Source organism: Ornithorhynchus anatinus, chromosome 4 (assembly GCF_004115215.2).
Source record: "Ornithorhynchus anatinus isolate Pmale09 chromosome 4, mOrnAna1.pri.v4, whole genome shotgun sequence".
Classification (NCBI taxonomy): Eukaryota; Metazoa; Chordata; class Mammalia; order Monotremata; family Ornithorhynchidae; genus Ornithorhynchus; species Ornithorhynchus anatinus.
Window position 1 is genome coordinate 66429291 of NC_041731.1, and position 288358 is coordinate 66717648.

General features: G+C 43.5%; 1 protein-coding gene and 1 non-coding gene across 3 annotated transcripts; one reads left to right on the forward strand and one right to left on the reverse strand.

Annotated features, from left to right (window-relative positions):
* Window positions 1-29885: 29885 nt before the first annotated feature.
* On the reverse strand, window positions 29886-144579 carry LRP12 (LDL receptor related protein 12). 2 transcript variants are annotated; one of them, XM_029062912.2, is made up of 7 exons: window positions 144259-144579; window positions 79470-79526; window positions 54811-54946; window positions 47240-47442; window positions 39601-40705; window positions 36946-37078; window positions 29886-32466 (listed from the first exon to the last, which is right to left on the reverse strand). In XM_029062912.2, the coding sequence occupies exons 1-7, from the start codon at window positions 144341-144343 to the stop codon at window positions 31597-31599; spliced, it is 2589 nt and encodes an 862-aa protein (XP_028918745.1). In that variant the 5' UTR covers window positions 144344-144579; the 3' UTR covers window positions 29886-31596. The 2 variants fall into 2 exon arrangements, with proteins under 2 accessions (XP_028918745.1, XP_028918746.1); XM_029062913.2 differs by lacking the exon at window positions 79470-79526.
* Window positions 144580-278685: 134106 nt separating this feature from the next.
* LOC114811607 lies at window positions 278686-278818 on the forward strand. The gene has a single exon (XR_003759303.1). It is a non-coding gene; the product is annotated as a small nucleolar RNA SNORA7 (small nucleolar RNA).
* The last annotated feature ends 9540 nt before the right edge of the window (window positions 278819-288358 follow it).

Here is a 288358-nt window from a genome sequence, read left to right on the forward strand (position 1 = left end):
CTGAAGGGCTGTGGCTGATAGCGAGGGTTGAGCAGGACGGGGGGCACGGGCTGATGGGGGGGTTCGATGGTAAGCGTTTAGTACGGTGCTCTGCACACAGTAAGCACTCAAATACAACTGAATGAAGGATGGACTGAAGTTAAATCGGGCTGGGGAGGGGGACGTTGAGGGCCGGGTGGAGGGGCGGGCAGGACCGGGGTTATGGGCTGATGAGGGGCGTCAAAGGGCTGGGAGTGACTTCGAGGGTCGGGCAGGAAGGGGAGCACGTGTTGGTGAGGGACAATGAAGGATGGGCGAATGTCACACGAGGCGGCACGTTGAAGGTCAGGCAAGATGGGGATCGCGGGCCGATGAGGAGGGTCGTGGGGCGGATGAGGGGTTGGACAGAGGAGTTGGAGCACCGGCCAAGGTGTGGGATCAGGAACAGGTTGAGGAGGGGACAATAAATATGATTGAATGAATAAATGGATGGATGGATGCGCATAGGTTAAGGTAGGGGAAGGGGGGCAGGGGAGGAAGGATGGGTGCGGTGAGAGCATGGATGGAGGCAGGAGCAGGGTTTGGGGGAGGGGTTGCCACATTTTTCCCTCGTGGACATGGGCCTTGCTCACTCACAAGAGCTATCGGAGGTGGGTGCGATGAGAGGTGAGGTGTTAGGGAGGCAGACTTTGCCTCAGCCTACAGGTCCTTTGCGGAGCAGGCTAGGGTCAGTCAGTCAATCATGGGATCATAATTACCAATTCTATTGTATCATTCTCCCAAGCACTTAGTACAGTGCTCTGCACCCAGCAAGCACTCCAAAAATACCATTGATTCATTGGATGTTTTGGACAAAAATGAAAGTATCGTGAACTCACTTTGAGAATTAAAGTGTTCTACAGAGAAAAATCAGTGTACATAAAGTCAATGTCAGCTCTGGTGTATTATGTTCAGTGCTCAAATATTAAGAGCAGGAAGATTTAAAGAGTTTTGAGTGATATGTTCTCTTGTACACTTAAGTGTTATAGCAACACTACTTTTAAAACTTAGGGTAGAGTGAAAATGTATGATCACTGTTAGAATTGATTGATGGATTAGTGATTGAGTTGATGAGCACACAGGAGCCAAAGTCCCCAGGTGATCTTGGTTTCTTCCCCTTCCCCACCTCCCATCCCCCTGAACTGCTTGCTGGTAAGGTTTTCTCCCATCCCCTTCCTCTCTCAAGCCTCAACTCAAATTCTAAGCTATATCTAAGTTGCTGTGACAACTGTGAGACAGGAGATCACAGGGCCAGCAGAAAAGGATATGTTATCCATAAGCAGAAGCGGCAGCAGCATGGCCTAGAACTGGGATCGGGAGCCGAAGCGTCTGGGTTCTAACCCTGGCTCTGCCACTTGCCTGCTCTATGACCTCGAACAAGTCACTTAGCTTCTCTGAACCCTGGTTTCCTCATCTGAAAACTGGGAGTTCAGTTCTTGTTCTCACTCCTACTTAGACTGTGAGACCCACATGGACACGTTCTGTATTCATTATCTCATATCTCATTATGAGATATCTCATATCTCATTATCTCATATCTATTATGGCATTGGTTGGGCACTTGGACTTCTCTCTGGCCAACTCTGACCATCTTGCTCTCCCAGGTCAACACAGGGGTTGAGGTAGGGACAGTGGTACCACTGTGCCAGGGTCAAAATTCCTGGGGAGGGGGAAGAAGATCTCCAGGCAGAGAGCCCAGGAATATCCCCAGCAGAGCCTGGTGTGTGGTTTGGGGGTGGAATCATGTCCACATGGATAATTCACAAATCCACTTCTGTCCTGACCAATTTCCTTCTCCGCAGTCTCCGAACATCTCTACCTGGATGCCCCACCGACACCTCAAATATAACATTTCCGAAACCGAACTCATCTTCCCACCCAAATCTTGTCCTCCCCTGTCTTTCCATCACTGTAGACAATACCATCCTCCCTATCTCACAAGCCCATAACCTTGGCATAATGTTCAGCTTATTTCTCATTCAACCCACACATTTGATTCTATCATGAAATCCCATCAGTTCAATCTTAACATTTCAACAATCTACCCCTTCCTCTCCATTTAAACTGCTGCCATGCTGAACGAAGCACTTCTCATTCCCACTTCACTGACCTCCCTACATCCTGTCTCTCTACTTCACTCGGCTGCCTAGATCGTTTTTCTGAAAACAACATTCAGTCCATAACTCCCCACTTCTCAGAAACTTCCAGTGGTTGTCCTTCCACCTCTGCAATCAGAAATTCCTTAAAAGCTTTAAGGAACTCAGCCTGCTCACTCCCTCCTCCCTTACGTCACTGTTCTCTTACTACACCTCAATCCACACGTGTACTCCTCTAATGCTCGTGTACTTTCTGTACCTTGATCTCCTCCATCCTGCAGCTGACCCCTTGCCCATATTCTTTCTCTGCCCTGGATTTCCCTCACCCTTCATTTCCGACAGTCTATCACTCTCTTCACTCGAATCCCAGCTCTGCCACTTGTCAGCTGTGTGACTGTGGGCAAGTCACTTAACTTCTCTGTGCCTCAGTTCCCTCATCTGTAAAATGGGGATTAAGACTGTGAGCCCCACGTGGGACAACCTGATTCCCCTGTGTTTACCCCAGCGCTTAGAACAGTGCTCTGCACATAGTAAGCGCTTAACAAATACCAACACCTTCCAAACTCTCCAAAAGACCTTCCCAGACTACCTCCTTTTTCTCCCCCTCCCTTTGGGTCGATTATATATGTACTTTGCTGTGTACTTCTTGAGTATTTTGACACCCTAGCTCCACAATTCTAGAGTAAATATTCTAGTATTTCCCCTATCTGGAATTTATTTTAATGCCTGTCTGCCCCTGTAGACTGCAAGCTTCTTGCAGGCAGGGATCATGTCTACCAAATATTTTATAGATATCCCTATGGCTTAGTACAGTGCTCTGCACACAGTAAGCACTCAGTAAATAACATTGACTGGGTGGTGGCTGCAGATCCCAGGGGTGGAATTCAGGGATGGCAGAGGACGAATCAGAGAGGGAAGATGCCTGGGCCCATGAAGCTGCCCTCACACCTACTGGCCCAACTGGTATCTGTTAAACTCTTGGTAAAACCCAACCCCAATTTACAATAGAAATGTGAGGGTGTGGTGACTAGTTAGAGCAATATCATTTAGTTTATGCACACAGTAAGCGTTCAATAAATACGATTGAATGAATGAATGAATGAATGAATGAATGAATGAAGCTGAAAAGAGCCAAGGGCTGGGAGTGGTTCTAATCCCAGCTTTACTGACCTGCTGGGTGACCCCAAGAAAATTACTTCTCCCTCCCATTTTCTCCTCTAAAACCATACAGGGAAGTTGTGTGGATAAAGCTATGGCCTTGAATCAACTGCCCCAGCAGAGGCCAGTTCAGCTGAGGGGGGCATCCTCTCCTGCTCCTATCAGCCACTTGCTCAACTGGCCCCCACAGGCTGAGCCAATAAGGTTGCTGCTGTTTCCCTTCAGTGAGTGGAGAGTGGATTGTGTATCCTCTCTCCCTCTATTTTTCTTCCACATTCGTTCCCCCGCCCTTGCCTCTCTCAGTGATATTTGTTAAGCATTTACTAGTGCCAGACACTCTACTAAGCTCTGGAGTAGGTAGAGCAAATCAGGTTGGACACAGTCCATATCCCACATGGGACTCACAGTCTTAAACCCCATTTTAACAGGTGAAGTAACTGAGGAACATTTCTGCATCCCTTTTACCTTTCTCTCTCTGTACCCTCCCTCTATTATTAATAAATAATAATAGTAATAATGATAATGGCGGTATTTGTTAAGAGTTTGCCACATGCCAAACCGGGGAAGATACAAAATAATCAGGTCAGACACAGTCCCTTTCCCACATGGGCTCATAGTAAATAGGAAGGAGAACAGGTAGTGAGTGAATCCTCATTTATAGATAAGGAAATTGAGGCCCAGAGAAGTTAAATGACTTTCCCAAGGTCACCACTAGGCTAGAAGCAGCTTGGCTTAGTGGAGAGAGCCCGGGCTTGGAAGTCAAAGGACATGGGTTCTAATCCCTTTTCCGCCACTTGTCTGCTGTGTGACCTTGGGCAAGTCACTTGACTTCTCTGTGCCTTAGTTACCTCATCTGTAAAATGGGAATTAAGATTGTGAGCCCCGCATGGACAACCTGATTATCTTGTAACTACCCCAGGGTTTAGAACAGTGCTGATCACATAGAAAGATCTTAACAAATACAATTATAATTATTATAATTAGAGGCAGAGCCAGGATTAGAACCCAGGTCCTCTATTTCCCAGACCTGTTCTCTTTCCATTGGGCCACACTGAACCTTCTGACAAGGGACTCTAAACTATTCTTTTAATTTGGTTATTTGACAAAATCCAAAATTAACTCTAGACTAATTTTGGATATTGATTTGAAACACAAAATGTAAGGTAAACAGATTCTATCAATTTCATTTACCCATAGCAATACAATTTTGTGGACTGCTGTAATAAAAACTTACTCAGATGATGAGAAATATATACCTGCATATTGGCATATATGTTTGTTGACCAACGTAATAGTTTTAAATTAAATTTTTAAACGTTTGGCAAAAATGATATCTGAAAACTCTTAGGGGCAGAATGTTTAAGAAAAAGACAAGATTTCATATTGCCACAAATTTGGCCACAAATACGAATATTGTGAAAGGAAGTTTGCTTGTCAAAAACTGCTTTTGCCAGAGGGGGATAGAGAAAGCAAAGGCTGCTGGATTTTGAAAAGGCAGGAATTCAGAATTTTTAAAAGTATGCCACAAAATTGATTGCTCAATTCACATATAAGGACAATTAAAATATTTTTTCAAACACCAAGGCAACAAGTCACCATAAATGAAGCAGCATGGCCTAGTGGATTCAGCACAGACCTGGGTGTCAGAAGGACTTGTGTTATAATCCTGGCTCTGCCACTTGCCTGCTGTGTGACCTTGGGCAAGTTATTTAACTTCTCTGTGCCTCAGTTACCTCATCTGTGAAATAAGAATTAAAATTTCGAGCCACATTGAACATGAACTGTATCTACCCTGATTAGCTTGTATTTATCCCAGCACTTAGTATGGTACCTGCTATTTAGTAAGCACTTAACCAATTATCATAACAATAATTTATAAATTTTTTTTTTAATGAAACAGTACAAGTTGGACTATCAAGTGACAAACTTTTTATCTTTTACCTAGGTCTAGATATGCCAATTGAAAACTAAACATCATACTATAGTAACTTGAACTATGTATGCTAAAGTCAAAGTCTTTTTTTAAAGAAACTATTTTTATGATTCATTTTTAAACTGAATGAAACATTTGTCTATCTCTTGGCACATAGTAAGCACTTAACAAATACCACTATTATTATAATTTCAAGGGAAAAATATTTGCTTTTTTTTAAAAGGGTGTGTTTATTAATTTATTTTTAATTTTAGCCTCACATTGTCCCTCGCCTATAATTTAGCCTTTGGCAAGTCATTTTACTTCTCTATCCTTCAGTTTTCTCAACCATAAAATGAGAGTAATAATAGTAAAGGCATAACTTGTAGAACTAAAAATATAAAATACATTCATGGTGGTTATTTTTTAAAGACAAGCACAACTGGCTGAGATATTAACAGGGATAACTGGAGTACTCAGTCATTCACCAGATCATGTTTTCATACTGAGAGGTTATTTGAAACTTCCAGAAGGAGATGAACTAAAAATCTGTGTAAAGGACTGAATAAGTTTTTTAAGTAAATGTTATGTGTGTGTGTGTGTGTGTGTGTGTGTGTGTATAATGGTATTCCTTAAGGATTTACTATGTGCCTGGCACTGTATTAAGCACTGGGTTAGATACAAGCTAATCAGGTAGGACACAATCCAGGTCCCATTTGGGCTCACCATTTTAAATCCCTATTTTTCATATAAGGTAACTGAGGCACAGAGAAGTGAAGTGAGTTGCCCAAGATCACACAACAGAGAAGTGGCAGAACCAGGATTGGAACCCAGGTCTTTCTGACTTTGAGACCCATGCCTTTTCTAAGAAGTCATTAGATTCTCTAATTTGGCTCTACAGAAACAATGAAGAAATTCAGGAGATAAGCTACTTCAGTGTGATGATACCAGAATATTCACTTGCCACTTCTTTTGCTCTTGTTATTTAATATATGAGTAATCCATTGAAAAATGAGAGAAGATCATGGTCTAAACTAAGAGAAAACCATTTTGGCAGGGACAAATAGTAATGTGTTACCTATTAAGAACTGTTCTTTCTGCAAATCGCTTCCAAGCAACAAAATGGCTGCAGGTGCAATGGAACATACCTGCCAAATAACTGAGTTCAACATGCTCTAACAACTCACAAGTCAACCAAAGGTTATTTTTTTCCTATACTGTGTCTGAATGAAAGATGGGTGCGTTTTGAATGTATTTTTTCCACGGGAACAATCCAGTTTTGAGGATAATTTAGCCAAGGAAAAACAACCTCTGGCAACAAAGACTTTCAATCAGTCAATCAATCAATAGCATTTCAGAAACTGAACTGAGCAGAAAAACTTGTTTTTGTAGCCACAGACCACTAATTCCACCACTGATGCCAGCAATCCTTTCTGTTCACAGACTGAGTTTTGGATTTTCCTCTCCTGATCCCAGCCCTCTCCTGTCCTAATTCCACTGTAGCCCCAGGAAAGCCTTGGAAAGTCTAGATTTAAAGTAATGCCCAAAATAAGGGAAAAGCCCTATTTTAAAGGGAAAGCTTTTAGTGTGCTTGATCAGTTTGAATAGCTTGTCCCAAATGGAGCTCACTCTTTACAGGGAAAAGAGACAGGCATTTATCCTATTTTTGCAAACAATAATACCTATTGAATGCTTATTGTGTGCTGAGCACTGTACTAAGTGCTTGAGAGAGTATACCTTAACAGAGTTGGTAGACACTTTCCCTGCCCACAAGGAGCTTACAGACTAACAGGGGAGATAGACATTAATATGAATAAAGAAATTACAGATATGTACACGAGTGTTGTGGGGTTGAAGGTGGGGTGAATAAAGGGTGCAAATCCAGTGCCAGGGCAACACAGAAAGCAGTGCAAGAAGAGGAAATGAGGTCTTAATGAGGGAAGGCTTTTAATGAAGCTTTGAAGGTGGGGAGAGGGATTGTTCTGTTGGATATGAAGGGGGAGGGAAGTCCAGGCCAGAGGCAGGACAAGGCAAGAGGTCTCTGCTGTGGTGAGATATATGAGGGACAGTGAGTAGGTTGGCATTAGAGGAGCAAAGTATGTGGGCTGGGTTGCAGTAGGAAATCGGAGAGGTAAGATACAAGGGAACAAGATGAGTGAGTGCTTTAAAAGTTGATAGTAAGGAGTTTCTGTTTGATGTGGAGGTGGATGGGCAATGACGGGAGGTTCTTGAGACGTGAAGAAACATGGACTGAAAGCTTCAGTAGAATAATGATCTGGGTAGCAGAGTGCAGACTGGAGTGGGGAGAGACAAGAGGCATTGAGGTCAGCAAGGAGGCTGATGCAGTAATCAAAGCAGCATAGGATACTTGCACTGAGAAGTAGCGTGGCTTAGTGGAAAGAGCATAGTCCTGGGAGTCAGAGGATGTGGGTTCTATTCTAGGCTCCACAACTTGTCTGCTGTGTGACCTTGGGCAAGTCACTTTACTTCTCTGTGCCTCAGTTATCTCATCTGTAAAATGGGTATTAAGACTGTGAGCCCCACATGGGACAATCTGATTACCTTCTATCTACCCTAGTGCTTAGAACAGTGCCTGGCACATAGTAAGTGATTAACAAAATACCATTATCATTATTATTAATAATGTATTATTAATTTATAATAATAATAATGGTATTTGTTAAGTGATAACTATGTGCCAGTCACTGTACTAAGCTCTGGAGTGGGTACAAGCAAATTGGGTTGGACAGTCTCTGCCCCGTATGGGGCTCACAGTCTCAATCCCCATTTTACAGATGAGGAACTGAGGCACAGAGAAGTTAAGTGACTTGCCTAAAGTCACAAAGTAGACAAGAGGCAGAGCTGGGATTAGAACCCACCACCTTCTGACTCCCAGGCCGTGCTCTGTCCACTATGCTAAACTGCTTCTGTAACATAATAATGTTGGTATTTGTTTGTTGGTATTAAGCGCTTACTATGTGCAGAGCACTGTTCTAAGCGCTGGGGTAAACACAGGGGAATCAGGTTGTCCCACGTGGGGCTCACAGTCTTAATCCCCATTTTACAGATGAGGGAACTGAGGCACAGAGAAGTTAAGTGACTTGCCCACAGTCACACAGCTGACAAGTGGCAGAGCTGGGATTTGAACTCACGAGCCCTGACTCCAAAGCCCGTGCTCTTTCCACTGCGCCACGCTGCTCCTGTTAACATGATTAACATGATAACATGTTAACATGATTAACATGATAGCAGGATTAACATGATAGCAAGATTAACATGATAGCAGATTTGACAGAGAGAAAAAGGTGAATTTTAGCAACTAAAAGATTTCGATGAGAGATTGAACATGTGAGTTGAATGAGAGAGATGAGTCAAGGATGATGCCAAGGTTACAGGCTTGTGAGTCAGGGAAGGGCAAGTCAGATATTGCCAAGCAATGTGTCTACCAACTCTGTTACATTGTACTCTCCCAAGTGCTTAGTACAACTCTGCACACAGAAAGTGCTGAATAAATGTTTGATTGGTTGTTTGAGGACAGAGTTTGGGTAAGAAGCAGCATGGCTCAGTGGAGAGAACACGGGCTTGGGAGTTAGAGGTCACAGGTTCAAATCCCAGCTCTGCCGCCTGTCAGTTGTATGACTTTGGGCAAGTCATTTCACTTCTCTGTGCCTCAGTTCCCTCATCTGTAAAATGGGGATTAATACTGTGAGCCCCATGTGGGACAACCTGATTACCCTGTATCTACCCCAGCACTTAGAACAGTGTTCTGGACATAGTAAGCATTTAAGAAATACCAACATTATTATTATTATTACAAACATGTCTGTTTTGGGCATGTTAAGTTTGAGGTGTTGTTAGGACATCCTAATAAAGATGGGCTGAAGGCAGCTGGAAATATGAGATTGCAGATAAGGAGAAAGTTATAAGCTGGACATGTAGATTTGAGAATCACTTGCAAAGAGATGGTAGTTGAAGTCATGGGAGTGAATTTGTTCTCCAAGGGAGTGGGTACAGATGTAGAATAAAAGGGGACCCAGAATTGGGGGTGAGGTGAATATCAAATGTCCAAAGGTCACAGATCTAAGTGCATAGGTAACACAAAAGGGAGAGCAAACTGGGGAAAAGAGGGCTTAACCAGGGAAGGTCTCTTGGAGGAAATATGATTTTAATAATACTTTGAAGGTGTGGAGAGTGGTGGTCTGGCATATATGGAGGGGGGAGCAAGGTTCAGGCCACGGGGAGAACATGGGAAAAGGGTCATCATTGAGATAGGTGACATCAGGGCACTGTAAGCTAGCGTTAGAGAAGCGGAGCGTGCCGGCTGGGCTGTTGTAGGAGACAGGACATGAGGTAGGATGGGGTGAGCTGATTGAGTGCTTTAAAGCCAATAGTAAGGAGTTTGGGCAGCTACTGGAGGTTCCTGAGGAGTGGGAAGACATGAACTGAACGTTTCTGTTGATAAATGACCCGGGCAGCAAAAGGAAGTATGGACTGGAGAGGGAAGAGAAGCTGGGGTGGGAGATCTGGGGGTCAGTGAGGAGGCAGATGTAGTAGTCGTCACTTAACTATGTTATTATTATTAATAATGTTTGACTTGATTAACATATCTACTCCTGCACTTAGAAGAGTGTTTAACTTATAGTAAGTAATTAATTGCAATAATAATAATAATAATATCTGATTATTAAGACTGGTGGTGGGTTGCACACTTTATCGAACTGTTGGGACTGTTGCTGAGACAACGTAATAAACATATTCAAATATTTTGGGCTATGGTTTCAAAAATCTGAATAATTTACTCTCATAGACATGATCTGTTGTCAAGATGAGTCTAGGGATACTCTAAAACAGGGAAAAAATTTTAAAAGGGACACAGATGGCAGTGGAGGAAAAAGAAACAAATGGGAGAAGAATGCTAAGAGGAGAAAGTGTAGAACAGATCCCAGATGCAGTCACAGAGGATTATGATGAACAGAAGCACTTAATACATTGCTGGGCACAGTAAGTGCTGAATAAATGCTGTTGATATGAAAATGGAGTAAAACATAGACATATGAATGTGAGCATGTGGGGTAATGACTTTAACCACAGTTTTCTGGATTGCCTGAAGGAGACCCAAAGAGGTATTGCAGCAGTAGCAAATGGACAGTCAGGAGACAAGAGCAAATAGATTTCAAATAAATATTTAGAAATCCAAAGGGCTTGACACAGTGAGATAGAGAAATGGCTGGGAAAGTGAAGTGGTGTGGTTTAGTGGAAAGAACAAGGGTCTGGAAGTCAAAGGACCTGGGTTCTAATCCTATTCAGTGTCTTGTCTACTCTGTGACCTTGGGGCAAGTCTCTCCACTTTTCTGTGCCTCAGTAACCTCATCTGTAAAATGGGGATTGAGACTATGAGCCCAATGGGGAACAGGGACTGTGTCCAACATGATTAGCTTGCATCTACCCCAGTGCTTAGTACAGTGCCTGGCACAAAACAAGGACTTAACAAATACCATTAAGAGAGGGGGGTGGAGTGGGAGTGGAGGAAAATTAGAGGGAGGGTGGATGCATGCTTCACTCAGTCTACTTTCCTGGAGGGAAGCAGCAGCAACTTCATCAGCCCAGGCCATGGGGGGCAATTGAGCAAGGACACTACCACTTCTGGCCATTTTAAGTTGTGTAGCCTGCCCTCAGCTGAACTGGCCTTTGCTGGGCCACACAACTTAAAAAAAATGACCTTAATAACGATAATAATGATGGTATTTGTTAAGCACTTACAATGTGTCATGCACTGTTCTAAATGCTGGGGTAGATAGATAGTAATCAGGTTGGACACACTCCCTGTCCAACATGGGGTTCACAGTCTTAATCCCTATTTTACAGATGAGGTAATTGAGGCCCAGAGAAGTGAAGTGACATGCCCAAGGTCATACAGCAGACTTGTGGTGGTGATGGGATTAGAACCAGGTCCTTCTGACACCCAGGCCCATGCTGCTTCTGTCCATACACAGTCAAGGGTTCAGAGTTTGGTGATAGTGCTGACAAGGAGAATTGTCCTCCTTGACCTCTCAGCTGCCTTTGACACTGTCGACCATCCCCTCCTCCTCCTCACCTTATCTCACCTTGGCTTCACGGACTCTGTCCTCTCCTGGTTCTCCTCTTTTCTCTCTGGCCGGTCATTCTCAGTCTCCTTTGCAGGCGCCTCCTCCCCCTCCCATCCTTTAATTATTGGAGTTCCTCAAGGGTCAGTTCTTGGCCCTCTTCTGTTCTCCATTTACACTCACTCCCTTGGTGAACTCATTCGCTCTCACGGCTTTGACTACCATCTCTACGCAGATGACATGCAGATCTACATCTCTGCCCCTGTCCTCTCCCCCTCCCTTCAGGCTCGCATCTCCTCCTGCCTCCAGGCCGTCTCCACCTGGATCTCTGCCTGCCACCTAAAACTCAACATGAGCAAAACTGAGTTCCTTATCTTCCCTCCCAAGTTGGGTCCTCTCCCAGACTTCCCTATCACCGTGGATGGTACGACCATCCTTCCCGTCTCTCAGGCCTACAACCTCGGTGTCATCTTTGACTCGTCTCTCTCGTTCACCCCACACATCCGATCCGTTACCGAGACATGCCGGTCTCAACTTTACAATATCACCAAGATCCACCCTTTCCTCTCCACCCTAAAGGCTACCTTACTGCTACGGGCTCTCGTTATATCCCGGCTAGACTACTGTGTCAGCCTTCTCTCTGATCTCCCTTCCTCCTCTCTTGTCCTGCTCCAGTCTATTCTTCACTCCGCTGCCCGGCTCATCTTCCTGCAGAAATGATCTGGGCATGTCACTCCCCTTCTTAAACACCTCCAGTGGTTGCCTATCAACCTCCGCTCCAAACAAAAATTCCTCACTCTAGGCTTCCAGGTTCTCCATCACCTTGCCCCTTCCTACCTCTCCTCTCTTCTCTCTACTGCCCACCCCGCACACTCCGCTCCTCTGCCACCTACCTCCTCACCATCCCTCGGTCTCACCTATCCCCCGTCAACCCCTGGGCCACGTCCTCCTGTGGTCCTGGAATGCCCTCCCTCCTCACCTCTGACAATCGAATTCTCTTCCCCTCTTCAAATCTCTACTTAAAGTTCACCTCCTCCAAGAGGCCTTCCCAGACTGAGCTCCCTCCTTTTTCCCTCTGCTCTCTCTACCCCCTTCACCTCTCCGCAGCTAAACTCTCTTTTCCCCCCTTTCCCTCTCCTCCTCCCCCTCTCCCGTCCCACCCCCTCAGCACTGTACTCATCTGCTCAACTGTATATATCTTCATCACCCTCTTTATTTTGTTTATTTTGTTTAATGAGAGGTACATTACCCTGGTTCAATTTATTTGCCATTGTTTTTTTGAGATGTTCTTCCCCTTGACTCTATTTATTGCCATTGTTCTTGTCTGTCTCCCCCGATAAGACTGTAAGCCCGTCAAAGGGCAGGGACTGTCTCTATCTGTTGCCGACTTGTACATTCCAAGCGCTTAGTACAGTGCTCTGCACATAGTAAGTGCTCAATAAATACTATTGAATGAATGAATGAGAATGAAGTAGGGAGAAGAAAAAGAGTATCGGAGGCAACTGGATGCCTCCAGTTTTGTCAACTCATAAAATCTGTCCTTCCTCCAGTCAATCAATCTGTGGTACTGAGTGCTTCCTGCACATAGAACACTGAAATAAGCACTTGGGACAATTAAGAGACAGATATTTGCTATTTCTACTGGCTCAGTTTCTCATTTCCACAGTTTCATCCACTGATAAAGTCAGTGCTTCCTCCACGTCACAACTTAGACTAACATTTCATGTGTCTACCTCTTCAGTTTCTCCTTTCTACATTTCCTCCACCCTTAGTGCTTCATCTATCTCACAAATTGAGACTATTTAATATTTCTACTGCCTCCGTTTCCCCTTGCAGTTTCATTTACCCAAAGAGTCAGTGCTTCCTCTACTTCAAAGTTTAACAGATTGACATTTAATCGAACAAGGGTATTTATTTAATGTATACCATATGCACAACACTGTGCTAAGCGCTTGGGAACAATAGAACAGAGTTGGTAGACCTGTTCTCTGCCCACAAGGATTTTACAATCTAGAGGGGAGAAGAGACATTAAAATAAACTACAGAAATGTATATAAGTGCTGTGGGGCTGAGGGTGGGGTCAATATCAAGTGCATAAAGGTGATACAGAAGGTGCAGGGAGTAGGGGAAATAAAGGCTTAGTCCAGAAAGGCCTCCTGGAGGAAATGTGATTTTAGTAAGGTTTTGAAGGTGGGAAGACTAGTGGTTTATTGTACACCAAGATGGAGGGAGTTGCAGGGCAGAGAGAGGATGTGGGCAAAGGGAGGGAGTTGTAGGGCAGAGAGAGGATGTGGGCAAAGGGTCTTTGGTGATATAGGCAAGATCGAGGTTCATTGAGTAGGTTGGTGTTAGAGGAATGAAGCGGGTGGGTTCGGTTCTGGTAGGAAACCAACGAAGTCAGATAGGAAGGGGTGAGCTGAATGAGTTACTTGAAGTCAAGGGTTAGAAGTTTCTGTTTGATGAGGAGGTGGATGGGTAACTACTGAAGGTTCTTGAGAAATGGGAAAACATGGACCGATCAGTTTTGCAGAAAAATGATCTAGACAGCAGAGTGAAGTATAGACTGAAGTGGGAAGAGACAGGAGGCAGGAAGGTAAATGAGGAGGCTAAGGCAGTAGTTAAGGTGGGATATAAGTCCTTGAATCAGCATAGTAGCAGTTTGGACAGAGAGGAAAGGGGGGATTCTAGAGATTCTGTGAAGGTAGAACTGACAATATTTGGTTACAGATTGAATGTGCGGGTTGAAGGAGAGAGATAAACCTAGGACAATGCTAAAGTTACAGGTTTGTGAGATGGGAGTTAGTGGCATTGTCTACGGTGATGAGAAAGATGGGGAGGACATATTTGTGTGGGAAGACGAGGAGCTCGTTTTGGACATGCTAGGTTTGAGGTGTTAGTGGGGCATCCAAGTAGAGATGTCCTGAAGACATGAGTCTTCAATCAGTGGTATTTACTGAGTGCTTACTATGTGCAGAGCACTGTACTAAATTCTTGGTACGCACACTAAAACAGAGTTGGCAGACACATTCCCTGCCCACAAAACAAAATAAAACAAATCAACCATTAGTTTAGAGGGAGAAGACAGGGCTGGAGAGTTAGATTTGGGAATCATTCACATAGGGATGGTAGTTGAAGCCATGAGACCAAATGTATTCTTTAAAGAAGTGAGTTAGATACAGAATAGAAGGGGACCCCGAACTGAACTTTAAAGAACTCCCACTCAGAGGGCGGAAGGCAGAGGAGAAGCCTGTGAAAGAGATGGAGAAGGAGCAGCTAGAGAGATAGGAGGAAAACCAGCAGAGAATGGTGTTAGTGAAGCCAAGAACAGATAATATTTCAAAGAGAAAGGGGTCGTCCACCGTGTTGAAGGCAGCTGAGAAGTAGAGGAGAATTAGGATGAAGTAGAAGCAATCATTGGCAAGAAGGAGGTCATTGGTAACTTTAGAGAGGGTAGTTATCATGAAGGGTTGTGCAAGTGTTGGGGGTAGTTTGGAGGGGATCAAGGAGAGAATTGAAGGAGAGGAAGTGGAGGCAGTGGATGTAGACAACTTCCTGGAGGAGTTTGGAGAGGAAAGGTAGGAGGGAAATGGGGCATTAACTGGAAGGAGCCATGGAGTCAAGGGAGGGGCTTTTTTAGGACAGGGACATGTTTGAACATGAAAATGAACATGTTTGAAGGTAGTGGGGAAGAAGCCATTGGAAAGTGAGTGGTTGAAGATGGTGGACTGGTGGGGGAGAAGGGAAGAACAAGTGTTTTGATAAGATGCAAAGGAATGGGGTAGGAGGCACATGGAATGGGGGCAGATTTTGAGAAGAGATAGGAGACCTGTCCTTGAGATACTTCTGAGAATTATGGGAGAATCAAAGAAGGTGCAGGAGGAGGGAGGGACTGGAGAGGAGCATGGGAGATTTTAGGGAGATTACACCTGGACAGTTTCAATTTTATCAATAAAGTAGGTGGCCAGATCATTAGGGGCAAGAGATAGTTGGGTCGGGGAGGCAGAGGGGCAAAGGGTTTGGAGAGGCAGGTGAATGTCTGAAACAACTGGTGAGGGCAATGGGCACGGGAGTCAATAAGGATGGAGAAATAATGTTGCCAAGTCTCAGTTTTTCCTTTCTACATTTTATCCACCCATAGTCAGCACTTCATCTACCTCACAACTTAACTGGCTGACATTTAAGATTTCTGCTGTTTCAGTTTCTCCTTTATTCAGTTCATTCATTCATTCATTCAATAGTATTTATTGAGCGCTTACTATGTGCAGAGCACTGTACTAAGCGCTTGGAATGAACAAGTTGGCAACAGATAGAGACAGTCCCTGCCGTTTGACGGGCTTACGGTCTAATCGGGGGAGACGGACAGACAAGAACAATGGCAATAAATAGAGTCAAGGGGAAGAACATCTCGTAAAAACAATGGCGACTAAATAGAATCAAGGCGATGTACATTTCATTAACAAAATAAATAGGGTAATGAAAATATATACAGTTGAGTGGACGAGTACAGTGCTGAGGGGATGGGAAGAGAGAGGGGGAGGAGCAGAGGGAAATGGGGGGAAAAGAGGGTTAAGCTGCGGAGAGGTGAAGGGGGGGTGGTAGAGGGAGTAGAGGGAGAAGAGGAGCTCAGCCTGGGAAGGCCTCTTGGAGGAGGTGAGTTTTAAATAGGGCTTTGAAGAGGGGAAGAGAATCAGTTTGGCGGAGGTGAGGAGGGAGGGCGTTCCGGGACTGCGGGAGGACGTGGCCCGGGGGTCGATGGCGGGATAGGCGAGACCGAGGGACGGTGAGGAGGTGGGCGGCAGAGGAGCGGAGCGTGCGGGGTGGGCGGTAGAAAGAGAGAAGGGAGGGGAGTTAGGAAGGGGCAAAGTGATGGAGAGCCTTGAAGCCTAGAGTGAGGAGTTTTTGTTTGGAGTGGAGGTCGATAGGCAACCACTGGAGTTGTTTAAGAAGGGCAGTGACATGCCCAGATCGTTTCTGCAGGAAGATGAGCTGGGCAGCGGAGTGAAGAATAGACTGGAGCGGGGCGAATAGACTGTTTCATCCTCCCATAAAGTGCTTCCTCCACCTCACAAGTTAACAGTTAATATTTCTTCTGCTTCAATAGATCAAGCAATCATATTTATTGAGTGCTAACTGTGTGCAGGGCACTGTACTAAGCACTTGGGAGAGTTCAAAAAACAATGTAAAAGACACATTCCCTGCACACAAGGAGCTTACAGTCTAGAGGGGGAGACAGACATTAATATAAATAAATTACGGATACGTACATAAGTGCCGTGGGGCTGGGGACGGGGGAGTAAATATAAAGGAAGCAAATCAGGGCAACGCAGAAGCGAGTGGGAAAAGATTAAATAAGGGGTCAGTCAAGGAAGGCCTCTAGGAGGACATGTGCCTTCAGTATAGTTTTGAAGCAGGGGGAGAGTAACTGTCGGATATGAAAAGGGAGAGCATTCCAGACCAGGGCAGGTTGTGGGCAAGAGATCGGTGGCAAGATAGACGAGGTAGAAATACAGTGAATAGGTTGGCATTAGAGGAGCAAAGTGTGCAGGCTGGGTTGTAGTAGGATAGTAGAAGGTGAGGTAGAAGAGGGCAAGGTGATTGAATGCTTTAAAGCCTATGATAAAGAATTTTTGCTTGATCTGGAGGTGGATGGACATCCACTGGAGGTTTCTGAAGAGTGGGGTAATGTCTCCTTTCTACAATTTCATCCATCAATTGGATTTACTGAGCGCTTACTGTGTGCAGAACATTGTACTAACTGCTTGGGAGAATACAATATAACAGATTTGGTAGGCATGCTGCATCCTGCCTCAGTTTCTCTTTTCTACAGGTTTTTAAGCTTTTTAAAGTTAAAGTTTTAAGTTTTTAAATGTATTCTACGGGATCATTTTTAAAATGAAGCAAGTGTGGAAAGATACATCATGTTGAAATAGGTTGATGTTTATTTTAATTGCAGTTGAAGTGTAACTATGAACTGATGAAACATTTACAAGCTATGTGCATGTTTCTTCTAAAAGACATTTTCTTGTTTGTTGAAATAAAATGAATAAATTTGCTGGTCGTTAGGCATTAATGCTACTGATAATACTTCAACTTTTGAGTCTGATAATTTCTTAAAGCAATATAACATGACAAAGAAGTAATGCATTAGTTAATAGTCCAGATAATGAAAATTGAGCATTACTCATCAGTTTCAGGTTCAGCCTTCAGTTTAGAAAGCAGTGGGGTAATTAATGATTTCTGCTTGTGAATTCCCTGTAATACTAAAAGTAGTGTACTAGATTGAATACTTCTACAGGGCAGGGATAATGCCTACCAACCCTACTGAACTCTCTCAAGCACTTATTGTTTGTGGTATTTGTTAAGCAGTTGTGTGCCAGGCACTGTACCTAGCACTGGAGTAGATACAAGTTGATTAGGTTGGATGACAGTCTCTGTTCCACATGGGGCTCGCAGTCTTAATCCCCATTTTACAGATGAGATAACTGAGGCCCCAAGAAGTGAAGTGATTTGCCCAAGGTCCCACAGAAGAAAAGTGGCAGAGCTGGGATCAGAACTAAGTACCTTCTGAATCCCAGGCCCATGTTTCATCCACTAGGCCATGCCGCTTCTCCTGGCACTTAGTATAGTGCTATGTACGGAGTAAAAACACTCAATAAGTACCATTGAGTGAATGAAGCTTAGATTTGGACTTACAATGGATACATCTGATTTTAAATTCAAAATAATCCATTATTAACTAGGCCACATAACCCTCAACCTCAAACATGTAGAGAAGCAGCGTGGCTCAGTGGAAAGAGCCTGGGCTTCGGAGTCAGAGGTCATGGGTTCGACTCCCGGCTCTGCCACTTGTCAGCTGTGTGACTATGGGCAAGTCACTTAACATCTCTGTGCCTCAGTTACCTCATCTGTAAAATAGGGATTAACTGTGAGCCTCACGTGGGACAACCTGATGACCCTATATCTACCCCACCGCTTAGAACAGTGCTCTGCACATAGTAAGCGCTTAACAAATACCAACATTATTAACATATTGGAAGAAAAAGTTCATGGATTTGCCAAAAGTTTTACTGGCTCATATCAATCTCCACATTGTTTATAAGGTTGGACTGTGTTTGTGTATGTACATATACTCAGTTGAACATTCAAGTTTATTTATTCTGATTCCACAGTTGGTAAATATTTCTACCTGCCTTTGTGGTTAGAGTGTAAGTTCCTAGTGGGCAGGGAACACATCCATTTTTTTTCAGTTATACTTCTCTATTGCACTAACCTCAGCAGCACCTTAGTAAATACCATTATTCCAGGGAAGGGGATGGAAAGTCAAATTGGTTATGAAAAAGGTCTAGATTGCCCATAAAAAAATTCCAGGTTTGTTAGTCCCCCACTTGTGATTTAAACAAAATTAGCATTCCCTCTCTGCTATTATCCACGGCTCCCACTCTTCCCAACCCTTCCTATCTCATCACACTACCTCTCATCATCCTTGGTTGGGAGAAAGGGATACAGCTGGAGCATCCAGAATCCCAAGAAAATCAGGTAAAAGGGAAATAGAAAAGGGAGGCAGAATGTGTTGAATTTCTTTTAGGTGCACTATCTGATTTATATGATATTCCCCAGTTTATTTCCCTTAGGTTCATCCTGGTTTTCTTGGCAACTACAAAAGGAAGGAATTTCAATATGAAGTTCCTGGAATTGAAATCCAGAGATAATAAATAATGGTTATGCTATAAAATTAAGGCTGGTAAGAGTTTGAAAGATGATAATCAACCGGGTAGATAAAGGCAAAAAGGGAGGAAGGGAGAAAAGGAGGGAGAAAGAGAGAAAAAGAGTGAGGGAGAAAGAGAAAGGGAAGGAGGGGACAGAGAGCACAAAATGCATGAGAGGCAAGGATCATCAACATTTTCAGGATGAATTCCAGATAACATGAACTCTGGCCTCTGTTGAGCAATTGCCATCCTTGTGACCCTGTCACAAGGCCACTTTGCTACCTCGGATTGTTTGTTTCTTTCTCCCTGTGACCTTGTTTCCAGCTGGGTAACAAGGGCAGAGTCTATCCAACTAATAATAATAATGATAACTGTGGTTTTGTTACATGCTTACTACATGCCAGGTACTGTTCTAAGCACTGAGGTGGACACAGGCAAATTGGGTTGGAAAGTCCCTGACCCATGTGGGGCTTGCAATCTTAATTCCCATTTTACAAATGAGGTAACAGGCACAGAGAAGTGAAGTAACTTGCTCAAGGTCACACAGCAGAGAGATGGTGGGTCCAGGATTAGAAACCCAGGTCCTTCTGACTCCCAGGTCCATGCCCTACCCACTAGACCACACTGCCTCCACCGCCATTGATTCAGCATGCAAATATCCAATGATGTTCCCCCAACTCCTTTAAATGAAGAGGAACTTGCTGATGTCTAGCTCTGATTATAGTTCATGAGATACTGCACATATGTTATGATAGATTTATATTTAACACTCTACTGGATGCTTACTGTGTGCAGAGCACTGTGCTGGGAGCCTGCTAGATGCAGAGCACTGGGCTGGGCAGCAGCTGTGTACAGAGCATTCTGATGGGAACCTACAGAGTGCACAGTGCTGTGCTTAATACTGGGGAGAGTACAACAGTGGGAAAAGACCTCTCCCCTACCCTCAAGGAGCTTACTATAATAATTATGGTATTTGTTAAGTGCTATGTTAAAACACTGTTCTAAGCATTGAGGTTGAAACAGGGTCATCCAGTTGTCCCTCGTGGGGCTCACAGTCTTAATCCCCATTTTACAGATGAGACAACTGAGGCACAGAGAAGTTAAGTGACTTGCCCAAAGTCACACAGCTAAGTGGCAGAGCTGGGATTAGAACCCATGATCTCTGACTCCCAAGCTCTTGCTTTTTCCACTAAGCCACACTGCTTACCACCACACTCAGTAGGCTGCTTCAGGAGCCTAGTCATTGCCTGTGCACAAAAATGCTCCTGAAGCAGTCAGTTGCTTATGTGTAGATCCAAGCAGTGCATTGGTCATGTGTGGCCCCAGGCAGTGTGTGGACACATTGTCTGTTGGGAAGACAGTTTGTTTTATGGTACTCATTAAGCGCTTACTATGGGTCAAACACTGTCATAAGCGCCAGGGTAGGTACAAGTCAACTAGGTTGGACACAGTCCCTTTCCCACATGCGGCTCACAGTCAAAAGTAGGAGGAAGAACTGGTATTGAATCCTTATTTTGCAGCTGAGGAAACTGAGGTACAGAGAAGCTGAGTGACTTGCACAAGGTCACACAGCAAACAATTGGCTGAACAACTGGCAGAACAGAGATTAGAACCCAGGTTATCTGATTCCCAGGCCTGCACTCTTTCCAGTAGGTTATTTATTCATTCATTTGTTCAATAGTATTTACTGAATGCTTACTGTGTACAGAGCACTGTTCTAAGCATTTGGGTTAGTTAGTACCATACAACAATAAGCAGTGGCATTCCCTGCCCACAGTGAGCATACATAGCCTGGGGGCCATAGGGGAGACAGACATCAGTACAAATAAATAAAATTACAAATATGTACAGATATGTAAGTGCTGTAGGGCTAGGAGGGGGGAAGAGCAAAGGGAGCAGGTCAGGGTGACATAGAAGGAAGGGGGAGATGAGGAAAGGTGGGGCTTACTTAGTCTGGGAAGGCCTCTTGGAGGAGATGTGCCTTCAATAAGGCTTGGAAGGATGGGAAGTGTCACTGTCTGTCGGATTTGAGGAGGGAGGGTATTCCAGGCCAGAGGCAGGATGTGGGTTAGGGGTCGGTGGGGAGATAGGAGAGATTGCGGCACAGTGAGAAGGTTAGCACCAGAGGAGCGAACTATGTAGGGTGGGTTGTAGGAGAGAAGTGAAGTGAGGTAGGAGGGGGCAAGATGATGGAGTGCCTTAAAGCTAGTGGTGAGGAGTTTGATGTGGAGGTGTATGAGCAATCACTGGAGTACTTCGAGGAGTGGGGTGAGATGTCCTCAATGTTTTTATAGAAAAATGATCCAGGTAGCAGAGTTAATTATGGACTGGAGTGGAGACAGGAGGCTGGGAGGTCAGCAAGGAGGTTGATGCAGCATTCCAGACAGGATAGAATGAATGATTGTATTAATGTGGTAGCAGTTTGGATGGAGAGGAAAGGGCAGATTTTAGCGATATTGGGAAGGTGGGACCAAAAGGATTTAGTGCTGGATTGAATATGGAGGTTGAATGAGAGAGAGGAGTCAAGGATAATACCAAGGTTATGGGCTTGAGACAGGAAAGATGGTGGTGCCATCTACAGTGATGGGAAAGTCATGTCACGCTGTGGAAAGTGTTGAAAGGCCAAGGCTTCACCCCAGCAGAAGCTTCCTCTATCTCTAGAATCAACCCTTTCCTCTCCATCCATAATGCTGTCCTGATGATCCGAACAAACACTTATCACATTCCACTTTGACTACTGCATCAGCCTCCTTGCTGAGCCCCCTGCCTCCTGTCTCTCTCCCTACTCCAGTCCTTTTGTCACGCTGCTGCCTGGAACATTTTTCTGACAAAACGTTCAGTCCGTATCTCCCCTTTCCTTAAAAACTTCCAGTGGTTGCCCATCCAACTCCACATCAAACAGAAACTCACCATTGGCTTTAAAGCGTGGAATCATCTCTCTCCCTCCCGCCTTGCCTCACTGATCACCTACGCTAATCCATCCAATTAACCCATTGCTCCTCTAACATCAACTGACTCTCTGTACTTTAATCTTTTCTATGCCATCATTGACCTATTGCCCACATCCTCCCTCAGATCTAGAACTCCTTCTCCCTTCATATGAAAATAATTAATAATTATCGTACTTGTTAAGCACATATATGCTAGGCACTGTACTAAGCACTGGGGTGGGTACAAGCAAATTGGGTTGGACACAGTCCCTGTCCTATGTGGGGCTCACAGTCGCAACCACCATTTTACAGATAAGACAACTGAAGCAAAGTGAAGTGACTTGCCCAATGTTACACATCAGACAAATGTAGGAGCCAGGTTTAGAACCTCTGACCTGCCTCCCGGCCCGTGCTCTATCCACTACATATCTGACAATCTACCATTCTGCCACCCTTCAAAACCCTCCTAAATTCATGTTTATTCCCTGACCATCTTATTTTCCCATTCACCCTTTCCTCTGATTAAGATTAATGTAAACCAAGCACAAAGGTAGATACAAGACAATAAGATCGGACAAAGTCCCTGCATCAGATCTAGAAGGCAGGTATCATTTCCCCATTTTGCAGATATGGAAATTGAGGCCCAATCAAGGTAAGGAACTTGAGCAAGATTGCAGAGCTAGGATCTTGGTTTCCAGTTTCCCACTGTGTCAGACAACTGCAGTGGGATGTTATTAAGCTGCCAATATATATATAAGTAGGGAAGCACTGTGGAAAGAGCATGGGCTTGGGTCTCAGAGGACCTGGGTTCCAATCCCAGATTTGCCAGTTGCCTGCTGTGTGTCTTTGGGCATGTCACTTCATTTCTCTGTGCTCTGCTGCCTTATCTGTACAATGGGGATTAAGACTGTGAGCCCTATGTGGGACATGAGCTGTGTCCAATTTGATTGGCTTGTATCTATCCCGGAATTTAGGAGAGTTCCTGGCACATAGTAAGCACATGGGTATAATTTAAAACAAACAAAAACAGTTTAAATCCCCACGTGGTAAATAAATGGGTCTGAATGACAGTGAGGCCCTATTTTCCAGGGCTGGAATTTCCCCCTCAATTGTAAGCAATTGGAGAAGCAGCGTGGCTCAGTGGAAAGAGCACGGGCTTTGGAGTCAGGGCTCATGAGTTCGAATCCCAGCTCTGCCACTTGTCGGCTGTGTGACTGTGGGCAAGTCACTTAACTTCTCCGTGCCTCAGTTCCCTCATCTGTAAAATGGGGATTAAGACTGTGAGCCCCACGTGGGACAACCTGATTCCCCTATGTCTACCCCAGCGCTTAGAACAGTGCTCGGCACATAGTAAGCGCTTAACAAATACCAACATTATTATTATTATTATTAAGCTCCTTGTGTGTGGGGATCACATACCGCACACAGTGAGCACTCAATCAGTCAATTGGAGTTATTTACAGAGTGCTTACTATGTGGATAATACTGTGCTATACACTTGGAAGAGCACAATAAAACAGAGTTGGCAGACCCAGGAAGCTGCATGGCCTAGTGAATTGAGCACATGCCTGGGAGGCAGAAAGTCCTGGGTTCCACCACTTGTCTGCTCTGTGACCTTGGGCAAGTCACTTCACTTCTCTGTGCCTCAGCTACCTCATCTGGAAAATGGGGATGAAGATTGTGAGCCCAACATGGGACAGAGACTGTGTTCAACCCAATTACCTTGCATCTACCCCAGCACTTAGAATAGTGCCTGGTATAAAGATGTTGGTATTTGTTAAGAGCTTACTATGTGCAGAGCACTGTTCTAAGCGCTGGGGTAGACACAAGAGAATCAGGTTGTCCCACGTGGGGCTCACAGTCTTAATTCCCATTTTACAGATGAGGTAACTAAGGCACAGAGAAGTGAAGTGACTTGCCCACAGTCACACAACTAAGTGGCAGAGCCGGGATTCGAGGGATTAGAACCCATGACCTCTGACTCCAAAGCCCGGGCTGTTTCCACTAAGCCACAGCACTTAACACCATTAAAAAAAGTTTACAGTCTAGAGTGGGAGACCGATGTTAAAGTAAATAATTCATGATATACAATTTATAAATATATACATTAGTGCTATGGGGCTGAGATGGGGGTGAATACTAATACCAAATAAAGACCACTGATTGATTCCTCAAAGTGCCTTATTAAGGAATCACCCTCCATTCCCAGCCATGGCAAACACTAGCAGTTCCTTTCCCCCATTGCTTTCTGTATTCAGTGCCTGCACATAGAGTGGGACATATATTGCTGTTATGGAGAGAGAATGAGAAACCATATTAATGAAGTCTATCTGGATCAATCCTCTCACGGTCAAACCCGGAGAGTTACCAGTCTCGACTATGGGAGAAAGAGTCAAGCAGGGGCATATCCAGTCCACTCCTAGCTTGGGCAGTGGCTAGCCAGTGGAAGGAAATCTGCTACAAGTCAAAACTCCCCTATGCTGGGCAGCATAGGGACCTTGGGAGAGAGTCAAGGGTGGAGACTCAAGTTGACTGCATGGGAGGCAGTGGTAAATCACTTCTGTATTTTTACCACAAAATCTCTAAGGATACACTATCAGAACACTTGAAAGTAGAGGCGGGGCGTTCTGGGGGAGATGTGTCCATGGCGCTGCTATGGGTCAGAGACAACTCGAGAGTTTAAAACAAGACAATCTGGGTTAATGCCAGCATAAAAATAAATTCCCTCTGGCTACTTTCAGGCTTTACCTAGAATGGGTGATATTACTTGATACTGAAAAATTTGGTGTGAATTTATAAGTTTTGTATTTAAGTACTTATTCTCAGTCTTATAATCAAATAATGGAAATGGGCCCGAGAGATAAAGATTGGCAAAACAACCCAACTGTATACTCACTTCCAATAAACGTTGAACTTGTTTAGCTAATGCACTTCCCAGTTGATCCAAATGGATATGGTTCGGCGAACTCAAATGGTTCCAAAGAGAATCAGACTTTTCTAGCTAAGTGCCCCACACTACAGGTACCTAGAAAATGTTAAAACGTTGTAGCTTTTTCAATTAACTTACCTCAAAGCTCCAGGCTGAAAATTATATAAAGACCGGAAGATTTTTTAATGGCAAGCAACAGCTTTCAGAACAAAATTCCACTTTATATTGCTTGAGATTCACCTGAGTCAAATGTTCATTCCCACTTGAAATTTGCCAGTTAATACTACCACCACCACCATCACTGGTATTTAAGGGTGCACCATGTGCCTGACACTGTACTAAGCTATGGAGTAGAAGTGATGGAGTAATCCTTTACTGACCCCCAGTCCCATTGTCCCTCTGCCAGCTATTCCAAACTTTTAACTCCCTTCTCATACCATCACCCTATCAGTCCTCTTTCTCTTGCCCCTAATGATCTAGCCACATTCTTTATTAAAACTGCCAGGCGTGATCTTCCTAAAATGTCCCCTGCTAGTCTCTGAGTCCTGACCTCTGACCCACTCTTCAACTCTCTCAATTTTCCCAGGAGTATCTCAGATCTTGTGCCTTCTCTGAAAATCTGCCCTCTTCACCAGTGCCTCAGACCTCATCCCTTGATATTTCATTTAAACACTTGCCCCCTCTTCAACCATTCACTTTTCAATAGCATCTTTTCCATTGCTCAAACATGCTCATGTCTCCCCCATCCTAAAAAAAATAACACCGCCCTTGATCCCGTAGCTTCTTCCAGTTATCATGCCATCACCCTCCTACCATTTCTTCCAAACCCCTTGAGCAAATTGTCTACACCCACTATCTCCATTTCATCTCCAATTCTCTCCTTCTGATTCCCTCCAATCTGGTTTCCACACCCATTCACTCCATGAAAACTGTCCTCTTTAAAGTCACCAATGGGCTTCTTGCCAAATCCTTGACTTCTCAGCTACCTTCGACACTGTGGATCACTCCCTCCTCTCTGAAACATTATCCAACCTTGACTTCACTCACACTGTCCTCTACTGTTTTTTTTTTTCTTTCTACTTCTTCTCAGTCTGTTTTGCAGGCTCCTTCTCTGCCGCCCACCCTCTGAAGGTGGGGGTCCTTCAAGGCTCAATTCTAGATGGAAAGAAAAGGGTGGATTTTAGCAATGTTGAACCGATGAGTTGAAGATAATGCCAGGGTTACAGGATTGTGATACAGGTGGGTTATAAATGAGTGAATCAGTGCTGTAGCACTTTAGAGGGAAGGGTGGATTCTGGAGGTGTTCTGAAGGAAGAACTAACAGGATTTGGAGAGTCTGAATATGTGGGTTGAATGAGAGAGCTAAGTCTAGAATAATACCAAGGTTATGGGCTTGTGAGGTAGGGAAGATGGTGATGTTGTCTACAGAGATAGAGAAATTAGAAGGACAGAGTTTGGGTGGGAAGATGAAGAGTTCCATTTTAGGGGAAAGATATTGCATAGATAACACTATAATACGATTTATGAAAATTTAAAATTTAAGAATAAAGTTTAGCACAAGCCCCTAATATATTTGAAATTTCTATCTTATTTAAATCCAGTAGTACTGTGGGTGTTTCAACAGGGAGGTGGTGTGGCAAACTGACAGAGTGCCGGTTTATAAACTGGAGGACCCAGGTTTGAGTCCGAGCTGTGCTTTTAGCCTGTCTTGTGTCCATGAGTGAGTCATTTAACTTCTCTGGACCTCAGTTTCCCCATCTGTAAAACATGGCTTGGTGGAAAGAGCACGGGCTTGGGAGTCAGAGGATGTGGGTTCTAACCCCACCTCTACAACTTGTCTGCTGTGTGATTTCTCTGTGCCTCAGTTACCTCACCTGTAAAATGGGGATTAAGAGAGTGAGCCCCATGTGGGACAACATGATTACCTTGTATCTACACTAGTGCTTAGAACAGTGCTTGGCACATAGTAAGCGCTTAACAAATACCATAATTATTATATTATTACTTCCTCACAGGGTTGTTGTGAGGGTTGAAATGAATTAATTAATGAACTGATAAATTGATTTGCGCTATAGCAAACCAAGGCATTATTATCCCCCCTCTAGACTGTAAACTCGTTTTGGACAGGGACTGTGTCTATTTTTGTATTGTACTCTCCCAAGTGCTTAGTATTCTGCACACAGTGCTCTGTACACAGTAAGAGCTCACTGAATACGACTGAATGAATACTGACATATTGTGGTGATGTCTTTGTAGATAAGGAGATTATCAAATGAAAAAGCAAATTGAGCAAATTTCCCCAAAAATCCCAATCAAAATTTCTGTAGAGAGATTGCAGGTAAAAATTGAGGTAAGAAACTACTAATATTTGTCTAGCAAATATTTGACATTTTTCTTGTGGAAAACAGGCCCCTACTGTTTTGTGTTCTCTGTGCAGAGCACTGCCAACACCACCTGAAACAATAATGTGCCTTCGAGTGACAAATTATATAAGTTATGGACATTCATTGAACAAAAATTTGCACAAATAATCATTCCTGTGAAACTTTCACCCTGGGGATTTTTTTTAAAAATCATCAACTTTGGTTAAAGTAGTATTGACATATGTTGTAGTACAAGTCCTGAGAATACTGTTTTGAAAAATTTGTCTGTAAAAAAAAAATGCCATAAATCATTTTTTCCTAGAATAATAGGTTACCAGACTTTAGGAAGATTTCAAAACTTGGCCATACTTTCAAACATTAATCTCCACCAGTAACTAGTAATAAATCTTCTATTCTCTTTTTTCAAGCACAAATCTATTAATAATATTATTAGAGAAGGCTGAGATGTTTTGTTTTCCCACTGTACTGCTATGAGACCCAGTAATTACCAACTGAATGTCTGTCATGCCAAGCCAACTGAAAGCCACTTGCAGCTGAAGAGGCTTGAAATCAATGACAGCTTTCATTTTGTAGAGCTACATTGGGTGAAATTTTGAAGACAGAACAAACACCAAAAGCGCAGTGGAAAGAGCATGGGCTTTGGAGTCAGGGCTCATGAGTTCGAATCCCAGCTCTGCCACTTGTCAGCTGTGTGACTGTGGGCAAGTCACTTAACTTCTCTGTGCCTCAGTTCCCTCATCTGGAAAATGGGGATTAAGACTGTGAGCCCCACGTGGGACAACCTAATTCCCCTGTGTCTACCCCAGCGCTTAGAACAGTGCTCGGCACATAGTAAGCGCTTAACAAATACCAACATCATCATCAAAATTTCAGTTTGGGGAATCTTCCCATCATTAAGGCAGTATCTTAACAGATACCAACATCATCATGCCATTCCTTTAATAGTGTTAAGTGCTTACTATGTGCAGAGCACTGTTCTAAGCACTGGGGTAGATCCAGGGTGATCAGGTTGTCCCACATGGGGCTCACAGTTTTAATCCTCATTTTACAGATGAGGTAACTGAGGCACAGAGAAGTTAAGTGACTTGCCCACAGTCACACAGCTAACAAGTGGTGGAGGTGGGATGTGTTTGGTAATACATTTGGCAGGTCCATTTTTAACAGAAATGTATTCCGGAGGAAGATTAAGTTAGGCAGCACTGAGCGTGAATTTAAGAAATGAAAATAATCTTAGTATAATGAATTGATCTTGAATAAGAAGTACATAGCTTCTGGATATTTGCATCTCTTTTCAACCCGTTTGACCTAATAAGCCCCACTCTGAGCTCAAGATGTGGGAGAATTGAGCTCAATCACCAAACCCGACCATCTGTATGGATTTTGCTTTCTGCACTTGAAAAGAAAAGCCTCTGGTGAAGTCAGAGACAGCTGGGGGGGAAATGAATCTTCACTCTTTCAGGGCAAAGGATGAATGGAGAAAAGGCAATTAATTTCAGAGGAAAAACTGGTGGAGTAATATGCAGAATGGCTTTGATGTAAAGGGGTAAAGTGCTTGATATTTGAATTAGTTGGCCCAGGGACAGACTCAGGTGTCCAGTTCATCAAATGGTTGAGTCTGTTGTGGACTCAAGATTATATAGCCTTTGAAAGAAAAGGACTTTAAATAATTGCACTTCACCTAAAAGAGACTAGAATGAAAATGGTATTTAAATTTCATCCTAACTGGGAACTCTCCCCATAGACAGTATAAAGCACACATATGTAAACACATACACTATGTATATATGCACACACATATACACAAACACACGTATAGTTTTCTTAGAGAAAGTATTAGGAAAGGGTTTGAAATTCTAATGAGAAATGAGTTGAAAATTTAAGAAAGTGATATAGGTCCTACTACTTAGCCTGGGAGTCCCATGTCGGGCAGTAACTTGGTTCAGCGACTGATTCAGTGCCTGGCACATAGTAAGTACTTAAATACTACTATTATTATTATTGTTATTATTAAATCAGTGATAGAAAATGCTTACAATGAGAAAAGTAACAGTGCCTAAGTAATACTCCTGAAGAAGAGCTGCCTAAGTCTTTGTCCTTCATCAGATCATTTAAAATCGCACATATACATAAAGTACTCAACAAAATTCATGATAATCCTCAGCAACCTACACATTACCACTGTTAAAATCAAATTGTTAATCAAGTCTTTCTAGGCCTTAAATGAGAATATTAATTTTATGGAACTATTTCTTCCATCAGAATATTTTACCCTGGTTCCAGTCTGACTTCCATGACACAGAATTATTTTTTATCTATGAATAGTCAGTCTTTTGTTACAATTTAGTACATTTATCCAGTCCATCCTATTAAAAAGACCCCATTTAAATGTAATAACTTGCTATCTTCACCACAATTTTTCACATAGTTTTCAGGCTGACTATATAAAAATATCATCGGCTTCACCCTAGGCTTAAAGTTTAAACTTGGTTCAAATGACATCATTATACATTTAAATGCTTCACTTTACTTCTCTTTTAATAGTTTAATTGAAGTAATGCTTCTATTTTAAATAGATAATGACCATGTCAATTTTGTGTAAGCAAAATCACTTTATCCATTGAGATAGTCTTCATTTTATCCTGACTGAGAAAGTGAACAGAGGGAAAATATGGCTCTCCCTTTTAGTTTATTTCATTTTCTCTTGGACATGTTTTATAATTTGACTGAGTTCTGGAATGCACCAACACAAAACATCTTTTTCTTTTAAAAAGTACCTCAAGACATAACAAAAAGTTATTTTAATTTTGATACATATTAAAACATTGGAGTCAGGTCTGCCTGACTGCATAACACGACAAATGCACAAGACCTTAAACATGCTTTAAAATGACATTCAGCAAAGTATTTAAAATTTAATAAATAGCATAGTCACACACAAATACATCTTCATACTGAATCGTTAAGCTACTAAAACAGACTGGCAAAGAATAAATTAACAGTAGTTGACAATTAAAAAATTTAATTGGGTCTTCACTCTAGTAGCCACATAATAACCTGCTTATCACAAAATTGGAAACAAACATTTTTTCCACTGACTTGCTTTGTTCCAACATGTAACATTACTAAAAGAAACAGAACCAAAACAAAACTGAAATCCTGTATACCAAATGAAAAACACTTTTCTAACAATCAGATAACCAAAATTTTAAATACCACAAATAAATAGGGAAATTAGCAAAGCAATTTCAGTTGTAATAAAAATGCAACACCCCAAGAAAAGAGCTATGGAAATATATATACATATACATATATATGTATATATATATATATATACACACAAACATATATATACATATGTGTGTATATATATATAGGTGCACACATATACATAATCATTGCAGTATAAGCGAATAATAGTACTTAAAGTGATAGTGCTTGTGCACTAAGCTCATTAGAGACCGTAACATGATTTTAGTGCAAATCCCCTGGGTCCAATGCAAGCATATACCCTACATTAGGGAAAGACATATTACCAGTTGGAACTTATCTCGTACAATAGTTGTACATGTTTCATAAAGTTCAAGAATTAATGCATAGTAGAATATCTTCAGCCATTTTATTTTGTCCCCAAACAGAGATGAAAAAAAAATGACTTGGGATTTTACATACCATTTGGTTTGTACCATATTCTATAGCAGTGTATTAAAGTTAATGATATAAAATCTAGAAAAGGGTTTTTTTTGTTTCTGCCATTGATTTATCTAACTAGACTAAATTTCATACATCACTGCACTTAGAGCGCGACAGGAAAAAAAGGATTGTGAAAGTTGTCTCCCTTTGATAAGTTCACATTATGATGAAATTCAAGAATATTTAGATCAATGTTGTAAATCAAGAATGTGGAGGGGGGGGGTGGGGGAGGCTTGTTTGTACATTATCAACTTTTAACAGCATTTAGTATACTAAGTAACAAGAGCTGTGTTGGCATTAATGCAACAGATTCCGCTTTAAAGGAAAAAAAAAACAAATAAATCTTTTAATATAAGATAAATAACCTGACAGTCAAATAAGTTTTCAGCAGCCATGTTTCTACTATGAACTACAGTACCAGGATAAACAAATTAGAAACACATGGGATGAACGTGATTTACATAACGGACTGGAGGCATAATGTATTCTCAGCTGCTAAAATGTTCACTCTAGTAGTCCATAGAGTTACAAGAAGTGTTTATTTAACCATGCAGGCTTTCACATAATCTGATTTTTGCCCTGGAAGTTTTCTCTTTTTTCAACTCAAACTTGTTTTCTGAACTGGAAAGTACAAAACAATGACTGGATATTGCTCCAACTTGTACACAATCTCCCTTTTTCACCTCGTACCTAACAAAGTAACAAAGCCTCATCATCGCTAGTTTCGTTTTTCAGCGCTGCTTCTAAGCAAGTGTCGGGTATCTGGGCGGTGTGGACGATACCGCAGCGCTCGCAAGGGCCATCGCGATTACACGGTCTCGCTCCCTGATGCGTGGCACTGAAAGGCTGCCTGAGCCCTTGTCCTTGATCTGAGGCAAGATCAAGAAGAGGTCTGGAACACTCATTCGGATCGAAGTCCGACGCTCCGTCGGAAACTGGAATCAGCATCTCGACATCATCATCCTCCTCTCTTCCACTCACCCCGGTATCCAGCTGTCTCAAGGGACTTTGGTTCTGATTGACGGAGCTGGACCGGCCTAACGTAAAGCGCACCCAACGCAGACCTTGAGTCATCCGGTTTAAAGCGCTGGTGAGTTGATGCCGGGCAGGACTCACGCTCGGGGGGTCTCCGCCCGTCCCCTCCCTTCCGTTTTCTGTAATCCCACTGCGAGTGTTCTGGCCTGAAGAACTTCCACATGCCCCTACAACCGTGGCTTCTATTGCCGATGTGGGCGGGACTTTCTGAGGCAAGGGGGCGGCGATGCCCCCAACCGCTCCGGCCGTGTCTCTCCGGTCATTTTCGGTGTCCGTGTCGTCGGACTCGACAGAAAAGAGGTTCCGGTGAGCATTACTCCTTTCTGGCTCCCTGCTGGTATTCTGGCTGGCGACAACATCATCTCCATCGGCTGAGACCAGAGCCAGGGAGCCCGAATGCCGGGACCGAGCAAAATTGAAGATCCGATTCCAAATGTTGCTGGACCTGCCGGCGATGGGGAGCCTTATTGACGTAAATCCAAGCTGAGAGCGAACTGCTAATCTTAGGTTTTCCAAAACTGAAGCCTGGAAACAAAAACAAATGGAGAAGTCACTTTTAGGACTTTTTCCTTACATGTAGCATTGGCAAACAGAAAACTGTCTTTTTTCTTGAACCAATTGAGTGCTTTAAGGCTCTCATGTAAAATGCTAAACTGACATTTAAAGATGGGCCATGCAGTTGAAAGTCCACTGCAGTTTTGCAGGCCATGCAAAAAATCTCACTTTTACAAATAGTTGTTTCGGCTCAGTGCTGCATTCATTTCCATTTAATTTGGGCAGCTTTACCCCAGATTTCTTTTGGTACTGGTAAAGGTCGATTAAAAGGCTTATGAAAATGATTATTTTTAAACCTGGAGTTTTCCTTTTTGCCTTGTCTCTCTCTCTGCTAACAAGAACCATCTTGAACATTTTAAATGTAGCTGGCCATCAAGCAGACATCTATTTCCACAATAACTACTGACAGCAAAAAATCCTTAGCATGAATTCACTAGTACTCTCTAAACAGCATGTTGTCTTCATTTTTTTAAAAGGGAGTCTAGTACTTTTAACACTAAATTTTGGATTTATGACCCTCCTTAACGTATTCTTCAACATACTCACGGTATTAAAAATTCAACTCTGAGGCTGTCTGAAAAAACACTAGCACAATTTCACCTGCAGAGCATAGGATGCAATCATCAATCTGTATTATAATTTTGCTAACCATCCATCCACATGCAACCACATGACTGCTAGGGAGTGCCCAGTCCCAGGTGAACAGATCATTTTGCTTCACAGTGGAAAGACACATAAATCAAGGACTGGTACCAATTTCCTCTTCCTCACAAGACCCAAATCCAAATGTCTCTTCCCTATTATAATCCCTTTTGCCCTTCCTTCACCTTTTATGCAGATGGCTATTTCCCCCTTTAACCTACATCTTTGGCCTACCTTCTCACCCATTTTCCAGGCACACATTCTCCCAGTCTGTCAAGCGGATTTATTTGGCACTTACTGTGTGTAGAGTTCTGTACTAAGCGCTTGGGAGAGTACAATGTAACAAATACTTGGCACATAGTAAGCTCTTAACAAATACCATCATTATTATTATTCCCTGCCCACAACAAGCTCGCAGTCTAGAGCCCTCACCACCTGGCTTTCTTCCTTAAACCAAAAACATTTCTTTTTTCCCTTCAGCTGCTTCCCTAAAGCGAACATGGTTATCATTTCCCATTCATGAATTTCACATCCTCAACCATCATACCTGCCATTCCTGTGACAGGGAATACCCCCTGCATTTTTCATTAAACCATATCCCTCCCCTTCCTGTTATACCTCTACTGAAAACTCACTTCCTACTTAAAACCTTTCTAGATTCCCACCCAATTTCCCCCAACCCAGATCACTCTACCTAGATTACATGTTTCTGAAAATAATTTTAAGATTATTCTTCTAAATTCATGTCTCTGGCAGAAACTGCTTTGGAAAAAAAAAAAAGGTGTCCAGAAAAGTTTAAGTATTATTAGCAACTCATTTTATATTAATGTTTATGCCTTTGCCCATCTCCCCCAGTGGGAGTAAGCTTCTTGATAAGAGGGACATACACTGCCTTCATTCTTCCTTTGTAAACTCTCTTTCGTATCCTTCTAGTGCTCTCCCATCATTTACTTCTTTCCCGGAGAATTTGTCTTCTTCCCAGTTATGGCAATCAATCCATCAATTAATCGTAGTTATTGAGCACTTACCATACAAAGTATGTAAGTACTAAGTAAGTACAAAGTGCTTGGGAGAGCACAATTTAACAGTTCCAACCTGATTTGTTCTTCTTTCTGCTCAGTTTCTTCCCACCTCCCCTCTTTGAAATATAAGTGGTGACTACACAAAAACTGAGTCAACTTCTGATAGCTCAGATCTCCGGCCTCTTCAGAATACGAGAAGGGAAAGCAAGTGCCTCCCAAGGAGATCGGGACTGGCTGAAGACTAGAAAACTGAGAATCCTCACTCCCAATTTGGGATTCAAGTATGCAGAATCCTTGAGCTCAGATGTTTCAAGAATGGGTCTGTGATTTCCAGTGACACACCCACTTTTTTTAAACTCCTAATAAATCTGCTTCCCCCACTGCTGGACAGCATTAAATGTGGAAGAATGCAAAGTCACAGGACTGGTAGTACAGGAAATCAGAAATAGGTATTGGAGTAAGGAATAAGGAGGATTCAGGGAGACTGAAAAGGAGTTGAGAAGGGAAAAAAAGAGTTAAGGCAATGAACAGGATGGAGGCTGGCTTCGTAACAAAAGCATAAAAATCTGGAGTTCCCAAAGAGCAACCAGTGGAACAATAGATAGGACACCAGTTGGCAAGGCAACTTGATTAAAACTGTTGACTGAAAAATTGCAAAGAGCAATAAATATAGCATGTCTTTGTGTATATTACATAATAATAATAATAGTGGTATTTGTTAAGCGCTTACTATGTGCAAAGCACTGTTCTAAGCGCTGGGGGAGATACAAGGTGATCAGGTTGTCCCACATGGGGCTCACAGTCTTAATCCCCATTTTACAGATGAGGGAACTGAGGCCCAGAGAAGTTAAGTGACCTGCCCAAAGTCACACAACTGACAAGTGGTGCAGCCAGGATTAGAACCCATGACCTCTGACTCCCAAGCCCGGGCTTTTTCCACTGAGCCACGTGCTTCTCCAGTCTGCTATATCTAGTCAGTTCAGCCAGAACCCATGGTTTCCCTACACACTTTGGAGAAAATAGGACAGCAAAATTTAGGAACATTCTTCTGATGACACATGCCTATCTGGATAAGACACAGCATGGTTTCTGAAGATAGGACTGTGCAAGGTGTCTGACAGGAGTTGAGCATTCCTTAATGTGGAACTCCCAAGAATACAGCCCCTGTATCTTAGGAAAACTGGTTGCACTCCCACGGCATACCTCTAGTCAGATGACATCTGGGACGTTTCCGAACGTATTTTCTGAGCTGTTATTTCATGTTTATAAATGCACACAGAAAAGACAAGGAGGCACTGCCGGCCACATCTGGCCCACAGCCCAATTGAGAATCCCTGTTCTAAGTAGTTTTTAGGTTTCAAAAACCTAAGACGTAGTTGCCATTTAAAAAAAAAAAAGCTTTCAGAGCCACCTAGTGGTTATAAAAAGCAATACTGCAAATAAACAGATACTAATGTTTCACAAATAAGGTCAAGGCAAAAGAGGGACTAGAATATTTCATCGTCTGATCTTTCTTAGGAGCAAGAGAGACTCAGTAGAAGTTGGAACATTTGCAGGGTTGGTACATAGAGGGATCAAATCTGAATATGGCAATCTGGAAAAAAACATAACTGGTCACTAAAATAGCTTATGCCTAGAAACACCTAACAATGTGATCAAAAAGCCCACCCTCAACTGTAACATTCAACTGTCAGGGGAGTTGTATTAGCAAGGGATTCGACATTGAGCCCATTTTCAGAGTTATTTATGGAACACTCCACTCATATATAACAGCACTAACAGAGATGGATTGGACACTTTTTCTTTTCCTAGGGATGCTTAAGTGTGATATGTAAAGTACTCATCACTTAGAACATTTACAAAGAGGATCAGCGTGGCCTATTGGAAAGAGCACAGGCATGAGAATAGGGACCTGAGTTCTCATCCTGACTCTGCCTCTTGGGTGCTGTGTCACCTTGGCTAAGTCATTCAATTTTCCATGCCTCAGTGCGCTTAGCTGCAAAATGAGGCATTAAATACCTGTTCTTCTGCTTAGACTGTGATCCCCATGTGGTATAGAGACTGTGATTACCTGATTATCTTGTATTTACCCCAGTTCTTGGTACAGTACATAGCACCTAAGCATTTAAACACCATTGCAACAATTATTATTATAAAACAAAGACTTCTGCATTTCTTCATACTGCAGATTTCTTCCAGAAACTATTTGATATAGCCCAACACAATTGCCTTTTTCAAAGGTCTTCCTTTTCTGAACATTAACCAACTTCAGAAATGGTCTTTTATGCTTCAAATTTCTCTATTTCCAAAAAAAGCATTCAAGTTCACTAAAATATTAAGTTCCTACTAATTGGAGTATGAATTCCTGACCTAGCTATTTCAAGATCTAATTAAGTTGAAATATCAAAGCTTAGTCACCGTATGATTTTAAAAGTTTCATTGCATCTACTTTACCTACAAATGAAATAATTAAAAACCTTATCTCTACCATCATACTTGAATACAAATAGGTTAGCCAACTTGTAAATTAGATTGAGATGCTATATTTTTAAAAAATTCATCCTAAATGATGAAGAATATAACTCTAAAACCTCTGAAAGATGAAGCTCAGTTAGGAGAACCAGGGAGGCGGGGAAGGGAGAAGAAAAGAGGAAAGTGTGAAATTGTGTTTGATCTATTTAACACAGATATGGTCATAATCAATAATTCTCTTCTATTCTCCCAAGTTTCCATTTCATCTTTAGGAGGTTTCTGGTCCATTTGCAAATTATCATTGAAGGCTTACCTGGTTAGGGGAACAGACAGGGAAATCTTCAACTGGCGGGATTAAACCCTGAGCGATCAATTGTCCGTAAGATGGAGGTGCTTCCCTTCTCAACAGCTCTGCTTCAACTCTCGACAGCTGTGTTTCAAATGATCTTTCAAGATGAGCAGAGGAGAAAGAGGGGAAACACATATTAAAACTATTTTTTTTGTCATTTTCAATTTTCCATAGTCTGTAAACTCTTTGTGGGCCAGGATTGCATCAATCGATCAATCAATGGTCTTTACTGAGCACTTACTATGTGCACAGCACTGTTCCAAGCACTTGGGAAAATACAATACAACAGAGTTGGTAGACAGGATCTTCTACCTCTGTTGTACGGTACTTTCCCTATCAACAAATACAGTGTTCTGCACAACATAAATGCTCAAAAAATATCACTGATTTGACTGAATACAGTAGTTTAACTTTTTGGGTAAAAATCTTTCCTTTCAGATCTCAACTTCCTAGACACTCATTTATGCATAAAAGTTGCAATAAGTTCTCTAAGTTCTTTAAAAGACATTCAGGGAAGTCAGTGACCCCCTAAAACCATATGTTCCTCTGCTTGAAGCTGGACCACAGCCCTAGCAAGAGTATGCTAACACTGGGCACCAGCCACTAAATCAATCATTAAACATTAGGTCAGCTAATGGTGCCAAGTTCTCAAAGGAAAATAATATTTTTACTGGCATCAGCTCATACTCTGAAGGTTCTAGATATCTAAGGAATGTATATATCTTTATAGTATAACCTTGCAACAAATCATTCACATGCAAATCTGGGCAAATCAGCCAGAAATTTTGTGGGTTCAGTTAATGGGGCTGATAATAATAATAATGATGGCATTTGTTCATTCATTCATTACTATGTGCTGAGCATTGTTCTAAGCACTGGGGTAGATACAAGGTAATCAGGTTGTCCCACGTATAGCTCACAGACTTAATCCCCATTCTACAGATGAGGTAAGTGAGGCACAGAGAAGTTAAGTGACTTGCCCAAAGTCACAGAGCTGACATGTGATCATACTTTTGTAGCCTGCCTTGGTCCTGGTTATGAATTCTGGAAGCACACTGTAGAGGGAGAAGATAATCCAAGTTTCTAAACACAGGTGACAGCAATTTTGAAAATTAGTTTTGAAAATGTGATTTCCCATTAGATTGTGAGTTCCTTGAAGGTAGGAAATGCATCTCTTATTTCTATTGTATGTATGTACGACGCACTGCATTTACACAGATAAATGCTATAATTTTAATCTCTGTACACTCTGAATGATAAACTAGCAATGACAATAAACTTGTAATCTGAAATAAAATCGACCCCACAAACAGTTTTTTAAGCAGGTTTCATTTGAAAACAAGAACTGGCGGACACAGTCTTCAATTTTAATTTGCTATTTTTATGCTACCTTTTTTAATGTACAGACAGAAAATATATAAAGTTTCTTTAACTATTTGAAAGGTACAAATCCATCCCAATTTTAATGACAATCAGAGCTACAGGCTGGGAAATATCAGTCGACTAGAGAAGGAGCATAGCCTGGTGGATAAAGCATGGGTTTGGGTGTCAGAAAGTCCTGGGTTCTAATCCTAGCTCTGCCACTTGTCTGTTGTGAGGCCTTGGGCAAGTTACCTCACTTCTCTGTGCCTCTGTTACCTCATCCGTAAAATGCAGATAAAGACTCTGAGCCCCATGTGAGACAGGATGTATCTAACCCAAATTGCTGGTATCTACCCCAGTGTTTAATATATTTACCCCAGTGCTTAATACAGTGCCTGGAACATAGTAAGCACTTAAATACCATGATTATTACTATTGTTATTATAAAGGATAGCAGTTGGCCTGGAATACAACTTATACATATGGTAAACATTAGATAAAGAGATACTAGTTTTTTTGGGGTTTTTTTTTGATAACCACTTTTCTAAGAATGAAGTCCTGGAACATGGAGTAGTAATGCATCCCCCCCAAGCACTCTTTGCGATTGTCTCTGTTGCTGAATTGTACTTTCAGGCACTTAGTAAGGTGCTCTGCACACAGTAAGTGCTCAATAAATACAATTGAATGAATCACAAAAAACAAAACAAAAAAAACCTTCCCAAAATTCTGATCTCTTATATCACTCACTGCCTATGACAGCCAAGTAACAGGAATTTGAGTAATGGAGAAAACTGCCCCTACAGGTAAGAAAAGAGCAGTGTCATCTGCATATATAATTCCTCTACTATCTGGTAAGAGAATCCCATCATGCTCAATGATGAGAATCAGCTCCCAAAACTGACAGAATGAAAAGATTTCAATAAGAGAACATGAACAAGTGAAAACTGAGCTGAATAGTGATTGCTGTATCCTCCAGGATCCCAAGGGTGCTACCCCTTTCTGAGGAACTCCCTAGTTCTTCTCCTTCTATTGTATGCTCCCAAGTGCCCAATTAAGAGCTGTGCACACAATAAGAGCTCCTGATGGTGCTGATAATCCAGAAATATCGGCTAAACAGGGAGGCAAAGACACTCTACATTGCCTGAAAATGTTTCTTATATTTGTTAATGAGGCTATTTTTTGGGGGGGGGGCAGTTTTTGTAGCCAACTTTTCACAATTCAGAGAGTAAATAACGTAGTTCTGGTTTTGATACTGACCTCCGTTCAAACATTCTTAAGGAATAGAGCTTACAAGTGCATCCCAGGGCAATGACTAAAAGCAGGCCGCAGATGAGACTCCCTATGACAGCTGCAGTTATTACTCTGGTAGGCACAATTACCGGGCAATTCTCCTCATCGCTGCCGTCTCCACAGTCATCTTGAGAATCACAGACCCAGCTTTCAAACACACACCGGTTGTTTTTACAGTGAAAGTTTCCGGGCTGGCAAAAGAAGCAGTTCTTTTCATCGGAGCCATTGGGGCAGTGATTTTGGTAGTTGCACCGGTCCGAGCGAGGATAACAGACCCCGTTCCTGGAGCAGGGAAATTCCTCCTTTTGGCACATGGTACAGTTGATCTCGTCCCTTCCGTTTGGGCAATGCCAGTACCCATCGCAGCGCTGTTGCTCGGTATAGCAACCCCAGTTCCCCCCACAGGGTATTTCCCAGGGCAGGCAGAAGCCGTCGACTTGATAGGTGGCATTAAATCCGCGCGCGGCATTTACTTTGTCAGCACAAAAATGCACCCTGATCTGTCCAGACGAAGAAACAACTGTGAGAGGGGCATGAGAGTCAAAAGCCGTTAACACCCGCAAAAGTTTGTGTGGGTTCTCTTCTAAGCCATCGTATATCTTGACATAATCACCGTAGCCGGTTCCGTCCAGCTTAAAGTCAGTGAAGCGCAAGATCACTTTGCGATGATCACCGGTGTCTATTAACCAGGTACAATTGCTTCCAGGAGGGTAAAAATCTGGATAATTGGGGGAATTAAAAGTACCATAGAAATATTTCAACCACTGTCCACAAGTTGGTACATCACAGTCGATCTCATCTCCCAGGTCCAGGCAGTCGATGTTTCCATCGCATTTTAAAGACTCGGGAAGGCAAGTGTAAACTTTGGTGAAGCGAGACAGACACTGGAACTGGTTGTAAGCACATGGCTGGAAAGAGAAAGCCGTCGGAGAGTTAGCTTCTTTGGCACAGATCTCTTCGTCGGAATTGTCTCCACATTCGTCCATGTTGTTACATTTCCACATCTCCGGAATGCACTTCCCGTTGCCGCAATGAAACTGGTCACATGCACAGTTTGGTTCATCAGATTTTCCTATAAAAAAGGAGGGATGGATATTTAATTTTAAGAATTAAAGTCATACTTTTGTTTCAGTCAATGGCACAGATGGTGCAGTGAATATCAAGTGCTTAGAGGGTAAAGGTCAGAGAGCACAGATGATATAGAAGAAGGGGAGTTGGGGAAGTGCGGTCTTAGTTGGGGAAGGCCTCTTGGAGGAGATGTGACTACCATAAGGCTCTGAAAGTAGGGACAGTGATGTTGTATCGTATATGATGGAAGAGGGAGTTTCAGGCCAGAGAGAGCAAGGGGTAGCTGCGAGACAGACAAGATCGAGGTACAGGGAGTAGGTTGGTATTAGAGAAGACAAGTGTGTGGTAGGCTGGGTTGTTGTAGGAGACTGATGAGATAAGATAGGAGGAGGAAGAGCTGATTAAGTGCCTTAAAGTTAATGGCAAGAAGTTTCTGTTTGATACAGAAGAGGTGGTTGAGCAACTACTGGAGGTTCTTCAGTGGGTATATATGCACTGAACTTTTTTTTAAAAAAATTATCTGGGCAGCGCTTTAGGTTTTCATATCTTCATACATACTCTTTAGGAATGTATTTCAAAATGGAGGCTGGGCCGACAGATTTTTTTTGCTAGAAAAATTGTGCTTGAGCCAATGTTGTCACAGGACTCACCTGCCATTATCCAATTTGAATTCCACAGATGGATTTAACCTTTCAGTCGCTACATTCTGCTAATTCTACTTCCAATGCCAGCTAAGCTACTGTGGGGTCTGCCAACTTCTTTGAATTTTCAATGCCCAATTCTAGCTCATCCAATCCGGCTGCTGCTCTGATTGGTTTGGTCTCACGTCAGTCCTGTAATTCAGATACTTTGGCAGCAGAATCAGGGAGAAGTGGAACCACTAACACCAATGGGTTAGAAACTGCAGTCAATTAGGCAGACACTTGGACCAATTAGGAAGCAATCTCACAGAAAAACATTTTTCCATCAATCAATTGATCATTCAATCATATTTACCGAGTGCTTACTGTGCGTAGGACCCTGAACTAAACATTTGGGAGAGTACAATATAACAAAATTGGTTACAGATGTTCCCTGCCCACAAGCTTACAATCTGGAGGGGGAGATAGACACTATGATAAATTATTGAGGTTTCTTGAGATGAACCACATGTTTTTCTGTATTTCTGTGCTGAACTGGCAAAAAGTTCTAGTACCAATTTTATTTATCATTGCTGGTTCAAATAAAGCACAGTCTGGATTTTTTTTTTTTTTTAACAATGTACCAGTACTTTTTCCACAGTGCAAAAAGGGCCTACATTTCTATAATTCCTTATGTTTTTGTAAAGTATTTTCACATGTATGATAATCAAGATTGATATTTTTCAGAATCAAGGTTAGGACAATTTGAATAGACAAAGAATATCTTGTAAAGACAGTCTAAGTAGCATGCTAGCCCGGGGGAAGTTGCAAGGGGAAAAGGTAATTCATTCATCAGAATTAATTAATCACTGGTTTCCTGGCTGAGATTGCCTAAGTCATCAAACTACTTATAATGGTCTCAAGCCGGTTCCTAAGGGGCAAGAAGCTTCTAAACAATTTATTCATTATAATCCAGCCACTGAAGAGCTGACAGATGGTTAGTTTCTGTCACTGAGGGTATCAGGCTAACCCCATAAATCTTTTCTGAAAAAAACTAAATGCTGGGAACTAGAAAAGAACTTTGCATATTTGCTTATTACCAAAAAAACCCAACATTCCAAAATTTACTCTCTGAATAGTATGTGTTAGTTGGGTGAGAACCCAGTGCCCACAACTTCTGTAATAAGCTTGTTGTGGGCAGGGAATGTGTCTGTTTATTGTTATATTGTACCCTCCCAAGTGCTTAGTACATTGCTTTGCACATAGTAAGCACTCAATAAATATGATTGAATCGAACTGGATTAATAGGTATTTAGATATCTTTTCCATCTACCAAATGAGAAAAGATTATTCATGCAATCTTAACAATTTTTGCTTTAGTTAAGCTTAACTAAAACAACTGTTGATCAATTAACTGAGACTTGATCATCTCTATTTCCTGCAAACTATCCTCAATATGTATTTCCCCCAACTGGACTACAAGCTCATTATGGGCAGGGAGCATGTCTACAAATTCTGTTGTATTGTACTGCCCCAAGTGCACAGTAAGCCTTCAGTAAATATCACTGATTGACTGATTTCATAATCTGCACTTGACATTACACTTCCCACACTGTCTTTGAATTACCAAGGTTTGTATGGAATTTTATTTTACCTGTTTTTATTTCTCTTCTCAATTACACTACATGAAATTGCTACATTCCTTAGTGAGACTTCATGAAATTCCTACATTATCTAAATTGTCAGGTAATGGAAGTGTTTATGCTTTAAAAAAAACCTGAAAACTATTTTAAAATACTGGAAAAGATGAGAACACAAATTAGGTTTGGCATATAGTGGTTATGAAATGGCACAGATACTCAGAGAGGAAGATTACTGGGACAAGCCAATAGCTGTCTCAGAGCATCATAAAAGGGCATGGTGATTTACCATGGCAGGAGTAATCGCTCCAGGACCCTTCAGGTAAATGTGAAAGCTAAAATGAAAAGCCATGTGGCCTAGGGGAAAGAGCATTAGTCTAGTAGATCAGGGACTGGGTTCTGACATTTGCCTGCTGGATGGCCTAGGGTAAGACACAACTTCCTTGTGCCTCAGTTTCCTCATCTGTAAAATGGGGATTAAATACCCGTTCTGCCTCTCTCTTGTACTGTTAGCTCCAAATGGGATATAGATTGTGTTTACCCTAATTATCTTGTACTTATAACCCAAGTACAGTGCTTGACACAGGATAAGTGCTTTACAAATACCACAGTACTTATTAAATGGACCAGGTTCACAGTTTATTACTGCTTCTTTTAGTCCTAGCCTCAGCTTTGCTGGTGCCCATTCTATTCTCTTTCTTCAGGCCCTTAACTTCTCACATTCCCCAGCAGAGTTGGAACGATGACATGCCTATCATTTGCCACTGCTTCTATCCCTGAGTACTAAAAAATAGACCCTGTCCCACCCAAGCTCCTTCCTTTTGGGTCATAATAATAATAATAATAATGATGGCATGTTAAGCGCTTACTACGTACCAAGCACTGCTCTAAGCTAAGTAATCAGGTTGTCCCATGTGGGGCTCACTGTCTGAGGCACAAAGAAGTTAAGTGACTTGCCCAAAGTCAAACAGCTGATAAGTGGCAGAGCCGGGATTAGAATTCACGACTACTGACTCCCATGCCTGGACTCTTGCCACTAAGCCACGCTGCTTCTTGGTCTCAAAACTGGTCAACTCCAAGACTTAGGACTACAGAAAAGCCATCAGCTGTTCAGCTCTCTATACTGGCTTCCTGATCACCAGGATCTGGTCACGTCCCCACATTCTCTAGGTTCTTTCCTCTCTTCTCCTCATCCTTAGCCTCTTCGCTGAAGAAAAACACCTCCCCGAAGCTTTCCTACTGTGACCTGGTTAGATTTGCCCCAGCCCCCCATTGTTTTTCTTTCTCAAGCCTCTTTCTCAATTCAAATTCAAACTCTGCTTCAAACTGGAAAGACTATGTCTCCAATAAGCTCAAAGCACCCTGTCAAAAACCAATGAGCAGGACAGAAAAAAAGAGGGAGAAAAGAGGATGCTGAGCAGGAGCTCGAAGTGTCTTCTCTTCTTCTAATTTATGTACAGGCAAATGCATGTACGTGTACACACACACACACACACACACACACACACACACACACACACACACACACACAATGAAGGGGAAAAAACCCATGAAATTGAAACAAAACTTGACTTGGAAGCTAGGAGTATTTCTTCTTCCTGGGCAGTTCTAAATTCAGCCAATGAGACAGAAAAAAAGAGTGTGAGTTCTCTTGTTAGATCAGACACACATTCATTCAAATGTAAAAAAAAAAAAACAAACAAAAAAAACCCAAACCCAAAAAACCCCCCAAAACCAAAACCCCTTCTCACATAAATTCTCTCACTTTTCTCACACAAATCTATCCCATGGGACATCATGGTATCTTCCTCTGAAAAAACACCTTATTCTGGGTTCATCTCTGTCCTAGACTCAATCTATGACACATACGTTATGAGAAGGCAGAATGGAAAATCCATCAACATAGTTTGTGGGAAACGGACATGTGTAATATAGATGACTCGAACTGGCTTTTAGTCTTTTTTTAATGACTTTCCATTATGATCAGGCATATTTCCTACACCAATAAAACCCCCAAAATGACAATTCCTCCCCATCTCCAGAAATAAAAAACCAAAACAAGCGCAATACAAATATTCTCACTTCTCACTTATCCTAAATTACAAAGAGAAATGCTTGACAAAGCTATGGATTCACCTTTGGCGAGCAAATGAATGCTAGGATGATAGGTACATTGGGGAAGGAGTAGAAAACAAGTGTGAATTAAAAGGAATGAAGTAATTATTCATTATGGGCAGGTAACGTGTCTGCTAATTCTGTTGTCTTGCACTCTCCAAGTGCTTAGTACAGTGCTCTGCAGATAGTGCTCAATGAATACCATTAATTTATGGGTTGATCACTGTCTTTGAACAACTCAGTTTATTAAGTTTGGAGTCTGCGTCAGGGATGATAGATGAGCTTGAGCCCTGACATTTTAGGACTGAGAACTTAAGTGGAGAGATTGATTTCATGCTAGTGGCTTACTCAGTGCCACTGGCATCCCGGTCCCTGGCAGTCAGATTGCTGCTGGGCAGCGGAGTGCAGTGAGCCAGAAGGCAAAGGCAGAAGGGTGCGTGTGGATCTTTGCCCACCTTAGGCAGAACTGGGGCTAAAACATGGGTCTCCTGATTCCTGGAGCAGTGTTCTTCCCAACTGCATCAAGAGTAGGGCTACTCTCCTTCATTGAGCAATTATGCTGCTAATTAGAGGAAATCCTCACTTATGTTTGAAAATAATCATCCGCATGAAGGCAAATCTTGAGAAAGAAGAATCGTGTTTTTGCATGTGTCCAAGAGAATCTCTGCCTGTCGATTTCCTAGGTTCACTTATTGGTTGGGGAAGTTTTCAAACTAATCCAGAACAGGCTTTCTCCTTTCCGAGAATGAGACCTACATCCTTGCTATCCAGGCACTGATTTAGGGTGAACGTGGCAGGTCGGTGAAAATAGGGAACTTGATGCCCTCCCAAACCTAGGCAAATCCCTTTTCCCCTTCCTTTTAGACCTAAGGAACAGATTTCCACCTGAGCCCACCTCTTGACCACTCAGCTCCTAAGAAAATTAGAGTGAACCCAAAACTATTAACCACACCTAGTAACCATACTGACGAATACACCTGACCTTGCTTTATGCGGGATGCTACCAGGCACTCAACAGAAGCATTGCCTAAGCACAAGATTAATCACTATTTTGAAAGCCATCCTGTGGTCAAACGTCCAAGTGTTAGACACTCCTGGCAGTATCTGCGTGGAACGCTAGTGGCAGGTTGAAAAAAATTCACAAGAAAACAGCATTTAACTATCCTAAAAGTACCTTCCCATGCTACCAAGCTAGTAAAAGGGAACATTTGATACTAATGCTCTCTTGGGGGCAAAAAAAAAAAGATGAACAGTAGATTGTGCTAGTATAGGCGGATACATAGCCAGACACCTGTATCCTCACACCCGTCCCTTGAGTAGCTGGGACCACTCACTTGACATGGACTTCTTGGATTTGCTGGTGGCCATGCCTTTCTCCTCTATCCCATCACCAAGTTTCCTAGATTTTATGGTCTCCCCTATAACCCTCCTCCATGGCAGTGAGTTGTAGGAACAGAAGTGGTGCCAGAAAGGTTTCAACCAGTTGGCATGTGGATAATTGGGATCCTAAGGAAGGGCTGGGATGTGAGATTCCTGATATGTGGCCCCAGGTGGCAATATCAATTTTACCTGTAGAGTGTAATCCTCCTAAAGTTAGATTTGGTCCCTACGCATTTGGCAAGAAGATACAATTTCCGGTAAAGAAATTTCCTTTCTAAAAGTTACAGTGACTCTATGCAAAACCAGCACATTTTATAGATCGGTATGGTATTTGTTAAGGGCTTACTATGTGTGCAGAACTGTTTTTAGTGCTGGGATAGATATAAATTAATCAGATTGGATACAGTCCCTGTCCCACTTGGAGTTCACAGTCTAAGGAGGAGAGAGTAGGATTTAATCCCCATTTTACAGTTGAGGAAACTGAGGCCCAGAGAAGTTAAGTGACTTGTCCAAGGTCACACAGCAAACTTTTGGCGGGCTCTAAAATCTAGGTCCTCTGACTGTCCAGGCTCACGCTCTTTCCACTAGACCACGCTGCTTCTCAAATTCTATACAGTTATAAGGTGGTCAGGTGCAGGTCAAATGCTCTGGGGTTGCTTGCAAGATGAATCATATGTTGACTGCTGAATATCAAACTCAAGAATCCAGTGCAATTCTAGTCTGGAGATCTACTATCTAGCCAGACTCCAAATCACTATTATTATAACCTCAATTAAAACACACCTGAAAAATACGTCAGTCTGAAACCCTTCCTGGAGATACTATCATCTGAATGAAATCTTATCCACACATGGTCCAGTGAAGAAATATATGGTGATGGAATCGTGGAACCACAAGCTCTGTAGCCTTCAATGTTCTTAAAAGTCCCAATCGTTAACCAGTCGGAGCTGCATCGTCTTGATCCCTGAATATCAAAGTCCTGAAAACTGCAAAAGGATAAAGAAACAAAGGTCAAAACTGATTAGTAAAATAGGGTTATTTAAAATGAATTTATGAAATCAAATTAGAAACATTGCTGGTGGTAGGAGGGCCACATGGATCTTTGTTGCATTATTTTCCCTTAATGAAAAGCAGAAAACACTCTCTCATTCATCTTACCATAAAGAAGCCTGTGCATGCCATGTGCCTTATGTGTTTACCAACTGCTGATTTCAGTATGAAGAGTAGCGTTCACACATCTTTCAAAAATCTAACAGCCCATAAAGAAGCATTTTCTTCTAGACCGGGGGTGGGAATTTATTTAAACGAGAGTCCTCTCAAACATCAAACATTTGGTGGTACAAACATTTTTTTTAAATTTACTAAACAAGCTTACTGAAAGTTTGCTCAACATCTTACTAAAACTTGTTAACAATACCTATCAATAAAAGTGTGCCATTCAATCTGCAATAAACCCTTTATGTTGTCCCAACCCAGAGGCCCGCTACTCTGTCTTTTCAGGTTAACTAAGTGCAACGATGACCTGTACTTCATTTAGTTGGACACACTGGTGGGCAGGTTAGGCTCAATTAAAGGTAGATAATAATAATTATGATATTTTTAAAGAGCTTATTACGCGCCAAGCACTGTTTTCTAAACACTAGGGTAGATATAAGATAATTGGGTTGTACACAGTACCTGGCCCACACAAGGTTCACAGACTTAATCCCCATTTTATAGATGAGGGAACGAAGTCCCAGAGAAGTTAAGTGACTCGCCCAAGGTCACAAACAGGTGGTAGAACTGGGATTAGAACTCCCTGACTTTCTGACTCCCAGGACCGTGCTCCATCCACTACGCCATGCTGCTGGGGTCAGGTTTTCCTCCCCAATGTTCTAGATAAATAAAAATATCTACTTGGGAGTTTTGACCAAAGAAAACTGTTTTACCTAGAGGGTCTCAAAAATTATAAAACCTGAACATCTGAAACAGTTTGTAATTTTCCTTGTTAGAAAATACTTGGGGCAGAAGAAACTCTTTTGTGCCCTCCCAACTTCATGATGTCACTGTCATCTACCGCCCTCCCGGTCCCACCTCCGACTTCTTCAACCACCTTGACCCCTTTCTCACCTTCCTTCTCTCCTTCTCTCTGCCCACTCTGATCCTTGGAGACTTCAACATCCATATGGATGTACCCGATGACTCCTCTGCCGCCCGCCTGCTATCCCTCCTCGACTCTACTGAACTCCTCCTCCACGATACCGCTCCCATTCACTGACTCGGTCACACCCTCGATCTCATCATCTCCTACCGCTGCACTATCTCCTCCCTCACCAACTCTGAAATCCCTCTCTCTGACTATAACCTTCTCACCTGCCTCATCTCTCACACTGCCTTCCCCTGCAAATCTTCGCTACTGCCCCACAGAGACCTCCGCTCTCTCGATCCCATCCGTCTTTCCAAAAGCATCTCTCCTCACCTTGCCGCCCTGTCCTCACTTCCCACTCTCGATGATCAGGTCTCCACTCTCAACTCCACCCTCTCTACTCATCTCGACTCTCTCGCCCCCCTTTCCCTCCGCCGCTCTCGCTCCACTAACCCACAGCCCTGGATCACCTCCTCCGTCCGCCTCCTACACTCCTATGCTCGAGCTGCTGAGCGCTGCTGGCGAAAGTCCAAGCACCAAGCCGACCTCACACACTTCAAATTTATCCTTTCCTGCCTTAACTCTGCCCTCTCCTCCGCCAGGCAAAACTTCTTCTCCTCCCTCATCGATACCCATGCCCGTCACCCCCGCCGATTGTTCCGGACCTTTAACTCTCTCCTTAGGCCCCCTGTTCCTCCCCCTCCCCCATCTCTCACCCCCAATGATCTGGCCACCTATTTTCTCACGAAAATCAACACAATCAGGTCTGAGCTCCCCAAAGTCACCCCTCCGCCTCTCCCCTCCCCCCACCAACCCGCTCCCCTACTTTCCCATCCTTCCCTGCAGTATCCTCAGAGGAGATCTCCTCCCTCCTCGCAAGTGCCACCCCCTCCACCTGCGCCTCGGACCCCATTCCCTCTCACCTTATTAAAACCATCGCCCCTGCCCTCCTCCCTTCCTTAACTTCTATTTTTAACCACTCAATCTCCAATGGCTCCTTCCCTGCTGCCTTCAAACATGCCCACGTCTCCCCCAGCCTAAAAAAACCCGCTCTTGACCCCACTTCCCCCTCCAGTTATCGCCCTATCTCCCTACTACCCTTCCTTTCCAAAATCCTAGAACGAGTCGTCTACAATCGATGCTTAGAATTCCTTAACTCACATTCTCTACTAGACCCCCTCCAATCTGGCTTCGGTCCCCTCCACTCTACCGAGACTGCTCTCTCTAAGGTCACCCATGACCTCCTTCTTGCCAGATCCAACGGCTCCTACTCCATTCTAATCCTCCTTGACCTCTCTGCTGCCTTTGACACTGTCGATCATCCCCTCCTCCTCCATACCTTATCTCACCTTGGCTTCACGGACTCCGTCCTCTCCCGGTTCTCCTCTTACCTCTCTGGCCGGTCATTCTCGGTCTCCTTCGCTGGCGCCTTCTCCCCCTCCCATCCTTTAACTGTTGGAGTTCCTCAAGGGTCAGTTCTTGGCCCTCTTCTGTTCTCCATTTACACTCACTCCCTCGGTGAACTCATTCGCTCTCACGGCTTCGACTACCATCTCTATGCAGACGACATGCAGATCTACATCTCTGCCCCGTCCTCTCCCCCTCCCTTCAGGCTCGCATCTCCTCCTGCCTCCAGGACGTCTCCACCTGGATGTCGGCCCGCCACCTAAAACTCAACATGAGCAAGACTGAGCTCCTCATCTTTCCTCCCAAACCCGATCCTCTCCCAGACTTCTCTATCACCGTGGATGGAACGACCATCCTTCCCGTCTCTCGGGCCCGCAATCTCGGTGTCATCCTTCACTCGTCTCTCTCGTTCACCCCACACATCCTATCCGTTACCAAGACCTGCCGGTTTCACCTTTACAATATCGCCAAGATCCGCCCTTTCCTCTCCACCCAAACGGCTACCTTACTGCTACGGGCTCTCGTTATATCCCGGCTAGACTACTGTGTCAGCCTTCTCTCTGACCTCCCTTCCTCCTCTCTCGCCCCGCTCCAGTCTATTCTTCACTCCGCTGCCCGGCTCATCTTCCTGCAGAAACGATCTGGGCATGTCACTCCCCTTCTTAAACAACTCCAGTGGTTGCCTATCAACCTCCGCTCCAAACAAAAACTCCTCACTCTAGGCTTCAAGGCTCTACATCACCTTGCCCCTTCCTACCTCTCCTCCCTTCTCTCTTTCTACCACCCACCCCGCACACTCAGCTCCTCTGCCGCCCACCTCCTCACCGTCCCTCGGTCTCGCCTATCCCGCCGTCGACCCCTGGGCCACGTCCTCCCACGGTCCTGGAACGCCCTCCCTCCTCCCCTCCCCTCCCTCCTCACCTCCGCCAAACTGATTCTCTTCCCCTCTTCAAAACCCTACTTAAAACTCACCTCCTCCAAGAGCCCTTCCCAAACTGAGCTCCTCTTCTTCCTCTACTCCCTCTGCCACCCCCCCTTTACCTCTCCGCAGCTAAACCCTCTTTTCCCCCTTTCCCTCTGCTCCTCCACCTCTCCCTTCCCATCCCCAAAGCACTGTACTCGTCCGCTCAACTGTATATATTTCCATTACCCTATTTATTTTGTTAATGAATTGTACATTGCCTTGATTCTATTTAGTTGCCATTGTTTTTACAAGATGTTCTTCCCCTTGACTCTATTTATTGCCATTGTTCTTGTCTGTCTGTATCCCCCATTAGACTGTAAGCCCGTCAAACGGCAGGGACTGTCTCTATCTGTTGCCGACTTGTTCATTCCAAGCGCTTAGTACAGTGCTCTGCACATAGTAAGCGCTCAATAAATACTATTGAATGTGAAGGCAGAAACTACCAAAGAATAAATGGTTGAAAGGAGTGATACTTCAAACACACTGTCCTTTCTCCAAGAGTCAGCAAGTCTGAATACAAAACAGGTGAAAATGGACAGCTACTTCCTTCAAAAGTGACACCATAAATGATATGCTTGCCAGTTATGAGCTATCTCGCACCCTAATTTGTAGACAAAATAGATCTTTAGAGGGGCAGGGTTCTTCATCTCAGAATAAGATCTGCAAAGCAGTATTACAAATAATCTTTATGAAAGTGTTCAGTATTTAGTACAGTGCTTTGCACACAGTAAACACTCAAATACAATGGAATGAACATAAGCATTTACAAAGGAGATCATGGGGGCATTACTAACTATACTTTCTGAAGCCTTATAGTATTAATAATGGTGTTTAGAGAGTACTCAATTGGTGCAAGGCACTGAAATAAGCAGCTGGCAGCGTTAAAGAAAGAAGTGACATACTCCTGGCCCATGAGGAGCTTCCACCTCAATGGGGGAGTCGGACGTCAAATATTTATAAATACAGCTACTGGAAGAAATAATTGAAAATACAACTGAATAGAGTGCTGAGAATGGGCAGAAATAAGGTTATGCATGCTATAGATGGCTAGTGGGTTGATGAGACTTTGGTGCTGGCCATTAGGGAAGCAGCATGGCCTAGTGGCTAAAATACGGGCGTAGAAGTCAGAAGGATCACTTCAAATCAAATCACTTCATTTCTCTGTGTCTCAGCTCTCTCACCTGCAAAATAGGGATTAAGACTGTGAGTCCCATGTGGGATAGGAACTGTGTCTGACCTGATGATTTTCTATTCACCCCAGAGCTTATAACAGTGCTTGACACATAATAAGTGCTTAACAAATACCACCACTATTAATCAAGGAAGGGGGATTTTAGGAGGACTTTGAAGCTAAGACCTACACGGTATGGAGTGGGGAAGGAGTTACAACAAAGGGGAACAGTGTGAGTGAGGGGGCAGAGATGGGAGTCACTCAGTAAGTCAATCATATTTCCTGAGCACTCACTGTGTGCAAGCACTGTACTTAGCATGTGGGAGAGTACAATATTTCAATTAACAAACATATTCCCTGCCCACAACAAGCTTACAGTCTAGAGGAAGAGAGAGACATTAACCTAAAGAAATAAAGTCAGGAGGAACAAAGAGAACAGGGTAGTGAGGGAGTATTGAGTAAAGACAGCAGTTATTGAATGGTGAAGTGTGTTGACTAAGAAACTGAACTCTATTCAGATATACCACATTGAGACAAATGTGCTGTGTTAGATCAGCAATATGTACTCCTTGCTGTGCTAGCAGAAACCACTGAAGCTTGCAGCCAATGTCTCCTACACACTAGAGAAGCATGAAAAATCTATGGGTAAACTGAGTTTGTGTAAGTGCAGATTAGAAGAAACCACAGTCTTCTGGCTGGGGAAATTACACAATTGTGAAATTGTCTATTCAGTTCCTGCTAAAAATCAAAGATTTATTCAAGCATGCTCAAATAATGCCTACAAATGAGAATATGTAAGGGAGCCAACTTGTCATCTTAATTGTGGAGGGCAAAAAGGGAGCATGGGATTTTTCCTTAGGTTGAGGGAGAAGGAGAATTGGGAGGGGGCAAACTTTTAAAGAGCTAAGAAATATGGAGCTACCACGTGGGGTGCTTTTAGCTCTAAATGGAAACTGTCAGGTCATGGCGGAAACCTGAGATAAGCAAGCTGGGGAGGCAAAGATGTCTTTCCCCAACTCACTTGTGGGCATCTAAGCGTTTATGTTTGCACATAGATCATCACAGCAGCACAAGTTGGGCTACTACCTAATCACACAACCTAGTGGTCAATAATAATAATAATAACTATGGTATTTGTTAAGAGCTACCATGTACCAAGCACTGATCTAAACTCTGGGGTAGATACAAGTTAATCAGGTTGGACATAGTCCCTGTCCCACATGGGGCTCACAGTCTTCATCCCCAGTTTACAGTTGAGGTAAGTGAGGCACAGAGAAGTTAAGTGACTTGCCCAAGGTCACACATAAGGCAAGTGGTGGAGCTGGGATAAGAACCCAGGTCCTTCTGACTCCCAGGCCCAAGCTCCATCATATTTATTGAGTGTTTATTGTGTGCAGAGCACTGTACTAAGTGCTTGCAAAGGTTCGATATAGTAATGAACAGATACATTCCCTGCCCACAATGAGCTTACAGTCTAGAAGTCTTACAGGTAGGTGAAGTGATGAAGGTGCCAGTTCTCCATTCCCTCCCAGGCTCCAATGGCCCTTCCACACCCTGCCATGACTCTCCCCTCATTCAAAGCTCTCCTAAAATCTTCACATCCTCAATTTCCCAAGACCGTAAAATGTCTACATCCATCAGTCAACTTGAGAATTTAAGAATTATTCCTACACATCCTCTCTTCATTTGCACACTCAATTATTTGATTATTTCTGTAATTACTTAAGGTGCGTCTCCATCCTTAGAGTATAAACTCCTATTCTCTACTTTCTGATCACCTAGTTCAATGAACTGCACAAAGTGAGTGCTCAATACATATTACCATTATTACTACTATACTCAGGTATTGCTGCTAATGGAGCTTTTTCAAGGAATAATGTTCTCTGAACGGTGGGGTGGCTTCTGTTCTCTCATAATAAATGTGGACCTGTATATCTTTGGTTTTGTTTGGCTAACATTTCTCCTTCATATTGTAAGCTTTTGGGGCTGCACTCTAATTTAGTATGCCAGTCACTCTGTTAAATATTCATATGGAACTATCTATGCTTTATTTAGATTATCTTAGATTCTCTTGTACCAGACTGTTGCTAGTACACCCATTCAAAATTTAGGTGGCGTATGAAATTTCTCAAATACATAACAAATTAGGTATGAACAGAATGTGAGAGCATTACATACTCCAGACATTTTACTAAACCCAAACTTTTTTCCCCCGAAAAAACGGGTGATATAGGTTCAAATTATTGCTTCTGAACTTCCCTTTCCAAACTCATTTACAATAGTCTAAACGTATTGATATCTAGTTCTTTAAAATCAATTTTACTTTGTTGATTTCTTTACTTCCCTTTTTTGGAATCCTAAACTCATGTCTATTGTTAAACATTTTTTTCTGAAATTTCCTTCCACCATTAGCACTTTAATTTCAGACTTTGCAAATACTACATATAAATTCATTACTGTCCATATTTCCATATATTATATCAGATTCATAGCTCCATTTAATTATTTGTAGAGAAAGATCAATGACCAAAAAGTGTAAAAAAAATACTCTTTTAGTAGTTGTAATTTAAAATAAGCCCACCCACAACTGTAATATTCCATTACTAGATATTGAGTGGATACCCTTAGGAATAATGTACATTTGACAAGAAGCAGTGATTCCCCACACAGCAAGGCACCTAAATTACCTTATAGTAATGATTTCTCCTGGGTTGGCTCGTATGTACCAACTGCAGTTCATTCTGGCAGGATATTCAAAAGGCCAGCCTGGGCTCGTGATTATCCCACTTGGGGCTCTAATTTGTTCTGGAGCCTCTCCACATGCTGAAAGATATTGAAAGCAATCTTAACTAATCATATTTTAAACACCATATAAAGTGAACTGAAGTCTACTAAAAGGCACCTTCAAAGATCTAATCAAAAACAATAAATGGCGCTGTTAGTTCACTAGAAGATCAGATAGTTTGTTAAATTCACCAGATCACAAGATGACAACTAAAAAAAAAAACCCAAAAAATGTCCATTTTGTGCCTAATATGAAGATACTTATCTCAAATTCCTTGGTTCTCCTGATCCAGCGTGAAAATCTGCCTGCCTGTTTTGACTATGCAGTGAACCATGTAATTAAAATAACAATATGGGACAGCATTTGTTTGAAATTTTCAATTGTATTTATATACCGCTTACTGTCGGCAGAACTTTGGAAAGTACACTGTAACAGAGTTGGTAGATGTGTTCCCTGCCCACAACGAGCTCAAACCTAAGAGGACGAATGGAAAAACTAAAATATCTTACAAGGACAATAGTGGGTCTTTGCTTTCACAAAGCTCTAAAAAGGATTCCTGAAATGAAATAGTCAAAGACGAGGTTATACATGTTACAACTACGATCATTTGCATGCTCTGCCTTACAATGAAAAAACAAGTAAACAGTGTTGGAAAAATACTACCCTGAGTTAAAAAGTTTTTCTTCCTTCGATTGTATGTGTGATTTTATTATTATTATTAATAATAATAATATTTGCTAAGCACTTACTATGTGCCAAGCGCTGGGGTAATAATAATAATAATAATAATGATGGTATTTACTAAGCATTTACTACGTGCCAAGCACTGTACTAAGCACTGGGATGGATACAAGCAAATCGTGTTGGACACGGACCCTAGTCAACGTGGTGCTCGCGGTCTCAATCCCCATTTTACAGATGATGTAACTGAGGCACAGAGAAGTGAAGTAACTTACAAGATGATCTGGTGCTGCTCAGAGTCTAAGTGGGAGGGAGAATAGGCACTGAATACCTATTTTGCAGATGAAGGAACTGAGGCACAGAGAAATGAAGTGATTTGCCCAAGGTCACACAGTAGGAAAGTGGGAAGTTGGGATTAGAACCTGGTCCTCTGATTCCAAGGCCAGTGATCTTTCCACTAGGTTACATTGCTTCTCTTATTATATGGCACACACTGGGGTAGACACAATACAAGATCTGTGAGAGTTCTTGTCTCATATGGAGCTCACAGTCAAAGTGGGCAGGAGAACAGAGATTTCATCTCTGTTTTACAGATAAAGAAACTGAGACACAGAGAGCTCAAGTAACTTGCCCAGGATCCCACAGTAGGCAAGTTGCAGAGGTGGGAATAGAACCTAGGCCTCCTGATTTCCAGTCTTGTGCACTTTCCACTACGCCGTTGTTGTGTAAGCTACCTGATTCCAATACTATAATATGAATTTCATGTAAGACACCACAATTTTTACAACAAAAATGCCAAACCCCACACATCCTCCCAACCCAATAAACTCTGCCACTTTCAACAGGGGTCCTGATTATTGCTCCTACAAACATAATAAAAGGATAGCATGCCCAACTGTATTATAATGTAGGTGTTTTCACTAAGCATCTTGGCTACAACGCTGTTAGAAAACTTTAGTCTGATAATGCATGTCAGCCCATATACAGGATGATGTAGTTTTGAAAGAAGTGGCTTGTGTTCAAATACAAGTGGGAGGCATTTAACTCTGAGTTGTACAGTAATAGTAGTTTTCCTTAAAGCAAGGCATTAATGAGAATTCAACTCCCATGTTTTAGGATAATTAAATTCTTGTAAGACAATGTTAGATGTATCATACAAGACTGTGCTAGAATTCAGGACTATACTAGATGCTATTACAAATGTAAATACATGTCGCAAAGAAAAAACAAATAAAAAAACCTCAGGAAGTGCACTCAGTAAGTGAAAAATTGCCATGGGGACTTACAAACTGGGTGGAAGTGCCACCCACTTTTGATTGTGAAAAAAAAATGGCTAACTAAAATGCAGGAGGCACCCACCATTCTCCTGTTGCCCTGGAGGCAAACGGCCTGTTGGGGGTGGCTGGTCGACTGTGAAGAAAATGCCAGGCCCACAGCCCACACTATGCGGAGGAGTAAAGTGAGAGAGGTAGGCTGAAAACACTGACCACCAAATGACCAGCGAAGACAACACTGTGCCCACAGCCCACACCGTGGGGAGGAGTGAAGTAAGAGAGGTGGCTGAAACCAGTGACCACCGAAGGGTCAGCTGTCAGCAGGGCCTGGGGGTAGGAGGTTGTCCCCTCCTGGTGTAGACAGGGAACACTGGCCCAACCCCTGCAGTCCTCGCTGCACCTGTTATGTGACTTGTACTGAGTGGAGATCCATCAACCAATTTTTAATCTATGGTATTTACTGAGCTCTTACTGCACGCAGAGCACTGAACTAAGTGTTTGGGAGAGAACAATACAAAAGAGTTGGGAGACCCATTCCCTGCTCAAGACTTACAGTCTAAAGGGAGAGACAGGAGTTAATAAAAATGAATTATGAACTTGTACATAAGTACTGAGGGACTATGGTGATGATTAAGTGCCCAAAGGGTACAGGACCAAGTGCGAGGGTGATGCAGAAGGGAGGGGGAGTAGGGGAAATAGGCTTTGGTGGAGGAAATGAGGCCTTGTTGGGGGGACATGAGGCCTTGGTGGGAAACATGAGGCCCTGGCGGGAGACATGAGGCCTTGAAGGGGAGGGGGACATGAGGATTTGGAGGGGGACATGAGTGGTGGGGAACATGAGGCCTTGGTGGGGGGGTCATAAGGCCTTGGCAGGGGACATGAGGGTTTTGAGGGGAACATGAGTGGTGGGGTACATGAGCACTTGGTGGGGGTCAGGTGGCCTCAGGGTGGGGGTGGGGCGGAAGGCCTTGATGGGGGACACGAGGGCTTGATGGGGGACATGAGGGCTTGGGTGGCGAAGACCTCTTGGAGGAGATGTACCTTCAATAAGGTTTTGAAGGTGGGGAGAGCGGTAGTCTGTTGGAAATGACCGCAGTTCAAGTCAATTTCAGTTTACTTGCAAAACTTATGTCATCTCCCTCATTAGATGGGGAAGGCTTCATGGAAAAGGTAGCCTTTGAGGGGCCTTTGCATTCTTGAGTGCAGTTTATAATAAAAGTCTGGAAGAGTTCACACAAGTTCCACTAGTTCTACTTTATAAGAAAGAAGCTGAAAAATATGACTCTCAAAGTACACTAACAACAAACTACAGAACATTCCTGTGGTCTGTTGTCCTTTAACGATTTAATAAAAATTACAACTAATGACTCAGTGTTCATTCTGTTTTTTTCTCTCTCACACTAGAGCACTCTAGAATGATGTAGTAAAAAACAATTTCAAAATCTAAGAAGACTAAAAAGTACTATTCAAATGTTGGAATTCTGAATCATTTACTACATTCAACTGAACAAAATCACTGCCAGCTACAGTCTGTGACACATATTCGACTTAAACACAGAGCAAAACACAGCTCAAAGGTCTAATGATGATTAGTGAAAACCTGCAGCAGAATAAAAAACTGCCGCTTTTCGAGATTACAGAAGTAGCAGTGAACTGACATTTGAGAGATGGCTTGAATAATTCTCAGGAAAAATGGGAAAATATTCCACTGATGATGTGCACTTTAAAATTTTATCTTAATTTCTTGGAAAACCTACAGGTGGTGCTCTTATACCATAGCAATAGGAATATTTTTAAAAGGTACAAATCCAGGAGGAATGCTCAGAAAAATATCTCATCACTCTATGTACTTATTCAAAATAAGTGATTTCGTAACAACACTTTATAATTACTACTTCTGCTCTATAATTTAAAATAAAAACAATGGTTTACATCTAGTGATTTTATGTGAGTAACTAAACTGATTGTTTCTCATAGCTATGAGTTACCTCATGGCTGAATGAAAGCTTTGGCAAACAGGAACTGCCAAAAACTAACACACTTTTATGCACAAACAATACTTACTGTATCCAGAAAACATGTTATATAAGTAGATCAGACTCTGGATGCTGCAGTTATGACATATTTGATAATGAAGAAGTGAAAATCAAATAGCAGAGGAGCCAAGACGAGCACTGAAAACCATTTTTTTTTAATGGTATTTGTTAAGTGCTTACAATGTGCCAGGCACTATGTGAAGCATTAGAGTAGATACTGGCTAATCAGGTTGGATGCAGTCCCAGTCCCACATGGGACTCACAATCTTCATCCCCATTTTACTAATGAGGTAACTGAGGCACAGATAAGTGACTTGAGCAAGGTCACATGGACAAACGGTGAAGCCAGGATTAGAAACCAGATCTTCTGACTCTCAGACCTGTGCTCTATCTGCTAGACCACACTGCTTCTTAGTATGTTTGTGTGTCTGCTTTGTGTGTTTGTAAAAGACCACTATTTTCAGATTACTCAGATTTGCTATGGCTATTTCAAACACATTGAGCTGATTAGCTCATCTTCTAGAGTATTAGACCATGACGGGCAGGGAATATGTCCATTTATGGTTATATTGTACTCTCCCTCGCGCTTAGTACAATGTTCTGCAAACAGGAAGTGCTCAGTAAATATGACTGAATGAACACTTCAGCCTGTTCACTTGTACCCAAACATCACACATATTTTAGGAGAGAGGCTAAACAAAGTTACATGTACAGGTGATGAAACAGTAAACGGTTATATATTTCCCACTCACTCTAAAATTTGGGCTTTATATTTATTATATTAATTGTAAACTATTTAGTGATTACTTAGATTGTGATCCCCATATGGGAGAAGGACTGGATCCAGGCTGATTATCTTAACTTGACCCCACCACTTAGCACAAGTCCTTGGCACAAAGTACTTAACAAATACCAACATATTATTATTGTTATAATTACCACACATACATATTTTGGCCCGAATCATAACACAAAATACACGCCAACCCCACATTTCACATCCCAGAAGTAGAAAACGAAAACTGAAAACATATGAATACTTTTTTTTCGAGGTTTTGGAGGTCTCCATTTTTGGGGTCCCTGGAGAGGGAGAACAGTTGCCATCCTCTTTGCCCCCCCAGTGCCATTGGGACTACTATTGGCCCTTGATCCTTAGTCCAGCCAGGGAAGGACTCAAACACCAGTACTTTCAGGATGAAAGCCACTGACATGGCTGAGCCTATGACTTCTGTGTACTTCGGTCTGAGCCATGAAGAAACTGAAATCCAACTGTATTTATCATCATCCATGTCTTTCATATTTTTGTTTCATTTTGCCTCATGTGTCTGTTATCCATTCCGCCCCTCCTGCTCATCTTAGATTGAAAGTCCTTGGGGACCAGGGACTTTGACTATATCTCAATTGTGTATATCTTTACCAGTGCTCAGTAATAATAATAATTATGGCATTTGTTAAGCTCTTACTATGTACCAAACACTGTTCTAAGCATTGGGTTGACACAAGGTAATCTGGTCAGACACAGTCTCTGTCCCACATGGGGCTCACAGTCTTCATCCCCGTTTTACAGATGAGGTAACTGAGGCACAGAGAAGTGAAGTGACTTGTCCAGGGTCATACAGAAGACAAGTGGCAGAGCTGGGATTAAAAACCACACCTTCTGACTCCAAATACTGTGCTCTTGCCATTAGACCAAGGGGCTTCTCGGTAATGGGCTTTACACGCAGTAGGTTCATAATAAATATTATTACTGCATACACATTAGCAGTAGGACTTGCTCCCTTTCTTCAACCTCCCCTCAGCATCGGAGCAGTTACGTATTTATAATGTATTTATACCACTGTCTGCCCCTCTAGACTGTGAGCTCATTAATAATAATAATTGTAGTATTTGTTAAGCACTTACTATGTGTCAGGCACCCCCTCCAATCTGGCTTCCGTCCCCTCCACTCTACCGAGACTGCTCTCTCTAAGGTCACCCATGACCTCCTTCTTGCCAAATCCAATGGCTCCTACTCCATTCTAATCCTCCTTGACCTCTCTGCTGCCTTTGACACTGTTGACCATCCCCTCCTCCTCCATACCTTATCTCACCTTGGCTTCACGGACTCCGTCCTCTCCCGGTTCTCCTCTTACCTCTCTGGCCGGTCATTCTCGGTCTCCTTCGCTGGCGCCTTCTCCCCCTCCCATCCTTTAACTGTTGGAGTTCCTCAAGGGTCAGTTCTTGGCCCTCTTCTGTTCTCCATTTACACTCACTCCCTCGGTGAACCCATTCGCTCTCACGGCTTCGACTACCATCTCTACACAGATGACACGCAGATCTACATCTCCGCCCCTGTCCTCTCCCCCTCCCTTCAGGCTCGCATCTCCTCCTGCCTCCAGGACGTCTCCACCTGGATGTCGGCCCGCCACCTAAAACTCAACATGAGCAAGACTGAGCTCCTCATCTTTCCTCCCAAACCCGGTCCTCTCCCAGACTTCCCTATCACCGTGGATGGCACGACCATCCTTCCCGTCTCTCGGGCCCGCAATCTCGGTGTCATCCTTGACTCGTCTCTCTCGTTCACCCCACACATCCTATCCGTTACCAAGACCTGCCGGTTTCACCTCTACAATATCGCCAAAATCCGCCCTTTCCTCTCCACCCAGACGGCTACCTTACTGCTACGGGCTCTCGTTATATCCCGGCTAGACTACTGTGTCAGCCTTCTCTCTGACCTCCCTTCCTCCTCTCTCGCCCCGCTCCAGTCTATTCTTCACTCCGCTGCCCAGATCATCTTCCTGCAGAAACGATCTGGGCATGTCACTCCCCTTCTTAAACAACTCCAGTGGTTGCCTATCAACCTCCGCTCCAAACAAAAACTCCTCACTCTAGGCTTCGAGGCTCTCCATCACCTTGCCCCTTCCTACCTCTCCTCCCTTCTCTCTTTCTACCACCCACCCCGCACGCTCCGCTCCTCTGCCGCCCACCTCCTCACCGTCCCTCGGTCTCGCCTATCCCGCCGTCGACCCCTGGGCCACGTCCTCCCGCGGTCTTGGAACGCCCTCCCTCCTCACCTCCGCCAAACTGATTTTCTTCCCCTCTTCAAAACCCTACTTAAAACTCACCTCCTCCAAGAGGCCTTCCCAGACTGAGCTCCCTTCTCCCTCTACTCCCTCTACCACCCCCCCTTCACCTCTCTGCAGCTAAACCCTCTTTTCCCCCTTTCCCTCTGCTCCTCCACCTCTCCCTTCCCCTCCCCACAGCACTGTACTCGTCCGCTCAACTGTATATATTTCCATTACCCTATTTATTTTGTTAATGAATTGTACATTGCCTTGATTCTATTTAGTTGCCATTGTTTTTACGAGATGTTCTTCCTCTTGACTCTATTTATTGCCATTGTTCTTGTCTGTCTGTATCCCCCATTAGACTGTAAGCCCGTCAAACGGCAGGGACTGTCTCTATCTGTTGCCGACTTGTTCATTCCAAGCGCTTAGTACAGTGCTCTGCACATAGTAAGCGCTCAATAAATACTATTGAATGAATGAATGAACACTGTACCAAAGGGTGGAGAAGATACAAGATAATCAGGTTAGACACCGTCCCCATCCCAGGGAAGGGTTCACAGTCTTAATCCCAATTTTACAGATGAGGGAACTGAGGCACAGAGAAGTTAAGTAACTTGTTCAAGTTCACAGAGCAGACACGTGTTAGAGCCAGGATTAGAATCCAGGTCCTTTTGACTCCTAGGCCCATGCTCTATCCAGTAAGCCTACCGGTACAGTGGTCTGCACACAGTAAGTGCTCAATAAATGTGGTTGACAAAGTGTGCAGAATAAGTGGGTGGGGAGGAGGGGGTTAGTGTCAGGTAGGCTGACTTGTTTAATAAATACTGCAGGACAATGTATACTTGTCTAAATTTCCCCAAGGAAATCTACATACGAGCCCATTCTGGGACCTAGGGTGAGCTTATTATTCCAGTATTGTTTTCCTTCAAAGGATCGTCAGGATAAAACCTAACAGGCTGCCAGTGGCAGAACTTTTGTAAAGCAATCAGCCAATCAATGGTATTTACTGAGTGTGTACTGTGTGCACAGCACTGTACCAAATGCTTGGTAAAAGTACAATATGAGCAGTGCATCTCTGACAGGGATTAACAAATCCTAAAATGACCCGTCTTTCCAAAAGAAGCCAAGATTAGCTTGCAGGGTTTAAATTACAATGCCATATTACAGCAACTAGCAAAAGCGAAAGTTGGAATTAAATTCTGATTCTGGCAGTGATGATTGAGGCTCTCTCCTGCCCTCCTGCCTACTCTTTTAATCAATCAATCAACCATATTTACTGAGTGTGAGCAGAGCACTGAACTAGGCGCTTGGGACAGTACCAATCCTAGTGCTTGCCACCCACATTTCAATAGGCCAACCAGACTTCCTATTTAAGGGTGGAATAGTTGCCGGTGACCAGTAAGGCACTGACAAACCAGAGGCAGAGCATTTTCACTGCTGATGTACGGTCATGCAAGAGTTACTGGCCCTCTAGCTCTGATAGGTACACAGAAAGCAAGGCCATACTTCCATAATACCGCAAACACACAGATTTGTTTATTAGAGGCTTTCACTGGAGGTCTGAAAGCACTTCAGGATGCAATTTTACCCTGGGGAAAATTTTATGTCCATAAAAAGCCTACCTAACCTCCCTTCTGGGAACCCATGAAGTTGGATAAAAATCAGAACGGCTCCATTATCATCTGCAAATGTATTAAGAATACATTTTTCATCATTATTCTTTTCATAAATGGACTACATTAAGCTACATCTTGCTAATTCTATTAGTGCGTTAAAATCAATTACAATTCAATTAACTGGATAAAGTATGAATGATTCTGGAGATTAAAGAAATTTGAGGAGTTATTTTCGCCCCATTGTATTAGAAAACAATCCTACTTTTGGACTGAAAATTGAGCTGATTTTAAAACAAGTGCTCAATTGTGTGTGCGTGTATATATATATATATATATATATAAAAATGTTTGGCCTTGAAATGTATACATTTCCTGAATGACTATCAATCTTTCTTAGTACACACTTGCCAACCACAGGGTGTCAGAGCTTTGCTGTAGCTGTGGATGTCCACACTTACACATCTCTTGGACATATGTTTTTTGACCTAGTAGCTCTCAGGGAAAACTCAATGGACCTTTCTCACTGTAGACAGGAAGAAGTCTAGCAAAGCCCAGTTTGGGATAGGAGATGCATGTCTCTAGAAGACCTGGAACAATGGTTGATAAACTTCCACTTAGTATTGCAAACCCTGCTTTACCATCATATATATAGTCCAGGGGCAGGATACTTAATGGTAACAAAGGGCTTTTTAATTTTTTATGGTACTTGCTAAGCGCTTATTTATACTAATGCTGGGGTAGATACAAGCTAAGCAGGTTGGACACAATCCATGTCCTACATTGGGCTCGCAGTCTTAATTTCCATTTTACAGATGAAGTAACTGAGGCCAAGAGAAGTAAAGTGACTTGCCCAAGGTCACACGGCACACAAGTAGCAGAGCCAATATTAGAACCCAGATCCTTCTGATTTCATGCCGGTGCTCTATCCACTAGGCCACACTGCTTCTCTTGCCAAGCATACTAAGAATGCTGGCTGATCCAGTCGGCCTGATGTTTGGATTTCTGCCAGCAGTACTCTGCAGCTCAAGGGCAGGAGTAGAGGTGACATAGTGTGGATGTGACCCATGGCTACGGGTTATTGGTACAAGATTGGCAGAGGGAAACGGGAGCAAGGGAGTTGGGTTTGGTAAAAAGCGTGGTGCTGAGAAGCAGTGAGGCGTAATGGATACAGCATGGACCTGGAAGTCAGCAAGTCATGGGTTCTAATCTTCACTCTGCCACTTGTCTGCTGTGTGACCTTGGGCAAGTCACTTTACTTCTCTGGGCCTCAGTTACCTCATCTGTAGAATGGGGATTGAGACTGTGAACTCTATGTGGGACAGGGATTGTGACCCACCCAATTTGCTTGTAATCACCCTAGTGCTTAGTACAGTGTCTGGCACACAGTAAGCACTTAAGTATCAAATTATTGTTATTATTATTGAGGGTGTCAATTTGTGTCTCAACAGATGATAGATTGGGTATGGAGAACATATGGGGCATGATAACTTGAGATATTGGAGAGGGTCAAAAGATATAGGGTCTCTGTGAGGGAATGAGAAGATTAAATGATCATCAGAGAATTATTTACTCTGTGAATAAATGAGATGGCACTTATTAAGCTCTTACTATGTGCCAGACACTGTATTAAGCATTGTGGTAGATACAAGATAATCAGGTTGAATCCAGTCTTATTCTCCACTTTAAATAATGAGGTAACTGAAGCACAGAGAAGTTAAGTGACTTGCTCAAAGACACACTGCAGACAAGTGGTGGAGCTAGGAGCAGAACCCAAGGCCCCCGACTCCCAAGTTTGTGCTGTTTCCACTAAGTCACAGTGCTTCTCAAATTTGCGGGATGTGGGTATATGGGCAGCCCTCTCAGGGTCATACCTGGAGAGTTTCCAGGACTCTTCCAGTCTTGACTTGGGGAGGGAGAGTCAAGTGGAGGCATGTCCAGCCCATTTCTAGCTTGGGTAGTGGCTAGCGAGTGGAAGGCAATCAGCTACAAGTCAAAACTCACCTGTGCTGGGCAGCAGCGACATGGGAGTCGAGAGTGGAGACTCAAGTTCACGGCAAAGAATCAGGTAATGGTAAACCACTTCCGTATTTTTACCAAGAAAACTCCATGGATACACTACCAGAACAATTGCAGATGGAGGTGGGGCATTCTGGGAGAGATCTGTCCATGGCATTGCTATGGGTCGGAGAAGACTCGGCAGCATAAGACAACACAAGGGTGTATGGGAGAGAAGGCAGATGAGAAGGCTGTGGTCCGACAGAGGAATTTCAGAGTTGGGGAGGATAAAGATCGTAGGGTTACTAAAGATGAAGAGATTGAGTATTGCATTGCCCTGAGTGCTTAGTTCAGTGTTTTGCACACAGTAAACGCTCACTAAATACCACTGATGAAGAGTATGTGTCCAAGTCGGTGAGTATATGAGATTGGGTGGGGTGAGAGGTCAAAGTTTAGGAGTTATAGGAAGTGGGCCTTGGAAGAGTGGTCAGAAACATCATCATGGATACTGAAGTCTCCAAGGATTAATCTAGGGATGGAAAAAGTGAGAAGGAATTTGAGAAAAGGATCTAAATGGTTGAGAAAGTTGAACGAGGTGCCAGGGGAGGGGAGAGGCAGTAGATGATTGATTAATAATTGGAGTGGGTGGTAGAGGTAGACAATATGGGATTCAAAGGAAAGGAAAGAGGGGACTAGGGGAGGTGGGATGGTTTGAAACTGGCAATGGGGAGTTAGAAGACCAGCCAACTCCTTCCCCTTACCCGATGAGTCCTGGGGAGTGGGAGAAGATGAGGCCCCCTCTGAAGAGAGTGGCAGGGGAAACTCCGTCATCTGGGAGAGTCAGATAATGGATTCATTTCTAGACAACTGCAATCTATGGACTTCCAAATTTGCTTAAAGGGATAAGTAATTGACTTACCATGCTCTGAGATTCATTATTTGCCATTATCATTGTCAGTGCATACGCGCTCATAAAGATGAACGGTGATTAAGGAAAGACAGGTTTACTCAATCTCAATGGAACCAAAAGCTGATTGCTTTGGTTGAAATCCCAGCTGTGCTACTTGTCTGCTGTGTGATTCTGGGCAAGTTAATTGAATCCTCTGTGCCTCAGTAACCACATCAGTAAAATGGGGATTAAGACTGTGAGCCCCATGGAGGACAGAGATTGTGTCCAACCCGAGTATCTTCTATCTATCCCATAGCTTAGAACAGCACTTGACACATAGTAAGTACTTAACAAATACCACAGAAAATAGGTGGTTCAACAGTGAAACTATGAAAAACAAAATCACAGAAACCTAAGATATTGGTAAGCTAACAACATACACAGAGCAACTGTGCAAACAGTTCACATTTATTGAACAAAACAAAGACATCCTGGATGCCCAAGACTTAAACAATGGCTCCTCACTGATTAGAATATAATATGGTAGAGAGATCTGGAGGATGCCTGGATCAATACAGCTACGTGCAGAACTTAGTGCTGGAATTCTTTAATGCAGCCAGTAGATTGAAAAGAGACCTGCAAACCACCGAGATGGTTAACTATTATCACCATCATTATCAGTGGCATTTATTGAGTGTTTACTGTGTGCAGACCTCTATAGTAAATGCCTGGGAGAAGCCTCTTGGCCTAATGGATACAGCACAGACCTGGGGAGTCAGAAGGATCTGGGTTCTAAACTCAGCTCTATCACTTGTCTGCTATGTGACCTTGGGCAAATCATTTCAGTTCTTTGTGCTTAAGTTACCTTAAATGTAGAATGGGGATTGAGACTGAGAGGCTCAAGTGGGACATGGGCTATGCTCAACCTAATTAGCTTATATCTACCCCAGAGCTTAGTAGAGTGCCTGGCACATAGCAAGTGCTTAACACATACCATAAATAATACAATATTAGGATCACGGAAACGAAAGCACCAGCAGAATTATTTATCAGTATCCCAGCTCCCCTATTAGGACAATAAACCCAGTTCACTTCCAGTTTAAACAACAAATGGACATTTCTTCAAAGTACTGCTTTATCATGCAGCTATCAAGAGTCTATCCACACATTAAGTCAGCTCCACCAGAATGGCTGATGAAAATAACTCAGATTACAAGACTACTGGTGAAAAAAACAACATCTTGTAGTGCTCCGCATTAATAACACAAAGGCTTGCAGAAGCCTGTGCTGTGACATGTAAATTGGGTTATGGAGATGCTAAAGCTGAGAACCCTGGTTTATGCGGACTGCAACCAAAAGAAGAGCTTTTTTATTTGGAGAAAATTTACAGCTCCAAACACACCACAATAGAACCCCCGGAAGACTACAAATCATCTAGAAGGAACATTGTAGAGATTGTACAGCACAATGTTTGTACAGCACTTAGTAATAAACTGTGGTCAAGTAAATTTAGAAGATGTGGCATTATAAAACACATAATCTTCAGTAAGAGAAGATAAAATCCTTGTGCTAACTAATGAAGAAATAATCATGGCAGTCAGAACCATTTAAGGTGATTAGATTCTGGACCCTTGAAGACTGATTCATCATATCCCCTCCAAGAGACCTTCCTCATTTCATGCTCCAAACATTTAACTCTTTCCTCAGGTCCCCCTGCCTCCCCCATCCCTTGCCCCCTGTGACCTGGCCACCTACTTTATTAAGAGAATTCATTCATTTATTCAATAGGTTTTATTCAGCGCTTACTATGTGCAGAGCACTAAGTAATGGGAATGTACAAATCGGTAACAGATAGAGACAGTCCCTGCCCTTTGATGGGCTTACAGTCTAATCAGGGGAGACAGACAAAAACAATAGCAATAAATAGAATCAAGGGGATGAACATCTCATTAAAACAATAGCAAATAAATAGAATCACGGTGATGTACATCTCATTAACAAAATAATAGAATCAAGGTGATGTACATCTCATTAACAAAATAATAGAATCAAGGTGATGTACATCTCATTAACAAAATAAATATGGTAACAAAAATATATAAAGTTGAGCGGACAAAGGGAGAGACGAGACGAGGGGGCACCCGGATATAAACCAGGGACCTCTTGAATTGACACCATCAGGTTTGAGCTCCAAAAAAATCACCCTTTCCCCTTCTTAGTCTCTCTTCCTTCTGGTCCCCTCTTCAACTCTCCCATCCTTCCCAGCAGTATCTCTAGAGGAAATCTCCTGCTTCCATTCCACATGCTCATCTGACCCCATTCATTTGCATCTTATCAAAACACTCTTGCCCCCTCCCTTCTTCCCTCCATAACAGGCATTTTCAACCACTTGCTCTTCAACGGCTTACAGCACTCAATAAATAAGATTGATTGACTGAAAGGTAAGAGATCAGAGTTCTGTAATTATCTTGGCATCTCACGGCTTTCCATTTTTGGCAACATCTTATCTGGAATTTTTCTGAAATGGCTACTAAAGAATAGCATTGTCTATTCGCTGCTGGAATATATTATGGCTTTAAATAGCAGCGCACCCCTACAAACAATCTGTGCTGAAAGTCAGAGACAGAACTGCAGGGAAGGGCACCAAGATCTCTGTATTATCTTCACAGATGTAACAAAATCACTTGATTTTATTTTACGTCTACATCAATAGACGTAGGTTTTAGCAACTATTAAGTTGGGACCAAAAAGGGCATCATGTCATATGGCCAGTCATGTCAGAGTTAAGAATATTCTTGATCTCAATTATTCATCCCCACATGGTAAAGCATGGTTGAAATAGTAACCTTACTCTCTTCAGCTAGGATGGAAAATGCAGCCTGAAGGCTGGATATCTAGTTTTTGAATGTTTCCACTCATCTGGGAAACTTCCTACTCAACAGGTTATGAGCAATGTCAAAAGTCTCAGAAACAGATAATCAGGATTATCTGTTACATGGACATGGACATTACATGGACATAGCAACGTTGGGAAAACCGCCCCCGGCCGCCCCCCAAACTCTAAGGCTCTCAAAAGAGGAGTTAGAGTTAGCTGTATGACTGTGGGCAAGTCACTTAACTTCTCTGTGCCTCAGTTACCTCATCTGTAAAATGGGGATTAACTGTGAGCCTCATGTGGGACAACCTGATTACCCTGTATCTACCTCAGCGCTTAGAACAGTGTTCTGCACACAGTAAGCACTTAAATACCAACATTATTATTATTATTAGTAGTAGTAGTAGTAGTATAGTGAGCCTAACAGGCTGATTACTGTGGGAAACTTCAATACCCAAATGGGTAGTGATATCAAAACATGGAAAAAAAAAAGTTGATCCGACCTCATCAAATTGGAAAGATAAATTACAACTATTTCAGTTTAGCAAGTCAGTGAAAAATCAATTTGATATCCCCAATATTATCTTCCACCTTTCAAATGGAAAAAAGACACCATTACTCTAATATGGAGGCTTACAAAAAACTGTAATGGGATATTCAGCTCAAATACTAAGAAACATGTGGAACCAAAGGTGGAAGCTAAAAGGATAACTTTTAACAAAAGGACATGTTGACACATATGTAATTTATTCTGTCTTCCCCTCTAGATTATAAGCTTGGTGTGGGCAAGGAACATGTCTGTTATACTGTTATATTATACTCTCACAAGTGCTTAGTACAGTGCTCTGCACATGGTAAGTGCTCAATAAATATGACTGACTGAGTGAATTAAGGGCTTTTATTTATCAGCAAAGAGGGAATGTTGCAGAAACAAAGAACACTGCAGTGATCTTCTGATAATGTGCTTCCATCATGAAGGAAGAGGCCCTATGAAGCATAGATAACAGCTAAAACAGTAAGTCTTGACTTTCATTTCTATGCTAAAGAAAGTAAACTCCATGGTTAAAGTCATGAACAACAGTAAAGCACCCTGATTCAATAGCATCTATAAGCAAGGAGCGGAATCTAATTTTCAGCCATTTGCACAAGCTCTACTTATTCATTCATTCATTCAATTGCATTTATTGAGCGCTTGCTGTGTGCACAGCACTGTGCTAAGTGATTGGGAGAATACAATGTAACAACAGATGGCAATATCACATATGGTAAAAAAAAAATTGAATCAAGGAAGTCAGCATGTGTTTGGGAAGATTGTCACGTGTCGGGTGACAATGAGAAGAGAAGCAGCATAGCTTAGTGGAATTCATTCATTCATTCAATCGTACTTATTGAGTACTTACTGTGTGCAGAGCACTGTACAAGCACTTGGGAGAGTATAATATAAAAGTATAACTTGTTTTGTTCTGTCTGCCTCCCTCGTTTAGACTATGAGCCCATTGTTGGGCAGGGATTGCCTCCATCTGTTGCCAAATTGTACATTCCAAGCAATTGGTAATAATAATAATAATGATAATGTTGGTATTTGTTAAGCGCTTACTATGTGCAGAGCACTGTTCTAAGCGCTGGGGTAGATACAGGGTAATCAGGTTGTCCCACTTGAGGCTCACAGTCTTCAATCCCATTTTACAGATGAGGGAACTGAGGCACAGAGAAGTTTAGTGACTTGCCCACAGTCACACAGCTGACAAGTGGCACAGCCGGGATTCAAACCCATGACCTCTGACTCCCAAGGCCGGACTCTTTCCACGGAGCCATGCTGCTTCCCTAGTACAGTGCACATAGGAAGTGATCAATAAATACCACAACGAATGAATGAGTATAACAAACATGTTCCTCGCCCACACTGACCTTACAGTCTAGAGGGGGAGACAGAATGCGCATGGGCCTGGGAATCAGAGAACCTGGATTCTAATCCTTGCTCCACCACACATCTGCTGTGTGTCTTTGAGCAAGACGCTTCACAGTCAAGTGACTGTGCCTTCAGTTGCCTTATCTGCAAAATTATCTTGCACCTACCCTGGTGCTTAATACAGTGCTTTGCACACAGTAAACACTTAAGTACCACAATAATTATAACAATCATTATTATTGAGATGCCAAACCAGGCAAAATCGAAAGCTTATAAAATAAAAGTAGAAACCAACCTTCTGGTGGGTGCCATATCCATTTAAATATTAAATATTATTAATCCATTTAAATATTTTGTTAAATATTAACAAAAGTTGCATCGCAGGATCCAATCCATTAGCAATGATGCTGTTCAACTCAACGATGCTTCATTGGATGGGATAGAGGTATGGATTGGGTAACTGTTGTATTTGTTAAGTGCTTATTATGTTGCCAAGGACTGTACTAAACTCTGGAATAGACATAAAATAATCAAATCCCACATGGGGTCTACAGTCTAATTAGGAAGGCAAACATGGATTACATTCTCATTTTGCAGATGCGGGAACTGAGGCACAGAGATGTTACATGACTTGTCCAAGGTCAGATGGCAGGCAAGTGGCAGAGCCAGGATTAGAACCCAGGTCCACAGACTCCCTGGCCTGTGCTCTTACCAGTAGGCCATGCTGGATGACAATAAATACCCCTACATCTGCTGAATGGTCAACTCCAGTGGACCACCCAGAAACAAAGAGATACAAAGGCAACTCTTTAAGGATTTAGTGAAGTATATCCATAAAGAATAAAGTAAAACACCAGAATACTGGAAAGCAACTTAAGCAGACAAACCTATTGGGTCTGCATTCCAGAAAGAAAGGACTCTCATATTGCCGAAGCAACGAGTGGCTCATGAAACTAGGAGGCACAACCAAAACCGAAGCCAGGTGCTGCAATTGGCAAGCACATCTGTTCAAAGAATCTGAGCCCTTCCTCACCACCTCAATGAATACCATGCTGATCCAAGCACATATTTCCAACCTTGACTAATGCACCAGCCTCCTCGCTGATCTCCACGTATCCTGTCTCTACCCTCTCCAGTCCATACTTCACTCTGCTGTCCGGATCATTTTTCTGAAAAACCATTCAGCTCACATCTCCATATTAAGTCTGCATCCACTCGACTGTAAGCTCAGTGTGGGCAGGGAACGGTCGGTTTACTGTTGTTTGTACTCTCCCAAGCGCTTAGTACAGTACTCTGTGCATAGTAAACATTCAATAAATACAATTGACTACCTCTCCACTCCTCAAAAGCTTCATTGGTTGCCTACCCACCTCTGCATTACCACCAGCTTTAAAGTACTCAATCTGCTCATTTCTTCCTAGCATACCTTGCTGGTTTCCTACTACAACTCAACACAGTCGATCCTCTCCTCAAACCAACTTACTCATTGTACCACGAGCAAGACTATCCTGTTACCGACCCGTGGCTCACAGCCTCCCCTGGAACCAGAAACTCCCTCCCACTTCATGTCCATCAGTCTGCCACTCTCCCTACCTTCAAATCCTTCTTAAAAATCACAACTCCTCCACGAGGCCTTATGGAAGCAGTGTGGTCCAGTGGAAAGACTGTGGGAGTCAGAGGACCTGGGCTCTGCCACTTCCCTGCTGTGTGACCTTGGGCAAGTCACGAGAGGAACTTCTCTCGGTTCCCTCATCTGCAGAATGGGGATTCAATACCTGTTCTCCCTCCTACTTAGTCTGTGCCACATTTGGGATCTGATTATCTTGTATCTACTCCAGTGCTTAGTACAGTACTTGACACATAGTGCTTAACAAACACCACAATTACCATTATTATTATTCCCTGACCAAGCCCACATTTCCCTTATCTGTGCTCCCTTCTGCTATGCATTTATTAATTCAATTCCATTTACTGAGAGCTTACTGTATGCACAGCACTGTACTAAGTGCTTACTCACCCCAGCCCCACAATGCTTATGTAAATATCCTGATTCTCAACTATTTCCTGGATCAGTAATTGATTTTAATATCTTTCCTTCAAGATTGTAGGCTCCCCGAGGGCAGGTATCATGTCTACCACTCTATTTTACTGCACTTTCTCAGGTGCTTCGTTCAGATTGCTTCGCACAAAGTGCTCAAAAAGTACCATCGACTGACTGATTAAAACGGTTCTTTGACCCTAAATTTAACAGAATTAATAAATGAACACATATCAAAATCCACTCTAATTGAAAGATTATTATCACAAAGTCCATAAAATTTCACTAGTTTAAGGTTATTGATTTGGGGGCTAAAATGCAAAAATTCATGGTGGGCTTGCTGGTATGCACGTCTAGAAAATTCATTCATGGCTTTAAGGGCTTAATAAAAAGAGAAAAGGAAACAACACAACATTTCTCTTTCATTAGGAAAATGAACGTGTTCAAACAAGCATCCACTCTGCCAAAATCCATCTGTTTCTATTTGATCTTGTTTCAAATAGTTGAATTCATGTCCAATAGCCATGACAACCCTGAAAACACAGGAGCATGACTCACTGGCTCACTACCCAGGGTTCTCATTTGAAGATGCAAAATTACTAAAATAGTAGGGATTATTATGGGCCTTGTATTTAAAATTTTCTTTAAATATTATCCCATGAGAAAAATATTTCAATATACAGTTTTCATTGACAGTATAATATATGTGGAATTTCATTTTCTAATGAGACTCCCTAAAAGTAAACACCTACTATTTTGTGGTAAAAACACATGCATCAAATATTCATTCATTCAATCACATTTACAGAGCACTTCCTGTGTGCAGAGCAATGTACTAAGTGCTTGGGAGAGTAGAGTACAACAATAAACAGTATACATTTCCTGCCCACTACGAATTTATGTAATGTGCTAGGAAATGAATCCCGGACTTCAATTCCTAAGAAGAGATGTTGACGGAGATGTGGCTTTGGTTTCTATTTTCTCTACTTCCCTGTGTTTCCCCAGACCCTTTCAGTCCCATGGCCCTTCAGCCTCTCTGACCACCAGCGAAACCATGACAAGCCCTTACAGGCTCTCCAGGGCCTTGAGGATGTGAGGGATTGCAGCTGAGGCAATGAGGGGCCTCTCCAGATTTTACAACATTGAGGAGCTGTGGCTGTGACGGGACTCTGAAAGACCAGGGCAGCAGCATCTGAAGACCACCGCCCACCTCCCTCCCTAAGCCTTCCTTTCCTCTTCTCCCACTCCCTTCTTCAACTTGCTCCCTTAATTCATTTTCCCTCCAAGGCCCACAGCACTTATGTACATACCTGTCATTTATTTACTTATATTAACGTCTGTCTCCCGCCCAGCTCATTGTGGACAGGGAATGTGTTTGTTATAGTGTTGTACTGTACTCTCCCAAGCGCTTAGTACAGTGCTCTGCACTCAGCACTCAACAAATATGACTGACTGACCTACCCTCCCCTGCCCTCAATCCTCTTTACTGCCGGACTTGTTGCACCCTGAGCTGTCAATTTTTTGTGTGTCATATTCCCCATAGCGCCTGTCTCCAAACTGCTCCCCACAATCTTGAATTGGGAGCCCCTCTACGGCTAGGGACCATGTGAAAATCTCACCCATTTGTTTGTTTTCCAGGATATAGTACAAGCAGCGTGGCTTAGTGAAAAGAGCACGGGCTTGGGAGTCAGAGTTCGAGGGTTCTAATCCCAGCTCTGCCACTTGTCACCTGTGTGATTTTGGGCAAGTCACTTAACTTCTCGGTGCCTCCGTTATCTGTAAAATGGGGTTTAAGACTGTGATCCCCAGGTGGGGCAACCTGATTACCTTGCATCTACCCCAGCCCTGAGAACAGTGCTTGGCACTTAGTAAGCGCTCAACAAATACCATCATTATTATAATTACTCTATGCAAAGTCCACCTTACAATACATGCTGCTACTACCAAGCCACCCAATCTTTGCATCTTTGCATCTTCTTTCAATTTCTTCCCTGAACCCTTGTGCCACCCAAAGGTTAGCTTTGAAACCTGTTGGGGATGCATTGGGCATCAGACTCGTGTTCAGGCAGTGAGACTCAGGGCAAGGGCAATAAAATAGGGGGTGGAATTCAGGAAACTAAGCTGTCCGAACATGAATCGTGCTGCAAATACATATTCATGAATTAGAAAGTAATAATAATGGTATTTGTTAAGTGTTTTACTTCTTAAGTGTTTACTCTGGGCCAAGCACTGTACTAAGTGCTGGGGCAGATTCAAGATACTCAGGTTGGACACAGTCTCTGTTCCACATGCGGTTCACAATCTAAGTGGAAGGGAGGAGGATTTAATCCCCATTTAACGAATGAGGAAACTAAGGCCCAGAGAAATGACTTGCCCAAGGTCACTCAGCAACCAAGGGTAGAACCAGCATTACAACCTGGGTCCTTTGACTCCCAGACCCAATGATCACATCTAAAATTACTCAGAAACCATAGGTTATTTTGGAGTTCACCAGAATTCTAAGACTGAAATGACTAACTCTGGACCACTTACTGGTTGAAAGGCTATTTTCCAGGTTTAGATGGCTTGGGTTGGATATGAGCTGAGGCCAAGGTTGGGAAAGTATTTTGGCCACAAGGACACTTACAGGTTTTCAAGGTGCGCGGAGGGCTACAGGCCAAGTCCTTCCACTGCCAGGACAAGAGGTGGAGTATAGAGGAAGAAGGTAAAACTGCACAACTGCCACCACTTCTACTTAGAGGCATCTTAATTGTGGTAATTGTTAAGTGCTTACTATCTGCCCACTACTGTACTAAGCACTTAAGTAGATACATGTAAATCAGGATGGACACAGTCCCTGTCCCACATGGCGCTCTCATTCTTAATCCCCGTTTTCCAGATGAGGTAACTGAGGCCCAGAGAAGTGAAATGACTTGCCCAAGCAAGTCACACAGCAGACAAGTGGCGGAGCCCAGACTAGACTAGACTGTCTCCCAGAAGGAGTGCTCTACCTTACTGATCCAGCAGCACATATAGCAATCAGTGGTGTTTACTGAGTGCTTCCTAAATACAGAGCACTATCCTAAGAGCTTGGGGGATTAATAATAATGTTGGTATTTGTTACGCGCTTACTACGTGCAGAGCACTGTTCTAAACGCTGGGGTAGATACAAGGTAATCAGGTTGTCCCTCGTGAGGCTCACAGTCTTAATCCCCATTTTCCAGATGAGGTAACTGAGGCACCGAGAAGTTAAGTGACTTGCCCGAAGTCACACAGCTGACAAGTGGCAGAGTGGGGATTCGAACCCATGACCTCTGACTCCCAAGCCCATGCTCTTTCCACTGAGCCACTCTGCTTCTTCTCTGGATTACAATATAACAGAGTTGGTAGACACGTTCCTGGCCCACAATGAGTTTACAGTCTAGAGGGGTGACCTCAGGAATCTCCATGTGCTACTGCTCCTGGGATAATGGTAATTAATTAATTATGGTATTTGTAAAGCGCTTACTATGTGCAGAGCACTGTTCTAAGTTCTGGGGTAGACACAGGGTAATCAGATTGTCCTACGTGGGGCTCACATTTTTTAATCCCCCATTTTTCTAGATGAGGTAACTGAGGCACAGAGAGGTTAAGTGACTTGCCCAAGGTCACACAGCAGACAAGTAGAGGAGCCAGGATTAGAACCCACGACCTCTGAGTCCCAAGCCCAGGCTCTTGTCACTGAGCCATGCTGCTCGAGACTGCTCTTTGCATGCTCAACAGCCTTGGAGCCTGGACAGAAGCAGTTGGCTTAAAGCCAGCCTGGAAGAAAATGACCTGGCTTGATGTACTTTGTCAATTTCTGGTAAAGGCAGTGGAACGGAGCCTGATAAACTTGAGCTTCTGCTTTAGAGAGTGTCTCTGCAAGCTGCCTGGAGGCTGATGAGATGGTGGCCAGTGAGAAGGAAACCCTGCAGAGCTCAGGCTCACCCACCCTGAGAAGCAGCGTGGTCTAATGGATAGAACACGGGCCTGGGAGTCGGAAGGACCTGGGTTCTACTTCTGGCTCTGCCACTTGTCTTTGTGGGACCTTGGGCAAGTCATTTCACTTCTCTGGGCCTCAGGTGTCTCCTCTGTAAAATGTTTTAAGCTTAGTCTGTGCAGAGCACTGTCTTAAGCACTGGAAGAGACTACACAAGAGACAATTAGACCTGGTCCTTGTCCTTCAGGGGCCTTACAATCTAAGAGTGCTTTCAAACGGAGGGAGAGGTAGAGAGGGGAAAAAGGAAGAAAGGAAAACCATTAAACATCAAATCATCAGTGGTACTGTAATGAGCTCCAGGGATGCAATTTAACAGCTTTTATATAATGATGTTTTTAAAAATAAAGTGACCTTTGGTTTTTTCAAAAAATATTTACTGTGCTTCTGCAGAGAAATGCTCAATAGATCAGAAAATAACAGGAAAAGACAAGGTCTCACTCCCTGCAGTTTTTTTTTCTTAACTTAAATGAATATGCAGTTACAACCGGAATACACAGCAGCATTGTTAGGTGACAGACGATTTACACACTGGCTTTTTGTCTCCGGAAACCCATGATGCAAATGTGTTTAGTGATTTTAACTAGTTCCTAGACATTATGGTATTATTTAGGACTCAACCTACTCACTTTCATGGACAGCAGACACCCATACACAGAATATCAGCTTCCTCTCCCTCTTAAGACTGTGAACCCTATATAGGGCAGGAACCGAGTCTGATCTCATCCTGTTTCTTCCCCAGCCCTCTACACAGTGCTTGGCACATCATAATTTTTAAGGTATTTATTAGGAAGTGCCAGGCATAGGTTAGAGTATGGCATAACCTGGGTGTTGTAAATGAAATGGAAAATGTTTCCAAGTGAACAGATTACCGAATCTAGGTACGATCTTGGCCACAGGCAACCTGCAGATTCACAAGATGCCATTTTCAAGAACTAATTATGTCGAAATGTACAATGGGATTGTTTTTCTCATATATGAAAAACATGAGAAATGGAAAACTGAACTCTGAACCAAGTTTGGATCCCCAATTTGAGCACTTTAACATACCTATATTGAGTCCAAGGTGTTCCATGACAGCGTTGCCAACTTTTTTTTTTCAGCGACCCTCCCGGGTGACTCTGTTTAGGAATCGAATAATCTCTCCTTACTCCCTGTGCCCTTGCCTCTCCCACTCTGTCCCATCTTTCCTCTTTACACTCTCCTCCACTCCTGAATCATGGCTTTGTTTCCCCACTTCCCCGAGGCACCCAAGCTTTCACCCCTCTGCCCACCTCCCAGAGGTAGCAGTGGTATTAATATTTATGAAGCTCCTGCTGTGCTCAGAGCACTGTACTAAATGCCAGGAAAGCAGACACAGGTAGAATGAGTCATGGACCAGTCCGTCGTGGGGCTTCCAACAGGTAAAAGCACCAAGGGGGTTAGTGTTGTAAAGCTGAAATCGACTCCTTGTGAAAACTGAAACAGCAAGAAAACCTAGATGGTGCTTGGTGTTAAAGACAGCCTTAACTGGAAACTAGGAAAAAACCAGGGTGTGTGTGTACTGACATGGGGAAATGCACAACTTCTCAACTGACTAAGTTCATTACAATGCAAGTAACTCCTCAGGATGCCCGATTACCAAATGGGGGGCGGCCCGTGCCTCAGATAATAACATAAAATGTGAACAGTAGGGGCTTCTGGTTATCGGCTCACACTGGCACTAAAATTTAGGTGTCCCGATCACTTATTTTGGACTAATTTCTCAGTTTTGTGAGGGCAACAATTATTTTTTTTTAATTCAGGAAAACTGTAATATCTAGGTTATACTACATCTAAATTAAGCAAAATGTTTAATTTCAACTTTTTGCTGACAGCATGATGCAAAATGACATTTCAACAAATTTCATTTTCTGTAACTTTTCTGTGGAGAGAAAATAGCAATTCAAACTTAAACTACTTTTTTTCCCCTTAGTTCAATGTTTGCATGGAAAAATAATTAAGCAGCCCGTTTGGAAAAGCATAATCTGTTCATGAGCATGCGGGTATCAATTTTATCTTATGAGAATTTTTTCCATGTTTCAGTTGCTTCATTCCTTATTACATGCTGCAAAAGGCAGTAATAATTTTTATAGCCAAATATCACTTCATAAGATACCAGGTGGTTTTCAATATTTACCATATAAGTCATGCATGAAATTTAAACATTACAAAAAATGACTTACCAGTTGACACTCCTGAAATATGCACATTTTCCGTACGTTCTGCAAGAGCACCATTTCCTAAAATTAAACATAATGAATAAACTAATTTCCAAGATGAAATTTGTAAAGAATTTCTTAGATTCTTTTCTCTACCAAACTGAAAACAAAGCCAAACTACTATGATTAATATGAAATACTTCAAATTATAAGCCTCAGAGTTGCCACTAGAATGCAATACTACACACAAAATATTCCTGAAAGGTATGTTAATGTTTGAGACTTCTAAGTATGTCAAGTCTTGCTAAATATCAAGGAGTTTTACACCTCGGCAAAGGTTCCTGCCAACTATCCATGATCTCCAGCTTATCAACAGACTGTTTTGGGCTTCTCTTTTCTCTTGTAGATCCGTGAATTCCTTTCCCTGGCTTTTCTGTTTTTTCCCAGCTCCCGACTCACAGCGAGCAGAGCCACGGAGAGAGAAGCCACGTGGCCTAGTGGATGGAGCATGGGCCTGAGAGTCAGAAGGACCTGGGTTCTAATCCTGCTCCACCCCTTGGCTGCTCTCTAACCTTGGGCAAATCATTTCACTTCTTTCGGCTTCAGTGTTCAAACAGATTAGCTTCTATCTATCCCAGTGCTTTGTACAATACCTGACACATTGTAAGTACTTAAATACCATTAAAAAAACTAAAAACTAGCAATGGGAGCACATATGCACCTTTCACTTGCTCCTTGCAGAGGAAAGGAGGAAAAATGGGTGGGTGCACAAGCTTCCATCACTATTTTTAAAGTGATTTGGGAATCAGGAGCTGGGAACTGTAGGCAAATAATAATAATTGGGACATTTGTTAAATGCTGATTATACGTCAAGCACTGTACTAACTGCTGGAGTAGATCCAAGCTAGTCAGGTACCATGAGGAGTTCACAGTCTAAATAGCAGGGAGGACAGGCACTGAATCCCCATTTCACAGATGAAGGAACTGAGGAACAAAGGAAGAAAAGTGACTTGCCCAAGACCACACAGTAGACTAGTGGTGGAGACGGGATTAAAACCCAGGTCCCAGGCCCATGCTCTTTCTAAGCCACGCTGCATCTTCAATGCCAAATGCCACCCAAAGTAGCTAGACATAAGACCACATTGTCCCACGATGAAACTCGGAAGATTCTGATGGTCCACTGTTCATACGGGCCCAGGAAGTCCGCTTTGTGTTTGAGTAGCTTGTGGAATTTCCTTGCATCTAAGAATCAAGCCATGTTTCTAGAAGCTTTTGAATAGCTCCTTATTTTGTTGAAGCCAGCAAGAAACTGACTTAAGCTAGTTTAGGAGGGCATAGGAAACATCCCTTCCTACTCTCCCCTCCTATACATGACCTAGCTCTCAAGCAGTGTGACCATCTGCCCCATTTTCACGAGGGTCCCGAAGAGAGAAATTCAGGACCTTGTGACAGGAAGCATGAGCCCTTGGATTGCTTGATCCGTGAGGTGGCAGGTGTACAGGTTGAGAGGACAAGAGCTCCAGGTCGCCCTGGGGTGTGGACAACCATGAGATGAGGACGTGGCAGGGCACAGTCAATCATATTTATTGAGCACTTACTGTGTGCAGGGCCCTGTACTAAGCGCTTGGGGGAGTATAACAGTATAACACACGCAATCCTGCCCACAACAAGCTTAGAGTCTAGAGGGTGAGACAGGTATTAACATAATGAAATGACCTGTAGCTATGTACATAAGTGCTGTGGAGCTGGGTGGGGGGATGAATAAAGGGCTCAAGTCAGGGCAACGCAGAGAGAGTGGGACAAGAGGAAAGGAAGGCTAGTCAGGGAAGGCCTCTTGGAGGAGGTGTGCCTTTGATAAGGCTTTGAAGTGGCGGGGGGGGGGAGGGGGCGCGGGTAGAGTCGCTTCTGCGTTCAATAAGAGGCTATAAGGATTCGGGCTGACCTGGGGGTCCCGTGAAACAGCAGCACAGAGGACACCGGCTGATGGGCTCGCCATTCATTCAATCATATTTATGGGGTGCTTACAGTGTGCAAAGCACTGTACAAAGTGCTTACCTACCCACTATGACAGGGGACGTCCACAAAGGGACTGGTGCAAGGTAGGACAGGGAACTCAGGAGGTTAGTAATTGGTGGAGTCATGACTAACTGCTGTAATTGGCTTGCCCCGTGGTGGTCAAAGGACAGCTATAATGGCTATATCTGACTAAATGATAGCTACAGGGAAGCAGTGTGGCCTAGTGGAAACAGCATGGGCCTGAGAGTCAGAAGACCTGGGTTCTAATCCCAGTTCCACTGCTTCTCTGTGTGACCTTGAGCAAGTCACTTTTCTTCTCTGTGACTCAGTTACCTCTTTACCTCATCTGTAAAATGGGGATTAAGAGTGGGAGCCCCAGGTGGGTCTGGGCCTGTGACTAACCTGATTAGCTAGTACCAACCCTAGCACAGAAAAGGGCGCTGGGCAACATGGCGTAGTGGATAGAGCTCGGGACTAGCAGTCAGAAGGTCATGGGCTCTAATCCCAGCTCTGACACTGTGTGACCCTGGGCAAGTGACTTCACTTCTCTGTGTCTCAGTTTTCTCATCTGTAAAATGAGGATGGAGACTGTGAGCCCCATGTGGGACAGGGACTATGTCCAACCAATTTGCTTGCATCCACCCCAGAGCTTAATATAGTGCCTGGTACACAGTAAGCACATAACAAATATCATTATTACTATAATTATTACCCCATTTTAGACTATAAGCCAGGTGTGGGCAGGGATTTTCTCTCTTTATTGCTGAACTGGACTTTCCAAGTGATTAATACAGTACTCTGTACACAGTAAGCTCTCAATAAATACAATTAAATGAACATAGGAAGTGCTTAATAAATACCATTAAAAAAAAAGTTTGTGCAGGGGTTGTCGGGGGGTGACTCAATTGAGGTGCTTGTGTGATCCTTTATCTACTTAGGTTAATATTTCTAACCAATGAATTTTAATCTCTTATACCACCTCAGGTCTCTCATTAATTCCCATTCCTCAGAGAAAGACACCGAAACCCAGTAAAGTTAGGGGACATGTCCAAGGTCACATAGCAAAGCGGAAGCAGTACTGGAACTATAACCTAGGTCCTCCACCTCTTATGCCCTGGTCTTCCAGTTAGCCCGTACTGCTACGGTAGAGAAATAGAAGAAATTGTTTTAGGTAGTGATGTTTTTACTTTTTAAAGTTTTCAACGAAAACAAAAAGACTAAATTAGTCTTATGTACCTTTTCCTGCTAAAACATAAGCAACAAGTTTGCAATGAGGAAGCAACCATCTCTACATATGAAATAGAAGCTTCCTCCTTTAGGCAGCTTTAATTGGCTACGAGATAGTTCCCAAGCAGAAATGGCTGGGTATATAGCAACGGAAAGAGAACAGAGGAGCAGGACATAGGGGAAAGGAAAGAATTAGTAAGAGTAGGATAGCACTGAGTAAACAATTTGGCTACAGCCTGACGTGGGGCCACAAGGATAGCTGGGAGAGGGAAGGGCAGCAAAACATTCCCTGTGGAGAGAGAAGACAGTTCATTCGTTCATTTAATCAGGTTTATGGATTGCTTACTGTGTGCTGAGCACTGTATCGAGTGCTTGGGAGAGTACAATACAACAATAAACAGAAACATTCCCTGCCCACAACGAGCTTACAGTCTAGAGGGGTAGAGGGGTATAGTCGACTCTTGGGGCAGGAATACTGAGAGTGACAGAAATGAGAGAAGGAGTAGAAACAGGAGGAGGGAAAAAGACAACTAGGGAAGCTTGGGTATCCTGCTGGAGAATGACTATTTCCTCAGGTAGAACTAGGATCAAAAATTACACTGATTCCACTTGGCAGAGCAAGATACATTATATCAACAGGGTAGGTTTCATTTCTCACTGCAATTATAGGAATGTTACATAGGCTTTTTCTTAAACTTTGGGTTCTTAAAATTGAAGATGGCAGTAGCATTCAAAAACTAGCACTTCTACTAGCACTAGTAGAAACTGGCTCCCTGCAGCACTGAACTCCCAAGGTGAGAGAGTCGCATTAAAATGAGAACAACAGAAGACTCAATATCCGATGTTGGACTTCTGCAAGTGAATAACAGTCCTTGCTGTCTCAGATTTTTGCTCTATAATATCAAATCTTGTACTGTTTCAACTAACTCAGAGCAGTGAGCTATGTCCTAGAGATAATGAGGAGTTACATACCTGTCCAGCTGGTTATTTTCAATTGCCAAATACCCACCCACTAGCCATCTCATTGCCTCTAGTGCCAATCGGCTAGGTGAAGAAGCACTTGGTGGTTACAATCACTAAGGCTTACAAAACCCAACGGCAGAGATCCTGCACAGTGACCTTATTCATCTCTCATTTGGTTTGGTGGGATACAATAATAATAACATTTGTTAAGCACTTACAATGTGTCAAGCCCTGTGTTAAGTGCTGGGGCAGATACAAGATCATCAGGTTAGGCACAGTCCATATACTCTCCATTTTACAGATGAGGTAACAGGCACAGAGAAGTTAAGGAAATTGCCCAAGGTCACACAGCAGATAAGTGGCAGAGGGGGAAACAGAAACCAGGTCCTCTGACTCACAGGTACATGTTCTTTCCACTAGGCCATACTGGTAGACCAGGGTCGCTGGTTCAGTTAGAAATCTTCCAATTACTTAACTGTAGGATCCTTGGGAAATCTCAGAGTCAAAGACTAGGTTATATGCTGCAGCAGTGTCAGTGTGGCCTATTGGAGGGAGCATGGGTCTGTGAGTTAGAGGCCCAAGTTTTAGCAGCAGCTCTGCCTCTGGTCTGCCCTGTGAACTTGGGCAAATCACTTAACCTCTCTGTGCCTCAGTTTCCTCACCTATTAAAAAAAGAGATAGAATACCTGCTCTCCCTACCTCCTATACTGTGAGCTCAATGTGGAACAAGTGCAATGTCTAATCTAATTATATTATACCTGCCCTGCACTTAGCATAATACGTGGCAAAAAACCAAAACTGCCACGGTTAAAGAATATGATAGGCTTTTAATGTTTGTCATTTAAAATAGAAGCAGCATGGTCTAGTGGATAGAGCATGGGCCTGGGAGTCAGGAGATCATGGGTTCTAATCCTGGCTCTGCCATTTGTCTGTGGCCTAGGTCAAGTTACTTGATTTCTCTGTGCCTCAGTTACCTCATCTATAAAATGGGGATTAAGATTATGAACCCTACGCAGGACAGGGACCATGTCCAACCTGATTTGCTTGTATCCACCCCTACACTTAGTATGATGACTGGTACATAGTAGGTGTTTAACATATACTATCGTTACTATTATTATTGTAAGAATTTGCAACTCTTCTTCCCCAGCCACTTGTTTTTCTTCTAGAAAAAGGAGATGGGCTCTAACTGTTCCAAAATTGAAAACATCTGAACATTTAGGATCACTAGTTTAGAAATTGCTTTTCTAACTCTGCTCATCCTTTTGAACATATTATCTGCTCATAACTCATCCTTTTGAACCTGGATTAACTCTGTGTGTGTGTGTGTATGTGTGTGTGTTTGTTGGTGGCAAAGGGGCACATTTACATGCTTATATTCACTTATACACAAAGTTATATTCACTTATAAACAAATTTATAAAAAAAATCCACTTCTTGTCACTTTCTTCTAAGGCTATACATATTTCTGTGGGCATTACGTGGCATTCCATAAATATATGTTCATCGATCCTGCCCCCAGTAGAGGACTTGGTATTAGGAGTTAAAAGAAAAAAGGGGGTGGGGGGCAATGAAATTGAAAAGTGACACTCCTAAGCACCAAAACTTCACTGAGAAGAAGAATCTAATGAAAAAGCAATCAGGGCCCACTAGCAATTCTGAGCAGTAAATTGCAATTCAATCCATTAGCATAAAACAAATGAATAAAGATTGACTTTATAAATACATATAGAGGTGTCTAAATGCAACCAGAAACATTCTAAATAGCTCCAGTGGGAATACATTTAGAGGAATGTTTCTCAAACTGAAAATCATGAGGGAGTTTCTAGACTTGTGGGAACAGGAGCTGAAGAACTCTGAAAAGCTATTTATTGTGGGAACAAAAAATCTCAGTCGATATGGACAGAGTTAGCTGGACTCTTTTACTTATCTATTCTTCCTCCTTAACTTCCCTTAAGAACAGATTTGATATATCATCAAGGAGGAGATGAACAATAACCTTTTTGCTGGGAGACTTTGGGAAGTGGGGAGATAAGAACAGATCAATCAATCCAAAATAGTATTTACTGAGTGTTTACAATGTGCAGACCACTGTACTAAGTACTTGGGAGAGTACAATACAACAGAGTTGGCCAACATATTACCAGCCGATAACAAATTTACACTTCAGAATGAGTTTGCAGTCTAAAATAGATGAGGTGCTTTGGGTACCCATGGGAGACAGCATGCTCTATGGGAAGCACCATGGCCTAGAGGGAAGATCACGAGTCTGGGAGTCAGAAGGACCTGGGTTCTAATCCCAGCTCAGCCACTTCTCTGCTGTGTGACCTTGGGCAAATCACTTCACTTCTCTGGGCTTCAGTTATCTCATTTGTAAAATGGAGATTAAGACTGTAAACCTCATGTGGGACAGGCACTGTGTCCAAACCTGATTAGCCTGTATCTACTGCAGTGCTTAAGAGAGTGCCTGGCACACAGTAAGCTCTTAACAAGTAGCATAATTATGATTATTATTATTGTTACCATTTGGGTAAGGACTTCCCACAGATGAAAGTTCTGAAATCCTTAGAACTAGGGTATGAGGTATGACCCTAGGTTAATGTTTTGGTCTCCCAGGATACATCTGTACAGCAGCACAGAAAAGAGTGGGACAACCAGAGTATTTTAAATATTTTATGGCTATTTAATTGGTTTCTGCTAATTCCTCATTATTAACTTTACTTGAAAGAATAACGACCAAATTTTGAGGGAATCACAATTTTTGTTCCAGCAAAACCTGAGAAATGTTTGAAGCTAGTTGGTAAAATGCTAGGATAGCTGACTGAAAGCTTAAAATGTTCCAAATACTGGACTGCTCTTTTCATAAATAGCCAGCATTCCTGTTCACCCAAGAAATTCAGTTTGTAAACATCTTTTATGAGGAGTCATTTAAAGAACCTAAATGATGCTGAAGTGAACAGTAATTTAGTTGTAAGGCAGGAGGGGAAAACATCTTGAAAATAGAGATCCAAAAGTGCAAGGGCAAACTAAGGGGTCTATCTCCTCTCAGGGTCGCACCTGGAGAGTTTCCAGTACTCTATCAGTCTCAGCTATGAATAAACTGCACACTAGTCACCCTATGGAAATGTTGAGCACCTGCTATATATCAAGTACTGTCTTAAGAACTAGGGTAGATACAAGTTAATCAGGCTGGGTATAATCCCTGTCCCACATAGGGCTCAGAGGCTAACTGGGAGGGAGAGCAGGAATTTAATCATTTAATTTTACAGATGAAGAAACTGAGGCACAGAAGTGAAGTGACTTGCCCAAGGTCATACAGATGGAAAGTGGCAGAGCTGGGACGAGAACCCAGTTTTCTGGTACCCAGGCCCATTATCTTCCCACTAGATCATGCTGCTTCCCACTAATAATAATAATAATAATAATTATGAAAACAGAAATTCCAAAAGCCCAGAAATCAACAGAACAGATTACACCCCCACCCCCACCCCACCCCTCCAACTCCAACGATACATACAACCTTGGGACAGAGCCAGTTTTGCTTGCTTCATTACCCCAGATGACACAGCTACCCCAGAAATACAACCTATGTTGTTTGAAGCCTTATTCCACTCAGAAGCCCAAATGCCATATAATTCTGGCCATGGTAAGAAAATCCCTTCTTAATGATAATCACTGTGGTATTTGTTAAATGCTTACTGTGTCCCAGGCACCGAACAAGCATTTTACAGGTAACTGGGGCACAGAGAAGTGAAGTGACTTGCCCAAGGTCACACAGAAGAGAAGTGGTAGAGACAGGATTAGAATCCAGGTCCTTCTGATTCCCAAGCCCGTACTGTACCCATAAGACCACGCTCCTTCTTGTCGTCTCCCTACTTGGGATGAAAGAAACAAATCAACCAAGTGGGAACCTAGGAGGAAGCTGAGCCCACCATATGTGAGATAATGATGAGATAGATAACCACATCCATTATTGAATTGGAAAGGCAACTTAATTAGTAAGGAATGATGCAGCTTTCAAGGAATTAATTGCATCTAATTTAGAGGAATCAGTTCAATGAAGACCTCAATAAACTGATGATACAATGCATCATGAATCAATAGTACTTAATGAGAATGTCTACTTCAAGCAGAGCACTGTCCTAAGTGCTTGGGAGAGAACGACAGAGTAAATACGATTCCTGCCTTCTAGTACCTTACAATCTGGGGGTGGTGGGAGGGAGAGACAGACACTAAAATAAAATATGACTAGAAGGTAGTAATAGATCATAAAGATATGTACATAAGGGGCCATGTGAACACCCAGGTGCTACGGTGGGTTGATGGTGATGACAATGATGATGGTATTTGTTAAGCACTTACTATATGTCAAGCACTGTTCTAAGCACTGGGGTAGAAACAGTCTAGTCAGGTTCAACATATATTGAGAGAATATGAATTGGGGAGATTCAAAGTTAGTCGGGGAAGTCCTTCTCAGCATGGGGTAGTGGATAGAGCATGGGCCTGGGAATCAGCAGGTCATGGGTTTCAATCCCAGCTCCACCACTTGTCTGCTGTGTGATCTTGGGCAAGTCCCTTCACTAGGTCTCAGTTATCTCATCCATAAATGGGGATTGAGACTGTGAGCCCCACATGGGACGGGGACTGTGTCCAACCCGATGTGCTTCACCCCAGCACTTAGTACAGTGTCTGGCACACAGTACGTGCTTAAATACCATTATTATTATTATTATTCTGGAGATGTGAGATGGCATTTCAGAAGGTCTTTGGAGATGGGGAGAAAAATTGATATGGCAGATGCAAAGGGAGACAGAGGTCCAGGTAGGTGGACGACAGTATCAGCTAGCGGTCGACAGTGGTGGAGAGACGAGCTTGGGGCAGAGTGAATAGGTTGATTTGAGAAAAAAAGTGTATGGGCTGCAGTATGGCAGCAGAATAGAGTAAATAAAAAGGAGAGAGCTGATCTAGTGGCCTTAAATCAATTAATGGCATCTAATGAGTGCTTAATAATAATAATGTTAAGCGCTTACTATGTGCCAAGAACAAGTCGGCAACAGATAGAGACAGTCCCTGCCGTTTGACGGGCTTACAGTCTAGCGCTTTCTATGTGCCAAGCACTATTCTAAGCTCTGGGGTAGATACAAAGTAATCCCCATAGTCCCACCTGAGGCTCACAGTCAATCCCCATTTTACAGATGAGGTAACTGAAGCACAGAGAAGTTAAGTGACTTACCAAGGTCACAGAGCAGAGGAGTGATGGAGTCGAGATTAGAACCCACGACCTCTGACTCCCAAGCCCATGCTCTTTCCATGGAGCCACACTGTTTCTCTAAGTTTCTCTTACAGTGTGCAAAGCACTGCGCTAAGCATTTGGGAGAGAACACTACAGAGTGGGTAGATGTAATCCCTGCCCACCTGAAGCTTACACTAGTCCTCTAGACTGTCAGCTTGTTACGGGCTGGGAACGTGTCTGTTAATTTTGTTGTGTTGTACTGTACTCTCCCTACCAGTCAGCACAGTGCTCTGCACATAGTACAGGTTCAGTAAATACCACTGACTGACTGATAGTCAGGGGTTTTTGCTGCTTCAAAAGAGGAACTGGCAACCATTGGAGGTTTGGGGGGAGCAGGAAGGCTTCCATAGCACTAAGCTTTAGAAAAATGTTCAGGGAAGCTTAGTCCGGAGGGGAGATGGGAAAGTCTGGAGGTTGGCAGGTCATGCCAGGATATGACTAGTGCCTGGACTAGGATGGTGATGGTTTGGAGGGAGACGGAAGGGGCATATCCTGGAAATGCGGTGGAGGAAGAATGGATAGAATTTGACGACTGCCCATGGAGGTTGAAAGAGAAGGCGCTAGGGAGAATAACAGGGATAGGGAAATGAGAGAGGGAGGGAGGGAAGATGTCACCTCTGGTGGGAAACTTCAATGAAGGAGAGGATTTGGGAGGGAAGATAAGGTGATCGGGACTGGACATGATGAACTTGATGTTGCCCCCTCTTACCTCACCTCACTACTGTGTTTCTACAACCCAGCAGGCACATTTCACTCTTCTAATACCAACCTACTCACTGTACCTCGATCTCTTCTATCTCACCTCAACCTTTCCCACATCCTGCCTTTGGCCTCCAACGCCCTCACCATCTATATCCGACAGACTCCCCGCCTCACTGAAGTCTTACTGAAGGCTCCTCCAAGAGGCATTCCCTGACTAAGCCCTCACTTCCTCTTCTCCCACTCCCTTCTGCATCACCCTGATTTGCTCCCATTACTCACCCATGCCACCCCCGACTCAGCCCCACAGCTGAACTTAAAATTTATTTATTTATATTAATGTCTGTCTTCCCCTCTAGTCTGTAATCTCATGGTGGGCGGGGAAAGTGTCTGCTATATTATTTTACTACCCCAAACACTGGGTACAGTGCGCTGCACACAGTAAGCACTCAATAAATGTGATTGATTGATTCATGTGCCAGGAGGACCCCCATGTAGAGATGTTTTGGAGGGATGAGGAAATGGTGAGATGGTGAGAGAGGTTCAGATTAGTGAGGTAGATTTGGAAGTTATTCACTGAGAAAGGGGCACTGAAGTCATGGGCAAGATGAAACTTCTAAGGGATCAACAGAAGACTGAGAAGAGAGGGAGGGGGAATCAAAATCCAGCAAATGAGATTTTATGGACTTCTATGTTGGGGCATGTTTTGTCCTGGGGGTACTACGTTGTTGTTTGAGGGTACGGGGTTGCTATATTACTGCTCTGTGTGGAAGCATGTCATTTGAGGGGGAGGCTGAGGGAGCAGAGAAAGGAAGAAGAGGAGTACAGTTTTTGCTTGCGTGGCGTGGTGGTGGGAAGGCGCTCGGAGCTTGGAAATGGGAGGGGAAGACGCCTGTAGACTTCAAATCGCATGAAGGAGTAATTATGGTTTCTCCACCCCCACTAACATTTGGGGATGAAGAAATGTTGCATCATTTTCCAAAAAAAAGTGGATGAAGTTATAAAAATGATTGAAGAAAAGATCCTGATGCAAAGTTGAAAGATGTGCAGAAGTACTCAGGAATTTACCTGCTAAAAGATACTTTATGAAGAAAAGACAACTGTTATTCAACCTAAATTGGACATATTCTTCACCAAAATTGAAATTCACTAAGACCACTAGCAGAACCAACTGCTACTTATTTGGCTTCCTATATATCACAACTCCTTCTTCAGTTAATCAGGTGATGTTGTGCTTTGGATTATTTTAATCTTGATTAAACAACATTTTTGTGACATTTCATATTAATTTTCCCCAGATTCTGGCCCTAATCCTAATTTCCAGCATGCAAACCTATGGGAAAATATACCCCACTGATACAGTTATTCACAATACAACCACATTTTCCAGGAACCTAACCCTACTGTATCAGGGGTTATGTCTATACCCTGTTCTGGAAGACAGTCATTTGAGATTAAGTTCCATACCATCGGCACTCTTAAAATTAAAAATGTAGTCAGCTTTCAGTGGCTATTCCTACTGTAAATATAGTGAGCGATTTACATCCAGAATAGCTCGACCTGTGCATTTTTTTTAAAGATGTAATGCAAAATGCTAAAGAGTCCATAATGCAGTCTGCAAGCCTAAAGTGCTATATAAATACTAGATATTCCTTGACAAGTATATTTGCTGCCTCCATGAACTGCAGTCCCTTTTCCTTTCAGAGAAAATTACATGGGAAATATGAAAATTTAAAGAACAAAGAACACTCTGAAATGAAGGGGAAAAACTTACATTACCCTACATTGGCTGGGGAAAAGTCTGGCAGTCACTTCCACTACCAATTTCATTAATTGTACAGTTATTAATAAAAAAGGTCCATAAAGTTATAAAACATTATCTCCAACAAGATTGCTTCAAAAGTGTTATGACAGCTATGTTCCAGGGAGGCGGGTGAGGGAGGGAGAGATAGATGGGGTGAGGAAGAGAGAGACTGAGGTGAAGGTGAGGAGAAGAATGAAGAAAAAAGATGAAAAGAGGTCATGCGATTTGGTCAACACCACCACCATGTGCAAACCGTTTGTGATTCTGCACACTTCAATCACATCTCTTTAGCAGCTTTTTTCTAATCCACATCATTTCTATCTAACCAAATACTAAAGTCACTCTATCCTTCCAAAAGCCTTGATTGCTCTTTTTGGAACCTTCTCCAGATCTACCGCATCATTAAGTATTACCAAATTGTTCAGAAGCACATTGTTCTTTTATGTATGGCTAAACTACACCTTTTGTTTTAATCAGTCAATGAAAGGTATGTAGTGATCACCTACAATATAAAGAGCAGTGTCATAAGCCCTTGGGAGAGTACAATACAGTTATTTGGCATGGAGCTCCCAAGTAGTTCACATTCTACTTTACGTTACATATTGAAGAATGAAAAAAAAGGAAATATATGTACATGAGTTAGTACTAAAGTAACAGGATATGTAGGATATGTATGTAAGTTCTCAGAGAAGTTGGGAATTCACAAGTTCTCAGGAGAAGCTGAAATGAAAGACCTCTGGGAACATCACTGGTAGAAAGCAGAAATTAACTGGGGAAGGCCTCCTAGAAGGGATGTGATATAAACTGTACTTTCCAAGCACTTAGTACAGTGCTCTGCACAGAGTAAGCGCTAAATAAATGATTGAATGAATGAATGAAGACGACTTTGAATATGGGGAAAGTAGTGTCCGCTGGATTTGAAGAAAAGGAAGTTCTTCCAGGGAATGGATCAGCAGGACTGGCTTCAAACTATAGGCAAGGTAAGCACCTGCCTCAGAGTGGCAAATTGCAGGTGTGGGGATATGTCTTCTGGCCCTTTCAAGATGACTGTCGCTTGGAATAGTAATGATATGGTGCCCAAACCAGAGATTGTATAAAGATAGCCTGAGGCATGTGAAGCATCTCCACCACCCCATTTGATGTTTTTATGCATGTGCAGTGGCTATATTTATTTTATTTTTCAGTGATCCTCTCTCTCTTTCTTCCTCTCCACAGTACCCTGAAATAAGAACATCTAAGCTGCAAGGACATTTTTTTTTTTAAGTTAGGCAGCCAGGTTGGGGGGATGTTGGGTTAAAATGTCATGGGATGAAGAGGTTAAAGAGTAGCAGAAACATATAAACAGAACTGTTGGGAGGCGGAGGGAGCTGGGGCCCGAGCGAGATGGGGAATTGGGGAGAAAAGTGAGAGAGCAAGCCAGGAGCCAGACATGGAGGAGTACATGAGACTTGGCAGCATCCTAGGCATCAGCTCTGACTGTGTGGGTCTGCTGGGACCAGAGCCTGCCATTTCGCCAGTCTTAAAGCTGGATACCATAGAGGCTCTGGTTAGGAGTTGGCAGCAGAAGGATACACATTCTGGGGGAAAGTCTGGGGGCAGGGGACACGGAGCAGACGTTTGGGAGGAGAGCTGAGTTCATTGCCAATTCGTGACACCCTGAGCCAGGGCAGTGGTGGGGGACTTGTACACTTCACTTCTGCTGAAGAAAAAGATGTCTCTACAGACCTTTGTAAGTACAAAGCCAATGTTCCTTCACATCCTTTTTTCTGAAAAAGGACTCTTAAGCACATATTATGTGCTAGGCACTATACTGTTGGGGCAGATACACACCAATCAGGTTGGACATGGTCCCTGTCTCACATGGAATGCTCTGTCTTAATTCCCACCTTACAAATGAGGTAACTGAGGCCCAGAGAAGTGAAGTCACTTGGGTTGAGAAGGTTTGCTTGAGGGCTGGGGAATATCAGAGGCAGAGAGCAGATAACGAAGAAGAGAGGTGTGAAGTCTGAATATGGGAAGAGCACTATCATAGGCAGTCAGGACAGTACGATAATAGACTATTCTTGCCCTGAGGAATTTACAATCTAACAGAGTGAGGAGGCTCAGACTCTGAAAATCTGAAGATTGTGTCCAACCCCATTTGCTCATATCCACTCCAGAGCTTAGTACGGTGCCTGGCACATACTAAGCGCTTAACAAATTCCACAATTATTAGGGTAGGGACCATTTGGGTGAATCCAAGAAATATTTTGGAGAAAGAAGCAATAGGATTTAGTGACAGTCTGAACATGGGGGTTAAGAGACAGTAAGGAATCAAAGACAATACCAATAATACAGGCTTGAGAAGCAGCGTGGCCTAATGGATACAGCATGGGCCTGGGAGTCAGAAAGACCGAGGTTCTAATCCCAGCTCTACTTGTCTGCTGTGTGACCTCGGGCAAGTCATTTAACTCAGCTACCTTATCTGTAATATCAGGATAAAGACTGCGAACACCAAAGTGGGACATGTGGACATGGACTGTATCCAACCTGATTAGGTTTTATCTACCCCAGCGCTTAGTACAGTGCTTGATACAAAGTAAACACTTAAATGCCATTAAAAAACAAACACAAGCTTCTGGGGCAGGGACGATGGATGGTAATGTCAATAGTGTCAGGCAAGTTAGAAAGAAATGTGGGTTTGGGAGGGAAGATGAAAAGTTCAGTTTTAGACCTGTTTAGCTTAAGGTGCCAATAGGACACCCTCCTGAAGATGCCCTAGAGGAACAGGGAAATGCAAAATTGCAAAGCAGGAGAGAGATTGGCACAGGTGAAGAAGGTTGTGAGCAGTTACTACTGGAGATCATGACATACAATAATAATAATAATAATAATGTTGGTATTTGTTAAGTGCTTACTATGTGCAGAGCACTGTTCTAAGTGCTGGGGTAGACATAGGGGAATCAGGTTGTCCCACATGGGGCTCACAGTCTTAATCCCCATTTTACAGATGAGGGAACTGAGGCCCAGAGAAGTGAAGTGACTTGCCCACAGTCACACAGCTGACAAGTGGCAGAGCTGGGATTCGAACTCATGACCTCTGACTCTAAAGCCCGTGCTCTTTCCACTGAGCCACGCTGCTTCTCATTGGTTCTGCTGCTCCAGGGCCCACATCTTTTAAGCAACTGTGGCTACAGCAGGAACTCATCTGGCTTCGCATAATATTTCTGGCATGCTAGTTCTTATCATGTTTTCACTATGTGCTAAGCGCTGATGTAGATAGAAGATTAGAGATCGGCCACAATTCCTGTCCCACACATGGTTCACGGTCTATTTTATCTCCATTTTAAAGATGTGGAAACAAGCCTGGGGAGATGAAGTAACTTAACCGAATCACACAATAGGCCAGTGGCAGCGCAGGGAGTCAAACCCGGGCCTCCTGACTGCACTAGACACGCTCTCTGCCTGAGATCATCTTAATCATATTCGTGGAGTGCGCAGTGAGAAGACCTTGGGAGATGAAGAGGTATAAGGCAGTCTTCGAAGCCCGGGGTGGAACAAGGAATGGGTCTGACCTGTTCATCATGAATCTACACCAGCATTGGCACAGAATGCTTGGCACAGAGTCAGTGTTTAACAAATACTGTTGTTATGGTTACTATGCTTCCCTCAGGTGAAGATACCAGGAGGGTCCTAGCCTGAAGCCTTCCTCTGGGATCCTTATGAAATTGCTCTAATCTGAGTAGAAAATGAGCAGAGAAAAGAAACCAATTATTCATTGTCCAAACTCTGCCTTTTTCTCTCTTTAGTGCATTACATTTAAATAAGAAAAACTATTCCCAAAGGTTACTCAATTCACACTACAACCAGTACCATTAAATTTCTCTTCTTTTAGCCCTTTTTCAATGAAGACTACTGAATTTTAATGCTGCTTACCTGTGCACTTTGATAACGTTGCAAAGTTTACTTTAGCCTAAGTACTTCCCTTCCTCTTCTCACCAAAGTTTTAAGTAGTTTTATTGACTTGAATAGGGTGACTAGAACTTTTTTTCAATTTAGTATTTGATAATGGCACATACTGTACCTGGAATCAGTTAGTAGGGAGGACTTCTCTCCCAAAAAGGATTTGTTTACTTTTATCTTAAATTATTGATTCTGTAATATATTGTTGCTTTGTTTTCCACTGATATTGTTCAATCAATCAATCCTATTTATTAAGTGCTTAGTATGTGCAAAGCATTGTGCTAGGCACTTGGGAGAGTACAGTAACAATATAACAGAGTTGGCAGACACATTCCCTGACCACAGTTAGCTTACAGTCTAGAGGGAGAGAGACATTATTATACATAAATAAATTACAGATATGGATATAAGTGCCATGGGGCTGAAGGAGGGGTGAATAAAGAGAGCAAATCCAAATGAAAGGGATGCAAAAGGGAGTGGGAGAAGAGGAAATGAGGGCTTAGTCAAGAAAGGTCTCTTGGAGGAGATATGCTTTCAATAGGCTTTAAAGGTGGCTAGAGTTATTATTTGTCAGATATGAAGAGAGAGGGCATTCCAGGACAGAGACAGGACGTGGGCAAGAGGCTGGCAGCAAGACAGATGAGACTGAAGTACACTGAGTAGGTTGGCAGCAGAGGAGCGAAGTAATAATAATAATAATAATGTTGGTATTTGTTAAGCGCTTACTATGTGCCAAGCACTGTTCTAAGTGCTGGGGTAGACATAGGGGAATCAGGTTGTCCCACGTGGGGCTCACAGTCTTAATCCCCATTTTACAGATGAGGGAACTGAGGCACAGAGAAGTTAAGTGACTTGCCCACAGTCACACAGCCGACAAGTGGCAGAGCTGGGATTCGAACTCATGAGCCCTGACTCCAAAGCCCGTGCTCTTTCCACTGAGCCATGCTGCTCTTCGCTTCTCCAGCGAAGTGTGGAGGCTAGGCTGCAGAAGCAGAGCAGGAGTGTGAGGTAGGAGGGGAACATGGTGACTGAGTGCTTGCAACCCATGGTGAGGAGTTTCTGTTTGATGAGGAGGTAGATGGGCAATCAACTGGAGATTCTTGAGGAGTGGAGAAACATGTATCAAATGTTTTTGTAGAAAAATGATATGGGCAGCAGAGTGTAGCATGGACTGGAGTGGGGAGAGACAGGAGGCTGATAGATTAATCAAGACAGGAAAGAATAAGTGCTCTGATCACTTGGATAGAGGAAAAGTTGGATTTTAGTAGTAATAATAATAATAATAATAATAATAATAATGTTGGTATTCGTTAAGCGCTTACTATGTGCAGAGCACTGTTCTAAGCTCTGGGGTAGATACAGGCTAATCAGGTTGTCCCATGTCCCATTTTACAGATGAGGTAACAGAGGCACAGAGAAGTTAAGTTACTTGCCCACAGTCACACAGCTGACAAGTGGCAGAGCAGGAATTCGAACCCATGACCGCTGACTCCCAAGCCCATGCTCTTTCCACTGAGCCTCGCTAACTGACAGGATTTAGTGACTGAATGATGTGAATTGAATGAGAGAGGTACTGTACTGAATGTTTGCTGAACAGAAGTGAAAGATAATTTTACCTACGTAAACAAAAATGTAACAAATTAATACATTCACTTGGTATTGCTATTCGGGTCTGGTAACTATAATGTTTATCACACTAAGAATATTTTATATTGTTTTTGTGAATGTTTTGATCTTTGGAAGGCATTAGTACAAATTCTATAACTTCCCATGGGAAATCAAACATCACTTAGCACTATTACTCTGGAGTAAACTGAGATCCGAATTGTACTTTCCAAGCACTTAGCACAGTGCTCTGCACACAGTAAGCACTTAATAAATACAATTGAATAAATAAATGAATCAGAATCACAATCCAGAGTGGAGCAGTGGAAAGGGCACAAATTTGGGAATCAGATGCCCTGTTGTGCTTTTTTTTTTTTCCAATTGGTTTTTTTACGTGAGCACTTACTATGTGCCAGACACTGTACTAAGCACTGGGGTCGATACAGAGCACTGTACTAAGCTCTTGGGAGAGTATAGTTAACAGACATCATGAGGGAGTTGTTAAAAATCATACCAGAGGTTTACCTAGCACTGCCTCTAGGAAGGGAGCTTAAGAACAACTGGAGTAACAATAAGATACTTGCCCTTCTTGACTCAGTACTTACACGTATATCCTTATACATGCACACAGTAAGCACTCAATTACGACCATCGATGGACTGATGATTGATATCAACCCTCCTACATACAGATACACATCTTTAAGGATAGGGTGATGTGCCTAAAGATAACAGATCTTTCTGCCAATTCATCTAAACCACATCTGAAATCCTTAAAATAAAAATTCATGTTTGATCCAGGCAGCGGGAGGGCAGAAAGTTAGGTCACCTCATTTAGGTTCAGTGCTTTTTCATTCTCCATGACGTCCCTCTGGGGAAGTAGAGCTTTCTCCACTCTAGACTCTTAGCTAAGGTATCAAAAAATATGTTAGGATTTGGGTTCACTCCAAGGAAAGGGTTATGAGTTGGTGTTTTGTCCACCCCCAAAACTGTAAAAACACTGATGAAAAATTACTGGCAGAATAGGAGAGGTAAATGAACCAAAGAAAAGGGAGATGTTGAACAAGGATTTTTAGGAAAGTAGAGAAGATTGGGCCCAAGGTAGAAGTAGAAGGCATTGGATTTTACAAGTAGGCAAGAAACCTCCTCCTGTGATAAAACAGAAGAATAAAAACTGTGGGCATGGGGTATTTAGCTTGATTACAGTCCATGTCCAAAACTTTAAATAATTTTCATTCATCTCTTAAGGTCTATACCTAGTTCTCATAATTCTCCTTTCATTTGTAGGACCCAAAGCCCACTTTCTTGCAATTCCTGTATGAACAACACTAACTGTGCAACCCAATATCATGCCTGACTTCTCCAATATACACTGAATATGCATTTTAAAATGTGCATTGCACCGTATTCATACATAGCATATGATTTCACAATGATTCTCATATTTTATTTCCGCTACTACTTTATGTGTCTCTTAATGCCTTGAACATGTTTTTATTTTTTCCAAAGCACTTCCCTACCAGTTTTTTTTATTCTTACAAAATTCCCATTATGTAGAAATTCTCCTTCTCCATCATGCAGATAAGCAAACTGAGTCTTAAAAAACTTAAGTTATTACTCTGATGTCCACATAGATGAGCACCAGAGCTGTAAATAAAACCCAGTTTTTCTCAACCCCAAACACCCTCATTCTATTAGACACTGTCATCCCAGTACAGAGTCAATTATTTCCAGCTTGTACTTCTGAAGCCTATTTTTTCTTTCCAAAATTGAGTACTTGGCTCTCTAATTTTATCCACCCACTTCTCCGAATTGTCATATTCATTTTGAATTCATTCTAATCTCTTTCTCCAGGGTGCTAATGACTTATCACATTTGGCGAGTCTAGCTGAGTAAATCTGTATTTTGCATTCTGTCAACCAGATCGATAAAAACGCTAGCTGATGAACCTACCCCCTGTTGATGAACTATTAATTTAGGCATCCTTTGAATATAACCTTCCCAATCATTTGCGGTCTTTTAAAAAGCGTATCGGTCAGTTTCTTGTCCCAGCTCTGTACGGGTCCACTATGTGACCTTGGGCAGGGCAACTAATTTCAGCACCTCAGTTGACTCATCTGTAAAATGGGAATAACACAGAGCTGCTCTCATTATCATCGGTATTGAATGAGCACTTGCAACATGCAGAGCACTGTACTGTGTGCTTGGGAAAGTAAATCAGTGTTATCAGACACATTCCCTACCCACAACAAGCTTGGAGTCTAGACTTTCATTACCTTAGACTATTGAGTCCCAAATGGGACAGCCTGTGTCTAATATGGATATTCTTATTATGGCATTAAGTGATTACTATGTGCCAAGCATTGTAATAATAATAACGATGATGGTATTTGTTAAGTGCTTACTATGTACAAGCACTGTTCTAAGCGCTGAGGTAGATACAAAGTAATCAGGTTGTCCCATGTGGGGCTCACAGCCTTAATCCCCGTTTTACAGATGAGGTAACTGAGGCACAGAGAAGTTACCTGACTTGCCCAAAGTCACACAGCTGACTAGTGGCGGAGCTGGGATTAGAACTCACAACCTCTGATTCCCAAGCCTGTGCTCTTTGCACTAAGCCATGCTGCTTCTGTACTAAGTACTGGGGTAGATAAAAGCTAATCAGGACAGACTCTGCACCTTCCCCATTTGGGGCACACAATCTAAGTAGGAAGGATTATCTTGCGCTTACCCCTAAAGTTGGCAATGTGCTTTGGTACACTGGTAAATGTTTAACACTGTTTTTACCTACTTCTCATCTACCAACCAAGAGTATTTATTGAGCACTTACTCTGTGCAGAACACTGGACCAAGTCCATAAAACAGTAGTACAATGGAGGTAATAGACATGAGAAAAGCAGCATGTCTTAGTGGAAAGAGCACAGGTTTAGGAGTTAGAGGACGTAGGTTCTAATCCCGGCTCTGCCATTTCTCTGCTGTGTGACTTTGGGCAAGTCACTTTACTTTCCTGGGCCTCAGTTACCTCATCTGTAAAATGGGTATTAGAAGTGTGAGCCCCACATGGGACAATCTGATTATCTTGTACCTACCCCAGCACTTAGCACAGTGCTCAGCACACAGTAAGCACTTAAATACCATTATTATTAAATACCACAGTTATTATTAGTATTAAGTGACGGAGGTGAGATTAGAACCCATGTCCTCCTGACTCCCAGGCCCATGCTCTATTCACCAGACTATATGGTCCTTCCTCCTGAAGTTCAGCCAGGTAAGGATGAGCATGAGGACTTAAGTGATGAAGCATTCTATCAAACATCTCACTCCATTCTCTTGCTATAAATGCTATGGAAGCCCAGGAGAGGCAACCTAGCTGCTAGAGTTCATTTGGAGCAAATCAAGAAAAGGTTAGAGGATCCCAAAAGAGACATAATTTAGAAAGCGTTTTAGGTGTGTGATATTTTTCAAAAACACTGTTAAGTCTCAGCTCAAATGGAGTTCCGGTCACAAGAGCCAGTAAGGAGTCCCAGACCGATATAATGAAGTGCCCTGGTTCTCTCTTCCGATCCTCCCTTAGGTGCGACAAGCAACTCCTTCCTGAACTTCCCCACCTGTGTGAAGCCCTGTGAGGCCCATCCCGGGAGTCAAACAACCCCTATCCCCCAAAAAGGATACCAACCACTTCATAAAATTGTAACTTGCAAAATAAATGGGCTGACTAAAACGTGTCTATCTTGCATGCTGAATTTGGACATTTAAATCTAAAGCAATCCACAAAGGAGAGATGACGGCAAATACTTCCCACACAAAATACGTCAAACAACATGCCTCAGACTGATGACTGTATTGTGCATCTGCCCACTTATAAACTGAAGCAAATTAAGTCATGTGGGATGTAAGAACGTTTCTCGTCAAAAAATGATTCTTGTCTCAGAGTAAATAAATTAATTTGTTTTACATCTTTAGAATGTTTTGGTCTTGAAAATCAGACCTTATTAGCAAATCTAGATTGTATCATTAAATTATTTGGAGAATATACAATTCAGGCTTATGAAATAATTAACCAACCTCATGCTAGTAGCTTGAACATAAAAAATGCTTTTTAGTAATAGAAAATGTGTTTAATGTAGATCCCCTGTGAAACGTTAAATACTTCCAACACCCCAGGAATCTAAATGCTTTATTTACATTAAAACTCTTTCGCAGGGCTTCAATTACATTAATCATAAATACTAATTATGCTTGTGACCAATTTCTTGATTACTCTTATTTTAGATACTGTACAAAAGCTGTGGTTATGAAGTGGGCTGAGATTTCAGTACTGCTCTTCTGTTAAATAATGGTCTACTTTGAGGGAGGTAACTATGCATTTAATGGTTGTATTAAAATCTTTGGTGATAGCTTAACTCGTAAGGAGTAAGGGTAGCAGAAATAATACTAAATAGTGCTAGTAGCCTATAAAACGTTAATAAGATGTGTCCACCTTAAACCAGATAGAACCTTTATTTAAAAAGAGTGCAAATTAATTCAGATACATATTCCCTTTCACTCTCAAAACAAAGCTACCAGATTAGTCAAGATCACGAACTATTTTCCCCATTTTGTCTCTGCATACACTTTACTTGCATTAGTCAATTAAAAAAATCTATCTCATGGCCTCTCTGAATAGCAGCTACATCTTCCAGCAGTTGGCATTTCTGTTTCTAACTTCTATAAGAGCCATCAAGGGGCCAAGAGAGCAAAAGTCAACTGCATGAAGAGCCGAAGTGAAAGCTGTAAGTGTGGGCCAGGGCTTCTAAGAGATGACATCTCTAAGGTGCACAACGCTAAAATTTAACAGCTCTTAAATTTGCTGTCTTTAGTCACCATGTGGTTGGCTCAATCCATTATATTTATTTAGCACTTGGGAGAGTACAATATAACAGTGTTGGTAGACACATTCCCTGCTTACAATGAGCTTACAGTCTACAGGGAGAGACAGACATTAATATAAATTAATAAATTACGGATATATTTGAAAGTGCTGTAGGGCTGAGGGAGGGGTGAATAAAGGGTGCAAATCCAAATGGTAGGATGATGCAGAAGGGAGTGGGAGAAGAGGAAATGAGGGCTTAATCAGGAAAGGCCTCTGGGTGGACATGTGTCTTCAATAAGGCTTTGAGGGTGAGAAGGGAGTCTGTCAGATATGAAGAGGGAGGATGTTCCAGGCCAGAGATCGGTTGTGGGCAAGAGGTTGGCGGCAAGATAGACGAGATCGAGGTACAGTGAGTAGGTTGGCATTAGAGAAGCGATGTGTGTGGGCTGGGGTGTAGCAGGGGGCAAGGCGATTGAGTGCTTTGAAGTCTATGGTAAGGAGTTTCTGTTTGATGCAGAAGTGGATGGGCTACCACTGGAGGTTCCTGAAGAGTGGGAGACATGGACTGAATATTTTCGTAGAAAAATTATCTGGGCAGCAGAGTGGAGTATGGAGACATGGAGGTCAGAAAGGAGACATACAATCATCAAGACGGGTTAGGATAAGGGCTTGGAATAACACTGTAGCTGTTTGGATGGAGAGGAAAGGGCAGATTTTAGCAATGTTGTGAAGGTTCAACCAACAGGATTTAGTGATAGATTGAATACGTGGATTGAATGAAAAGGGAGTCAGTGCCAAGGTTATGGGCTTGTGAGACAGGAAGGATGATGATGCTGTTTACAGTGATGGGAAAATCAGGGGGAGGACAGAGTTTGGATGGGAAGATGTCTGTTTAGGACATGTTAAGTTTGAGGTGACGGCCAGACATCCAAATAGAGATGCCTTGTGGGCAGGAGGAAATGCAAGACTGCAGAGAGGGAGAAAGAGCAGGGCTGGAGACTGTAGATTTCAGTGTCATCCGCATAGAGGTGGAGGTTGAAGCCACAGGAACAAATGAGTTATCCAATGGAGTGGGTGTGGATGGACAATTCAAGGGGACCCAGAACTGAACTTTGAAGTCACCCAGTTACACTCAGGGAAAAAAACATAGGTGAAAATCAGATCTGATCCTTGGCCCTGAAGAAGCTCACAACCTAAGAAAAATGGAAGGAGGAGGGAGAGGAGATGGGTGATCCACATACAGAAAGATGAAATAAAAAACAATTCTGATATAAAACCCTAGGAAACAGTAAACACAAGAGGAATAGTGCATTATGGGAAGAGGAGTAGACTCTTCTATTCCTTGTAGCTTCAAGTCCAGCAGTCCCAGTCACGATCCCAACCATGGAGATGACCATAGCCCTCCCAACCTACTGGTAGTTGAGGCGGCCACAGGCTGCCACTGCTCCTCCGCCTTCCGAATGGAAGAGAAGGGGATGAAGGGAGGGTGACACACATTGTGGTGGTGAGGGCAGGGGGAAGGGGCAGCCTCCCTCCTACGGACCAGGGTCTGGCAGCTATGTGGCTACCCAGTGGCCTTGCTTGGGGAAATGGCCAGAGAAGGGTTTTGTTTAAGACAATCCACCAGTTAACTCTCCCTAGCTTCCCTTTTACCTCAGATTAGGCTTAAGCCTCTCAGGGTCGCACCTGAAGAGTTTCAGTACTCTACCAGTCTCGACTACAGGAGGGAGAGTCAAGCAGAGGCTTATCCATTCCATTCCTTGCTTGACCAGTGATTAGCAGGTGGAAGGCAATCTGCTACAAGTCAAAACTCACCTGTGCTTGGCAGCAGGGGCATGGGAGAGAGTCAAAGGCGAAGACTCGGGTTTACTGCATGGAAGGAGGCAGTGGTAAACCACTTCTGTATTTTTAACCAAGGAAGCTCTATGGAGACACTATCAGAACGATTGCAGTTGGAGGTGGGGTGTTCTGGGAGAGATGTGTGCATGGTGTCGCTATGGGTCAGACACAACTCGACAGCATAAGACAACAACAAAGCTTAAGCAGGGGGAACAGTTTCATCCTCCCAGAGAAGCTCTAACTGCTTGTCTTCCTGGGTACAGTCTCTTCCTGATAATCTGGCCCTGACTTCAGGGAGTGGAGCTTTCCTACTATTGGTAAAAGAGCCAGTTTCCACCCAGAAAGACCTAATAGCTTCTGGGAAAAATAGGTGAACCAACTCCTTTCCATCATGGGATGTGTAGTCCATAGTCACCTCCCTATGATCCTCCTGACAACCCTAATTAAAAGGATTCTAGAGCCCCCTTCTCCAGTTGTGGCCCTGCCTGGCTCTCCAACATTCTTGCCAGAAAGAAGACTTTTACCTCACAATATAGCTGTGTCCAGGATTTTGCTCTGTAGGAGAACTACACTTGAAATTGTGCAGTGTAGTTTAGTTATTATATTCCTACCATCCAGAACAATATGTCACTTTCAAACACTGGAGCACAAGCTATACTGTTCCTTAAACTCATTGTGCACACTGAAAGTTCATTATAGGAAGAGGACATATCTGCTAATTCTATTGTATTGTAGTCTCCCAAGTGCTTAGAACAGTGCTCTGCAAAGATAAGCGCTGGATAAATAACACTGACTGATTGATTCTACTATGTTGACAACATATTCACCCTGTTGAAAGTCTTAATAAAGCACAGCAATGTTTCATTCCCCAACTGAATAAATTTAGCCAAGACTATCAAATCTATAGTAACACAGTTCTGCCAGAACACATGTTTGCATTACCCAATTTGGATTTAACACAATAGAAGAATCTTCTTCCCACAACACAAGTCTGTTCCGGCGTAATGTGATCCGCACATTCATTCATTCAATAGTATTTATTGAGCACTTACTATGTGCAGAGCACTGTACTAAGCGCTTGGAATGTACAAATCAGCAACAGATAGCGACAGTTCCTGCCCAATGACGGGCTTACAGTCTAATCGGGGGAGAAAGATGGACAAAAACAATAGCAATAAATAGAATCAAGGGGATGTACATCTCATTAAAACAACAGCAATAAATAGAATCAAGGGGATGTACATCTCATTAACAAAATAAATAGGGTAATAAAAATATATGCAAATGAACTGACGAGCACAGTGCTGAGGGGAGGGGAAGGAAGATGGGGAGGAGGAGAGGGAAAGGTGGGGAAAAGGGGGCTTAGCTGAAGGGAGGTGAATGGGGGCGGGTAGAGAGGCAGCAGAGGGAGCAGAAGGAAAAGGGTAAGCTCAGTCTGGGAAGGCCTCTTGGAGGAGGTGAGCTCTCAGTAGGGCTTTGAAGAGGGGAAGAGAATTAATTTGGCGGAGGTGAAGGAGGGCATTCCAGGACAGTGGGAGGATGTGGCCCAGGGGTCGATGGCGGGATAGGCGAGAAAGGGGGACGGTGAGGAGGTGGCCGGCAGAGGAGCGGAGCCTCCGGGGTGGGCAGTAGAAAGAGAAGGGAGGAGAGGTAGGACGGGCAAAGGTGATGGAGAGCCTTGTAGCCTAGAGTGAGAAGTTTTTGTTTCGTGCGGAGGTTGGTAGGCAACCACTGGAGGTTTTTAAGAAGGGGAGTGACAGCCCAGAGTGTTTCTGCAGGAAGATGAGCCAGACAGCGGAATGAAGAATAGACTGGAGCGGGGAGAGACAGGAGGAAAGGAGATGAGAGAGAAAGCTGACACAATAATCTAGCCGGGATATTACGAGAGCCTGTACCAGTAAGATAGCCATTTGGGTGGAGAGGAAAAGGCGGATCTTGGCGATATTATAAAGGTGAGACCTGCAGGTCTTGGTGACCGATGGGATGTGTGGGGTGAACAAGAGAGCCGGGTCAAAGATGACACCGAGGTTGCGGGTTTGAGAGACGGGAAGGATGGTCGTACCATCCACAGTGATAGGGAAGTCAGGAAAAGGGCAGGGCTTGGGAGGGAAGATGAGGAGCTCAATTTTGGACATGTTGAGTTTTAGGTGGTGGGCAGATATCCAGGTAGAGACATCCCGGAGGTAGGAGGAGATACCAGCCTGAAGGGAGGGGGAGAGACAGGGGCAGAGATGTAGATTTGTGTGTCATCTGCATAGAGATGATAGTTGAATCCATGAGAGCGAATAAGTTCACCAAGGGAGTGGGTGTAGATGGAGAACAGAAGAGGGCCAAGAACTGACCCTTGAGGAACTTCTACAGTTACAGGATGGGAGGGGGAGGAGGAGCCCGCGAAGGAGACCGAGAATGAACGGCCAGAAAGATAAGAGGAGAACCAGGAGAGGACGGAGTCCGTGAAGACAAGGTGAGATAAGGTGTGGAGGAGAAGGGGATGGTCTACAGTATCAAAGGCAGCTGAGAGGTCAAGGAGGATTAGAATAGAGTAGGAGCCATTGGATTTGGCAAGAAGGTGGTCATGGGTGACCTTAGAGAGACCAGTCTCGGTAGAGTGGAGGGGATGGAAGCCAGATTGGAGGGGGTCCAGGAGAGAATTGGAGTTAAGGAATTCTAAGCAGCGAGTGTAGACGACTCGTTCTAGGAGTTTGGAAAGGAAGGGTAGTAGGGAGATAGGGCGATAACTGGAAGGGGAAGTGGGGTCGAGAGAGGGTTTTTTTAGGATGTGGGAGACATGGGCATGTTTGAAGGCAGAGGGGAAGAAGTCATTGGAGAATGAGAAGTTAAAAATAGAAGTTAAGGAGGGGAGGAGGGAAGGGGCCATGTTTTTTATAAGGTGAGCGGGAATGGGGCCTGAAGCACAGCTGGAGGGGGTGGCACTTGCGAGGAGGGAGGAGATCTCCTCTGAGGATACTGCAGGGAAAGATGGGAAAGTAGTGAAGAGGGTTGGGAGCGGGGGGAGGTAGAAGGGGGAGGGGTGACTTGGGGGAGCTCAGATCTGATTGTTTTAATTTTCGTGATGAAGTAGGTGGCCAGATTGTTGTGGGTGAGGGATGGGGGAGGGGGGGAATAGGGGGCCTGAGGAGAGAATTAAAGGTCCGGAACAATTGGCGGGGGGGACGGGCATGGGTGTCAATGAGGGAAGAAAAGAAGATTCATTCATTCATTCATTCAATAGTATTTATTGAGTGCTTACTATGTGCAGAGCACTGTACTAAGTGCTTGGGATGAACAAGTCGGCAACAGATAGAGACAGTCCCTGCCGTTTGACGGGCTTACGGTCTAATCGGGGGAGGCGGACAGACGAGAACAATGGCAATAAACAGCGTCAAGGGGAAGAACATCTCATAAAAGCAATGGCAACTAAATAGAATCAAGGCGATGTACAATTCATTAACAAAATAAATAGGGTAACGAAAATATATACAGTTGAGCAGACGAGTACAGTGCTGTGGGGATGGGAAGGGAGAGGCGGAGGAGCAGAGAGAAAAGGGGAAAATGAGGGTTTAGCTGCGGAGAGGTAAAGGGGGGATGGCAGAGGGAGTAGAGGGAGAAGAGGAGCTCAGTCTGGGAAGGCCTCTTGGAGGAGGTGAGTTTTAAGTAGGGTTTTGAAGAGGGAAAGAGAATCAGTTTGGCGGAGGTGAGGAGGGAGGGCGTTCCAGGACCGTGGGAGGACGTGACCCAGGGGTCGACGGCGGGATAGGCGAGACCGAGGGACGGTGAGGAGGTGGGCGGCGGAGGAGCGGAGCGTGCGGGGTGAGCGGTAGAAAGAGAGAAGGGAGGAGAGGTAGGAAGGGGCAAGGTGATGGAGAGCCTTGAAGCCTAGAGTGAGGAGTTTTTGTTTGGAGCGGAGGTTGATAGGCAACCACTGGAGTTGTTTAAGAAGGGGAGTGACATGCCCAGATCGTTTCTGCAGGAAGATGAGCCGGGCAGCGGAGTGAAGAATAGACTGGAGCGGGACGAGAGAGGAGGAAGGGAGGTCAGAGAGAAGGCTGACACAGTAGTCTAGCCGGGATATAACGAGAGCCCGTAGCAGTAAGGTAGCCGTTTGGGTGGAGAGGAAAGGGCGGATCTTGGTGATATTGTAGAGGTGAAACCGGCAGGTCTTGGTAACAGATAGGATGTGTGGGGTGAACGAGAGAGACGAGTCAAGGATGACACCGAGATTGCGGGCCCGAGAGACGGGAAGGATGGTCGTGCCATCAATGGTGATAGAGAAGTCTGGGAGAGGACCGGGTTTGGGAGGGAAGATGAGGAGCTCAGTCTTGCTCATGTTGAGTTTTAGGTGGCGGGCCGACATCCAGGTGGAGACGTCCCGGAGGCAGGAGGAGATGCGAGCCTGAAGGGAGGGGGAGAGGACAGGGGCAAAGATGTAGAGCTGCGTGTCATCTGCGTAGAGATGGTAGTCAAAGCCGTGAGAGCGAATGAGTTCACCGAGGGAGTGAGTGTAAATGGAGAACAGAAGAGGGCCAAGAACTGACCCTTGAGGAACTCCATCAGTTAAAGGATGGGAGGGGGAGGAGGCGCCAGCGAAGGAGACCGAGAATGACCGGCCGGAGAGGTAAGAGGAGAACCAGGAGAGGACAGAGTCCGTGAAGCCAAGGTGAGATAAGGTATGGAGGAGGAGGGGATGGTCGACAGTGTCAAAGGCAGCAGAGAGGTCAAGGAGGATCAGAATGGAGTAGGAGCCATTGGATTTGGCAAGAAGGAGGTCATGGGTGACCTTAGAGAGAGCAGTCTCGGTAGAGTGGAGGGGACGGAAGCCAGATTGGAGGGGGTCTAGGAGAGAATGGGAGTTAAGGAATTCTAGGCATCGATTGTAGACGACTCATTCTAGGATTTTGGAAAGGAAGGGTAGTAGGGAGATAGGACGATAACTGGAGGGGGAAGTGGGGTCAAGAGCGGGTTTTTTTAGGATGGGGGAGACGTGGGCATGTTTGAAGGCAGAGGGGAAGGATCCCTTGGAGATTGAGTGGTTAAAAATAGAAGTTAAGGAAGGTAGGAGGGCAGGGGCGATGGTTTTAAGGTGAGAGGGAATGGGGTCCGAGGCGCAGGTGGAGGGGGTGGCACTTGCGAGGAGGGAGGAGATCTCCTCTGAGGATACTGCAGGGAAGGATGGGAAAGTAGGGGAGGGGGTTGGTGGGGGGGAGGGAAGAGGCGGAGGGGTGACTTTGGGGAGCTCAGACTGGCACAAGCAGATTTGGTGTGAGACACATTTGGGCACATGGAGCCAGTCAAGATGGGGTGCTGTTGCTACACTGCTCAGCTTCCACATCAGCCTGACTGGACTGTACCATATTTCGTATTTTGGCACGTATTTAATACAGTAAAAGAACAATGAGGGCAACTGGGCTAATGGTATGCACACCAATAATGTAGACACTTTCATCAAACGGTTCCATCAGGGTAGCAACTTCAAACCATCTACCCCCATACCATTAATTCCTATTGGGTCAACAGTTAACCCAAGTTACTGGGGAAGTCCATGAAGTGCAAATAATTTCATTTTTTTAATTGCATGCCGTTATAATGCCATTAACCCAAGTTATAGGAGAATTCCATGAAGTGCAAATAATTTCATTTTTAAAATCACAGGGTACAAAAATCTAGCAGCAGGACTTATACACTAGATTGCATCTCAATGAGAAATTGAATCTAATTTATTGATTTAATAAGGAAAAAATCTTACCCAACAGACCACTTAGATAAGGAAAATGCAATATATGCAATGTAATCTTATTGTGGGACTCACCCCCCCGAGGATTTTTCTTCTCCCCGAGTTAGTTCTTAACTACTTCAGCACCATCTCCACACTGACATCTTCACAACAACCCATAAATGTCCGCACAAATCAACTAAAATACTCTGATGATGATGGAATCTCCCATCACAGATGACTATTTAAGAACTCACTTATATATCTATCTTTCCATTCTTTTCTTTCTCCTGTCTAAATTATTGTGGGTCCTTTTTCGTTAGACCATAAGATCCTTGGGGGACAAGGACTACGTGTTCCAAATCCAATGTTTTTTCTTGAAAAGCTTAGCTCACTGTGGGAGGGAACATGTCTGCTATATTGTTGTGCCGTACTCTCCCAAGAGCTTAGTACAGTGCCCTGCACACAGTGTGCGCTCAATAAATACCATCGAATGACACAGTGCTCTGCAGGTGTTTAGTAAACACTATCAACAATTGGTTGAAACCAAAAGTTCTTGACAGCAATAGGCTCAAAGTTTGCACCCAGTGGGGATGCTTGGAGGAAGGTCACTAAAATTGTTCATCAGGGATCAGTGTAATCAAACAACCAATGCTATTTATTGAGTGCTCAGTAAGTGAGTGCTCAGTAAGCACTGGGGAATGTACAATATGATAAAGTAGGTAAATATATGTTCTTTGCCCACAAGGAGTGTGCAGACTAATAATTCTATCATTGAGCTGGAGGAATAATTAGAACAATACTTGTGTTATCTGTTTATTCATTCAATTGCATTTTATTGAGTGCTTATTGTGTGCAACACACTTTAGTAAACACTTGGGAGAGCACAACAATCAGCTGACACATTCCCTGCCCAACAAGTTCACAGTCTAGAGGCAGAGACACATATTTACACACATAAATAAATGAGTAAATAAATAAGTTAAGAACACACTCTGTGATAATCACTTTATTAGGCACTATAATTGATAATCTATAAGCAAGTTAATTAAGTTAAACATGGTCTCTGTCCCACCCAGTGCTCAGAGTGTAAGTAGGAGAGAAAAAATGATTAAATCCCCATTTTACAGATGAAGGAACTGAAGCAAAGAGAAGTTAAGTAACTTACCCAAGGTCACACAGCAGGCAAATGGGAGTCAGAGGCTCTTACCTGCTATGTGATCTTGGGCAAAGAACTTAACGTCTCTGTGCCCCAGTTCCTCATCTGCAAAATGGGGATTCAATACTGTTCTACACCCTACTTAGATTCTGAGCCTCAAATGGGACCTGATTATCTTCTATTTACCCCAACACTTCCCCCTCTCAGGAGCACTCCTGAGGAGTTTCCAGGACTCCACCAGTCTTAGCTACGGGAGGGAGATGAAAGCAGAGGCATACCCATTCCCCTCCTAGCTTGGGCAGTGGCTAGCAAGTGGAAGGAAATCAGCTAAGCTGGGCAGCAGCGGCATTCATTCATTCATTCATTCAATAGTATTTATTGAGCGCTTACTATGTGCAGAGCACTGTACTAAGCGCTTGGAATGAACAAGTCGGCAACAGATAGAGACAGTCCCTGCCGTTTGACAGGCTTACAGTCTAATCGGGGGAGACGGACAGACAAGAACAATGGCAATAAATAGAGTCAAGGGGAAGAACATCTCGTAAAAACAATGGCAACTAAATAGAATCAAGGCAATGTACAATTCATTAACAAAATAAATAGGGTAATGGAAATATATACAGTTGAGCGGACGAGTACAGTGTTGTGGGGATGGGAAGGGAGAGGTGGAAGAGCAGAGGGAAAGGGGGAAAAAGAGGGTTTAGCTGCGGAGAGGTAAAGGGAGGGTGGCAGAGGGAGTAGAGGGAGAAGAGGAGCTCAGTCTGGGAAGGCCTCTTGGAGGAGGTGAGTTTTAAGTAGGGTTTTGAAGAGGGGAAGAGAATCAGTTTGGCGGAGGTGAGGAGGGAGGGCGTTCCAGGACCGCGGGAAGACGTGGCCCGGGGGTCGACGGCGGGATAGGCGAGACCGAGGGACGGTGAGGAGGTGGGCGGCGGAGGAGCGGAGCGTGTGGGGTGGGCGGTAGAAAGAGAGAAGGGAGGAGAGGTAGGAAGGGGCAAGGGGACGTAGAGCCTTGAAGCCTAGAGTGAGGAGTTTTTGTTTGGAGCAGAGGTTGATAGGCAACCACTGGAGTTGTTTAAGAAGGGGAGTGACATGCCCAGATCGTTTCTGCAGGAAGATGAGCCGGGCAGCGGAGTGAAGAATAGACTGGAGCGGGGCGAGAGGAGGAAGGGAGGTCAGAGATAAGGCTGACACAGTAGTCTAGCCGGGATATAACGAGAGCCCATAGCAGTAAGGTAGCCGTTTGGGTGGAGAGGAAAGGGCGGATCTTGGCGATATTGTAGAGGTGAAACCGACAGGTCTTGGTAACGGATAGGATGCGTGGGGTGAATGAGAGAGATGAGTCAAGGATGACACCGAGATTGCAGGCCTGAGAGACGGGAAGGATGGTCATGCCATCCACGGTGATAGAGAAGTCTGGGAGAGGACCGGGTTTGGGAGGGAAGATGAGGAGCTCAGTCTTGCTCATGTTGAGTTTTAGGTGGCGGGCCGACATCCAGGTGGAGACGTCCTGGAGGCAGGAGGAGATGCGAGCCTGAAGGGAGGGGGAGAGGACAGGGGCAAAGATGTAGATCTGCGTGTCATCTGCGTAGAGATGGTAGTCAAAGCCGTGAGAGCGAATGAGTTCACCAAGGGAATGAGTGTAAATGGAGAACAGAAGAGGGCCAAGAACTGACCCTTGAGGAACTCCAACAGTTAAAGGATGGGAGGGGGAGGAGGCGCCAGCGAAGGAGACCGAGAATGACCGGCCAGAGAGGTAAGAGGAGAACCAGGAGAGGACGGAGTCCGTGAAGCCAAGGTGAGATAAGGTATGGAGGAGGAGGGGATGGTCGACAGTGTCAAAGGCAGCAGAGAGGTCAAGGAGGATTAGAAGGCATGGGAGAGAGTCGAAAGCGGGGACTTAAGTTTACTGCATGATAAGTGGCAATGAACGGTAAAGCCATGTTCATATTTTTACCAAAAAAATTATACAGACACACTATCAGAACAATTGCAGGTGGAGGTGGGGCATTCTGGGAGAGAAGTGTCCATGGAGTGTCTATGGGTCGAAGACAACTCGACAGTATAAGACAAAACAAGACCCCAAAGCTTAGTACAGTCCCTGGCATATAGTAAGTACTTAATTACTATTATTATTATGAGAAGCAGCGTGGCTCAGTGGAAAAAGCACGGGTTTAGGAGTCAGAGGTCATGGGTTCTAATCCCAGCTCCGCCACCTGTTAGGTGTGTGACTTTGGGCAAGTCACTTAAATTCTCGGTGCCTCAGTTATCTCATCTGTAAAATGGGGATTAAAACTGTGAGCCTCATGTGGGCCAACCTGATTACCCTGTATCTACCCCAGTGCTTAGAACAGTGCTCGGCAAATACCAACATTATTATTATTATTGTTGTTATTATTATTGTTATATGGCAGAACCAGGGTCAGACTACAGATCCTCTGACTCTCTGGCCCATGTTCTTTGCACTGGGCCATGAATAATATACTGGAAAGAAATGATGACACTTTCAAGTTATCTACATAAATTGTTAGGGGAAGAATGGCCCCAAACTGCTAAGATGAAACTGAATAAGGACCAAGTGGCCACTCCAGAAACACTACACATATAAGATGGGGAAAGAGGGATAGGTATAGGCACAAGAAGAGCAGCCTAAGCACCCATAGTCAGCTTTAACCCCAGCTACATGACTCAGAAATTTACTGTCATTACTGAAACAATCCTGTGATTTTGGGATGCGTAAACAAGTGTATTCCATGGAGGCAATGGGAAGCAATTTCCCTGCCTCACTTGACATAGGACAGACCCTTACTAGAGTTTTACGTTCAATTTGGCCACCACACTTTTAAAAGGGATGTAGGGAAGCTGTAGAGAGTCCATTGGGACAAAAAATTTTTTTAGGGATGAAAAACTGATCACATGAAGTGAAAAAATTAGGATTGTTTCAAGGATAATAATAATAATGGTACTCGTCAGGCATTTCTTCTATGCTGAGCACTATACTAAGCTCTGGGATGTATACAAGCAAATCAGATGGACACAGTCCCTGTCCCATGTGGGCTCACAGTCTCAATCACCATCCTCAGGTAGCTGAGGCACAGAGAAGCAAAATGATTTTTCCAAGGTCACAGCAGACATGTGGCTGAGCTGTGATTAGAACCCATGACCTTCTGATTACCAAGCCCATACTCTATCCACAACATGAAAGAGGTCAACCATTTACAAGTATTTGAATGGACTGTACATAGAAGATATTAAGCTGTTCTCCACATCTACCAAGGCCTGAATCAGAAAAGAATAGTGAAATGATCACAAGACTTCAATGGATGCAAAAAGAAGCTCCACCAGAGTGATGAATCTTTTTTTGGTACTAAAATGGTCCATCATAATTACTTATCAAGTTCCAATACTGCAGCATTCTGTATAAAGGGTCAGACAATGCTTCCAGAAAAAAAGCAGCACAGGCCTGTCAGTCAAAGAACCTGGGTTCTAATCCCAGCTCTGCCATATGTCTCCTATGTGATTTGGGTAAGTCACTTCACTTCTTTGTGCCTCAGTTTCATCATCTGTAAAATGGAGAGTAAGACTGTAAACCCTATGTGGGACAGGGACTGTGCCCAACCTGATTATCCCCTATCTACCCCAGAGCTCAGAACAATGTCTGGTACAGAAGAACATAACAAATGCCATTAAAAAAATCAGAAAAACTCTACTCACAAATTAGGGATTAAAAAAGGTACATTCTAAAATTTACTGGGTCACTCTCTGTTCCTGCTACCCCTCCATGATGAGCGGTAGCACTTCTGTGGAGGAGATTGCTATTTATCGAGATCTTAGTGGCCAGCTAAGGGAACATAATCCTACTTCACGACCTCCACTCTTGAAGAGGCAGAGCCTTGGTGCTCCTATGGAAGATACCAAGTGACCACAGTTCTGACTCCTGGTCTGTGTCTGGCTCTAAGAGAGGATTAGCAGAATCTGCTGTGTGACCTAGGACAAATCACTTCACTTCTCTGTAACTCAGTTACCTATGTGGTACAGGGACTATGCCCAACCCGATTACCTTATATCTCCTCCAGTGCTTTGTATAATTTCTAGCCCATAGTAAGTGCCTAACAAATACCACAGTCGTTATTAAAATTATTATTATTAGCTATATGGTGGAGGAGGCCGGAGCATGCCATCTTTTTAAAAAAATATATTTTTCCCATTTATTTGGGGACAGTTGACATTTACAGCAAGTTCTTCAAATGCAGGCAATGTCACCTTAAAGAACTCTACGTTAAACAAAATATGCTTTGTAGTCCAACACCATGCATATGGACCCAATAGTTTCTTCTAAACACTGCATCATATTCTATCCAGACAGATGCATGAGTTGGAAGAACATTCCTTAATTCTGTCATTGCTATCTATTGAACATACAAAGTGAGAAAAAAAAACACTTTATGGCAGAAATGACTGTCTTAGTTTTCAATGTATGTTTTTCAATTTACATTAGTAATAGACTTGGTTCTGTTCAGATTCAGCGTGGCCTAATGGAAAGAGCACAGGCCTGGGAGTCAGAAACACCCGGGTTCTAATCTCAGCTCTGCTACTTGTCTGCTGTGTGACCTTGGGCCAATTACTTCGCTTCTCTGTGCCTCGGTTACTGCATTTGTAACATGGGGATTAAAACTGTGAGACCTATGTGGGACAGGGTGTGTGTCCAATCCGATTTGCTAGTATCAGCACTTAGAACAGTGCCTGGCACATAGTAATTGCTTAAGAAATACCATCATTATCATTATTATCCACCCCAGTGCTCAGGACAGTGCCTGGCACACAGTAAGCACTTAAATACCAGATTTATTATTCCTATAGAATGAAAGCCTTGGTAGGATTTTGATTTAAAGCTGTGGGTGGAACAACCTGGAATCGGGTGCCACTAAAATAAAAAGTGCCAGATCATCCGTTCTGGTTTGAATCATTTCAAAGTGGCCATTTCTTTGGGGTTTTTTTTTTTGGTTGTTGTTTATTTTGGGTCCAAGCTAAGCCACTTGAACTGGAGCCTCATTAGAGGCGTGAGGTTGGGCTTCCCCTCAACTGGTGTAGTTTTGTGTAGGAGGGGGCCCAACTTGGCCTGCCCATTTTCAGCCCGAGGATGGGCGGAGGGTGGCTGTGAAAAGCAGCATGGCTTAGTGGAAACAGCATGGGCCTGGGACTCGGAAGGACCTGAATTCTAATCCTGGTTCTGCCAAATGTCAGCTGTGTGACCTGAGGAAATTCACTTCCCTTTCTGGGCCTCAGTTCCTTAATCTGTAAAATGGGGATTATGACTGTGCGCTCCATGTGGGACAGGGACTGTGTCCAACCTGATTAGCTAGTACCTACCCCAACACTAAGAGCAGTACTTGGTATTTAATAATAATGATGGCATTTGTTAAGCGCTTACTATGTGCAAAGCACTGTTCTAAGCGCTGGGGAGGATACAAAGTGATCAGGTTGTCCCATGTGGGGCTCACAGTCTTAATGCCCATTTTACAGTTGAGGTAACTGAGGCACGGAGAAGTTAAGTGACTTGCCCAAAGTCACATAGCTGACAAACGGAGGAGCCGACATTTGAACCCATGACCTCTGACTCCCCTACCCGTGCTCTTTCCACTGAGCCACGCTGCTTCTCTATCTAGTACATGCTTAACAAGTACTGTTATTATTATTATTATTGTGGAGCTGATCGGCAGCCATGCTGGCCTGCCAGGAGGACACCAGCAGTACTCAGAGACCAGAGTGGCTCTGGTCGGGGCGCGGGGGCAGCTCCAGGACGAGGACAAGACAAGAGCCAGAGGACATGACACAGACAGGGATGGCGGCCCCTGGTCCAGGCTCCGTTCCAAGGTTAGTTCATTTTTACTTTCAGCCCTGTTTAAAACTGAAGCTCATCTACTCTGCTCTCTGTTCCAAATAAAAGGGAGAGTAATAAGGTGAAAAACATCACCCTGTAATAAGAATGACACCAGGAAAAGACAGGCCAAAGGAAGCGAGTAAATCTTGAGTTTAACGGCACCCCGTTGCAGTCGATTATTCAAGGGACATGAGGAGACAGAGCGTGTTTTAGCTAATTGAAAGAGTTGGTCAATAAGGAAAGAGCAACATAAAACATGCTTTTCTTCAGGGATTAGGGAAGAGCTGTGAATTAGTATTAAATATATTGATGATAATCCTGCATGGAATCTTATGATGCCTTTAAAATGATTATCAGGTTTGAAGCTTATAACACCCTCTTTCCTTTTTGACGTGACTTTTTCCTACCTTGGATGTCTTTTTTTTCCCCTGACATTTTACTCATTATAATAAAGAAATGGTTATAATTGAAACTCTTTGTGTAGAATTTCAATTTCTAAAACTAGGAAAATAAATCATTTATAACATGTTATTAGTGCTGAGATGCCACCTGTGGCCCGTAAATTAGAATCCTGTATGTACCACAAAGGGACAATTCCAATTCTTGACACACTATATATGACTCTCTCCTTTTCTACTCTCTACCATAGAAAGGACAGTCTTCAACTGCAGCAAGAAGCTATTTCTCTAACTGTGACTAACAAAGCTTCAGTTAATTTTACAAACCTCTGAGCAAGAGGAGAATATATCAAGAACCAGAAAAACAGCAGCAGGAAGGGGAGGGGGAGATAAGGATTCAGTGCATTTCTCTCTCTTTCTCTCTCTCACATATCCACCCACCCCCCACACACCCATTTGAAATAGACCGAAGTGCACATATGAAACACATCCATAAACAGTTTAGCCATTTTAAGTATGTACTATTCTTACAACTCTTCATGTTTTAAAAATTAATATTTTGAATAGCACTGATCTAAGAGCTCGAGAGCCTAGTTCTCTAATTCCTAACTCAGTGACTGCTACAATTTGCTTTAAAAGAATATGCCTTTTCCAAGAATGTGATTACAAGTTGAGAAGTACCATGGACTAGAGGATAGAGCACGGGCTCGGGAGTCAGAAGGATCTGGATTTTAGTTGCGGCTCTGCCGCTTGTTTGCTGTGTGACCTTGGGCAAGTCACTTCACTTCTCTGGGCCTCACAGTTACCTCATCTGTAAAATGGGAATTAATAATAATAATAATGTTGGTATTTGTTAAGCGCTTACTATGTGCAGAGCACTATTCTAAGCGCTGGGGTAGACACAGGGGAATCTGGTTGTCCCACGTGGGGCACACAGTCTTAATCCCCATTTTACAGATGAGGCAACTGAGGCACAGAGAAGTTAAGTGACTTGCCCATAGTCACACAGCTGACAAGTGGCAGAGCCGGCATTCGAACCCATGACCTCTGACTCCAAAGCCCGTGCTCTTTCCCCTGAGCCACGCTGCTTCTCTATTAAGACTGCGAGTCCCACATGGGACAGGGACTGTGTCCAACCCGATCTGCTTGTATCCAGCCCAGAGCTTAGGACAGTGCCTGGCACACAGTAAGCAATTAACAAATACCATAATTATTAGTATTTACAGTAGTCTCTTGGAAAAACAAGCCTCTCTAGGATCCATTTTGCCCAATTTAACTGCCCATCCTGGTGGCTGGCCAGTCACCTGGTTTGCTTTAAGTGGCCTTGACAAATGTCTCCCCAACCATGCCTCTGTTCTCCCCTTCCTCTGGGCACAGTGACTCCTTCACAAAGAGATCTCCTACAATACCCTTCCAAAGGAAATAAACTAGAGCTTACACCTCCCCCTCCCCCAAGGGTATTCTTTTAGTATATTGCATTCTGCCACACAGATCATTTCATTCATTTCCAGTACAATGACAGTCACTTGGAAACGTGATCTTTCGAACGGGAGAATTTTCAGACAATTATCCCGCTATATAACTCAGTTTTATAAACAATTTGGCTATAACATGGTGGATAAATTAGGGGACCTCCTTCACAGACTAGAATATGTTCTGATAAAACACAATTAATTATGGTATCTGTTAGGCACTTACTATGTGCCAGGCACTCTTCTAAGCGCTGAGGTAGATACAAGATTATCAGATTGGACACAGTCCCTGTCCCACATGGGGCTCACAGTCTTAATCCCCGTTTTACAGATGAGGGAACTGAGGCACAAAGAAGTTAAGTGACAAGCCCAAAGTTATACAGCAAACAAATGGCAGAGTTGGGATTAGAATCCATGACCTTCTGACTCTATCCACTAGGCCATGCTTGTGTAAACTGAACCAAAAGACAACTTTGGTGGAGGAAGAAAGGATCATGTACATGCACATAGCATCAGTGGAGGTCTGAAACTCACTGTGGGCAGAGAATATGTCTGTTAAATTGTTGTGTTGTGCTTCCCAAGCACTTAGTACAGCGGTCCGCACACAGTAAGCTCTCAATAAATATGATTGATTGATACCAAAAAATGCCAATGTGGCACCAAACCACCTACTCCCAACCCATTAATTTCCACTGAATTATTGGTTACTATAATTTGATTTTCTCATGAAGTGTTTCTTTCAAAACATCACCTCAATGCTGAACACAAATCGAGTAAATAACCAATATCTGGATGGATATTGCATTACTATGCTTTGGAAGGAACCCATTGGATAAATGAATATTTCAACAGCCTTGCCCACTTCCCCAACTTTTCACAAATGGCAAAGTTAAAGTGAAACAACATTTCAATACCAATTCTTTCAAACAGTCTTGGACATTTCAAAGTGACATCAATATATACTGATTTATGACCTAAGTTCTGTGCCTAATATTAGGTGGGGAGAAGGAACTGGGAGTAAATAGGCAGGAAGCCAATTTGGTATCGGCTGAAAAAAAGGAGTCAGCAAACATGTAGAGGATGGAAAAAGGAGGGAACTGGATGGCAAAGGATATAGAAAGGAGGAAACTAAGGATATGGTAGGCAGAAGTTGAAATAGAAAAAAAACCAAAACAGTGTTATCTGTCAGCTATCATCTCGATTTTATGGAAGCAAAAAAACACAGAATGTTCAAGTGAATACTGCAACATCACTCAGTGTATCAGTTGTGGAATTGTGGTCTTATCTCAAGTCCCTTGGGATAACCATTATCCCATAATTAATTTCAAATTCAAATAAACTCAGAGTACTAATTTTGATAATCAGCACTTCCGGTATAATTTTATGAATAATGCTTTCTGATTCAACTAAGGGCTGAAGAGAATGGAAATACATCAGAGGTCTCCTACAAAATCAGTGTGAGAGCAACTTTGAAATATCTTAGAATGGGGCAACTTTAGAGTGTAGAAATGTGTTGAATTTCATTTATCAGGTTCAACTGAATGCAAAAAAGGAAGTGCTATTAGGGATTTTTGAGTCACTTTGTCACTAAATTTAAAAGCCAAAACTGCTTGTAGGCTGTTTGCTTCACTCTATACAAGAGCATCATGACATTATGTTTGATGTCAGCAGGAATGGCCAAATGTTAGACCATCAGCCATGCATTAGCCAACTGTCTTTTTCTCCTTACTGTATCCTCTTGCACAGACTGGGTATTTTTAAGGTAACACTTGCTTTGAAGTGCCCAAGAGACAATGAATGAAACTGGGTAATCTTCTGCCAAAACCAAGCTTTCCCATTTCTTAGCAATAGGTAAATAACAATAGACACTCTGAAGCCATCAGAGAAATTTCAAAATGCAAACAGTTATAAAGGTAAATTTTAAACTTTGTAATGAGAACCTACTGACCTTATTATGGCTCATTATGAAAATAAATTTTGCTTTTAATACTATGAAGTTTAATACAGACATAATTTAAGCTTCTTCTGTTCGAAAATGCTCTTCAGGCATATGGTGACTTGTTATACATGCAATAGTAACTAACGGTTTCCTGCCGAAAGCCAAAAACCCTGAAATGTGCTTAAACTGTAGCTGGGGATTTGAGAAAGATGGCACGGATAAAGATCTGACGGTCAGTGACAGTTGCTAGCGACACTCAGGAATGAACACAAAGGAGGTGATGGATTGTCTTCCCTCCGGGTCCTTAAAAATAGGATGGATTCTCCTCTGTCCCAGATAGTTTTGGAATAATCCTAACAAAGTAGAGGGATGGATTAAATGACTTCAAGGTCCTTTTCCAGCCCGGTACCAATTCTATGAAGCACCTCCGTGAAGCAGGGTAGCAGAGAGGAAATAAACTTTACAGTGGTCAAAAGAAGAGCACAGTTGGCAACCTCCACAGCGGGCAGGGCTCCGCGTGGGAGCTGCAGCTGTGGTGGTCAAAACGGTTGGACTCGGAGCCGTTAACAGTCCGAACCTCAGCTCCGCTAGCCATCAGACTCTACTGCTTCTGTTTAGATTCCTTATAGTTTGTACAAGCAGCACGGCCTAGTGGATAAACTGAGGTCCTGGAAACCGGAAGACCTGAACTCTAATCCCTGCTTGGCCACACATCTGCTGTGTGACCTTGGGCAAGTCATTTCACTGGGCCTCAGTTGCCCCACCTGTAAAATGGGGATTTAATCCTACTCCCTCTTAGATTGTGAGCCCCATGTGGGAGAGGGACTCTGACCAACCTGATTAACTTGTATCTTGATGCCTGTCTACTTGTTTTGTTTTGTTGTCTGTCTCCCCCCTTCTAGACTGTGAGCCCATTGTTGGGTACAGATTGTCTCTATTTCATCATCATCATCATGTTGGTATTTGTTAAGTGCTTACTATGTGCCAAGCACTGTTCTATTTGTTGCCAAACTGTACTTTCCAAGCATTTAGTACAGTGCTCTGCACACAGTAAGCACTCAACAAATATGATGGAATGAATGAATGAATCTATCCCAGCACTTAGAACAGTGCTTGGCACACAGTAAGTGTTAAAGTACAAGAAAGAAAAAAAAAAGGAATGTACTCTTCCAAGTGCTTTGTACAGTGGTCAGCACAAAGTGCTCAAATATGACTGTGATTGATGCATCATCTTACACTGTTTTAGCACTTTTATTGTTTCACTTTCCACATGTCTGTCACCGGTTTCCCACCCTTCCCTTTCACACTTAGACTGTGAGCCCATGAGGGTCAGGGACCATGTCAAATTCCCAGCTGTGTGTTCTTTATGCTTAGTGCAGCATTTGACACAAAATGAGCGCTTAATAGATACTGTTACAACACCTAAAATGATTTACAAGGAGTAGGATTATGAGAAAAATAGCTGAATGAATATGTTAGGGTGAAATAGCAGAACAAATGATTACATACTAAAAAGTGAACTGATAATTAACAGATATTAAATAGACCTCTCAAGTGCTGAGGATGGGTAAAAATAGGTAAGTGCTCAAAGATGATCGTTAGGGTGATGCTAGGTTGTAAACTCCCTGCTCTTCAAGTCAGGAATTGTGTCTATCACTATCTCTCTTGTACACTGCCAAGTGTTTAGCATAGTGCTCTGCACAGCAGGCCCTCAATAAATTCTTCTGACTGGTTGCATCAATCAGAGATGGCTTCTTGGCAGAGGTGAAATTTTAAAAGGGCCTTGAAGATGGGGAGAGTTAATCTTACAGATTGGGAGGTGGAGGAAGCTTCACTAAACTTGGGAGGCTGTATGGCCTAATGGATGGAGCTTAGAGCTTGGCTTTAGGGCATCCGGAATCAGGTCCACCATTTGCAAAGTGTGTGGCTGTGGGCAAGTCACTTAATAAGCAGTATAGCTTGGAAGAGCCCGGTCTTGGGAGTCAGAGGTCGTGGGTTCTAATCCCAGCTCTGCCACTTGTCAGCTGTGTGACCTTGGGCAAGTCATTTAATTTCTCTGTGCCTCAGTGACCTCATCTGTCAAATGGGGATGAAGACTGAGCCCCACGTGGGACAACCTGATTACCTTGTATCTCCCCCAGGGCTTAGAACAGTGCTTGGCACATACTAAGCATGTAAAAATACCAAAATTATTACTATTATTATTAATAATCCTTTGGGCGCTGGAGTATCCCCATTGATTCATTCATTCAAATGTGTGCAAAGCACTGTACTAAGCGTTTGAGAGAGTACGATATAACAACAAAGAGACTCAATCCTGCCCACAATAAGCTCACAGTCTAGAGGGCAAGATCACAGTCCTTATCTGTTAAATGGGAATAAAATACCTGTTCTCCTTCCTTTAGGCTGTAGCCCTGGGTGAAACAGAGACTGGCTTTGTCTAATCTGATTATTTTGTGTCTACCTCCAATGTTAAGCACAGTGCTTGGCACACAGTAAGCACTTAATAAATACCTTCCTTTTGAAGAAATTGGGTGGGGGGCTGTCTAGGCAAAAGGCACAGTTACAGTTGGGAAGAAGGGAGAATGGGAGGAGCACATAAAGAGAGTGAATACACAAGATGGAGAAAACTGGAGGAGAGCTTTGAAGCAAATGAAAAGGAGTTTCTGTTTGAGGTGGAGGGAAATGCATAACCTAAAGACCCTCTTGTCTGCATTAGTTCAGTTTGAACAACAATAAGTTATAGCAACAAGATGATAACCAGCTTCAACGATGTCTCCAAAGTTAGGGAGCATGTCTACCGACCCCGTTATATTGTACTCTCCCAAGCACTTAGTACAGAGCTCTGCACACACCAAGTGCTCAATAAATATGACTGATCGATTGATAGGCTTCCACACTTTACTTCATATGGCTACTCCAATATACCCCCTTATGCTATAATGTGGCTGTTGTGTTCTTGCAACTCACAATGAAGCCTTCACAGTTTAAAACCCCATAGGCAGACACACAGCCACTTCTCCTGGACCCTTTTAGGCATACTGTGTCCAAACAGGCTCTGTTGTTGGACAAACAATCCTTAACTCTCCAGTACACTGCAGCCAAAATGTGTAGTCAAAATATTCATTATGGCAGAGCTTAGTGCATTTAATCATTCACACAGTCAAAAAATTATGTCCTGTACTTTGCAAGCTCTGTACTGCAGCAATTTATGTCTATGTCCTTGTCTTCTCATTCTGACCCCTGTGGAGTTGAGAACAGATGGTCAGCATTGTCCTTAAAGAAACCTTTCTTATACTTGGGCAGCCTTTTATCCAAAATAAATAATTACTAGTCTTTTCATTTGTTTCTCAGTTTCTATTTTCCAACCGGAAATTCATTTTCATTTCTCTTTTTGGGACCATCTCAAATTTTCATTATTTGAGACACACCCAAGCTGGATGCAGTATTCTAAATAAGGTCTTGACTAAAGCTGAAAATAATGGAAGGATCGCTGCCCAAGCCAACCGGCTGCTAATCAATCTCAGGATCACATTAGCTTCTGAGCGACAGAACTACACTGTTGACTCACTCAGCTTAATGTCAGCTATGACCTCCAAGCTTTTTTCTGCTCTACTTGGACTTTGCCAGTCATCTGCCACTGAAGCCATCTTCATCTCATTGAAGCAGCATGGTGTAATGGATAGAGCATGGACCTGGGAGTCAGAAGGTCATAGGCTCTAATCCCAGCTCCACTGTTTGTCTGCTTTGTGACCTTGGGCAAGTCACTTCACTTCTCTGGGCCTCAGTTTCCTCAACTGTAAAATGGGGATTGAGACTGCGAGGTCCACGTGGGACAGGGACCATGATCAATCCGATTTGTTTGTATCCACCTCAATGCTTAGTATAGTGCCCAGCACATAGTAAGTGCTTAAATACCACAATTATTATTATGCCCTCATCCTGTACTTGTGTCCATACTCAAGTACACTTTACTTTGAATGAAGTTTTTTCCCCATACCTTCCAATGTTACTCTAATCTTGTCAAACTAATAAAAAGATTGGAAAAATATTAGAGTCCACTTATATCAATCATCCTCATCAATAGTGTTTTTAGCGAGCACCTCTAGACACATCCGTCCCAGGCCTAAAATTTATCTATTCTCCGCTGGCCAGCTAGTAATAGGATATACCAAAATACTTTCAAAATCATAATTCAACATGGGTGGATTTAAAACCAATAGCTTGTGCCTATGCCAACAGGGCATTTTTGCCAAGAGACTAAGCTCTCCCGAATGCCTCCTGGAGGGCCGAGAAACCCAACCCAATGACAGCTGCTGTCCTTTGTTTCCCTACTATTGTATCCTCCCCTTCTTTAGGTTACTGAGACTCCCACCCTGAGGCCACCCAGGGTGACGAAAACAAAACCAGAAGCAAGGGTGGAGGGATTAAAATGGCCATAATAGAATCTACTGGGCAGATCTATATAAAGCACACCATACAGAATGTTTGGGAGAATACAAGATAATGAGTAGAAAGGATTCCTCCACTCAAAGTGCTCCCAATCAGGCACACATGCTGAAGTCAAACATCTCAGGATGAGCTCAAAAGTGAAACTAGTGATACATAGATCAACAATATTTACTGAGTGCTTACTGTGAGGAGAGCACAGTACTAAGCACTTGTGATTAGCTCCAAAAACACGTGACATCTACACAGTGAAATCCAAAACACTGTTGGAATTTGCAATCTTCTAGGAGGCTAATCTCATACCAGTTTGAGCTAAACAATATTTTTTCTGTGAATTAAAGCAACCCAAAAAACAAACCAGAAGCAAAAACCACCACCTTTCCAGTGCAGATGCCGATTCTGAATTCCTTTCCTATTTTCTAACACAAATATATCCATCTGGTGCATGCTTATCCCTAGAGATGCATGCACAGTATGGAGGGGGGGAATATCTGATGTTCTCAGAAAATGGAAACGTCAGAAATCGCAGATAAAGCAGCATCATGTAAGAAAGTACTGAAGCTCAAAAGTAGTTTTCTTCATCACCTGCTGTAGCTATTGCTGCTGCTCTCTACTAGTCCAGAAGGACTACTTGATTCCTGCGAGTATTTCTAAGGGAGATGCTAAGAGGAATCGATAAGACTCAAGGATAGGGTAGGGAAGACTACTGAACAATGTGAAGGTGGCAATTCAGGTGAAGAAGCCATGAGAATATAAACTTCTTCAAATATGGTTGAAAACCCTTGTTCTGAAGAATTTGCACTGTTTAGCACTTAAGCTCAGGCTAATTGGGGTCAATTAGGCTCATTTCCCAACAGGCCTTGTAAGACCTGGCCTAGATTGGTACATTTGAGGAGTGGAGTCCATTTTTCACAGGAAAAAAAACAACAAACCTAAAGACTTGTTTTATTAATAAGACATGGTACCTTTGTGTAATCCTTTCGGGTGCAGTTTGTGACCTACAAGCACACTGCAATACAGAAATCAGAGCAGCTGGACTCCTCGAATGACCACCCTAGGGGCCCCAGGAGCGGCCCCATTCTGTACACAAAAATCATTGTTCTCAGGGGCATCTATCACCCTGGTTGGAGACTGTTGGCTAAATGACGACGCCATCTCTGCTAGAACAGGATATATTCCTTCAGAAAAACTTTCTTATAAAAAATGAAATTTCTCAGGGCGGACACACTCTTTGAATTCTTTTCCAATTTTGAAAGGTGTTGGCAGCACAATCCAATTTATCAGGCAATCTCTTAACATCTGCTACGCCACTGACAAAATTATTAAATGCCAGACCAAGGATCTGTGGTGACACTCTGATATAGGCTGGTACTTTTAAATGTTTGCTCACTTCACACAGACTATATGACTTCTTGAGACATTTCACTCGAGGTGGAAAATATAAAAAAGGAATGGCTAAGAACAACATTTCCCCTAAAATGTTTGACCTCATGGCCGTTGAGTGACAGGTGTGACCAGACCTTCAATCCAGATGGGAAGGGACAGCACGGAAGCAGCGTGACCAAGTAGACAGCGCATGGGACTGGGAGTCGGGAGGGCCTGGGTTCTAATACCAGCTCTACCATTTGTTTGCTGTGCAATGGTGGTTGTAGGCAGATCACCTAACATCTCTGGGTCTCAGTTCCCTCATCTGTAAAATGGGGATTAAGACCGTGAGACCCTTGCGGGACATGGACTGTGTCCAACCTGATTTGCTTGTATCTACCCCAGCACTTAGTACAGTGCCTGGCACATTGTAATCACTTAAATACCATTAAAAAAAAAGATATAACCAGCAGAATGTCCTGGGCTTACAGGCCAGAGATCGCTAAAGCCAGAAAATACAGCAGGTCTCACCCCTACTGGAAAATATGGACTTGGACACACAAAAGCAGCCAGGAAGGGCTGAAGCAGGTCCTTGTCGACCTGCTAGCATAGGTCTTGCCTCCGTTGGGGAAGCAGCATGGCCTAATGGCTAGAGCACAGCCTTGGAAGTCAGAAGGACCTTGGTTCTAATTCTGGCTCTGCTCCTTTAATCAAATCAGTGGTATTTACTGAGGGCATACTGTGTGTACAGCACCGTACTACGTGCTTGGGAGAGTACAACATAACTGAGTTGGTAGACACGTTCCCTGCCCACAACGAGCAACGAGCCTGCTGTGTGATCTTTGGCAAGTCACTCAACTTCTCTGTGTCTGTTTCCTCACCTGTAAAATGGGGATTCGATACCTGTTCTTCCTTCTTCTTAGACTGTGAGAGCTCCAAGTGGAAGAGGGATGGTGTCCAATCTGCTTAACTTGAATCTACCCCAGATCTTAGAAGAGTGCTTGACACATAGTAAGCATTGAAATACCATTAAAAAAAATGCAGGTGCGGCCTGAGACTTACAGTGTGCGGCCTATGCAGATTCCCTATGTGGTTGTACATCGACATGGTTTCGAGGGAATACTGGCTAAAATAATACTAATTCATGCTGTGCAAATAATTGACTTCATAGTTTCTTAGAGAAAGCACTTTTGAGATTATGACTGTATTAAAGACTACATCATTAAGGGGAAGTTTTGCTTGTCAAAGTAAAAACTATTCTCAGCTTGTGGTTAACTCTATAAACTCTCCAGTTACTTTTAAAAAAAGGCAATGCAGGGTACTTCCAAACTGGCAAAGAGAACTGAGGAACACAACTTGCCATCTTGTCACCCAAACCCTGGCCCCCATCCACTTTCCCATCACTGTAGACACCACCACTACCCTCCTTGTTTCACAAACTCCTAACCTTGGTATTATTCTCAACTCATCTCTCTCATTCAACCCATATATTCAATGTCACCAAATCCTTTCAGTTCAACCTTCACATAATGCTAAAATCTGCCCTTTCCTGTCCATCCAAACTGCTATTATGCTGACCCAAGCATTTATCCTATCCCACCTTGACTTCTGCCTCAGCCTCCTCGTTGAACTCCCTAATTTCCCACTTCTTCCCTCACCAATCCACACTTCACGCTGCTGCCTGGATCATTTTTCTAAAAAAAGTTCAGTCCAAGTCTCCCCATTCCTCAAGAATCCCCACAGCACTTATTTACATAACTTTAAAATATATATTATCAATTACTTATTTATTCATATTAACATCTGTCTAGACTGTAAGCTCAATATGGGCAGGGTACGGGTCAACTAATCTTGCTGTATTGTTCTCTCCCAAGCACTTAGTAGTGTTCTGCACATAGCTAGCATTCAATAAATCCCATTGATTGACTGAATCCCCAGTGGTTACCCATCCAGCTCAAACAGCAAGTCCTTATAAGTGGCTTTAAAGCAATCAGTTTTCCCAAAAACTTGATGATTCCTTGATGATTTCCTATTACATCCCAACCTTGATGATTTCCTATTACATCCCAACCTGCAGGCTTCCCTCCTCTATCACCAATACTCACTCTATCTTCATCTCTTCTATCTCGCTGCCAACCCCTTTTCCAGATACTCCTCCTGGCCTGGAACTCCCTCCCCCTTCATATATGACAGACCACCACTCTCCCCACATCCAAAGCCTTATTAAAATCACATCTCCGAGAGATCATCCTTAAGTAATGATGATGATGATGGTAGTATGTATCAAGCAGTGTTCTAAGCATTGGGGTAGATACTCGCTAATCAGATTGGACACAGTCCCTGTCCCACATGGGGCTCACGGCCTTAATTCCCATTTTACAGATGAGGGAAATGAGGCACAGAGAAGTGAAGTGACTTCCCCAAGGTCTCCCAGAAGACAAGTGTTGGAGCCGGCACTAGAACCCAGGTCCTTCCAACTCCAGACCTGTGCTCTATTCACCTCCTTTCTGCATCACCTATGCATTTGGATGGATACCCTTCAAGCATTTGCTATTCACCCCACCCTCATCCCCAAAGCACTTACGTACATGTAAGTATTTTAATGTCTGTCTCCCCCTCTAAACTGTAAATTCTTTGTGGTCAGGGATTGTGTTTACCAACTGTTACATTGTACTCCCCCAAGTGCTTAGTCCAACACTCTGCACACAGTTGGTGCTCAATAAATACCCGTTTGACTTTCTGTCTCTCCTCCATTTTCTTTTGAAAAGGTTTAAACTTGGGTTTCAGACAACTCTATTATCAGGAGTATATTTTTAATTCAGGTAAAGATTCCACTGAAAACTTATGCTTAGGTGCTCGCCATCTCAAAATTCAGAGGAGAAAATTTAACATTGAAAAATAATTGGCTTGAGTACTTTATTTGGTAACTAATTAGTATTTATTTTGGTCATTAAATCATAATAGAACAGAGGGACTTGAAGTATGTACAGATTCCGGCAGCCAAGCGTGGCAGGGACGCTCTTCTGATATTTTCTACATTCCCCCAGACCTTACCAACCTCTGTGTCACAGTGTCTTCCAAAACGACCAAAACAACTAAACTCCAGAACAGTGAAAACCCACGAATGGAGGCCTGCAGCAATATCATAACAGCTCTGTTGCAATGGAACTCTTACTACTGTGCTACTGCCTACCAAATTCATTTTATATGGGAGAATATTTGCATTTCTGTTCCTGGAATAGCAATGATAACAACAACAATTGTCCAAGCACTGTACTAAGCCCTGGGACAGATACAAAATAAGCCTGCTTGTCTGATGTGGAGCTCCCAGACTAAGGAGAACGAAGGACGGTGTTTCCTCCCCCATTTTACAGATAAGAAAACTGAGGCCCAGAGAAGCAAAGTGACTTGCCCAAGGTCACCCAGCAAACAAGCGGCAGAGCTGGGATTAGAACCCAGTTCCTCGGACTCCCAGGTTCCTAGTTCTTTCCATCGTCGCTTAGTAAATCGGGCTGCCCTGAAAAGGTCATTAAAATTCTGAGAATTCTTCACTCTGGCACTGGCCACGTCAGAGTTAGGCTGCCCTGTCTGATCCGCTCACCATCGCCAGTAGGGTAAAGGAGTGAGTCAGTCAATTGTGTTTACTGAGTACTTACTGGGCGCAGAGCACTGTACTAACTGATGAGGAGAGTACAACAATAAACACACTTCCTGCCCACAATGAGCTTAGTCCAGAGGGGGAGATAGACAATATAAATAAAGTAGAGATATGAACACAAGTGCTGTGGGCCTGGGATGGGGGATGAATAAAGAGAGAGGAATGTGGAGTGGATCTGGTCGTGTTCAGAATGAATCTACACAGCCGTGTTGGAGGATGCAAAGTAAGATCTGGATGGGGGTGTTAGATGTGCTTCCTCTCCTCTACGAAACTCTTCCAGCTTACCAGAGACTTTAAACATCTCCAAACCCTCCAAAGAGTCATTCAACATTTGCTGTTTGCAGATAGCCGTGCACCGGGGAGACGTGCCGTCAGTGACAACTTCGAGGACACAAGACCACTAATGGTAGCTGGTAGCCTGTGATTCCTTTGTGGACTGATACAAACAAGTATGGCACAATCCTTAATGAAATGATTAACTGGACCACTGAAGATTTTTTTTTTCCAAAACAGCAGAATTTAAATACTCAAACTTCTGTTACCTCCTAAAAATAACAAGAAGTGCTAATAGAGACTAATCTGCATTTTTTTAAAAAAACTTCTCACTTTACTAGTAAAATACAGAAAAAAATTATCTCAAGACAGAATACATAAATAAATGTGTTCCTCTGAACAATTTAATGATATTACTATTTACAGGCTTCTATATACTAGAGTGGGGGAAAAAAATCAAAACTGAAGAAGAAAGCAAGTCTTGGGTTATTAGCAGTAGTAGATTTTAAAACAAAAAGGAGAGTGCAAACACTGACTTTAAAGACAAAAGCAGAGAGCCCTAACAGTAGAATTTTTTGTTTGGTGAACTATGCCGGGATTTGTTAAACCCTGGGTATTTAATAGGTGAAATGAAAGATTTTTTTCCCCTCAACTTTCTTTTTTAGATTTCATTCTTCTGGATACTATTTAGTTCACAGATGTGATATTTGATAGAGGTTTGGGTTTTTTTTTTTTACAGCACTAAGATCTTGACTTTTAATAAACACGAGAATACATATAACCAAAGTTTGAGCTGGGGAAAGAAGAGGAAAGAGAGAAAATGATTGAACTTAAAATAAATACAGAAGAAGGATGAAGGATGTTTTGAAATTTACCTTCAAAATAAGACCTTATTTTTTAAGATCATTTCCCCTTAAAATTCACCCACAAAAGATATGCTGGCTTCAGAAATTTGAAAGGTTGTTGGATAGCTTGAAATAATATTTTTTATGGCTGCTGTAATTCCTTTTCATGAAAAGTCTGTTATAATAGCAATAAAGCTATTCTATCTTTGGATCCAAAGTTACTTCTGGCTCAGAAAAATGTGTCATGTTTTGTTTGTTTGTCTCCACTTGTGCAACAGATGTTCTCAAACACAAAAACTCATACAGACTCCAGTTGGCTGTGTTCTAAGCAGCCCAGTCTGGACCCAAATCATCCTCAATATCAAGAAAGCTCACTGTGGGCAGGGAATGTGTCTGTTTATATTATATTTACTACTGTACTCTCCCAAGCATTTAATACAGTGCTTTGCACTGGGTAAACACAATAAATATGGCGGAATGAATGAAGAAAGGTGAATTACCTGTTCTCGTTCCCCCATAGACTGTGGACTCAGGTCTGTGCCCGACCTGATTGTATCGGTAGCTATCCCAACAATCAGTACAGTGCTTGATGCATTGAAAGTGCTCAGTAAATATCACAATTATTAAAGATGATGAGAATGTCAAGGGTAGGATGGGGCTTAATTGTTCCAAGATGGATCTGAGGGTGCGATAGTGTTCTATAAGACTATTCCAATCACACCACAGACCCGCCTGAGAATCTCAATTATTGGAACAAGCATAAAAGGGGACCTGTAGAAGAGGTCAAGATAATTACAGGGGTAAGAGAGTGAAATGGTTCAAGGGGAGCAAGTTGACCCAATGTGCTGTGTTGATTTATTCAGAACTGGGAGATCATCAAAGACTAAAGACCCTCATAGAGTATCTGGACTCTGTATACTCCTCCAGACTGAAAGCTCGTCCTCTAAATTGTAAGCTCGTTGTAGACAGGGAATTTATCTGTTCATTGTTGTATTACATTCTTAGTATAGAGCTCCGCACACAGTAAGTGCTAAGTAAACACGACTGAATGAATATACTGCTGGGAGAAGCAGCATGGTGTAGAGGATAGAGCGTGGGCCTGGGAGTCAGAAGATCAAGGGTTCTAACCCAGTTTCGCCATGTGCCTGCTGTGTGACCCTGGGAAAAACACTTCACTTTTCTATGCCTCAGTTATTTCATCTGTAAAATGTGGATTGAGATTGTGTGCCCCACATGGGACAGGGACTGTGTCCAATTTGCTTTTATTCACCCCAGTGCTTAGTACAGTGGTTGGCACATAGTAAGTGTTTAACAAATACCCGATTATTATTATCCCTTTATCTGGTTTTCAGGATTTCCACCATCCCAAAGGCAGACCCACCATCACCAGCTGTGGGTGAGGCTCTCTTCCCTTTACTCTCACTTTAAACAGTAAGAAACAAAAGGGAAAGAAGAGGGTTGGAGATACAGCTGTAGCTGCAGGTTGGAACAAGCCTTCAACTCCCAAAAGCTAAGACAAAAGAGAATTCTTTACTGATGTAATATATTCTTTTTACAAAAAAAAAGTGATTAGGAAAAGTCTTGATTTTTGCTTATCTTACAGTTGTTGTAGCATATGCACTGAGGATTTAATGATTATGTTTCCGAGCTTCGTGACCTATTATATTTTACCCAGTTTTCCGAGTGATTGTTATAATTCTAATAGTCTGAATGTGGATGTTATTATAGAAAAATCCAACAAAGCATAAATTTAATAAAGGTGCAATACCATAATAAAAAATGAAAATGATAGATTACGTATTGCAAATTTCTTATATAGGTAAGAATGGATCCTCTCAAAGTTGAACAAAGTCTAGTAACAATTCTGAAAACAACAGTATAAAAAGATTATACGTTAATGGTAAGGTTGAAATTCAAGGAAATACAGATAAAGTGCCCCAAATCCATCACTCAATCAATCAGTGGTAATTATTAAGTGTTTACTATGTGCAAAGAGCACTGTGCTTGGGAAATTACAACTCAATAGAATTGGTAGACTAGATCCCTACTCATGAGGCACTAACAGTCTACAAGGGGAGACAGACATTTAAAATAAATTACAGAGAGAAGGAAAATACAACATAAGGATATGTGCATAAGTGCTGTGGGGATGGGATGAGTTACAGAGTGTTTAAGGGGTAGACAGCCAGTTCACATCTCCCCACTCAAGAACTTCCAATGGCTGCCCATCCATTTTTGCGTCAAAGGGAAACGTCTTACCATTGGCTTTAAAGCACTCAATCACTTTGCCCCCTCCTACTCAGTGATCTCTTACTGCAACCCGGCCTGCACACACTGCTCCTCTAGCGCCAGCTTACTCACTGTGCCCTGATCTTGTTATCTCATCGCCAACCCCTTTTCCACATCATCCCCCTAGCCTGGAACTCCCTCCCGCTCCATATATGGCAGACCACCACTCATTCCACCTTCTAAGCATTACTAAGGTTCCATCTCCTCCAAGAGGGCCTTCCCTGATTAAGCCCTCTTTTCCCCGGATCACCCTCCCTTCCGCATCGTCTATGCACTTTAATCGGTGTCCTTTGGACATTTGATATTCGCTCCACCCCAAACCCCACAGCACTTGTGTACATATCATTAAATTATACATCATAAATTACTTATTCATATTTTATCTGCCTCCCCAGGGAACATGTCTGCTAATTCTATTGTACTGTACTCTAAGCGCTTAGTATAGTGCTCTGCACATAGTAAGCACTCAATAAATATGACTGATTGAGGAGCAGCATGGTCTAGTGGACAGAATATGGGCCTGGGAATTAAAAAGGACCTCGATTCTAATCCTGGCTCTGCCACTCATCTGCTATGTCACCTTGGGCAAGTCAGTTCACTTCTCTGGCCTCAGATATCTCATCTGTAAAATGAGGATAAAGACTGTGAGCCCCATGTGGGACGTGGACTGTGTCCAAACTGATTAGCTTGCATCTAACCCAGTATATATAGCCAGCCTGTCATACAGTAAGTGCTTAAACTTTGAGAGATTCTTTGCTTGACTATCTCCATGAACCTCCCAGCCCCTAGGCCCTTCTAAAATGAACAGGAAATAAGTGCGCTGTGCTGATCAGCAACTATGGCCATTACGCCCAAGAGTCACAAATGATCACTGGTATTTACTGAGCGCTGTGTGCAAACCACTGTATTAAGCACTTGGGAGAAAGTGGAAGACACGATCCCAAGTTCTTAAAGATCTTATAGTCTAACAGGGAAGGCAGACATTAAAATAAATTACAGGTGAGGGAAGCAACTGAGTGTAAGGATACGTATATAAGGTCTGTAGAGATGAGGACGATGTAATTATGTGCTTAGGATGCATGGGAGAGGCAGTAGGAAGGAAATAAAGTGGGGAAATGAGAGCTTAGTCCAGGATGGCTTCCTGGAAAAGGTATGATTTTGAATGGGCTTTGTAAATGTGGAAAGTGCTAGTCTAATAATGTTATTTGTTAAGCGCTTACTATATGCAGAGCACTGTTCTAAGCGCTGGGGGAGATACAGGGTAATCAGGTGTCCCACGTGAGGCTCACAGTTAATCCCCATTTTACAGATGAGGGAACTGAGGCCCAGAGAAGTGAAGTGACTCACCCAAAAAGTCACAGAGCTGACAAGCGGCTGAGCTGGGATTTGAACCGATGACCTCTGACTCCCAAACCCGGGCTCTTTCCACTGAGCCATGCTGCTCCTCTAATATGTTGAGGGAGGGAGTTCCAGTCAAGAGGGAGATCCTGAGCAAGGGGCAGACGTTCGGCATGGTGAGAGGAAGGGACATATTTATAATTCTGTTTATTACTGATTTGTATTCATCTATAATTCTATTTGTTTATATTGATGCTATTGATGCCTCTTTACTTGTTTTGATGTCTGTCTCTCCCCTTCTAGACTGTGAGCCCATTGTGGGCAGGGATTGTCTCTGTTGTTGAATTGTACTTTCCAAGCACTTAGTAAAATGCTCTGCACACAGTAAGTGCTCAAAAAATACGACTGAATGAAAGAAAGAAAGAATAACAAGTAGATTGATATTAGAGGTTCTAAGTTTTTGGGCGGGTTGTAGAGGGAAAGGAGCGAGGATAAGTGAAGGGGAGAGAGCTGACTTGAGGGCCTTGAATCCGATGGTGAGGGCTGTCTTCTTGATGCGGAAACCACTGGGAGCACCTGAGGAGGTACTTGAGGAGTGGAGCGATGAGCAAAGAATGATTTTCTTTGAAAAATGATCTGGGAAGCAGAGTGAAGTACAGACTGGAGAGGGGAGAGGTCGTGTGCAGGGAGGTTAGTGAGGAGGGCGCTGCAGTAGTAGAGTTGGGATAGGAAAAATGCCTGAACAAGTGACAGTTTGGTAGTTGTCATCTGGATGTAGAGAAAGGGGTGAACTCTAGACACTTTGTGAAGACAGAACCTACAAGACTTAATTCCTGACTGAATATGCTGTTTGAAGGAGAAAATTGAGTCAAGGATAACGCCAGGGTTGCCAGAACAGGAAGAATGAAGAAGGATGGTGACGCTGCCTACATTGACAGGAAAGTCGAGGACAGAAGATGAAAAGTTCACTTTTGGACCTGTTGAGTTGGAGGTGGCAATGGGATGTCCTAAAAGCAGGATAAAATGTGAGACTGCCGAGGGGGGAGAGGTCAGGGCTGGATGGAGATTTGTGAGCCATCAGTGTTGAAATGGTAGCTGAGCCTTTGGGAGCAGATGAGTGGGTGTTGATGGATGCTTAGAAGGGGACCCGGAACTGAGCCTTGAGGGATCTGTACTGCTTAGAGGTGGGAAGCAGAAGAGAAACTGGCAAAAAAGAAGGAGGAGGAGAATTGGGAGAGACAGGGTCAGTCAAACCAAGGTTTGAAAGTGTCTCCAGGTGAAGGGGTGGTCCACAGTGTCAAAGGCAGCTGAGAGGTCCAGGTAAATTATGATGGATTACAGTCCATCTGATTTAGAAAGGATGAGGTTATTGGTGACTTTGGGAAGAGGAGTTTCAGTGGAGTGTAGGAGCCCAATTTCAGGGGAGTCTAGAAGGAAGTTAGAGGAGAGGAAATGGAAGCAATGGAAAACAACTTATTCAAGGAGTTCAGACAGGCATGGTATAAGAGAAACAGGGTGATAGCTGGAAAGGACAGTGGGGTCAAGGAAGGGATTTTTTTCTTTTAGACTGGGCTTATTTGAGGGTGATGATCATTGGTCATAACTTTTTTCACATGCAATCTCTCTCTCTCTCTCTCTCTCTCTCTCACACACACACACACACACACAGATACACAAATCAGCATTTCATGAAGAACCTGAACTTGCAGGTGCCAAAGTAAGGATCCTGCTTCAACAGCAAGAGAGTATTTACAATCTAAGAGACTCAAACCTTTTGTTTCCTGGCTCCTATACAGATGTCTACTGTGCTTTAATGTCTTCCCACTGGATGTTGCCTGTCCCTATTGGAGGATGCAGAAAAATGAAGTATGGGGCTGCTGAGGCTAATGGATGCAACTGGTCTTATACGTCTCTGGCCTTAAGCAAACCACTGGAGTGAAGGAGGCTCTCTAGAGTGGATCCTCATTCTACTGCACCATCCTGACAAATCAATGAATTGTATTTATTGAGTGCTTACTGTGTGCAGAGCACCACATTAAGCGGTTGGGAGAGTACAAAATACCAGAGTTGGCCAAACAAAAAAAAGAAAAAAAGAAAGAAATGTGCCAACAAAGATATTCTCACATCATCTGAGCCCCACTCTCTCAAGGATATTGACTACTATAATCATATTTTCTTTTATTCTTTCTTAGAGGTCCTTTAGACCTTCAATGGATCAGATGCAGAAGGGAATTCCCCCAGGATTCCTCTGCTGATTCTAGAACATTCATTAGCTGCTCCTCCCTGCCAGCTTTTCAGTTTGCCCTGGGCTGTTTCTCACGGTCGATTAACAATATTTTATTCCCCCAACCACCGAAAATATAACTATATCTTGCAAGACAGTTACCACTAAAAAAGTCCCCCGAACCCTCTCCAACATTTCCAAGGCCAGAGAACGCTGATGGTAAGCCATAATTTCCCCGATTTATTGATGAATATGTCATGTAAACATTTTATGAAGTCAGAAAAAATTGAAGGAAAAATGGCCATCAAGCTTTCTCTTGAAAATAATCACAAAATATTCCCAAATGAAAAAAAAATAAGGTTGTTTCCCTGTAAAGTGAAAACTACTCATTTAAAAATAACCCAAATTTTCCTCCAGTTGAATCAAATTCAGGCCAATAACCCCTCTGAGTGCTGAACACATCAAACCAACTCATCTAGAAAGCTGAACTATCTATAGACATTGGTCGGTCTGTTCATTACTGTAGAAATTGGGCTCCAAATTTATTATTAGTATTATTTGTTGCATCCTAACAACACAATTGGGGATATGCTAAACTGAGGAAAACTCAGCATCTGCTCTAGAGGGTCTCAGCCTGGAGTGTCTTGACAACTACAAAAAAAGAACCATTCTCCTTTTTTTAAAAAAGTAACATAGGAAGCAATTTAATGGTCTAAAAATACAAAGCTAGTATTTGATGATAGAAAAGTGGCCATTTCTTTAATTCTGACAAGAAGCAAAGAAATACAGTAAATCGACTGAACCGACAGAGCTATAGTTAAAAAAAAAAAAAACTTTCAAGAGACAAGTGGGGCTTTTATGAAACATGTTAGTTATTAATTTCACATTATTTACCCTATTTTAAGAAAACTGATTATGGTTTCCAAAATATATTTAATAGTACTCCTGAAGCTTCTTGGTAAGTTCCTACTTTTGGTTGTAATCATTAAAGATTGAGAACCCTTTATAAAAGATTAGGGTTATTATTAAATTCCCACCCTATAAAATTTCTACCAAGTGCGCTGTTGCTCCTTTCTTAACCTTCTTAAGTCTCTCATAAAAGCTTTAATCATGTCTCATCTCTTTCTAGCTTTCCCATTTCACCAAATCTGATAAAATAATTTTCCTACCTGTCAAAAAGATTCTGATTTCTCTTGATTAACCTTTTTTGTTTTCATTCAAGCCTGTAAACTTTCTAGCCTCACTCTCTAGACCTCTTGCCATTTAGGCTCCCGCTTCAATGTCTTTGGTAACTTGCTTCAGTTATTCACACCCTTATCCCTAGCCCTCTTGGGCTGTTTTTCTCCAATTCAACTCTTCAGGGCTCCACCACGCTATACGAACATCATTCTGCTCTTTCAAATTTCTTCCAATCCTAGGCACCTTTGAAGCTTTTCTTGGTGCAGAATCAGCCCTCTAAAAGCAAATGATGCTGGACTGTTCATTTACAACACTCGATAATCTATTTCTAGAGAACATACTGCTTTCCATTATCTTATGTATTCCCACCTATCTTTGTCTTGGATGCTTCTCAAATTTAGATCGGAGTCCAAATGAATGACTAAAACTGGACTTTCGGTTGCATGTAAATATGCTCGACTGTGCCATGAGAAACTTGGATCCAAGTTAGCACTTTGTTTCTGATCTTCCAGCAAGTTCAATTACCTCACTTGGATGCAGACAGCTTCACGGGCCTTTGATGTTATGCACAAAATACTGTATGACTGCTCCCTGGAAACAGAGAGACTTGCAACAGATCATGGATTGTTTTGAAAAGTCAGGACAGTGTTGTGGGTTGACAACCAGTTTAAAGATGACTGACATCACATATCAGCAGGCACCAGGAAAGTCTTTATCTCAGCCAAAAATCCCCACTCACTGGCAGCATGTAACCGAAAGCTGTTAAAAATGTTGCTACTTTTCCAATAGACTGAAAAATGATTCAGTTCTACACAGGGAAATGGAAGAAAAAAATCACTTTAAAGTTCAAGCTTCATTTGGTTGACTAGCATATAGAACCTAGTAGCTACCAAATACTTAGCAAGCTTTGGAACAATGTAAAAATCTTTAACGCAATGAAGCTGCTTTATCTCTTGAAAAGGAAAATGATCTCTGGAGCTACCACTAACTGTAAGTGTCAGGGTTCCAATTAAATCGATCAGTGGTATTCATCGAGTGCTTACTGTGCGCACAGCACTGTACTGCAGATACACATCCCATCCCATACACACACACACACGTATGACTTCCTAAGAAACTCCTCCATCACTACACTCAGTGGGCCTAGTACCATACCTAATACAAGGAATCTCTTATCATAATTTGTTTCTCCCCTGTCAACCTTTTGAAGAAGTTACCCAATAGATTCCCACTCCTTCCTCTCTGACTCAATCTTTTGGCCACTGGGAGTAGCATGCTAGCTTGCAACACTGAATTTCTGGAAAAGAAAAATTAATTAGTCAGTGATAGAACATATTTGATATCAAGCATGGGACAAAGTTCTCAATAGCGAGACTTTAGCATCCGTGTTGGTCACGCTCACCACGATACAATTAGAATAGCGGCATAAAGTCCAGAAGAGCCAGAGAAGATAAATAGGAAAACCAGACACATATCTGATTCGGATATCAAAATTCAATTCCAAAAAAGTTAGCACAAAGCTGGCCCTTGGGGAAGAGCTGGTGTAAAAGAGTAACATTCTAGCTAAATGAGTCGAACTCTGCATGCCTTTGCTTACATCTTTGTACAAACTGTGCTTGTGTTTACCCCAGAGCTTAGTACAGTGCTTGGCACACAATAAGTGCCTAACAAATACCAAAATTATTATTATTATTATTATTATTATTATTATGCCTATGTATGGCCATCTATACTCCAACTATAGTAAGAGTTCGGGTTGCTTTAAACAGTGTTGAAATTCGTTTGGGGAGTCATTTATTTTAACCTGAATGTTTTGTAAAAAAAAATAAAAATACATACACATACACACACACACACACACACAACTGCAAATGACAGCCAGTGCCCATTTGACCCAGCAAAATATTAGGGGAGTTTTTTCAAGACACAGCTCTGTTTTAAGGAAATAACAAATGGACCTCTAGGTTATAAAGGCACTAATTTCCCACGATTTGAAGTCCTGGGGCCAAACTGCTTGAGCGCTGCCAACCTTTGTACTTTGACAGGGACCCAAATGTTTTAAGTGGTTCTCTAAGTCATGGGTTGGCATGATCAGAAACCGGTTGTTAAAATGCTTCCCTCTATACACTCTGTTCCATCAAAGTGCGTCTGGAAAAAGCAACCTTCAATCTCCCCAGCAAAAACACTTCTCTTCCACTAAGCATAACAGCAATAGGGTTTTCAAAACTCAATTTAAAAAAAAAATCCTAAAGATTTAGTACTCAATCAGTCGGTCACCTAATGTGGAAAGTAAAGCTTGATCTCTCCCATCCCTCCTCCACTTCCACGCCGAAGGATGAAAACATAGAAGCAGAGGGAGCCAGTTGGATCTACTGGGTTCTGTAGCAGGCTTGGAAGAGCCGACTCAATCGTGGACACCAGAGTCCATTCCAGGGGCAGACCCAACAGCCCACAGTCGTTCTGAGTGAAGAAGCAAAGCCGTCCAACCCACGACACAGCCGAAACCCGAACTAACTTCTGAGGTTGCAGGCCAGGCACCAAAGTCCAGACAGAAGGCTGCTAACGTAATTTCACGTGGAAAGACCGGGTGCTTCAGATGGATGTTTTCAGTCACATTTATACATCAAAACCCATAATGCTGGCAGCGCCACTTCCAAAAACCAGGAACGATAAATGACTAGGACAAAAAATACAACAGGCGAGGGACTGTGCACACTGCAGTTATTCAAAAGGACTTGCCAGTGTTCCCCAAGTCTCAAACTGATTTATCCATCCCTCGATGGTATTTACTGAGAGGTTACTGTGTGCACAGCACTGTACTAAGCACTGGGGAGAAGAAGCGTGGCTTAGTGGAAAGAACATGGGCTTGGGAGTCAGAGGTTTTTGGGTTATAACCCGGGCTCCGCCAGTTACCAGCTGTGTGACTTTGGGCAAGTCACTTCTCTGGGCCTCAGTTACCTCATCTGGAAAATGGGGATTAGGATTGTGAGCCCCACGTGGTTCAACCTGAATACCTTGTATCTACCCCAGTGCTTAGAACAGTGTTTGGCACATAGTAAGTGCTTAACAAATACCGTAATTATCATTATTATTATTACAGTATGAGAGTCGGTAGGCACGATTACCATTCTTCCTTAGCAATGCCGTACTTTGGATGTGAATCGGTAAACAGTTATCTCATTCCAGGCACAGACATTTCAGCCAACTTCAGGTTTTTATTGGTTCTTCTCTCAGGTTCCTTGTTACACACAATCATGTCAGCTAATTCCATTACTCTCCCAAGGGCTTGGTACAGGTGCTCTACACGGTATGTGCACAATAAAATAATACTACTGATTAATCCTACGAAATCTTTTGTGTTTCCAGAGTCAGAGAAACCGGGAGATCATGAATTTCAAAACGGAGAAATTAAAAATTGATCTTCCGCCACGTTAGATGTTTTAATTATAAATGACATTTATTCACATTAATGCTCGTCTCCCCCTCTAGACTGTAAACTCATTGTGGGTAGGGAATGGGTCTGCTAATTCTATTGTACTGTGCTCTCCCATGCGCTCTGCCCAGAGTAGGTGCCCAATAAATACCAGTGACTGATTGATTAGAAAGCACCTAATTTGGGTAATTATATCCCCTAAGGAACTCAAAGCACTCCAGGCATTCTGAAAAGGAAAAGGAAGGGGTAGCATTTCCCAATTTGCAGAAGTGTTACAATCGGCACATGAACCCATCTTGGCTGGGCTGTGTTCACTTCCCCAAACTTCCGCATCTCTGAGAACATTTCGCATCTCTGAGAACATTTCGCATCTCTGAGAACATTTCACTCTGATCCTATCCCCCACCTTGGCAGACAGCATTTCTTTCGATAAACCCGACTCTGAATCTCCCCAGGTAGCCGCTCTCGTTTTACGGACTGGAAGCCCAGAGGGCCGACATCAGTAGTGACGACGGGTGATGTCGGGTGATGTCAGCAGCCCAGAAGTGGGACTGGGGGGTGTCCTGAACTTCCTAGGTCCCAGGGGGTCCCTGCCTCCCAAAGGCACCCACCGAGTGAGAGACCGAAAAATGAAGTCGAACCAGAGGGGATGAGTCATGGAGACAGGCAGAGCTGAAAACTATTCTTGAGCCCTGCGTGCCTGCATTCAGAGGGCGGGGTGTGTGTGTGTGTATGCGTGTCTGTTCATCATGTTGGTATTTGTTAAGCGCCTACTATATGCCAAGCACTGTTCCAAGCACGGGGGAGGGGAAGGGGATACAAGGAGATCAGGTTGTCCCATGATCAGGTTGTCCCACTTGGGGCTCACAGTTTTCATCCCCATTTTCCAGATGAGGTCACTGAGGCCCAGAGAAGTGAAGTGACTTGCCCAAAATCACACAGCTGCCAAGCGGCGGAGCTGGGATTAGAACGCATGACCTCTGATTTCCAAGCCCAGGCTCTTTCCACTTGAGTCACGCTGCTTCTCCTACCCAAGATCTGTGTGTGTGTGTCTGTGTTTGTGTACGTGTGTTCACCCAAAGGTTGGGTGCTGGTGGGTGTGTATGTGTGTGTTCACCCGAGGGATGTGTGTCAGTGTGTGTGTGTTCATCCAAGGGTCGTATGTGTGTGTGTGTATTCACCCAAGGGCTGCTTATGTGTGCGTGCGTATATGTGCAGCGTGGTTTGGTGGAAAGAGCCCGGGCTTGGGAGTCCGAGATCGTGGGTTCTAATCCCAGCTCCGCGGCTTGCCAGCTGTGTGACCTTGGGCAAGTCACTTCACAGCTTTGGGGCTCAGTTCCCTCATCTGTGGAATGCGGATGAAGACTGTGAGCCCCACGTGGGACAACCTGATCACCTTGTATCCTCCCAGTGCTTAGAACAGTGCATGGCACATAGTAAGTGCCTAACAAATACCACCATTATTATTATTATGTGCTTGCCCAAGGGCCATGTGTGTCGGGGTGGGTGTGTGTGTGCATTCACCAGAGGTCCATGTCTATCAGCGTGGTTATTAGAGAAGCAGCGTGGCTCAGTGGAAAGAGCCCGGGCTTGGGAGTCAGAGGTCATGGGTTCGATTCCTGCTCTGCCACATGTCAGCTGTGTGACTGTGGGCAAGTCACTTCACTTCTCTGTACCTCAGTGACCTCATTGTAAAATGGGGATGAAGACTGTGAGCCTCAGGTGGGACAACCTGATGCCCTTGTATCTCCCCCAGTGCTCCATTCTAATCTCTCCCCTTAGAACAGTGCTCTGCACGTAGTAAGCACTTAAATACCAACATTATTATGATTATGTATGTATGTGTGCAGGGGGAGGGCCATGTCTATCAGTGTGTTTATGTATGTATGTGTGCAGGGGGAGGGCCATGTCTATCAGTGTGTTTATGTATGTATGTGCTCATGTGTCAATGTGTACATGTGTTCACTGGAGGGCTGCGTGTGTGTGGGTGTGTGCTGGTGTGCACCAGAGCGAACGGGTCCCTGCTTTAAGGGGCCCCAGGTTAAAGAGAGCAGCCGCTCCTCGGTTTGGGGATGCGGGAGCCTGGGGGTGTGGGGAGAAAGAGGAGGAGGAGGGTGGGAGGAAGAGGAGGAAGAAGAAGAGAAGGAGGAGGAGGGGGAAGAAAAAGAGGAGGAGGAGGAAGAAGAGGAGGAGGAAGAAAAGGAGGAGGAAGAAAAGGAGGAAGAAGAGGAGGAAGAAGAGGAGGAAGAAGAAGAAAAGGAGGAGGAGGAAGAAGAGGAGGAGGAAGAAGGAGGAGAAGGAGGAGGAAGAAGGAGGAAGAAGAGGAGGAGGAGAAAGGAGGAGGAAGAAGAGGAGGAGGAGGAAGGAGGAGGAGGAGGAAGAAGAGAAGGAGGAGGAAGAAGAGGAGGAGGAGGAAGAAAAGGAGGAGGAGGAAGAAGAGGAGGAGGAGGAAGAAAAGGAGGAGGAAGAAGAAGAAGAGAAGGAGGAGGAAGAGAAAGAAGAAGGAGGAGGAAGAAGAGGAGGAGGAGGAAGAAGAGGAAGAGGAGGAGGAAGAAGAAGAGGAGGAGGAGAAAGAAGAGAAAGAAGAGGAGGGAGAAGAGGAGGAGGAGGAGGAGAAAGGTCCCATTTCTGGGGGTCCGGCCCGTCCCAGGCTCGCCCGAACTTGGTGTCCCCGGGGGTCGGAGCGACGGCCTACAAAGGGCGAGAGATGCGGGGGGGGACCCGGGGGGGGGGGGGGATCCGGGGGCCGCCTCGCCCTTCTGCAAAGCCCGGACGGTCCTCCGCCGCTGCCCCCGTTCCGTTCCGGCCCGGCCCGGCCCGGCCCGGCCGAGCCCGACCCTTTTGTCCGCACCCTCTTCTCCTCTCCTCCCGCGGCCCGGGGCTTTTGTGCGGGAGGGAGGGAGCCAGGGAGGGAGGAAGGGAGGGAGGGAGGGAGGGGGCGGGAGCCCGGGCCGCCCACACTTACCGCACACGCCGACGACACACAGCCACAGCGGCGCCCAACGCCAACGCGGCGGCGGCCGCCCCACGCCCGGGCACACACCGGCCATCGCCCACGCACCGCACCCACGGAGGGACGGAGGGACGGAGGGACGGAGGGACCGGAGGGACCGGAGGGACCAGAGGGACCAGAGGGACCAGAGGGAGGGAGGGAGGGCGCACACACACAAGCACACGCACACGGGGGGAGGACCGAGCCCCGGCTCTGCTCTCTGCGCGCACCGCGGCGGGAGGAGGGCGAGCGGCGGGGAGGAGCAGCTGGGGAGGAGGGGGGGAGCTAGGAGGGGACAGCTACGACGGAGGAGGGGGAGCCGCGGGGAGGAGGGAAAGCAGCTGGGGGAGGAGGGGGAGCCCCTGGGAAGGAGGAGGGGAGAGCCTGGGGGAGGAGGGGGAGCAGCCGGGGAGAAGAGGGGAGCTGGGGGGGGAGGAGGGGGAGCAGCTGGGGAAGGAGGGGGAGCAGCTGGGAGAGAGGAGGGGGAGTAGCTGGGGAAGGAGAAGGGAGCTGGGAGGGAAGAGGGGAGCAGCTGGGGAAGGAGGAGGGAGCTGGGAGGGAGGAGGGGAGCAGCTAGGGAGGAGGGGGAGCAGCCGGGGAGAAGAGGGGAGCTGGGGGGGGAGGAGGGGGAGAAGAGGGGAGCTGGGGGGGAGGAGGAGGAGCAACTGGGGAAGGAGGGGGGAGCTGGGAGGGAGGAGGGGGAGCAGCCGGGGAGAAGGAGGGAGCTGGTGGGGGGAGAAGGAGGGAGCTGGTGGGGGGGAGAAGGGAGCTGGGGGGGAGAAGAAGGGAGCTGTGGGGGGAGAAGAAGGGAGCTGGGGGGGGAGAAGAAGGGAGCTGGGGGGGGAAAAGGAGGGAGCTGGGGGGGGAAAAGGAGGGAGCTGGGGGGAGCCCCACCGCCGGCCGCGCGCTCACTGCCTCACTGCCTCACTGCCTCACCGCCTCCGCCCCCCTCCCTCCTCCGGAGCCCCCCGCGCCGCGGCCGGCGGGGGAAGACAGGGCGAGGAGAGAGGGGGAGCAGGGGGGACACGGGGACACACACACACACACACACACACACGGACGGACGGACACGCTCATCCGCGCGCTCGGCAATCCCCGGCCTGCCCTGGCGGCCGCTCTTCCGTCTTCCCCGGCCGATGCCCGCCCGCCCCCTCCTCCTCCTCCTGCTCCTCCTGCTCCTCCCTCCCTCCCTCCCTCCCTCCGTCCTTCCTTCCTTCCGCCCTCCCGCCCCTTGTCCCGGTGCTCCGGGCGTGCGGGCCCCCGGGGCGCGGAGGGGTGCGGGGCCGCAGCGGGGGAACAGGCAGCGGGAGTCGATGGCCGAGAGGCTCCAACCTGGTGACTTGGCTTCCCCGGGTGGGGGGTGGGGGGAAGGACAGGACAGGACCGCCCCGGGCCGCCCCGCCCCGCCCCCTATTACGCTCCCGACCCGTCGTCCGATTGGTCGGCGCTGGGGGCGGGGGAGACTCCGAAGTGCGAGACGTTCGGGCCCCGAGGGCTTTAGGGGCCAGACTGGGGCGGGCGGAGGGGAGGGGAGGGGATCCGTCCCGTCTTGTCCTGTCCTGTCCTGTCCTGTCCTGTCCTGTCCTGTCCTGTCCTGTCCTGTCCTGGGGGCATCCCGCACCGCCTGACCGCTTCCCATAACGTCTGCCCACCCGACACACAGACCTCGACTCCCTGCCTCCTGCTCTCTCCCCATCTCCTTCCTTTTCCCTCTCTCTCTGCTTTCCCTCCGCCTCTCTCCTTTCTCCTCTTCCCTTCTCTCTCCTCTGCTCTCTCCTCCCTCCCCCCTTCTCTCCCTTCTCCCTCCCCCATCCCCTTCACTCCCCCTCTTCTCTCTCCCCCCATCCCCTTCACTCCCCCTTCTCTCTCCCCCTTCTCTCTCCCTCTCTCCCCCTTCTCCCTCCCTCTCTTCCCCTTCTCCCTCCTCTTCTCTCTCCCCCTCTCCCTCTTCATCCCCTTCACTCTCCTTCTCTCCCCCATCCCATTCACCCCCCTTCTCTTTCCCTCTCTCCCCCATCCCCTTCACTCTCCCTCTCTCCCCTTCTCTCCCCTTCTCCCTCCTCTTCTCCCTCCTCCTCTCCCCTCCTCTCCCCTTCTCTCCCCCTTCTCCCTCCTCCTCTCCCCTTCCCTCTCCTCATCCCCTTCACTCTCCTCTCCCCCATCCCCTTCTCTGTCTCCCTTCTCTCTCCCTCTCTCCCCCTTCTCTCTCCCCCATCCCCTTCACCCCCCTTCCTTCTCCCCCATCCTCTCCTCTCTCCCCCTTTCCCCTTCTCTCTCCTCTTCTCCCTCCCCCCTTATTTCTCCCCTTCGCTCTCTTCTCCCCCCTTCACTCCTTCTCTCCCCCATCCCCTTCTCTCCCCCTTCTCTCTCCCCCATCCCCTTCACCCCCTTCTCACCCCCTTCTCACCCCCTTCTCTCCCCCTTCTCCCTCCTCTTCTCCCTCCTCGTCTCCCTCCTCGTTTCCCCTTCCCTCTCCTCTCCCCCATCCCCTTCTCTCTCTCTCTCTCCCTTCTCTCTCCCCCATCCCCTTCACTCCCCTTCTCTCTCCCTCTCTCCCCTTCTCCCTCCTCCTCTCCCCTTCTCTTTCCTCATCCCCTTTACTCCCCTTTCTCTCTCTCTCTCCCTCTTCTCTCTCCCCCCTCCCGTCTCCTCTCCCCCCCCCCCTCGCTTTCCCCCCTTCTCCCTCTCCCCTTTCTCTCCTCTCCTCCCTCTCTCTCCCTCCCCATCTCCCTCCCTGTCTCCCCTCCGGTCCCCGGCCCGGTCTTTTATGTCGGGGAGCCCGGGGAACTGGCAAGGTTGGTCCCTTCCCCCATCCCCGGGGGCGGCGGGCAAGGACCGTCCCTCGGCCTTCCCCTCTTCCACCCCCCCTTCCCCCCCTTTTCGGAGGAGCGGCGCACCTCCGTGCAGAGAGGCCGGGCCTGGGAGGCAGAAGGACCTGGGTTCTAATCCCGCCCGCTCAGACACTCTCCTTCTCTGCGCCTCGGTCCCCTCATCTGTCAAATGGGGGTGAAACCCGGGAATCGTATGGGACGCGGGGACTGTGTCCAACCTCAGTATCTTCTCTCTACCCCAGTGCTTAGCACAGTGCTGGACACATATGCTGTTGACGCCTGTCTGCTTGTTTTGTCGTCTGTCTCCCTCCAGACCCGTCTAGACTGTGAACCCGTGGTTGGCTAGGGATTGTCTCTATCTGTGGCCGAATTGGACTTTCCAAGCGCTTAGTAGAGTGCTCTGCACACAGTTAGCGCTCAATAAGTGCCCCTGAATGAATGAATGAACATAGCACTTAAAAAATACCATAAAAAACAAACAGCTCTTGCACTTGGATTTGCACCCTTATTCACTCCTCCCTCAGCCCCAAGGACTTACCTACATAACTATTACTTGTTTAGTTACATTAATGTCCGTCTCCTCCCTCGAGACTGTAGCTCACTGTGGACAGGGAAGATGCCTGTGAACTGTGTTGTGCTGTGCACTCTCAAGAGCTTAGTACAGTGCCCTGCACACAGTAAGCACTCGATAAATACGATTAATTGATTGAAAACGGCCCGCCCCTTTGGTGTGAGAGTCACAGAGCAGTGAAGCAGCGGTTCCTTCAGAACTTTCCTAGTTTCATTCATTCCAACATACTTATTAAGCACTTACTGTGTGCAGAGCACTGTGCTAAGCTCTTGGGAGAGCACAATACAGCAACAGATTCCCTGCCCAAAACAAGCTTCTGTCTGTCAAACAGTCAGTGACATTTAAGTGCTTATTATGTGCAGAGCACTGTACTAAGCATGGACTGTCCCTAAGCTTGGATGCTTCTGGTGTGGGTTGCGCACACCCTTAAGAATGCCTTAAAGCTCCTTATTCCTTTTGAGTATCTTACTCCATTTTCTGTTTCCCTGCCTGCACCGCCAGCATGGTTTGCAGGTATTGTCTCCCAGGAATGCAGTAATTCACCAGCATCAAAATGCTACGTTATTGATACTGTTTCAGTGGAAAATCAACAATAAAGAATTTTTTTAAAAGAACAGTGTGAAAATTAAATTCTATGCAATTAAGCTACTTTGTACTACTTTAAATGCACAATTTTGACCCGTGCTTTTTCCCCCTTCAAATCCAACAGAGCACTACTCTCTCCATCTTCAAACCCAGACTAAAATCATAGCTCCTCCAGGTAGCCTTCCTTGACTAAGCTCTCATCGTCACCCTCCAATTCACCCTCTCTTATACTTTATCTACTTATGGGGGGGTCTGTACACCTTGAACACCCACAGCACTTATGGTCATATCCTTACAGAGGACATTTCCCCTATCTGTAATTTCTTTTATCACCAGTCTCCCATTCTAAACTGTAAAATCCTTGAGGGCGGGGATCCTGTCTACCAACTCTATTGGTAGAAGAAGCAGCGTGGCTCAGTGGAAAGAACCCGGGCTTGGGAGTCAGAAGTCATGGGTTTGAATCCCAGCTCTGCCACTTGTCAACTGTGTGACTGTGGGCAAGTCACTTCACTTTTCTGTGCCTCAGTTACCTCATCTGTAAAATGGGGATTAACTGTGAGCCTCATGTGGGACAACCTGATTACCCTGTATCTACCCCACCGCTTAGAACAGTGCTCTGCACATAGTAAGCGCTTAACAAATACCAACGTTATTATTATTGTACCGCACACTCCCAAGTACCTAGCTCAGTATTCTGAACCCAATAAAGGGGAGAAGCAGCGTGGCTCAGTGGAAAGAGCATGGGCTTTGGAGTCAGGGCTCATGAGTTCGAATCCCAGCTCTGCCACTTGTTGGCTGTGTGACTCTGGGCAAGTCACTTAACTTCTCTGTGCCTCAGTTCCCCCATCTGTAAAATGGGGATTAAGACTGTGAGCCCCACGTGGGACAACCCGATTCCCCTATGTCTATCCCAGCGCTTAGAACAGTGCTTGGCACATAGTAAGCGCTTAACAAATACCAACATTATTATTATTATCAATAAATACCTCGATAAATACCACTGATTGATTTTTCTAATGCTCCAATTATCGGATGCTTACAACATTTTAACCTTAGAAAAATGATCATCCCATGAAAATATTTAGATCATAACTTCCTTACCCCAAGGGTGCTAATAAGGAAATCAATATTCTTTACTCCTCACCTGGCAAGTTATTACTCGCTGAGCATATGCGACTATTTACAAAGCCATTATGATGTATGGACATGATTACCTCTTTCAACCTGTGGTTATGAAGTCATTCTGATGATATTCACTTGATCTTTGGGAATGTCTAAAGTCCTGGATGCCTCTTCAGAAGGCCCACTTTAAAACTGCTGTGGTTCAGATAAAAATCGAGCTTAATTATTTTAAGTATTAAGAAACCCAAGACAACTTAGATCAGGAAGCCTCTTCTGCCAAAGTGAAATGTTTAATTACCTTGGTTCTCAGCTTTCATTCATTCGTTCATTCATTCAATCGTATTTATTGAGCACTGTTCTAAGCACTTGGGAGTGTACAGTATAACAGCATACAAACACATTTCCTGCCCACAACAAGCTCACGGTCTAGAGGGCGAGACAGACATTAATATACATAAATAAATGAATTACAGATATATACGGAAATATACATATGACTGTCAGCCCGTTGTTGGGCAGGGATTGTCTCTATTTATTGTTGAATTGCACTTTCCAAGGCTTAATACTGTGCTCTGCGCACAGTAAGTGCTCAATAAATACGATTGTATGAATGAATATGTGCTGTGGGGATTGGAGGGAGGGTGAATAAAGGGACCAAGTCAGGGCGATGCAGAAGGAAGTGGGAGAAGAGGAGAGGAGAGCTTAGGGAAGGCTTCTTAGTGGAGATGTGCCTTCAATAAGGCTTTGAGGTGAGGCAAAGGCTTAGCCCATGTGTCAAATGCCCACCAGAGATAGATGTGAAATTGTCTAGAGACAATGAAATTGCTTTTTTGTTAGTGTTTTGCCTGAATTGTTAAATTAATTGGCTCTGCACATTACTTTGGATGAAAAGATTTCACCTTAGGTTGCTCTCTGCACTTGGATTCATGACCTTTGGACATTCGATATCCACCCCAACCCCACAGCACTTAGGTACATATATTAAATAGTAATATAAAATTATTAAAAATACCAAAATTATACCCAATAAACTACTTATTTATATTAATGTCTGTCTCCCCTCCTAGACTGTAAACTCATTAGGCCCAGACAATGTGTCTGCTAATTCTACTGTTTTGTACTCTGCCCAATGTTTAGTACAGTGCTCTGCATGTGGTAAGCGCTCAAGAAATGCCACTGATTGATTGATTCTTTGGCTGCAACAACCAACTCTGTCACTGCTGACCCAGTACTCCTTCTAGTCTGTGATCCCACTGTTAGGTAGAGATTGTCTCTATCTGTTGCTGAATTGTGCTCTTCCAAGCGCTTACTACAGCGCTCTGCACACAGTAAGCACTCAATAAATATGATTGAATGAATCATGTCTTAGTGTGACCTAAGGGCCATTGTTTCTCCAACATCAATTCACAAAGTGGCCAGGGAAAATCCCTTCTCAGTGTCATAGCCTAGTGGAAAGAACACGGGCCTTAGAGTCAGAGAACCTGGGTTCTAATTCTGGCTCTGCCACTTGCCCACTGCGTTACTCTGGCCAAGTCGCAACTTTTCTGTGCCTCAGTTGCCTCATCTATAAAATGGATAATAAGACCGTAAGCCCTATGTGGGACAGGGAATGTGTCCAATCCGATTGTCTCATATCTACCCCAGCGCTTAGTACAGTGCCTGGCATGTCATACGTACTTAACCAATAGTACAGTGCTCTGCATATAGTAAACAATAAATACCATTGATTGATGGATTGAGTTGATTAAAATTCCACTAAAAAAGGGAAAAAAAAGTGACTGACCCCCAAACCCACCTCCATGTAGTTTGCAGGATTTGAGAATCAATCAATGGGATTTATTAAGTGCTTACTATGTGCAAGGCACTGTTCTAAGTGCTTTGGAGAGTCGGAGGAGCAGCGTGGCTCAGTGGAAAGAGCATGGGCTTGGGAGTCAGAGGTCGTGGGTTCAAATCCCTGCTCCGCCACTTCTCAGCTGTGTGACTTTGGGCAAGTCACTTAACTTCTCTGTGCTTCAGTTACCTCATCTGTAAAATGGGGATGAAGACTGTGAACCCTACGTAGGACAACCTGATTACCCTGTATCTCCCCCAGCGCTTAGAACAGTGCTCTGCACATAGTAAGTGCTTAACAAATACCAACATTATTATTATTATTATTGTTATTACAATGCAACAAAATAGCAGACACATTCCCTGCCCACATTGAACTTACAGCACAGTGGGACAAGATTAGGAATTCAAATCTACCACTCATGACATATTTGTATTGAAAACTACCACACACGACATATTTGTATTGAAAATAAGAGCGAAGTTGTGGCTTTTCTGCTCAGCCTATTTCCATATAAATATAAACCCTTTAACTTTCCCAAAGAAGTAGATAAAAAAACCTTAATGATCATTTATTAATATGCTTAGGTATATACATATATATCTAAGTGGGAAAAATTCTAAAATATTTTAAAATCACATAAATAATAGACTTGACAAGTAAATTAACACTTCTATTGGAGGTAAAATAAGCCTGTACATTAATCTAAGGCCGCATCTTCAGTTTCTGAAAGCACACTCGTGCTCGTAGCAGAGACAAAGATATAATCGTTACTCTATATTACACAGACCACTGTTCCCAACTATCTAGTACAGACTTCAGAAACAACTGAATAATCATGAAAGATGGTAGTAGGTGCTCTCTGCAACACTTAATCAAGCTTTAGCTGTCAGGAGCCATAATGCAAAGCAGAAAATAATAATGCAGTATTCGTTAATTATTTGCAATGTCCAAAGCATTAGGGAACACTGGGGTAGATGCCACATAATCAGGTTTGATATGATCTCTGTCCCAGCCCGAGCTCATAGTCTAAGAAGAAGGGAGAACAGTTATTTAATCCCCATTTTACGGTTGAGAAAACTGAGGCACAGAGAAGTTAAACAGCTTGCCCAAGGTCACACAGCAGGTGAGTATCAGAGTCACATTAGAACCCAGGTCCTCCGATTCTCAGACCTGTGACCTTTCCACTAGACAGTGCTGCTTCACATGCCTGGGAGTCAGAAGGTCATGGATTCTAATCCCGGATCTGCCACTTGTTTGCTGTATGACTTTGGGCAAGGCACTTCATTTCTCTGGGCCTCACTTCCCTCATCTGAAAAATGGGGATTGAGACTGTGAACCCCACGTGGGGCAGGGGACTGTGTCCAACCCGATTTGCTTGTTTCCACCCCAGTGCTTAGTACAGAGCCTGGCACACAGTAAGCACTTAACAACTGCCATAATTATTATTATTATGTCTGCCTTGAGGATACTGACTTTGTGATTACCTGTGTCCCTAGAACACAGTGCATGTCAAGACTTAAATTGGGCAGGATCTAAGAAAGACTATCTTTTTCTGTCAGTGGGTGGGCATAGCAATAAGAAAGGATTTGAGGATATACTAATTGGGACAGGAAAAACAGATTATGAAGGAATCCTGCACTTTGTGGTATTTTAGCCACTAAAGGACTGAGTATACTCACAGTTATTGCCTAGGCTCCTGGGTCAAATTCCATTCAAACCCCACTGGGCAAAATGCAAAGTATGAAATTGGAAAGTGCAAGTGACTGCATGCTGTCAGATCTATCTAGTATAAAATAATTAACCAATTTTATCATTATTGAAACCATCAGTATAAGATGGTTTCCAACTTATATAAGAGCCAAACCCTGTCACTTCCACTCAGTTGCAATTATTGAGCCGTTAAATGTGTGCAGAGCACTGTACTAAGAGCTTGGGAGAGTAGAATTCAGCAATAAACAGACACATGAGCTACGGTATTGAGGATGCGCCTACACACTACAGGAGCCAAGCAGACAAAAATTTATTTTTCGCATTTTACTCCTATTACTTTCATTTTCACATCCTGGAAATTCTACTTTATCAACAGCAGCAAAAGTATTTATTAGGATTTATTTGGTGCTATGCTGTGTACTATTTCAAGTTAGCCAATTAGATGTAACTTTCAATGTGTAAGAGCTTATCATCCCAGTTTTGACTTCCACGAATTCTGGGTTAAGGTTGGAAAAGGGGAAAGATCTAAAAAGATCCAGGCTGAAGTTATTCTGTTTTAGTATTGATGTCTTCTTTGCCTCAATGATGAGCATATTTAGTTTCCTTTTAAGATCAGATAAACCAATTCCAGGTATTGGCCTAGCCATCAGAACAATATGGGGCAGATTTTTTTGATCCTCCAGAGTGCCTCAAATCACTTGCTTTCCCCCATTTCAAAACCTTATTGAAGGCACCTCTCCTCCCAAAAGCCTTCCCTGACTAAATCCTCCTCTCCTCTTCTCTCATTCCCTTCTGTGCCCCTCTTACTTGCTCCTTCATTCATCCTCCCTCCCATCCCCACAGCATATGTCTATATCTTTTATATATCTATTTATCTATTTATATTAATGTCTGTTTCCCCCTCTAGACTGTGAGCTCCTTGTGGGCAGGAATGTGTCTATTTGTTGTTACTCTTAAGTCTCCCAAGCACTTAATACAGTGCTTTGCACCCAGTAAGTGCTCAATAAATACGATTGAAGAATGAATGAATGAATAAAATGACTAAGGTACCAAAACCATGGAAACATAGGTCATTGCGTCTGAGGTAAGATTGCTACAGTTCCATCGGGGAAACCTATTTTTGGGAAACAAACAAGTGTTCTAACATTTCTGGGAAAAGCACTGCTACATTATTTGATTTCAGAAATTCAACATTTGATTTAAGCAGCATTCACAACTAAATTTACATAATCTATCAATCAATGTACTTAGTACCTACTGAGACCTAAGCACTGTACTAAGCACTTGGAAAAGTACAACAGTCCTCAGATGTATTTCTTGAGTTAAAATGTACAATCTATTGTGAAAGCCAGAAGAAGACTAAGTTCAAGCAGGAAGCAATACAAATTCATCAGGACAAAACAACAGAAAAAAATCAGTGAATGTCAAGATAAACAAAAGTCAAATAAATAAAAATCTACACATACGAGTGTTGAGAATACAGTTAAGGAGCATAAGCGCTTGAAAGATGTGATGGTCTGACACAACAGGTGTGTTGTGGATTAATCAAGGAAGCCTTCCTGGAGTAGGTGGGATTTTTAGGAAGGCTTTAAAGGTTGAGAAGAGCTGAGGTCTGGTGGATTTGAGGAGAATTGAAATTCTAGGCTATGGGATCAACATGTCCTAGGGATCAGAGGCAGAAGATTTGGGAGAAAAATACCCACCCGATCATCATCATCATCATCATCATCATCATCACGCAAGCTCCCCTCTAGACTGTAATCCTCTTGTGGGGAGAGAGTATGCCTACCTACTCCCTTATATTTTATTCTCCCAAGTGATTAGTACAGTGCCCTGCACACAATAAACACTCAAATAAATACAATTGATGGATTTATTGGTTGATCGTATCTTCTAAACCCAAGGTTATAGTCTGAGCAGCAGTAATTTCACCAGAACGCTTTATATACCTAACTGTAATTATAATTGTGATATTGTGGTGACTGTGGAAGCGGTGTGGTCTAGTGGAAAGAACACGGGTCTCAGAGTCACAGGCCCTGCCTTCTAATCTCACTTCTGCCACTTTTCTGCTGTGTGACCTTGGAAAAGTCACTTAACTTCTCTGGGCCTCAGTTCCCTCATCTTCAGAATAGGGATTCAACATCTGTTCTTCCTTCTGCTTAGGCTGTGAATCCCATGTGGGACCTGATTTATCCACTCCGGCATCTAGTACAGTGCTTGGCATGTAATAAGCACTTAAACACCACAGTTATTATTATTTCTATTATTAATAATGATGTTTTATTTGTCATTTGTTAATAATAACATAGAGAAGTTAAGTGACTTTTCACTAGGCCATGCTCCTTCCCAGTGCAGACTTCTAAATACCATATGGAATATATGTAAATATGTGGAACAAATCGAGGCGCAAATTAGTAAAACGCCTCAGATTCAAAAATAGGAACTATAGTTATGCCTTTGATCAGGACTATGGATTTTGAATGAGTATCGATTTTAGACATGAAGACCTTCTTCTGTGCTCTATTCCTCTCTGTGAACAACCAAAATGGATTTATCTGAGGGCTTCTTCAGAAATATTTGGAACCTTAGATTTGTAACAGAGCTGAATTGCTGAGTGGCTGGCTCCTCCATTTAACCCTGCAGAATTTACCTATTTTTTCCCCTCTCGGCTAATACCCATCCCTATCCAGGATAGCTTTGGGAATTGACAAAGTTGGTATTATTTAAGGCCCCATACGTGAAGGAGCAGCAGTTCCAAGCTTTCTTACTTGAGAAAAAGTATCAGCTGTGAGCATTCATTATATTCATTATATGTATGTTATTCTTTATGAAAGAGTCTTTTTGGATGATTATACTTGGATTATGAACAAAGTAGTTGGAAAGTACATCTCATATGTCTTGTTCCATAAAATTATCCAGGCACTATTCTCATTCTAAATAGGATTCTCAGAATGGTAATTTTCTGGCCTTTGCTGTTTATGGAGAATTGAGCTCTATTTTCCCCTCCAAACCAAAGAAAGTACATCTATGTCTACTCCTGTTGTCAGAGAGGGGACAGAGAACCTGGCTTCACCTCTGTTTTAACCTCGATCACAGACTTGCCAACATTTTTGCAGAGTATGTTCCTTTGCAAAGCCGCTCACAGCATCACAGTGAGACAAAATTGTCAAAACATGCTGATGTATTCCCACTTCTCCCAGCCCTGGTTAGGTCTTAGTCACATTCTTTAGGGGGGCTTCCAAGTCTGGGATGAACCATCCATTGTGCATCTATATAGTGAAGCTTAATTAGCCCCCTCGCTAGTCTCCCTTTTTCCAGTCTCTTCCCCTTTTAGCTCTTATTCCACATGGCTGCCTGGTTCATCTTGGTTGACACCCAAATCTACATCTCCCTGATTAGACTGTGAGCCCGTCATTGGGCAGGGAATGTCTCTTTCTCCTGCCTAACTGTACATTCCAAGTACTTAGTATAGTGCTCTGCACATAGTAAGTGCACAATAAATACTATTGAATGAATGAATGAATGAATCTCCTCCCCAGTTCTCTCCCTCTCCCTCCAGGCTCTCTACCTGGATGTCTGCCTGCCACCTAAAACTCAACATGTCCAAAACTGAGCTCCTTATCTTCTCTCCCAAACCCTGTCCTCTCCCTGACTTCCCTGTCACTGTGGACGGCACTACCATCCTTCCCGTCTCACAGGCCCGCAACCTTGGTGCCGTCCTTGACTCAGCTCTCTCATTCACCCCACCCATCCAGTTTGTCACACTAGCTCTTTCCACTACATTTTCTTTTAATGGCAATTGTTAAGCACTTACTATGTGCCAAGCACTGTACTAAGTGCTGTGGTAGCTACGAGCTAATCAAGTCGGACACAGTCCACCTCCTACATGGGCCTTACAGTCTTAATCCCCATTTTACAGAATATGGTAACTGAGGCATGGATAAGTTAAGTGACTTGCCCAAGGTTGCACAGCAGACAAGTGGGGATCATAGATTAGAACCCAGGTCGTTCTGACTCCAATCCTGTAAACTTCTTGTGGACAGGAACGTGACTAATAACTCTTTTATATTGTACTCTCTCAAGTGTTTAACACAGTGCTCTGAACACAATAAGCATTTGATAAGAGAAGCAGTGTTGCCTAGAAACACCATGAACCTGGGTGTCAGAAAGACCTGAGTTCTAATGCACTCTCTGCCATTTCTTTGCTGTGTGACCCTGGCCAAGTCACTTAACTTCTCTATGCCTCAATCTCATCTCTAAAATGCAGATTAAGACTGTGAGCCCTGTTTGGGTCATGAACTGTGTCCAACCTGATTAATTTGTGTCTACCCCAGCACATAGTGAGAGCTTAACAAATACCATAAAAATACCATTGATTAATTAATTTTCATTCATTACTACCTAGCTTGCACCCTTCATTCCTCTCAAACTCACTTTCTAACTTTACAGGACCGCTGACTTTCCCACCACCAACCTTTCACCAACTTTTCTCTAATCTGGAAGGAACCTGCTTCCCTCTGAAATCCACTAGACCACAGCTCTCTCTGTTTTCAAAAACCCTTCTAAAATTTCACCTTCTCCAAAAAACTTTGCTGAATAATTCTTAACACCCAAGTTGGAACAACCAACATTCACCCTTACCATTTTATGTATCTTGTTCCTATCATCAGCACTCACTGTTATTTATTTATATGTAAATCTGTATCTATATGTGTACATGCAATTATTTATTCAGTGCTTTGTTAAGCACTTACTATGCATCAAGCATTGATCTGAGCTGATTTCATTTGATTTCATTCTACTTCCTAGGATATCTCTTTTTCTGCTTTCACTATTTGTAAAGATTTTTTTGTTTTGTTTTCTTCCCCCATTGAACTGTAAAGTCCTTTAGTATGTCTTTCTAGTACTCTGTCCCAAGGGTTTAGTATCGAACTCAGGGCTTAGGCAGTCAACAGATATCATTGGTGGATGGATTAGGTGTGATATGAGGACAGTCGTTTTCATTCTTTGTTCTTAAATTGTATAAAACTACTTGCTCACTATTAATGCACTTGGATCAGGCTTGATTCTAGCTTAATCTGAGTTTCGATAAATTGTGTGGTGTGAGCTAAGGTGTCAAAAACTAGGACAGAGTGTTGGAGAGTGTGCATTTACAACAACTTTGCCCCGTGCAGACCTTCCAAATTAGCATTCCTTTACCTTTCAAATTAGGAAATGAAGTTGGATAATGTGTTTAAAGAGGAGAGTTTACTGTACAGACTATAAAATGTAACACAAAGAGGAAGGCACCGGAGGCAAATTTTGCCAGCCTATGTGCTCAGAGCTGAGAGGTGAAGGAATATTTACCAATCAATCAACCAGTGGCATTTATTAAGCCCTTACTGTGTGCAGAGCATTGTACTAAGTGTTCGGGAGAGTACAATACAACAGAGTATTCCCAGCCCACAAGAAACTTACAGTACAGAGGGGAAGACAGCCATTAGAGAAGCAGCATGGTGTAGTGGATAGAGCATGGGCCTGGGAGTCAGAAAGTCATGGGTTCTAATCCTGACTTTCCCACGTCTGCTCTCACCACATGGAACAGGGACTGTGTCCAACCCATTTGCTTATATCTACTCCAGTGCTTAGTACAGTGCTTTGCAGATAGTAGGTGCTTAACAAGTACCATTATTATTGTTACTACTAATAATAATAATATAAATAAAATGGCTATGTACATAAATGCTTCAGGACTGAAGGTGGGGTGAATATCAAGTCCTTAAAGATAATTATATTTATATATGTAATAAAATAATAATAAAATCAAATAATGTATATTTATATTAAGATAGAATTCTCTTTATTTATGTTGATGCCTGTTTACTTATATTGATGTCTATCTCCCCCCCAGACTATGAGCCCATTGTGGGCAGGAATTGTCTCTCTTTATTGCTATATGGTACTTTCCAAGTGTTTAGTTCAATGCTCTGCACACAGTAAGCGCTCAATAAATACGACTGAATGAATGAATGAATAAAGACTATAGATCCGAGGGCATAGGTGATGAAGAAGGGAGAAGGAGTAGGAGAAATGAGGGCTTAATCGGAGAAGGCCCCTTAGAGGAGATATGATTTTAATAAAGCTTTGAAGGTGGGGAAAGTGGTGATCTATCAGATATGGAGTGGGAAAGAGTTCTAGACCAGAGGAAGGACATGGGCGATGGTGAAATAAATGAGATTGAGGTGGTGGACCATAGTTATCCATATTCATGAATTTGGCCTTTTCTCAGACTCTTTTCTCACTGTGATGGGGCTCCCTATACACTAGACTTTATGTTCCTTGAGGTCAAGGATCATGATTTCTAACTCTATTGTACTGTCCCCAGCTCTTACTATAGTTCCCTGCACATAATTAGTGCTCCATAAATAGCATTGATTGATTGATTTTGAAGGATTCTACCCAGCCATTGGGCCCAGCTGAAAGATTTCTGGGATGACGTGCTCCTTCTTTCCAACCTCATTGAATTAGTTGTCTACACTCACTGCCTCCACTTCCTCTCCTCCAACTCTTACCTTGACTCCCTCCAATCTGTCTTCTGCCTCCTCCACTCCCTGGACAGAGCCCTCTTTATGATCAGTAATGACCTCCTTCTTCCCAAATCCAAAAGCCACTACTCTATCCTAAACCTCATCTACCTTTCTTTCATCTTTGACATTGTGGTCCACCTCCTTATCCTGGAAATGTTATCTAACTTTGGCTTCACTGACACTATGCCCTCCTGGTTCTCCTCCTATCTCTCTAACTGCTCCTTCTCAGTCTCATGCAGACTGCACCTGTGCCTCCCAGCTTCTTTCTCCAGGCCTGTCTCAACTTTCAGTTCTGTGTCCTCTTCTATTCTCCATCTGAATCCACTCCCTTGGAGAACTCATTCACTCCTATGGGTTCCACTGCTATCTTTACACAGCTGAACCCCAAATCTCCATTTCCAGCCCTGACCTCTCTTCTTCTCTGAAGTCTTGCATTTCCACCTCCAGTACACCTCTACTTGGATGTCACACCAAACCTTCATTTGACTCAAACAGAACTACTCCTTTTCTCACCCAAACACTGTCCTTCCCCTGACTTTCCTATCAGTATAGACAGCATCACTATCCTTCCTATAACCCTTGGCCTTTTCCTCAACTCATCCCTCCATTTCAGTCGACACAATCCATCTAATAATAATAATGATGATGATGTTGGTATTTGTTAAACGCTCACTAAGCACTGTTCTAAGCGCTGGGGTAGATACAAGGTAATCGGATTGTCCCCTGAGGGCTCACAGTCTTAATCCTCATTTTACAGATGAGGTAACTGAGGCACAGAGAAGTTAAGTGACTAGCCCAAGGTCACAGAGCTGATAAATTGTGGAGCAGGGATTAGAACTCACTACCTCTGACTTTCAAGCTCATGCTCTTTCCATTAAGTCACACTGCTTCTCATCTCAACTATCTTGAACTTCTATTGGTTCTACCTTCACATCATTAAAATCCACCCTTTCTCCTCCACCCAGATTGTTACCATGCTGATCCAAGCACTTTCCATTTTCTGCCTTGCCTACTGCGTCAGCCTCCTCATTGACCTCCCTTTCCTCCTCTCCCCTCTCTTTTTCCTCTCCAGTCCATATTTCACTCTGCTGTCTGGATCATTTTTCTGAAACAACATTCAGTCCATATCTTCCCACTCCTCAGAAAAACCTCCAATGGTTGCCCATTCATCTCTGCATCAAATAGAAATTTCTTACCATCGGCTTCAAGGCACTCAATCAGCTCTCTCTACCTAATCTCACTGATTTCCATCTGTGATCCAACTTGCACATTCTGCGCCTCTAATAACAACCTATTCTATGTACCTCGCTCTCATCTATCAGTATGGTGAGGTGGAGAGAGCACGGGCCTGGGAGTCAGAAGGTCATGAGTTCTAATTCCGGCTCTGCCACCTGTCTGCTGTGTGACCTCGGGCAAGTCATTTCATTTCTCTGGGCCTCAGTTACCTCATCTATAAAATGGGGATTGAGAATATGAGCCCCATGTGGGACAGGTACTGTGTCCATTCTGATTTGCTTGTATCCACCCACTCCAGTGCTTAGAACAATGCCTGGAACATTGACCTAGTAGGTGACATGTCCAAAACTTAGTGCTTAGAACAATGCCTGGAACATAGTAAGCACTTAACAAATACTATAATTATCATTAGTAGTATTATTATTATCTATCCTTCAACCTACCCCTTGCCCACATTCTCCCTCCTCCTTCATATCTGGAAGTCCACCACTCTCCCCACCTTCAAAGCCCTCTTAAAATCACTCTCAGTCAGTCGGTCAGCAGTATTTATTGAGCACTACTTCATGCAGAGCATTTTCCTAAACATTTGAAAGCGTACGATTCAGCTGATTTGGTAGTCATGATCTTGCCCACAAGGAGCTCACAGCCTAAAGGGGGAGACGGATATTAAAATTGATTACGGGTATGTACATATGTGCTGTGAAGCTGGGAGTGGGGTGAATGTCAAACGTTTAAAGGGTACAGATCCAAATGCATTGTGATGCAGAAGGGAGAGGAAATATGGAAAATGAGGGTTTACTTGGGGAAAGTCTCTTGGAAGAGAAGTGCTTGGTTTAGTGGAAAGAGTACGGGCTTAGGACTCAGAGGTCATAGGTTCTAATTCCGGCCCCACCTCTTGTCAGCTGTGTGACTTTGGGCAACTTTTCTGTACCTCAGTTACCTCATCTGTAAAATGGGGATGAAGACTTGTGAGCCCCATGTGGGACAACCTGATTACCTTGTATCTACCCCAGTGCTTAGAACAGTGCTTGACACATAGTAAGCACTTAACAAATACCATAATTATTAAGTGATTTTAGTAATGCATTGGAAATATCATTATTATTATTGGAAGTGAGGCTTTCCCAGACTTAGCCCTTTATCTCCCCTCTCCATCTCTCCCTCTGAGTCGACTATGAACTTAGCCATGTACCCCTTAAATTCTTTGATATTTACCCCAATCCTAAATTATTTTTGTCAAAATTCTTATATTCTAGTATTTCTCCTATCTCTACTCTATTTTAATGTCCATCTCATCTATATACTGTAAGCTCTTTGTGGACAGAGATCTTTTCTATCAACTCTGTTGTATTGCACCCAGGAATTGCTCATTAAATAGCACTGATAGATTGCAAACTCTTTGTGAACAGAGATCATGTCTCCTACATCTACTGTACTCTCTCAAGTACTTAGTACAGTGTTCTGCGCACAGTAGGCACTTAATAATCACTTCTAATTGCTTGATTGAATGATTGATTCTGAGAGTTGATGAAACAGGCAGAAAAACTGTTTTCTTCTCTTGCCCCAGTGAATCTACATTTATGCACAGGAAGAAGAGAATCAAGTAAAAGCAGAGTGGCTCAGTGGAAAGACCCCGGGCTTGGGAGTCACAGGTCAAGGGGTCGAATCCCGACTCTGCCACTTGTCAGCTGTGTGACTGTGGGCAAGTCACTTAACTTCTCTGTGCCTCAGTTACCTCATCTGGAAAATGGGGATTAACTGTGAACCTCATGTGGGACTACCTGATTACCCTTTATCTACCCCAGCACTTAGAACAGTGCTCTGCACATAGTAAACGCTTAACAAATACCAACATTATTATTATTATTATTAAAACATTCACTTCACTGGGCAAATCAGGTTGGTGGATATCCTAGTGATTCTCATGAATAAAACTCTGATAGTGAAATAAGGAAAATCTCCCTTTTTCTCTTTGTGTTAATGGTTTTGATCATACCAGTTCTTTGAAGTATTTTGTTGTTGCTGTTATTTTCTTTTCAATAAAGAAAATAAATTGAAGAACAGCTAAAGCATAATTGAAATTTCATAGGATTTATCGGTAAGTAGGATATAACTGCTCTATCTGGTTCAAACTTAGTTCTGAACCTATGGTTAGCATCTTCTAGTCATGTACCAAAAAACACCTGACAATAAAATCCACCTTTACTGTTTCAAAGTCATTTAGCTAGTCAGGATTTTAGAATTTTTGATTTTGGGGTTTAAGTTTAATCCATTCAATCAATCAATCAATCAATCAGTGGTATTTTTTGAACACAACATTTCTGCAGAGGACTGTACTAAGCACATGAGAGAATACCCACTGAGATTATAGCACTTCCCACAAATGATGAAGCATGAAAACATCCAATCAATGAACATTGATACTGACATATTAAGAGTTGAACAAACCTAACAGAGAACTCTATTCTTAACTCCAAACCCTTATCCTTACCTTAGCTTTAGCTATAGCACCACAACCAATTATTACTCTTGCCATATTTCTTCCTGATCCTAATGTAGTTTCTTAGTGATTGTTTAGTGAATGATTTAATTTCAGTCTTTGAGAATGTTTGTGAAAGTACTTAATGATAGTTAATTATTGGTTGTCTATAAATAAATTGGAAAAGAATTTCAGATCTTGATGTACTAGACTACAATGCATCATCTTGGGAACTACATACATGCTGTGGAGGGATACATTCTTGATGAATTCCCTCCTCCCCTTCCCCCCCATTAGGGTATGTTTGCTTTGATGGGACACTTTGCACAAGCCTACAGCTGTTTTCTCCAAAATGGCATTGAATTCTAACCGGACATACACATGTTGTTAGAATGATGTTCCCCCTTTTCCTAAAGGCATCTCTCTAAAACATGTAATGAGAACATATGTTATAGAAAAACTTATAGTGATACATTATTGGTGCTCATGAAGGATTAGATTATAATGACTGTGATCATAAAGACAATTTTGTCTAGCTCCCTGGGAATCTATGATGCACTGAATATACATTTCCTAGAATAAGTTGCTACATTACCCAGTATGGGTTGAACACAAATGAGACATGTTCATTTACTTTTTAATCTTCTTGCCTTATTCCAATAGGCCAAATTTGGTGATCTGTGATTTACCATGCAAATCCTCCTTCTCCTCTTCTTCATCCTGTTTACAATGATCATCACAATCATTTAAGCACTTTTATTGTGTACAGTAAGTCCTGCAATAAGTGCTGGGGAGAAATGTAATTTTGGAAATTGAGACAAGATCCCTGAGCCCAGTGAGTTCACAATTTTAAGGACAGGCATTGATGCTTAACATACAAATCCTAAATTAAAAGTTCCCAATTCAGAAGTCCCCAGTAGAAAAACCCAACAGTTAATTCCTGTTTCCTTGGGAGTGGAGCAGGGAGATCTTCACTATATTGTAAGCTCCTTGGAGGCAAGTAACATATCTGCCACCTCTAATGATAATAATAATAATATGGTACTTGCTAAGTGCTTATTATATGCTGTGCTATATATGCTTAGCACTGTGCTAAGCCCCGAGGCAGATACAAGTGACCGTGGGCAAGTCACTTAACTTCTCTGTGCCTCAGTTACCTCATCTGTAAAATGGGGATTAAGACTGTGAGCCCCACGTGGGACATCCTGATTCCCCTGTGTTTACCCTAGCGCTTAGAACAGTGCTCGGCACATAGTAAGCGCTTAACAAATACCAACATTATTATACAAGGCAGTCAGGTTGGACACAGTCCCTCACATTCTTAATCCCCATTTTTCAGATGAGGTAATTGAGGCTCAGAGAAGTGAAGTGACTTGCCCCAGGCCGCACAGCAGACATGTAGCTGAGGTGGGATTAGAACCCATGACCTTCTGACTCCCAGGCCCATGTTCTATCCACTAAACCACATTGCTTCTCTATTGTACTGCACTCTCCCAAGTGTTTGGGTCAATGGTCTGCACACACTAACTGCTTAATAAACTGAATTTATCTCCAGTCCTCTTGCTGACCAGGATGCCTGAAAAACTATCCATAGTGAAAGTCATTCAATTCCTATTCAAGAGTCACAGTGTTGCCAAGCCCTGTTGGGAGGCAGCATGGTCTAGCGTAAAAAGCATGGGAGTCAAAGGACTTGGATTCTAATCCTGGCTCTCCCAGTCATCTGCTGTGTGGCTTTGGGCAAGTCACTCAGCTTCTCTGGGCCTCAGTTCCTCAACTATAAAATGGGAATTCAATACCCCTCCTCCTGCCTATTTAAACTGTGAGCCCCAGGAAGGCAGTCAGTCAGTCAGTAAATGGTACTTAATGAGTGCTTACCATTCATTCATTCATTCATTCATTCAATTCATTTAATCATATTTATTAAGCACTTACTGTGTGCAGAGCACTGTACTAAGCACTTGGAAAAGTACAATGCAACAATAAACTGTGATAATACCTGCCCATAACAAGCTCACAGTCTAGAGATGGGAAGACAGACATCAATACAAATAAACAGACATCAATACAAATAAAAGAATTACATATATAATAAATAAAATATATTTACAGATAATTACCACATGCAGAGAACTATACTAAGTTCTTGGGAGATTATACCATAACAGTGTAACAGACACATTCTCTGCCCACAACGAACTTACAGTCTAGAGCTTACAGTAATGCACAGACATTAATGTAAATAAATACAATTACAGCTATATACATAAGTGCTATCAGACTTGGAGGGGGGATGAATAAAGGGAGCAAGTCAAGATGATGGAGAAGGGAGAAGAAGAGGAAAGAAGGGCTTAGTAAACGAAGGCATCTTAGAGAAGACCTGCCTTCAGTAGGGTTTTGAAGGGAGTGAGCGTAATTGTCAGTTATGAGAGGGAGGGAGTTCCAGGCCAGAGGCAGGAGGTGGGCGAGAGGTCAGCAGCGAGACAGAGGAGATCAAGATCAGATTTAGAACATATTCCCTGGAGTTCTACTAGTATGGGGGGCCAAGTATGGGGTTTGGGGGCTGTGTGATGCAAGGCTTTGACCTGCCCAGGGTACATACTTGGAAGCTCCATTAATCAATCAATCCATCAGTGGTATTTATTGAGTGATTAACTGTGTGCAGAGCAATATACTAAACACTTGGGAGTGCTTTCATTCAATCACATTTACTAAGCACTTACTATGTGCAGAGCACTGTACTAAGTTCTTGGGAAAGTAAAATTCAACAATGAACAATGACAATCCCTGCCCACAACAAGCTCACAGTCTACAGCAGCAGGGAGGGAGACAGATATCAATACAAATAAACATATATCAATCCATATAAATAAAATTACAAATATGTACATAGCACTGTGGGGCTGGGAGGAGGAACGAGCAAAGAAAGCAAGTCAGGCGACACAGATGGGAGTGGAAGATGAGGAAAAGTGGGGCTTAGTCTGGAAAGGCTTCTTGGAGGAGATGTGCCTTCAAATAGGCTTTGAAGGGCAGGGGGAGAGTAATTGCCAGGTGAATCTGAGAAGGGAGGGCATTCCAGGTCAGAGGCAGGACGTGGGCCAGGTTGGCTCTGAGAGAGGAGAGATCGAGGCTCAGTGAGAAGGTGAGTACAATTTAACAGAGTTAGTAGACATATTCCCTGCCCACAACCATGAATAACATTCTTCCAAGGCTATGTTGACTGTAGTTTCATCCTGTTAGGAGCCAGCAGCTCTCTGAATAAGTTATCCTATTCTTAGAAACCTTCCTATACATTTCTTATTCTTTCTGAAGATGCTATTCTGACATATTGACGGCACTGAAGCAAAGGTAGGATAGCATTAAATTCACTTTCTTTGCTTCTCTTGCCCAAGGAAAAATGGTCTGGAAGAGCTGATTTCCAGTTAATTCCGGAAGGGCTAAATCCACCCACTGAATGAAATAAAAGCAAGTGTTCTCTCAGAAAAGTCATTTTTAATTTACACAATGAGGTTAGCCTTTTGGCCCTGAGTTATTCTTATTTCTTATTTCCCAAATGCATGAAAATTTGACCATCCTCCTCTCTGCAAGAATGACTGTGTCTGCAATATTAGGAGTATACCATTCATTGTTTGAGTACCTCATAAATCTGGGGCATTGACTGGTTCTGGGATCCCACAAAAAGTGAACTGTCTTGTAACCGTGAAACAAGGATGGTTTATTCAATCTGAATGGTATCACTAGGGTGCAAACTCCAGAGGAGAGCCAACATGGGTCCGGGGTAATTCACCATCAATAGCCTTAACATCGTTATCCCCTTCAGTATTTACTGAGTTCAGTGTTCAGCACACTGTACTGGATAGATCTGGAGGTGGTCCAGGGGAAAGAACATGGCTACAGGAATCAGGGGAACTGGGTTCTCCTTCTGGTTCTGCACGCAGGGCTACCTCTTCTGGGGCTAAGTCATCGGTGGCAAAAACTTCAGAACAAAGAATGACTCAGGGCACTCCCTGAGGTGCAAGGGAATCTTAAAAAATACCTTGCAAAGCTTGGGCAACAAACACTTTAATAGCTACCAACCCAATCAGCTGCTGTTTTATTGTGTTGTGGAGGAGTATTGCCATAATGCTATGGTTTCCTCAGCATTAAACAGGTTTTGGAAGTAAAAAATCCATTTGCAAGAGCTGTGTAATGGGTGCACCCCTACCTTCAAACTCACTTGTTGCAGTCCGTGCCCCAGTGAGAACACGAGTCTGAAGGGGGAGAGGGTGTGAGGATCATTGTTCAAATCACTAGTACTTCCATCAGTTGTTTTGTACAGGTTCTCAATTCCAAGGTATTTGTGGCTGGACTGTGCCTTGTCTACTGTTTATGACAGGAGATTCCATCATCAGAACTACATAATAATAATAAATATAATAATGACAGTATTTGTTAAGCGATTGCTAAGTGTCAAGCACCAGAGTATGTCAAGGTACAAGATCACACAGCAGGCAAGTGGTGGAGCAGGGAATAATAATGACAATGGTGTTTGTTAAGCTCTTACTATGTGTCAAGTGCTGTTCTAAGGGCTGGAGTAGATACAAGCTAATCAAGTTGGACACAGTCCCTGTCCTACAGAGAGCTCACAACCTTAATCCCCACTTTACAGATAAGGAAACTGAGGCACACAGAGAAGTGAAGTGATTTGCCCAAGGTCACATAACAGACAGTGGCAGAACTTGGTTAAGAACCGATGACCTTCTGACTCTCAGGCCTGTGCTCTATCCACTATTCCATTGCTGCTTCTCCTATCAGGGCTGCTTTCTGACTTGGCTGGATGCCATCCCTCTTTCACTGGTCTCGTTGAGAAGCTTTCCAGACTCTGCCAGTCTTCCCAGTCTTCTGCCTTTCCAGTCCCTTCAAGCTTATCCAAGGTGACTTTTTTCCCATCTGCTAAGGATTGCTGTCCCTGGAAACTCCAGGTACCTTCCCACTAATGGTGTCCAATCACCCATTTTTGGCTCATTCTCTCCACCTTCAAAGCATGGTTGAGGACACTTCCTCCAAGGGGCCTTCCCCATTTAAGCACTCCTTTCCCCAGCTCGATCTCCCTTTTGCGTCATCTGTGGACTTGGATCTGTGATCTTTGGTATTTGCCCTACCCCCAAACCCACAGCACTGGGGTACATATCTTTAAATTTTATATTATAAATGATTTATTTATTAATATTAATGTCTGTATCCTCCTCTAGACAGTAGGCTTACTGTGGGCAGGGAACATTTCTATTAATTCTGTTGTACTGAATTCTGCCAAGAGCTCAGTACAATGTTCAGCACATAGTAAGCAATCAACAAATGCCATTGATTGGTTGATTGAGTAAATGATTTTGGAGCAATGTAAGAGAGGGAAGGGATTGTCACCCTCTTCCTGTTCTCATGGAGGCTCTCCCCTGTTCCTGATTTACCGATCCTGAGCTGGGATTTTCTGAGCCCATTTGACCAGCCCTGTGGGTCAGTAAGTCAGTCACTTGTATTTGTTGAATGCTTACTGTGTGCAGAGCACTGTACTAAGTTCTTGGGAGAATACAAGGTAACAATAAACAGTCATATTCCCTGCCCACAATGAGCTTACAGTTTAGAGGGAGAGACAGACCTAAATAGAGTACAGATACGTATACAAGTGTTGTGGGGCTCGGGGTGGGGCATAAATAAAGGAAGCAAGCCAGAGAGAAGCAGAAGGGAATGGGAGAAGAAGGAGGGCTTAGTCAGGGAAGGTCTCTTGGAGGAGATGTGCCTTCAATAAGGCTCTAAAGTATGAGGCAGAGTCACTGTCTGTCAGATATAAGGACAGAGGGCATTACAGGCCAGAGGCAGAACATGAGTGAAAGCAGGCAGTGAGACAGAGGAGATGGAGGTACAGTGACAAGGTGAGCATTAGAAGAGCAAAATATGGGGACTGGATTGTAGTAGGAGAGTAGCAAGGTGAAATAGAAGGGGGCAAGGTGATGGAGTGCCTCAATGTTGAGGAGTTTCTGTTTGAGAGTTTCTGTTTGATGCCCCATGAGGCTCCTGAACCCAGAAGCTTATGATGCCCTCCACTTCCTACATGGCATACAGCCACAGGCCACAGCTGCAAGGGGTGACCACCCCATTCTTCTCAAGCTTGCCCTAAAAATGGCTTTGCCCAATGGCCCCATCTTTGTCACCCAGAGGAAACAGAGTGGAAAAGGTGAAGGGTAACAATTATCATTAGCATGTACTCACTTGGGCACTTAGTACAGTGTTCTGCACGGAGTAAATGCTCAATAAATACAATTGAATTGAATGAAATAATAATAATAATAATGCTGGCATTTGTAAAGCACTTATTATGTGCCAAGCATTGTTCTAAGCAGTGGGGTAGATACAAGGTAATCAGATTGTCCCAAGTAGAGCTCCCAGTATTCATCCCCATTTTTACAGATGAGGTAAGTGAGGCACAGAGAAGTTAAGTGACTTGCCCAAGGTCACACAACTGACCAGCGGCAGAGCTGAGATTAGAACCTATGACCTCTAACTCCCAAGCTCGGGCTCTTTCCACTGAGCCTTGCTGCTTCTCATCAGGGACTTTCTAGAGCACCCAGATATGATATTCAAAAGTAAACAAGAAAGACCCCAAGACCATTCTCCCAAGATCTTCATTCTTTCACTCTTTGTGAGCAGGGGACATGTCTACCAGCTCTGTTATTTTGTACTCTTCCCAAGTACAGTGTTCTGCACTCAGTACATACTCAATAAATACCATTGATTGATTAAGAACTTCTTTTTTTCTAATCTTTTATTTCCTGGAGACACTGAATCCAAGTTCCAAAACATCAAAGCAAAATAGCATGATCTGGGCTATTCAGGAAAAAGTGTGAGTTTTTACCTGATTATACAGGAAATTGCACTTTATAGACCAGTTCTAGAGTGGCAAATATTCCACAATCATTTGCTCATTTTTAACTCTTCAACAAGGCAATTTACACTCTTGAAGAGAGGAACAAATTTCAATTTCAAGCCTCTCAGAATATTATCAACAGCACAGGGAAGAGCACTAACAAACTGGTGAAATATTAATGCTGTTTCCCTTCCTAAAATTTCTGTGCTACTCATTTATAATGTTACTGAGTGCGTAGAATCCTAAAAACTGCTGACCTCTGCAAAGTGTTGTCTCGGTTTCATGAATTTGAATGTACCAAACCAATATTGGTCTCTTCTAGGCTTCTTTCTCAGGTTTGAGTAGGTGGTTGTGTGTGTTTCTTTGTATGGGCTGTGGGTCTGTATGTGAAGTGAAGATGAAGAAACAAACCCTCAAAGATGGTTTTTATGTTTAGGGTATCACATGGTGGGCTTATCATTCATTCATTCATTCAATAGTATTTATTGAGCGCTTACTATGTGCAGAGCACTGTACTAAGCGCTTGGAATGAACAAGTCGGCAACAGATAGAGACAGTCCCCGCCGTTTGACAGGCTTACAGTCTAATCGGGGAAGACAGACAGACAAGAACAATGGCAATAAATAGAGTCAAGGGGAAGAACATCTCGTAAAAACAAGGGCAACTAAACAGAATCGAGGCGATGTACATTTCATTAACAAAATAAATAGGGTAATGAAAATATATACAGTTGAGCAGACGAGTACAATTCTGAGGGGATGGGAAGGGAGAGGGGGAGGAGCAGAGGGAAATAGGGGGAAAAGAGGGTTAAGCTGCAGAGAGGTGAAGGGGGGGCGGTAGAGGGAGTAGAGGGAGAAGGGGAGCTCAGTCTGGAAAGGCCTCTTGGAGGAGGTGAGTTTTAAGTAGGGTTTTGAAGAGGGGAAGAGAATTAGTTTGGCGGAGGTGAGGAGGGAGGGTATTCCGGGACCGCGGGAGGACGTGGCCCAGGGGTCGACGGCAGGATAGGCAAGACTGAGGGACGGTGAGGAGGTGGGCGGCAGAGGAGCGGAGCGTGCGGGGTGGGCAGTAGAAAGAGAGAAGGGAGGAGAGGTAGGAATGGGCAAGGTGATGTAGAGCCTTGAAGCCTAGAGTGAGGAGTTTTTGTTTGGAGCGGAGGTTGATAGGCAACCACTGGAGTTGTTTAAGAAGGGGAGTGACATGCCCAGATCGTTTCTGCAGGAAAATGAGCCGGGCAGTGGAATGAAGAATAGACTGGAGCGGGGCGAGAGAGGAGGAAGGGAGATCAGAGAGAAAGCTGACATAGTAGTCTAGCCGGGATATAACAAGAGCCCATAGGAGTAAGGTAGCTGTTTGGGTGGAGAGGAAGGGTGGATCTTGGCGATAATGTAAAGGTGAAACCGGCAGGTCTTGGTAACAGATAGGATGTGTGGGGTGAACGAGAAACGAGTCAAGGATAACACCGAGATTGCGGGCCTGAGAGACGGGAAGGATGGTCGTGCCATCCACGGTGATAGGGAAATCTGGGAGAGGACCGGGCTTGGGAGGGAAGATGAGGAACTCAGTCTTGCTTATGTTGAGTTTTAGGTGGCAGGCCGACATCCAGGTGGAGACATCCTGGAGGCAGGAGGAGATGCAAACCTGAAGAGAGGGGGAGAGGACAGGGGCAGAGATGTAGATCCGCATGTCATCTTCGTAGAGATGGTAGTCAAAGCCGTGAGAGCAAATGAGTTCACCAAGGGAGCGAGTGTAAATGGAGAACAGAAGAGGGCCAAGAACTGACCCTTGAGGAACTCCAACAGTTAAAGGATGAGAGAGGGAGGAGGTGCCTGCGAAGGAGACCGAGAATGACCAGACAGAGAGATAAGAGAAGAACCAGGAGAGGATGGAGTCCGTGAAGCCAAGGTGAGATAAGGTGTGGAGGAGGAGGGGATGGTCGACAGTGTCAAAGGCAGCAGAGAGGTCAAGGAGGATTAGAATGGAGTAGGAGCCATTGGATTTGGCAAGAAGGAGGTCACGGGTGGTAGAGTGGAGGGGACAGAACCAGATTGGAGGGGGTTCAGGAGAGAATGGGAGTTAAGGAATTCTAAGCAGCGATTGTAGATGACTCATTCTAGGATTTTGGAAAGGAAGGGTAGTAGGGAGATAGGGCGATAACTGGAAGGGGAAGTGGGGTCGAGAGAGAGTTTTTTTAGGATGGGGGAGACGTGGGCATGTTTGAAGGCAGAGGGGAAGGAGCCATTGGAGACTGAGTGGTTAAAAATAGAAGTTAAGGAAGGGAGGAGGGCAGGGGTGATTTTTTTTAAAAGGGAGGGGTCCGAGGCGCAGGTGGAGGGGGTGGCACTTGTGAGGAGGGAGGAGATCTCCTCTGAGGACACTGGAGGGCAAGATGGAAAAGTAGGGGAGAGGGTTGGTGGGGAGGAGGGGAGAAGGGGAGGGGTGACTTTGGAGAGCTCAGACCTGATTGTGTTGATTTTTGTGATGAAGTAGGTGGCCAGATGTATCATAAAAGGGTATGATTTCTGCTGGTAAAAACAGCTCTAAATCTGGTTTGGTATGCCAGTAAATTGTACTTTGGTGACTGTTAAGGGCCATTTACCTAAAAACAGGCTTATACAAAATGAAGTTTGCTTACTACGTGACAAAGAAAACCATTGAAAATATTTAGTAATCACTGCTTTTGTTTGCAGTTCAACATTGCTTCAGCACAGCAAACTGAAGCTAAAAATTCAGAATTATGATTTATTAAGAGACCAAGTCGTAAACTTTGCCACCTGCACTGACAGTGTGCTATTTAACAAGTGGGCTTTGCATTGACATAGTGTAATTCAACAAGTGTGCTTTGGTATTTGCTATTTTATGTGAAATCTGGGACCTATATGAGGCAACCACTAGACTGTAAGCTCGTTATAGGCAGGGAATGTGGCTGTTGTTATATTATACTCTCCTATGCTCTTAGTACAGTGCTCTGCATAGAGTAAGCACTCAATAAATACGACTGACAGCATGAGACTATCACTTATTATCTACATGAACAATGAAAAGTGGATTGAAGCAATGGACTCATTATTCTAATGAACTATCTTAAGGAGGGAGGACCAATAATAAGAATTGTGGTATTGGTAAAGCAATTACTATGCACCAAGCCCTGTGCTAAGTCCCAAGGAAGATAAACTATAAAATAGTCTTTAATAGTAAGATTCTTGACTTTTGGAGATGTGCACGTGAGAAGTGCCACTCATTATGGTATTTCTTAAGCATTTACTATGTGTCAAACGCTGTTGTAAGTGCTGGGGTAGATACAAGTTAATTAGGTTCCACACAGACCCTGTCCCTCATAGGGCTCACCAACTAAGTAGGTGGGAGCATAGGAGAACTGAGGCACAGAGAAGTGAAGTGACTTGCCCAAGGTCACACAACATTCATTTGCCAGAGCAGGGTTTAGAACCCAGGTCCTTTGACTCCCAGATCTGTGCTCTTTCCACTAGGCGATGCTGCTTCTCTTCACAGTAATATTCTGCTCACCATATTCCTTGAAGATTATATGTTTTGATACTTTGAGTTGTTTCGAATGTTGATTTGTTCCTTCTCTAATATATAGTTAAACATTGTAGCCCATTTATTAGCCATGCTTTCCTTTTTTGATTTTTGAAGATTCAGCGTCTTCCAGGCACAAGCACTCACAAATTAAGAGTTATTAAATCATTAGGAGTTTAGAAACCCTGATTGCCAGCCTTAGTTTCTGGCTTTATATTCTCTCATCTGAGGGAATGATGGTGCCAGAAAGCAAAACCCAAACTGCTTTACTGTGGTCTGGATAACAATCTTTCTCTTTCAGACTTTATTACTTCAAAATTTGAAGTTCCACTTCTCAAGCTCCAGCTCAACCCTTTCTGATCTTCTCTGTCTGCTCCATTCTCCTCTTCACCTTAAGCCCTGAAGCTAAAGCCCCAAGTTATTTAAATTTCCCACTCTCAGCCCTCAAGGGAACAGCACACTCTGGAGCTCAAAGAGAAACTAGAGATGAGGCTTCCGGAAGGTGGAACCAATGGTCTTGTCAAAGGTATGATAGAGAAAAAGCTGAGGGAAAGAATAGAGACAAAAGAGGAGATTAAGAGAAACAGGAAGAGAAAGATACAGAAAAAGAACCAAACGGACATAGGTAGCAGGAGTGGATCTGCATACACTCACTAACATAGTCACCTGCAAAAGGCACACACCCAGACAGATGTGTTCTGTGTAGAGCAGCAGAGGCTGGAGAAGCAGCGTGGCTCAGTGGAAAGAGCCTGGGCTTTGGAGTCAGGGCTCATGAGTTCGAATCCCAGCTCTGCCACCTGTCAGCTGTGTGACTGTAGGCAAGTCACTTAACTTCTCTGTGCCTCAGTTACCTCATCTGTAAAATGAGGATGAAGACTGTGAGCCCCACGTGGGACAACCTGATTCCCCTGTGTCTACCCCAGCGCTTAGAACAGTGCTCTGCACATAGTAAGCACTTAACAAATATCAACATTATTAGTGGATAGAGCACGGATATGGGAGACAGAAGGTCATGGGTTCTAATCCCGGCTCCACCACTTGTCTGCTGTGTGACCTTGGACACATCACTTCACTTCTCTGTGCCACTGTTCCCTCATCTGTAAAATGGGGTTTGAGACTGTGAGCCCCAAGTGGAGTAGGGAGTGTCCAACTCGATTTTCTTGTATACACCCCCAGCACTTAGTACAGTACCTGGCACAAAATAAGCGCTTAACAAATACCATAATTATAATTATTATTATAAAGGGAAAGAAAGCAGCCACTGAAGACAGCAACCACTACTGGCTCCTGGAGTTTCCAAAATGGCAACCTGTCCGAGCCTCCTGGCAGAACATCTCTGGGGCCAACAACGACATGAAATATGAGAAACTAATAGTGATGGCAACTGTTCTCAGCTACTTCCTCCTGGTAAGAGCAATAATAAGAATTGTGGTATTGGTAAAGCAATTACTATGTACCAAGCCCTGTGCTAAGTCCCAAGGTATCTAAAATATAAAATTGTGAGCTCCATGCAGGACAGAGACTGTGTCTAACCCGATTTCCTTTTACCCAGCCCAGAGCTGAGTACCATGCCTGGCACACAGTAAGCACTTAGCAAATACCACAATTATTAATTATTATTATGAAATCAAATCAGACAGTCCCAGTTCCACTTGGGGCTCATAGTTTAAAAGGGAGGGAAAAAATATTTAATCCCGTTTTACAAATGAGGAAATTGAAGTAAAGAGAAGTTGTGAGTTACTCAAGGTCACCAAACAGGCTTGTGGTGGAGCTGCAATTAGAATCCAGGTTTCCTGACTCTAAGTCCCATGTTTTTTCTGCTAGGCTGTGCTGCTCTTCATGGACCCTCTCAGTGGATTACTTCTCCTGGTCGCTTCTGTTCTTTCTGCTGAGCACCATGATCTTTTCACCACTATCACTAGTCCAGCCACCAGAGTCAATGCAGCACTTTTCCAGCTCCACCTACCTTTTGTTGGTTATTATCCCCATGGGTAATATAGAAGTAATTATACTTGTTATGAGCTACTCAGGATAGAATGGTTCCAAGATATTCAATAAGGAATGGAGCTAAGTGTGTTTATTTCAGTGGGAGTCCAGTACCAGATCTCTGTTGGCTGTAGACAGGAATGTTTCTTACGTTTCTATTTATTCATCCTAACTCTCCAACAGGATCTCATTTCCTGTAATCCAAGCCTTCATATATGAAAAAAAATTTAACTAGCTATCTTTCCTCTCAACCTCACTCTGGCTTAGAGCTGTTTGCCTCTTGCTTCAGTCAATCAATTAATCGTATTTATTGAGTACTTACTGTGTGCAGACCACTGTACTAAGCAGTTGGGAGAGTACAATACAGCAGAGTTGGTGGACACATTCTTTGCACAGAGTGCTTACAGTGTAGGCGGACTTCTTAACTTTCTCTTGTGGTACTTCCAGCTCCTTGCAGCTTTCTATTTCCTGGGCATCTTAAAACCAGACAGTCAAGTTCTCCCCTTCATTTGTGATTGGCTTCTGGTTTGCTAACCTCCACAGTAGCTAGAGTACAGGCCCGGGAGTTAGAAGGTCATGGGTTCATTCATTCATTCATTCAATCGTATTTACTGAGCACTTACTGTGTGCAAAGCACTGTACTAAGCTCTTGGAAAGTACAATTCGGTAACAGACAGAGACAATCCCTACCCAACAACAGGCTGACAGTCTAGAAGGGGGGAGACAGACAAGAAAACAAAACAAGTAGACAGGTATTAATAGCATCACAATAGATAAATAGAATTATAGATATATACACATAATTAATAAAATAAAGAGAAAAATATGTACAAATATACACAAGTGCTGTGGGTGGGGCAGGGGATAGAGCAAAGGAAGGGAGTAGGGGTGATGGAGAAGGGAGGAGGAGGAGAAGAAAAGGGGGGCTCAGTCTGGGAAGGCCTCTTGGAGGAGGTGAGCTCTCAGTAGGGTTTTGAAGGGGGGAAGAGAGATAGTTTAGCAGATTTGAGGAGGGAGGGCTTTCCAGGCCAGAGGTAGAATATGGGCCTGGGGTCACCGGCAGGACAGGCCAGAATGAGGCACAGTGAGGAAGTTAGTGTCAGAGGAGAATGAGGTAGGAGGGGACAAGGTGATAGAGAGCTTTGAAGTCAAGAGTGAGAAGTTTTTGTTTCATGTGAAGGTTGATAGGCAACCACTGGAGATTTTTGAGGAGGGGGGTGACTTGCCCAGAGCATTTCTGTAGAAACCGGGTTCTAATCCCAGTTTTTCCAATTGTCTGCTGTGTGACCTTGGGAAAGTCACTTAACTTCTCTGTGCCTCAGTTACCTCATCTGTAAAATGAGAATTGAGACTGTGAGCCCCACAAGAGACAGGGACAGAGTCCAACCTGATTTGCTTGTATCCACCACAGTGTTTAGTACTGTGCCGGGCACATAGGAAGCACTTAATAATAATAATACTAATGTTGGTATTTGTTAAGCACTTACTATGTGCAGAGCACTGTTCTAAGTGCTGGGGTAGAAACAGGGTAATCAGGTTGTCCCACGTGAGGCTCAAAGTCTCAATTCTCATTTTACAGATGAGGTAACTGAGGCACAGAGAAGTTAAGTAACTTGCCCACAGTCACACAGCTGGCAAGTGGCAGATCTGGAATTCGAACCCATGACCTCTGACTCCTAAGCCCAGGCTTTTGCCACTGAGCCACATGATACCATCATTTTATTATAATTGTGGAATTGTTTGAAATTTGCCCAGGTGGAATCACTGGACTCCGGCTTAGTGTCTACTGTGGGCTCAGGAAAATCTGCAGGTGTTGAGCCCCAAAGCAAGACCAGCTTAGTGACGAGTCGAACTCAGCTTGACTCAGATGTTCTTCCTGCTTTCCTTAGCATCCTGTTTTAGATCAGAAATTCACCCTGGACACTGGCAGGAAATACAGTGAATCAAGACTTGATGTCCTTGGATGGCCTCCTGTCACCTCAAACAATGTCAAAAACTGAATTTATCTTCCCATCCAAACCCTATCCTCTCCCTGGTTTTCCCATCACTGTAGATAGTACCACCATCCTTCCTGTCTCACAAGCCCATAATAATAATAATAATAATGATAATTGTATTTGTTAAACACTTACTATGTGCCAGACAATGTACTAAGCACTGAGGTAGATACGAGCAAATCGGGTTGGATAATAATAATCCCTTTTCCCACGTGGGGTTCACAGTCTCAATCCCCATTTTACAGGTGAGTTTACTGAGGCACACAGAAGTGAAGTGATTTGCCCAAGGTCACAGAGCAGACAAGTGGCGGAGCAGGGATGAGAACCCATGACCTTCTGACTCCCAAGCCCTTGCTCAAACCCATAACCTTGACATGATCCTTGACTGTTTTTTTTTCATTCAACCCACATATTCAATCCATCACTAAATCCTGTCAGTTCAACCTTCACAACATTGTTAAAATCCCCCCTTTTTTCTCTATTCAAACTGCTACCCCGTTAATCCAGTAAGGCATTCTAACCCACCTTTAGCCACCTTGCTGACCTCCCTGCCTTCTGTCTCTCTCCACTCCAGTCCACATTTCACTCTACTGCCCGGCTCATTTTTCTACCAAAATGTTCAGGCCACGTTTCTCCACGCTGCAAAAGAACTCTAGTGGTTGCCCATCCACCTCTGCATCAAACAGACACTTTTCACTGTTGGCTTTAAAGCACTTATTCACCTTGCCCCCTCCTGCCTCACCTCGCTACTCTGCTACTACAACCCAATCCACGGTCTTCTCACCTCCAATGCTAACCTCCTCACTGTACCTCAGTTTCATCTACCTTACTGCTGACCTCTCACCCACATGCTGCCTTTCGCCTGGAATGCTCTCCCTCCTCATATCAGACAGGCAATTACTCCCTCCCTTATTCAAAGACTTATTGAAGGCACATCTCCTCAAAGAGCCCTTAGTAGTAATAATAATAATATTGATGATGTTGGTATTTGTTAAGCATTTACTATATGTCAAGCACTGTTCTAAGCCCTGGTGTAGATACAAGTTAATCAGGTTAGACACAGTCCCTGTCCCAAATGGGACTCACAGTTTTAATCCCTATTTTACAGATGAGGTAACTGAGGCCCAGAAAAGTTAAGTGATTTGCCCCAGGTCAAACAGCAGACAAGAGGCAGAGCCAAGATTAGAACCCAGGTCCTTCTGACTCCTGGACCCGTGCTCTATCCACTAAGACACATTGTTTCTATTTGAATAGCAAGATTAATTTTCAGACCTACAATAAGGGGAGGTGTGAAGAATTTATAGAGTTCATAAAAATGCAAAGGAAGTGATCAAATATTTAGAAATTATGCCCTAAAAGGAAAGAGTAAGGAACTGGATTCAATCCAGAGAAGAAAAAGATTTATTCAAGGACAACTACAAACAGCTGCTACTTAGTTTGATTGTTCAACACCATCCTGAACATTTTTCCATTTTGCCTGGGGGGAAAAAAATCTTTCCAAGCCAATGTCAAAACTCAGCTGGACATCCCTTTCAAAATAATCATTGCAAGTGTTTCCTTATATAAATGGACATATTTTTTTTTCTTTTATTCAAAGCAGTCTGCTTCCTTGGGTTAGCCAAGGTACTATTTATGATCCATATTGTTAGTGTAGTTTCTAAGTTATGGGCTTACATAAATTACGGTAAAATTATCTGGGACTATAATTGGGCTTGAATATATGGTGTCAAATACATAACAGACTTTGAGCAGATTGGGAAAAGTCTAGCCATTGAGAATGAATAATGTGCTTCAACTGTTTTAGGTCACTGGAATTCATTTAGGAAATTACTGTACCTGTTCATGGCGGAGACGGTACCTGTCGTGTATTGCTTCTAAGTGCTATTTTTTCCTCTCCTCTTAAAATTTTTTTCAACTTTCTCCTTTTGTGGGGTTTCATGATTTTTCCATATTTAAATTAAGCATCTACTTTGGAAACACAACAGATGTGGTTTTCCTAGAAAATTGAATTAACAAAACTTAGGTAGAATATTATAGCAACATGGGTAAAACTAGGCTTCTCTCCAGACAAAAAGCAGAGCATGTCAAATAATGTAATTATTATTGTTATTATTATTATTAATCATATCTATTGAGCACTTACTATGTGCAAAGCACTGTACTAAGAGCTTGGGAGAGTACAATGTAATAGCAAACACATTCCTGGTCCACAATGATCTCACAGTCTAGAGGGGGATCAGAGTCTTTAGGGACAGCAAAATGACCTGGCCACAAAATCCAGTCCAAAAGGCATTTATTTACTTAAATCACCTGCACTGGCTTTCAGACAGCCCTGAGTATCCTAAGGAATTCCACCACCTGTTGTTTTGCTTTGTCTGAGTACCACTGGCCATACTGTGGCAATTCGTAGGATTAAATTTTCTTCAGCTTTGTAATGTTACTCATGTATTTCAGGGAAGTTGGTGCACAAAGAAGGATTCATAACTCTTTCCACCGCCTGTTAAAAATCAGACTATAAATTCAGTTTGGGGATTCCATCTATGTTCTTTGATGAAATGATATTTTTGGCATCGATCACTAACCAGAGAATTATTACATGCTGCAGTTAATGAAAATCTGTGGCTCATTTGTCTGGGGCAGATCAATTGATAGTTATCAATTATACATAAAGAAATAAGGAGGTTTGCTTTGTGGGCACATGTTTTCTAGAAGCAACTCTGAATTTATAATGCCTGTGGTACGTGATATATAGGAGAAAAATGAATCAGGGTGTGTCATGTTGGACCCATTGTAGGAAAGCTTGAATGAGTAATTATTCCAAGAAATTACTGCTTAATATAAAATATGGGATGATGAGATTGCTCTTTGTAAATCCTGGAATATGTACAAAATATCATATTCCATAGAAATATAAATATCTAATTTCATTTTCTGTGTAACCAGTTTTCTCCCATTCATCAAATGAAGTTGTTAAAAAATGGAAGTGTAAGACAAAATAGAATAGTGATAATGTTACCTGTCCATAGAGCTTTACTATGTTTGTCATTTTAATAATTATGAATACTTTTGTTTTGCTCAAAAGTAAAACTTCAACATTTCAGTTAAATAAAAGTTTTTTTCCAGTGTTACAGTCTTGTTGCATACTTTTTTCATGAGGTCTTAGCTGGTAGACATATTTTCCTTACCTTAAGTCTTCTCAGCAGCCCAAATAACTAAAGGATTAACAAACGGAATGGAACAGACATGGTTTTCTTAGAGTGCCTTTCATGCTGAAAGTGCTTCAGGGCACTTTATAAAGCAAACATTAGTAAAGTAGTGACTGTAGGCAAATTGTGCAGCTATTATATATTTACAGCTTTAGACACAGAGCACATTTTATTGAATAGGGGAATGTTGGACAGAATTCAAGGTGGGTTTTTTTTTTTAATATCATTTTCCAAGGCCTCTAGGTGCACATTCTTAACAAAGCACCTCATTAAAGGTATAAAGGTAAACAGTCATAAAAAAGGTTACCTTTTTTTGGGGCTTCTTGCAGATGTTGAAATGCTCAGGGCAAAATGGGTGTGAAGCATTTTAAAAGCAATGAATTGCCCAGTGGCCTTCTGCCCCAACCAACATTTGAGCAGGAAGCAGTTGAGATAATTATAATAATAATAGTGTGTAATTATAATAATAATGACATGTGTTAAGAGCTTCCTATGTACCAAACATGGTACAATCACTGGGTAGAATAAGATAATCAGTTTAGACAGAGTTCCTGTTCCATACGTGAAGTAGGAGGGAGAACAAGCATTGAATTGCAATTTTTACAGATGAAGAACGGAGGCACAGAAAAGTTAGGTGACTTGCCCAAGCAGCCAGGTGGTGGACCCAGAATTAGAACCAAGTCCTCTGACTATTAGACCCATTATCTTTCCTCTAGGCCACACTGCTTCTTGGGTATAACCTTGCCACAGTCCACTCTTCCCTTCATTCTACTAACAATTTTACTGCAAACTAGTAATATACTCTATTTTAGAGATAGAAAGTTAATTATGTAAAATCAATGGTATTTACTGAGTGCTTACTGTGTTCAGAGCACTGTACTAGGTGCTTCAGAGAATACAGTGTAACAGAGTTAGTAGACAAATTCCCTGCCCATAGTGACCTTAAAGTCTATAGGATACATATAAGACTTAAGTATGTGGACCTAAATAGAGGTACAAATAAATGATAAACATTTTTTTTAAATCTCTGGCTCCAGGAAAATGAAAGGACTTATTTTTGAGACTGCGGTGGGATGTAACACTGAATGCTACCACAAAATATTCAGGCCAGGTATGGTAACTGTAGGGACAACTAAGATTGTGTTCAGAACATGCACTATAGAGATGGAAACACAGTATGTCTTCAAGCCAAACAAAAAACGAGTCTGTCTGATTCAGAGCAACACTATATTATATTGCCATCTGTACAAAATTATTCTTCAATTGCCTCCAAAAAGTCATAATGATGCTAAAAAGTCTAAAGGACAGTGTCCCTTCTTGAGCAGATCACTGAGATTGATGCAGTTTTTCAGAAGCAGAGTTGATGTAATGCCAAATCTGAAAAAGATCAAGAAAACTAGACTCTTTGGAGGTTCCACAGTTGTTTTTTTCCCCCAGTTTGCATCATCTTTTCCTTCTAACATAAGATTTAAGATGATTCTGAACTTACTAAAGATTTCCCACTGTGAAATTTCAAGTGTTACCAAAACAAGATACCTGGTATGGAAACAGTATTCTTTTTCACCGGTTAATTCTGCACCTTTAAAATTATCCTCAAAATTGTCTTTATTTCCCAAATACCCCAAATAGCAAAGTCTGTGGATTTAAAGTATTGCAGATAACTATGAAATTCTAGAGACACTGAAAACATTCGTACTTGTAAAGTAATGGTGCTTAAAATGATTATGAGCTTGAAAATCATATTTTAAACGATTATGAACACACTAATGAGTGTGAGCAGTTACACTAAGCAACTTATTATCTCTCTTGCTTGGCTCATAGAATCACTGGATGTATTACATGTTAGGTGATTGGCCACGTGCTAACTTACAGTGTGAAATTAGTTACCATTAAACTGATGAACTTGCCATGATCTAGAATCATCTGGCAGGTAACCTTCACTTGCTTTGGAGCCCGTATAAGTTTATGAAGGTCAAATCTTCCCTAGTGAGAAACACTAGTGAATCATTTCTCATGATTCAAACATGTCCTGAAAGTTGAGTTTGAAATCATTTGTGAAAGAACAGAAATGGACTACCTTTAGGTTATCTTACATACAGCATGATAAAAGCCTCTTGAATTTAGCATGACACTTCATGCCCTGGATGATTAGAGCTGCCACTGATGGCCTCCATGAACATGTGATAAGGAAGTGCATGGGACATCCCATGCATTACTCCAGTCCTGTCGCTTTAAGTTACGATGCTAACTGTGCCATTTACAATCCTCCAGACTGTAAGTGGCTTGTGGGGTAGGGGTCGTGTCCTCTCATAAGGGCTTAGTACAGTACTCCAGGTAGTGCTCAATAAATACCATTGACTGATTTTTGTGGAACTATGGTGGTGGCCACTTAACTTTAAAGTATTTCTGCAGGGGAAACGCTGCAGGAACCCACTCCCCACCCCAGTTAACAAAAAAGACTGTGGCCTTTTTTAAGCACTTACTATGTGCCAGAGACTGTACTAAGCACTAGATCTCTAGCAAGATGATCAGTTTGGACACAGTCCCTGTCTCACTTGGAGCTCACATGGGAGTTCCTGTCCCACCTGAGAGGGAGAACAGCTTCTTCTACAACCCAGCCCACACATTCTGCTCCTCTGCCACTAACCTCCTCATTGTGCCTTGTTCTCGCTTGTTCCACCGTCATCCCCTGGCCCACGTCCTACCTCTGGCCTGGAGTGCCCTCCCTCCTCACTTCCACCAAACTAGCACACTTTCCCCATTCAAAGCCCTACTGAAAGCTCACCTCCTCCAGGAGGCCTTCCCAGACTGAGCCCCACTTTTCCTCTGCTCCTCCTCCCCTCCCATCACTCCAACTCCTTCCCTCTGCTCTACCCCCTTCCCTGCCCTTCAGTACTTGTGCATATTCGTACATATTTATTATTCTATTTGCTAATGATGTGTATATATCTATCATTCTATTTATCTATTTTGATGCTATTGATGCCTGTTTACTTGTTTTGTTTCGTTGTCTGTCTCCCCCCTTCTAGCTTGTGAGCCTGGTGTTGGATAGGGATTGTCTATTTGTTGCTGAATTGTACTTCCATGTGCTTAGTACAGTGCTCTGCACACACTAAACACTCAATAAATAAGATTGAATAAATGAATGAATGAATTTAATCCCCATTTTACATGTGAGGAAGCTGAAACACAGAGAAGATAAATGCTAGCCCTAATTCACCCAGGAGGCAAGTGGTAGAGAAGGATTAGAACCCAGGTCTCCTGACTCACAGATCCATGCTCTTTCCACTAAGGCACAATGCTTCCAATTAATGGAACTCAGTAGCATGAGCTGAAACAGAGGGATGCTAGAATGTTAAAATAAAAATACTGCAAGCTCTGAGCAATCCATCCTGAGTAGCAAATGTCCATTATTTATTCATTCATTCAATCGTATTTATTGAGCGCTTACTATGTGCAGAGCACTGTACTAAGCACTTGTACAATTCAGCAACAGATAGATATAATCCCTGCCCAACAATGGGCTCACAGTCTTAACGATGGGTTCTTCATCCAATCCACCCTCTGCCCCGGACCCCCCTCCCAGATTGAAAATGTGGAATTGGAAATTCCAAAGTCATGGGACCTCATGCTCACCTAGTCCCCATCATCTGGACTCTGGAAATACGATTCCTGAGTGTCAAGAACTCATACGTCTCCAAGACTGGTGGAGTTGCAAGTCATTCTGCTTCTGGAACTGACCAGGGCATTTCAAAGCACCAACACTTTCCTGGAATACTGCCATTCAGTCAAGCACCAAGCAACCAGCCCCCAATGATTGAGTCCCTTTGAAACAGCAAAGAGACCACAGCTTCCTGCCTCATCCCTCCTCTCCCCTCCCCAAATGGAGTAGGAGATCTCAAAGCTTTCTCAATTTTTGGAATTTTGTTAAGAGAGTAGCAGGTGAACCCCATATGGCTGATGATCTTCCCCCACTATTCCACACACCCTCCCCCCGAATCCCTCTGACATCCTGCTTCGGTCCCCTGAATCCTCACTCACTGTCGTCACATCTCCTCACAGTTTCTGTGATTTAATTCCACAGTGGTCTGTGGCATTCCTGCTCCATCGTAATCAAATTTCTCTTTATCCCTCTCTCGTGCATTCGTCTTCTCCCACTGTCCGAGACTCGCTGAGAAAGAGGAAGGAGTCAGCCTTTTCCTTGTCCCCTAGTGCCATTTTTACTCTATTTTATCCCTGATCTTCTGTCTCTTCCTTTGAATCCCTCATTATCTACATTTATCACTCTCTTTAGCTACTAGTTATCTACGATCTTCCCAGTCCCACTTCTGCATTTCTCCCTTATTTTCATGGTTTTTTTCACCTTCCTAGTCTCATTCTCTCCCACTTTTTTAATCCTTAGGGGACTACAATCTTTGCTTTAATGATTTGTCTGCTTTCCATTGACAGTGACATTGACCTCTTACCTCAGCCACTCATCTGGGCTTCATCTAACCATTTCCACACAATACTTCATCTCTAACCTCACCAGCTCTTATTTAACACTTTCCAAAATCATCCTTCTAACTCACTACCCCAACCACCCAAACTGCCCTTCCTTAAAATTCAGACTTCACCCTATATCGTAACTTCTTTATTCTAGACCCATTCCATCTAGCTCATTCACCTCTCCTGAGCTCCTTGCCAGCCCTTTCATCCCAAGATGGAAAAATACATGTCCTCAACTCTGCCCTCTCAATTCTCTTGTTGCCCATCCCTTAGTTGCTTTCACAGAACCAATCCCTAGCTCCAGATCACCACCACTGTCTAATCTTGGTCTGCTTTTTCTGTTCCTCTATTTAATGACAATTGTTAAGTGCTAACTAGGTGCCAGGCACTGTACTAAGCACTGGGGTAGATACAAGTGATGCAGATTGGACAGAGTAAATGTCCCACCTGGGGCTCGCAGTCTTAATCTCCATTTTACAAATGAGGCACCTGAGCACAGAGAAGTTAAGTGACTTGCCCAAGGTCACACAGCAAGCAACTGGCAGATCAGTGATTAGAACTCAGGCCTGTGCTCTTTCCGCTAGGCCACGCTATCTTATTAAAGCTGAAAATTGGCTTTGGGACCAAAAAACAAGGCCATACTTTGAATGGGGAGATGGAGAATGTTGACCACTAGGAGACAATTTTTATTTAACAGCCTCATTAATGCCTAGAAGCTGTGATAAAAAACAGGTTGATTACACTTACAGGTGGTAATGGGAATCCTTCAACATTAAGGAAGAGCTATTAGATTCTAAGAGACCTAATAATACCTAGTCAAGAAATGAGATTGTAAACACCTTAGAGATAGTCATCATCTCTTATTTCTATTATTTTCTCAAGTGCCTGGTAGAGTGCTCGTTAGGCATTAGGTGCTCAATATATGCCATTGATAAGGGTGGAGTGGTAAAATGTGATCAATCCTAAAAGCAATGCAAATTCATTCCTAGAGTGGAAACCATCCCTCTGTTCAGGTGGAAAAGCACATGATTTACAATATGCCATCATCTCTAGTGCATTTCAGGCTCCAAGTGCTTTTATTATTGGCTTCACATACTTTTTGGGTTCAGCAAAACAACCATTCTCAGTTATCGCTTAATGTTTTTAAATTTTATTTCTGCCAGAATGACTGCTGACAATCTACATAAAGAGCTAGGAAGAGTACACTTACCTATTAAAGTTAAGTATTGGAAGCAGCTATTCTTCTTTGGTGAAAGCCCGATGATATCATAATCAACCGCTATCTATTCATAAAAGGTATTATTGATGTTTTTGTAGGATGCAAGGTAATTATTGAATAATCTCATTGCTCTAGCATTTTCCTATAATGAGACTCTCTCCTCACAGATGGATCATGGGAAGATTATGAAATACAAGGTTTCAGTGTTCAAATCATAAAAACTCCGAGTGCTCGATTCTCATTAGTCCATTTGAGTCTAAGAAATCCAAATGAAGAATCTAAACTGAATTGTTCTGGAAAAATCATTAATTCAAATTGCATCCTAGGAGAGTATTCTGCACAATTGCCCTGAATTAAAGATCATTTACCTTGTGTTATGTAAGTTTGAAGTGGGTGGATAATAATAAACCTGAAACATTTTTTTCTAAATTGCACTTCTCACGGATTTCAATATAAAGAGAGCAGATGGTGAGGCAACTGCAGAGCATTTTCCATCACAGTCAGCAGCAAATCACAAACATGGCTAGTGTTGCATAGAGAGGTATATTGCCATCTCAGAGACTAGTTGTTAGGGCAGTTGTGATGGTTTATTAATTTGGATTTCATGGTTATTGTGTTCTTTACAAGGAGGGTAGGCTAATTACTGGAAGTGAGAGCATTTTTCTCTAACAGCTAATAGGGAAGCAGCATGGTCTAGTGGAAATAATACGGATCTGGGAGTTAGAGGCCCTGGGTTCTAATCCCAGCTCTGTCATTTTCCTGCTGCGTGATGATGGGCAAGTCACTTAACTTCTCTGTGCCTCAGTTTCCTCAGCTGTCAAATGGGGATTCGATACCTGTTCTCCCTCCTACTGAGACTGTGAGCCCATGTGGGATAGTGAGCCCATATTTGGGCAGGGATTGTCTCTATCTGTTGCCAAATTGTACATCCCAAGCACTTAGTACAGTGCTCTGCACATAGTAAGTGCTCAATAAATACTATTGAATGAATAAATGAATGAATGTGTCTATCCTGGTTAACTTGCATCTATTCCAGAGTGCTTGACACAGTAAGTGCTTAACAAATACAATAATAATAATAATAATGATAATAATGATGTTGCTAGTACTGCTACTCTTTCTATCCTCAAAAGAAAGGGAAAGGAAATAATGAAAAATTGTTCTTATTAACCAGTGTCATTAAATCTGTGAAATAATAAATGGAGCAGTTGGTAGAATGATTGCATATCTGAATCTGAAATGTGGAAGTGAACCTGGATCTCTGTTTCCACTGTGGTAAATTTCCCTGCACTTCCCCACTGAGCTGATTATCCTTTACCACTCCGCCTTCCCCTCTAGAGTGTAAGCTCCTTTGGGGCAGGGAGCAAGTCCGCCAACTTTGTTGTATTCTCCCAAGTGTTTAGTTCAGGTCTGCACACGTAATAAACACTCAATAAATGCCACTGATGGATTGATTGCTTTAGAAGTTAGACACAGGGTAAGTCCTAAAAAAAATAGCTAACTTTTTTAATGGTATTTGTTAAGCACTTACTATGTGCCAAACACTTTTCAAAGCACTGGAGTAGATATAAATTAATCATATTGGATACAGTCAGAGTCCCACATGGGGCTCACAGTCTAAGTAGAAAGGAATTGAGAAGCAGCATGGCTCAGTGGAAAGAGTCCGGGCTTGGGAGTCAGATTTCATTTGTTCTAATCCTGGCTCTGCCACTTGCCAGCTGTGTGACTTTGGGCAAGTCACTTAATTTCTCTGTGCCTCATTTACCTCATTAAAATGGGGATTAAGACTGTGAGCACCACGTGGGACAACTTGATCACCTTGTATCCCCCCAGCACTTAGAACAGTGCTTTGCACATAGTAAGCGCTTAACAAATACCACCATTATTATTATTATTATATAGGTATTAAATCCCCATTGAGAAGCAGCATGGCTTAGTGAAAAGACCCCGGACTTGGGAATCAGAAGTCATGGGTTCTAATTCTGGCTCTGCCACTTATCAGTCACTTCACTTCTCTGTGCCTCAGTTCCCTCATCTGTAAAATGGGGATTAAGTCTGTGAGCCCCAGGTGGGATAACCTGATTACCTTGTATCTACTCCAGCGCTTAGAACAGTACCTGGCACAGAGTAAGCGCTTAATAAATATGATTATTATTATTATTTTACAGTTGACAAAACTGAGGGTCAGAGAAGTTGTGACTTACTTGCCTAAGGTCCCATAGCAGTCAAGTGGCAACTTTTGCACTATGGCTGTGCCAGTTCCTTTGTTCCTCTCTGGTAGTTTCTTGAATATGTTGTCCTGAAAAATATAGTCTTAGGAAAAATGTCTAGGTAACTAGCTGTCCATGCCAGAAATATTTGGAGCATAGCAAGTCCTCCTGCCAGCATATCCCATGCTGAGCCCATATCACCCTAAATGAAAGCTAAAAAAAAAAGAAAATGGGCCAAATCACTAAAGACAAGTACAAAGAAATACCACAGTTCTCTGCAGGGACAATAGTAGGGAAGCCAAAGCCAAGAAGGGTATCAGCTAGACATAAAAGGTGACTAAAGGGCAGCAGTGTGGCCTAATGGATGGAGCACAGGCCTTAGAGTCAGGCCTAATGAGTCTGAGTTCTAATCCCAGATCTGCCATTTGTCTGCTTTGAGTCCTTGGGTAAGTCAGTTAACTAACTTCTCTGAGTTTCAGTTATCTCATCTGTAAAAGGGGGATTAAGATTGGGAGTCCAATGTGGGATGAATTATTATTATTATTATTATTAAATGGATGGTGTCCAACCTGATTAGCTTGTATGTACCCCAGCACTTAGTACAGAGCCTGATACCCAGAAGATGCTTAACAAATATCAACCCCCCCCAAACAAAACCCTTTCTTCCTCCTCTTCCTGCTCCTTCCTCTCCTTTCCCATCCTCCTCATTCTCTTCATCCTCAGTTTTCTACAAAAAAATTCAGTCCATGTTTCCCAACTTCTCAAGATTCTCCAGGAGTTGCCCATCCACCTTTGCATCAAACAGAAACCCCTTATCATCATTTTAAAGCCCTCAATCCTCAATCTCCTTTTCCCCTCAAACCTCACCTCACTATTCTACTACTATAACCCAACCCATGTACTTTGCTCCTCTAATAATAATTATGGTATTTGTTACGCACTTACTATGTGCCTGGCACTGTACTTAGCACTGGGATGGTTACAAGCAAATCAGGTTGGACACAGTCCCTGTCCCGTGTGGGGCTCACAGTCTCAATCCCCATTTTACAGATGAGATGACTGAGGCACAGAGAAGTAAAAAGACTTGCCCAAGGTCACACAGCAGATAAGTGGCAGAGCTGGGATGAGAACCCATGACCTTCTGACTCCCAGGTTCATGCTCTATCCACTACACCACACTGACTTCAGTGACTCTACTTCATATTGACTCTAGTACCAACCTTCTCACAGTACTTCGCCCCTGATCTCTCACCCACATCCTGCTTCCATCTTCATGTCTGAAAGACAATTACTGTCCCCACCTTCAAAGCCTTATTGAAGGCACATCTCCAAGATGCCTTCCCTACCTAAGCCCTCTTTTCCTTTTCTCCCACTCCCTTCTGCATCACCCCAACTTGCTCTCTTTATTCATCTCCACTCCAGCCCCAGAACACGTAGGCATATATCTGTAATTTACTTATTTGTATTAATGTCTGTCCCCACATCTGGACTGTAAACTTACTGTGGGCAGGGAATGTGTCTGTTATATGGTACTCTCCCAAGAACTTAGTACAGTGCTCTGCACATAGTAAATGTTCAATAAATATGATTGATTGATGGATTCAATGATCAGTTCCTGTAATAGACATTTAAGAACATACAGTGGCAGTAAAAGGTCAGGTCCCTATCACTGATGAGCTTACAATCTACTGGAGGATTACAGTTAAATTAAGCGATGCAAACTGAGGAAGATTGGGAAAGGAAAAAAAAAACTGGCAACAGATTATTGTGAAGAGAGTGTTGTTTTTACTATTTGTTTCTTGTGTCTTTGATCAGAGTGAAGAGCTGACCAAGATAAATCCTATTTGGGAAGTAAGGTTGGAATGTTGCAAGTGGGAGAGAGGAGAAAATAGGCAAAAGATTTTTAAAACAACTGGATGCATTTAAGCCACTGGGTCTGTTGGCAGGGAGCCCAAGGTACCTAAGAAACTGACAGATAACACTGCAGAGTCACTGTCAAGTATCTTGAGAATTCTCAGAGGATCATTTAGACAATTAGAGGGGACAACTGTGCTGGTTTTTTAAAAGGGAAGCAAAGATGACCCTGGGAATTACAGGTGAGTCAACTTCAAACCAGGGGGAATAATTAAATCAAATAATTAAATCGCCACAATGCAGCTACCTAGAATAGAATAAGGGAATCTGTCTGCATGGCTTTGGGAAAAGCCAATCACTCTAGACAGATTTAATTTGCTTTTATTAAGGAGCAGAACATGTAACAAGGAAGAAGCACAAGTGACAATCTAGATAGACCTGAAAAGCTGTTGATTTCATCCCAAATGACTTTATCACTTACAAACTGGGAAATTCAGTCAATTGATAGGTGAGCAATTTACTGAGCACCTACTGTGTGCAGGATACTGTACTAAGTGCTTGGGAGACTACAGTAGAATCGGTAGATATGTTAGCTGCCTTTGAGGAGCTTACAGTCTAGTACAGGAGACAGACTTTAAAGAAAATAGATTCAAAAGTGTTCTGGGGGAGGGGGTGGGGTGAGTATCAAAGCACTTAGTGGGTCTGGACTTAAGCACAGGTGACTTATTACGATTAGGTAGGGCCTTTCTGGTTTGAAGTCACATCCAACAGATAGTAGTATTAATGTTTTTTATGGAGTAACATACATCACTGAGTTCTTGGGAAAATTCAACACTGTAAGCTCACTGTGGGCAGGAAATAACCCTGTTTATCATTATATTGTGCTCTCCCAAGTGCTAGGTACAGTATTTTGCAAACAGTAAGTACTCAATGAATACAACTGAATGAATGAATGAGTACTGTACTCTCCCAAGTGTTTAGTATAGTGCTCCGCAAAGAGTAAGCACTCAGTGAATACAATTGAATGAACAAACTGAAGCAAAAGACACATTCCTAACAACAAGGAATAGAATGGGGGTGACATACAAATTATTTCCATGTGCTGGGTACAGTAGGAAGACTAAGGAACAGATAAGGAAATCAAAGAATATTCTGGGATGGAATTTTCAGAATAGAGTTGAATGTACAATTGAATATACACATGTAAAGATGAGTATAAATATATAGATGTTAGGAGTGGGTGCTGGGTTAACATGACTTGGGTTGTTGGGAATTAATCAGAGAAGGCTTTCTGGAGACAGTGGTTATCAAGGGCTTGATACCCACGTAGGGGAGGTTTCTGTTGAGAATACCGCATAGAGTTTCACAGGCAAGGTTCTATCTTATGTCTTTTAGAATGACTTTGTAGAGGAGATTGAGGGCACTCCCCCAAACTTTGCAGATACTTCCCAACCCTCCAATCCATAAGTCAGTGCAGCATCATGCATTGTTAGAGAAGGGGCCTGGGAGTCAGAAGGTCATGTTTTCTAATCCCAGCTTCACCACTTCTCTGCTCTGTGGCCTTAGACAAGTCCCATCACTTTTCTGTCCCTCAATTACCTCATCTGTAAAATGGGGATTAAGACTGTGAGCCCTAGGTGTGACTGGGACTGTGTCCGACCAGATTTGGTTGTATTCACCCCAACACTTAGTACATTGCCTGGCACATAGTAAGCACTTAACAAATACCATATTTATTAAAGGTGAAGTTAAAGTGTGGCTTAATGATTTAATTCAGGACTCCCGTACATAAATTTGATAATCCCCACCCTGCAAGCTGGCTGTGTTCATGTGTCTGCACGCACACACACACACACACACACACACACACTCCAAGGTCTGCCTAAGTCTGACTTTTTATCTCTTTCTGGTACCCCAAGTTCAGGTGTATGCTAACTGCATGAGCCAAGCATCCATGCATTCAATAGATTCACAAGGGTGAAAGTAAAAAAATAAAATAAAATTATTTTTTACCGGAATAGCATGCGGGCTTTGTGGGGGATAGGTGGTGGAGATCAATGGTGGCAAATGGAGGAAAAGAGTAGACATGTACCGGGGGTGGAGAAGCAGATACAGACCAACTCTTTTCCTCTTCTCCTCTCATCTCTGCTCAGATGAGATGGTCCCCGCTTCTCCCTATTCCTCCTTTTCAGAGCCCTTCCCAGACTAAGCCCCCCTTTTTTCCTCAGCCTCCCCTCCCTACCCCATCGTTCCTGCTTGCTCCCTTTGCTCTACCGCCAGCCCTCCACCACAGCACTTGTGTATATATGTACAAATCTATAATTCTATTGTATAATTAATGCTTGTTTACCCTTTTGATGTGTATATATCTATAATTCTATTTATTTATAGTGATGCTATTGAAGCCTGTTTACTTGTTTGGATTCCTGTCTCCCCCCTTCTAGACTGTGAGCTTGCTGTGGGTAGGGATTGTCTCTCTTTGATCCTGAACTGTACTTTCCAAATGCTTAGTACAATGTTCTGCACACAGCAAGTGCTCAGTAAATACAATTGAATCATGAATGAATGAGCCTCTAATCCTTCCCCTTCTGAGCATGGCTGCACTACTGCTCATTCTTTGCAGAGAGGAGAGAGCGTCTTAGCCTGCACCTGGAGTTGTAGGTGTGAGCTCTTGGTCCTCTTCCATCTTGCTCTGATGATGCACCCCGGCATCTGGGAGGCCGCGGGAAAAGACGCCCATGAAGTCATAAATTCTAACTGCAGTCACGCAACCTGAGACCTCAGGCTAAGGAGGACAGAGTAAAAATGGGAGAGGAAGGGCCTGCCATTTCTGATGAGCATGAGCCAAGCTGGGGCAGGGCCTGAGAAGTGGGCCCAGAGCCTCAGTCCCGCCAGCCTGGGTCTGGGGGGCAGATTCTAATCCCAGCTCCGCCATTTGCTGCTGCATGAACTTGGGCAAGTCACTTCACTTCTCTGTGCCTCGGTTACCTCATTTGTTAAATGGGGATTAAGACTGTGAGCTCCACGTGGGACAAGGACTGTATCCAACCTGATTAGCATGTGTCTACTCTAGCGCTTAGTACAGTGCCTGGCACATAGTAAGCACTTGACAAATACCATAAAAATAAAGAATTACCACTGATTGATTGATTGTTTTTAAGTTCCCTCTGGACTATAAGTTTTTTAGAGGCAGGGAACGTATCTACCATCTCTGTTGTATTCTCCCAAGCCCTTAGCACAGTGCTCTGCATGTAATAAGTGCTCAATAAATACCATTGATTGATTGATCGATTAAGCTCTTTGACTATATTCTAACCCTGGAGAAAATCAGTTATTTAGCTGTGCATTAAGGCCTAGGATTATTCATGACCCAGTCTTCATCCTTCTGGAGTGGCTGAGCCCCGAAAAGCTTCAGTTGGAGATGCATATCAGTGTCTGATGTTACTAGTCCAATGTGTACATTGGGGAACAATTCGTCCACCATATAAAAGTGGCACCTCAAGCAAAATAAATTGAACTGATTTAAAAACAATAATGAATGTTAAAAGCAAAACAAAAAAAATCTGAGCCAAAGCTAGCTTGAATTTAAGCATCTTGAGATGGAAGAGACTTTAAACAAAAGTCAATAACAAATTCAAAACCAGAATGAATTTTGGGCATAGAGCAGAGCAAATTTCAGTTCAGGGTTAGAGATAAAAGCCAATTATAGATTCATATCCAAAATCATTTGGGGGCAAAAGGAAGATTGGACTGCAATAAAAATATAAGAAGGTATTTAAACGAAATATCCATTTTGGCCCAGTAGCAAAGTGAATTCAAGTTCTTATAACAGAAAATTGGCAAAGTCTACAGGGGGACAGTAAACAAGGCTGCTTCCAGGTTTTCTGCTCTCTGACCAAGCCACTGATATTGGTACTTCCTTTCTTGGATTTTCTGGTGAAGAATTTTAGGAGAAAGGGAACTAGAAATCTCCCCAGCATCTTTTCCTTTCCTACCTCGATGAACTGGAACACTTTAGCTTAGGGTTTGTCCTTCAAACAATCAAGCATTGGCATTATTGAATGCCTACTGCTTGTGAAGCACTATACTAAGTTCCTAGAAGAGTATGTCAGAAGCAAGACACAGGGACTCTGTCCTGAAGGAGCTTCCCATCAAGTGGAAGTCCAGTATTTCCCCCGCTCTGGAACAGAGAATCAATGCTCCCCTTGTCATATTCCTACAGCCTATGTTCTCTTCCCACATGGGACTACAAATCTCAGGCACTACCTTCCTTGAGAATTCCTAGGTCTTAATTGCCCTCTCCTGCCTCTTCTTTCCTTCTTCCTTTTTCCCTTGAAACCATTCTTATAATGATGCTGGTACTTGTTAATGCTTACTATGTGTGAAGCATGGTTCCAAGCGCTGGAGTAGATAGAAGATAATCAGGTTGGACACAGTCCCTATCCCATATGGGGCTCACAGTCTTAATCCCCATTGTACATATGAGGTAACTGAGGCACAGAGAAGCAAAGTGACTTGCCCAAAGTCATACAGCAAAGTGGCAGAGCTGGGATTAAAACCCAGGTCTTTCTGACACCCAGGTCCGTGCTGTATTCATTAGACTATGCTGTTAATGGTTCTAAACCCGGTTCCACCACTCACCTGTTGTGTGCCCTTGGGTAAGTCACTTAAATCTCTTTGTCTCAGTTTCCTCATCTGTAAAATGGGGATTCAATACCTGATCTCCCTCTCCCATAGACTGTGAGTCTCATATGAAACACAGACTGTGTCTGACCTGATTATCTTGTATCTACTTCAGCACTTAGTAGAGTGTTTGACATGTTGTTAAGCATTTAACAAATACCAAAATTATGAATAATGGATCCGCTCATTGCACCAGTTCCTGAAGTGGGTGCATGAACTGGAATTGGAACACTCAGGTAGGAGTCTTCTAAGGCAGTCAGGCAGTTTACCCGATGAGTCCTTCTCTTTGTGTTTCAGGAGTAGAGTATATGTCAGGTACTAGGAATATGTCAGGGTCTCACCTGTACCCAAAGTCTGCCCGTAACCCCATAAGAGATTCATCTGGCCATTTGGATGCCAATTTAGTGTCACCCTGAAAACCCATTTCAATGCAGGGAAAGTCTCTTGGCTAGAAACTGCAAATGGACACAATCATCATGATGTGCTGTCCCACAGGGGCTGCTAATTGAATCCAGAAGGGACCTAGCAGGATCCTCTACCATGGGTCTGCTCATCTCCCTATAATTTTATGATATATGTTAAAGTCTTCTATGCACCACGCACTGAGCAGTGGGGTAGATACAAACTAATGAGGTTGGACAGTCCACATCCACATGGGGCTCTTGGTCTCAATCTCCATTTTACAGTCAAGCTAACCGAGGCACAGAGAAGTGAAATGACTTGCCCAAAGTCACACAACAGACAAGTGGAGGATGTGGGATTAGAACACAGGTCTTCATGACTTCATGGACCATGCTCGATCCACTAGGCCACGCTGTTTCTCCCTCTGTCTGAGCTAGGGCTTTGGGTCTTAAACTACTGGGTCCATCAAATAATTTCCCTCTGCTTTTCTTCTCCTGCATCCTTTCAAAATGGGTAGCTCAAAAGTGTTAAGTGTTGAAAATTCAACCATTCTTTATTGCTTGGAGGTGAAGGGTGGTGTTGGGTTGGGGGTGGTGGTGGAGAAGAGAGGTGAGAGGCATCTCAGTCTTCAGGATCCTCACTGCTCCAGGCAAAACCAATCCCGAAAAAAATTTCCATTTCCTTCTCCAAGTCATAAATTTGGGGTTTGTAAGCTCCTTGAGGCCAGGGAACTTGTGTCTTCCTTCTCTGTCACTTTCCAATGCCCTTCGCTCAATGCCTCATCCTCTCTAGGTGCACAATAAATATGAGTGACTGACTGATTGAAGGGATTCTAGCCACCCACTCTTTTGGCAGAGAGAAAGGGTTTTATTTTTGTAGAGGTGGGTGGGAGGGAATAGTCTGCCTTTAATAGGGGCTTCTAAAATGATTATTCTTCCAGTGCTACATGGGTTATAGATGAATCTTGAATGCTGCCAAACTCTAAATGTCATTTGTTTTAATCCATTTTATATTCATCCTTACTGGATATACCCTTATTTTTGCTTCTAACTAGATATCTTTCTTTGTAATGCTCTGATGGCTTTAATAAGTTCAGTGCAATAGCCATTGCTGGTTTCTACTTACTGTGGTTGAATGTTAAATAGTATTGAAAAATGTTAAGTGGTGAAACAACTGACTAGTTTTCTGAGAACTCTGGGGAGACTGGGGATTAACAATGATCTCATCTTCCTCTTCACCCTCCATCAAGAATATGCTAATTCATTATTAGTCTAACTGCAGCAACTTTGCATTTCATTTGCCCCTTTTTCACATTTCTCACAGAAACTTACACACTAGCACTGCAGAAGCAAGATAGCAAGATAAATGGGAAAAAGATAGCATTTTTGTTGTTAAATTCTTCCTATGTGCCAGGCACTGTACTAAGACCTGGGGTAGATACATGTTAATCAGCTTGGACATAGTCCATGTCCCACATGGAGCTCACAGTTTTAATCCACTTTTAACAGATGGGGTAACTGAGGCACAGAGAAATGAAGTGACTTGCCGAAAGTCATTCATTCATTCAATCATATTTAATGAGTGCTTACTGTGTGCAGAGTAAGGTACTAAGTGTTGGGAATGTATAATTTGGCAACAGATAAAGACAATCCCTGCCCCAAAATGGGCTCCGGGTCTAAAAGGGGAAGACAGACAGCAAAACAAAACAAGTAGTCAGGCATCAATACCATCAAAATAGATAAATAGAATCATAGATATATACACATCACCAATAAAATAGAGTAAGAAGTAATATATAAAAATATACACAAATGCTGTGGGGAGGGGAAGGGGGTAGAGTCGAGGGAGGGCGTAGGGGCAATGGGGAGGGGAGGAGGGGCAGAGTGAAAAGGAGGGCTCAGTCTGGGAAGGCCTCCTGGAGGAGGTGAGCTCTCACTAGGGCTTTGAAGAGGGGAAGAGAGTTAGTTTGGCAGATGTGAGGAGGGAAGTCATTCTAGGTTAGTGGTAGGACATGAGTCAGGAGTTGACTGCGAGACAGGTGAGAACGAGGCACAGTGAGGAGGTTAGCGGCAAAGGAGCAGAGTGTATGGGGTGGGCTGTAGAAGCAGAAAAATGGAGGAGCTGATATTAATAATAATATTAATAATAATAATGGTATTTGTTAAGCGCTTTCTATGTGCCAAGCACTGTTCTAAGCACTGGAGTAGATACAAGGTAATCAGTTTGTCCCACGGGGGGACTCACAGCCTTCATCCCCATTTTACAGATGAAGGAACTGAGGCACAGAGAAGTGAAGTGACAGGGCAGGGAACACCAGTTTTGTTTTTGTTGTCCTGTCCTAGACATATGGTACAGTGCTTTGCACTCTAAAGGTGCTTTATAAACACCACTGATTCCTCGAGAATCAGAGATGGAGCACAGGCCTGAGAATTAGAAAGAGCTGGGTTCTAACCCCTGTTCTGCCACTTGTCTGCTCTGTGACCTTGGGCAAAGTCACTTCACTTCTTGGTGCCTTAGTTCCCTCACCTGTAATATGGGGATTAAGACTATGAGCCCTATGTGGAACAGGAACTCTGTCCACTCTGACTTGGATGTATTCACCGCAGTGCTTAGTACAGAGCTTGCTAATAATAATGATGTTGTTAAATGCTTACTATGTGCAAAGCACTGTTCTAAGGGCTGGGGAGATACAAGGTGATCAGGTTGTCCCACGGGGCTCACAGTCTTAATCCCCATTTTACAGATGAGGTAGCTGAGGCACAGAGAAGTTAAATGACTTGCCCAAAGTCACACAGCTGACAAGGGGCAGAACCGGGATTAGAACCCATGGGTTCTGACTCCCAAGCCCGTGCTCTTTCCACTGAGCTACGCTGCTTCTCAAGCACTTAACAAATGCCACAATCATTGTTGATTGGTTGGCAGTATCCTCAGAAATATCTTGTACCAGCTTCAATTTTGCTGGAACTCACTTCTGACCTGGTTTGCCACTCACTGCGGACTGGAGCTTGTTCCCGTTAAGGGACGAGGGAGGCCAAGAGTGGGCTAGAAAGGTCTGGGTCATTCGGGTTAAATTCAGTTGGGCCGGACCTCCAATTTCTGGCCTAAGTAGGACTCCAACAGGTTTATAAAAGTCAAGCTGAGTCTTAGTTTTAAGGAATGGCTTCTCCCTCAAATCTGTGGGGGTACCAGAGGAAGACAAAGGGCAGTTGGAGGAAATAGAGTATCAGATGTTATCAGAGTTTCAGAGTATCAGATGCTACTCTTTCTGGATTCAGAATACGTAATAGATTCCTCCTGGGCAGTTAGTGAGTTCCAGTTTAACTCAGGAGACAGAGAATTGTGTGGGAGATGTTTGCTTCTTTTACTGCTGCTTCTGCTTATTTTGAAATGGACTTCAAAGAATTGAAAGAGAAGAACAATTTCAATTCCTGTTACTGAAAGCAGACTCTCTTCAGGAGTGCAGTAAGACAGTAGTTTTTCTTTTGTAGCAGGCTTGAACATTGGTCTATTACATTCCATAAGCACTTTACTTGCAAAATCATCACTTACGCTTCAGTTCCTTAGACCATCAAGAGTTCTTGCTCCTGTTATAAAGTATGACACTTAAATGAACACCAAGCCCACACTTCACTCTTTCATTCACATTCTCTCCATTTGCCATCGACTCTCACAGCTTCTCAGTTACGAACTTGCTGCCACCGCTTCCAAATCTTCTTGATGTTCGAAGATGCCTTTCCAGGAACCAGTAAGATAGAATTTTCACCTAGTAGGTGAAGGAAAACTTGATTTAGACCAATGGAAAATTATTGAAACAATGTAGCGACAAGTCAGTTTGCTACTCTCTCCATCCTTCTTCTGGTTGCAGATTGATAGAAAACCTGGCAACCTTGGGAGATAGCTGAGTGGATCTGGGCCAGGGTCCAGCAGCTAAGAATGAGGGGAGATGGTTCTACCATCACAGACTCCTGAAACTAGCTGTTAACATGGGTGATTAAGTCAATCAGTCAATCTGCCAATAATGGCATTTATTGAGTGCTTACTGTATGCAGAGCATTCTACTAAGTTCTTGGAAGAGTACAATTCAACAGAGTTGACAGAAACATTCCCTGCATGCAGGGAATTCACAGTCTAGAGGGGGAGACAACATTAATGTAAATAAACAATTTATAGACATAAATCCTGTGGGACTAAGGATGGGAGTGAAATCTGGAGCAGTTCTTAATCCAGGGAGCTACGACAGCATCAAAACAATTCCACGATTCCTCAGGCTCATAAATGGGTGCTGCAGTGTGTAGCACCCTGCCAATCTCCTTGCTCACTGCACTCCACACCTTAGTGGGAAGAAGACCGGCAAGGCCAGAGAGTGGGGTTGATATGAATGAAGTGAGGCGGAGTTGATATAATAATGTCGGTATTTATTAAGCGCTTACTATGTGCAGAGCACTGTTCTAAGCACTGGGGTAGACACGGGGGAATCAGGTTGTCCCACGTGGGGCTCACAGTCTTAATCCCCATTTTACAGATGAGGTAACTGAGGCACAGGGAAGTTAAGTGATTTGCCCACAGTCACACAGCTGACAAGTGGCAGAGCTGGGATTCGAACTCATGACCTCTGACTCCAAAGCCCAAGCTCTTTCCACTGAACCATGCTGCTTCTCTAATATGAATACGGTGGTATGAATACGGTGGGGTTGACACCATTCATTCATTCATTCAATCGTATTTATTGAGTGCTTACTGTAAGTTCTTGAGAGAGTACAATACAAAAATAACCAGACACATTCCCTGCCCATAATGAGCTTGCAGTCTAGAGGGTAGAAGACAGACATTAATATAAATCAATAAATGAGATATATACATAAGTGCTGTGGGGCTGGGAGGGGGAAAGAACAAAGGCAGCAAGTCAGGGTGAAGCAGAAAAGAGTGGGAGAAGAGGAAAGGGGGGAGTTTAGTTAGAGGAGGCCTGTTGGAGAAGAGGTGCCTTCTTTAAGGCTTTGAAGCAGGGGCGAGTAATTGTCAGTAGAATTTGAGGAGGGAGGGCATTCCAGGCCAGAGGCAGGATGTGGGCAACAGGTGAGATAGATGAGATTGAGGGACAGTGAGAAGGTTAGCATGAGAGGAGCAGGCTGGCGGGCTGGGTTGCAGTAGGACAATAAATAGCTATGTGAAGTGGGAGGGGGCAAGGTGATTGAGTTCTTTAAAGCCAATGGCAAGAAGTTTTTGTTTGATGTGGTCGTGGGTGGGCAACCACTGGAGATTTTTGAGGAGTGGGGAGACGTGTCCTGAATGTTTTTGTAGAAAAATAATCCAGGCAGCAGAGCGAAGTTTGGACTGGAGTGAGGAGAGTCAGGAGGCTGGGAGGTCAGCAAGAAGTCTGCTGCAATAATCTAGGTGGAATAGGATAAGTGAATGTATTAATGTGGGAGCAGTTTGGGTGAAGAAATAAGGATGGATTTTAGTGATGCTGTGAAGGTGGATTTACAGGATTTAGTGATGGACTGAATGCATATGTTGAATGAGAGAGAGGAGTCAATAATAATAATAATGGCATTTGTTAAGGGCTTACTATGTGCCAGGCACTGTACTAAGCACTGGGGTGGATACAAGCAAATGCCATTGCACAAAAATTAAACTTCCCTGACGAGAACAGAACGCTGGCCACGGTAGGGAGAGTGCTCAATTCTAACCATTAGACCACCAGAGAAGCCGACACACAGACCCCTGTCCTACATGGGGCTCACAGTCTCAATCCCCATTTTACAGATGAGGGTACTGAGCCCAGAGAAGCGAGGTGACTTGCCCAAGGTCAAACAGCAGACAAGTGGTGGATCTGGGATTAAGATTTATGACCTTCTGTCTCTCATGTCTGTGCTCTACCCACTACACCATGCTGCTTCTCATGCTTCCCATGGAGCCAAGGATAAAGCCAAGGTTACAGTCCTGTGAGATAGGAAGGATGGTGGTGCCAATTATAGTGATAGGAAAGTCAGGAGGAGGACAGGGTTTGGGTGGGAAGATAAGGAATTAGATTTTGGATTTGTTAAGCTTGCGCTTGACACCATCACTTTCAAACAAGTTGCTTCCTCACTCACTGGAAGGAAACTCATTAAATTCTTCCTAGACATAAGAATCAGCATGGCCTAGTGGATAGAGCAAGGGCCTGGGAGTCAGAAGAACCTGGGTTCTAATCTTGTCTGCTGTGTGACCTTGGGCAAGTCATCTCGCTTCTCTGGGCTCAGTATCCTCATCTGTAAAATGAGGATTAAGACTGTGAACCCTCATGTAGGACAGGGGCTGTGTCCAACCCAATTTTCTTGTATCCATCCCAGCACTTAGTACTAATAGCAAATAATAAACACTTAACAATACCAGAAAAAAAATAGTATTTGTTATAATGTTGGTATTTGTTAAGCACTTACTATGTGCAGAGCACTGTTCTAAGCATTGGGGTAGATACAGGGTAATCAGGTTGTCCCATGTGAGGCTCACAGTTAATCCCCATTTTACAGATGAGGTAACTGAGGCACAGAGAAGTGAAGTGACTTGCCCACAGTCACACAGCTGACAAGTGGCAGAGCCGGGAGTCAAACCATGACCTCTGACTCCAAAGCCCAGGCTCTTTCCACTGGGCCACGCATGCACTATGTACCAAACACTGTACTAAGCATTGAGGTAGATACAAGATAAATAACAGGTCAGTCACAGTCCTGTCTTCCCTGGGGCTCACAGCCTAAATTGGAGATAGAACAGATTTTTTTAAAATTGAGAAACAGAGAAGTTAATTAGCTTGACCAAGGTCACACAGCAGGAAGGTGGCAGAGTCGCGATTGGAAGGAATCTTTTTTGACTTCTAGTTCTATGCTCTTTCCACTAGGTCACCCTGCTTCTACATCAAAATATTATCTTCTTGTTAGGGGCTCTCAGAAAGAATCCTTGCAGTATCCCGGCTAGACTACTGTGTCAGCCTTCTCTCTGACCTCCCTTCCTCCTCTCTCGCCCCGCTCCGGTCTATTCTTCACTCCGCTGCCCGGCTCATCTTCCTGCAGAAATGATCTGGGCATGTCACTCCCCTTCTTAAACAACTCCAGTGGTTGCCTATCGACCTCCGCTCCAAACAACAACTCCTCACTCTAGGCTTCGAGGCTCTCCATCACCTTGCCCCTTCCTACCTCTCCTCCCTTCTCTCTTTCTACCACCCACCCCGCACGCTCCGATCCTCCGCCGCCCACCTCCTCACCGTCCCTCGGTCTCGCCTATCCCGCCGTCGACCCCTGGGTCACGTCCTCCCGCGGTCCTGGAACGCCCTCCCTCCTCACCTCCGCCAAACTGATTCTCTTTCCCTCTTCAAAACCCTACTTAAAACTCACCTCCTCCAAGAGGCGTTCCCAGACTGAGCTCCTCTTCCCCCTCTACTCCCTCTGCCATCCCCCCTTTACCTCTCCGCAGCTAAAGCCTCATTTTCCCCTTTTCCCTCTGCTCCTCCACCTCTCCCTTCCCATCCCCACAGTACTGTACTCGTCCGCTCAACTGTATATATTTTCGTTACCCTATTTATTTTGTTAATGAATTGTACATCGCCTCGATTCTATTTAGTTGCCATTGTTTTTACGAGATGTTCTTCCCCTTGACACTGTTTAGTGCCATTGTTCTTGTCTGTCCGTCTCCCCCGATTAGACTGTAAGCCCGTCAAACGGCAGGGACTGTCTCTATCTGTTGCCGACTTGTTCATCCCAAGCGCTTAGTACAGTGCTCTGCACATAGTAAGCGCTCAATAAATACTATTGAATGAATGAATGAATTCTTGTAGAAGCATACAAGGAAATGATTATTCTTTATATTGCACTGTGTTTGCTGCATAAATCCAGATGAAAGAGAGAACGTGGGAGGGGGTGATGGAAAAACTCCATTCCCATTCCATCTTGGGGACAGGAGAGGGGAGGGAATAGTGGATGGATTCTCACCGTTCCAGATAGAAACAGGAGAAGAGAACTTTTTATGGGAAATGTGTGGCATTTAAGACACCGTGTTGGATTTAGAGTACCTTCTTAACCTGAAGTACCTTTTAAGAGGCCAAGATTTGTGTTTTAAATTGAATCATTCTTGATCTTAGTTGCCCTCCAGAAGACCCAAAAACTCAGATAGTAAATTCTGTTATAGCAAATAAAAATTCACAAGTTTCTACAGAGAGCCTCCTGGCCACTGAGGTCCCGGCCTTAGGCTTCTGATTTCAGATTGGTTATTCATTGCTGAATGAACCCCTGGCTGATCCCTGTTGGCCATTCTGAATCTCTGCAGGTAGGATGGGCAAAGTGGGGAGAGAGGTGACGCCTCACCCATCCAGTCAGAGGCTTGCTCCAGTCACGAACGTCCCTCTCTAAGGGCCTTAAGCACTCAGTCAGCCAATCAGTCATATTGCTTGGGCACTTACTGAGTGCAGAACATTGTACTAAGTGTTTGGGAGAGTATAATATAACAATATAACAAACACATTCCCTGTCCATAACAAGCTTAGAGTCTAAAGGATCTTACAGTCTAGAGGATTGATCTTTAGATTGACAAGACTCTGGAAATTGGATCAATGGCTCATAATTTATTCTATGGATGATCATGTATTAACTGTTTTGTTAACTAATTTATCAGGAAGGCATCATGGACAAACTGAAAGAACATAGGTTCGGGAATCAGGAGACCAGGGTTCTAATCCCAGTTCTGCCTGATCACTGACCCTGGGCAATTCGTTGAATCTCACTGAGTTTCAATTTTCACATTTTAGGCCATGAGCCCTGTGAGAGATAGGGACTCATCTTGTATCTAACCCCAGCAGTTAGCAAACTAGTGAGTGCTTAATGAATACTATGATATTAACCATTTTGATGGACATATATTTGATTTAGAACTAGTTAGAGGCTAGATGAAGTTCCCCCGCATGAACTTCCGGCTAATTGAATGTGTAGGGCCTTTCCTTACATAGTGCTCCATTATGTCACGCTGCCTTTGGAGCATTTCATTCGTTCATTCATTCAATCGTAATTATTGAGCACTTACTGTGTGCAGAATACTGTACTATGCACTTGGGAGAGTACAACAGTAAATAGACAAATTCCCTGCCCATAAGGAGATTCCAGTTCAGAGGGAACACTATGATAATGTCATCATACTATTCCTATTTCCAGATCCCCACAGGATTGAGACCTATGAGAGACAGGCCAGGTTTCACTTTCTCCCTCACCCATCCCTCCTACTAGCCTCACCCCTCCACAGATTCCTGCCCACTTTACCCCACTAATAACTTGCTAAGATTCACACACACCCTTGGCCCTCCTGGGTGTAGAGTAGCGTAGTCACCCATTCCCGTGGTGACGGTAGTTTGGGCAGAACAGAAACTGGGCCAGAGCAGTACTGGGTTGTTTAACTGAACAGAACCTTGATGAGGCGGAAGACAAAGTTGAGCCCTGAATGTGACCCCATCCAGTCTCCCCCCACTACACAACTGAGCATTCCTCTCCCTACCTGCTTCCATTCCAACTCTCTCCCTGTCTAATAATAAAATGGGGCAGAAGGAACTGATGACAGATACAAGAGATGAAGAGAGATGAAAAAAAACATTAGGATAACAAAAAGAGAGACGACAAAGATCAGTAGGGTGCTATGGCTAGAGGAGCAGAATTTCAATCTTCTCACAGTTCAGAGCCCTCATCACAACCACAGTCACAGTGAATGCAAAAGCTGTTGCCGCCACAGTCTTCTGAGCTTCTGTGGAAGTGTCTCCATTCTGAGGTTACTTTTCTCTTTCCTGCTGGGGTGGAGCAGGCCTGATGGTCAGCCCTGGACATTTTGCGGGAGGCAACAAAACACCAGGAAATAAAGTCTAGCTATTCGGAAATAGTTGCTTCGGCAAATCCCTTTGTAGGGGGAAAAATAACACAATGAATTTAATTAGCCTCCTTCTCTTTTCCTTGGTTTCCTATCCTCAGTGTGAGTTGGTTCAACACTCTTCATTGGTGTTACTCCAGTGTCTAGCTAATGAACATCTTACTTGTGCTAATGAATAATTCTGAGACAGCCCAGTCACCCAAGTATCTTTAGGGACTCAAGTTAATTACTAGCTGTAGAGATCTACCCTTAATACTCTACCTGAGTCCTCTTGTGATTTTAATGATGTTGGCAGTCAGCAGCTCAAAGCCTAACAAGGGAAGAGAGCATAGTGTGGCAGAATACTCATAGGCCCATAAAGGCTCATAAAGAATTTCTGCTTCTAAACAGAGGTTCTAGTCTCTTAATTCTGGTCCTTTGCACTCCTAATAATAACAATAATAATAATAATGATAGTTCTTGTTAAGCACATAGTAAGTGCCAAATACTATTCTAAATGCTGGAGAAAATCAGGCCGGTCACCATCCCTGTTTTCACATGGGGCTTATATTCTTAAACCCCATTTTACCGAATAGGTAACTGAGGCTCAGAGAAGTGAAGTGACTTGACCAAGGTCACACAGCAGACAAATGGCAGAGACAGGATTAGAACCCTTGTTCTTCTGACTGACAGGACCATGCTCTCTTCACTGAACCCACTCCTAATCTTTGGAGGAAAGGAAAAGATGCACATGCATGTGAATGTGTAAATTAACTCTATTTGACCCAGAAAAGGAGAGGCTTAAGTTATTTTTCTATGATTATATAATGAGACAAGGACAGACCTTAGAGTGAAGATCAGATAGCCTGAGTCCAAGTTCTATGTCTGGCTTCTTAAATTTTGGAGGGCTCCAAAGATGAGGGAACCTGGTAGTCCCAGACAATGTTCAGCCCAATTCTTCCTTCAGGAACCAGGGGGGCTCTAACAGTGATCCCTCCAACACTTTTCACAGTTTCCAGATTCTCCCTTCAGGTCGGGTTCATGTCCATCTTGAGGAAAGAATTGTTGCCTGGATCCCTTACTACCTTCATGGCTGCTGGAAAAACCAACCAGATATTGCTATACGACACACATTAGGGATTGCCGAGGAACTAGCTGCATATACATTTGTTGTGCTCACCTCTGATCAGCCATACTATGTGTCCTTAGGCAGATTTGAAATGGTGCTATACGGGAGTTGGGGCTGAGGTGTATATAAAGTCACTCTAGTTTTCTTTATGGAGAGGGTAAGCTAACTTTCCATGTTAGCTATCCAGTGTGGAGTTTTGCAGCTAGCACTCCCCTACGCTCTAGGAAGAAGGAAAGAGAAAGGGAAAATCAATGCTAACGTCCTTCACTGAGCATTCTCTCTTCTTTTTCCTCTACTCATCCAGGCAATTTTAGAAGCTGTTCTGATAGTATATTCTGGACAAGATACTTTGCTGCCTGCCAGGGAGAACTGTGGGTCTGAAACTAGATCTCAATAATGCTGATAGCATTGAACTACCTTTGTAGATTGACATCCTTGTTTTGACTGGCTTTGATAGGTCTTCCCTTGATTCATTTTCATCTAGTTGTTGCTTTGGTTTATAGTGGCATCCCTCTGGGAAAGGACATTTTATTCCCTTTGTATAATATGTATGACACAGACTTACAAAACCTTTTTTCTGGAAATGTAATGAAATGAAATGGAATGCACAGACTTTACATTTTGGAAAAGAAATAGCCAGGGATAACTACGTATAAAGGGTGGGAATTTTTGTCCAAACAAATTCTCTATATGTAAACTAAACGGCCGCCACCCATCCCGGACAACCTCAGGGCCCCCCCGCCGCCACAGGGACATTTGGTCATGAGCTCTGGGACTCTCTCGGCCGCTGGCCGCTTGACTTTGAGTCTGATCGGGTAGGGTCGGCTTGTCCCCCGACCCTGGTCATCGCCTGCTTATTAACACTATTGTAGTGTGTCTTAATGTACCATCTTGCTATATTAGCGATTTCGCTTGTTATTGTTTATTGTCGTCAGACTTTGAGTTTGATCAGGTCGCCCCTTAATCGAGCCTACCCCTGACCCTGGTCATCGCCCTTTTATTAACGCGACTATATTGTATCATACTGTATCATGTTGCTATATTAGCACTACTGTATTGTATCATACTGTATCATGTTGCTATATTACCGATTTCATTTATTACTGTTTATTGTTGTCAGTGCTGCCACCCACCTCTCTGGCCTCGCCATGTCCCTCCTCCTCCCTCCCCCCTCACGCCCCTTCCTATCCTCCCCTTCCCCTTCCCCTCTCTCGCTCAGCTCTTTCCCGCTCTCTCCTCTGGCTCCTCCCCCCCTCCCCTCCCCCGCCCTAGAACCCCACTTTACCAGCGCTACCCCTCTTCCCCCCCCACTCTTACCCCCACCAAACCCCCTCCTCACCCCCTCCCCCCTTCTCTCTTCCCCACCCACGCCCCATCCCAGTCCTCTTGTCCCACCGCTACCCCTCATCCCCCTCTCCCCGTCCAGGGCCCCGCCACCTCCTTCCCATCCAAACTCTCCCCACCCCCGTCCTTCCCCCCCTCCCCCCCTTGCACCCACAGCTACTTTCAAGTGTGGCCTCTGGAACCCCCGCTCTATTACAGGTAAGCTACCTTTCGTCCATGACCTTTTCCTCTCCCGCTCTCTCCTCCTCCTCGCCCTTTCGGAAACGTGGCTCTCTCCCGAAGACACGGTCTCTGCCGCCGCTCTCTCCAGCGGAGACCTCTCCTTCTCCCACTCCCCCAGACTCACCGGTAAGGGAGGAGGCATCGGCTTCCTCCTCTCGCCCCGTTGCCGCTTCCGCACTATCCCTCCTCCCCCCTCCCTCTCCTTCCCCTCCTTCGAAGCCCATATCATTCGCCTCTACCACCCACTCCAGTTACTTGTCGCCGTCATCTACCGCCCTCCCGGTCCCACCTCCGACTTCTTCAACCACCTTGACCCCTTTCTCACCTTCTCTCTGCCCACTCTGATCCTTGGAGACTTAAACATCCATATGGATGTACCCGACGACTCCTCTGCCGCCCGCCTGCTATCTCTCCTCGACTCTGCCGACCTCCTCCTCCACCATACCGCGCCCACTCACCGACTCGGTCACACCCTCGATCTCGTCATCTCCTACTGCTGCACTATCTCCTCCCTCACCAACTCTGAAATCCCTCTCTCTGACCATAACCTTCTCACCTGCCTCATCTCTCACACTCCCTCCCCCTGCAAATCTTCGCTACTGCCCCACAGAGACCTCCGCTCTCTCGATCCCATCCGTCTTTCCAATAGCATCTCTCCTCACCTTGCCGCCCTGTCCTCTCTTCCCACTCTCGATGATCAGGTCTCCGCTCTCAACTCCACCCTCTCTACTCATCTCGACTCTCTCGCCCCCCTTTCCCTCTGCCACTCTCGCTCCACTAACCCACAGCCCTGGATCACCTCCTCCGTCCGCCTCCTACGCTCCTATGCTCGAGCTGCTGAGCGCTGCTGGCGAAAGTCCAAGCACCTAGCCGACCTCACACACTTCAAATTTATCCTTTCCTGCCTTAACTCGGCCTTCTCCTCCGCCAGACAAAGCTTCTTCTCCTCCCTCATCGACACCTATGCCCGTCACCCCCGCCGATTGTTCTGGACCTTTAACTCTCTCCTTAGGCCCCCTGTTCCTCCCCCTCCCCCATCTCTCACCCCCAATGATCTGGCCACCTATTTCCTCACGAAAATCAACACAATCAGGTCTGAGCTCCCCAAAGTCACCCCTCCGCCTCTCCCCTCCCCCCCACCAACCCTCTCCCCTACTTTCCCATCCTTTCCTGCAGTATCCTCAGAGGAGATCTCCTCCCTCCTCGCAAGTGCCACCCCCTCCACCTGCGCCTCGGACCCCATTCCCTCTCACCTTCTTAAAACCATCGCCCCTGCCCTCCTACCTTCCTTAACTTCTATTTTTAACCACTCAATCTCCAATGGCTCCTTCCCCGCTGCCTTCAAACATGTCCACGTCTCCCCCATCCTAAAAAAACCTGCTCTTGACCCCACTTCCCCCTCCAGTTATCACCCTATCTCCCTACTACCCTTCCTTTCCAAAATCCTAGAACGAGTCATCTACAATCGATGCTTAGAATTCCTTAACTCCCATTCTCTCCTAGACCCCCTCCAATCTGGCTTCTGTCCCCTCCACTCTACCGAGACTGCTCTCTCTAAGGTCACCCATGACCTCCTTCTTGCCAAATCCAATGGCTCCTACTCCATTCTAATCCTCCTTGACCTCTCTGCTGCCTTTGACACTGTCGACCATCCCCTCCTCCTCCATACCTTATCTCACCTTGGCTTCACGGACTCTGTCCTCTCCTGGTTCTCCTCTTACCTCTCTGGCCGGTCTTTCTCGGTCTCCTTCACTGGAGCCTCCTCCCCCTCCCATCCTTTAACTGTTAGAGTTCCTCAAGGGTCAGTTCTTGGCCCTCTTCTGTTCTCCATTTACACTCACTCCCTCGGTGAACTCATTCGCTCTCACGGCTTTGACTACCATCTCTACGCAGATGACACGCAGATCTACATCTCCGCCCCTGTCCTCTCCCCCTCCCTTCAGGCTCGCATCTCCTCCTGCCTCCGGGACGTCTCCACCTGGTTGTCAGCCCGCCACCTAAAACTCAACATAAGCAAGACAGAGCTCCTCATCTTCCCTCCCAAACCCGGTCCTCTCCCAGACTCCTCTATCACCGTGGATGGCACGACCATTCTTCCCGTCTCTCAGGCCCACAGTCTCGGTGTCATCCTTGACTCGTCTCTCTCATTCACCCCACACATCCTATCCGTTACCAAGACCTGCCGGTTTCACCTATACAATATCGCCAAGATCCGCCCTATCCTCTCCACCCAAACGTCTACCTTATTGCTACGGGCTCTCGTTATATCCCGGCTAGACTACTGTGTCAGCCTTCTCTCTGACCTCCCTTCCTCCTCTCTCGCCCCGCTCCGGTCTATTCTTCACTCCGCTGCCCGGCTCATCTTCCTGCAGAAACGATCTGGGCATGTCACTCCCCTTCTTAAACAACTCCAGTGGTTGCCTATGAACCTCCGCTCCAAACAAAAACTCCTCACTCTAGGCTTCAAGGCTCTCCATCACCTTGCCCCTTCCTACCTCTCCTCCCTTCTCTCTTTCTACCACCCACCCCGCACGCTCCGCTCCTCCGCCGCCCATCTCCTCACCGTCCCTCGGTCTCGCCTATTCCGCCGTCGACCCCTGGGCCACGTCCTCCCGCGGTCCTGGAACACCCTCCCTCCTCACCTCCACCAAACTGATTTTCTTCCCCTCTTCAAAACCCTACTTAAAACTCACCTCCTCCAAGAGGCCTTCCCAGACTGAGCTCCTCTTCTCCCTCTACTCCCTCTGCCACCCCCACTTTACCTCTCCGCAGTTAAACCCTCTTTTTCCCCTTTTCCCTCTGCTCCTCCACCTCTCCCTTCCCTTCCCCACAGCACTGTACTCGTCCGCTCAACTGTATATATTTCCATTGCCCTATTTATTTTGTTAATGAATTGTACATCGCCTTGATTCTATTTAGTTGCCATTGTTTTTACGAGATGTGCTTCCCCTTGACTCTATTTATTGCCATTGTTCTTGTCTGTCCATCTCCCCCGATTAGACTGTAAGCCCGTCAAACGGCAGGGACTGTCTCTATCTGTTGCCAACTTGTTCATCCCAAGCGCTTAGTACAGTGCTCTGCACATAGTAAGCGCTCAATAAATACTATTGAATGAATGAATGAATGAATAAAGTTTGCAAATGGACTTAGGAGGAGGCAACTCTTCCCTTCCTAATTATAATCCCTCTTCAAATTAGGTAATACCTTCTTTGTTTTACCAAATTGTCATCAAGTAAAATTTCCTAAGAAAATAAGCAATACCATTCTAATTTAGAACAGTGGTGTGGTCAATCCAGCTCAGGACTCTGTCCTAGTAGGACACCAAAGGATTCTGGAAGTGGTCAGTGTAATGGTGGCCCACCTAGGCATCAATCCTCATCAATCATTCAATCAGTGGTATTATTTATCCCTTTCTGTGTGCAAAGCACTGTTCTATGCATTTGGAAGAGTACTATACAAGTGAGGTGATTGACACGTTCCCTGCCGACAAGAAGTTCAGAGTAAGCAGCCTAGTGTAGCGGATAGAGCAGGACCTGGGAGTCAGAGGTAATGGGTTCTAATCTTGGCTCTGCCATGCGCCTGCTGTGTGACCTTGGACAAGTCACTTCACTTCTCTGTGCCTCAGTTACCTCATTTGTAAAATTAGGATTGAGACCGTTATCCCCAGATAAGGCAGGGACTGTGTCCAAACTGATTTGCTTGTTTCCATCACAGTGCCCAGTACAGTGCTTGGCACACAGTAAGCACTTAACAAATACCACAATTATTATTACATTAAAATAAATAAATACTTTTTGGGAATATACATAAGTGTTGTGAGGCTGAGGGTACAGTGAATATCAGGTGCTTAAAGGGAACAGATCCAAGTGCGTGGGCAGTGCATAACAGAGAGGGAGTAGAGAAACGGAGGACTTAGTTGGGGAAGGCCTCTTGGAAGAGATGTGATATTAATAAGGCTTTGAAGATGGGGAGGGTGGTGGTCTGTTACATATGAAGGGGGAGGGAGTTCCAGGCCACAGGGAGGATGTGGGCAAGGGATTGATGGTGAGATAGATGAGATTGAGGTACAGTGAGTAAGTTGGTCTTAGAGGAACTAAGGGAATGGGTTGGGTTTTTGTAGGTAATCAGTGAGGTAAGGTAGGAGGGAGAAGTTAACTGAGTGTTTTAAAGGTGATTTCAAGGAGTTTCTGTTTGATACAGAGGAGAATGGGCAACCACTGGAGGTTTTGGAGGAGTGGGGAGTTATGGACTGAATGTTATTTTAGAAAAAAAATACAGGCAGTGTAGTGAATTATGGACTGAAGTGGGGAGGAGGGATTTGTTTATTCATCACTTCTTCCAGGAGGCCTTCCCACGCTGAGCTCCCCCGTCCCTCTGATCCTCCCCCTTCCCCCTTCCCCTCCGCACTGTGCTCATTTCTGTATATTATTTATTACTCTATTTATTTTCTTAATGAGGTGTACATCTCCTTGATTTAGAGATCACCTCCTCCAAGAGGCCTTCCCAGACTGAGCTTCCCCTTTTCCCTCTGCTCCCTCTGCTGCCTCTCTGCCTGCCCTTCACCTCCCCTCAGCTAAGCCCCCTTTCCCCCATTTCCCTCTGCTCCTCCCTCTCTTCCTTCCCCTCCCCTCAGCACTGTGCTGGTCTGCTCATTTGTATATATTTTTATTACCCTATTTATTTTGTGAATGAGGTGTACATTACATTATTTTGTTAATGAGGTGTGCATCCCAGCTCTGCCACTTGTCAGCTGTGTGACTATGAGCAAGTCACTTCACTTCTCTGGGCCTCAGTTCCCTTATCTGTAAAATAGGGATTAAGACTGTAAGCCTCATGTGGGACAACCTGATTACCCTGTATCAACCCCAGCGCTTAGAACAGTGCTCTGCACATAGTAAGCGCTTAACAAATACGAACATTATTATTATTATTATTATTACATCCCCTTGATTCTATTTATTGCTATTGTTTTTGTCTGTCTCCCCCGATTAGACTGTAAGCTCATCAATGGGCAGGGATTGTCTCTATCTGTTGCCAAATTGAACATTCCAAGCACTTAGTACAGTGCTCTGCACATAGTAAGCGTTCAGTAAATACTACTGAATGAATGAATTAAATCATATTTATTGAGTGCTTATTGCATGCAGAGCACTGTACTAAACTCTTGGGAGAGTACAGTGCAACTAAAACCAGACAAATTCCCTGCCCATAATGAGTTTACAGTCTGCAGGGTGGGATACAGACATTAATATGAATAAATTACAGATATGTGCATAAGTGCTGTGGGACTGGGCAGGAGTGGGGAAGAACAACGGAGCAAGTCAAGGCATCGTAGCTGGGAAGAGAATAAGAGGAAAGGGGGCTTAGTCAGGGAAGGCCAATTGGAGGAGGTGTGCCTTCAAAAAAACTCTGAAAGAGAGGAGAGTAATTGTCTGTCAGATTTTAAGAGGGAGGGCATTCCAGGCCAGAGGCAGGAGGTGGGTGAGGGGTCGGTGGTGAGATAGAAGAGATGGAGGTACAGTGAGAAGATGAGCATTAGAAGAGCAAAGTGTGCAGGCTGGGTTTTAGTAAGAGAGTAGTGAGGTAAAGTTGCAGGGGGCAAGATGATTGAGTGCTTTAAAGCCAATGTTGAGGAGTTTTTGTCTCTTGCGGAGGTGGATGGGCAACAACTGGAATTTCTTGAGTGTAGAAACAAGTTCTGAACATCTTTGTAGAATAATGATTTGGGCAGTGGAGTGAAGTATGGACTGGAACGGGGAGAGACAGGAGGGTGGGAAGTCAGCAAGGAGGCTGATGCAGTAATCCAGGCAGAATAGGCTGAGTGTATTAATGTGAGAGCAGTTTGGGTGGAGAGGAAAGGAAGGATTTTAATGATCTTGTGAAGGTGGAACCAATAGGATTGAAAGATGGCTTGAATATATGGGTCGAATGAGAAAGATGAATAAAGGAAAAGGCCTAGATTATGGGTTTGTGAGATAGGAAGGATGGTGGTGCTGTCCACAGTGATGAGAAAGTCAGAGAGAGGACAGGGTTTGGGTGGGAAGATAAGGAGTTCAGTTTTGGACATTTTAAGCTTGAGGTGAGAAGAAGACATCCCACATAGAGATGTCTTGAAGACAGGAGGAAATGTGAGACTGCAGAGAGGGAAAACAGGGGGCTGGAGATGTAGATTTGGGTATTATCCACATAGAGGTGGTAGTTGAAGAGATGGGAGCAAATGGGTTCTACAGGGGAGTGGGTATAGATGGAGAATAGAAGGAGATCCAGAACCCAGTTAGGAGGTGGGAGGCAGAGTAGGACCCTGCCAAAGAGACTGAGAATGAGAAGCCAGAGAGATGAGGAGAAACAGAAGAGGTCAGTGTCAGTGAAGCCGAGGTTGGATACTGTTTCCAGGAGAAGCAGCAAGTGTCGAAGGCAGCTGAGAGGTCGAGGAGTATTAGGATGGAGTAGAGGCTGTTGGATTTGTCAAGAAGGACTTTTGAGTGGGTGGTTTCTATGGAGTGAAGGGGATGGAAGCTAGATTGAAGAGAGTAAAAGAGAGAAGTGGAGGAGAGGAATTTGAGGTAAGGTGGTCAGAGAGGAGGTTGCCACAGGATTGAAGGAGGGATGTGATAAGTGGTTGGATAGTATGGCAGCAGTTTGGATGGAGAGGAAAGGGAGGGTTTTAGTGATGTTGTAAAGGTAGGACCAATAGGATTTGGTGACAGATTGAATATGTGGGTTGAATGAGATGGATGAGTTGAAGATAATACCAGGGTTACAGGCTTGTGAAATAGGGAGGGTAGTGGTATCATCTACAGTGATAAGAAAGACAGCAGTGTGGATGGGGTTTGGAATTCTCTTTTGGGCATTTTTAGTTTGAGGTGTTGTCAGGACATCCAGGTGGAGATGTTCTGAAGGCAGGTGGAAATGTAAGACTACAGAGGAGAGAGGTCAGATATAGATATAGATTTGGGAATCATCCTCATGGAGATCGTAATTGAAGCCATGGGAGGGAACGAGTTCTTCAAGGGAGTGGGTGTAGATGGAAAATCGAAAGGGATCCAGAACGAAACCTTGAAGGATCCCACAGTTAAGAGGGTGGGAGGCACTGGAGGAGACAGCAAAAGAGACTGAGAAGGAGCAGCAGAGAGATAGAAGAACCAGGAGAGGACAGTGTCAGTGAATCCAAAGTTGCTTAATGTTTCCAGGAGAAGGGGATGGTTTACTACGTTGAAGGCAGATCATAGAACAAGGAGGATTAGAATGGATTAGAGGCCATTGGATTTGTCAAGAAAAACGTCATTGGTGACCGTAGAGAGGACCATTTCCAAGAAGCGAATGGACTTTCTAACATGATTAATTCTCCAGTCAATATCTCTAACTTTTCCCCCTAACAGGCCACTAATCAACTCCTCATTCATTAATTCACTCAAACCTGCTTTGAACTTATTACTATTTTAGAGCTGCATAACTTCCCTGGGAATGAATTCCGTATGCTTGCCACTGGCTGTTTCCTTGAATCTACTTCCTTCAAGCTTCAGTGGATGCTGCCTTGCCCAGTTGTTTTTGGATTTGGTGAATAACAATTGTGTGCTCATGCTACGAACACCATATTTCCTTTTGAGTCACTCTGACCTTAAAGCAGCAGCAATGATATGCCATTATGTGCTATTAGATTCCTTCAGGCAGGAGAGTCACTGAAGGGTGCTAGAGTCTTTGAACAGCTTAAATTTGTCATTCCCCCACACCTGCAAACTAAATGTTATTTAAAATGCAGCAGGTCAAGTATGCCTTTATTGCTGCCCTAACCTGCGCTTCCTTTTGAAACTTTGGGCTTCATTTGTAATTTATTGCCGAGTTAGTGATGGGGATTTAGCTTTTCAGAACTGTCAAGGGAGTGGGTTTGCCTGAGCCTCAAATTCTCTCAGTACATTAATACACAATCAGAATATGATTATAAATAACTTGGTTAATTACATGGAAAGCTGATCATCTGAACGTTGGTTATCTGGACTGACTAGCTATCCAAACTAAATTATGAAAACGGAACTAAATTGCACACCCACCTATCTGAGAAAGTCAAATCCAATTAGGTCCTGTAATTTGATTTTAAGATTTTTTCAACTGGTTTTGGTCAAGATTAGTTCAAATGATTTTTTTTAACTATATGGTGTGTTAATTCAATGGATTACAGTAGAAACATGAACTGAGCAAAATGAGTGAGCATTCAAGAAAGGAAAAGCTGGATCAGAAATGTGTTCATGAAGGTGGTGAGTGTAAAGCCACTTTTTCCTCCTTCCTTTCTCCTCTCAAGCCCTCAACACTGGCATTCATTCTGGATTCCTCCCTCTATTTCAACCACCATATTTGGTCTGTCATCAAACCTTATCACTTATGAAATCCTGGCTTTAAATTGCATCGGTGACCTAATTTATTTTCCCCATCTGCCCTCTCCTCTGCTTCAACTGTGAACTTGGCTGTATATTAATAATGATAGCAATAGCAATAATAATAATGATGATAATAATGTTTGTTAAGCATTAACTGTGTTAAACACTATTTTAAGCACTGAAGAAGTTATAGAATAATCAGATCATTCCCAATCTCCTGATACCCCCTAAGCACTTAGATACTCACCCCAGCCCCAGAATACTCATGTAAATACTCTTCTATTTTCCCTATCACTAAACAATTATTATTATTATTATTGTTTAATGTTTACCACCAAGCATCAAGCTACTAAGCACTGGGGTAGAGCTACAAGATAATCAAGATAATCTCATGTTAATACTCCATTTTTCTGCCCAGATCACTTTCCACAGTCTTTGTTCTTCTCATGCTAACCTACTCTCTGTGCCTTGTTCTTGTCTTTCCCACCACAAACCTTTTCCTTACAACCTCTACCCTGTCTGGAACCCTGGCCATGTCACTTCCAACAAGCCAGCTTGCACACTTCACTCTGTAAGCTCCTCATAGGGAGGAAACATGTCTCCCAATTTAGTACAATACTCTGCACACAGTCGGCACTCAATAAATGCTATTGGTTGATTGGCATGCCCTCCCCCTTCATATATGGCAGACCGACACTCCTCATCTTCAGAGCCTTCTGAGATCATGGCTCCTCCAGGAGGCCTTCCCTGATTAAATGCTCACCTTCCCATTTTAAATCTCGCACCCTCCTTTCCAGCCCTTCTCCACCATCTAAGTGCTTGACTTTCCATAACTCCCATAACACATGTCCATATCTTACCTATTTTATTTAATCCTCAATCTGACTCTAAATTTCTTTCTCTCATTATCTAATCTAAGTGCTTTGAGGACAGGGACCTGTTCTTCTAACTCTTTTGTATTCTCTCATGCACTGAGTGCTTTTCAGTTCTCTGCACACAGAGGATGCACAATACAGCCTATTGATCCATCAAATGATTAAGGTGACTGTGACTAATAATAATGGCATTTGTTAAGTGCTTACTATGTGCCAGGCACTGACTAAGTACTGAAGTAGTTACAAGGCATTTGGGTTGGACATAGTCCCTGTCCCACACTGGGCTCCCTCACCCATTTTACAACTGAGGTATCTGAGGCACAGAAAAGTTAAGTGACTTGCCCAAGACCACACAGCAGAAAAGCAGCAGAGATGGGATTAGAACCTATGTCCTTTTGACTACCAGGCTTTTGCTGTATCCACCAGGCCAAGCTGCAACTTTATTGAGTGTTTACTATGTGCAGACCACTGTACTAAGCAGTTGGTAAAGTACAACGGGATTAGAAGATACATATTTCTGCTAGGAGACTCTCCAGCTGTAAATAGAATCAATCATTGAAGAATATGAAGATTAGGAGATGTATCCCAAGGACCACTATAGTAGATTTTTCATTTTTCATACTCACAGAAAAACCATAAGGAATATGATTTTGTTGTTGCCTAAATCATTTGATTCAGAGTGAACCAAAATACTTACAATTCAGCAACTTTACTCAGGATTTTGAATTCTATACTGCGGAATATATCGTTTTGTTCCTGACAGTCTTGCTTGAAAGGTGTTTTACAAATGTAGCATCAGCATAATAACATGAATTAAATTCAAATGTTCATTCTGCTCTACACTGACTTTTTGTTGCTTGGGACTACATCTGGAATGATTTTCAAATAGAATCAACCTTATTCTGAAGATCTAAGAATTCTGTCCCAACCCTCCAGCAAAAACTGTTTCACATTTTCTCATTTGCCCCACTTCAAATGACAACATTATCAGATTTGAAGACAGGGAGTAATAATGGTTCCCCATTTTCAGGGTCTTTGTATTAGACTTCTAGTCCAAAGTTTTCCATGGATGATTATTTCTAATGTTGAAGGCAAAAAGGTTTTGAAGAATACAAGTTAAATAATGGCTTTGGAAGCTTGAACTCAGTTATGGTCCAATCTTGCTCTAACTCTTCATCTACTTGCTCTTCCTTAAAGTCTTCTCTAAGCATACCTATGATAGACTCCCAAAAGATCTTTTCCAGTGGCCTTCTATGCCTTGATCTCATTTTGGGGGGAGGATGGATTCATCCTCCTAAAAGTCTTAAAGGCCAAGATGCCCTCATGACCAATGAAAGATCAGAGAGGAGTTAGGGAAGACAGGTCTCTATCGTTCTTGACCCTTTTCCTGACAGTCATGGGCTAGTCATGAAAACCTGTGACTTCCTGGCTTACTTAAGTTCACAGAGGCCTGGGATATACTCAGAACCATGCTGGAGACTAGGACAAATTTGGGAAAAGAGGTTCTGTATCCTTTGCCACTCCTGCTCCAGTAGACACTGGGAAGCAATCAATCAATCAATCAATCACATTTATTGAGCATTTACTCTGTGCAGAACATGGTACAAAACACTTGGAAGAGTACAGTATAACAGAGTTATAGAAGGAGAGACAGTCATTTAAAAAATTATGGGTAGGTATGTAAATGCTGTGGGGCTAAGGGTGGTAGGAATAAAGGGAGTACAAATCCAAGTGCAAGGGTGACAGAGAATGGGGACTGAGTAAGGGAAATGAGGGTTTAATTTGGGGAAGGCCTCTTGGAGGAGATGTAAGGTAGTCTGACCTAATGGAAAGTGCATGGGACTGGGAGATAGGAGGACCGGAATTTTAGTCTTGGCTATTCCTCTTGTCCATTTGTGTGATTTTGGGCATATCACTTCACCTCTCTGTGCTTCTGTGAAAAAGGGACGAAATACCTGCTCTTCCTCCTCTTTGATAATAATGATGGTTTTTGTTAAGCGCTTACTATGTGCAAAACACTGTTCTAAGTGCTGGGGGGATACAAGATGATCAGGTTGCCCCACGTGGAGCTCACAGCCTTAATCCACATTTTACAAATGAGGAAACTGAGGCACAGAGAAGTGAAGTGACTTGCCCAAAGTCACACAGCTGACAAGTGGCAGAGCGGGATTATTCATTCATTCATTCAATAGTATTTATTGAGCGCTTACTATGTGCAGAGCACTGTACTAAGCGCTTGGAATGAACAAGTCGGCAACAGATAGAGGCAGTCCCTGCCGTTTGAATCTTGTAAAAACAATGGCAACTAAATAGAATCAAGGCGACATACATTTCATTAACAAAATAAATAGGGATTAGAACCCATGATCTCTGATTCCCAAGCCTGGGCTCTTCCCACTGAGCCAGGCTGCTTCTCAGTGTTTTTTAAACTGCTCAGTGCTCAGTGCTCTTCAGACTGTGAGCCTCATCTCGGAAAGAGATTGTATACAATCTGAATATCTTATATCTACCGCAGTGCTTGGCACATAGTAAGTACTTAATGTGTCATAATTATTATAGGTCTCCTGGAACCCTGGGTCATTATTCTATTTATTGTTCCTGCAATTCCAGAGGAAAAATAATTTATAATTATTATCTAATTATGAATACTTTTATTTTTTCCAGAATATTGCAGAAGGCAATATTTCAGTCTTTCAGATAAATACCCACATCAATCAATCAATCAGCTAATGATATTCACTGAGCATTTACTCTGTTCACAGCATTGTACTAAGCTCTTTGGAAAGCACAATACGATAGAGTTGGTGTACATGATCCCTGCGCTCAGACAGGGCTGTATGAGATAATATGATGATATACTTTGATATGCCATGAATTTACATGATATCAATCAATCAAAGGTATTTCTTGAGCGCTTACTGTATGCAGAGCACTGTACTAAGTGCTTGAGAGAATATAATACAACAGAGTTGGTTGACCTGTTCTCTGACTGCAACTAGCTCACAGTCTGTGATATAATAATAATGATATTTGTTAAACACTTACTATGTGCCAAGCACTGTTCTAAGCACTGGGATAGGTACAAGGTTATCAGGTTGTCCCACGTGGGGTTCACGGTCTTAATCCCCATTTTACAGATGAGGTAACTGAGACACAGAGAAGTTAAGTGACTTACCCAAAGTCACACAGCAGACAAGTGGCGGAACCAGGTTAGAACCCATGACCTCTGACTCCCAAGCCCATGCCCTTTCCACTGTGCCAGCTGCTTCCTGAATGATAACCCCCAAAAGCAATCATCCCTTACCCCTAAGGTTACCTACACGTTTTTATCCTCATATAGCCAGATTTTTTCTCAGTGCTGGGTAGGGGAGACTCAGTCCCAGTGAACTTGCAATGCCCATGACACCCTTCCTGTGGTCCCAACTAAACACAGGCAAGAGGTGATGCAGGGGTCAAAAGGATGGTGGCCATGAAAGGACAGGGAGCAGGAAGAAGCCTGGCTTTCTCTGGGGTGTCCTCACCACCTTGTCTGTCCCTCTGCTTGGGACTTTACCTACCCACCACGCAAAGGAGCTACTGCTGGTTGGTGCCCACGGCAGTGTCAAGTGGGGACTGACAGGTTCTCCTGATGAAGACAAAGCTTCTGGAAAGAGGGGAGAAGAATGTTTTCCTCCTATCCAGGCCTACAAAAGCTAGTGTCTGATCAGATTCCAAGGAAAAGAGGAAGTGAACATTAATGGTGGTCACTGGCAAGCTGAGAAAGTGGATTTGCAGGATAGGCACTCGGCTCTGTGTTAACCTGGTGGGAATAGATCAAATTGTCAGTCAAACAAGCAGTGGTATTACTGAGTGCCCAGCTGCACACAGTAGACAATCAATAAATAACCATTTATTTATTGCAGTAACTTAGGGAACTGTACCTGATTTTTTAAAAAAATATTTAAGTGCTCATTTTGTGCCGTCACTATTATAAGCTTTGGGTTATATGCAAGGTAATCAGGCTGGACACAGTACATGTCCTGTATGGGGCTCAGTGTTAATCCCCATTTAACAGGTGACGGAACTGAGGCCCAGAGAAGTGAAATGACTTCCCCAAGGTCACGCAGCAGATAAGTGGCAGAGCCAGGATTATCACTCAGGTTCTTCTGACTCCTAGGTCCATGCTGAGAAGCAACTTGGAATAGTGGATAGAGCATGGGCCTGGGAGTCAGGAGGTCATAGGTTCTAATTCCAGCTATGCCACTTGTCTACTGTGTGACCTTGGGAAAATCACTTCACTTCTCTGGGGCTCAGACTCTTCATCCGTAAAATAGGGATTGAGACTGTGAGAACCCATGGGACAGTGACTGTGTCCAACCCGATTTGCTGTATCCACCCCAGTGCTAGTACAGTGCCTGGCGTATAGTAAGCACTTGATAAATACTTTAATTATTATTACTAATTATCTATTCATAAGGCCACACTGCTTCTCGCTGCCTGCTTCTACTAGATGCCTGAGAATGTAAAATTAGAAAAAAAAGTCAAAATTCCTGTCCTTGAAAAGTTTACAATTGAATGGAGGAGGTAAGAGGCCACAAATCGGCATTACAATAGGTGAAGCTGCTAGCAAAGTCACAAATGAAGAAAGAGGAAGCCAATAAATGCAGACTAATTTTCCACTGCACCCAAGATTTTTGACACAGTCCTTCTGAAAGCAATAAACACAACACACACACACATACAAATGCATACACATACACTCACATTCCTAAGAATACACTGTATATACTTTAGGAAGAGGTAACTAGGGTGAAATATACTTATGGGTGTATTTGTACTGAAAAAGTCAACATGGAACCTGCAATCCAGAAACACTGCACACATTACAAGACTGTCCTTTCTCTGTGCTGTCATATTTAAAAAGATCACTAAAGAACACAGTCAACTGAGAGCTGCAATTTGTTAGACCAAATTGTGGCACAGCTGATAGGATCTTTGCTGTGCAGTTGATTTGAGAAGAGCACAAAAAATAACACCAAGACCTTTATTCTTTGTTTACTGACCTTACAAAAGCACTGGACACCATCAGCAGAAAAGGGCTCTTTTTGTCTGTTGTTATATGTTCATTATATGGCAACTTCACAGAGGACTGATTGGTCAAGTCAGAGTTTAAGACTGTGAGTCTCAATGTGGAACAGGGACTGTGTCCAACCTGGCTACTTGACAGTTACTTCAGCCTTATCCAGGACTTCCCTTCCTCTTGTCTCTCCTCTCTCCAGTCCATACTTCACTCTGCTGCCTGGATCATTTTTATAAAATAGTCCAGTCCATGTCTTCCCACTCCTCAAACAACTCCATTCATCTTCACATTAAACAGAAACTCCTTACCATTGACTTTAACTCTTCTCTCCTCTGCCAGCTAAAATTATTTCTCCATTCTTATTGACACCAGTGCTCAGTGCCCTCATCAATCAATCCCTCATCAACTCCCTCCTTAAACCCCATTCCCCCCCCCCCCCGCCCACATCCCCGAACTCTTGCCCCTAATGCCCCTGCCTCTTACTTTATTGAGAAAATTGAAACCATCAGGTGTGATCTCCCTAAAATCTCCCCTGCGGTCCTTCTCTCCTCCTAACCTTCTTCAACTCTCTCATCTTTCCCAGCAGTATCTCAACAGGAGATCTCCTGTTTTCTCTCAAAATCCATCCCCTCCACCTGTGCATCTGACCCCATCACTTATCACCTTATCAAAGCACTTACCCTCTCCTTTCTTCTCTCCCTAACTACCATCTTTCAACTGTTTGCTCTCCAATGGCTTTACCCCACTTCTTTCAAACATGCTTATGTTTCCCCATCCTAAAAAGAACCATTCCTGACTCCACAGCTCCTTCTGGTTATCATCCCATCTTCCTCCTACCACTTCTCTCCAAACTCCTTGAGCAAGTTGTCTACAACCTTTGCTTCAAGTTTCTCTCTCCCAATTCTCTTCTTGACCCCCTCCAATCTAGCTTCTGTCTCCTTCACTCCACAGAAACCATCTTCTCAAAGGTCACAAATGATCTTCTTGCCATATTCAATCTACTCCATCCTAAGCCAACTCAACTTTTCAGCTGCCTTTGATACTGCTGACCACCACCTTCTGGAAACATTATCCAAGCTTGGCTTCACTGACACTGTCCTCTACTGGTTCTCCTATCTCTCTGGCTGCTCACTCTCTGTTTTTTTCATGGTCCCCTACTCTGCCTTCCACCCCCTAATATGAGAGTCCTTCAAAATTCAATTCTGTGTCCCTTTCTATTCTCAATCTATACCCACTCTTCCAGAGAATTCATTTTCTCCCATGGCTTCAACTTCCAATTCTATACCCAAATTCCACCTTTATGCCCAGCTTCCCAAATCTACATCTCCAGTCTTGATCTCTCTCCCTCTCTGCAGTGTTACGTTTCCTACTACCTTCAAGACATCTTTACTTGGATGTACGTCTGACACCTCAAACTTAACATGTCCAAAACAGGACTCTTTATCTTCCCACACAAACCCTGTCCTCCCCATGATTTCCCTGTCAGTGTTGACAGCACCACCATCCTTCATCTCACAAACCAGTAACATTAGCGTTATTCTCAACTCATCTCTCTCATTCAACCCACATATTCAATCTATCACTAAATCCTGTCGGTTTAACCTCCACAGTATCTCAAAAATCTGCCCTTTCCTCTCTAAACTGCTGCCACATTAATCCAAGCATTTATTCTACCCTGCCTTGATTACTCTATCAGTCTCCTTGCTGATCTCCCTGCCTCTTATTTCTCCCCATACCAGTCCATACTTCACTTTGTTGCCTGGATCATTTTTCTACCAAAATTTCAGTCCATGTTTCACCTTGCTCCCTCCTTCTTTATCTCGCTGCTTTCCTACTACAACACAGCCATCGCATGTACTCCTCTACTGCCAGTCTATGCAATCTCATCTACTGCACCACTGATCTTTCACCAACGTCCTGCCTCTGGCCTGGAGTACCCTACCTCGTCACATCCGAGAGACAATTACTCTCTCCACTTTCAAAACTTTATTGAAGCCTTCCCTGACTAAGCCCTCAATTCCTCTTCTCCCTCTCCCTTCTGTCATCCTTTAGCAGCATGGCTCAATGGAAAGAGCACAGACTTAGGAGTCTGAGGTCGTGGGTTCTAATCCTGCCTCTGTCACTTGTCAGCTGTGTGACTTTGGACAAGTCACTTCACTTCCCTGTGCCTCAGTTACCTGATCTGTAAAATGAGGATTAAGACTGTGAGCCCCACCTGGGACAACCTGATTACCTTGTATCTACCCCAGCGCTTAGAACAGTGCTTGGCACATGGTAAGCACTTAACATAAACCATCACTATTATCCTTTCATTGGGATTTGCTGCTTTTATTTAACTCTTCCCTTGGCCCCACATTTATGTACATACTTGTAATTTATTTATTTATATTAATGTTGGCATTAAAGGAGCAAAGTGAACAGGCTGACATGTAGTGAGAGAAGAGCAAGAATAATTGTTATGAGATGTTATGAAATGAATTTATTCATTTATATTAATATCTGATATTATCTGATAATATTACATTAATACTAATATGTCTCCCTTCTAGACTGTAAGCTTGTTGTGGGCAGGGAACATGTCTATTTATTGTGATCTTTCATTCTCCCAAGCACTTAGCACAGTGCTCTGCACACAGCAAGCACTCACTAAATAATAATCGACTGACTAACAAGTAGGGAGGAGTGAGCTGATTGAGTGATTGAGTTGACCGAGAGTGACTGTTTGATCAGGAATTTCTACTTGATTTGGAGAAGAAGGGTCAACCATTGGAGAGACTTGGAAAAAAAACGTGTTTTAGGAAATGAAGCAGGTAGCAGAGTGAAGTATGGACTGGAGAGGGGAGAGACAGGAAGCTGATGCAGTAGTAGAGTCAGGATATGACAAGTGCTTGGACCAGAGGACTGACACTTTGGATGAAGAGGAAGGGGCAGAATCTGGAGATAATGTGAAGAAAGATCCTGCTTATCAGTGACCTATAACGGCATGGCCTAGTGGACAGAGCACGGGCCTGGGAGTCGGAAGGTCTTGTGTTCTAATCCTGGCCCTGTCTGCTGTATGGCCTTGGGCAAGTCACTTCACTTCTCTGTGCCTCAGTTACCTCATCTGTAAAATGGGGATGAAGACTGTGAGCCCTGTGTGGGAAAGGGACTGCGTTCAACTCGATTTGCTTGTATCCACCCCAGAGTTTAGTAGAGTGCCTGACACATAGTAAGTGCTTAACAAATACCTTAATTATTAGTATTATTTTAAAATGTCAGGATCAGACAACTAACCATGGGATCCTGGAATGCAGTCAGCTCGATAACACCGAAGCAATGCTCCCTGTAAGGTCGTTGTGGACAGGGAAATTGTCTGTTTATTGTTATATCATACACTCCCAAGAGCTCAGTACAGTGCTCTTGACTCAGTAAGCGCTCAATAAATATGGTGGAATGAATGAATGAGCAATGGAGTTTTGCTGCATAGGATATATGAGGGGCGTGAACAAGAGCAGCATAACCAAGAAGCTGCCTTATGGAGAACTGTAAGATGGTATATGCAAACCTGGTAGGCAGAAAAAAAGTTATAAAAATATGGTGAATCATAGTCTCAAACCCCTATAGCAATGGATGGAAATCATTCCTGGAATGGAATAAACCTATCTCATTGGTGATTTATCCTTATTTGTAAACAATACACATGAGTGTGTCAAACCCATATCGGCCTTCTCAGCCACATCTGAGTGCTTCTCCATCAGTAAAGTTATCTTTGAAAATGAAGGATAGCTATATAATTAAAAAAATAATAAAGAGCAGATATGCCTCAGGTATAGCTTCTAGCTTCTATCTATTCCAATGCTTAGAACAGAGTCTGGTGCATAGTTAGCATTTAGCAAATATTTAGCAAATAGGGAAGCAGCACAGGTTTGGGAGTCAAAGGTTGAGGGTTCTAATTCCTCTCCACCACTTGTCTGCTGTGTGACTTTGGACAAATCCCTTAACTTCTCTGTGTCTCAATTGCCTCATCTGTAAAATGGGGATTAAGACTGTGAGCTCCACTTGGGACAACCTAAATACCTTGTATCTACCCCAGCATTTAGAACAGTGCTTGGCACATAGTAAGCACTTAACAAATGTTCCTTGGGCTGCCTGCCCCCCCGTTTCCAGCCTAGCTCTTTAGCAGCCTTTGGGCCACCGACCGCTGACTTTAGCGGCTTTTTGGCCGCCGACCGCCGACTCATCCACGCCGAGACCACCCCCCCTCTCCCGGGGAGCTGAGCCTCGGACCGTCCGGACCCGCGCCCGCCTCAGCCTTTCACAACCTGGATCTCCGCACCCCCGCTCGGGAACTCCGACACTACGGATCTTCGCCCCCACAGACCCCCAGCCACCAGCTTCCAGTCCACCCGCCCCCCCCGCCGCTCGGGCCCGGGAACATTGCGCTCCCCTTCTCGATCCTGGGGACATTGTGCTCCCCTTCTCGGCCCCAAGGACATTGTGTCCTCGGGGGACATTGTGTCCCCCTGCTCGGGCCCGGGGACATTGTGCTCCCCAACCGCTCCCCCACTCCGCCCGAGGCGGCCATTTTAGGAAGCCCCCACTCTGCCTGAGGCGGCCATTTTGGGAAGGCCTCACTCCCTTTTCCCTCTTGAGGTGATTCATCTCTCCCGCCCCCGCCCCGGGCGACGATGTCCTTGTTCTCACCATCTTACCTTACCTTAGCCGCCGCCTACGGCGGCCACCCACCCCGGACAACCTCAGGGCCCCCCCGCCGCCACAGGGTTATTTGGTCATGAGCTCTGGGACTCTCTCGGCCGCTGGCCGCTCGACTTTGAGTCTGATCGGGTAGGGTCGGCTCGTCCCCCGACCCTGGTCATCGCCTGCTTATTAACACTATTGTAGTGTGCCTTACTGTAGCATGTTGCTATATTTGCGATCTCGCTTTTTATTGTTTATTGTCGTCAGATTTTGAATTTGATCAGGTCGCCCCTTAATCGAGTCTACCCCCGACCCTGGTCATCACCCCTTTTATTAACACGACTATATTGTATCATACTGTATCATGTTGCTATATTAGCACCACTGTATTGTATCATATTGTATCATGTTGCTATATTACCGATTTCGTTTATTACTGTTTATTGTTGTCAGTGCTCCCACCCACCTCTCTGGCCTCTCCATGTCCCTCCTCCCTCCCTCCCCCCTCCCGCCCCTTCCTATCCTCCCCTTCCCCTTCCCCTTCCCCTCTCTCGCTCAGCTCTTTCCCGCTCTCTCCTCTGTCTCCTCCCCCCCCCCTCTCCCGCCCTAGAACCCCACTTTACCAGCGCTACCCCTCTTCCCCCTCCCCCTACTCTTCCCCCCACCTAACCCCCTCTTCACCCCCTCCCCCCTTCTCTCTTCCCCACCCACGCCCCATCCCAGTCCTCTTGTCCCACCGCCACCCCTCATCCCCCTCTCCTCGTCCAGGGCCCCGCCACCTCCTTCCCATCCAAACCCTCCCCTCCCCCCGCCCCTCCCCCCCTCCTCCCCTTGCACCCACAGCTACTTTCAAGTGTGGCCTCTGGAACCCCCGCTCTGTTACAGGCAAGCTACCTTTCATCCATGACCTTTTCCTCTCCCGCTCTCTCCTCCTCCTCGCCCTTTCGGAAACGTGGCTCTCTCCCGAAGACACGGTCTCCGCCGCCGCTCTCTCCGGCGGAGGCCTCTCCTTCTCCCACTCCCCCAGACTCACCGGTAAGGGAGGAGGCGTCGGCTTCCTCCTCTCGCCCCGATGCCGCTTCCGCACTATCCCTCCTCCCCCCTCCCTCTCCTTCCCCTCCTTCGAAGCCCATATCATTCGCCTCTACCACCCACTCCAGTTACTTGTCGCCGTCATCTACCGCCCTCCCGGTCCCACCTCCGACTTCTTCAACCACCTTGACCCCTTTCTCACCTTCCTCCTCTCCTTCTCTCTGCCCACTCTGATCCTTGGAGACTTCAACATCCATATGGATGTACCCGACGACTCCTCTGCCGCCCGCCTGCTATCCCTCCTTGACTCTGCCGACCTCCTCCTCCACCATACCGCGCCCACTCACCGACTCGGTCACACCCTCGATCTCGTCATCTCCTACCGCTGCACTATCTCCTCACTCACCAACTCTGAAATCCCTCTCTCTGACCACAACCTTCTCACCTGCCTCATCTCTCACACTCCCTCCCCCTGCAAATCTTCGCTACTGCCCCACAGAGACCTCCGCTCTCTCGATCCCATCCGTCTTTCCAATAGCATCTCGCCTCACCTTGCCGTCCTGTCCTCTCTTCCCACTCTCGACGAGCGGGTCTCCGCTCTCAACTCCACCCTCTCTACTCATCTCGACTCTCTCGCCCCCCTTTCCCTCCGCCGCTCTCGCTCCACTAACCCACAGCCCTGGATCACCTCCTCCGTCCGCCTCCTACGCTCCTATGCTCGAGCTGCTGAGCGCTGCTGGCGAAAGTCCAAGCACCGAGCCGACCTCACACACTTCAAATTTATCCTTTCCTGCCTTAACTCTGCCCTCTCCTCTGCCAGGCAAAGCTTCTTCTCCTCCCTCATCGACACCCATGCCCGTCACCCCCGCCGATTGTTCCGGACCTTTAACTCTCTCCTTAGGCCCCCTGTTCCTCCCCCTCCCCCATCTCTCACCCCTAATGATCTGGCCACCTATTTCCTCACGAAAATCAACACGATCAGGTCTGAGCTCCCCAAAGTCACCCCTCCGCCTCTCCCCTCCCCCCCAACAACCCCCTCCCCTACTTTCCCATCCTTCCCTGCAGTATCCTCAGAGGAGATCTCCTCCCTCCTCGCAAGTGCCACCCCCTCCACCTGCGCCTCGGACCCCATTCCCTCTCACCTTCTTAAAACCATCGCCCCTGCCCTCCTCCCTTCCTTAACTTCTATTTTTAACCACTCAATCTCCAAGGGCTCCTTCCCCTCTGCCTTCAAACATGCCCACGTCTCCCCCATCCTAAAAAAACCCGCTCTTGACCCCACTTCCCCCAGCAGTTATCGTCCTATCTCCCTACTACCCTTCCTTTCCAAAATCCTAGAACGAGTCGTCTACAATCGATGCCTAGAATTCCTTAACTCCCATTCTCTCCTAGACCCCCTCCAATCTGGCTTCCGTCCCCTCCACTCTACCGAGACTGCTCTCTCTAAGGTCACCCATGACCTCCTTCTTGCCAAATCCAATGGCTCCTACTCCATTCTGATCCTCCTTGACCTCTCTGCTGCCTTTGACACTGTCGACCATCCCCTCCTCCTCCATACCTTATCTCACCTTGGCTTCACGGACTCTGTCCTCTCCTGGTTCTCCTCTTACCTCTCTGGCCGATCATTCTCGGTCTCCTACGCTGGAGCCTCCTCCCCCTCCCATCCTTTAACTGTTGGAGTTCCTCAAGGGTCAGTTCTTGGCCCTCTTCTGTTCTCCATTTACACTCACTCCCTCGGTGAACTCATCCGCTCTCACGGCTTTGACTACCATCTCTACGCAGATGACACGCAGATCTACATCTCCGCCCCTGTCCTCTCCCCCTCCCTTCAGGCTCGCATCTCCTCCTGCCTCCGGGACGTCTCCACCTGGATGTCGGCCCGCCACCTAAAACTCAACATGAGCAAGACTGAGCTCCTCATCTTCCCTCCCAAGCCCGGTCCGCTCCCAGACTTCTCCGTCACCGTGGATGGCACGACCATCCTTCCCGTCCCGCATGCCCGCAATCTCGGTGTCATCCTTGACTCGTCCCTCTCGTTCACCCCACACATCCTATCCGTTACCAAGACCTGCCGGTTTCACCTCTACAATATCGCCAAGATCCGCCCTTTCCTCTCCACCCAAACGGCTACCTTACTATTACGGGCTCTCGTTATATCCCGGCTAGACTACTTTGTCAGCCTTCTCTCTGACCTCCCTTCCTCCTCTCTCGCCCCGCTCCGGTCTGTTCTTCACTCCGCTGCCCGGCTCATCTTCCTGCAGAAACGATCTGGGCATGTCACTCCCCTTCTTAAACAACTCCAGTGGTTGCCTATCGACCTCCGCTCCAAACAAAAACTCCTCACTCTAGGCTTCAAGGCTCTCCATCACCTTGCCCCTTCCTACCTCTCCTCCCTTCTCTCTTTCTACCGCCCACCCCGCACGCTCCGCTCCTCTGCCGCCCACCTCCTCGCCGTCCCTCGGTCTCGCCTATCCCGCCGTCGACCCCTGGGTCACGTCCTCCCGCGGTCCTGGAACGCCCTCCCTCCTCACCTCCGCCAAACTGATTCTCTTTCCCTCTTCAAAACCTTACTTAAAAATCACCTCCTCCAAGAGGCGTTCCCAGACTGAGCTCTTCTTCCCCCTCTACTTCCTCTGCCATCCCCCCTTTACCTCTCCGCAGCTAAAGCCTCATTTTCCCCTTTTCCCTCTGCTCCTCCACCTCTCCCTTCCCATCCCCACAGCACTGTACTCGTCCGCTCAACTGTATATATTTTCGTTACCCTATTTATTTTGTTAATGAATTGTACATCGCCTTGATTCTATTTAGTTGCCATTGTTTTTACGAGATGTTCTTCCCCTTGACGCTGTTTAGTGCCATTGTTCTTGTCTGTCCGTCTCCCCCGATTAGACTGTAAGCCCGTCAAACGGCAGGGACTGTCTCTATCTGTTGCCGACTTGTTCATCCCAAGCGCTTAGTACAGTGCTCTGCACATAGTAAGCGCTCAATAAATACTATTGAATGAATGAATGAATGAATTATTATTTTTAAATACAAAAATTATTATTATTATTATTATGACATTGTTAGGTAAAAATAGAACTATTCAGTAAATACATTTTGCAGGTATTTGCAAGTTACTGTTATTATTGTTATTGTCATTATCATTATTGTTGCTGCTATTGTTGTTATATTTCTTAAGAGTTTACTATGTGTCAAGCACTGTTATAAACTCTGGGGTAAGTACAAATTAATCAGGTTGGACACAATCCTTGTCCCATATGGGGTTTACAGACTAAGTAGGAAGTAGAACAGGCATTGAATCTCTCTTTAGCAGATGAGGAAACTGAGACACAGATAAGTTAAGTGACTTGTCCAAGGTCACAGAGAAGACAACTGGCACAGTAGGGAGGAACCCAGGTCCTTTGACTTTCAGGTGGGCTCTTTCCACTAATCCACACTGTTTGGGACTGATGAATTGGTATTTGTTTTGGTGGATTTAATGGGAGAAGGATTCCCATGCAGAGAGAAAGTTAGGAGCACAGAGCCTGAGAAAGGAGGAGAATTGGGAGCAAGATGCAGTTAGAGAGTTAGTTTAGGAGGAATAAATTACAGAGCTTGAGTGCACAGAGAGAAGGGTGTGGCTGAGTAAAAGGGAAAAAAATGGCGAAGAACCTGAAGTCAATAGTTCTTAATTTTTTGTTTCATGTAGAAATTAATAGGTAGCCATTTGAGATTTCCAAGGAGAGGATAGATAATGATGAGATTAGCTCAAGAAGAGTAGTAGAAATTGTTGGGCACCCTCTGCTAAACAGTGAAGGAGAGAATGGGAAGCAGTGTGGCCTAGTTGAAAAGGCACAGATCTGGGAATCAGAGGACATGGATTCTAATCCCAGCTCTGCCAGTTGTCTACTCTGTGACCTTGGACAAGTCATTTAACTTCTCTGTGCCTCAGTTTTCTCATCTGTGAAATGGGGATTTAATTGCTGTACTCCCTCCTACTTGTTCTGTGAGAACCAATTGTCCTGTATTATAAGCTCTTCTCTACACTGTAAACTCATCTCTAGACTATAAACATATCTCTAGATGGTAAATTCATTTTAGGGAGGGAATGTCTCTGCTAATTCTGTTGTACTCTCCCAAGAGCTTTGAACAGTGCTCTGCTCATAGTAAATGCTCAATAAATACCACTGATTGATTGCTTGAGACATAGTAAGCCCTTAACAAATGCCAAAGTATTTTTATTACTCTCATTATTTGTATTATTAATGTAGATCCCCACTGAAAATGGGGAAAGAGCAGTTAGAGAGGTAGGCTGGAGCTCCTAGAGTGAGAATAGGCTGAAGCTTCTTGGAAAGGGTAGTAATCAAAAATGCTAAAGGCATCTGAGTAGTTAAGGGAGATTAAGAAAGAGTGAAGTCCATTGGATATAGCTAGAGAGAGGCTTTGGAGGCCTTCCTGAGCAAAGTGGTATTACTCCAAGTAAGGTTGTAATGTTCTGACTTCTGACTTGTCAGAATTGATTCCATTTTTTTCCCTTCTGTACTGCAAAAATCACACCCCAAAGCATCTTAAGAAAAAGGAGAAGAAAGTTAGAAAGTTTTCTTAAAGTTCAGTGAGTGTTTGCTAGAGTGGGGAGAATGAACATATTAAAAGATTTAAAAAATGTGGGTCTTGAACTATGCTACCCACTTTTGATATGCTGCTGTTTCAGTATTGCAAGTTTGCTCATTAAAAGACCTCAGAAAGAGGCTTGGAAGTGTCCTGCTCATTAAATGGCTCTTCAGTGCAATATTTTAATGAGGTAAGTGTGATATAGCAGTAATGTGGATTGAATTTGGCTTAAAATAGTTGCAAGCTTAAAAAGTGAAAATATTGGGAATTTTATCCAATGCTAACCATTCAGAAAATGGTATTTTATATTTGAAAATTCCAAATGAAGCCAGAATTGGCCCTCCCTAATTCCAAGCAAATGTAGGTTTAATTTATCATATCTTTCTTTTATTAGCCCTCTTCCAGACGGTATTTATTCCAGAACTTTGAAGGGTTTCATGGAGTTTCAGAGTCGTATTCACTTCTCAATGGCCCTGCATCATTAGCTTGATTACCCAGTGACCCTGTGGTGTGTCCTGAGTGGAAAGATGGTCTTTCTGCTGAGGTCTTTGAGAGTATTTTTAACTACCATACCTGAGAGGTTATGTTGTTTGGCTGCAATGGGGTATATGAAGGTTGGAACCACATATGCTGTTTTAGAGCAAGGGATGGTCATGTGCCGGGAATTACACTGGATCAATCAATCAGAGGCATTCATTGAGTGCTTACTGTGTGCAGAGCACTGTGCAACATACTTGGAGGAGCACAATGCAACTGACCTGGTAAACACATTCCCTGCCCACAATGACCTTACAGTCAAGAGGGGGAGACAGACATTAATAGCAATAATTTATGGCTATGTATGGAAATATGGGAATGCTGCTTGAGTTTCCAGGGCTGTTTGACATTTTAGTAAGACTAGATTCCTCTCCATAATTCAGAATTTTTTTTTCCCAATCAATTTCCCTTTAATTTTTTTTGGCAAGCAAAAGCATTCTACAGAGATTTTCAATCAACCAATCAACAGCAGTATTTATTGAGTACTAACTATGTGCAGAATACTGCACTAAATGTTTAGGAAACTACAGTACAATCTAGTTGGTAGACACGTTGCTTGCCCACAAGGAGTTTATAGTTTACTAAAATAAATCAAAAGCAGAATGGAGCATTGTTTTAACGCTCCCTTCCACTACAGTCCCTCTAGTCTGTAGGCTCACGGTGTGGAGGGATGTGTCTCATATTGTTATATTTTACTCTTCCAAGCACCTAGTACAGTGCTCTGCACACACTAAATTCTCAATTAATACAACTGACTGACCGACCAGATAACTGATTGTTTTGCTAAGCAATGCTTTGCTTTAATGGGGAAAGGGCAAGGATCTGAATTTTTCTCTATCACAATCAAAGAAGCAGAAACGTCTGCTCACTCCCTACAAGACAATCCGGATAATGTTCAGGAAACGTACATAAATCATTGGCCTTATTTCTTGATGGTCTTTGTCTTCATGAATAATTGATTTATTCATAAACTCTGTGAAGCTGTTTCAAAATTCCATTTTGTTTATTTATCAGTTGTTGAAACTGTCCAAAGACATTTGGCTCTTTGCTTCTCTAGCACTGAGGTTTTTCACTGTGTCAGAATAGGTAGCTTCTGTCCATAGAGGGTAAGACTATTAAAAGAGAAGATTCGATGCTAGGAATGATAAAATAAAATATACTTTGTTTTTGCACACAGTTAATTTGCAAACATAAGAAGCAGTATCCAAAATCCATCATATCAGTTTCTCTGTGTCGCCTCAGGTTTTCAGTGAACTCTTCTCCAGTTAAACAGAAGTTGGTTGAACAAATACCATCACTTGTTAAGCGCTTTCTATGGGCCAAGCACTGTTCTAAGCACTGAGGTAGATACAAGGTAATCAGGTTGACCCACATGGGGCTCACAGTCTTAATCCTCATTTTACAGATGAGGTAACTGAGCCACAGAGAAATCACATGGCTTCCCCAAGGTCACACAGCAGACAAGTCGCGGAGCCGGGAGCAGACCCACTTCTCTGACTCCCAGGCCCCTGTTCTTCCTAATGATTGATACCTTTGGTATTTGTTAAGTGCTTACTTTGTGCCAGGCACAGTACCAAGCTCTGGTGTAGGTACAAGAGAATTGGGTTGGATCCAGTCCCTGACTCACATGGGGTGAGTAGTTGAAGATGGTGGTCAGAGAGGAAAGAAGGGAAGATTGTGAGCCTGTTATTGGGCAGGGATTGTCTCTGTTGCTGAATTGTGTACTCCAAGCGCTTAGTACAGTGCTCTGCACATAGTAAGTGCTCAGTAAATACTATTGAATGAAGACTCAAGTGTCAAAGTATCAATTGTATTTATTGAGTGCTTACTGTGTACAGAGTAGTGTACTAAATGCTTGGGAGAGTACAATATAACAGAGTTGGAATGCAGGTGCCCTGCCCACAAGGAGTTAACAGTTTAAAGGGGGAGACAGAGATTAAAATAAATTATGGTTATTTGCAAGTGCTGCAGGGCTGAGGGCGGGGTGAATAATGGGTACAAATCCAAGTACAAGAGTGATGCAGAATGTGAGAAGCCCTTGAATCGATGTGGAATGTGAGAAAGTGTTTTACTAAACCAGAAGGGTTGGAGTCGGAGGCACAGATGGAAGGGGTGGATTTTAGAGGAGTCAGGCGAAACACGCCTGGGAAGGATGAGAGAGTTGAAATGGGGGCAGGAGGAGGGTGGGACAGGAGAGGTATCGGGGAAATTCTAGAGAGATGATGCATGATTGTTTCAATTTTTTAAATAAGTGGACAGGTCATTAGGAGCAAGAGATGGAGCCGGGTTGGGGGTGTCCAGATTTGGAGGAGGGAGATAAAGTCTGAAACAGATGGTGAGGGTAGTGGAAATTGGAGTTAATATGAATGGAGAGTAGTGTTGCTGGCTTAGGGCAAGTGAAGGTGAGTTTGTGATGGATAAGGTCAGCTTGTTGTCTGCATTCCCACCAGCAGTGCTCTAAAGCTCTAGCACAAGACTAGAGGAGACATACTGTGGAGATGATCCAGGGCTACAAGGTGATGGTATGAGATCATCGGAGATACAGGAGATTGAGGAGTTCAGTGGAGAGGATGGAGTTGAATTTCTCTGACAGGATTTTACTACATTTCAGTGATGGATTTCACTAAATCCTGTCAGTCCCACCTTAACAGCATCGCTAAAAATCTGTCCTTTCCTCTCTATCCAAACTGCTACCATATTAATACAATCACTCATCTTATCCTGCCTGAATTATTGCATCAGCCTCCTTGCTGACCTCTCGGCCTCCTGTCTCTCCTTACTCCAGTCCATATTTCACTCTGCTGCCTGGATATGTTTCTACAAAAACGTTCAGGGCATGTTCTTTCATTCATTCAATAGTATTTATTGAGCGCTTACTATGTGCCGAGCACTATACTAAGCACTTGGATTGTACCATTCAGCAACAGATAGAGACAATCCCTGCCCAATAATGGGCTCACAGTCACCCCATTCCTCAAAAAAAATTCCAGTGGTTGCCCATCACATCACCTCCTCATCAAACAAAAATTCTTCACCATTGACTTTAATGCAGTCCATCACCTTACCCCCTCCTACCTCAACTCACTACTCTCCTAGTACAACCCAGCCTGCATGCTTCACTCCTCTAATGCTAACCTTCTCACTCTGCCTCCATCTTGCCTATCTCGCCTACAACCTGCCTCTGCCTTGGAACGCCCTCCCTCTTCAAATTTGACTGACAATTATTCTCCCTCCTTCAAAGCCTCATTGAAGGCATATTTACTCCAGGAGGACTTCCTTGACTAAGCCCCCTTTTTCCTCTTCTCTCAATTCCTTCTGTGTTACCCTGACTTGCTCCCTTTGTTCTTCCACTCTCCAAGCCCCACAGCATTTATGTACATATCTGTAATTTATTTCTTTGTACCAATGTCTCTCTCCCCCACCTCTAAACTGTAAGCTTGTTGTGGGCATGGAATGTGTCTGTTTATTGTTGTACTATACTCTCCCAAGTGCTTAGTACAGTGCTTTTCACACAGTAAGTGCTGAATAAATACAATTGAATGAATGAATAAATGAAATAATGAATAGATTTGTGTGTTGAGAGATGGTAAGGTAGGTATGGAGACCATATGGGATGAAGATATTGGCAGCCTCTGTGTGGGGAAAGAATAGTTTTGCTGGGAAAGGAAAGGTGGGATAGCAGGTTCTGAGTGGGTGTGATGGGTCAGAGCAGGAAGTTAGATGGATTTGAGGAGGGAGAGGTAGGGGACAGCTGGGAGAATGTCAGGAACATACACGTGGATTGTGGTGAACAAGAGTGACACCGTCTTGTGTTATTTGATCTCGAGAGCAACCAGGCCAATGGATGATTTGAAAAAAAGTGACTCCATCTTGTCACATAGAAGATTATTTGACCTGGGGAGCAGCAAGGCTGAAGGAAGAACTGGAGGAGAAACTGTGTTGTCTTTCTGAGGTGTTTTGAGGACCTGAATTGTTGAAGAGAAACTGAATTGTTTGGCAGAGGAGTTGAGGAAGGGCTAAATTACTCTGCTGGGCAAGAAAAAGACTACTGGATGGGGCTATACCCAAGGGGGATAAGCCCAGAGGAAGGGTCGCAGTCCCTCCGGCTTACCTATTAAACAGTAGAAGACAGCAGGCAATCCTGAGCAGTCCCCTAATGCACTCTCCCCACCCCGCCTAAAACAACAGATACAAAGGGGAAAGAACTGGCCTGCTTTGCCCTTTGTGAAACCATGTTAACCACACACTGACACCTAATGCTGCCACTGCAAAAAACACATAAAGCACCTAAGACTTGAACTAGGATGACGATGAACTGTGGGCGGTCAGACTCCTTGAAACTCCTCCAACGTGGGATCACGGGATCATCTTCACGAAGACTTGGGATAAACCAGTTGGATTGGTAACTATAGGCATTGTAATTCATTTGTATGTGTGTATGTGTGTGTGTGTTTGTGTATGTGCCTAACCTCTGGTTTTAGTATAAAATAAAGCTTTCCTCTGTTACAGTGGTGTTTGTTTTCAGTTCTGGAACATGTCATTTGAGCACCTGAATTAAAAAGGGAGTCAAATCCCTGGTGAAGGGCTTGTAGGTCAAGTGCTTGGTGTTAAGAGGGAGCAATCCCTAGGGTGGGGCTAATAATAATAATAATACTGGTATTTGTTAAGCGCTTACTATTTGCTGAGCACTGTTCTAAGCGCTGGGGTAGATACAAGGTAATTAGGTTGTCCCACATGGGGCTCACAGTCTCAATCCCCATTTTACAGATGAGGTTACTGAGTCCTGGAGAAGTGAAGTGGCTTGCCCAAGGTCACACAGCAAACAAGTGGCGGAGGCAGGATCAGAACCCACAGCTTCTGACTCCCAACCCCGGGCTTTTGCCACTAAGCCACGCTAATGATGGTGAATATGGAATTCCCTGGGAATCACTGTAGGAATGGAAGACAGAAGGACTCAATCAATCATATTTATTGAGCACTTACTGTGTGCAGAACACTGTACTAAATGATAGGGATAGTACAGAATAACAGAGTTGGTAGACACATTCCCCCTCCACAGTGAGCTTACAGTCTCGGGGGTGACAGACATTAATATAAATAAATAAATTTTGGACGTGGACATTAGTGCTTTGAAACTGAGGGAGGGGTGAATAAAGGGAGCAAATCAGGGCGACACATAGGGACTGGAAGAAGAGGAAATGAGGGCTTGGACTGGGAAGGCCTCTTGGAGAATGTGAATATGAAGAAGATGTCAACATTGTTCAGAAAGCTGGGACCTGGGGGAGAGTAATAGTAGGAGCAGATTGTGTGGCCTTCAAAGGAAGGGAAAGAGAGTAACAGAGGGGAATGGTGTGGAGCAAAGGAGGCATTGAGAAGCAAGAAAGAAATAAACTCCTCCCCCTTTCCTAGTGAGTCTTGGGGAAAGAGAAAAGATGAGCTCTCTCCATGCCCCCAGATGAAAGCATCAGGGGGGATGGTGTCATCTGGGTAGAGCCAGGTTTCAGTAAGTAATAGCAAGGAAGAGCTATATCCACCCGGATGATCTGATTGGGTCAGAAACAGGGCAAGGTGAATGGGAAGCTTTCCTATGACAGAGCAGAGCTTCCACAGGTTGCATTTGACTTGGGCTGGAAGAGGGGGAAGGGGTTGGCATGAGGGGTGGGGAGACGTTGGAAGGGAGTAAAATGAGGGTGTGGGGAAAGTGATGTGGGGGAAGGGGAATGAGGGTCAATGTGGAAAAGGATAAGGATGGGGTGATTAGAGGGAGGAACTTGGGGGGACATGGTGAGGTCAGAGAATTTAAAAGGTTTTAAAAGAGTTTGCCAAAGCAGTTGCAGCTTAATCTGGTTTTTCCCCTGACCGACTGCAGGATTGAATTGCAGGACCTTCCAGGTAGGAGAAGAACACACCCTGCCAGTCTCACCCTGTCACACCCTGTCACACCCTGTCACCCTAGGGATCTTTGAGAGTGAAGAGTTGAACGTTGATGTCTAAACAAGTGGCTGTGTTGACAGGTAAGCAGGAAGTTGTTGATATCCATTGATTCATTCATTTATTCATGATATGGAACCAGGCTGAAAGTAAGTGTCAAATAATCTCAACTGGCCTGGGTTCTACCTTGTATATTCTTACAGGCATCTGGAAGAGTAGACAGTAATAAAAATAATGATAATAATAATAGTAATACTGATAATGACTGATGATGATGATGGTATCTGTTTAGAGCTAACTGTGCATCAAGTACTATTCTAAGCAATAGGGTAGATACAAGCTAATCAGGTTAGACACAGTCCCTGTCCCACATGGGGCTCACAGTCTTAATCCCCATTTTATAGATGAGGTAACTGAGAAGTAAAGTGACTTATCCAAGGTCACACAACTTACATGTGGGAGAGCCTAGATTAGAACTCAGGTCTGTCTGACTCCCAGGCTCATGCCCTATCCACATGGGTGGTACATATTGAGTTCTTACTATGTGCCAAGCGCTGTTCTAAATGCTGGGGTAGATACAAGTAGATACAAGATACAACCTTCTCATGAAACAAAACTCCTCACTATTGGCTTCTAAGCTCTCCATCACCATGCCTCCTACTTCCCCCCATTCTCTCCTCCTACAGCTCAGCCCGCAGACTCCTCTTCTCTGCCGCTAACCTCCTCACTGTGCCTCATTCTCGCCTGACCTGCTGTTGACCCTTGGCCCATGTCCTACTTCTGACCTGGAATGTCCTCCCCCCTCAGATCCACCAAACTAACTCTCTTCCCCTCTTCAAAGCTCTAGTGAGAGCTCACCTCCTCCAGGAGGCCTTCCCAGACTGAGCCTTCCCTTTCCCTCTGCTCCTCCTCCCCTCCCCATTGCTCCTACTCCCTCCCTCACTCTCCTCTACCCCCTTTCCCTCCCCACAGCAATTGTATATATTTGTACATATTTATTGCTTTATTTATTTTATTAATGAAGTGCATTTATCTACAGTTCTATTTACCTATTTTGATGGTAGTCATTCCTGTCTACCTATTTTGTTTTATTGTCTATTTCCCCCTTTAAGACTGTGAGCCAATGAGTTGGGTAGGGACTGTCTCTATCTGTTGCCGAATGGTACTTCTCAAGTGCTTAGTACAGTGCTCTGCACACAGTAAACACTCAATAAATATGAATGAATGAATGAATGAATGAATGAATGAATGAAATACAAGTTAATCAGGTTGGACACAGTCCTTGTCCCACAAGGAGCTCACACTCTTAATCCCTATTTTACAGATGAGGCAACTGAGGCCCAGAGAAGTTAAGTGACTTGTCCAATATCACATAGCAGACTTGTGGCAGAGTCAGGATTAGAACCCAAGTCCTTCTGATTACCAAGCCCATGCTGTATCGGTAGCTGTGAAAGACTGCTTACAAACATGCTCATGTCTCTCTATTCTAAAACAACCCTCCCTTGACCCCTTGGTTCCCTCCAGTTATTGTCCCATCTACTTCCTGCTATTCTTCTCCAAACTTCTTAAGCGAGTTGCCTATACCCACTGTCTCAAGTTCCTCTTTTCCAGTTCTCTCCTTGAGCCCCTTCAATGTTGCTTTCGTCTCCTTCGCTTCACAGAAACCTCTCTCTCAAAAGTCACCAGGGACCACCTTCTTGCCAAATCCAAAGGCCTCTACTCCATCTTAATCTTCCTTGACCTCTAAGCTTCCTTAGGCACTGTCGACCATCCCCTTCTTTTGGAAGCATTATTCAACCTCAGCTTCATGGATATTGTCCTCTCTTGCTTCTCCTCCTATCTCTCTGGCTGCTCATTTTCAGTCTCTTTCAGGGATTCCTCCTCTGCTCCCACCCTCTAACTGTGGGGATCCTTCAAGGTTCAGTTTGGGGTCCCCTTTTATTCTCCATCTACACCCACTCCCTTGGGGAACTCATTTGCTCGCATGGCTTCAACTATCACCTCTATGCAGATGATACCCAAATCTACATCTCCAGCACAGATCTCTCCCTCGCTGCAGTCTCACATTTCCTCCTGCCTTCAAGACAGCTTTATTTGGATGTCCTACCATCACCTCAAACTTAACATGTCTAAACCAGAACTCCTAATCTTTCCACCCAAATCCAGTACTTCCTCTGACTTTCTGATCACTGTAGATAGCAACACTACCCTTAGTGTCAGAGAAGCCAGTAACCTTGGCATTATCCTTGACTCCTCCCTCTCATTCAACTCTCATATTCAATCCATCACTAAATCCTGTCAGTTCGATATTCACCACATCGCTAAAATCTGCCCTGTCCTCTCCATCCAAATTGCTGCCACATTCATCCAAGCACTTATCCTACCCCTCCTGGATTACTTTATCAGCCTCCTAGATGACCTCCCTGCCTCTTGTCTCTCCTTAGTCCAGTCCATACTTCACACCGCTGTCCAATTTTCTACAAAAACTTTCGGGATGTTTCCCCACTCTTCAAGAATCTCCAATGGTTGGGTGTCCATCCATCTCTTCATCAAACAGAAAATACTTATGTTCTGCTTTAAAGCACTCAATCACCTTGTCCCACTCCTACCTCACCTCGCTACTCTCCTACTACAGCCCAACCCACAAACTTTATTCCTCTAATGCTAACCTTCTCAATGTACCTCAGTCTCATCTATCTTGCTGCTGACTTCTCGTCCATGTCCCTCCTCTGGCCTGGAATACCCTCCCTCTTCATATCCGACAGACAATTACTCTCCCCCCACTTCAAAGTAATCTCGTCGAGGGCACATCTCCTCCAAGAGACTTTCCCTGGATAAGCCCTCCTTTCCTCTTCTCCCACTCCCTTCTACATCACCTTGACTTGCTCACTTTATTCATTCCCCCTCCCAACCCCCACAGCACTTATGTACATATCTATAATTTTATTTATTGATATTAATGTCTGTCTCCCCCTCTAGACTGTAAGGTCATTGTGGGTAGGGACGGTGTCTGTTATATTGTTATAATGTACTCTCCCAGGTGCTTAGTACAGTGCTCTGCACACATTAACTGCTCAATAAATACAATTGGCTGATTGACTAGATCCAGATGCCTTGAAGCCTCTATCATCCTTCACCACATAGGAAATCGAAATGGAGCCTTTCAAGGATCCCAGCCAAAATAGCCTTAAGAGAACACTAACCTTTTTCATTATATGTAGCTGTTTTTATTGAATTCCAACCTAACAAGCTGTTACATATTTTTATAAATGATCTCGTTCTTCTGGCTGCTCAAGTCAAAACATGTAGGCAGGGCAGAAGGTAATCACATCCCACTTTAAGGGAACAACTCTATTTAATTGATTGCCTCAAGTAAGGGAAAGTTGTAAATATGTAGTAATTTCTGTATCGAATTTAGGATTTTTAAATTATAAAAGCAGTAATGACAGTAGGAAATTCAATAGAATGGCTCACCATAAAAATCAATGTTATCACTTTAATATACAAGAGAGACTATGACAAACTCTATAACATATCTGTTCTCTTTCATGTCTATTACAATTTTCTTCTATTAGCTCCTACAAATAGTAAATTACACATAAAATTGAGTCTAACTAAATCTCAGTTCAAATCAGACAATCCAATATGATATTATATAACCATACTGAAATTTCATTTAATTTAGGAAGAGCTTCTTCTGGCACCTTGAATATTAACTACCTTCGCAACAACATTTATGTAGCTTTGGATCTGATGGAAAAGGAGTCTTGTATGGAACAAAAGATCAAGATTTCAACTACAAGAATAAAGATTAATAGAAACAGAGATCTCGACCTATCCCAAGCACAGCAGAGCCTTCTAAAGCTTTATTTCAAAACTGCCTGAAAATATTTACCCCTGTTTCTTATCTTATAAATGAATTCTCCCTGGGCAGAGATAAAGATTCAGGTGTCAGCCATGAACAATTCTGAAGAGGGCATGTCTGAATCTAATCTATGATCTCACAAAAAGAAAAAAAAGCTCTTAGAAAATGTGATTTATAAATTCTGTTCTCTATCTTCCTGATTGCCATTATTGTTGCATGTATTTGATGTCATGCTAGTCTTTCACAGAAACAGTCATTGTTGTGTAGGTTTGTGGCAGGAGGATTTTTAGTTATCTCAAAGGAAGATGGAACATGATGGAAGAGTTTCTGAATAATCTTGATTTTACCCCAGTGTGTCAATCAGTGCCTGTCACCTAGTAAGCTCATATTAAATATCACCATTCGTACACTTCACATATTTTGTTTAATTCTTCAAAGTAGCAACTTGTAATATATTCTCAGAATATCTCTCGCAGTATCCTGAAACAAAGGTATGAAACCGAAGCTTTGATTTTGCTTTGGTGTCATGTGTACGAGGCTGTATTGGCAAAACACAAGAGCCCAAACTCCTTCCAAATATACTTCCCCCACATCCTTCCACTGGCCTGGAACACTCTCCCTCTTAATTATCTGACAGACAGTTACTCACCCCACCTTCAAAGGCTTATCACCAAGGCATATCTCCTCCAAATAGCCTTCTCTGACTATGCCCTCATTTCTTCTTCTCGCACCCATTTCTGTGTCTCCCTTGCACTTAGATTTGCTCCCTTTATTCACCCTTCCTTCAGCCCACAACACTTGTGTGCATATCCATAATTTCTTTATTCATATTAATGTCTGTCTCCCCTTCCAGACTGTAAGCTCAGTGTGGGTAGGGAACGTGTCTACAAACTCTGTTATATTGTACTCTCCCAAGCATTTAATATAGTGTTCTGCATACAGTAAGCACTCAATAAATATGATTAATTGATTAATAAATCCCTCATATTCTAACCCTATTTTCCCCCTCTTCTGTGCCACCTCTGCATTTGAGTTTTTACCCTTTAAGCACTTAGGTATTCATCCCAACCCACCCCTGGAGCACTTTTGTATCAATTAATTAAATTTATTAAGGATTTACTGTGTGCAGACACTGTATTAAGCACTTGGGAGAGTATTCATTCATTCATTTATTAAATCATATTTATTGAGCACTTATTGTGTGCAGAGCACTGTACTAAGTGCTTGGAAAGTACAATTCAGCAACAAAGAGATAATCCTTGCCCACAGTGGGCTCACAGTCTAGAAGGGGGGAGACAGACATCAAAGCAAATAAACAGGCATCAATATAGATAAATGAAATTATAGGTATATGCACATCAAAACAACTAAGCAGGCATTAATTATAAATAAATAGAATTATAGATATGTTCACATATATACAAGTGCTGTGGGATGGGGAGGGGGAGTAATAATAATAATGGTATTTGTTAAGCACTTACTATGTGCTAAGCACTCTTTTAAGTGCAAAGGGAGTGAGTTGGGGCGATGGGGATGGGAGGAGATGCTAAAGCATGGGCTTTGGAGTCAGGGCTCATGAGTTTGAATCCCAGCTCTGCCACTTGTCGGCTGTGTGACTGTGGGCAAGTCACTTAACTTCTCTGTGCCTCAGTTCCCTCATCTGTAAAATGGGGATTAAGACTGTGAGCCCCACGTGGGACAACCTGATTCTCCTATGTCTACCCCAGCGCTTAGAACAGTGCTTGGCACATAGTAAGCGCTTAACAAATACCAACATTATTATTATTATTAAAGAAAAAAGGGGGACTTAGTCTGGGAAGGCCTCCCAGAGAAGGTGAGCCTTCAGTAGGGCTTTGAAGAGGGAAGTATGACTGGTGGATTTGAGGAGGGAGAGCATTCCAGGCCAGAAGCCGGGGGTCAGCCGGTGGGACAGGTGAGAACGAGACCCAGTGAGAAAGTTAGCACCAGAGGAGTGGAGTGTGAGGGCTGGGCTATAGAAGGAGAGGAGGGAAGCCAATAGTGCAATATAACAATACAACAGCCACATTCCCTTACCATCTATAAGTGGAGATTGAGGTTAATATAAATAATTAGATCTTGGAAATGCTGTGGGCTGAGGGAGGTGTGAATAAAGTGTGCAAATCCAACTGCGGTGTACATATCTTCATTTGCTTTCATTTGTTTCCCCCTCTCCCCTTCCACCACCTTTAGATTGTGAGTTCCTTGGGGGCAGGGATCTATTTTCAACACTGTTCTCCTCTAAGCACTTAGTATTATTTTGCTGTAAAGCACAGTAAATGCTTATGATTTATTGATTGATTGATTCTCAAGGTTTCACAGGATGTGTTCTCCTTCCTCCCCTCCCGGGCCTCTAATGCACCACCCTTAATCAGTCCAGCCTTCTGAAAAATTACCTTTTCTAGAGGTGTAGAGACCTGCAGCAGTAGCAGCAGTAGGCAGGACTGGAAGTCAGAACTGGCTTCTAATTCACCTTCTATCATTTTGCCTGCTGTGTGAGTCTGGGCAAGTCACTAAATTTCTCCATGACAGTCTTCTCATTAGTAAAATCAGAATTCCAGGCATTCTGTGATATTGTACTCTCCCAGTGTCTTAGTACAGTGTTAGATACACAGGAAGTACTCAATAAATACAATTGATTGATGGACTCATAGATTGATGCCTCTTCTCCCCCTTCCTTAGACTGTGTGATAGGGCCTGTCCTAGCTCATTATCCTCTACCTATACTAGTTCTTTCCACAGAGTAAGTGAGTAACAAGCACGTTATTATTAGAAGAGAGAAGAATGCCTCTCTTGGATCCCCAAGCAAGGGATTGTGTTTTAGCTCATTATCCTCTACCCTAGTGCTTTGCACAGAATAAATAACAGATAACATTACTATTAGGTGACAGAGGAAAGGAAGCTTGGCATGCCCTAGTGCTTTGCATAGAATGAGTGAGCCACAAATACTATTATTATTGTTATTAGGTGACAAGAGATGCCGGCTCTTACACTGTGGGAAAGAGAAGGTGTTTAATCTCATTATAATAATAATAATAATGGCATTTGTTATGTGTTTACTATGTGCCAAGCACTGTTCTAAGTGCTGGGGTAGATACAAGGTAATCAGGTTGTCCCACGTGGGGCTTACAGCCTTAATCCCCATTTTACAGATGAGGTAACTGAGGCACAGAGAAGTTGAGTGACTTGCCCAAAGTCACACAGCTGACAAGTGGCAGAGATGGGATGAGAACCCACGACCTCTGACTCCCAAGCCTGTGCTCTTTCCACTAAGCCTATCCTTTATCTACCCTAATGCTTTGCAGAGAGTAAGTGCTGAACAAATATGATTGTCATTATTAGGTGACAGAAGAGAACAACTTTTAAATGCGTCTCTCATTATCTATTTTTGTACTGCTGCTGCTGCTGCTTCTTGCGGAGACCCCATGGAGTACCCATTATCTATCCACTGTCTGTTATAATGGCTGTACTCTCTGCAGTTCTTTGAGGTTCCTTCAGGATTCCACAGTCTCTCCACACCTTTGAGCTAATCATCAATTTTGTTTATTCATTCAATAGTATTTATTAAGTGCTTACTATGTGCAGAGCACTGTACTAAGTGCTTGGAATGTACAATTCGGCAACAGATAGAGACAATCCCTGCCCAATAACGGGCTCACAGTCTAAACGGGGGACAATGTTTATTATGCATTTACCATGTGCAAGGCACTCTACTTTAGGAGAGTACGGTATAATAGAGTTGGTAAAGAATTGCCCTCTTCTTTTTCCATAGAGTCACTCAACTAAGGTGCTCTGCCCCAAGACAAACATCCAGTAAAAACTGGAACTTTTGTGATTCTCCAGAGTGCTTTTTTGCAGGACTTGTCACTTCAATTCCTGCCAGTGAATTGTTTTTAGAATTGTAAGGCTGTGTGTGGATTAATGCAATCCTCTCTAAGGACAACGATAAAATAATATCTCATCTTGCCAGCATTTTCCTTAGGTTTGGGATTGTTCCAAATTACTTTACGTTCTAGAAACTTAAATAAAATAGCAGCATGGTCTAGTGCATAGAACATGGGCGTGGGAGTCAGAAGGACCTGGGTTCTTGTCCTGTCTCTGCCATTTGTCTGCTGTGTGACAAGTGACTGCTTGGACAAGTCATTTCACTATTCTGGGCCTGCTACCTCATTTGCAAAATGGGGATTAATGCAGTGAGCCTCATGTGGGACATGGACTGTGTCCAACCTGATTAACTTGTATCTACTCCAGTGCTTAGTACATTCTGTTGCCGAAATGTACATTCCAAGTGCTTAGTACAGTGCTCTGCATATAGTAAGCGCCCAATAAATAATAATAATAATAATGTTGGTATTTGTTAAGCACTTACTATGTGCAGAGCACTGTTCTAAGCACTGGGGTAGATATAGGGTAATCAGGCTGTCCCACGTGAGGCTCACAATCTTCATCCCCATTTTACAGATGAGGTAACTGAGGCCCAGAGAAGTTAAGTGACTTGCCCACAGTCACACAGCTGACAAGTGGCAGAGCTGGGATTCAAACCCATGACCTCTGATTCCCAAGCCCAGGCTATTTCCACTGAGACTGAATGAATGCCTGGTTCATAGCGCTTAACAAATACCATAAAATAAATGAATGAATAAATAAATAAATAAAAAGAAGTAGCATGGCCTAGTCAATAAAGCATGGGCTGGGAGTCAGAGGACCTGAGTTCAAATCCTGTCTCCATCACTTTCCTGTTAGGTGACTTTGGGCCTCAGTTTCCCCAACTGCAAAATGGGGATTCAGTACCTGCTGTTCCTTCTACTTGACTGAAAGTGCTATATGGAACAGGAACTGTGTCCAACCTATCTAACTTGTATCTACTATATAGCTTAGAACAGTTAGAACGTATAGCAAGCACTTAGCAAATACCATTAAAACAATCAAAGAAACATTTCAAATAGCCCACCAAAACCATCCTGAGGAATTCCACTCTCTTCTAATCCCAACTCTGCCACTTGTCTTCTGTGTGACCTTGGGCAAGTTACTTCACTTTTCTGTGCCTCAGTTACCTCATCTGTTAAGTGGGGAGTGAGACTGTGAGTTCCACGTGGGACAAGGACTGTGTCCAACAAAATTTGCTTGTATCCAACCCAGTGCTTAGTACGATGCCTTACACATAGTAAACACTTAACAAATTCCATAATCATTATTATTGTTATTGACTCTTTATATGGAACTCTGACAGCATTTGTACTGTGTCCTATTTGAGTTACTGAATGTACTGTTAGTGAGGACCTCACACATTCTTCCCCCTATTCCCTGTCCATGGGTCATGCTGGAAGTATTTGTATATTGGTTTGAAGCAGTTATAAATGATCTAACAGCAAGCAACATCTACTTCGTGAATAGAGCAGCATGGAGATTAGAAGCAGCATGGTGTAGTGGATACAGCATGGGCTGAGAAATCAGAAGGTCATGGGTTCTAATCCCAATTCTGCCACTTGTCTGCTGTGTGACTTTGGGCAAGTCACTTCACTTCTACTGGGCCTCAGTTACCTCATCTGTAAAATTGGAGATTGAGTCTATGAGTCCCACTTGGGACAGCGACTATATCCAACCCAATTTGTTTGTATCTACTCCAGTGCTTACCACACTGCCTGGCACATAGTAAGCACTTAATAAATACCTTTATTATTAATAGACCTGAATTTATTGCCTTGGTTCCTCACAGACCCTTGCTCCCTGACAGTGCTTCACTATCAACCCATGGTATTTACTTGACTTTGTGTGTCCTTAATTCATTCATTCAATTTTCCTTATTGAGTGCTTACTGTGTGCAAAGCACTGTACTAAATGCCTGGAAGAGTACTATACAAGAACAGACAGACACATTCCCTGCCCACAACGAGCTCACTGTCACTCCACTAACTGCTTGGGAGAGTACAGTACAAGGGAGTTGGTAGATACGTTCCCTGCCCATAGCGACCTTACAGTCTAGATGAGGAGACAGATATTAAAATTAATTACAGACAGGGGCTATAGCAGAACATAAAGATACGCATATAAGTTCTCTGGGTCTGACTATCAAGGTATTTAAGAAGTCCTCAGCCATGTGCATAATTGAGGAGGAGGAAGGAGAGGGTCTCTTTCAAAGTCTTGCTGATGGCACATCTCCTCCTGGAGGCCTTCCCAGATTAAGCCCCTCTTTCCTCTTCTACTCCTTTCTGCGTTGCCTTGATTAGCTCTCTTTGTTGTTAGTCTTTAGCTCTCAGCCCACAACACTTATGTACATACCTGTAATTTATTTGTTTGTATTGATGTCTGTCTGCCCCCCTCTAGACTGTAAGCTCACTGTGAGCAGGGAATGTGTGTTTACTGTTGTGTTGTACTCTCCCCAGCACTTAGTACAGTGCTCTGCACACAGTAAGCATTCAATAAATACAGTAGTTGAATGAATGAATGAAAAGAGCTAAAGACTAAGAGATCCATGATCAGGTCAGAGCTCAGAGAGCACTCTGTCCCACATTCAGACTCAGGTTTTATCATCAAGGTTGGCATGAGCCCCACCCTGAAAGTCCAGCTGCTTGATCTTTATTCCTCCTCCTCCTCCTCCTCCACTATTTATTGTGTTGTCTTTGAGTGCACCTGTGTATTGCTTCTGCTTGGTATGATCATTCAGAGGAGTCTCTTACTACACAAAAAATCATCATCTCTGTCACAGCACATGTCTGGTTGCTGTAAAGAGGGCACAAGTCACCTCCTAAACTCCATCTGACCGGTCAATTTCCAATCAATGCTTGAAAATCCTCTGATTTGATTGGAGGTCAGTCTCCTCACCCTTTACACCCAGACAGTACTACCTTTATCTTGGGGAACTGGATTCCCCTAGAAACTGGGACCTCTCCCTATCAGGAGCATTTCAATATTAACCCTTTTTTTCCCCAACATGACAGTGGGACAATGAAGTGGCCAAGTCATCTTAATTCGACATAAAGTGGCTTTCCATTTGAAACTATCCTATAACATGTCTTAGACCAAATTATGCAAATGTACAAATGTAATATTTTCCATTTCTAAATTTTTAATATGCTAACATTTAATCATGACTCAGGAAAAAAGATATAAGAGTGGAGAAGGAGGAAAGAAAGAGAATTCTGAAGAGTCAAAAACTTATATCCTGCCTTTGATTAAATGGCTCTGTTCTCAGTCTCTCATTCATGATCTCTGCTGATAAATGGATGAAACTTCTGAAGTAAAAAATGCAGGACCTAATTCCGTTTTCACTGAGTAGGGTAAGGGGCAACATAACTACATGGGTGTAAAAATCAAAATGGATACATAGAAGCTGGGGAATGACTTGGTATGAAGAAAGATCTTTGGGTCAAAGTAAATCTTATTAGAGTCCAAACAAACAATATAGCACTGTTGGTATAAGGATGTTATTGTGGTGCATGGACACAGATTATTGAGGTATATAAATATCCAGAGAAACTACTAGATAGCACTCATACATCTTAACTATCTATAGGGGAGTATGATGAGAAGCAATGTAGCCTCGTGGAATGAGCATGGGTCTGGGAACCAGGAGACCTGGCTTCTAATCTTAGCTCTGCCACTTGCCTGCTGGAAGATCTTGGACTAATCAATTACCTTGCTCATGCCTCAGTTTCCTCATCTGTAGAATAGGGTCTGAACTCAATTCCTCTTAGACTGTGAGTCCCAGGAGGGATAGGAACTGTTTCTCTAGACTGTAAGCTCCTTAGGGGCAGGAAATATGTCTACTATGTTGCATTGTACTTTCTCAAGTGTTTAGTACTGTACGCAGAGCACAGTAAGTGCTAAATATAGGCTATAGATTGCTATAGATTAAATGATCTATGCTACCACTAGGCCCATAGTATGCCCTAAACAAATACTACAATTATTACTATTATTACTCTTATTGCTCTATTATGTAGAGTTCTGGTCCCCATTATAATTTCAAGGTACCATTCCATTTAGTCATGCAAATGCTTTATCCACTTTTGAGCCATAAGTAACCACTATCCTTCATTAACATGTAGATGACAACAGTGTGCCTACAAATAACAAAAAAGGAAAAATTGGAATTGTTCACAGGCTAACCCTGAAAAGCTCATTTTTTCTAGTCTTGTCCCGTCTCAAAGTCCCAATCCAATTAGAAAACTGTTGAAAAAATTGCATATGGAATTTAGTGATTTTAAAAAAAATCCACAGGTTAGGGTTATATTTATCACCCAGGTCACAGTTAGGTTCTTATGGTGTTAAAAGAGATACAGAGCAGACCACTTAGGAAGGATTCTGAGCAGAAATACAGAGATCATGAGAAATTATGGAAAAGTTAGAGGAATAGAAACACTCTTCTTTGAGAGGCTAAAGGATGTTTCTGGAAATATGAACTGTTTCTCTGTGAAGATATATTTTGACTTGCTGTCCTCACTTCTATTGAGGACAGAATAAGAATAAATCATCTCAGATAAAGATTTTAAAGTTCTATATGGTATAAGAAGGAAGTCTCTGACAATGGGGATCATTTGTACTGGAATGGATTGCTAAACAGGTTTAGAATGTCCTTCTGGGAAGCTCCTTAAGGAAAAGATAAATAATCCATAATAATAATAATAATTGTAGTTTTTGTTAAGCATTTACTATGTGCCAGGCACTGTACTAAGCTCCAGGATGAATTGGGTCAAATGGGTTGGATAAACTCCCTTGTCTCACGTGGGGCTCACAGTCTCAATCCCCATTTTACAGATGGGGGAACTGAGGCCCAGAGATATGAAGTGACTTGCTCAAGGCCACACAGCAGATAAGTAGTGGAGCCGGGATTAGAACCTATGACCTTCTGGCTCCCAGGCCCGGGCTGTAGCCACTACTCCATAGGGGAAGTGAATCCTTAATTTCTATTTTTCTAAATTTGGTCACTAAAGAAAAGAAGTAAGGAGAGGTTAATACGTATGAACACACACATACGTACACACACACATCCACGTTGCTAAATTATCCCCCTTTACTCCATCCAAACTGCTACCGCGTTAATACAAACACTTATGCTATCCCGCCTGGATTACTGCATCAGACTCCTCCTGACCTCCCAGCCTCCTGTCTCCCCATTTCAGGCCATACTTCACTCTTCTGCCTGGATCATTTTTCTACAGAACTGTTCAGGACATGTCACCCCCATCCTCAAAAAACTCCAGTGCTTGTCCATCCACCTCCACATCAAATCATAGTTCCTCACCATTGTCTTTAAAGCAGTCCACCACCTTGCCCCCTCCTACCTCATCTTGCTACTCTCCTACAACCCAGCCTGCACACTTCACTCCTCTAGTGCTAACCTACTCACTGTGCCTTGATTTCACTTATCTCTTGGCTGATCCCTATCCCACATCCTGCCTCTGGCCTGGAATGCCCTCCCTCCTCAAATCCTACAGAAAATTATCTTCTCCATCTCTCCTCCAAGAGGCCTTCCCAGACTAAGCCCCCTTTTCCTCTTTTCCCACTCCTTTCTGTGTCTCCTTAACCTGCTCCCTTTGTTCTTCCCTTCCCCCAGCCCCACATATCCGTAATTTATTTCTTTGTATTGATGCCTGTTCCCCGCCCCCCCCTCCCCCCCCAGACTGTAAGCTTGTTGTGGGCATGGGATGTGTCTGTTTATTGTTGTATCATACTCTCCCAAGAGCTTAGTACAGTGCATTACACACAGTAAGCGCTCAATTAATATGATTGAATGAATGAATTTAGGAATAGATTGGCTCAGGTCAGCATAAGAGTAATCCTTGTGAGGAATGTCCTTCAGTGGTTTGAGGGTTTTTTCTTTGAGAGATGCTTTGGCTCATGTATCACCTAAGATCTTCATTTTGTAACCTTCTGCTACCCCAGTTACAATTTGAAACATGTGTTGCTCATAGCTCTAGGGCTACCTAGCCCAGGGGAATATTGAAACCAAATTGAATTCTTTTTCTTTACAATGTCTTCATCTTACTGCCCTTTCTTGCTCTTATGTCCCACATAAGCCATAGCTAATACTTCAAGAATTACAAATTCAGAGAGTAGATAGCCTAAAATAAATATTAAATTGCCTGGAAAAGCAACACTCTAGTCTAAAGAATACTCTCATAAATATATCTATTACCAAATATTAGAAATCTACTTTAAAGGACACAATAATAATTATAACATTTTCTTTTAGGTTGGTTGGAAAGGCATATAGTCTTTGCAGTCCCTGTGTAGCTTCCCTTTATTCAAGGAATTACATCAGAATTGCAATCAAATCTTATCCTTCTAGCTACCACTTCATTACATGCTTTCAAAATCTATGGTCTTTTTTCCCAGTATTAACTATAACTCATTGGAATTCGATGGGAATGATAAGAAAGGATGTGACCAGAAGTCTTGTTTTGCACTTAACTGTGAATAATTTTGTGTCTCGCTCTTCCATTTTGTTATAAACTTCCATAGAACAGGAGACAAAGCCTCTTACATCTATCAGCGAGACAACATGGCCTAGAAGAAAGAATATTGGACTGGAGGTTAGGATATTTGGATTTTGAGCCTACTGTCAACTGACTACTGTCTGACCTTGGGCAAGTCATTTACACTCTCTGGGCCTTAGTTACTTCATCAGTAAAATGTATATAATGCAGATAGTGAGCCCTTTATGGAGCAGGGATTGGGTCTGATCTCATAGGGCTTAGTACATAGTAAGCAAGTACTTGGAAAGTAGTGTGACCTAATGGAAAGTCACTCTTGGAAGTCAAAGGTCCTGGGTTCTAATCCCAGCTCCATCACTTGTCTGCTGTGTAACCTTGGGCAAGTCGCTAACTTCTCTGTTAGTGAAGTTACCTCAGTTACCAGAGCACGTTGGTTTAGTGGCACCATGGCAGAGAAGCAGCATAGCATAGTGGTTAGAGCACGGGCCTGGGAATCAGAAGGTCATGGCTTTTAATCCTGGCTCTGCCAGTTGTCTGCTGTGTGACTTTGGGCAAGTCACTTAACTTGTCTGGACCTCAGTTGCCTCATCTGTAAAATGGGGATTGAGACTATGAGCCCCACGTAGGACAGGGACTGTGTTCAACCGGATTTGCTGTAACCACCCCAGCACTTAGTACAATGCCTGACACATAGCAAGTAATTAACAAATACCATAATTATTATCATTATTTTTAGGATAGAGCACAAGCTTGGGAGTCAGAAGTACCTTGGAGCTAATCCCTGCTCTGCCACAAGTCTGCTGACTGACCTTGGGCAAGTCACTTCACTTCTCTGTGCCTCAGTTTCCTCATCTGTAAAATGGGGATTAAGAGTGTGAGCCCCATGTGGGACAGGAACTGTGTCCAACCTGATTAACTTGTATCTACACCAGATTTTAGTGCTTTGTAATATTCAATCATATTAAGTGCTTAATGTGTGAAGAGCACTGTACTTAGTGCTTGGGAGAATATAATACAGCAATAAAGAGTGACAATCCCTGCCCACAGCTAGCTCACAGTCTACAGTGGGGGAGACAGACACCAATATACATAAACAGACATCAGTATAAATAAATAAAAATACACACATATATATGTGTGGGGGGGGCAGGGAGATGGGGTAAGAGCAAAGGGAGCAAGTCAGGGTGCAGACCCATTCATTCATTCAATCGTATTTATTGAGCACTTACTATGTGCAGAGCACTGTACTAAGCACTTGGAATGTACAATTCGGCAACAGGTATAGACAATCCTTGCCCAACAACGGGCTCACAGTCTAAATGGGAGAGACAGACAACAAAGCAAAACAGAATAATGACCTTACAATCTAGAGAGCATCAGAAAGACCCAATTTTGGCTTCCTTCAGCAGATATTGGTTGGTTCTGGATTCCCAGGGCTTCCTCCAGGCAGGCAGAAACTCTGGAAAACTGGATTAGTCCCCAGTTCTCTGAGTATTTTGATGACTTTGAGTGAGAGGATCCTGGAGATCACTAACCAACTTGGGCCAACTCCCAAGTGGATTGCACCCTCTGAGGGAGTCCAGAACTGACACCCATTCTCTTGGGGAAGTGTCCCGGGACCACGGAGGACAAACCAGCTTCCCAGAGAAAAGAGCTTTGTGAATTCATCCCTGGCTCATTCTCCATCCCTGGAGATGTGGGTGGGGTAGGAGGGCAAGACATGATGCTCAATGAGGTGAATTCACTGCCAGGTGGCTTAGCTACATTCTTGACATGTCTTCTTGTCAAGCAGTTACCCAAGAGGCAGTTACCTAGTCTGTGAGGCCCATGTCAGTCAGTCGGGCAGCCAATTGTATTTATTGAGAGCTTAATGTGTGCAGAGCACTGTACTAAGCACTGGGGAGAGTACAATACAACAATAAACAGACACTCCCTGCCCACAACAAAATAGAGGGGGAGACAGACAGTATAAATAAAATGGACTATGTCCAACCTGATTACATTGCATCTTTCCCAGCACTTAGTAGAGTGTTTGACACATAGTAAGTGCTTAACAAATGCTATTATTATTATTACTATTATCATTAGTCAGTGGGAACTCAAATAAATGGAGGTTTCCATCCTCTTCCGTGACCAATCCACAGCTTCTTTTTATTTGGGGCAGTGAAGAAGGAGAAAATAAGTGAGGAAATGGAGATTTGAAAAATACTGGTGCAGTAGGAGAAAGAAAATTGGAGATTGCAAGAGCATACACTCCACCCCCACATTCCCGTCCAGGACCTAGTTCTCTCCTGATCTTGCTGCCGCTGTCTGCTTTTTTGTCTCCCTGAGAAAGAAACCCATGGGAATTGTCATTTGGAATTAATTAATATAGATGTACAGCAGCTGAGGATTCATTTTGTCAAGGCAAAGAAGTAGAAGGTTAACCTTTTCTGCTTGATTAACATAAGCTACGGGAGAAACAACACAGCCCACTGGCTAGAGCTTGGGTCTGGGAGTCAGAGGATCTGGGTTCTAACTGCTGCTCTGTCACTTGCCTGCTGTATCACTTAATTCCTCGGTGCCTCAGTTTCCTCATCTAGAAAATGGGGATAAAATATCTGTTCTCCCTTTCTTTTAGACTGTGAGTCTCACATAGTACAGGGACTACCCCTGATCTGATTATCCGATATCTATCCTAGGGCATAACATAGTGCATGGCACCTAGTAAGTTTTTAACAAAACCATTATTTGCTCTGATTAGGGGAAGCAGCATGATGGAGTGGATAGAACACGGGTCTGAGAGTCAGAAGGTCATGGGTTCTAATCGTGCCTCTGCTACATGTCTGCTGGGTGGCCTTGAGCAAGTTACTTAACTTCCCTGTGTCTCAGTTACCTCATCTGTATAACAGGGATTAAGATTGTGAGCTCCATGTGGTACATGAACTCTGTTCAACCTGATTTGCTTGTATCCACCCTAGTGCTTAGTATAGTGTTTGGTACATAGTAAGCACTTAACAAATAGCATAATTATCATTATTATTAGGGCACTGGTAATTTTGTACGCCATCACTTATTGATTTCAGCAGCTCAAAATTTCATATTCTATATGACTTTTCTATTCATGCTTATTTGGTATCCTGTATCTCTAAGACTGTAAACTCATTATGGGCAGGGAAGGTGTCTGTCAATTCTGTTGTATAGTACTCTTCCAACTCCTTACTATAGTGCTCTGCACATAGTAAGTGCTCAATAAATGCCCCTGATTGATTGTTTTTCTCATTTAATACTTATCTGGAGCTTTTCCTGCTTTTTTCTTTTTCCTTTTTTGAGGGAATAAGTCAAGGCATTCATTTCGTTATTTGCTTTCACCTCTTTATAAACTACTCAGACCAGTAGTCCATCCAGCCCATCCTTATTTCATCTTATTTCTATTTTCAAGAAAGATGAGCCTCAGTGCTCAGTTGTAATCCTGAAAGGACTTCAAAAACACCAGTGGTTTAGGAAACTGATGGGCCCCAACTGCAGACTAATCTACTGCGTCCCCCATTAGTTTGCTCCTTTGGGGGCTTTTGACAGTGAACCTGCCTCAGATTCAGGCAAAAAATGAAAATTCTTTGCAGCAGGAGTGAGCATGGAGTCAGCTAATTACTTGGAGACAGGGTCTCCAAAATTTGAGTTAGGCTTTGGAGACTTATTTTCAAATGGAGCCGCTGTCTAATTCGCTTTGGATTTTCACATCAGAGGATGATGGTCTGCATAATTAACACTTAGGAAATGGAGGGGAAAATGTTTTTTGTTTTTTTTTCCAGAGAAGTAGCTCTGCGATTATCTGGGAGTTAGAGTGTGCTGAAGGCAGAAGTGGAGCGAAGAGAAAATGAGTTACTTTAAACTTTCCCTGTTTCTTATTAAGGTTTTAGCTATTTTAAAATGATGAAAAGTTCTTTTTTTAAACATTTGATCATTCAAATGTTTGATTTGTGTGAAAGTGACTTCTAAATTTCTAGCATAGGATGTTTTAGGCCAATAACCTCTACCTGGAAAGACTTTAGAAATTTAAAATTTTTAGTTTCTCACAATATTCATATGCTTTTTCCCTGCTTTATCCCTTGGCCAAACCCATGCCTACTCTAAATCCGACAACACCTTCTGAAAAACACACACACACACACAGACACACACACACACACATGTGTGCACACTCACTCACATTAGTCAATCACATTTTCTGAGCACATACTGCATCCAGAGCTCTGTATTTACCCCTGGGAGAGTACACTATAACACTAAAATAGACACATTCCATGCCCACAACACTCTTACACTCCAGAAGGGGAGACAGACATGAATATAAATAAATAAATTACCGATATGTGTATAAGTGCTGAGAAGCTATGGGAGGGGGATGAATGAAGGGAGCAAATCAGGGTGACACAGAAGGGAGAGGAAGAAGAGGAAAGAAGTGATTAGTCAGAGAAGGCCTCTTGGAGAAGATGTGCCTTCAATAAGGCTTTGAAGGAGGCAAGAATAAATATCACTTGAATTTGAGGAGGGAAGGACTTACAGGCCAGAGGCAGGATATGCAGCGAGAAAGATGAGATCAGATATAGTGAGAAAGTTAGTATTAGAGAAGCAGAGTGTGCAGGCTGGGTTGTAGTAGGAAAGTAGCAAGGTGAGGTAAGAGGGGGCAAGGTGATTGAGTGCTATCACCCCACACATCCTATCCGTTACCAAGACCTGCCGGTTTCACCTCTACAATATCGCCAAGATCCGCCCTTTCCTCTCCACCCAAACGGCTACCTTACTATTACGGGCTCTCGTTATATCCCGGCTAGACTACTGTGTCAGCCTTCTCTCTGACCTCCCTTCCTCCTCTCTCGCCCCGCTCCGGTCTATTCTTCACTCCGCTGCCCGGCTCATCTTCCTGCAGAAACGATCTGGGCATGTCACTCCCCTTCTTAAACAACTCCAGTGGTTGCCTATCGACCTCCGCTCCAAACAAAAACTCCTCACTCTAGGCTTCGAGGCTCTCCATCACCTTGCCCCTTCCTACCTCTCCTCCCTTCTCTCTTTCTACCGCCCACCCCGCACGCTCCGCTCCTCTGCCGCCCACCTCCTCACCGTCCCTCGGTCTCGCCTATCCCGCCGTCGACCCCTGGGTCACGTCCTCCTGCGGTCCTGGAATGCCCTCCCTCCTCACCTCCGCCAAACTGATTCTCTTTCCCTCTTCAAAACCCTACTTAAAAATCACCTCCTCCAAGAGGCGTTCCCAGACTGAGCTCCTCTTCCCCCTCTACTCCCTCTGCCATCCCCCCTTTACCTCTCCGCAGCTAAAGCCTCATTTTCCCCTTTTCCCTTTGCTCCTCCACCTCTCCCTTCCCATCCCCACAGCACTGTACTTGTCCGCTCAACTGTATATATTTTCGTTACCCTATTTATTTTGTTAATGAATTGTACATCCCCTTGATTCTATTTAGTTGCCATTGTTTTTACGAGATGTTCTTCCCCTTGACGCTGTTTATTGCCATTGTTCTTGTCTGTCCGTCTCCCCCGATTAGACTGTAAGCCCGTCAAACGGCAGGGACTGTCTCTATCTGTTGCCGACTTGTTCATCCCAAGCGCTTAGTACAGTGCTCTGCACATAGTAAGCGCTCAATAAATATTATTGAATGAATGAATAAAGCCAGTGGAAAGGAGTTTCTTTTCAACGCAGTGGTAGAGGGGCAACCACTGGAGTTTCTTGAGGAGTGGAGAAACATGGTCTGAAAGTCTCTGTAGGGAAATGATCTGGGCAGCAGAATGAAGTATAGCGTGGAATGGGGAGAGACAGGAGGTAGGGAGATCAGCAAGAAGGCTGATAGACTAATCAGGGCAGGATAGGATAAGTGACTGGATTAACATTAATTAATCAATCTATAATAGTCATTAAGTCTACTTTCTGTAGAGCTCTGTACTAAGATGAAATTTGATGAAATTTGTAGATGTGATCCCTATCCACAGTCTGTGGCTTGAGACCCACATTAAAATTACAAATCTGGGACATAGTAGAGTATAAGCTTATGTTGTGATGAGCAGCAGCAGCATGGGAGAGAATCAAGGGTGAAGACTCAAATTTACTGCACGGAAGGAAGCAATGGTAAACAACTTCCTTATTTTCACCAATAAAACTCTATGGATACAGTACCAGAATGATTGCAGGTGGAGGTGGGGCGTCCTGGCAGAGATGTGTCAATAGCATCACTATGGGTCGAAGATGACTCGATGGCATAAGAAAATGCAAGACAAGCTGTGGGGCTGGAATGGGCATCAAAGCACTTAAGTGGTACACAGTCATGTGCATAGATGACTCACAGAGCAGGAGGATAAGCGGAATGAGGACTCAGTCAGGGAAGGCCTTTTGGAGGTTATTGCTATTAATTTTATCAGGGTTTTGAAGGTGGGGAAAGTGGTAGACTGTTGGATAAGAAGGGGGAGGGAACCCTAGGCCCAAGGGAGAAAGGGCACAAGGGGTTAGTGGAGGAATAGATAAAATCAAAGTATAGAGAGTAGGCTGGCATTAGAGGAGCATAGTTTTAGTGTTGGGTTGTAGCAGGAAGTAAGATAAATTAGAATGACGGGAATTGATCAAGCACTTTAACACTAATGGTTAGGAATTTCTGCTTAATGCGGAAGTGGATGGGCAACCATTGGAAGTTTAGGAGGAGTGGGGAAACAAAGACTGAATTTTTTTGGGGGGAAAATGATCTTGCTAGCAGAGTGAAGTATGAACTGGAGAGGGGAGAGACAAGAGACGGGGGGTCAGAGAGAAGGCTGAGGTAATAGTCAAGGTGGGAAATCATAAGGTGGGAAATAATAAGTGCTTGGATCAGTGTAATAGCTGTTTGGATGGAGGGAAAAAGGCAGATTCTAGATAAGTTGTGAAGGGAAGGTAGAACTAACTGTATTTTGTGACGGATTGAATATGCAGTTGAATGAATGAGTTGAGGATAATGCCAAGGTTGTAGACATGTGAGGCTGGAAGAATAGTAGTTTTATCCACAGTGATGGGAAAGTCGGAGAAGGTCAGGATTTGGGTGGGAAGATGAGTGCTTGTAGGGACGTGTGAAATTTGAGGATGAGAGAGGTCACGATTGGAGAGGTAGATTTAAGAATCAACCACAAAGAGATGGTGTTGAAGCTGTGCGAGCAAATGAGTTTTCCAAGGGAGTGGGTCTAGATGGAAAACAGAAGTGGACCCAGAACTGAACCCTGAGAGAGTCCCACAGTTAGAGACTGTGAGGCAGTGGAGGAGCCCACGAGATTGAGGAGAAACGCCAGAGAGATAGAATCAGGAGAACCAGGAGAGAACAGTTTCAGTGAAGCCAAGGTTAGGTAACATTTCCAAGAGAAGGGGATGGTATATTTATACAATCTTACATAATCCATTTATACAAATATAATATAATCCATATTATATAATATAATCCATATACTATATATAATCCATATATTATATATGTTTACATAATACATTTATACAAATGGATACAGTTTATTGAATCTTTCCCTCCCCACCTTACCTGCTCCACTCATGGAGTATCAATCAATCAATCCATTATGTTTATTGATAATTTACTGTTTGCAGAGTATTGTACTGAATGCTTGGGAGAGAACAATATAACAGAATTGGTAGACGTGGTCCCTGACCAAAATGATCTTACAGTCTTGAGGGGAAAACAGACATTAATATAAATGAATAAAGTATCAGGGAATTAAAAGAGGTACCAGAGAGGTACAATGGCCCATCCTCAGCACCACAGCACTTATGTGCATATTTGTAATTCATTTTAATGTCTCTCTCCCCCACTAGACAGTAAGCCCCTATTGGGCAGCGATCATATCAACCAACCTGTTGTATTATATTGTCCCAAACACTTTCGTACAGTGCTCGGTCCTTACTCAGTGTTCAGTGAATTCCACTGATTGATTGTTAAGCACTTACTATTGGCCAAACAGTGGGGTATATACAAGATCATTAATTAGGACACATTCCATGTCCCAGTTGGGATTCACAGTTTAAGGAGAAGAGAGAACAACTATTTCATCCCCATTTTACAAATGAGGAAAATGAGAGACAGAGAAGTTAAGTGATTTCCCAAGGTCACATAGCAGGCAAATGACAGACCCAGGATTAAAACCCAGGATTCCCAGGTCTCTGCTCTTTCCACTAAACCAGAATCCTTTCTTATGTTCTTCTCCATCCCCACTGCAGTGGTGAAATTGGCATTAGTCCTTGTTATGCTTGGAATTTTATGGGGTGGAGGAGAGCAGGATAAGCAATTCTACTTTTCTCCTTCCCCTCCTCCTACTGGTAGTGATCACAGTGGAGCTCATTCTATCTGGTTTTTGTCGTTTTATTATGATTCCATTTTCATCCTATTTAACTCCAGTAGAGGGGGACGAGACAACAATTGTTTTCTCTGGCTGGAATGTCCCAAGGGTGATGCATTTCCCCACCCTATTTGCCCTGCCCTCTGCTTCATCTATGCACTTAATATGAAGAGTTGTACTTGTTAAGCACTTACTATGTGCCAAGCACTGTTGTTCTAAGTGCTGGGGTAGATACAAGTTAATCAGTTTGGACACAGTGCCCATCCCACTTGGGGCTCACATCTTAATTCCTATTTTAAAGATGAGGTGACTGAGGCCCAGAGAAGTGAAGTGACTTGCCCAAGGTCACAAAGCTGACAATATGGCAGTCAGGATTAGAACTCAGGTCATTCCTTCATTCAATCATATTTATCGATTAGTTTAGATCAATTTAATAAAAATAACTCAGGATTAGAACTCAGGTTCTCCTGTTTCCCAGACCCATGCTCTATCCAGTTCCATACCCTTAAAGCACTTTGACACTCACTCCACCCCCAGCAACACAGGACTTATATACATGTCCTCATACTCTGTTGCTTCCTCTATCTATAATTTAGATTACAGTGGTTCTCCCCCTCCGGAGTGTGAGCTCCTTAAGGGAAAAGATGGTGACTACCAACTCCATTGTAATATACTCTGCCAAGCATTTACTACAGTGCTCTGCACACAGTAAGCACTCAATAAATACCATTGATTTACAGATTGATTGTATTGTACTCTCCCAGGACTTGAGCCTTTGACCCTTCTCCAATAAGTACCCAGACCTTAAGGGAGGCTGGGGCCAGTGTTTGTGCACCCTTCAAGCCAAAGGCCCTAGAAGCCTCTGAGCTACAATGTCTCAGTTCCTACACTTTGAAGCTTGTCCCGTGGGTGCCCGCACTCACCCTGGAAAAGTTCATCTCTTCCTAAACCTCTCTCTGGGACCACTTCCTTCTCTGTCTTAGCCTTCTCCTGTCCATCTTTTTTACCCCTGGCTTTTTTCCCCCCTTCGGTAGTTTTCTGTGATTTCATTTTTGTTTTTTCTGCTTAGTCCATCTTTTCAATGCTAACTAAAATCCCATGACCCGGGTCTAGATCCCCATCTGTCTTTGAGCCCTAAAAGATATAGTCATCTTGCTAGACTGGAGCAAGAGATTCAAGGAAAGAAAACAGAAATGGGTTTGTCGGGTGAGGAAAATAGGAAGAAGGGACAGATACTAGGAAGATGATTAGTTACAAATTGCATAATTCATAAAATGTGATCTATTTCAAGGATTATACTTTTTTTTTAAACAAAGTTATGTCCAGCTTCATTCTGGTAAGTTAGACCTCAGCATTGCTCCATACAACTCTTGCTGATTTCCCCAGTACATTTTACTTTTAAATAATAACCCAAAACAGTGATAGGGTAAAAGAAAACACTAGGATGATTCCCCCCAACTCAATGTATCACTAAACCTCCCACTCTTCCAAAAATGACATTCAAGAATAAAAGCTACTGCCCCAAGAAGAAAATCTGTTGTTAAGTCTTTAATGGAACTTGTCAGGGTGTAAAAATCTTAAGCAATGTCTCTGACACTGAGAGATATTAGGGCTATTGCTTGTGTGTGTTCAGACTCAGACAATACAAATTTAGTTGTCCTTCATGGTCAAAGCGGTGAATCTTACCTAGGAGTGCCAGTACCCCCTGGAAAATTGGATAGGGGATGGATGTTTACAACCACAAAGAAGTCACAGGAAAGGATGTTTTTTATGGGAATTTGACAACCTTGAGGAAATAGGGTGATGAAGAGACATTTGGAAGGACATTGAAATGAAAAGTAATGTGGTGGGGGGGAAAGGAAGGGCTCATGGTGATGATGATGATGGTATTTGTTAAGCATACAGTCCTGTCCTGTGGCTTCTTTGTGGTTGGTAACATCCATTCCATATCCAATTTTCCAGGGGTACTGGCACTCCTAGGGAAGATTCACCATTTTGACCATGTTTCATGTTGTAGGGAGAGGAGGATGTGGGAAAAGTGTCACTGGTGAGGTAGATGAATTCAAGGCACACTGACCAAGCTGGTGCTAGAGGATTGAGGTGTGTGGGCTATAGTAGGAAATCAGTGAGATAAGGTAGGGGGGGTGAGTTCATTGAGTGCCTAAAGGCCCAGGGTAAAGAGTTTATGTCTGAACCCCTGGAGGTCTTTGCAGAATGGGGAAACATGGCCTGAACGTTTTTTTTTAGAAAATAATCTGGGCAGAAGAGTGAAGTGTAGAATGAAGTGGGGAGAAACAGAGGCACGGAGGTCAGTGAGGCATGGAGGAAAGAGGGAGGGAAAACAAAACAGATGAGGGGAAGAGGCAAAATGAAAGCAGAGCTGAGAAAGAGAAAATGGAGGAATCAGAATTTAAGATAAATCAGGAGCAATGGAATTAGAGCAATCACAAGGCAAAGGAGTGTAAGTCACAAGTCCTTCATATATTCATCAGTATTTTGGGGGCACTTTGGGTCAGGCAACTTTCCTAGGAACTTTGGCAAGTCACTTTACTTTTCTGTGCGTCAGTTACCTCACCTGTAAAATGGGGATTAAGACAATGAGCCTTATGTGGGACAGAAACTGATTAGCTTGTATCTACCCTAGCACTTAGTACAGTGCCTGGTACATAGTAAGCACTTACCAAATATCACAATTATTAATACTGTTATTGTTGTTGCTACTTGGGAGCTACAATATATAATAACATTTTACTCTCCCATTGCCTCTCTCTATCATTTATTTTAACTTCTGTCCTTCCCACTGGACAGTAACTCCTTGAGGGCAGGGATCATGTCTACCAACTGTATTGTACTGTACCCTCCCAAGCACTTAATAAAGTGTTCTTGACACAGCAAACACTAAATAAATTCTATGCTAAGGAGCAGCCTGGACTAAGGGAAAAGCCTGGGTCTGGGAATCAGAAGACCTGAATTCTAATCCCAACACTGCCAATTGTTGCTCTGTGACCTTGGGAAAGTCATTTAACTTCTCAGTACCTGAGTTTCCTCATCTGTAAAATGGGGATTCAGTGCCTGTTCTCCCTCCTAAGTAGACCATGAACCCCAAGTAGGACAGGAACTGTATCCAACTTGATTAACATGTATATGCCCCAGCACTTAGAGCAGTGCTTAACACATTGAGTTTAACAAATATGATAAAAATATCATAATAATAATTAATAAGACTAGCAGACATAATTTCTTCTCTGTAGGAGTTTACAAGTTAATGGGAGAGCTGGGCAGACACAGATTTTGTTTGTACAATTTGTACAAAACAAAAGTGAGAATACAAATAAATAAATTGATATATACTTGAGTGCTAAGGGTGGCTAATAGAATGATATGATCTGGGAATTGGGGATTAGTTGAGAGATGCCTTCTGGACTAGGTAACTTTGAAGAAGGACTTTGAGGATGGAGAAGGACATGGTCTGGTGGATTTGAACTTAATCTCCTTGAAGGAAGGAGAGAGCACAGTGAATTTAAGTGTGTGTCATCCCCGAATGCCTGAACTCTATACACAAATATATTTCCTCCGAGGAAGCTTAGTAAGTGTATTTGCTACTTTAGTCAGAGAGACCATCCTGCCATGTCCATGCTACATTCCTACCTGTTACTGCATATCTCCCTGCAGCATATCCTCTTCCTCCTGCTCCCACTCTCCATGACTACTTATTGACTGTCTCTCTTATTAGATTTTAAGCTCTTTGAGGGATGGAATATGTCTTCTGCTTATATTGTACTTTCCCAAGGGCCTAGCATAGTGCTTTGCACACAGTAGAAATAATAATAATTATTATTATGGTACTTCTTAAGCACTTACTAAGTGCCAAGCACCTTTCTTAAGCACTGGGATAGAGACAAGTTAATCGGGTTGGACACAGTTCCTGTCCTACATGGGGCTCACACTTTTAATCCCCTTTTTACAGATGGGGTAACTGATGCCCAAAGAAGTTAACCAATTTGCCCAAGGTTACATGACAGACATTTGGCAGAGCCCGGCTTCGAACCCAGATTCATTCATTCATTCAATAGTATTTATTCAGCACTTACTATTCATTCATTCATTCATTCAATAGTATTTATTGAGCACTTACTATGTGCAGAGCACTGTACTAAGCGCTTGGGATGAACAAGTCGGCAACAGATAGAGACAGTCCCTGCCGTTTGACGGGCTTACAGTCTAATCAGGGGAGACGGACAGACAAGAACAATGGCAATAAACAGCGTCAAGGGGAAGAACATCTCGTAAAAACAATGGCAACTAAATAGAATCAAGGCGATGTACAATTCATTAACAAAATAAATAGGGTAACGAAAATATATACAGTTGAGCGGACAAGTACAGTGCTGTGGGGATGGGAAGGGAGAGGTGGAGGAGCAGAGGGAAAAGGGGAAAATGAGGCTTTAGCTGCGGAGAGGTAAAGGGGGGATGGCAGAGGGAGTAGAGGGGGAAGAGGAGCTCAGTCTGGGAACGCCTCTTGGAGGAGGTGATTTTTAAGTAGGGTTTTGAAGAGGGAAAGAGAATCAGTTTGGCGGAGGTGAGGAGGGAGGGCATTCCAGGACCGCGGGAGGACGTGACCCAGGGGTCGACGGCGGGATAGGCGAGACCGAGGGACGGTGAGGAGGTGGGCGGCAGAGGAGCGGAGCGTGCGGGGTGGGCGGTAGAAAGAGAGAAGGGAGGAGAGGTAGGAAGGGGCAAGGTGATGGAGAGCCTTGAAGCCTAGAGTGAGGAGTTTTTGTTTGGAGCGGAGGTCGATAGGCAACCACTGGAGTTGTTTAAGAAGGGGAGTGACATGCCCAGATCATTTCTGCGGGAAGATGAGCCGGGCAGCGGAGTGAAGAATAGACCGGAGCGGGGCGAGAGAGGAGGAAGGGAGGTCAGAGAGAAGGCTGACACAGTAGTCTAGCCGGGATATAACGAGAGCCCGTAATAGTAAGGTAGCCGTTTGGGTGGAGAGGAAAGGGCGGATCTTGGCGATATTGTAGAGGTGAAACCAACAGGTCTTGGTAACGGATAGGATGTGTGGGGTGAACGAGAGGGACGAGTCAAGGATGACACCGAGATTGCGGGCCTGTGGGACGGGAAGGATGGTCGTGCCATCCACGGTGATAGAGAAGTCTGGGAGCGGACCGGGTTTGGGAGGGAAGATGAGGAGCTCAGTCTTGCTCATGTTGAGTTTTAGGTGGCGGGCCGACATCCAGGTGGAGACGTCCCGGAGGCAGGAGGAGATGCGAGCCTGAAGGGAGGGGGAGAGGACAGGGGCGGAGATGTAGATCTGCGTGTCATCTGCGTAGAGATGGTAGTCAAAGCCGTGAGAGCGGATGAGTTCACCGAGGGAGTGAGTGTAAATGGAGAACAGAAGAGGGCCAAGAACTGACCCTTGAGGAACTCCAACAGTTAAAGGATGGGAGGGGGAGGAGGCTCCAGCGTAGGAGACCGAGAATGATCGGCCAGAGAGGTAAGAGGAGAACCAGGAGAGGACAGAGTCCGTGAAGCCAAGGTGAGATAAGGAATGGAGGAGGAGGGGATGGTCGACAGTGTCAAAGGCAGCAGAGAGGTCAAGGAGGATCAGAATGGAGTAGGAGCCATTGGATTTGGCAAGAAGGAGGTCATGGGTGACCTTAGAGAGAGCAGTCTCGGTAGAGTGGAGGGGACGGAAGCCAGATTGGAGGGGGTCTAGGAGAGAATGGGAGTTAAGGAATTCTAGGCATCGATTGTAGACGACTCGTTCTAGGATTTTGGAAAGGAAGGGTAGTAGGGAGATAGGACGATAACTGGAGGGGGAAGTGGGGTCAAGAGCGGGTTTTTTTAGGATGGGGGAGACGTGGGCATGTTTGAAGGCAGAGGGGAAGGAGCCCTTGGAGATTGAGTGGTTAAAAATAGAAGTTAAGGAAGGTAGGAGGGCAGGGGCGATGGTTTTAAGAAGGTGAGAGGGAATGGGGTCCGAGGCGCAGGTGGAGGGGGTGGCGCTTGCGAGGAGGGAGGAGATCTCCTCTGAGGATACTGCAGGGAAGGATGGGAAAGTAGGGGAGGGGGTTCTTGGGGTGCAGAGCACTGTACTAAGCACTTGGAATGTACAATTTGGCAACAGATAGAGACAATCCCTGCCCAATGACGGGCTCCCAGGCCCGAGCTCTAGCAGTTAAGCCACACTGCTTCTACGTAGGTGTTTAATATGTGCATTGATTGGATGACTGGGCAAATTGATAGGTTTGAAAGAGAAGAAAGTTCCAGGCAGGAAGAAGGACAGCTAGCCAGACAGTGCCAGCCCCATGGGACTTATGTATATATTTATAATTTATTCATTTGTATTAATGTCTGTCTCTCCCTTTAGATTGTGACCTCACTGTGGGCAGGGAAGGTATCTGTTTATAGCTATATTGTACTCTCCCAAGCACTGACCACTGTGCTTTGTCCACAGTAAGCACTCACTAAATACAATTAAATAAATGAATGAAAGTTATGTAAGGAACAGCTAGGACTACAAAACTTTCAGAAAAATGTGTTCAATATGGGTGGAAATGAGAAAATGAACTCTACCATAAAAAAATGAATTTTCCTTTGGATTTCAGCTCTCAGTGCATTCTACTGAAATTTTATTCCAGTAGAATTCTATTTAATTTTTATGATTGCTCAAGTTCATGACATTTCTTTTAAAGTGTGTTCTATGTAAAAAAAAAAAAGGTTTATTCTTGAGTTTGGTTTTGATTTATGAGATGCTGATTTCTCAGAATAGCAAAATGTCTGGGCCATCACTGACATCATGTTCAAATAAAAGATGTTTAGTGGCTACTAGGGAGGGCCAAGAAGCATCTTCCAAAATAAGATTTTGTTGATGGAAGCCAAGTACATATTGCTTTATTCAGCTTGCTTGTCACTGCACAATGCCTCATATTAAATAATATTTTGTGCTTTCCTTTTATTAGTTAATGATCCACCCTGTGATTTGGAATAGAGTTCATTTGCCACAGAAATTATAACCTATTCAGAATTTTCCTCAGATCCTCATTTCCACTCGCCAATCCCTCTTTTGGAATTCATTATGGATTATGTTCCTTCAGGGCAATAATATGAATTTATCCAAGCCCTTTTCTACCCTTAAGTAGTCTTGGTACCTAGAAAGAACAATCGGTTATTTCTGTTGCTGAACATGACTTCGGACAAGTCACTTAACTTCTCTATGCCTCAGTTACCTCATCTGTAAAATGGGGATTAAGACTGTGAGCCAATGTGGGACAACCTGATCACCTTGTATCCCCCCCAGCACTTAGAACAGTGCTTTGCACATAGTAAGCACTTAACAAATGCTATTATTATTATTATGTGAATGTGCCAAATGATTTTAAAGTGTATGTTAATCAGACTAAAGTGACTTTATAAAATAATTGTAAAAATTATTATCAAATTGGGGACCATAGGGAAGGACACAGATTTACATTTAAAATTACTGAAAAACCTTAATTTGGAAGAGATAGTTGTTTTTAGTGTTTAAACCTTGACAAACAAATCTCAAAAATAAGAAGTGGAAGCTGCATCCTCTATTATTCTTGGAGATGTTGAATTTTCAGATTCCTAAATGCAGTTTCCATGGAACTGGAAATCAAAAGACTAAACATCTACTTGAGCTTCTCACTCCATTGGCTAATACTGGCTTAATTGCAGCTGTTGCCTTTCTCCTCCAACCATACATACATTACAGTTGAAACCACAGTTCCCCTTGGGCTTCAGCTTCTATCTTGAGGAAACCTTAAAGAAATTAAATAAATGAGGTGTATTCACCTAGATATCAGAGGTGCACCTATCCATTTCCCTTTGACTTTGTATAGTAGCTTGAATGATGGAAATTGAACATTCCTCAAAAAATTTCCTCAGAAACAGCATGGCCGAGTGGATAGAGTAGTGGCCTGAGAGTCAGAAAGACCTAGGTTCTACTCTGGGCTCCACCACTTGTCCACTGTGTGACTTGGGACAAGTCACTTGACTTCTCTTTGACTCAGTTATCTCATCTGTAAAATGGGGATTAAGACTGTGATTAGCTCTGACCTCTCAGCTGCCTTTGACACTGTCGACCATCCCCTTCTCCTCCACACCTTATCTCACCTTGGCTTCACGGACTCCGTCCTCTCCTTGGTTCTCCTCTTATCTCTCTGGCCGGTCATTCTCGGTCTCCTTCGCAGGCACCTCCTCCCCCTCCCATCCTTTAACTGTTGGAGTTCCTCAAGGGTCAGTTCTTGGCCCTCTTCTGTTCTCCATTTACACTCACTCTCTTGGTGAACTCAATTCGCTCTCATGGCTTCAACTACCATCTCTACGCAGATGACACGCAGATCTACATCTCTGCCCCGTCCTCTCCCCCTCCCTTCAGGGTCGCATCTCCTCCTGCCTCCAGGACGTCTCCACTGGATGTCGGCCCGCCACCTAAAACTCAACATGAGCAAGACTGAGCTCCTCATCTTCCCTCCCAAGCCCGGTCCTCTCCCAGACTTCCCTATCACCGTAGATGGTACAACCATCCTTCCCGTCTCTCAGGCCCACAACCTCGGTGTCATCTTTGACTCGTCTCTCTCGTTCACCCCGCACATCTGATCCGTTACCAAGACCTGCCGGTCTCACCTTTATAATATCACCAAGATCCGCCCTTTCCTCTCCACCCAAACGGCTACCTTACTGCTACGGGCTCTTGTAATATCCCGGCTAGACTACTGTGTCAGCCTTCTCTCTGATCTCCCTTCCTCCTCTCTTGCCCTGCTCCAGTCTATTCTTCACTCCTCTGCCCTGCTCATCTTCCTGCAGAAATGCTCTGGGCATGTCACTCCCCTTCTTAAAAACCTCCAGTGGTTGTCTGTCAACCTCCGCTCCAAACAAAAACTCCTCACTCTAGGCTTCAAGGCTCTCCATCACCTTGCCCCTTCCTACCTCTCCTCCCTTCTCTCTTTCTAACACCCACCCCGCACGTTCCGCTCCTCTGCCGCCCACCTCCTCACCGTCCCTTGGTCTCGCCTATCCCGCCATCGACCCCTGGGCCACATCCTCCTGCGGTCCGGAATGCCCTCCCTCCTCACCTCCGACAATCTAATTCTCTTCCCCTCTTCAAATCCCTACTTAAAGCTTACCTCCTCCAAGAGGTCTTCCCAGACTGAGCTCCCCCTTTTTTGCCCTCTGCTCCCTCTACCCCCCCTTCACCTCTCCGCAGCTAAACCCTCTTCTCCCCCCATTTCCCTCTGCTCCTCTCCCTCTCCCGTCCCACCCCCTCAGCACTGTACTCGTCCGCTCAACTGTATATATCTTCATCACCCTATTTATTTTGTTTAATGAGATGTACATCACCCTGATTCTATTTATTTGCCATTGTTTTTATGAGATGTTCTTCCCCTTGACTCTATTTATTGCCATTGTTCTTGTCTGCCTGTCTCCCCCGATTAGACTGTAATCCCGTCAGAAGGTAGGGACTGTTTCTATCTGTTGCCGATCTGTACATTCCAAGCGCTTAGTACAGTGTTCTGCACATAGTAAGTGCACAATAAATACTATTGAATGAATGAATGAATACCCCAGCACTCATATAGTGCCTGTCACATAGTAAGTGCTTAACAAATACCATAAAAAAGTCTAAGTGCTTTATATTAGATTGTGGGCCTTTATTAGCACTTCATTGAGGGCAAAAATCAATAGGCAAACATCACTCTACAGGCAAGGTGGGCAGTGTTCTGAATAAAGGTCTCTAAGAAGGTTTTATAGGCTTTTGGGAGCAAACATTTCACTTGGACTGGCAACTTGTATGTAAAAAACGCAACTCTAGGTAATTTTCAATGATTGAGATACTAAATCCTCTGAATCAGTGTATATGGTGGAAAGAATAATTCCAAGTTCTGTAACTGCAATAGCAGTAACACTGCAAAATGTACGAATATGAGAAGCAGTGTAACAGCATAAAAACCATGGGTCTGAGAGTAAAAGGACCTGGATTCTAATCCCATCTCCATCACTTGACTTCTGTGTGACCTTGGACAGGTCATTTAATGTCTCTGTGCTTCAGTTTCCTCATCTGTAAAATAGGTATTCAATCCTACTCCCTCTTACCTAGACCGTAAGTCCATATGAGACAGAGACTATATCCAACTTCATTATCTTATATCTATCCCCATGCTTAGAATAGTGCTTGACACACAGTAAGCACTTAACAATTATTATTATTATTATTATTATAGAAACTAACTTTATATAATGCCCTTTAGGTGCCACGAGTTTTATATATCAATATATAAAACAGAAAGCTGTGCTGCATTCTAGAACTTCAAGCAACTTGATCAAAAGCTTTTGATGGATTATTCATTCATTCATTCAATAGTATTTATTGAACACTTACTATGTGCAGAGCACTGTACTAAGTGCTTGGAATGTACAAATCGGCAACAGATAGAGACAGTCCCTGCCCATTGACGGGCTTACAGTCTAATTGGATTATGCCCTAATAAAATGACTGCTTTCTCTTTAATATGTAATATTTGAAAACCTGAGAGAAGATTAGGTACAATGGGAGTAGCAATGAATAGGAACAGAATAAGAGTAGGATTTCTCTTTCAAATCTTCACAATCTTCCATTTTAGTTCTGGATGATGGTACAATCATGGATAACTTTGGTAAACATATCTTCTGAATGTTTGGACTTTAATGTTTTTCTCCGGAATAGTAAGATATAATTAAGGTATGTGAAAAAAGTTGGTAATTTTAGGAAATTTTGTTAACAGAATTCCTTAAATATTGGTTGTGTAGATGACTTTTAATTTCACACTTTCACAGTCACTGTGAGGAGAAAGGTGAGAGCAATTGAAGCCTAAATTGGAAAAATATAAACTCAAACACCTCTTTTCTGACCCACAGCTCCAATGTAGGAGGATACTGGGAATGTGAGGCTGAGGCTTTAGTGGCTTCTTGTGCCCTCTCAGCAAGAAGGCAGTCATATTTCCTTCTAAGTAGTGTCTTTTAACAAAATATCAGTTTTCATCTTGTTTGTTATGCAGTTTGAGATTTGATGAGAGATGCCAGATTTTGATTTCAGAGAAAATATTGGTATTAGAACCAAAGCTGCCCCAGTGCAGGGCATAGAGGCTATTTTTATAAAATGTAAAATGAATTGCCCCAGGGCAGAGAGGCTCTTTGTAGATTTTATGTTACCAGTTAATTATCACCTGGCTTGGAAAAAAAAAGGTGACTGAAATGACTCGTTTTAAAATTTAGTTTAAAATCAGGAAAATCCAGAAGACTGTGATGTGAGATGTGCCACATTCGGTCTCTCCTAGTAACCCCCAGTTAAAGTCTGGAATGCACAGCTGAAGGGATGCTTTCAAAGAGCAAGTATTGAAGGTGGAATTGATGTTTTCTTAAAGAGGTCTGGCAAATCCAGGAAAGTAATATTGTAACCTACTGTATTAGGCAAAATGGAAACAAATGGAAGTGTGGAAAAACCACATGCAGGGAAGGGAGATGGCCCAGAGGGAACATTCAATTTAAAGCAAACTTCATACAAAGATAGGTAAGAAGGTGCTTTGAATTACTGCTGGGTAGAGGATATTATCAATCAATCATATTTATTGAATGCTTACTATTTGCAGACAACTGTACTAAGCACATAGGAGAGTATAATACATCAGAATTAGCAGACATGTTCTGTGCTCATAATGAGCTTAGTCTAGAGGGGGAGACAGACATTAATATGAATAAGTAAGAATAAGTATGAAAAAATGTTGTCAGTGCTATTTGAAATGATATAGCTATTTACCTTTTGAATATTGGTACAGTTAGTGGTGCAGATTTAGGCTAAATAGTTAATTGAAGAAGGGCAGAATAATTTTTTTTCCATATCTGTAAATCTATACTAGTCACCTCAAGGGAAAGCAAAAATAAAGCAACTCATATTTATTAGATCTTTTAATTTTCTCTCTGGACATTTGGACTAAAGTTAGGGAAACATACATATAGCTCACCTTAATTCTTTGGTGCTACTGATCCTAGCAGTCTCTGTATGTATGTGTATGCATGCATGTGAATGTATGTTTCTGAAAAAAAAACTATGATAAGTATCCTTCCACCTTACGTGCTTGTAAACATGATATTTTGACTCAGTAATGCATTTGCCACTTGCAGCTCCTGTGACTGATTTCATAGATACTTCTTATTCACCAGTGTTTGTCCCAGGAGAAAAATCCCTCTCCTGATTTGAGGTTGAGCAAACTTGCTGCCAATTGTCGGCTGCCAGTTGTCTCCCAGTGGTCTGTTGCTATGACACAATATTTGAAACTATGCTTCTCAGTATCTTCATAACACGTATTCTACTCTACTTGCTTATGTGTGTTCCCTTTCATTCACCATAGGACAGCTGTTGGGGTATCCTGCTCTTATCCACTCTCCTCACATATACTGCTCAGTGAAGGTCTGTTGCTATGATCACTGCTTCAGTGCTGGGGAGCCGAGCGTGACCAGGTCCTCATTGTTGATGATCCTGTCTTGCCTGGATCATAAGTGAAGTTGATGAAACTTCTCAGTTGGTAAGTCAGTCAGTCATATTTATTGAGCACTTACTGTGTGCAGAGCACTGTACTAAGTCCTTGGAAGAGTACAATATACCAGTAGACAAGACACATTCACTGCCCACAACAGTCAAACTCTAGAAAGGGAAGCAGACATTAATATAAATGAATAAAATTACAGGTATGTTCATAAGTTCTCTGGGGCTGAGAGGGGGAATGACTAAAGGGAGCAAGTCAAGATGATACAGAAAGACGTGGAGAAGAAGAAAAAGAACTTAGTCAGCGAAGACCTCTTGAAGGAAATGCACCTTCAATAAGGCTTTGAAGGAAAGGAGAGTAATGTCTGTCAGATATGAAGAGGGAGGGCATTCCAGACCAGAGCCAGGAGGTGGGCAAGAGGTTGGCAGAGAGGTAGACGAGATCGAGGCACAGTGAGAAGTTTGGTAATAAACGAGTGAAGTATGTGGCCTGGGTTGTATTCATTCATTCATTCATTCAATAGTATTTATTGAGCGCTTACTATGTGCAGAGCACTGTACTAAGCGCTTGGGATGAACAAGTCGGCAACAGATAGAGACAGTCCCTGCCGTTTGACGGGCTTACAGTCTAATCGGGGGAGACGGACAGACAAGAACAATGGCACTAAACAGCGTCAAGGGGAAGAACATCTCGTAAAAACAATGGCAACTAAATAGAATCAAGGCGATGTACAATTCATTAACAAAATAAATAGGGTAACGAAAATATATACAGTTGAGCGGACAAGTACAGTGCTGTGGGGATGGGAAGGGAGAGGTGGAGGAGCAGAGGGAAAAGGGGAAAATGAGGCTTTAGCTGCGGAGAGGTAAAGGGGGGATGGCAGAGGGAGTAGAGGGGGAAGAGGAGCTCAGTCTGGGAACGCCTCTTGGAGGAGGTGATTTTTAAGTAAGGTTTTGAAGAGGGAAAGAGAATCAGTTTGGCGGAGGTGAGGAGGGAGGGCGTTCCAGGACCGCAGGAGGACGTGACCCAGGGGTCGACGGCGGGATAGGCGAGACCGAGGGACGGCGAGGAGGTGGGCGGCAGAGGAGCGGAGCATGCGGGGTGGGCGGTAGAAAGAGAGAAGGGAGGAGAGGTAGGAAGGGGCAAGGTGATAGAGAGCCTTGAAGCCTAGAGTGAGGAGTTTTTGTTTGGAGCGGAGGTCGATAGGCAACCACTGGAGTTGTTTAAGAAGGGGAGTGACATGCCCAGATCGTTTCTGCAGGAAGATGAGCCGGGCAGCGGAGTGAAGAATAGACCGGAGCGGGGCGAGAGAGGAGGAAGGGAGGTCAGAGAGAAGGCTGACACAGTAGTCTAGCTGCGATATAACGAGAGCCCGTAATAGTAAGGTAGCCGTTTGGGTGGAGAGGAAAGGGCGGATCTTGGCGATATTGTAGAGGTGAAACCGGCAGGTCTTGGTAACGGATAGGATGTGTGGGGTGAACGAGAGGGACGAGTCAAGGATGACACCGAGATTGCAGGCCTGCGGGACGGGAAGGATGGTCGTGCCATCCACGGTGATGGAGAAGTCTGGGAGCGGACCGGGCTTGGGAGGGAAGATGAGGACCTCAGTCTTGCTCATGTTGAGTTTTAGGTGGCGGGCCGACATCCAGGTGGAGACGTCCCGGAGGCAGGAGGAGATGCGAGCCTGAAGGGAGGGGGAGAGGACAGGGGCGGAGATGTAGATCTGCATGTCATCTGCGTAGAGATGGTAGTCAAAGCCGTGAGAGCGGATGAGTTCACCGAGGGAGTGAGTGTAAATGGAGAACAGAAGAGGGCCAAGAACTGACCCTTGAGGAACTTCAACAGTTAAAGGATGGGAGGGGGAGGAGGCTCCAGCGTAGGAGACCGAGAATAAAAATATGGAACGCTTCACGAATTTGGTTGTAGGAAGAGAGAAGTTAGGTGAGGCAGGAGGGGCCAAGGGGATTGAGTGTTTTAAAGATGTATTTATGGTACGTAGTATTGTTTTCCACCCAGCAAGGTATACAAGCCATAAACTTTAAAAAGCACTGGTCTTGGGGTAATGAGGCATTAAGACATGTTCTATTTTAATAGTATTGATCCTGATTCTCTCAGAATCTAAATTCAACTCCCTGGTAGTAAGTCAGGCACGATGGACAAAGTAGTAACTCTCTGGGACCATTAGGGAGTCACTGAGTGCTCTGTTGCACACAATGAGCATACACTTTTGCAATGAAATTAATGGTCCCTGCATTACTAGGCCCTGGGAGTATTTCAGTTTGTGAGCCCAATTCCTCCCATGTCCAAGTTCTTCTTCAGGAGTAAATCAGGGGCAGACAAAAGAACAATAACTCTTTCAGGTCACCAGGGAGCTGTTAAGTTTCTTCACTGCAACAGCTAAATACCTAACACCTTCCAACGATGGGACATAAGCATGGAGTCACACTGAAAGGGAGAATTGTGATAAGCAACCAATTGATAAGATTTATTGACTGAACTAAGCCCTAGGAAGACTGAAATAAAATAACTAGACATGATCTTTGACCTCAAGGAGTTTGCAATGTAGAGGGGGAGAACAGATGCTAAAATAATTTGCTGACTAGAAAAAGAAGTAAAAAAGGATATGTCCACGAGTTAGTGCTTAAGTAATATGGTATAAAAGACACATATGTAAGTATTATGGGCAGTTGTAAGTACATTGGTGCTTAGGAGGTACAGAAGAGCTGAAGAAGCAGTAGAGGGTGATATAAACTAAACACTATTCAGGATGGTGTTTCAGAGGAAATGTAATTTCAGAAGGGCTTTAAAGATGGGAAAAGCTATGGTTTGTTGGATTTGAAGTGGGAGGATGTTCAGGCCAGCACATTGTTGAGAGATGAGAATAAGTTCCAATGAATAGAATAGCTTGAGAAGAACCAAGAATGTGAGCTGAGATATGGTGGGAGAAGAGTGGGAAAAGAAACCTAATGGCATGCCTGAAAACCGGTGGTCAGAGGCCAACACATGTTTTGATCCTCTAACATCAATCTATTTACTATGCTTCCACCTTACCTTGCTCTTCCAAACTCTGGCTCACACCCTCTCTCCTGCTTGGAACTCCTTCCCTATCCATATCCAGCAGACACCACTCTCCCCATCTTCAAAGTCCTACTAAAATCAAAGCTCCTTCAGGAAGATTTTCTTGATTAACCGATTTTCCTGATTAACCTTTCATCTCCCTCCCTTCTGCAGTATCTATGCATTTGCACCCAAATTGGCGAGCACTTTGATACTCATCCCTTCCCTACTTCCACGGCATTTATGTGCATATTCTTATAGTCTGTTGCTTCCCTTATGTTGAATTCATTTCATTCTTTTTCTCCCCCAGTACACCATAAGTTGCTTGAGGGGAAGGGATCATGTCTACCAATTATGTTGTACTCTCCCAAGTGACCAGTACAGTGCTGCATACAATAAATGCTCCGTGAATACCAGTGATTTGTTTGATTGACTGATTCTGCTTGATGAAGAAAGGAACAGATACACATTGGAGGTGTCTGAGGCATGGGAAATTGTATGCAGAAGGATGTTTTAGAAAAATGATGGGGTAGCATTGTTACTTTTAGGGAGAACATCAGTAAGGAAAAGGGAGTGGGTGAAGTGTGACCTATAAGAAAGAGCACAGGCCTATAAGTCAGAAGACCTGGATTCTAATCCTGGGTCTTCTACTTATCTGCTGTGTGACCTTGGCTAAGTCAGTTAACTTCTCTGGGCCTCAGTCACTCCATATGTAAAATGGGGATTATAGGAGATCCATATGGAACACGGACAATGCCCAACCTGATTATCTTGTAATCTTCCCCAGTGCTTAATACAGTGCCCAGCACATAGTAAGCACTTAACAAATATCATTGAAAAAAAGGTAAGGGGGGAAACCTGAGGGACTCCCATAACTGTGGGATGCAAGGAAAAGGAAATGTTTTCAAAACGGGCAGAGAAGGAATGGCCAGAGAGGTAAGAGGAGAACCAGGAGAGAACTGTGTCTTTTAGACAAAGACTAGATAGTACTTCCAGGAGAATGGATTGGTTCACATTGTTACAAGTAGCTGAGCGGTTGAGGATAATTAAGACAGAGTAGTATTCTGTTAGATTTTGGAACAAGTTGGTAACTGGTCACCTCTCAGGGTTGCACCTGGAGAGTTTCCAGTACTCTACCAGTCTTGACCATGGAAGGGAAAGTCAAGCAGAGGCATTTCCATTCCTAGCTTGGGCAGTGGCTAGTGAGTGGAAGACAGTCTGCTATAAGTCAAAATTCACTAGGCTGGGCAGCAGTGGCATGGGAGAGAGTCAAGGGTGGAGAATCAGGTTTACTATGTGGAAGAAGGCAATGGTAAACCACTTCTATATTTTTACCAAGAAAACTCTATGGATAAACTGCCAGAACGATTGCAGATGGAGGAGGGACATTCTGGGAGAGATGTGTCCATGGCATCACTATGGGTCAGAAATGACAGCATAAGCCAACAACAACAACAAAAAGATAACTGCTGATTCTGGAGAGAGCTGTCTGGGAGGAAACTGAATACTAAATGGTCAAGAAGGGAGTTAGCAAAGAAAGTGGAGACAGTGGGTATATACGTCGTCTTTGAGGACTCTGAGGAGGGATATTGGATGATAGCTGAGGGTGCAGTAGAATTAAAATAATTCCATTTTTAGGATAATGGAGACATGAACATGTTTGAAGACAGAGGGGGAAAAGCTATCAGAGAGGAATGGCTGGTAATGAAGGTGAAGGGAGGGAAGAAGAGTAGGTGCAAGTACTTTAATTGGGTGAGAGGATTGGGGTTGGAAGCAGCATGGCTCAGTGGAAGGATCACGGGTTTAGGAGTCAAAGGTCATATGTTCTAATCCCGGCTTCGCCAACTGTTAGCTGTGTAACTTTGGGCAAGTCACTTAACTTCTCTGTGCCTCAGTTACCTCATCTGGAAAATGGGGATTAAGACTATGAGCCTCACGTGGGACAACCTGATTACCCTGTATCTACCCCTGTGCTTAGAACAGTGCTCTGCACATAGTAAGCACTTAACAAATTACAACATTATTATTATTACTTCTCTGGGCCTCAGTTCCCTCATCTGTAAAATGGGGATTAAGACTGTGAGCCCCTGTGGGATAGGGACTGTCCAACTCAATTTGCTTGCATCCACCCCAGCGCTTAGTACAGTGCCTGGCACATAGTAAATGCTTAACAAATATAATAATTATTATTAGAGGCTTCTGTGGGGGAGAGAACAGTTTTGTGAGGAAAAGTGATGTGGGTTGCCCTGACTTTCTCCCTTTACTCTTTCCTTACCAGTTCCACAACACTTATCTCTGTAATTTTATTCATTTGTATTGATGTCTGCCTCCCCACTTGTAGACTGTCAGCTCCTCATTGTGGGTGGACAGGGAATGTCACTGTTTGTTGTGGTACTGTACTTTCCCAAGTGCTTAATACAGTGCACTTAATAAATGTGAGACAGTAAGCACTTAATAAATGTGATTGAATGAACGAATGAAGTTAGAAGCTTGGGGTCAGGAAGTGGGATTTCAAAGATGACAAAGCTAGAAATGATACAGTAAATAGTTATAAGATCCAACATGGGCCCCAGTTGGTGAATGGGTGAGGTATGATGGGGCAGCAGATGTGTGGAGCTGAGGAGGGAGAGAAGCGGGTGATTGGAATGTTAGTGGGAACATGGTGATATACTTCTTTCAGTTGTTTGATTTATGAGAAGCTAGCTGAGGTGACTCAGGTGTTCAGAACTGAATCTTGGAGCAGGTTTATGCTTTATAAACTACATAGATTCTGATTTAATGGTGGTTCCTGAAACACAAAGTGAACCTAAGTTTGAAGGGAAATGCTCTAGGAATATTAAATGACTCAGGCTCATCACTTTAAGTGAAATCACATCAATGTTTCCCCCTCCCTCTTTAGATACCAAAACATTCTGTTCTGCTGCACTTCTATAAGGCTGCAAATACAGGCAATAGGGGCAGCTCTACTGGGGTGATAAAGGGGGCATTGGGGATCAGGACTGTTTCTCCCAGCTCCCTGACATTCCTCCACCCAAAATGATGTGAACTTGGCTCTGGGTATCCTCAGCATTTTGTATTTTCAAAACTTACTATTTGACAGTATCAAACACAGGAGTAGAAGCAGCATAGTGTCACTAGAGCACAGGTCTTGGAGTAAGAAGGTCATAGGTTCTAATCCTGACTATGACACTTGTCTACTGTGTGACCTTGGGGAAGTCACTTCACTTCTCTGGGCTTCAGTTACCTCATCTGTAAAATAGGGATTAAGACTGTGAGCCTTATGTGGGACAGGAAGTGTGTCCAACCTGATTACCTTATATCTCCTCCAGTGCTGAGAACAGTGTTTAGTACATAGTAAGTGGTTAATAAATACCATTATCAATAAATATCATTATCAATACTATTTATACATATCTTACATCTTTCCATTTGATTTGTTATTTTAACTGAAAAATAGTGTGTGCTTATGTATGTGCCACAAGAAGATATCCCCATTGGCCTACTCTTCATTTTTCAGGAAATGCTGGGAGCTTTCTGTAGTCTATAACTTGAACCTGAATTTCAAACAGGAAAAACAAGAACAGCAGGGAGATCCTAGGGAAAACCTCTTAGACTCAAGAGAGTGGCTAGAAGGAAGGGAACATTTTAACAACTGACATGTTCGGTGTGCTGATTAAAGTACAAAAGGCCTCAAACAAAAGCCCAGCTTCCCACAAGGAGCAAAAAGTAACAAAAGTCTAATTCAGCAGCACTCAGGGAGATGTGTCTTCGATAAAACGGGTAAGGGTGGACAGCTTGAAGTGTAGGAAAAGCCTATAGCAGAGAGTGACTGATAGTCTACATTCTCCCCTTTGGAGAAGCAGCAGCTGGGGAACAGGATAATTTTGCAATTTTACTGGCACACATAGATCCACAGTTTTATGGAAATAGCTACCATAGGCTAAGTGGTCTAGTCTGTGTTAACATGCATGTGGCACATGCTATTGATAATAATAATAACAGTAATAGCAATAATGGTATTTGTTAAGTGCTTACTATGTGCCAGGCACTGGGTAAAGCACTGGGGTGGATACAATCAACTTGGGTTGGACACAGTCTCTGTCCCACATAGCCTCACAGTCTTAATCCACATTTTACAGATGAGGTAACCGTGGCCCAGAGAAATGAAGTGATTTGCTTTTCCTTCCCTTTGTTGGGAATTTGTCATAAACCTAATTTCTGTATTGTTCATTCATTCAATTGTATTTATTGAGCACTTGCTGTGTGCAGAGCACTGTATTGTTCCCAGTCCTCAAGCCATGAGGAGTTATGCTGTGCTCTTCCAAGTGCTTACTACACTGCTCTGCATGGAGGAAGCACTCAATAAGCACCACTGATTGATAGGTGAGAAGGAGAAAAAGGCTTGTTTGAGTCAGTAAGATCTTTCCTTCAGACATTTTTATGCAGGCCCAGGTTTGGGCTTTGTGAGAACCTTCTCTGCATGAATGCAGAACACATTTCTCTCAGTCGTAAATCATATTGGTGTAATTCACTAGTCATAAAAAGTTCATGCTTTTCAGTTAGTTGTTATGGGAAAATGAAACTGATTGAAGTTGTTTAATCACAGTAATAGCCTGATTAAATTGTCTCTACCACAGTGCTTAGAACAGTGCTTGACACATAGTAAGCGCTTAACAAATACCATAATTATTATTATTAATTAGCCTTGGTAATTAATACCTATATCTATTGTGTAAGTTGAACTGACATTTTTGAAGGTGGTGTCAGTGCAAAGATGGAGAAATAATTCCTCTGAAAAACTGTACATGAAGCCGATTTCTACTGTTTTACACTGTGACAATGAAAATACAGTATTTACATGTGATTCACAAAAATTAGAAATTATGCAGAAATTCCATTCAGGAACATATCAGAAGCCTGGCTCTTTCTTGGCAGGGTTTAGATATACCATCAGAAAAAAGCATCCTGAAAACAAAATAGGAGACTCATTTTTTGTTTATAGCAGCTGATGAAAGGATTGCTAATATAAAATCCTATAGGTACTTTGGAGAATGAATCAAAGGCAGATAATATAGTAAAGACTGAACGTTTCTTCCCTACTGCTATATTATTTTATTGTTCCATATTGTTCTGCATCTTTTAGAGTGATTTTATGAGCATAAAATCCTCTGAGCTGGCTGACCTTGGATGAGTCACTTTACTTCTCTGTGCCTCAGTTTCCTTACCTATAAGAAAGGGGTAATATACCTGTTTTTTTCACCCTTAGAATGTAAGCCCCATGTGGGACAGGAACTGTGTCCAATCTGCTTATTTTAGAAAAGCAACATGGCCAAGTGGAAAGAGTACAGATGGAAAGAGTACAGAACTGGAAATCAGTACAGTGTGGTTCTAAAATCCTGGCTCTGCCACTTGTTTGCTGTGTGACCTCGGGCAAATCACTTGACTTCTCTGTGCCTCAGTTTCTTCATCTGAAAATGGGTATTAAATGTCTGTTTTCCCATACATTAGACTGAGTGTCCTGTGTAGACAGGAATGGTGTCCAATTTGATTATCTCGTATCAACCCCAGTGCTTAGTATAGTGCTTAGAACTTTGTAAGTGCTAAAGAAATATCACAACTATCCCGCAGATGATGCAGGCACATTGAGCTATGTTTTCTGGTATACAGAGGATACACAGAACTGCAGCCACAGATAAGTACTGGGGGTGGTTACAGTTCTGTATACCATGGTCCCTGGTTCATGAACTTCGAAGAGAATGGGGAGGAGTACATGGGGTGGGAGTGGTGGAGGAGGAAGGTGTGTGTGTTGGAGGGGTCATACACAGAGAACAGATGTTGGAGCAATTCTCACCTACTGATGTTTTCCCTCTTCAACCCAATGATCTGTGGAGCAGTTACCTAGGATACAGACCAATACAATCACTGTACAAACTGATGTTAGGTAGCTGGGGAGGTTTAGTATTTCATCAACTCTGAAGAAGAATCATTTGTGCCTTTAGGATTGCCTGCATTCTAGGGACTCTTTCTAAGTACTGTTCTATTTCGTTCAGATGTCACTTTCCCTCATTTAGTTTGATTCTGAACTGAGTATTTATCATTATTTTCTTGCCTTTTATGGCTATTCTGATTTTACTCCAGAATGCAATTGTGCACATCAGCTTTGCAAAGAGTTTTCAAAATTTATTTGGACAGATCATCTGATGCAGTTTGTACAGTTTTTCTCAACTTCACTCGCATTGAAAAATGGAGGATTTCACTTTTTCACTTGTCTCCTTAGCCCCATTGCTGCTAAGGAGACAAGTGAGAAAGTAAAATCCTCCATTTTGGGGAGAATTGTATGGGAGAATGTCCCAGAGATGTACAACAACTTCAGATCTGAAGAAGATAAATATGTAGAACTAAAGAATACATTGCCTAAATTTGCGGAATATCATTCACAAAATACAACCGAAATATTCCAAAGATATTTTTCCTGATATAAGTGCATGCATCATAAGGAGGCATGGTGAACTATAATACTGATTTGAAAAAGATGAGTTGAAAACTGGGGCTTTGGGGGATTTGACAGACTTATAAACTACTGGGTGAACTGTAGGATCACAGATAATGTGGAATGATAGTGCACTGCACAAGGATGACATGCAAATTCGTGAAACGTTCCATATTTTTCTATGTCTATTTATATTAATATTCATCTCTCCCTTTAAACTGTAAATTCACTGCGGTCATAATAATAATAATAATTATAATAACTGTGGTATTTGTTAAGTGTTTACTATGTGCCAGGCACTGTTCCAAGCACTGGGGTGGATAAAAGCAAATTGGGCTAGACACAGTCCCTTTCTCATGTGAGACTCACAGTATCAGTTCCTCATTTTACAGATGAGGTTCCTGAGGTCCAGAGAAATGAAGCAACTTCCCCAAGGTCACACAGCAGACTGGTGGAGCTTGCATTAAAACTAAGCACTGGGGTGGATAAAAGCAAATCGGTCTAGACACAGTCCCTTTCTCATGTGAGACTCACAGTATCAGTACCTCATTTTACAGATGAGGTTCCTGAGGTCCAGAGAAAAGAAGCAACCTTCCCAAGGTCACACAGCAGACTGGTGGAACTTGCATTAAAACCCCTGACTTTCTGTCTTCCAGTCCCATGCTTTATCCGCTGCACCTTGCTGCTTCTGGTTGGGAATGTGTAAGTTATATAGTTATATTGTACTCTCCCAAGTGCTTAGTACAGTGTTTTACACACAGCAAGAACTCAAATACGATTAACTGACTGATCGCAGATACAGGACTAGACAGCAAATACTATGAAGGCACTGTTATGTGCAAAATGTTTTTAAGGGTAGGAATCCCTGGCACATAGGCAGATATCTGTCAAGAGGAAGAGCTGCTATAAGGAGGAATGCAAGAGGGATTGATTGCTGCCTGGTTTCAGATATAACTTACAGTTGGGAAATCATGCCATCACTATGGCAAGAAACTTTTTTTGTGGTATTGGTTAAGCCCTTACTTTGTGTCAACCACTGTTCTAAGCACTGGGCTAGATACAAGTTAATTAGGCTGGATAGAGTGCCTGTCCCACATGGGGTCTCATGGTCCAAGTAGGAGGGAGAACAGGTATTGAATCTCCATTTTGCAGTTGAGGAAACTGAGGCAAAGATAAATGAAGTGACATGCCCAAGGTCACACAGCAGGCAAGTGGTGGAACTGGGATTGATTGTTGGGTGATCTTGGGCAAGTCACTTCCCTTTTCTGTGTCTCAGTTTCTTCTATTGTAAAATGGGGATTCCATACCTGTTCTCCCAGCTCTTCCTCCTTAGACACTGAGCCCTATGTGGGACAGAGACTCTGTGCATTCATTTATTCATTCATTCAATCGTATTTATTGAATGCTTACTTTGTGCAGAGGACTGTACTTAAGTGCTTGGAATGTACAATTTGGCAACAAATAGAGACAATCTCTGCCCAACAGCAGGCTCACAGTCTAAAAGGGGGAGACAGACTGAAAAACAAAGCAAGAAGACAGGCATCAGTACCATCAAAACAGATAAATAAAATCATAGATATGTACACATCATTAAAAAAATAGAGTAATAATATATAAAAATATTCACAAGTGGGTGGGGAGGGGAAGGGGGATGAGCAGAGGCAGGGAGTGGGGGAATGGGGAGGGAAGGAGGGGCAGAGGGAAAGGGAGGACTCAGTCTGGGAAGGCCTCCAGGAGGAGGTGAGGTCTCACTAGGGCTTTGAAGAGGGAAAGAGAGTTAGTTTGGCGGATGTGATGAGGGAGGGTATTCCAGGTCAGGGGTAGGAGGTGGGCCAGGGGTTGAGCGGGACAGGCGAGAATGAGTCACACTGAGGAGGTTAGCGGCAGAGGAGCAGAGTATACGGGGTGGGCCGTAGAAAGAGAGAAGGGAGGTGAGGGAGGAGGGGGCAAGGTAATGGAGAGCTTTGAAGCCAAGAGTGAGGAGTTTTTGCTTTATGTGAAGGTTGATTGACAACTACTGGAGGTTTTTGAGGAGGGAAGTGATATGAGCAGAGCGTTTCTGTAGAAAGATAATCTGGGCAGTAGAGTGAAGTATAGACTGAAGTGGGGAGAGACAGGAGGATGAGAGATCAGAGAGGAGGTTAATGCAATAATCCAGTCAGGATATTATGAGAGCTTTCACCAGCACGGTAGATACGGGGTAATCAGATTGTCCCATGTGAGGCTCACAGTCTTAAACCCCATTTTACAGATAAGGTAACTGAAGCACAGAGAAGTTGTGACTTGCCTACAGTGACACAGCTGACAAGTGGCAGAGTGGGAATTCGAACCCATGACCTCTGACTCCCAAGCCCATGCTCTTTCCACTGAGCCATGCTGCTTCCCAATAGAGCTCATAGAGCTCTAGTAGAGCCCAGGTCCTCTGTCTCCCAGGACCTCTGGCTTCCAGGCCTGTGCTTTATCTACTAGGCCACCCTGCTTACCATTTTGCAAAATCCTGCAGATTTCAACCACCAAATATTCAAGGGCATATTGAGGAATATCAGCCACAGAAGGACTTTTATGTAATCTATCAACCAGAGAAGGACTTTTACGTAATGAGGCAGAGTGAGAGGAAGTAATGAGAGGGACTAGGCCCTCTTTGTGGAAGGTTCAGGAACGATGGTTCATTTAAACTGGTCACTGGAGTGTAGGCTAACATTTTATGGGGCGGATTTAAAAAAACTGAAAATGAACTGCAAATCAGGTCCGGCAACAGGACTCCAACTTATCCTCAAGTGTAAGGGTGAATTTGGGGTGGAGGTCTCAGGAACCACCGAGTTTGGAAAAAATGAGCAATGCATGAGCGCACATGCGCATGCGCACACACACACACTCTCTCTCTCTCTCTCCATGGACAGGAAAGAGTCACACCTCAGAGATATCTTGTGGTCACAACCTCTGATATAGAAGGGTGGGGCTGGTCATGCCAGAGGAATTCAAAAGTGATGACCAACCCCCTGCCCCATCACCTCCACCATCACTTTACCTTCTGGAGCTGGCACCCTGCCAACAAACAAAAACATAACTGACTTTATGGGAATAAAAATATTAGTGAAAGCAAAATGTACTTCCAGTGTCAGAAAGTGCAACTGAAAATATTCAAGCTCCTATTCATTGTAGTGTCTTTAGGTTTAGCATTATGTTAACAGTTTAAACTAGTCAGGTAAGCACTCACACTCTAAGACCAGCAATCAGTGCACAGTAATTAGATTTACCATGTGAACACTCAACTGGGGTAAAAATCCATATAAACACACACACACACTGTTAAGAAAAGTAACTTTTCCTTTGAATAATAAACCTGAGGCATTTTCATGCTCTGATTCACAGATTTTAGCTTCACATTTTTTAGATTGGGACACCAATAAATCAAAGAAAAATTACAGAAATTAATGCTGCTGTTCTGCATAAAAGAGAAACTTGGGCATGAATTTGAATTAGTATTGAAGAATTTTAGAAGGCTAAAAAGAATTTGACAATATTCAATCCAGTGATTAATTTTATTTGTGTTTTTTTGTTGAGTATGGCTGAATATTTTTGGAGTAAAAACTCTTTTATAGAAAGAAGTATTTAGATGAACTGACTTACACAGAACTGTGTTAGGAGAGTGAAATCTGTATACTCTAAGCACTTGGGTACCCACTCCACCCCCAACCTTAGAGCACTGATGTGCATAATCAATCATTCATATTATTGAACACTTGCTGTGTGCAGAGCACTGTACAGTGTGCAGAGCTTAGAAGAGTATAATATAACAATTGGTAGAGATAATAATAATAATGTTGGTATTTGTTAAGCACTTACTATGTGCCGAGCACTGTTCTAAGCACTGGGGTATACAGGGTAATCAAGTTGTCCCACATGAGGCTCACATTCTTAATCCCCATTTTACAGATGAGGTATCTGAGGCACAGAGAAGTTAAGTGGCTTGCCCACAGTCACATAGTTGCCAAGTGGCAGAGCGGGATTAGAACTCATGACCTCTGACTCCCAAGCCCATGCTCTTTCCACTGAGCCATGCTGCTTCTCTCACATTCCCTTCTCATGCAGACATGTTCCCTGCCTACCTATGTCTCTTCCACTACCTGTAATTCACTTTAGTGTTGTATTTTAAATCCCTTGAGGGCAGGGGGTGAGCCTTCCACTCTATTGTATTCTCTCAAGCACTTAGTACAGTGCTCTGCAAACAGAAAGTGTTTAATAAATTCTATTGATTGACTGATAGATTGATTAAAAG

Excerpts from the sequence above, each read along its gene's own strand:
- LRP12 (XM_029062912.2), bottom strand. The coding sequence starts at position 144,343 with ATGGCCGGTGTGTGCCCGGGCGTGGGGCGGCCGCCGCCGCGTTGGCGT. Across the intron at positions 37,079-39,600 it reads TTAAGAATGTTTGAACGGAG|ATCATTTGAAACACAGCTGT; the intron begins GTCAGTATCAAA and ends TCATCTTGAAAG. Across the intron at positions 32,467-36,945 it reads CTGTCTGTTCCCCTAACCAG|GCTTCAGTTTTGGAAAACCT; the intron begins GTAAGCCTTCAA and ends TTTTGTTTCCAG.